We start from the raw sequence: 288,358 nt of genomic DNA on the forward strand, positions 1-288,358 counted from the left end.
CTGGTCTATCAGTGGGTCAAGTTCAGGCTGGCCTGTGCACACTATCCTTGGCAGAAGGCTGTTAAACTGCAAACATGGAGGCTGTCTCCCCTCTCCTTTCCATCCCTCCCAGGCAGATCCTAGGAAGCACAGGCCACCTCTGCCAGGAAGAGATGGTGGACTGCACTCCAGGCACAGCACCATCCCTCAATCTCTCAAAGGCATCAAGCTCATTCCCTTCTTGGCATCTTTGTACAGGCTCTTTCCTCCCCTGGGACGGCTCCTCCTTCATCTTTCAGATCTGGAGGCCCTCACTGGCACCGTGCCCTCTGAATTAGGGGCTCCTGTTGTGTACTTTCACAGCACCCCATGCTTTTCCTTTATGGCTTCGGTCACAATCTTTTCTGTAATTTATTTCTGTGATTGTTTATTTAATGTCTTACTAGACTGTAGGCATCACAAGGACACTGCTTAGCACAAGGCAGGTGCTCAATCAGGATTTATTGAATGAATTAATGACATTAAGCAGAATTGTACCTGGATCAGTTTGTTCATCCGTTCATGGTGCCAGGTGCTGGAGATACATAGAATGGGAGCAGTCTAAGGGGAGAGACAGACGGACAGCAACAAGAACAACAAAGAGACACATTGTGAAATGTGGGAAACACACAAGATGATTATTTTGACATCTGATACTTGAGTTTTTTGAGGGAGCAAGTGTTTCTTTTGTGGAGATCCCTGGTGACCCCCAGGCCCTCCATTCCCCTGGCTCCTGACTCAGCTCATCTCTGGGGGGAGTTTCTGGAAGGGTAGTCTGCGTGGAGTGCTGCAGCCAAGAACTCATGGCTTTGGCATTAGTCAGATGGGTTGGGGAACCGGGCTCTGCGATTTACTAGCTGAGTGACCTCTAGCATGTAACTCAGTCTCTCTGGGGTTCACCATTTCCATCTGGAAAGTGGAGAGAATAAACCTAACTCTCAGAGTTGGCCTGAGGATTATATGAGATAATATATGGGCATCAGTTAGGCTGACTTCTGCTAAAAGTGCAAGAAAACAGAAATCCCACCTCAGTCTGACTTAATAATAAGGACATTTTGGCTTGTATAATAAGAAGTCCACAGGTAGGGTTGGATTCAAAGAAGTTTGATTATGTGGCTCCATTCGTTTGTTCATTCATTCATTCGTAGTTATTGACTACCTACTATGTGCCAGGCACTGTGCACGCCTCTGGGGATATAGCAGGGAGAAAAGAGATCAATCTCCTGGTCAGATGGAGTTTATACTTTAGTAGGGGAAGAAAGACAATCGACAAAAATAAATTAGTAAAAAATACAGCTTATTAGATGGAAATTAGTGTTGGGGAGAAAATTAAAGTAGGGAAGGATCAGAGAGGGTGTCAGGAGAGCATCCAATTTTAGATAGAGTGGTCAAGGATGGCCACCTTGAGAGTGTAGTATTTTAGTAATGATATGAAAGAGAGAGGAAGGATGTCTGAGGGAAACGCATTCTAGGCTGAAGGAATTGCAAATGCAAAGGCCCTGAGGCAGAAGCATGCTTGGAGTATTCAAGGAGGCAAAGAGGCCAGAGTAGCTGGAACAGAGTGAGTAAGGGGGAAATGAGGTCAGAGAGATAGCAGGACCAGACTCTGTTTGGGCTTGCAGTCACTGGAACAATCTTAGCTTTTACCTGTGGTGAGCTGAGGAGAGATATGACTTCTGCATGAAAAGGGTCACTCTAGTGCCTGTGTTGAGAATAAAAAGAGGGGGACAAGGATATAAGTAGGGAAGCCAGATAGGAGGATATTGAAATAATCTTTGCATGAGATGATTAGGGCATGGACAGGGTGGCAGTAGTCAGTTTCTGGATATATTCTGAAGATAGAGTCAGAAGGATTTCCTGATGAATCCATCTCTGTTTAACGAGAAAGAATGATCCAAGGTTTTTGGCCTGAGTAACTGGAAAAATGGAGTTGCCATTTACCGAGAGGGGGATGTATCAGGAGCTCAGATTTAGATCTGTTGAACTGGAGATGCTGATTAGACATCTAACTAGAGATGTTGAGCAAGCAGCTGGATATACGAATCTGGAGCTCAGAGGAGAGGTCTAGACTGGAAGTATAAAAATGGGCACCAAGAGACATGTCGATGGCATTTAAAGTCATGAGACTTGATGTAGTGTTAGTAGAAAAGAGAAAGGATCCAAAGTCTGAGTCCTGGGTTCTCCAACATTTAGCGGGGGAGAGGAGGAGGAACCAGCTGTGCCAGATGCTGTGGCAAGGTCTGGTAAGACAAGGACTGAAAATTGACCATTGGATTTAGCAATGCAAAGCCACAGGTGACTTTGACAAGAGCAGCTTCAGTGACAGAGTGGAGCAAAAAAAGCCTGATTGGAGTGGGCTCAAGAAAGAATAGGAGAAAGAAAGAGAGTAAAGACAACTCTTGAAGAGTTTGGTGAAAGAGTCGGGGGAAGTCGGGCAGTGGCCAGGGAGGGGCGTGGAATCAAGAGAACCTTTTAAATGACAGAAATAATAGTATGTTTGCATGCTGGTGGAAAAGACCAAGTAGAAAGGGGAAAATTGACAATGTAGAAGAGAGAAAGGAGAATTGTTGGAGAAATCTTCTCAAGTAGACAAGAAGAAATAGGTGTCACGCATAAGAAACAGATCTAGGGTTGTCCTTTGCCTGTTGTGTGGACAGTTCACTCACAGTTACTGCAGAGAAAGGAGACTAGTGGAGAGTTGAGGTGGTGGAAGCTTGTTCTCTCTGAATGCTTCTAATTTCTCAGTGAAACAAGAAGCGAGGTCATCAGCTGAGAGTAATGATGGGGGATGAGGTGGTCCTGAGGGTTTGAGTAGAGAGGACCAGGAATGAAACAGTCGCCTAGGAGAGCAGGACAGTGAATGATCTAGAGAACTGCAGGATGACTGCTGGGCAGCATTGCGGGCCCACGTTAGGATAGTGATCAGGACGTTAAAGTGGGGCCAGACAGCATGGTGGTTTGCTTTTTCTCTAGCTGTGTTCAGCTGTGCAGCATGCAGGGAAAAATGGGCAAAGATCTGGATTTATCTTAATCTTTTTTTAAATTTTTATTGAGTTAATGATAGGTTACAATCTTGTGAAATTTCAGTTGTACATTATTGTTTGTCAGTCGTGTTGTAGGTGCACCCCTTCACCCTTTGTGCCCACCCCCCACCCCATCTTTCCCCTGGTAGCCACTAATCTGTTCTCTTTGTCTGCATTTTTAAATTCCTCATATGAGTGGAGTCATACAGAGATTGTCCTTCTCTATTTGGCTTATTTCACTTAACATAATTCCCTCAAGGTCCATCCATGTTGTTGCAAATGGGACGATTTTGTTCTGTTTTACGGCTGAGTAGTATTCCATTGTATATATATACCACATCTTATTTATCCAATCATCTGTTGATGGGCACTTAGGTTGCTTCCATGTCTTGGCTATTGTAAATAATGCTGCAATAAACATTGGGGTGCATAGGACTTTTGGAATTGCTGACTTCAAGCTCTTTGGGTAGATACCCAGTAGTGGGATAGCTGGGTCATATGGTAGTTCTATTTTTAATTTTTTGAGGAATCTCCATACTGTTTTCCATAGTGGCTGCACCAGTTTGCACTGTATGTATGTTGCAGTTTGTATGAGGGTTCCTTTTTCTCCACAACCTCTCCAACATTTGTTACTATTAGTTTTAGATATTTTTGTCATTCTAATGGGTGTACGGTGATATCTTAGTGTAGTTTTGATTTGCATTTCCCTGATGATCAGTGATGATGAGCATCTTTTCATGTGCCTATTGGCCATCCGTATATCTTCTTTGGAGAAATGTCTGTTCATGTCTCCAGCCCATTTTTTGATCGGATTGTTTGATTTTTTTGTTGTTGAGTTGTGAGAGTTCTTTATATATTATGGATATTAAGCCTTTGTCAGATATATGACTTGCAAATGTTTTTTCCCAGTTAGTGGGTTGTTTTTTTGTTTCAATCCTGTTTTCACTTGCCTTGAAGAAGCTCTTTAGTCTGATGAAGTCCCATTTATTTATTCTTTCTATTGTTTCCCTTCTCTGAGAAGACATGGTATCCGAAAAGATCCTTTTAATACTGATGTCAAAGAGTGTACTGCCTACATTTTCTTCTAGAAGGCTTATGGTTTCAGGTCTCACCTTTAGGTCTTTGATCCATTTTGAGCTTATTTTGGTGAATGGTGAGTGGATTTATCTCAATCTTTGACAGTACACTTCCCTGTTCGCTCTCTCCTTCCACTTCCTTCTCTTGGTGGATAAAATTAAGGGTGCATGCAAGAATGTACACCACCTTCACAGTACAGCAGTGGGAATGAAAACTGACTACAGATAATCCACAGCCTGGCTGTATTAGTCAGGGTCTGATGAGGAAAACAGCACTTGTTAGGTGGTTCAACAGAGGGAGTTTAACACAGGGAACTTATTACAAAGGTGTTGGAAGAGCTAAAAAGGCAAATAGGATGGTGAGGGCTGTGTAGCAGGATCGGTAACCATGGAGCCACAGCCACTACTTGAGTTGCCTCCCAAGCAAAGAAGAGGGGAGGAATACCCTTACTTCTCCCTACTTCCCACCTTCCAATCTGCCACCAGGGCCTTCCAAAGCTGGATGTCAAAGGAGACTGGGAAATGCAGTTTGTAGGCGCTAGCCCTCTGCAATCTAAGGCAGAGTAGGGGGAGGGTGGGGATCTGAGAGCAATCAAGCAAATAACTGGCACACTGGGTGGCCAAAAGTTGACTTAATTAGAACAATAAGATATCAGACCTGGAAGGAAGTTGGAGGTCACCTTGTCTACCTTCTCATTTTTATAGAGCGAAAAACAGGCCCAAAAAGAAATGATGTGCCAAATAGTAGCAGAGTTAAGACTAGAACTCAGATCTATCTCAAAGAGCATTGTTTTTTCTTGTACCCTAGGGGTCTTCAGATGTGAACAGAGCTGCTCCCTTGAATGAGGACCCAGAGTGCTGCCTCTTCACCTCTTCCAGCACCATCGCTGTCACTGCTTGAGAACTTCACAGGTGAGCCAGGGCTCTGACCTCCTTTGCTTTGCTAATGGCATTGTAGAAGGACACTTAGGGGACTGGGAGTACAGAGTGCTTTCTTGGGCTCGAGCCAGATGAATAGGCCTTTCCTCAGGGCAACTGCTACAAGACTCTTTGGACTTTTCGTTCTTGCTAAGCCGTCTGTCCTGTGGCTTTGAATGCTAGGCTTCAGACTGCATGACTTGGCCACCAGTGCTCACTGTGGGTTCTGGCAAGCGATGCGGTTGGTGATATACTGTGCCTTGCAGCTCTGGCTCCTCACCCAGGACCTGTGATGAGTGACCTAGCTCTGCAGTCTCAGTTCCGAGAAGGCCTTTAGTGTCCCTTCTCTAAGAGCTGATATGAGCTACGGATGTCCTCTGCCTTCTTGAAATGGTTGTTCTTATAATTGCCTTATTTACTCTTTGGTTTCTCTTGGCACTTGAATTAGGCATCTGTAGAACATATATACTCTGCTTCAAGCAGAATAAGCTGCCACATTTGCCTGGATGGCCTAGGATGCCACCTCATCTACCTTGGCAGTAGATGCACTCCAGATGAATGCACTACACATGGGAGTGGGTTTTTAAAGTGTAGAGGGAGCAACTCCTCTTGTTTCTGTCCAGAAAGCTGTAATACTTGGTCTTTTGGAAGAGGGGAAGCATCTTTCAAAGCCCTAGACACTAGAGAAGTGTTCAAGCAGCTGATGATGTTTCCCTTACCAAGATCCCTGCCTGCCCGCCTGGCCTTGTCCAGTCAAGGCTGACTCTCCCAGGCTGGCCATGGGGCCTTGCCTGAGAGCCTCCCACCTCTGTAGATTTCCAGCTTGTGCCTGTTTCTGTTTGAAACTGGCCCCAGCAGAGCAGTGCAAGGATGCATTTGACCTATTTTAATATGGAAACTCAAGTACAAGTGTTTTGTTTTTTTTTTCCTTTTCTTGACTGCATAGGAAGGATGGAATATATTTCCCTTCTTCTCTTGGGAGTGTTTAAATGAAGATTAGGCTCCTCTTCACCATAAATAAAGGACAATAGGTTTTTGGTATCCAATGATTTAGACTCTGGGTTTAACAGATTATCAAGGGCAATTGTGAAAGCACAAAAGGAGAAAGTGTTTTTCTGAGTATATGGGGGAGGGGACATTGCCACAAGATTTCTGGCAATGGCCTCCAGTATTTCTCCAGCTTTTGGAGAGCACTGGGTCAGGGCCCTTCAAATCAAAAACCAGTCCTTTGCCCATCATTCAAGATTGATGGCTTAGGAAGTGTGTGGTCTAGTTATTGGAAAGAGAACCTGATCCACCTACTTCCCCAACACTGCTGAACTTGTGCACAACTCTTTGACCCTGTTCCACTCCATAAAGAGTTTCATCCTCTCTGACCCCCTGAATCCCCAGCCCCAGCCCTAGATCCTGGAACCTCATCTTAGGCCTGAACTCGAATTCTTCACTTGCCAGGATAAGGGTTTGGACATAGACTCTTCTTTCCTCTGCCGGTCCTCCTCTCAAACTGAGGCAGTAGCTGCTAGCTACTCACCAAACCCATTTCCCTTTCTTCTACAGCATATAGTTAGACCATATTTTCCAACCAACCTCCCTCACAGTTTGGTGGGGCCTTGTAACTGAGTTCTGGCCAACAGCAACACTTTGAGGCTTGGCCCTCAAACACCTCCCTTGTGATTCTGTCTTCTTTTATCTGGCAACTGGGTGTCAATACCCAGGATGACTTTGGAAGTCATGTGTTGAAGATGGCAGAGCATTTGTTAGCCAGATTCCTGAATGACTCCTAGACACCAGCAACTGGACTTTATGTGAATGAGAAGTACATTCTATTTGAGATATGGGTTAAGCTACGGAGATGTAAAGGTTTATCTATTTCAGCATTTGGCTTTACCATACCTAATAATAAAATTCTTTATGTTATGTCCCTTGGAGCTCTCATTCTTTGGTAAAACTTCTCTGATCCTTGACCTCTTCCTGAACATCCTCTCCACCTACTGGCCTTGATGGAATCCTGCCTGTCTCTGTGGAAGCTGCTCAGTTTCCTACCCCTCTCTTCCACAGGCTCAGAGGAGGTACAGACTTCTGGATTGCCATTGCCTCCTTCCATCTGTGTTCTTCTCCCTTATGTCAAACCTTTCCTCCTTAGAAATGAGCACCAGCCATTTCGCTCTCTTTCCTGCTTTACCTGTCCTTATCTGCCTTATCCACCATCAACCTGGGTCTTGCCAGCTGGCTCATACCCTCCTCTTACCTCGCATTGGTGCCACTCCAAATATGGGTTTTCCACCAGCAGCTGGGCCTTCTGCCTGCCTCGGTCCACATATACTTGATCAATTTGTTTTCCTGATCCCCACAGTGGCTTATCCAAATCATTGCCCTTCCTCCAGACCTCTTTCCCCACTAATGGCCTTGCCTCCTATTTCACTGAGGAATTCTAGGCATGCTGGTGTGAATCTCCTCAACTTCCCATCCTGCTCTGCACCCCTCACCTCCTTCCTTTTGGCCTCAGAGTCATGTTGATTCTCTCCTGTGACTCCTGTCTCCACTGGTGCTCTTGATCCATCTCTAAGGCCAGATACCTGTTCAGCTGGATGACACTTCTCTTTCTCCTAGAGTTTCAGGCTCTCTCCACTGGCTCCTTCCAAAGAAATTCGTGAATATACTCAAACCTCATTCTTTAAATAACAATAACAACAATGAAATTCCTAGAAAGAATTATCTAGATTCACTTTGTCATTCTCATTCATTTTTTCATCCACCGTAATCTGGATTTTGTTCCTGGCAAAGGAGAACACCACCTTCCTCACTGTCAAATCCAAAGGCCTCTTTTTAGTTCTCATCTATCCTGCCTTCTCTTCAGCATTTGACACTGACCTTGCCCGCCTAAGGATGGTCTATCCTGTCCTGTTCTCAGTCTCCTTAGTGGTCTTTGGATCTCTACCCCAACTTTAAGCCTTAGAGTGACTGAAGTTTCTATCTTTGACCCCTTTCCCTGTTCTTCTTTCTCTCCTGTCCCTTCACTGTCACTCTCCTTGCCTCTTCCTCGCTTTCACTCTGCATAATCCACTCCCAGGGGTTCCATGTCAGTTTTTATATTGATGACTTACAAACTGGGTCAGTGGTTCATCAATCTTGAGCTTCAAATCACAATATTCAGGTTCCTGCTAACAATTGCCATGTGGTAGAAGTTCCATGGGCACTTCAAGCTCAAGCTCAATGCATGTGAAATGAGCTCATTATCTACCCCTCACCTCAAACCTGCTCCACTGCATTCCCAGTGGTGCCACCTGGAATCCCCAAGTCAGAAATAGTGTCATCCTTGAAGTCTCCCTTCACAGATCTACTATACACAGTTAGTGGCAACGTCCAGCACTCCCTTGATTGCCCATTTCCCATAGCTCTTGTCTTCACAGCTCTGACCTACGTCAGGCCCTTATTGTCTCTAGTTTGGAACCCTGCAGGGGTCTCCTAACCAGTACTCCCACCTTGAGTCTTGCTGACCTCTTACTTCCATCATAGTAAACTTTCTAAAAAATAAAACTTTATGTCACTCCCCAGCCCAAACCCTTTCAAGGTTTCTGTTGCCTACAAGCAGAGTTCAAGCTCCCCAGCAGGGTTTCTGAAGCCATCCATAGTCTGCTCCTGCCTCAGCCCACCTTCCCTTTCTCTGAATTCCTGCCCCACTCAATACCTGCTGGTCTATAAAGTCACTGTGCTCTTTCACCCCGTTGTTCTTACTGCTCCCTCTGCCCAGAGAATGCTCCCCTCTCCTGCCTGCCTGGTGAACACCACTTAACTTTTAAGTCTCAGTTCAAGCACAGCTTCTTCTAGAAAGTCTTTCTAGACTGGTTGCTTTCATAGAGAAAAATTGACCCCTCTTCCCTTTGTGTCTTCACTGTACCCACAATAGGAGTCAGGGTGAAGTAGGGGAGCTGATGGGTACCCTGGGCACTCTGCTCCTGGCCTGCAGTTGTGCATCTTGAGGCCAGGGACCCTGTCTTTCGTCACAGTGTGCTTGGGGCCTCACCCAGCACCTGGTTCTGGTGCTCAGTCAATCTCTTCCATTGGTGCTGAATGGGAAGGTGGGTGTGTGGGAGGCCCTGGAAGGATTTTGATTTCCAACTACAGAAGGGTCTTGGGCTGCGAACGTGATTGTGAGACTTTACTTACTCAGAGGGAAGTGTCCTCCCTCTCACTTCACCAGTCACTTCCTGGGGACCCCTCCCTCCTCTGTGGTGGGTCCCAGGCAGGCAGGGCAGTCAGCAATAGGCCCTCCAGAAGACATGGTGACTCTTACGGGGACGAGTCCTCTTCCAGTGGCAGCTGCAGGAAAACACCTGAAAGAGAAAGGCGAGCTGAGGGCAGGAGCTTGATGGGGCTCTCTGAGCATTATATCCATTTACCCAGTGCCTGGATCCTGTCCTTGTGGTACAGGTTGGGCAATACATATATAGAAAAAAAAATCCTAGTGGGTTCTCTGTCATTCATCATTGTCTACTGCAGGTGCCCGATCCCACTCTAAAAACCTTGACCCCAGCTTGGGACTGGATCCTTAGCATTCTCCCTTCCATTTGCTTGCAGGTGGTGGTGGCAGGACAGGGCCCGGGGCTGAGCTGAGGACCTCTTTACCTGAGGACCTCTTTACCTGAGGACTTGGCATAAACTGTCTGCTTGTCCCTGCTCCAGGTGACGCAGGACATGTAAATCTTCTGGTCCTCAATCTTTTCCACGTCAACATTCAGCACAGCCAGGGAGCCCACGGGGATAAAGCTGGGAGAGGAGGCAGCTTAGCCCATCCCTCACGTGAATCTCTGGCCCCCATCCCTTCATCCCTCCGTCCCCACATCCTTCCCTTCATCCCATTCTGCCTCAGGACTTAAGCGGCTCTGGGCTCGGGGCCCATCTGCTGGTCCCAGAGTCAGATGGCAGAAGTGTGCTCTGGCCAGGGACTGGAGGAACTGCTGGCAGCGGGCTGGGGAAGAAGAGTGACAGACAGGGCTCCCGCACCCCTACTGCTGAGGATGGGACCCCTTCAGTGATGAAAAGGGGCGTGACTTTGGCCAACACCCTGATGATCTGTACTTACTTTTTGAACCTGACGTTGAGGCTTAGTGTGAACAGTCCCTCTCCAGCCAGGTAGGCAGTTTTAGAAAAGGTCTCATCCATCATGGCTGCCAGGGACCCTCCATGGGCACACCTGGGGGTGGGGGCAGAGAGCAAGACCAGGGCTGCAGCTGCTGGGTATACTGTCCCCCTGAGCCTTCCCCGACCCTGAGGTGGAACCACCACGGGGTCTACCTTTCCCCAGGAAAGGAAGGAAACAGAGGTGGGTCCCATGTGATCAAACCAGTCAAAATCAACTCAGCTTTTCTTCCATGTTGCTTCAGCATGTATTAGCAACCACTGATATAATTATTTTATTTCACTAGGAAAAACATTTTTTTCTGATAGAGTTAATGGTGGAACATTTTTCTGATTCATAGCTTAATTACTGGCAGCAATTGCCATAATTTGGAAAGGTGTGTACATACGGGGGATGGAAAAGCTCCTGAACTTTTTAGCTTAGTCTCTGAGGCATGGAAGCCATCCATAGCCTGGCTTGGTCCAGCTCTCAAGAGACAAGTCGCTATGGCCAGTGCTGAGCCCGCATTTTCAAGACTGGTGATGTGACACGTAACTTGTGACCCATAAAGTGCTGACAGGATGGACTCCTGAGAGGTCTGCCTGGGGAAGCCGCTTCAGCAGGATGCTACAAACATTTGCTTTATTTAAAGTGTGTAAGATTCTCATCCTCACTTGTGTAAGCTGACCTTCATGCCAAAGCTGCTTCATTGTTGGTTAAGTTGGGGAAAGTAGAAAGGCACCCAACTTTAGAACGCAGATAACACAAAACAGATTTGAGTTTCTGATTTTCAAAAGCATGATCCTCATTCTCCATGGACCAGGTAGTTGGCCCTGCTGCACTACTGTGAGTTACCCTCCTGCTCCTGCCACCAATGGGCTTCCAGGACCCTGGTTTCCTCCTCCTTTTGGTGGAAAGAGCTGGGGACCATGGAACCACACCTACCCAGTTTGACTCCTTGCTCTGCCACTCACCACCTATTTGATCTTGAGCAAACTGCTAAACTTTTCTGAGCCCTAGTTGTTCCACTACGAATTGTGAGAAAAATAATTCCCTAGCTCATCAGATTAAATGAGGTAATGTTTACAAAAGCTCATGTATACTTCTAGTCACTTCCCTCCCCACATTGCTTGAAAGAGGGAAAAACGAGTTGGTGCCAAAGAACCCTAAATCTGCTCTTCCCTTGTTGTCCTCACTGGCCAGGCAGAGGACCCAGTGGCAAGTGTGTAGATTCTGCAGGGTAGCTCTTGACCAGCCAGTAACTACCTCTCCTCATTGCCTAGGGACTGGGAGGGGGGCAGTACTTGTGAGATAATAGAAAATAAGTATATTGGTCTCTGTCCCCCTTTCCTGGCACAGGCCTCCTGAAACCCTTGTAACTTCCTGGGTTTCAGGAAGATAGAAGTGTCTTTTGTTCTAATGAGGTGACTCTGGGTGGGCTGCTGGATGGCTCCTGGATGAGGACTGGCCACCAGACAGACCAAGCCATGATTAGAAGCTTGGGTTTTTTACTTCCCACGGTTCAGGAAGGGGAGAGGGGCTGGAGATTGAGTTAATGATCCGTCATGCCCATGTGATGAAGCCTCCATAAAAATCCTAGTAGTATGGGGTTCAGAGAGCTTCCAGATTGGTGAACACATCCACATTGGGAGGGTGACACCCAAGCTCCATGAAGACAGAAGATCCTGCACTCGGGACCCTCCTAGACCTCATCTGATGTATCTCTTCATCCGGCTGTTCACCTGTAGTCTTTATCATATCCTTTAATAAACTGATAAATGTAAGTGTTTCCCTGAGTTCTGTGAGCCACTCTAGCAAATTAATTGAACCTGAGGAGGGGGTTATGGGAACCTCTGATTTGTAGCCAAGTTGGCAGAAGTAGTGGGTAACCGGGGGACCTACTACTTGCAATTGGCATCTGAAGTTGGGGATGGCAGTCTTGTGGGACTGAGCCCTTAACCTCATCTCCAGATAGATAGTGTCAGAATTGAGGTAAATTGGAGGACATCCAGTTGGTGTCGCAGAATTTCTTGGTGTAGGGAAAAAGCTCCACACATTTGATGACCAGAAGTGTCAGAAGTGAAGTGTTCTGTATGAGTAGTAAAGGAGACTCACAGGGAAGAAACACAGTAAGGAAGAGCTAGGTTTTTGCCTACACAGGAGATAGGCTGAACTGGGGTTTTCTAATTCAGTACTAATCTCTTCTCTGGACCCCCTCAATCCACTGGCCTCAGTGTCGATGGTCCTCCTCTGCTTCTCCTGCCCCACCTCCATGAGCTCCTAAATAAAAGTCAGCCACACTTCACCCCCACCCCTGCTTTCTTGGGGTTTTCCTCTTCACAAGAGAGGGGATCCCTGGCCTACATATGGCTCCGACCTAGTCCCTCAGTGTCTGCATGCACTAATGTGGAAATCACTTTCCCTGTGGAAGATGCCTTTGGGATGGCCAAGGTGACCAAAGGCTGCCGTCTGAATGCATGGCCTGGGGAGGTGCTGACGTCTATTAAACTCTCTGAATTCTGTTTAACTGCAATTGAGTCCCTCACAGGCCTTAAGGCCCTAAAGCTGATTCCACCCCCTCCTTTCTCTCTCTCTCTTGCAGGAACTCTGGCACCACCAAGAGCCTTCAGTGACTGTCTAAAGCAGGAAGAGGGCTGGAGGAGAGGGCAGAGCACCATGGACTTGGTGGCCCAGTGGCCTTAGGCAAGAGGACCAGGGACAGCCTGATTTCCCTTGTGGATGTACTTATGTCCAGTGTAAGCTCCTTCCTGGGTCTGCTCCAAGTTTGGAGGCAGCAGAGCACAGTGGAGAGAGCAAGTGAGTTAGAGTCTCAGTTCCTGGGTTAGAGTCCTGGATCTGACCTAGATTGTCTGTTCTACCTTGGGCAAAATACCTTGCCTCCGCGTGCCTCAGTTTGTCCATCGTAAAACATGACAAAACATGAAGTTTGGATAGATGGTGTCTGAGGCTGTCTTGTGCTTTATGGTTCATGAGCACATACACACAGACCCATAATATTCTCTCTCTCAGCCACGCTGCCAGGTAGATATGATTGTCGCAGACTTCAGATAAGGAGACTGAAGGCTAGTGGTTAAATTGCTTGCTTAAGGTCCCAAGGCCAGCAGTGGCAGAGCAGGACTGGAAGCCTGGCTCCTAATTCCAATCTTAGCCTCTTCCAAGTTCACCACATTCTTCTCCAAGTGGCCTCTAAGACCTTTTACTGGAAAATCCCTAGACCTCGATAAGGAGGCTCTCTTTTGTCTGTATATTGGGGACTGGACCAGAGGACCTGGGATGTCCTTCTAGGCTGATATCATGAGACTGAAGCCCAGTGCCCCACATGCCCCACCCAGCTCCTTAGAGAGAGGCCCCAGGGCCTGGTCGTGGTGGGTCCACCTGCTGAACCAAGCCTGAGACGTAGCCAAGGACATCTACCCTGGTGCTGCCTGTTGCCTTACCCTGGAGACCCCTCCAGATAGGGGCCTGGTTGGAAAAGACAGACGGATTTCTTCTTGGTTGGGTGGAAAAAGATGACATATTCGTAGCCTTGTCCTTCCGCTTGGATGCATCTGATGAAGATGCGCCAGTCACCTTGGTCTGGGGAGAGATGGGCAGTATTGCAGCCGGAGAGGGGAGCGCATGAGGGCATGGGGCTCGAACAGGGTGCAGGGCCAGTGATTCAGCACCATGGGGTGAGCCCTGCCTCAGTCAAAAGGTTGAGGAGAGAACGAGAGGACACCCAGGCTCTGTCCTCAGAGAGCAGTCAATCAGAGAGCAGAGTCACAGCCCTGTCCTCAGGGAGCCCCTGAGTCTAAGGGGGCACAGTCCTGACTTCAGGGAGGCCTGGATCTGGAGGGAAAAACACTCAGGAAGTTCCCCGGCTGAGGGTAGAGATAGGATCAAGGCCAGGTCAAGACTTTAACAGAGCTTAAACCCTGAAAATTAAAAATGTCCCATACATAATTAATATATAATTAAAAGTAACAACAATACTAAACAGTAAAAGAAATGCAGAAAAGTCCCCAAAGTTCTTTTTCTTAAAACAACAACTACATTGTTTTTGGATGAATACCAAATTCTTTTAAAAAATTATTTTGGTTCTTCTGCTTTCTTTGTGCCATAAACCCAAGGGTAGTCTGCCTACTACACGCCCCCAGTCAACACTGGGCAGGAAGACCACGTATATGAATGAGAGAGACAAGAAAAAATGGACACACACACATACATGCACACAAAGAAAGCTGAGGATGGAAGCTCTATCAGTCTGATCAGTGGGTGTTTTGAGAGAGCTGCTCTGGGCCTAGCAGAGCAGTGATGGCTTGCTGAGGTCTGCAGTGAGGGAGCCCCACCCCACCCCAAGGCCTTTATTTGATGGGGGAGGAGGACCTGGGATAAGGCTTATCAATGAAGAAAGAACACTTGGTGAGGAGGCAGAAGGGCACAGAGTGGAGCTGGCAGTTCTCTGGTGCCAACACTCTTAGCTGGGAACAAAGCCAGGCCTGTGCATGTGCTCTCCTCAGATAGAGGTTAGCCAGAGACCTGAGAGGACACTCTTCTCATCCACCTGCCTGGGGCTGCAGTATAAGGGGTGGAGTTAGACAGCAGACAGGACTCTGTCTGAGAATTGGAAGGGGGATGTTGAATTTCCCACCCAGAGTCCTGGATGCGGGGAAGGGGGCTGGTTAAGCTGCTCCCGGCAGGCTGGGGTGTGCGGGTGCCGTGGGTGCACTCGGATCAGGCCTTACCTGAGGAAGTACCTGAGGAAACTGCAAACCCAGATGGTATCTTGAGCCCCTGGATGTGTCTCTGTTGGACTTGAAGGAGGGCAGTTTGAGCCAGCCATCAGCCTTGGTCTTTTCCAGAAATTCCTGGTACATGCTCAGCATGTCTGGAAACCAGCTGGCATTGGGAAGGACATAATCCTTCAAATCTGTCTTCTCGACACAGAATCTTGAGACCTGGGAAGGGAAAATCAGGGCTACTAGACAGCTTCCTAGGGGGTGGGGGCTGCTGCTTGAGCTGTGGGACTTCTAAGGAGTATGCTCCTGGGTCTTGAGATCCTCAATCCCTTCTGCTAGTGTTGACTTGAGGAAAACAGCCCATCTTTCTCACAGAAGGTTTGGGGACCCCGTGGGTGACTAGGCAAGGGGAGGCTAAAGTGCAAAGGAAGGGAGAGAAAGGAACGGGGATGACAAGTAGAGGTCTGCTGCTCTGTGGTGCTGTATTACAATTGTCCTGTTTTAAAACCTGTGAGCTGTTCTTTGAGGCTGAGAACTGCTAGTATTAGCCCCATTGTATGGATTAGGAAATATGGCTAAAGTTGCCAAGCTTGTGAGTATGAGAGCTGGTGGTCAGACTCGAGCCCATCCTAAGACACTGTCTTCCCTAGCGGGTGCGACCACATTTGGTGAGGATCATTGTTACCACCCCCTCACCTCAGGGGCTACTCCAGCACTGTGTACAGCTGTGGGCCCGCCTGGGAAGGTGGCTCCTTTGAAACAGGTTTTGAATGTCCACAGAGTTGTGGTGCCATCTGTGGGAGGATGAGGCGTTCTCCATGGGCATCAAGTGCTCACACACCAATAACAACTGTGGGCAGTAATCCAGCTGCTTGTCAAGACCACACACAGGGTCCTCCATCTGAGAACAACACAACTCAGCTACAATAGTCTGAATCTCATAGGAGGAAAGTGATTCATTTGTGGCCACACAGGATTCAGACCAGGACGAAAGTGTCCTGGTGGTCTTAGTTTTGGATCTGGGCTACTTGGTAACCCAAGAGCACCTTCCCTTTGCCAAATCAAATAGCTCCGAACACACTGCCTGCCTGCCCAGCCACAATATGGGGAGAGGAGATTTGGGGTGCTCCTTAGGCCCCAGGCCCCCAGGAGAAGGGCTGCCCATGTGGCTAAGCTGGAGACTCACTCACCAGGGACTCCGTGGAGGATCCAAACGCAGAGGCAGAGGTGAGTCTGGGCAGGACGTGGGGTACACCAGAAAGGACCCTGTGGTGGCTGAGTCTCGCTGCCACCGGGAAGTCTCTCCTTATCATGGCTGAGCACTGGGCAGGGCTGCTGGCCGACTCCTGAGGAACGACAAAGCGAGTGAGTGGCACTTCTCAACTGCACGTTGTGGCTATAGGTGCCGCCACCCTCAGACAAGCCTTTTAACTATCTGTCATAAGGCTTTCAACAGCAAGTTTCCATTGTAGATGATTAGGCAAGACTGCGCTGGTGACACCACACCCAAGGATGCTTGCGGACGCTTGCTTTTTGTCCTGATCCACACCCACTGCTTGGCAGAGGGTCCGGTGCTGCTTCTACAAGAGTGCAGAGCAGGACCGGCCTGAGTTCAGACAGAAATATTTGTTAAAGGAGCAAAATAGTGCCTAAAGAAATAGTATGGGGTACATGGGGCCTTGGAGAGCTGCCCTGGAGTTTTTGGGGGAGAATCCAAGAAAATAACCCAGAAAGATAAGGGAGGTCTCTTGATTGGAGTGTGTTGGTGGAGCACTGGTGGCATGCACTCTGCAGCAAGACTCCGAAAGCTCTAGCATGATTCTGGGACTCAGAAAACCAAGTCAGAGTCCTTAGCCATCCTCTTCTTGTATCTCAGGGAAGGGGTAGCACAGGGAAGCCTCCACCTGCTGGTCCCTGGTGGGCAGGGATGGGAGTAAGGAGGGAAAGGTCTTAGAGGGGAGGACAGAAAATCACTTGGGGGCAAGCAGCTTAGCAAGGGCACTCTTGTGCTTTGGTAACCCCGGGAGGGGGTCATGGCAGCAGACAGTCTTGGCAGGGAGGTGGGGCGTGGGGCAGTGGGGGCTGTGTTGCTGGTGAACCTGGAAAAGAGACAGCTTTGAATGGGGGAGTGGGGAGGAGTGCTCAGTCCGTGTCTGCAAAGTTGTGGATGTTTTCAGTGTAGGCATTTCTTCTATTGAATTAAAACTGCCAGTTGTCAACTAAAGGTCCCAGTTTTTACTTCACTAGAATAAAGCCTGTTCTAAAGGTCAGAACTGTGCAAAGGTGGAATTGTAATGGTGATGATGATGATGATATTTGGGCAGGTTCTGAATGGTCAAACTGATTTAATATGGCAATTTAAAGGTTTTGCCCCACCTTCTGTATTTGGCTGCCCTAGAAGACTAGAATGTAAATATTTCCCTCACCTCTTGTGAAAGTTTAAGTGAAACTTCCTCAAAGACTGGGGAATCGGTTTTTTTGGTTGATTCAGTCTCTGGGTCTAATTAAAAATATTTGAGTTAGTTGCCAACATTTAACAAGAGGGAGTTTGGTACAAAGCAGAAGGTCAAGGATCTCCAGATAAGTGGAAAGATCTGACAAGAATGCAGCTTCATTCTTGCACAGCAGCAGTTGGTGGAGCTGGTACCTTTGCCTGCCTGCTGCCACAGGCCTCCCTTGGTGCCCGGCATGCCTTCATTCCCTTTGCCAGCTTCTGGTTGTGATACTTGATTTGGAAGATGAGACTTGAGGAGGAGACAGGAGAGGAAAGAGTAATCTTAAAAAGGGTAGTTGGCAGCTGGCCCCATGGCCTAGTGGTTAAGTTCAGTGCACTTTGCTTCAGCAGCCCGGGTTTGGTTCCCAGGTGCAGACTTACACCACTCGTCAGTGGCCATGCTGTAGTGGAGACCCACATACAAAACAGAGGAAGATTGGCACAGATGTTAGCTCAGGGTGAATCTTCCTCAGCAAAAAACAAAACAAAACAAAACAATAAAGGGTAGATGGGCTGAAGAGGAGTCTGAGGAAAGGGGAATGGGGAGAAGGAGGGGCTCCCCAGGCAAACCTGGGATTTGCATCTGGGTCCTCCTGACTCCAGATCCCAAGCTTCCAATGCTGGGATTTACTGTCCACCTGTGATGATAAAATTGGACACAGAAGTGCATGAAAGTGTGATGGAGTAAGAGCCAGGCCATGGAGAGAGATCCTGGAGAAGGCCGAGGTGGAACAGACATTTCCTTTATCATTGACTTAAGGCTGGAGTTTTCAAACTTGAATTTTGAAACTTTATATTTTATAAAGAATGATACCCCCATCAAGAAATTGATACAGTTTGAATAATAAGGCCAAATTTGATAGTGGTATATCATTAGCGTCCCTTTTAAGATCGGAAAAAAAAAAAAAACCAAAACGCAACCACCTCTGAAACAATAACAAGGAAGTAATAGTATAAAGGACTGGGGATGGATGTTATAGAGTTGTAGCTGATTGTCTCTAATGGTATATTAGCTGAGTCAGGAATACAAATACGTTTTCTGTGTAAGGAGACAACACCTGGGCCAATGATTCCCTCTGAAGTACCTCATTGTTCTCAGAAAAAAATAAATCCACCACCGCACGTAAGGATAGGTGTGACAGAAGGAAATGTCCCACAAACAGGATTCAGGAATGATATCCACTTCACCCAAATCTAAAACACGAAAAAAACCCCACTTCCATAAAGTCACCCAAGTCTTCAATCCATTTGTGACATGCACCACAAACTTTCCTGAGTTTCTGAAGAACTCTAGAGTTAAAAGACTCTGAACTAGCGCACTTCTAACTGAGCCTCAGCAGAAGCGCCACTTTTACTCCTCTTTGCTCTCGCCTTGTCTCCATTTCATGCGTTCTTCCCAAACACAATCTTCGCACTGGGGACGTGCCTTGGATTCAATCATTTGCTAGAACAGCTCACAGAACTGAGGGAAACAGTTATATTTACCAGTTCATTATATTTTGAAGGATGTGATCAAGGATACAGATGAAGAGCCAGATGAAGGGATACCTAGGGGGAGTCTGGGCGTGTCCTGAGCTCAGGTGCTTCTGTCCCCATGGAGCTGGGGTGGGCCAATCTGGAAGCTCTCCAAACCAGTACTTTTGGGATTTTTATGGAGACTTCATCACGTAGGCACGATGGATCATTAGCTCAATGTCCGTTCTTCTCCCCTTCCTGAAGGATGGAAGGTGAGGCTGAAAATCCCAAGCTTTGCGTCATGGCTTGGTCTTTCTGGTAACCAGCCGCCATCCAGGAGCACACCCAGAGTTGCCTCATTAGAACAAAGACACTCCTATCACCCAAGAAATTCCAAGAGATTTAGGATCTCTGTGTCAGAAGCCTATATATATATATATTTATTATTTCACGTGGGTGTCACTCCCCTACTCAGGCAACAAGAGATACAGATCCCACGGATGTACAATCTACAAAGAGAGTCGGGCCATGCAGGACTGCCACGTGGCTCTCGGGGAAGGGAACAAGGATTTCCCCTCAGTAGCTGGGGTTCAGCTACTGACTCTTCTGGGAGGACAGCCCCTGCCTCCCGCTGGGGAAACCCTCCCGGGATCAGCTCCCAGGCTTCAGGGTCCCGTAGGGAGTCCCTGCTTCTCCTCATTCCCCTTCCCTCAGACTCCTCTTCAGTCCATCTACCCTTTTTCTTTTTTTTTTCTGAGGAAGATTCATGTGCCATGACACGTGCCATGTCAGCACACTTTCAAGCCCACAAGACACAGCAATGTGTTAAGCATTTGGAGCTTAAATATTAAACAAGTACAGCTATAGTCAAGGAACTTATAAGTCAACGGAAGATAAGCTCAGCATATAATCAATGTAGAGGTACCTTGTGAGTTAACACAGCAAAACCTTTTTCCAAGAAAAGTAGCCATTTCTGGTTGATGTATCGCCCTCTTTCTGTCTCCAGTAGTGGAATCTTCTCAAGCAGGCAGAGGGACAGGTGGCACCAAATCACCATTCTTGTCACCCCTTCCACCCACATACCCACCCCCTTTAACTACTGATATGTGGAGCCTAGAGAGTCGGCAGGTACAGAGGTGGAGGGGTAATTTGCATAAGGATCCTGGGGTGTTTCTAAGATTCAAAGTTTTGTAATCATGTCTGGAAGTACCCAGGTGGCATGGGTGGAGGTGCAATGGGAGGGAGGAGGGAGAAAGAGTCAGGAGCAGAGGACAAGAGTCGGAAGGGGAAGGGGTTTGTGAAGTCAGGGTCATGAAGTTCCAAAACTGGCCCCTTTCAGCCCTTTGGATGACAGAATCTGCATGCCAGAGGTGGCCATGTGTGTGACCACAGCTGAAGAACTGTGTCTGTCAGTAGAGCGCTGTAGCAGTGAGAACCCAGGTCCACCTAGTGCAAGTACCTGGAGGTGAGCCTCACTCTTGGAAGAGGAACTTCCTCTTCTCACCCGACACCCAAGAAAGTGTTGGTGGCTCTCATCATGGAAGCAAGGGTGTGCCTAGGTGGCCATAGCAACTAGGGAAGAAAGACAAGATCAGGAGAGGACATGTCTCAGTTACCACAGTAGACTAAGAGTACCCTGGAGACATAGCAGAGCGCCAGTCACAGAGACTGGGTCCCTCAGCACCCCTCCCCTGCAGTTTTCCACGTTAGGAACTAGGGCTGCCTCCTTGGTCCTCAGTGACTCCTGGCTTCTTGGACTTCCTGCGGCAGGACAGGAGAAGCAACCCTGGGGTGGGGGAAGATAGGACTCACTTGCCTCTACAGGCTGGGGGTAACTTTTGCAGCTCGTGTGTTGAACTTGGGGCACATTCTGTTAGACCAGTATTCACATTTGAATGGTGTGTGCACAGTTACGAATGACATTAATGACAATGAGGGTCCCAGCTGGCTCCCCCTGGGAACAGGCGGCCAGCCTTGAGCTGTGGCAGTTCACTTACCTCCTGTAAGCACTTTCATGCCCTCAGCCTTGTGCTTCCAGAACATGGCAATCTAGCCAGATGCAGAAGGGGAGTGGGAAGGAAGAGGGCCAAAAGCTGAGGGCTGTCAACTTCCAGGCGGCAGTAATTTACATTGCCTGTAAAGAATCTTTTTTTTTTTTTTTTTTGAGGAAGATTAGCCTGAGCTAACATCTGCTGCCAATCCTGCTCCTTTTGCTGAGGGAGACTGGCCCTGAGCTAACATATCTGCTCATCTTCCTCTACTTTGTATGTGGGATGCCTGCTACAGCATGGCTTGCCAAGTGGTGCCATGTCCGCACCCGGGATCTGAACTGGAGAACCCCGGGCCACCAAAGTGGAACTTGCAAACTTAATCGCTGCGCCACCCAGCCCCTAAAGAATCTTCTCGATGAGCACGTGTGCAACAGATTTTAACGCAAAGCTTTTGCCCTCCTCAGCTGATGGTGTCTTGAGTTATTACACGGGAAAAGCAGTGTTAGGACGTGCAGAGGCTGTTTATGAAGAGGCTGTATCCATTCGTGAGAGAAACGCACACGAATTGGCCCACAGGGCTTCTCTAGGGTGGTTCAAGCCTACTGACATACAAGTATTGTGAAAAAAGTGATACCTATTACTTAAAATTACAGTTTTCCAAGTATTGTGTAAACACGTTATTTGCCTCACCTCCTTTAGTGCTTAGATGCTATCGATGGTCTTATTTTATGGGTGAGCAAACTGTGTGAGGTTGAGTAAATTTTCCCAAATCACAGAGCCACTCCGTGAGGTGGGGGCTCTTCTACATTGGTCGTATGCTGAGCTTATCTCTCGTTGGCTTATAAGTTCCTTGACTACAGCTGTACTTTAATATTTAAGCTCCAAATGCTCAACACGTTGCTGTGTCTTGTGGGCTCGAGAGTGTGCTGACATGGCTCCAAACCAATGTGGGTGAAGATAAGAGTGACAATTACAAAAAATACGTATTTTATATTCATTTACTCACTTAATCTTCAATGACAATCCTAGGAAATAGGGACTAATATTACCTCCATTTTACAGCTGAGGAAATGGGGTTGCTCAGAGACTACCTAACTTGCCCAATGGCACACACTCAGGACTTGAACCCAGGCCATCTAGCAGCTTAAAGTAACATTTATTATTTCACTCATTTCTGAGAGTCAAGAATCTAGGAATGTGTTAAGTGGGTGGTTCTAAGCCAGTGTCTCTCAGGAGGTTGCAGTCAGTGGGTGGCTGGGGCTGCGTTCTCTGAAGACTTGGCTGGTGCTGGAAACTTCACTTCCTCCCCACGTGGGACTCTCCATAGGGCTGCTCTCGACATGACTTCCCTCCAAGTGAACGGTCAGACAGAGGGACAGAGAAAGAGAACCCAAGATGGAAGACTTCGATTTGTTTGAAGTGAATCATGAAGTCTAGCCTACACTCAAGGGGAGGGGAATTAAGCTCCACCTCTTGAGGGGAGGAGCATCAAAGAATTTGTGAACTTAAAAACCTCACATGCCCTAACTCAGGGGTGGGCAAACTATGGCCTGTGGGCCAACCAGCTGTTCACATAGTTGTTCTTTTTTCCTTCAGGAAGATTAGCCCTGAGCTAACATCTGCCAATTTTCCTCTTTTTGCTGAGGAAGACTGGCCCTGAGCTAACATCCATGCCCATCTTCCTCTACTTTATATGTGGGACGCCTGCCCCAGCATGGCTTGACAAGCGGTGCCATGTCCGCACCCAGGATCTGAACCGGCGAAACCACGGGCTGCCGGAGCGGAATGTGCGAACTTAACCACTGCAGCATTGTGCTGGCCCTAAAGTTGTTTTTTGGGAACTCAGCCATGCCGATCCTTATGTATTACCTGTGGCTGCTTTTGTGCTACGATGTCACAGCTGAGTATCATGACAGAGCCTGTACGACCTGCAGGCCTAAAATATTTATCATCTGGGCTTTTAAGATAAAGTTTGCTAACCTCTGTCCTGTTTAAACAACAGAATTGACTAGATCGAATTGTGTAAAGGTGTTAAACAAACAAACAAAAGACCAGTTTGTTCCTATTCTGCATTTCCTTCTTTCACGGAAAGGGTTTAGGTAGTTTGAAGAATTTGAGGTTAAGACGTCAATGAGAAAACTTTCTGGTTTCTTATTAGTTTTTTAGATAATTAGGCAATTAGGTAAGATTCAGGTCGTAGTACTGAAAGGTTTTTGAGAGTTAAATATAAGTCGAACGAATTTGTAAAAGTCCTGCTACTCAGAATGGATGTAGTTTAGGAAGAACCGGGCTGAAAAGGAATGGAAGAAAACGAAAACTTTTCAGTCTCTTGCTTGGGCAGTTTTAATTTCTTCTAAGCAGAAAAATAAACAAGATTTACAAAGTAAACACGTCACAAACACAAGATTGATGCATTTCCCAGCCCACTTAAATTTTTAATAATTAAAATAACTCTTATTTTATTTAGTGTCAATACAAATTGTATTTTTGCTTTCACTAGAAAAACCTTAATAATATTTTACGTGAGACCAATGAAATGGAATTGTTTTATCCTTGTAACACAACTGACAGAGGACTTCTGGCTGTACAAGTGACAGTTCTGTGCTTGCTTGCACTCTTGTGTTTGCTTGTACTTGCATTTTGAGGATTATCTGTGTTTTTAAAAACAGCTTTAAGGGCCTGCCCAGTGGTGCAGTGGTTAAGTGCCCACGTTCCGCTTCGGCGGCCCAGGGTTAGCAGGCCTGGATCCCAGGTGCAGACATGGCACCGCTTGGCCTGCCATGCTGTGGCAGGCGTCCCACATATAAAGTAGAGGAAGATGGGCATGGATGTTAGCTCAGGGCCAGTCTTCCTCCCTCAGCAAACAGAGGAGGATTGGCAGCAGATATTAGCGCAGGGCTAGTTTTCCTCAAAAAGAAAAATAAATAAATAAATAAAAACAGCTTTATTGAGTTAAAATTTATGTAACATAAAATTCACACATTTAAAATGTACCATTTAATGTTTTTTTTGCATATTACATTAAATTTTAAAAGTTATGGTAAAAATATATATAATATAAAACTAGTTATTTTAACCACTTTCAAGTGTACAATTCAGTGGCATTAATACATTCACAATATTGTGTAACCATCACCACTATCTTTTCCAAAACTTTTTCATCATCCCAAACAACTTCTGTACTTATTAAACAATAACTCCCCATCTCTCCCTCTTCTCAGCCCCTGGTAACTTCTAATCTACTTTATGTCCTTATGAATCTTCCTATTCTAGATATTTCATACAAGTGGAATCATACAATATCTGTCCTTTTGTGTCTGGCTTATTATGTTTTCAAGGTTCATCCATGTTGTAGCATGTGTCAGAATTTCCTCCCTTTAATGGCTGAATAATATTCTATTGTATGCATATACCACATTTTGTTTAGCCATTCATCTGTTGACGGGTTGTTTCCCAAGTGTTAATAATGTTGCAATTTTGGCTATTGTTAATAATGTTGCAATGAACATTGGCATACAAGTATCTGTTTGAGTCCCACTTTTCAATTCCTTTGAGTGTCATTGCTGGATCAAATGTTAACTTTATGTTTAGCTTTATTTTCCTTTTTTTGAGGAAGATTAGCCCTGAGTTAACATCTGCCGCCAACCCTTCTCTTTTTGCTGAGGAAGATTGGCTCTGAGCTAACATCTGTGCCCACCTTCCTCTATTTTGTATGTGGGATGCCTGCCACAGCATGGCTTAATAAGCGGTGCGTAGGTCTGCCCCCGGGATCTAAACGGGTGAACCCTGGGCTGACAAAGTGCAGCACAAGAACTTAACCGATACGCCACCAGGCCATCCCCCTATGTTTTACTTTTTGAGGAACTGCCAAACTGTTTTCCATAGCAGCTGCACCATTTTATATTCTGACCAGCAAAGTATAAGGGTTCCCATTTCTCCACATTCTCACTTACATTTACTTTCCATTAAAAAAAATGACAGTCATCTTAGTGAAGGTGAAGTGGTATTTCATTGTGGTTTTGATGTGTATTTCCTTAATGATCAATGATGTTGAACGTCTTTTCATGTACTTCTTGGCAATTTGTATATCTCCTTTGGAGAAATGTCTATTCAATTCCTTTGCTCATTTTTAGATTGGGTTCTCTTTTTGTTGAGTTTTAAGAATTCTTTATATATTCTGGATACTAAGCCCTTATCAGATATATGATTTGCAAATATTTTCTCCCATTCTGTAGGTTGCCTTTTCACTTCCTTGATAACGTTTTTTAATGTACAAAAGGTTTTAATTATTATGAAGTCTTTACTCTGCCACTTTACTGAATTCATTTATTAGCTCTTGTAGTTTTTTGGTGGATTCTTTGGGATTCACTATACATAGAATCATGTCAGGTGCAAACAGTTTTACTTCTTCTTTTCCACCATGGATGCCTTTTCTCTCTTTCTCCTGCTCAATTGCTCATCTAGGGTGACCAGTACTATGTTGAATGGCAGCAGTGAAAGTGTGCATCCTTGTTTTGTTGCTGATATTAGGGGGAAAGTTTTCAGTTTTCATCATCTCTTCCTCGAGTATGACACTAGCTGCGGGCTTTTCATAGACGCTCTTTATGTCAAGGTTTTTTTCTATTCCTAGGTTTCTGAGTGTTGCTGTCATGAAAGCGTATTGGATTTCGTCAAAAGCCTTTTCTGCGTTGAGGTGGTCACGTGGTTTTATTCCTTTGTTCTATTAATGTGGTGTATTATATTGATTGGGTTTCTTATGTTGTATTACCTTTGTATTTCTGGGATAAACTCCACTTGGTCATGGTCTGTAATCTTTTAAATGTGCTGTTAGATTCAGTTTGCTAGTATCTTGTTGAGGAATTTTCCATCTATATTAATAAAGGATATTGGTCTGTAGTTTTTCTTCCTTGTAATATCTTTGTCTGCTGTCCACTTAATTTTATATCCATAATTAAGATGAGGAATAAGCCAGTTCTCTAACTTTGAACTGGTATAGCAGTGCCAGACCAAGAATACTATCAAGAATCAAAAGATTATATTTTCTTTTATTTTTTGTTTGGTAAAGAAGAGTGGCCCTGAGCTAACATCTGTTGTCAATCTTCCTCTTTTTGCTTGAGGAAGATTGTCCCTAAGCTAATATCTGTTCTGACCTTCTGTTTTGTATATGGGATGCTGCCACAGCGTAGCTTGTTGAGTGGTGTGTAGGTCCATGCCTGGGATCTGAACCCATGAACCCCTGGCCACTGCAGTGGAGTGAGTGAACTTAACCACTGTGCCACCAGGCCAGCTCCTCAAAAGAAAATTTAAACCTTTCTGAGACATAAAATCCATGACTTATTTTCAGTTATTTAAATTTGAAAGAGATTGCCTTGTTGTCTCTATCATAAAGAATGTTGTATACTTGGCATTAGAAAACATATGTTTGGCTAGGATTCCATGATGGCTGGTTATTAGGAAGAACAATACTGTGGCCTCACAACTCCCCTGGATAGAGAGAGGGTCAGGGTCCTGAGAAAGTAATGGGGAGAGGAACATACATATAAGGGGGACATGAGCTTCCTTAATATAGAACAAAATGTTTTCCTTGACATCCTTTTATGCTTCATTCTGCCTTCCTATTAGAGAAAAAAGTTAATCTTGTTTTCCAATAATTTTTATTTCTCCAACAATGTATTTGTGTATATGACTATCTTTCTATTGCACTTTTCAGACACTTAGGAACCTGGGGTTAAGAGCAATAACTCCCTGTCTAATTGGGTTTGCTGATAGTTCAAAGATATTTTAACACTGACCGCCATCAATTCCTAATCTTCATTCAAAATGTTATTTACCACCCACTGTAAACAGGGGAAAAGGACACTGAGGAATAGCTCCATGGGGCTACACAGCAAGCTAGTGCTGACGTGGAGCTGGCCACAATTCTGATCATACCTCCCTCCTTCTTTATGACTGTTCAGCCGCCTGTTGCCAATCTTACATATTTATTGAAATACAATCTGATGAAGGCGAGAACGCCAGGCCTTGGTCAAGCCTAGGAACAGAGTTTGCTGCAAAGCAGAGAGACCATTTTGCCCTCACTGGCTATGGGGAAACCCTGTGTCAGCTGTTACTGAGGTTTACCCTTGATCTTGTGTAATCTCATTCATATGCTGCAACGTACCCCACATATGATGAGACCAGCGTGAGAACTAAAACTGAGAAAGTGGATAGAAAGGGAAGTATGAGCAAACCTAACAGAAAGAACAACCGGTCATTTGGCATTCTTTCAGTTAGGTTCTTCTGCCTTAGGTGAAGGTCCAGCGTGCTTCCACAATTTTGCAAGCCTGTTTGGATAAACCAAATGATTAAAGTATCTTCACTGTCTAAACTTTCTGCTGTGAAACTAGACAGCAGTGCCTGCTCACAACTTCAGCTTCACATCTTTTAAACACGCCTAGTGTCCATGAAAAGCAAGCAGTGAGATACAGACGTCATGAGGGCCCATTGTCTCTGCAGTTTCAGGATTAGATGGAAGGAAGACTAGGAAGAAAGGATCACTGTTGCCAGATGTGTAAATTGCAGAGCTGTGAGTCCATGCCCCTCCCTGGCACTTTCCCAAGCTCTACCAGGGTTTCAAGGCAGAGGGAACTGACCGCCTCACCTCCGCAGTCAGCCATCTGCTGGGGCCTTTCCTGAAGCTTGGGAACTGCAGGTGGGCCCGAGAGACAGAGCTTCAGGAAGAGTCTTCCTCAGGCTTGGCCATCCTAGGGTCAGAAGGCTCTGGCAGTGGAGGAGTCCAACTGATCTTTTGGTTGTGGAAGGATGACTGGGTAGGATACCACAGGCTATGCCTAGGTTATGAGGTTCAGCCATAGGAAATTGTCAACATTTGACCATTCTGACCTTCAAAAATGGTGATTTCATATGATTCAGCCTAAACTTCCAATAAAGGGAGAGGAAGGCAAGAAACTGAAGCCCAAAGAATCTATAGTCTACAATAGATTCTAGTCAATCTATTAGAAGCAGAATATGGTTTCTAGAACATTAGTCTCCCAATTCATTTTTTGTTTTGTCTAAGATTCTGTTATGGGTTACATTGTGTACCCCCCAAAATGCATGTTGAAGTCCTAACCTCCAGTACCTCATAAGGTGACCTTATTTTGAAATAGGGTCTTTATGGAGGTAATCAAGTTAAAATGAGGTCATCAGGATGGGCCCTATTAATACGACTGGTGTCCTTATAAAGAGGGGAAATTTGGACACAGATGCACACATGCACAGAGGCAAGATGATGTGAAGACACACAAGAGAAGGCCGTGTGAAGATGGAGGATTGGAGTGATGCATCTACAAGCCAAGGAATGCTTGAGGCTACCAGAAGCTAGGAGAGAGGCATGGAAGAGTTCCTTCTTGCCTCCAGTGGGAGCATGGCCTTGCTGATACATTGATTTTGGACTTCTGCTCTCCAGAACTGGGAGACAAAGAGTTTATGTTGTTTTAAGCAACCCAGTGTGTGGTACTTTGTTATGGTAGCCCTAATGCTATGGTCTGAATGTTTGTGTCCCCCCAAAATTCAAATGCTGAAATTCTAATGCTCAATGTCATAGTATTACTAGGTGGGGCCTTCAGAAAGTGCTTAAGCAATGAGGTGGAGCTCTCCTGAATGGGATCAGCGCCCTTATAAAAGAGGATCCAGGGAGATCCCTAGCCGCTTCCACCATGTGAGGACACAGGGAGAAGGTGCCAGCTATGAACCACTAAGGAAGCCCTCGCCAGAAGGTGACCAGGCTGGTGCCTTGATCTTGGACTTTCCAGCCTCCAGAACTGTAAGCAATAAATTTCTCTTCTTTATAAGCTACCCCAGGCTGTGGTATTTTGTTATAGAAGCCTGAAAGGGTTAAGACACCTAGGAAATGAACACCAGCTCATTCCAGTGATGATAAACTATGCTGTTGGTAAGATACAACAGCACAGTCTATGTTAAAAATGGTACAGTGGTTTAATCTCTAGAATCCAAGGCAAGAGGTCTGAGGTATCCATTCCTATAGGAACTAGTTCTGTCTCCTACTGCAGCCAAAAGTATTTGTTTAGAGACAACAGAGCTAGCTTTGTAATTTATAATGCATATGCACATGTACACACACAAATACACATATAGGCACCCACATGTTTATTCCTTTGTGTGGTTTTCTGGCATTTCCAAATTTGTGGTAAAAGTTTCAATATGAATTTTTTCTCCAATCTGCAATGGGGTAGAGATCACACTTGTGCAAATGTTGAACCCATTCAAATTTTAGAAGAACCAGACACTTATCCTAAGGAGACAGAAAGAATTGCTAATACTCTCACCAAGAGGGTTTCTGTGTTATAAAGTCTAGAAGGTGGAAGGAGAGCTCCTGGAGTTGCATTCGGAAGACTTGCTTAAGGTCAGTGTTAGTGGGCGTCACCCTGTGGGAGGCTCGATGGGGGGTGAGCAGAGCAGCACTGGGGACAACAGCTTCTTCTGGAGGAGGGGGAACCTTACGCAGATTGGTGTGGAATTCACCAGAAGCTCTTTTATGTCTACTTTTTTTCAGGATCCAGACTTATAAATAAGCCTAAACAAACAAAATAACAGAAGATGATTATAAGTCAACTGACTTTAATCGGATAGAACTCCTCTAAGTAGAAATGTCTATACAAAGAAAGGCATTTAGATTCATATTCATACCTTCAGTCTATCTGCCCATGCTCATTTTTCACCCAAATAAGAATCGACTTTTGACTCTAACAGTACTGTATTACCTCCCAGAGTGACCAGATCCTCTACCACTTGGTCATTTCATGGTTCATTACTGCTCCCTTTAGAGACAGTCAGGGAAGTGAAAGGAAGTAAAACTACAACCGAGCCATCTGGTACCTTTGTGATACTGAAAGGCTTAGTGAAACAGGAAGTATAAACCACAGCCTGGGATGGAGTTTCAAACTGACTGCGGATTCAAATTATTCATGATTTCCTCCTGTTCTTTTTAGCCATCATTCCTGCAAACAGCAAACAGCTGATACTTCAGGGCAAGAATGAATTTCTTAAGACACAAAAAGTAGTAACCATAAAGGAAAAAGTTTAATAAATATGACTACATTAACAACTTCTGTTAATAAAAAAGTTACCTTGAGGCAAATAAAAAACAACTTACATACTGAAATGAGACATGTGTAGCTTATATATTCAACAAAAAGCTTAGTTTAATATAAAACATATAAAGAACTCCTATAAATCAGTAAAAAAAAAAAAGAGAAAAAAATGATAAAAGAGGCAAACAAACAGAAATAGAAATTGGAAACAAATATGGTGAATACATAAATTAGGAGATGTTCAACTCCATAGGTGATCAGGGAAATGCAAATCAAGATCACATGGAGATATTCTTTTATAACAATTTGATTGGCAAAAATCAAGAAGTCTGAATTGACCAATGCTATAGAAGAAAGAGATCAACAGAATTTCATATATTGCTGGTGGAAGTTTTAGAAAACAATCGGGCACTCTCCTGTAAAACTGAAAACTCTGTCTACAACCCAGGAATTCTACTCCTAAGTGTATGCCGAGCTCTTGCCCACGCTCAACACCAGGAGGCATGAACCAGAACGTTCATTAGCAGCCCCATGCATAACAGTCAGAGGCCCACCAGCAGAAGAGGAGATAAATCCATTGTGGCACGGTCACACACTGGAGTCTTACACAGCAGTAAAACTAAGCAGACGACATAGCCAACAACATGGGTAAATCTCAGTAACACGGAGTTGAGTGAAAAAAAATCAAGTCCCAAAAAAGCACATGCAGCACGATCTCTTTTCTACAAAGTTCTACAACAAAGAACTAAACAATATATTCCTTACGTCCACATATATCCTTGATAAAACTTAAAAAAAATAAAAAATAATAAAGTACAAAGGAATGAAAACAAAATTCTAGATTGGAGTTACCTCTGGGGGAAAAGCAGGAGGATGAGATGGAGAAAAGTAATAAGGTAGGGAGAGAATATTATTAAGATTCTGGTTCTTGTTTGATGGTAGGTTTCAGGGTATTGATTATTATTATTTTGCTGAGGAAGATCAGCCCTGAGCTAACATCTTACCAATCTTCCTCTGTTTTGTATACGGGTCACTGCCACAGCACGGCCGCCGATGAGTATGGTCTGTGCCTGGGAACTGAACCCAGGCCGCTGAAGCACAGTGCACCAAACTTAACCACTAGTCCATGGGGCCGGCCCCTTAGGGTATTTATTATTAAATTTAAAAATAAATACATTTAGTGAATGAACAAATAAAAGAAGACCCTACATGGACCAACAGTGACTGTGTGTCCTAAATCAAGTATTCTGATTTACCCAAACCTGTGCATCTGAGGTCCATTAAAATAAAAAAGAATAAAAACAAAAAAACCCCACTGAATATCTAAGTTAACTTATCTAAATCTGAAGCTACTGAATGTGAGGGTTCAAGGGCCTCTCACTTGCAAAGGCCCTGTGACAGTTGGGAGCTGTGCAGTGCTCAAGGCTGCAATCAGGAAGCATTTCTACTTGAGCACTTCTGGTAAATTGCCTACAGAGATCTCAGAAGGAAGGGACCTGCATCTCCAAGACAGCGGTAATATGTTGTGATTTCTTTTCTCGTTTAAAATAAATACTCACTTTTGTACCCAATTTTGCATTCTTCTTAAATTTATTAAATTGTATAAGTTTTAGGCCCCACAAAATCTAGCTCTTCTTCTGATAAGCCATTCACATGACCACTTTCACAAGGTACACAAGGGCATACAATCGAATCTCCCTCCCAACCTACCTGGCCCCCTTCCCAGGAGCAACCAATGTTAATGCGTGTGACTTTCCAGAAATAGTCTATGCGATACAAGCACATACAGATATTTCACCCCCCCTCATTTATTACTTTTTATTTTGAAATAATTTCCAGCTTACAGAAAAATTGCGAGACTAGTACCAAGACCTGTTTCCCCCTGAACCCCTGGAGAATGAGTTGCCAAAATGTGTGCAAAATGACAATAACGAAGTTATTCGTTACATTATGTGTAAGAGCAAAAGACTAGGAAAACGTTAATATCCAATAACACCTCCAGGGTTCATTCTAGTTTTCTCTCTTTCCATATCTGGAACTCCCTTCTCTGACAGTGAGAAACCTGGCTCCCATCAAGAGCCATGTGGGAGAGATGCCACTCTCAACCTATGGGCTCTGACACCCAAGCTGCTCCCCATGTGGACCCATTCCTTACCCTACTTGGGCTCTGACACCCTGCCCTGGGCCACTCCCCCAGGCAGACAACCTCCTCACTTTACTCAGGCTCCAACAAGGTGCTGGGCCATTGCAGTCACCCCTCCCTGGGGCCTCCTCCTAAACTGCAAGCCTACCACGCCCAACTCTACCTAATGGCTTTTGGAATAAATTATTCAGGAAAGAAGGCAGGGGTGAAAGGGAAGGAGGAAGAAAAGGGAAGAACATTCCTGAAGAACCTCTCCATTTTTCTACATAGATGATAACATAGTACATTCACTGTTCTGCACCTTGTGTTTTTCATTCAATATGTATTAATGAGACACTCCATATCATGAACAAAGAGTTCCTTATTCCTATTTATGACACCACAATATATATTTTTTTTTTTGAGGAAGACTAGCCCTGAGCTAACATCTGCTGCCAATCCTCCTCTTTTTTTGCTGAGGAAGACTGGCCCTGATCTCACATCCGTGCCCATCTTCCTCCACTTTATATGTGGGACGCCTACCACGGCATGGCTTGCCAAACGGTGCCATGTCCGCACCCAGGATCCGAACCAGTGAACCCCGGGCCACCGAAGTGGAAGGTGCCGCACTTAACTGCAGTGCCACTGGGCCAGCTCCTCACACCACAATATTTTTTATGGCACACACACACAATATAGTTTATGGATGAACTGTAGTCTCTTTAACCAGTCTCCTATTGATGGATATCTATGTTTGCTAATCTTTCGCTATTTCAAAATGTTGCATGACTTACCCAACTACTGGGATCCTAGAGTAACCTTATACATTGTAATTATGCACACATGTTAGTACACCTGTGGGACAAAGTCCTGGATATGGGTCAAAAGGTACATGACTTTGTAATTTTGATAGACACTGATGAATAGCTCTCTACCAGTAATGTATAAAACACCTTTAACGTGTTCTTTGCACAACAGGGAATTAACAATTTTTGAGCATTTGTGGGTTATAAAGCAAAAAGAAAAAAGAAAACAAAAAACCTAAACTAAACTAAACCAAACCAAAAAAAGATAGTGGCTGCTTCTTACCTGTTGCATTTGAGTATAGGGTCTTCTCATCAACACTTTGAACATCACAGGAAACAAAAAATTTCCTTCCTTCAACTTTATCAATTTGGCTATTTATCACAATAACAGAACCAAGGGGGATAGGTCTGCAGAAGAAAAAAATTTAAAAATTAGCTTTTATCAGAGACATGTAACATTGAAAGATGATAGGTGCATGACAGGAGTGGAAATTTATATCTGGTATCTATCTATCTTAGATAAAACATTCCTTAAGGCGGCTTAAAACATTCCTTAAAGGAGTTCCTCCCAAGGACCACTGCTCTCCTGGGCATCAGTCCCAGACAGCCCTTCTGGGTTAGGTTTAAAGAGATCACCAGGGATTCCAGCTCTATGATGACAGAGTTGTCCCATCTGAAGATTCAGAACAATCTCTGAAGGGAGCTGGAATTCTTTAAAGAAATGAAAACAGGGGCCTGGCCCAGTGGCACAGTGGTTAAGTTCGCACGTTCTGCTTCAGTGGCCCAGGGTTTGCCGGTTCAGATCCTGGGTGTGGACCTACCCACCACTTGCCAAGCCACACTGTGGCAGGTTCCCACATATAAAGTAGAGGAAGATGGGCACAGATGTTAGCTCAGGGCCAGTCTTCCTCAGCAAAAAAGAGGAGGATTGGCAGCAGATGTTAGCTCAGGGCTAATCTTCCTCAAAAAGAAAGAAAGAAAAGAAAACAGGACCGGACCATGGGTTGGTCCTAGTCAGCTTCTCTCATTTTCTCTATCATAATCAAAATTTCTCACCCAATTCAGAGTAACTGTCACTGGAAAGACAGCTAATAAGAACAAATTGCTGCTAACACCTTTACATTCTAAGCCAGTGCTGTCCAACAGAACTTCCTGTGATAGTAGAAATGTTCCATCTCTGAGCTGTCCAATGTGGTAGCCACAGGTGGCTACCGAGCACTTGGAATGTGGCTATTGTGAAGGAGAAAGTGAATCTTTAAATTTATTTAATTTTAATTAATTCATATCTAAATTTAACTAGCTATATATGACTAGTGGCTACAGTCACCTTTGGGAATCCTGGAGCTATAGCACCATAATGAAAAAGATGTCTCTTTATTTATTTAGTTATTTATTTTTAGGAAGATTAGCCCTGAACTAACATCTGCCAATCCTCTTTTTGCTGAGGAAGACTGGTCCTGAGCTAACATCCGTGCCCATCTTCCTCCACTTTACATGTAGGATGCCTACCACAGCATGGCGTGCCAAGCGGTGCCATGTCCACATCTGGAATCCGAACCGGAGAATCCCGGGGCCGCTGAAGTGGAATGTGCAAACTTACCTGCTCTGCCACCGGGCCGGCCCTAAGATATCACTTTAGAGATGAAATTTTAGGTTGGCAGAAACATAATACAGAGCAGGGAGATGTGTTTTGTGCTCCTTTAGTGCCACCATGTGGATGAAGGAACTACTTCAGGTGGAAAGGAAGTTATCACTGTGATTAGCCCGCTGCTTAGTTTTTGCTTTCATTAGCTTTTCTTGAACCTCTTGATGGAATCACCAAACTTTGCTTTATGAAAGCATCTCCTTACACCATCTTTTATATCCTGTGCCTCATTATCATGATATCTTAAGTCCCTGAGGGTCTAAATATGTTATTTATTGTTTCCATTGATTCTCACTTATGGTGGCTTATTTCCTTGTGTATTTGGCACTGGATCTAGTTATCCCGAAGGAAAAATGTCCTTCAGAAATTCTTGTCTACCATGTTGTGTGAAAAAGCCTAGTCCAGAGCTTCCCAACCAACATGCCAGGAATGGGTTATAGAAATGCTGACATGTTGATCCTTTCAGCTGGCAAGCTAGCACTAATTATTAGCTGCTTTCTCTATTTTTCTTTTTTTTTTCTTTTTTTGGAGGAAGACTAGCCCTGAGCTAACTACTGCCAATCCTCCTCATTTTGCTGAGGAAGACTGGCCCTGAGCTAACATTCATGCTCATCTTCTTCTACTTTATGTGTGGGACACCCATGACAGCATGGCTTTTTTTTGCCAAGCGGTGCCATGTCCGCACCCGGGATCCGAACCGGTGACCCCCAGGCCACCGAGAAGCGGAACATGCGAACTTAACCAATGCGTCACTGGGCCGGCCCTCTCTATTTTTATTAATGTGCTAAGCACAAGGAAATAAATCAAGTGTGACATTTGGATCAGGGGGTTCGAAAGATTTGAGATGATTAACGAGTAGTCTTGCTTCTTAGAAGCAGGAAGGTGGATTAAGACACCTGATGATTAATTGACACTGTAAATTATCTTCAACTAAATTTTAATCCCAGGTTGTTACCTCTAGTATCCGGGAGGGCCATGAACTGATTGGATTAAATTTATTATTATTACTATTATTATTATTATTATGACTCTCACAGCTCAACACAAAATATAGGGCCTGATAAATATTAAATTCTAAACTATTTACGTCATCCAATGCTTTATTCTGGTCTTTAATCATCAATTAATAGAAGAGAATGGAGGCTGTGCATTCTAGTGAGGAGCATCAGACTTCGAGGCAGAAGACTTGAGTTCTAATTCTGACTGTATCTTTCTATTCATGGGATTTCATGTAAAACTTACTTTTAGTAAGTTTTCTAATTGTGGGGAACAAATGAACAGCAATGTAACTGATTTATTTGGATGGTTTGTTGGTTGGGACAAGGGCTAAGCATAGCATCTGGCAGGTAGCATATACTCAAGACACAAACACTTGTTGAGCCAAATTGTCATCCAAATACTTTGCTGAGCTTGTTTTCAAATGAACCATTTTTACTTATTTTTGAGGGAGGAGGTTGTACTGCATTCTTCAACTTTATTTGAACATAGAAAAATATTTTTAAAAATCTGGAACATGGAAAAATACTAAAAACTTAGTTTTTAACATATTCTTTGCCATCTTAAAAAAGCCATTTCTAGGATCTAATTTTATAGTCAAAAGTAATATAAAGTATTGACTCTATGTAAAGATGACAATTTTCCTCAAATTAATGTTTAAAGTCAATATCACTGCTATCAAAATCACATTTTGTTTTTGGGTAGATTTTGACAAATTTATTCTAACTTGCATTTGGTTCATATAAGTGGTACAGAGAAGTGGTTGGTAAGACATAGGATTCTGTAAGAGAAGGGGGTACAATGACAGTCTGGGTAAGGGGTTAAAAATCTATGGCTCAACTAGGAATAAAAGGAAACTACCGTAACATAATAAAAGGCCATATATGAAAAGCCCACAGGTAACATCATACTCAGTGGTGAAAGCTTTTCCTCTATGATCAGGAACAAGACAAAGTGGCCCACTTTTGCCACTCTATTCAACACAGTACTGGAAGTCCCAGCCAGAGCAGTTAGGTAAGAGGAAGAAATAAGAGGTACCCAAATTGGAAAGGAAAAGGAACTTATCTGTTCATAGATGACATGATCTTATATGTAGAAAACCCCAAAAGATTCCACAAAAAACCCATTAGAACTAATAAGCAAATTCAGCAAAGCTGCAGGATATAAAGTCAAAACACAAAAGTCAATTGCATTTTTAAACACTAATAGTGAATAATCTGAAAAGGAAATTAAGAGAATAATTTCATTTAAGATAGCATCAAAAAAAAATACTTAGTGAATAAACTTAACCAAGGAAGCAAAAGATTTATACACTGAAAACTACAAAACACTGCTAAAAGAAATTAAAGGAGATACAAATAAATGTAAAGGCATCCTGTGTTCGTGGACTGGAAGACTCAATATTATTAGGCTGTCAGCACCACCAAAGTCATCTACAGATTTAATGCAAGCCCCATCGAAATCCCAAAGGAATTTTTTACAGAAATATAAAAATCCATCCTAAAATTCCTATGAGTCTCAAGGGACCCTGAATAGCCAAAACTTTCTTGAGAAAAGAATTAAAAAGTTGGAAGCCTCACTTTTCTTAATTTCAAAACATTTTACAAAGCTACAATAATCAAACGGTGTGGTACTGGCATAAAGACAGACATATAGACCAATGGAATAGAACAGAGATCCCAGAAATAAACCCTCTTGTATATGATTAGATGATTTTCTACAAGGGTGCCCAGCCCACTCAATGGGAAAAGGACAGGCTCTTCAACAAATAATGCTGGGAAAACTGGATATCAAAATACAAAAGAATGAAGTTGCATACACCATATACAAAAATTAACTTCAAATGGATTAAAGACCTAAAACTGTAAAACTCCTAGAAGAAAACATTGAGGACAAGCTTCATGACATGGTTTGGCAATGATTTCTTGGATATGACACCAAAAGCACAGGCAATAAAAGAAAATATAGACAAATGGGACTACAACAATTTAAAAACTTCTGTGCATCAAAGAACGCAATTAACAGAGTAAAAAAGGAACCTATGAAATGGGAGAAAGTATTTGCAAATCATATATCTGATAAGGGGTTAATAGTCAGAATACATAAAGAACTTCTACAACTCAACAACAAAAAACCCAAAAAACCTGATTAAAAAATGGGCAACAGGGGGCCAGCCCTGTGGCTGAGTGGTTAAGTTCGCGCGCTCCGTTGCAGGCGGCCAAGTGTTTTGTCGGTTCGAATCCTGGGCGCGGACATGGCACTGTTCATCAAGCCACGCTGAGGCAGCGTCCCACATGCCACAACTAGAAGGACCCACAACTAAGAATATACAACTACGTACCGGGGGGCATTGGGGAGAAAAAGGAAAAAAATAAAATCTTAAAAAAAAAAAATGGGCAAAGGATTTGAGCAGACATTTCTTCAAAGATGCCATACAAACACCAATAAGCATATGAAAAGAGGCTCAACATCATTAATCATTAGAAACATGCAAATCAAAACATGAAATATCACCTCACACCTACATTAGGACGGCTACTATGAAGAAACAAAAAAGAAAAACCCAAAATAATAGTGTTGGCAAAGACATGGAGAAATTGGAACCCACATGCGTTGTTGGAGAATGTAAAATAGTGCAGCCACTATGGAAAACAGTACAGTGGCACCTCAAAAAATTAAACCAGAATTACCATATAATCCAGCAATTCCACGTCTGGGTACATATCCAAAAGAACTGAAAGCAAGATCTCACAAGATATTTGCACGCTCATGTTCATTATAGCATCATTCACGATAGCCGGGAGGTGGAAGCAACCCAAATATCCATCAATAGATGAGTGGATAAACAAAATGTGGTAAACACACACAATGCAATATTATTGAGCCATAAAAAGGAAGGAAATCCTGTCACATGCTACAACACAGATGAACCTTGAGGACATTATGTTAAGTGAAATAAGCCAGACATCAAAAGACAAATACTGTATGATTCCACTTACATGAGTTAACTAAAGTAGTCAAATTCATAGAAACAGAAAGTAGAATGGTGGTTGCCGGGGGGGGGGGGGGCGTGGGGGGGGGAAGGGAAATGAGGAGTTATTGTTTAACGGGTATAGAGTTTCAGTTTTGCAAGATGAAAAGTTCTGGAGATCTGTCTCACTACAATGTGAATATACTTAACATTATTCACCGCAACTAAAAATGAAAAAAATATGTTAAAAACAAGGCACAAAAAATATTAAATCTAAAATACCAGTGTGAGGTCATGACCTTATGAAACATTAACAACTTTCCAGCTGTGACACTGACACGGCCCAGCAGCAAGGTCATCCCGCCTACCAGGAGAACACATGTGGAACCATCTAATATTTTTCTGTTCTTTAGCACTATTCTCCATTAAAAAGAGTCAGGGATCTTTGTAGAGTAGCTATGCCGTGTCTCGGCACAGATACGCCTTGTTGTTGCTAGAAGTAATGATAAAACAACAATAAAGTTAATGATAATAATAATAAGCAGTCCACACTTACTGAGTACTTGCTAAATCCTAAGTGCTTCACATGGATTAAGTCATTTACTGCTCACAATGGCCCTATGAGGTGGGCATTATTATCCTCTTTTTAAAGATGAGAAAATTAAAGCACAGAGAGGTTAAGTAACTTGTCCAAAGTCACACAGGTGGCAGAATGGGCATTTGAAACTACTCCAAAGTCTGTCCTCTTAACCAGTGCATTATGCTGTCTCTCAGGAGATAAAAGTACTTAAAAGATATTTGGATAGAACTGAAAGGACAAGAAACTGGTCTAAAGAGACATCTACAGGCCAAATGTAATTTAAGCATAAAAGAGGGCGATAATTATAGCCAACTACATTATGGAAAGCCACGAGTTCCTAATGATTCTCCAAAAAAAGCACAAAAGTTAGCACAAAAAGTACAAAACTAGAGCTACAATTCAAAAATAAGGATGACTATGTTAGGATAAGTTTAATGTTTTAAGCAGTTGACACATAGAAAACAGTGTTGACAAGTAAGCGTTTCTTCTTCGAAGTAGATGTCTGCCTTACATGTACTTTTTTTATTTTGAGGAAGATTAGCCCTGAGCTAACTGCTGCCAATTCTCCTCTTTTTGCTGAGGAAAACTGGCCCTGAGCTAAGATCCATGCCCATCTTCCTCTACTTTATATGTGGGACGCCTCCCACAGAATGGCTTTTGCCAAGCAGTGCCATGTCCGTACCTGGGATCCAAACCGACGAACCCCGGGCCGCGGAAGCGGAATGTGTGCACCTAACCGGAAGAGGAACGTGTGCACTTAACCGCTGTGCCACCGGGCAGGCCCCTGTCTTACATGTATTTTACCCTACAGAAGTAGGAGATGGCAGACACAGAGTAAGGGGTGTGTATAGGTCAGGTTTGGGGAGGTTTCACCCAAAGAATTATGCTTACACACATCATGACACAACAAACCAATAGTTTTCTTAGCTAGAAGGTATGGATAGAGGTATTTAGAGGATACTCATGTTCAGCAAAGATGCTTCCATGTGTTAGTCAAAGGGGCTTGAGAAGTCTGCACGAACTGAGGGTAGGCAAAGACTTGGACAGACCTCAGCATCCCTATGAGGGCTGTTACCTCTTATGTACCCCCCAAAGTGTATGAGGTGCAGGTGAGCCGACAGGTGAAAAGCACCTCTATGCACATTCAGTGGACGCACACCCATGGGCAAATGCCATTTGGGGGTTCTGAGTCCTGCATAACCTCCATAAGAACCTCAACTAACTTCCTCCCCTGTACCATTAGGCAGAGAACTATGAAGAAGCCAAACAATTCCAGAAAACACAGGAATTGTACCCTTAATAGAAAGGACTGATAACCAGCTAGAAATAAGGTGAATGTCTTGCCCAAGAGAATATCCCTGAAAGAAAACTACAGACTCATGTCCTGTCTCCTGGGAGATGGAATCTCTGCCAGAGAAATGAGATACATTTCATTGTAGGTAAGCAGCAAACCTAGCAGAAAGTACGAGACACAACAGACTTGGATACTAAAAAAGGGGGAAGTACTAGGTTGTAAGAAAAAGTGTAGGTCTGGAAAGTCCCTCTGACACAGTAAAGAAACCTTGATTCCAAAAGGGGTCAACTTCATGAATTCAGGCTTGTGTTCCAGTCACCTTCAAAGGCAAAATCCTGTGCCATCAAGAATCTCCAGGTTGACAACCCAGAACCCACAAATTCAGCTGATCTGAGATGGTTTCTTTAGGGTCTGACACAATTACTGGAAATCTAGGGAGGTTACAAGAATGAGTATTCTAACCTCAGGAAAATACACATGTTGACATCCTGAAGAAATTAACCAAACCCAAAAGGAAAAAATTAATAGGTTAAATGTAGGTGAAATAATAAGTTTTTTAATCATTGAGATGATTTTTCTGTTTGAGGCATTTAGAAGAAACTACCATATTAGGATTTTTATTTTGTTCACAAAGTATTTAGTAAAATTTGATTGTTTTAAATTAATGCTCCAGTATTTAAAATAATTTATACTGTATAATTTACATTTGGATTTATTAATATGTCTGTGGTTGTGTTAGTTGCTGGCCCTGAATTTATTTGAGGTCATAATGACACCAGTAAGGGATCGCTTTCCCAATCTCCCTTGTTACTAATAAGATTAAATGGATGTGTTGTGCAGTACTTCCAGAAAATCTCCTTAAAAGACAGAAGACAGCTCTTCTTCAACCCTTCCTCAGTACTGCTGTCCAGGACGTGTGATGGCCCTTGCTGTCACTCTGGACTATGAAAAGGTGAGCTGGAAGGAGCCTACATCTCTGGGAACAAGGGAGCTGCCAGACCAGCCCAAGATGCCTTCCTCCAGATCTCTTCTACATGATAAGTTTCTATCTTAAGTCATTTTTATTTTGAAGTTACTGTTATTGGCAGCTGGAGAGGAAGAGGTTAAAGCAGGTGGCCTCCAATTCATTCACTGTGTGTGTGTGTGTGTGTGTGTGTGTGTGTAGCAGAGAGAAATATTCCCAGAGAAAAGAAAAGGAAGCAGGTGACCTTGTCTAACTTTTTCCAACTGGGCTTCCAGGTAAACGGACTTGGAGTTGGCAGACTACAGCCCCTGGCCACGTCCCTGTTTTGTAAACACAGTTTTACTGGGACACAGCTGCATCCATTTATTTCTGCATCATCTATGGCCGCTTTTGTGCTGCGCTGGCAGAGTTGAGTGGTTGTGCCAAAGACTGTATGGCGCACAGAGTGCAAAATAATTACAGAAAAGGTTTTGCTGATCTTTGAAATAAACTAATGATATTTACTATGAGGAAGAGTCCTTTTCTATAGAATGCCCTAAGTAGGATATGCCTGGCTAAGGATTACTTCTAGTAAATAAACCCATAATCCATGAAGCATGGCTCCCTGATAACTGCCACATAAGCCACACCTGCAAAACATCATTTGGAGACCTCATCAACCGAACTCTGTTCTTAAACTCTCTACTGCCCTGTTGCGCTCTTTCTCTATTCCTATGCCAGCATCCATACTATTTTGTTGGCTGGAGGGGTATAGCTATATGATTGAAGAATTAAATAAGATCATGATGAGCTTTGTTTTTGATGGATACCAAACTCATCTTGCTACCCTTTCATTTCTCTGTGTGAAGTTATGTAAAACTTACATGTTTTGTTATGCAGTGAAAGTTGGTGCTCCACTCAGATCCCCTTCAATCCTTCTTTCACCTTTGTTTTTGTTCTTCGGTTATTTTCCCTAAAGCCTGCTTTGCTCAAACACAGAGAGCCAGAAGTGCTTGGAAATTTACAGTCTCCAGAATAGGATTATCCCATGACTCATCCTGTGACTGATGAGTGAGTATGAAGACTTCAGCTCCCTTGCCTGAGGGAGAGACAATTCCGAGGCACACGTTTCACTCCCGAGTTCCTTGTATGATCAAGCTGAAGGCACCATTTGCAGGACTTTGAGAGCCTAAATTTGGTTGGCCTTCCCCTTCCCTGTTTTGCTTCTCCCACTTCCTTGCCAGTTTCCTCTGGGAGCACTTCCTTAATAATCACTTGCACACACATCTTTGTCTCAGGGTCTGCTGATGGGGAACCGGACCTATCACACCTAAGGGGTAGAGAATATCCACAAATTTACCTTTTAAAATTGATGTTGAGATTGGCAGTCATGACAAATTCCCCAGTCATAATTGCAGTCACACCACCAGTAACATCAATCATGGTTGCAAGGGCACCTCCGTGAAGCAATCTAGTTATAACAGGAGGGAAAGAAAAATGTTTTCAGGAGTTCTGAAAACAGAGGGCCTCTCAAGAGAGAGAAAAATTATCCAAACATCTCCATATAATTTATTTATAAAAGTTTCACATAGTCGATGTTCAGTGTACTGAATGTCAAATAATATCCCCATGTCCCCAACTTTATTTTGTTCATAGCATAATAATGTAGTATTTGCAACAAACTAGAACTTAATGGTAATCAGATCACAAGTAAGCAAAAAACTAAAATATAATTTAGAAAATTTATATCATGTTTTTACTAAGCTAACTGTACACACCATTGTTTCAAAATTTAGGAAATGCAGATAAACAGAAGAAAAAGAAAAAGAAATAAAAAACTGTAAGGCCTATAATCCTACCATCTAGTGACAAACCAGTGTTAAAATGTTAACTCTCTTAAATTATACTCTATTGCCCCATGTCCTATGCTTTTGTCATTTAATAATTTATAAACATCTTTCCATGTCAATAAATATATATCTACATTACCACTTTAATGCCTTCATTGTAGTCCATGGATACATGGGGATACTGTAAGACAAAAATCTTTCAGATCCACATTTCTAGGCTATCATTCTTACCCAGATGGTCCTTGTAGGTGAGGACCTCCTTGAAAGAAGCAAACTGTCCTTTTCTCAACATCATTATGGAACATCACAAATTCAAAGCCCAGCCCATCATCATAGCTTCTGGAGAAGATCCGGGCCCGTGACATTTGTCCTTCTTCTTTTGTAGGCTTTGAATCTGGATGGGCATGTGAGAAACAGGTACAAGAAAAATTCCATGACAGAGCTAAGCATCTGTACTCTGCTAGAATCACAGGTCAGTGGATGATTGATTAAAATGTCAATCAGGTACAAAAGTGAAGGGAATGAGAGGGTCCCAAAGAAACAGAATATAGGATCTTTGTCTTTGTGAAATTAACAGTCTAAGTGGAGACAGAGTACACACAAATGAAATCAAAACAAAGTACTTACAATTCATAAATGCTAAAGGGTATACTGAATGAAATAGAAAGGTGCAGATGAAAACTCTTCTCGGAATAAGTGTGGTTTAAATGGGATTCAATGAAAATGAATAAATAGTAGGGAGAAGGCTTTCCTTGCAGACAGGAGTTCAGCCTGAGCAAAAGATGGTTATCATACTGAATCAGAAACAGGGCTAGTTCAGCCCAAAATTCTGTGTGGTTCTGACTCTAAGCCCCCAAACTCAGGATTAGAATCATTAGGGTTCATGAAACCAAACTAGTGGGTTGTAATCAGACTTTAAAAAGAAACAGAATGTTTCACATATATCCTGGGTAAGTACTAGGGTACTCGTTTAGATACGTTTTCTCAGTTATACAACTGTGCCCAAGTTGTGCATACTGGTTGTGAGATAAAATGTAGGTCACTTCAAAAATAAAGGCTGCAAGCTACCACTTTGAAGAAGGGTGTATTTGTCCTTTCATATCATTTTAAGATTTAATTCTCAAAACTCTTGGCTTGCTTTCACATCTCGTCATGATTTTCCATGCATAACACCATCTATGTTTATTTAATTGCTACCACATTCATATTTACAAACTTGGAAAAAGATATGAGATGAGAAGATCTGAGGGAAGTGGGGAGCAGGACAGGGGAAGAAGCCTTTTATTTAGGCCATGAGCATCCTGGGGGCAGGTCCCCGATCTTTTAGACGTTGTAGGCTCAACAACTGGCACACATACGCACATACAATCTGCACTCTAGCAGTTGTCAAGAAAATTGATGATTTAAAGGGCCAGACAAAGAAAGTTAAAATTGAGGATCAGCATTGCGGCGTGGTAGAAAGAACCTTGTCCTGGGAGTTTGGAAAATTAAGTTCTTGACCCACCTGTGGGCTAGAACTTGCTCCTTTCTCCATATTCTATCCATACAGTGATGAGATAACCCTAAATGACCTCTAAGATCTCTTTCAACTCTGACATTCTAGAACTTCGGGATAAGATAAGCAACAATTTCTAATTTTTTACTTAGGAGTTCAAAATTTCTGGTCTAGATTGCCAAACCTTGAGGTTATCTCATAAAAATGAGAAAAATAAAGATGGTGGAATAAGTTTGTTAGAAATGCAGAATCTTAGGCTCTATCCTCCAAGTACTGAAGCAGAATCTGCATTTTCACAAGATTCCTAGGTGCTTCATATTCATGTTAAAATCTAAGAGGCACTCGTCTTTTAAGACATGGGAAAACACTAGCAGAGGAGTACCACGATCAGATTTGCATTCTGAATCACTCTGCCAGCTGGATGAAAGGAAGGATATGAGGGGGGATAAGAAAGATGAGTTAGAAGACCACTGAAACACTACAAAATCACAATCACCAAACTTAACCGTTATGTGGGGTGATTTTCTCTAGCAATGCTCAGCTATGTGATGACCTGTGCAAATACGAGATGGCAGATGGTTAGATTCATCCAGGGCTGGCACTTTCCTAGATGGGTAGGCTAGAGATGTTCAGATAGAGAAGAGTGCTATGGGGACAATGAGAAAGTAGAGGACTCAAGGAACTGAAGGTCTTAATGAGGTCAAAGAATTGTTTCTGTGCGGCCCTGAACAAGTAAGCTGAAAGGAAAAAGGCTGTGGTCAGAAAACAGGACATCTAAATGCGTGGATTTGGAGGTTGTGCCCATTCTGAAGATGATAAGGCTCAAGATGTCCATAGGAGTGTGTGGCTGGGGCTGGGTGAAAGAAAGTTCATAGGTGATGGGATAGCAAATGAACTGAGGAGTCATGATGTGAAGGCTGGAGTTACTGAGAATGGTGAATGGAGTTGGGTAGAGAGGAAGATGGTTAACCAGGTGCTGAAATACTCAACATATGAGGGAGAGGTTGACAGATGACAGCAACAAGGAGAGGAGGAAGAGAACGGTGATGAAGTCAGTCGGTATAAACCTCAAAGGAACAGGGGTTTTCTAAGAGGAAGGGGAAGTAATGGTTTGAAAGCAAGAGTGGATAGCAAAGAGGACCTCAAACTCCTCCCTATTTTGAGAAGGTCAAGTTTCAGGCAAGAGAGGGTAGGTAGGTTGGCTGAGGGGATGAGTAGAACCACGTGGGAATGAAACCCTGGAAAATAGTGACATTTAAGGAGCAGGTAGGAGGAGAGAATGAAGACTGGCCAGAGAGGTTTATGAAATCCAAGAGAGAAAACGTTTCAAGGAGAATGAGATCAACAGCGAGGTCCAGTATAATAAGAGCTGAAAAACGCCCACCAAATTTGGCACTTAGGTCACTAGTGGCTTAAGTGAAGACATTCCAGTAGAAGCTGTTAGGTAGAAGCCAGACTGCACTGGGTTAAGGACATTCAATTAATTGTGTGATATGATAAATAGTTAGAATGGAATTAGTAATACAAATTACTAATTTTTTCCCTTCATTTGTAAAATAGACTACTTCTTATTTCTGTCACTATCGGAGGTTTTATAAAGAAACTTACAAACTTGGCCATTTTTCTTGGTTAAGGTAGTTTTATTTTTGTTTCATTCATTCCTTCAGCAAATACTGAAGTATCTATCATGAGAAAAGTGAGGCAAGGAAAGGTAAAATAACTTGCCCAAGGTCTCGCAGCTTTAAATTGTGGATCCAGAATTTGAACCCACACACTAAATTTCAACCATTAAATTAGGAAGTTGTCAGCTTTTGGATGGCCTCCAATGCCACGAGACTGAATGAGATTACCAACAGAGTAGAGAGCAGAAAGGAGAGCTAAGGACTGGGATGTGGGCACGGATGTTAGTTCAGGGCCAGTCTTCCTCAGCAAAAAGAGGAGGATGGGAGGCAGATGTTAGCTCAGAGCTAATCTTCCTCAAAAAAAAAAAAAAAAAAGCTGTAAGATCTCTATGTCTGTCTGTATGTTTATATATATATTTATATATATGTTCTAGATGTGTGATATTTCTCTACCTCTGAATGGTATTGCCAAAATTAATTGGTAAGAAGATCTCTATCTAACTGGCTTACAAAAAAACCCCACAAGCACTTATATAAATTAAGTATTCTTAAAACTCTCAGAAACATAAAAACTAACTCAAATGTTTTTCAGGTTCACATGACTGAGGGTAAACATGTCTAATGCTACACTGAAAAGTTATACTATGAGAAGTGCATGCTTCTAGAAGTTATGAAATGTATTCATAAATTTGCCAATCTACAGAATGCCAGAGTGAAAGTTCACAATTGCTTACTTCTTAGTTTTCATTAGAAATTAAGATTTCTGGGGCCGGCTCCGTGGCTGAGTGGTTAAGTTCGTGTGCTCTGCTGCAGCAGCCCAGGGTTCGGATCCTGGGCGTGAACATGGCACCGCTCGTCAGGCCACGTTGAGGCAGCGTCTCACATCCCACAACTAGAAGGACGTGCAACTAAGATATACAACTGTGTACGGGGGGGGGGGGGGGTGGTTTGGGGAGATAAAGCAGAAAAAAATAAAATAAAAGATTGACAAAAGTTGTTAGCCCAGGTGCCAATCTTTAAAAAAAAAAAAAGAAATTAAGGTTTCTAAGGGTTAATAATTCTAATTAATATATATAATTAAAATTACTAGAAATAAGGGAAACAAATCTGTATGCAAGCAAAGTAGGATGTATTTTTGATAAGAAAACATATGAAGTATTGAAATTGAGGATGAGTGAGTTAAAATTTCCCTCAATTAGGGTGAAACCATGACTTGTATCCACAAGGTTAATGTGGGAAACAAAATAATCAGTTTCTGAGCTTGCCACACAGCACAGCAGGAGGACCGCTGGTAACAGAGTAGCTTGCTGACAGCCCCTGCCTGACTAAGCATCTCACAGCAGCATTGAGAAGCTACAACGAACACTGAGAAGCTACAATAACCAACTGTAAACTTTGGCCACATGCTTCCCCTCCCTTACCTAAAACCCCAAATAAAAAACTCTGCTTGTAGCTTTTCGAGGAGTTTGGGATTACAGCGATAGTTGCCCCTTCTCCTTGCTCAGCGCTTTGCAATAAAATTCCTACTTTCTTCTAATACACTCATGTCAGAGATTGGCTTGCTGGGAGATGGGTGAGCGAACTCACTTCAGGTTTGATAACAGTATGGAGATGTGTTTTTGTCAAGGGAAAAAAAGAGTGATTTGGAGAATGGTTGTTTCAGAATGAGAAAGAGGAGAATAAAGGACAAACGAAGTGCACAAAGCTGGGGGAAGGAAGAGAGGGAGAGAGAATCTTATCTCACGTGGTCAAGCTAGTTAAAATAGAATGAATTTATTATAAAGGTTTTAAAAGTAAGCTTTAATATGACTAGAATGCCAGGGCAAAATTAAAATTTAATATTCTTTCATCTGTTAAAAGGACAGTTTTTTTTGGACTACTGGTCTGCTCTTGATAAGATTATGAAAGGTTTTTCTTTTCCTTTTAAGTAATCTGCCTAGAAAGCAAGGATTTTGTGTCTTACCAGAATAATTTCCTGTGCCTCATGTTGTCTTTATCAGGTCTTTGATTACTTAAAAAAACTGTCTTCTCTATTAAAAGAACTAAGGTTTTTTAAAAAATTATTTAAAAAATTTTTTTATAACTATGTAACTTTATTTGTCTTTGAAATCTTTTAATCCTCACTTTGGTTAAACTGGTAACTATCGTTTCACAGTGACCAGGGATCCTATTTAATCAAGTGTTTAAAACCTTTTGATATTTTTGATAAACCACCCAAAATCAAAGCCTACATGTAGTCTTCTTGACCTCAAACTAACTTCGGGATTTTCCAGTGTGCCTTTGGAACATCTCAAAATCTTTGTTTTCTCTCTTTATAAAGCAAAGATGTTGAATGATTTAGGCTTATCTGATATGTTAAATTACATGGAAAGCATTGTCAAATAAGAAGTGATGTTTAATCTTCTTAGGTTATATTTGAATGAGTATATGTTATTAATGTAAATGTTCCAGAAATTGTACAAAATTTCTAGAAATCTGATATGTCCTGGTATAATTTTATCAGTCAAAATTCTAGTTATTATCTTAAAATATATGCCACAGAAAGAGCCAAATTTCCTTGTCAATTACATTAAAATGAACTATCATCAGATGTTTAACCATGGCCATTTTTAAATCTTTTTGTCATTTACAGATAGTTATTGTTTTACTCTGATGCTTTTGTAAAAGCGTTTTGTCTTCAAAGAGACTCACAGAAAGAACTCTGACAAGTACAGATTTCTGATAACTTTAAGATCGCACCACTAAATTGGGTAAGAATTTCCATAACTCTAACAGAAAACTGGATTCATAAAAGAGATCAAGCAGAACAAGAATTAACTACATGGGACTGAGTGAACTAACGATGATGATTATAATTTTTAATGGCTTTTTGTTTGAAACATTGATGACTGTTTAATGTTTTATTTTCCCAGATTTAAGGAAATCTGTTTCTTTTCTCTCTTAAGCTATCTGTATCTTATACCAGTTTAGTGAAGTGCACTTTTTAAAACAGAATGGAAACATTTATCTTTCTCTCAACCTGATTCCTCCAGAATTTGGAAACACTTGAGTATTCTTATTTTCATGGTAGTACAGTTATTTGCAGAATCTGTTCTCCTTATAACAGGACATAATTGGAAACATCGGTTATATTACCCAAGCTTTGACTGGAATATCATATTTGAGAATGACGTGTATAGACTCAGATATGACCAGACAGCTTTAAGGAACGAGGGTTGACTTTACGGAGCCAATAAAGGCCCCTTTTAAAACACTGCCTGATGCCTTGCTTATCGGATTCCCAGCTTTACAGCTAAGGAAGGCAACTTCCTGGCAGACCCAGGAACCTCAGGATATTTGGGGGACTCTCAGATGAGAGGAATTCACTCAAGTCCACAGGTAGGGCAAGCAAAAATGGTGAGTCCCTGGCTTGGCTTCCTAGCCTTTAAACATTTTTAAAAGTCCAATCTGAGATTGCTTACAAAAAGTTCAAGCAAAGTAAACTCAAAAACCCATGTGGTCAATCACCAATCTTGCTGCATTTATGTAAACAATCAGGCCACCTTTAATGAGACTAGACTTATTTTGCAAACAAATTAGTGTTACTGTGATTATCTTTGATAGAAATTGGGTGACTGTAGACCGAAAAATTATGTTTGAGTAGCACACCTTGTGGACATCAGGTTCCAGTGCTGTACACTGTCTTTGAGGTTTTGTCATCTAACTGCAAACTGGCCTGGATTCTAAATTCTTCAAGTTTCCTCAAATATCTGGCTGTGACTCTCCAAACTAACCTTTCCAATTTTCTCCTACCCTTCGATCTGGAATCACTAAGAACAAAAACTGTCCTTTTCCAGAAGCCCTGCAAACTGAAGCTGGACAACTTGATATAAACTTCAGAGAGGGGCCAGCCAGGTGGCGCAGCGGTTAAGTGTGCACGTTCTGCTTCGGAGGCCCGGGATTTGCCGGTTCGGATCCTGGTGCGGACATACCACCACTTGGCATGCCATGCTGTGGTAGGTGTCCCACATATAAAGTAGAGGAAGATGGGCATGGATGTTAGCTCAGGACCCGTCTTCCTCAGTGAAAAGGGGAGGATTGGCAGTGTGGGGACCTGGAATTGGCCACCCCAAGATATGTCTCTTTGGCATCAGGATTTGAGGCTGATTGCTTTTGATAAACTGGGACAGGAAAAGAGGCTCTGAGGAATGGAACTTGCCCTTTGTTAGGACACATTTACATTTATCAGGTAAATCTCTATCTGTAAAGGTGCCTCCCTCTCTGTACCAGGAAGAAGAAAGGAGATGACCTTCTCTCTAAAAACTCTAATCAATACCAAAGGCAAGGACTTAAAATCTGCATTTTATTGTGCTAGTCTGGTAACCTCCTGTAACTGACTTCCCTCCCCCTCCCAACGTTGGCATTTCTTTAAAGATTAAGCATCTTTCTTTAGGCTGGGAACCGATTGCGGCGCTCATCTGTGACCCCCCCCCCCCCCCCAGCCGGAGGCAACACACCTGCCACCCCACGGTGTTCACTGGGACAGCCAACCTATCTGTCGTTTCCATCGAGTTCTGTGCTGACAGAGCGGCCTCGTGACTATTGTAAAAGGGACATTTCCATCACATGTGAAACACCCTGTTTGGGGGTATATAACCACTATGTGCACCCCACTTCTTTGGTGCCCTTTCTTCCTTTGGGAAGAAAGGCCCCGGGCCATGGTTCCTCATAAAGCTTTGTTTAATTTTCTCTTGCTATTCTGTCTCATGTGAATTTAACTCGTTCTCCAGCCAGACGAACCCCCATTTGGGAAGAGGAAATGTCTTCCTCCCCTACAGCAGCAGTTAGCTCAGGGCTAATCTTCCTCAAAAAAGAAAAAAAAATTTCAGAGAGATCAGCACAGCAGCTCATGTATGGACAACCTCTGTGCCTGCTGTGGTCTGGGCTACTGGGAAAGTTCACTGGAACCCCCGATGACATCACCGCAGACATTCAAACCGCTAACCAGGGAAATGTGTCAGATTGCCAAGACTGCCCTCACTCCATCTGATGAGTCCAACTTCTAGAAATCTTCTTGACCCACTGTCCTCCAGACTCAAAAACTGAGTTTGTAGTTTGCTCTAACTGTTAGCTTTTGCTTTTTCTTTTGTTTCCATAGAAATACCTCTTATTAAATACCTGATTGATAGCCCCGTTTAGAGCCTACCTCAATACTGCTTCCTGAAATGAGACACAACTGTTTACCTGAACTCACGTATTCTCAGGACTAAGAGACTAGTTCTCAGAGATTGAGACCAACTCAGCTTCTGGACCGTGAAGCTTCTTGGGGAAGCTTCAGAGAATGAAGGGGAGCAGAATATGCCACCCCAAAATATGCCTCTTTGGTATAAGGATTATTTTTGAGAAATCGCAGACACAGGAGAAGCTCTGAAAACAGAGTAGAAGTTAACCTTTTGTAAGGGAAATTTAGATTTCTAAAGGAAATCTCCATTAGTAAGGGAGTACCAGGAAGAGAAGGAAGACTCTGAATCATAAGAGAATCTTATCAATGGAGAAAGCAGCAACTTAAATCTGCCTAACAAACCTTACCCTTGTTTAGGGAGCTTTTCCTGGTAACCTCCCCACAATGGCCCCCCCCCCCCCACACACCTTTCTTTTGTCTTTAGCTGAAGATGGTATTTAAACTAATGATTTGGACCACCTCAGGGAGTTACTCACTTTTCCCTGGGTATATCCCATGTATCCGTGAGGTGTACATGTTAGTAAACTTCTGTTAGTTTTTTTCAGAAAAAAGAAAGCTACGGGGGGTCACCCCAGGTGGCACAGTGGTTAAGTGCTCATGTTCTGCTTTGGCGCCCTGCGGTTCGCCAGTTTGATTCCCAGGTGCAGACACGGCGCCGTTTGGCAAGCCATGCTGTGGCAGGCCTCCCACATATAAAGTAGAGGAAGATGGGCACGGATGTTAGCTCAGGGCCAGTCTTCCTCATCAAAAAGAGGAGGATTGGCAGGAGATGTTAGCTTAGGCCTAACCTTCCTCAAAAAAAAAAAAAATGAAAAAGAAAAAAGAAAGCAATGGGCAGGAAAGAAGGTGGTTCAGTATTCCTCCCAATCCCTGGACCAGAATCTGCTTTTTTTTTCTATTAAGGTGCATTTGTTTTTTTCCACAGCATTTATCACCACCTGACCTACCTTGTGTTTTCCTTATTTAACGGTTTGTCTCTCACCACTAGAGTCTCCGCTCCAGGAGGGCAGAGATTCTAGGTAAAGAAAAACAAGTAGAACATGATGAGGAGTTTTAGGCTGCTTAATTTTAAAACAGTTTATGATGAGGGTTTTTAGGCTGGTTACTTTTAAAACTACAGATGAGAAGCAGGCTCCAAGGAGTGGAATTTGCTTGTCCCTTTGTTGGGAAAGATTTACATTTCTAAGGAAAACCTCTATCTGTGAAGATGCCTCCCTCTCTGTGCCAGGAAGAAGGGGGATGGCCTTATCTCTAGAAGCTCTTAATCAACGCCAGAGGCCAGAACTTAAGTTATTTACTGTCTGGCAACCTCATGTAACTGACCCTCCTCCCCCCTAAATCCTCCTTTGTCTTTAGCTGAGGATAATATTCAATCGGTGACTTCTGCCACTTACTCAATCCGGTTTGATTCTTATCTAAAAGTTGTGGGACCGCCAAATGGCCGGACCCTATGGGCACTGATACCATTTTAACTTTTTTACACATTCTTTGTCTTGTAAAGAGATAACTCACACACCTATGCCTTAAATTTAGCCTTACTCTCCACCCAACTTTGCAGCAGCAGAAACAGCAGCAGCAACATGCCGGCAGCAGCTCTGCCTGCCCATGGGTTCTGTCCCCATGCCAGTGGTGGCAGCAGCAGCTCCTCCTGCCCGTGGGCCCTGTCCCCACGTGGCAGCAGAAGCTCTGACTGCCCATGGGTCCTGTCCCCATGCTATTCTATTCTCTAAATAAAAGAGCACCACTGCCAGATCTTAAGAGTCTAAGAAATCTTTCTTTCGACTCCTCGGCTCACCGACCCCCGCATCAGAACATCTTAAGCAGGTCCCCTGGGGTGTTTCCTCCCTTCCTTCTTCCCACAGAAATATAAAACGCACTGACTATTGTTAAAAAAGAGACAACAGGCCCCAAATGGAGTCACTTGTGCTAAGTCCACAACATCAAACCAAGACTTAGCACCTAACTCAATGACAGTCTCAACGTCTCCCAGGAGTGGAATCTCAAACCAGTCAATCTGGAGTTACCGGGTCAGCACTAGTGATGTAATCTGCCTGACAGACCCCTGCTGTCCCCAGAAGCCCCGAAAGGAAGGTGGCCTTGCCTGAAACAATCCACTCTTTACTGGTACCTTCCTTGTCCTGCCTCCTTCTGACTATAAGTCCTTCATTTCGTGCAGTTCTTCAGAGCTTCTTTCTGCTTGCTAGATGGGATGCTGCCTGATTCACGAATTGTTGAATAAAGCCAACTAACTAGATCTTTAAAATTTACTCAGTTGAATTCTGTTTTTTTAACACTATATATCAGGTGCTGTTCTAAGCACTGGAGATACAGTGGGGAATAAAACATAGAAAAATCTCTCCCAGCATGGAGCAGACATTCTAGTGATGAGAGACAAACCATCAAACAAAGAAAACAGAAAGTATGTCAGATGGAGGTAAGTGCTGTGGAAAAAATAAATGCACCTCAATAAATGCATAGGATTGAGTGAAAGAAAACAATCTGAAAAGGCTACATACTGTACGTATTATGGAGACAATAAAAAGATCAGTGGTTGTCAAGGGATTGGGGGAAAGAGGGAGGGATGAACAGGTGGAACACAGGATTTTCAGGACAGTGAAACCATTCAGTATGATGTTGTAATGAAAGATACATGTCATTATACATTTGTCAAAACTCAGAGAAAGCATAACACAAAGAGTTAATTCTAATGTAAACCATGGACTTTAATAATAATGTATCAACACTGGCTCATCAATGATAGCAAATGTACTACACTAATGCAATTTGTTGCTAACAGAGGAAGCTGGAGGGTGTGGTTAGGGGATATAAGGGAACTGTGCAGTTTCCACTCATTTTTCTATAAACCTGAAACTGCTAAAAAAAAAAGTATTAATTAAAACACACACATGCACAGGAAGGAAGTGCAGCGTCTGTGTGTGTTGAGAGGTGAGGTGGGTCTGCCTTGGGAGTTGAAAGTCTGGGAGATGAGAGGGTGACCTGAGCATCCTGAGTTCCTCGGGTGACAGAGCCATATACTGGGATAAACGATACAATGAGATCAGTGACGGCAGCCTCAAGACAGGGAGGTTCTGAGTCTGTGGGAGGGTGGAGGCTTCCTGGGGCCCTTTCTTCACTCCTGCTAATGGTGATGAGGAGGCCAGTGTGGGGGCAGTCTTATTCCTGGCAATAGGCTTTACACTCACCCACAATCTGCAAAATTTATTAAGATTTCTGGCCTATAAAACTGGAGAATATAGCAAACCTGTGCACCATACTCCTTTCTTTTTCAAGTGGTAACCAGCGCTTCAATCAGTTCTTAGTTTTACGTTTGATATTTAAATATTCTTTATGGGAGAATGGCTGCTCCTACCACGAAAAAAGTTTTTGAAGTCTCAAGTACCTTGAGGAGATATATATCTATACGAAGGCACACGCTTCCAGGAGCCATCTTCACATTTCTTCATGAACTGGTCAAACAGGAGTCTTATTTCCTTGCTCCAGCTGGGATTGGGGAGAGAACGGTCCTTATCAATGAATTTCTCAGAAGAAAACAACCTCTAAAAGACAGAGAGGAGAAGAAGAGTAAGGGAGGTGCATCCTATTTCATAACACATTCTCCTATTTTAGAAGACTATCTTGCTGCTCTTCCTCTTCCCAGAAGCTTGTCATTTCGGAGTGAAAGCAAATTTCAAAGATTCCCTGGTCCGACCTCCTTGGGAGAAATGGGAGACTGAACAAATCATTAATCTCCTCCCAGTGTCATTCAACTAGCTACTGGCAGAGCCAGCAGTACGCCCGGGTCTGCAGACCCTCCTCTTTCTTTCAAACCTTAATCAAGCACAGGTGAGCTGGGCACTGGAGCTAAAGAGAGATGAGGGACCTTTCCAAGGACTCCTTCGAGATTTTCCTCCATGGAAAAAGTGCTCCCAGTGGGGTGTGTACAGGAAGCCAGAGCACAGGAGGGAGGTGTTCATCTCACACTGGGGACTCAGGGAGGGGTGCTTGGACCTGAATCTTGATTAAATAAGCAGAAATTAGCCAGCTAGAAAGAATATTGTAGGCCAAAGAACACCGTGTGCAAAAGCAAGGAGGCACGAAACAGTTTTGAGGGGTCTTACTACAACCATATTAAGTAGGTATCAATTATTATCTCCATTTACAGATGATGAAACTAAGGCCTAAAAGCAGCTTGGCATTGTTTCAGTGCAAGGGGAGGAGCAGAAGGCGGAAGAGATGTAGGCAATAGCCTGACTGTGGGAAGCTTCCACACTAAGCTAACTGGTTTGAATTGTATCTGCAATGCTCTCAGAGGGATTTTTTTTTTAAGATTTTATTTCTTTTCCTTTTTCTCCCCAAAGCCCCCCAGTACATATCTGTACACTCTTCGCTGCGGGTCCCTCCAGTCACGGCACGTGGGATGCCACCCCAGCGTGGCTTAGATGAGCAGTGCCATGTCTGCGCCCAGGACTCGAACAGACAAAACACTGGGCTGCCTGCAGCGGAGCGCGCGAACCCAACCACTCGGCCATGGGGCTAGCCCCTCTCAGAGGGATTTTAAACAGGGGAGGGACTCGTTCAGGTCTGGCTATAACATGAAAGATGGTGGGAGTGACCGAGATTGGAATCAGAGAGCCCTGTTTGGAGGCAACTGGGGTAACCCAGGTGAAAAATTATGAGCACAGGCAAAACTTGCTGAGTATTTGGCTACAGAGAGTGAGGGAAGAGAGAAAATATAGGTGCCACTCTCAGGTTTCTGACTTGTGCAACAGCGTGGGGAACAGAGCCAACTGCCAAGAAAGAGAATATAAAGAAGGAAGAGGAGGAGGTTGGGGGATGAGTGCTTGGTATCACAGTAACCACGCCTTCCGTTCACGCTACTTCTCTGCAGCACTGAGCACTGCTACCACTCCAGTGCCCACGCAGCCAGTGGAAAAGTCAAGGGGCTCTGGAGGACTTGGGGGACAAAGTGTGACCTACTAAGGAGCAGGACAAAGTGGAAGCCCACAGGTACCAGAAAGAAAAATTGGTTCTTTTGACTTCTGCAGAAATCTTGGAACCTTAAGATCAAAGAAGCCATCAGTTCTGGGGCATTCTACTTCCAGGCACCCTTATCAATTCATTCACATTCAACGCATCTACAATATTTGGCTGCACCCCAAAGCCAAAGCGGGGAGGCTGCACTTACTGTGATGCAAGAACCAGCTAATCAGCCTTGTGCTGACACCTGGGCCGGCTCTGCTCCCGGCTCAATGGTAAGAATAAAAGGAGCCTGTCTCAAGAACTCTACAGAGCTGAAATCTTCCTGGCTGACCAAAAGGAGTCTAGGCTTCAGGAAGGGAAACACAAGCAGGGCAGAGACTACGCCACTCCCCAGGCCAGTATTTACCTTGTCTTTTTCCTGTGGTTTTGGATTGGCTCATCCCTTCAGAACCCAGCTCAGAAAATTTGGGGAAGAAAGAAAAGAAAAACAAAAACAAAACAAAAAAACCCCACTCAATCTCTCTCTATCTTAACACAACCAATGGTAACATTCTGATGTATTTCCTCCAAGTTTTTTAAAATGTAATTTTCCTTCATACACTTGTAATCTCAGTAAGAAATACAATTTTTCTTCCTGCTTCACCACTTAAAATTATTTAGCGTTCACTTTCTCATGTCCTTAATATCAATTATCACCATTTTCAACAGCAGAAAAATAGTCCTTTAAATTAACGTTTTATAATTTACTTAATCATTTAAGTTGGACATTTAAATTGTTTCCAATATTTTGCTGCTTTAAATAAAAACGATCACTGGAACATTATGAATATAGCCTTTTCTGTATTTTGGATTATTTCCTTAGACTCCAGTCCTAATCATGAAGTTTAAAGTATATGAATTCTGGAAGCAACCTAACAGACACAATTGGTCACAAATTAATGTGTATTAACCAATACATGTCAATTGAGAGGTGAAATAGGATGTGCAGGCTTTGGAGTTGTGAATTTGGGCTCATGTCGTTCACAGGTCTCATGTTAAATAGGCAACTCTAGGACTGATCAGTTCCAGCATCCTTTTATGGACAGTGCAATAGAGGTAAGAGAAGACTTTTAGGAACTAGAATGTCTTCCTTGACTGTTTCAACTTTGAATGTGTGGGATTTAGCCAGATGCAACAAATGTTTTTGAGCCGTGCTATGTGCCCTGGTTCTGTGCCAGGAGCAAGTAAGACAAAGAGAGAAGACTTAGGCCCTGCCCTCAAGTGCTTGAAGCTTTGAATGTGAAAAATGCTACAACAGAAGGAGATACAGACACAGAAGGAGTGACTTTCAGGGAAAACTTCAAAAAGATGAGGACTGGTACAGCCCAGTGGTGTATGGGTTAAGTTCACACACTCCACTTCGGTGGCCCCGGGTTCATGGGTTCAGCTCCTGGGTGCTGACCTCCACACTGCTCACCAAGCCATGTTGTGGAGGCATCCCACATACAAAACAGAGAAAGACTGGCACAGATGTTAGCTCAGGGACAATCTTCTTCAAGCAAAAAGAGGATTGGTAACAGATATTAGTTTAGGGTCAATCTTCCTCACCAAAAACAAACAAAAAAGAGATGAAGACTGATGGAGTGATTTCTAAAGCTCACTAAGGAGAAAATGGGAGGGCTGCTCCAAGCAAATGCATAGAGAGATGAAACAACCATATGACACACTGGGGAACTGCTAGGATTTCAGTCTTCATGGATGTAAGGTGCAAAGAGAACAGCAGTAAGATATGGATAGCAAAGTAGAAGAGGGATCACATCACAGAGGCTCTCTGGCCTTAACGCAGGCTTAGAGTTTATGATCTGGGTCAACGTTTCCAAAGGCCAACAGGAAAGATGATTTTATTTTATTTTATTAATTTATTTATATTTTTGAGGCAGATTAGCCCTGAGCTAACATCTGCTGTCAATCCTCCTCTTTTTGCTCAGGAAGACTGGCCCTGAGCTAACATCCGTGCCCATCCTCCTTTACTTTATACGTGGGGCACCTACCACAGCATGGCTTGCCAAGCGGTGCCATGTCCGCACCCGGGATCCAAACTGGTGACCCCCGGGCCACCAAAGTAGGATGTGCAAACTTTACCGCTGCGCCACCAGGCTGGTCCCGGAAAGACGATTTTAGATGGCACAAGGACAATGATATATGTATTTTTAAATGCATATTATAAAAAGGACATAAGTAGCACATCGCACTGTGATTTCACAAATGTTATTACTTAGGATGAAGCTAATTAAAGAAAGGGAGTTTTAAAGAATCATGAAGGAGGTACTTGAAAGCTAAAATACTTTTTTTCTATTTTGGCCTTAAGGAGTTTTAAGCAAAGCAGTAACATGAACTTGAGTTTTAGAAAGCTCCCTCTGAGGTAAAGGATGAATTGCAAGGTGAGAAGCAGTGGTAGGGAAACCAGTTAAAAGACTGTTGCAAAGGTCCAGGTGAGATATGGTTAGAAGCAGAACCAGATAAAGAGGAATGAAAACAAAAGATTTAAGAGATATTTAGGATATTAGGACCAAGGGATGTGGAGAGTGAATGGTGGGGGAAGAGAAAGCAGAAGAGTCTTGGATGATTCCAGAGTTGTGGCTTTGCAGATTGGGGTGGATAGAAAGAAAAGAAAGGAGGTTGTTTCAGTGCTTGTGTGTGTTAGGAGGAAGAGAGTAGGAGTGGATCTAATAATTTTAGTTTGGAGCATGGTGACTTTAGGACCCAGATGAACTCTATCATGTTGTGAGAAATAAAAATAATGAAAGTCTCAGTTCCAGGAGGTGAGAACTAAGAGATACTTGAAGTAAAGTTACTTGTAAATTCACGGGGCATATGAGGGATAAATGTTAGGGATAATCATTACCTTTCGTTGCCCAGAGTAGTGGAAAGGTCTGGCTTGATCTGCTGTTATATATTTTTCAAGGCCGAATTATTATGTAAAGTTATGACTTTTCTTTCTGTGTCTCCTTTTAAGATTAAGTTACTGAACAAAAAGAAGCATGACTTAGAAAGCCTGTAAATACTACTACCAAATATTCTCAACGCAGGTTACAGGGCACCAACATATAATTAAAGAAGTGAATTTATCTTTGTTGTTGTGAGGTTAGCACAGGGCCTTTTCTTTTCCAAAGTTCAAGTTGGTACAGGATTAATAATCAATCTGTACTCATCATTCTTTAAAAGAAAGCTACAGTGGTTTTCAGTTCTTGCTCAGTACAGAGCTATTCCCTCGGGTATGTTCCCTTGGTACTTCATTATACCACATAGTACGTATATTTTTTAATTTTACAATTTCACCCCTTTCTCACAAACTAGACTGTGAGCCCCTTGAGAGAAAGGGTTGTTTCTTACTCATCTTTATATCATCAACGACCAATACCTGGCGTATTGTTGGGGCTAAATGAACATTAATTGATTACATCAATGAAGCAAAACAGGGATGTAACAGGTACTATTTATTTAAAACTAGCGCCCACTGCTTTAAACCCTTCACTTGCATTATCGCATTTAAACCTTGTAACCACCTTTAGAAGTGAGGAAACTGGCTCAGAGAGTGTAGGATCATCTGACAAGCAGAGACAATTAGGATTAAACCCTTGGAAGAGAGAGTGCTCTTCTCCTGAGGTGATAATGTAACGGTTATGAGTCAGACTGCCTAGGTTCAGTCTCCAACTCCACCACCGGTTTTCTGCGTGATCTTGCTTAAACCGCAGCCTCCTCCTTGCCCTGCTGACCAGAGTCAAGCATCCTGCACGCTGCTTCAAAAACTTCACCTTTCTGTCCAGTCTCTGATGCTCGGAATTTCTAGACGGATAGAGCCTGTGACTCCGTTAGCACTGAAGCCTTGGGGGATCAGCTGGTTGAGGTGATGGATAAACAAATGTAGCCGTTAGGGTAAACTTGCTCCAGACTGAAAGCCCCGCTCTCCCGCCCCCTCGCGCCTGCAACTCACCAGGGCGGGTCCCGCGTCTCCCACCGCCGGGCGCGCGCCTCCCGTGAGGCCGCGCAGGGCCCCGAGCGTGCGCAGGCGCGGGGCGCAGCTCCTCAGCATGGCTCGGTGGGCGCACGGGCGACGGCCGGGAGCGCGGCGGCGGGGCTGAGCAGCTGCAAAGACAGACTCGCCTAGGTACTTCCCCGCTCCTTCTTATAACCGAGGTGAGCGGAGGGCGGAGCCTGATGCGAAGGCCACGTGGCCCCGACGGGCGGCGGCCGGGAGGGCGTGAAGGCTGGCGGGGCCTCGGCCTTGTCTCCCGGAAGACCTTTCGCCCTCGCCGGCGCGGCGTCTGGCCACTGTTACCCCGCCAGGAGGGTGGCCGGAGCGGTGGCGCCGGCGGCAGTGCAGCCTGCGGGAGGCGAGGAGGGCCCACTGCCGCCCGGGTGACCCCATGGTCCCGCGGTCGGCGCGCTGCAGGGCGGAGGTGTCGCTGTCCTCCCTTCCGTGTTGCGCAGCCAAATTTAGTGCTCTCTTGTTCCCAAGTAGTTCTCTCTTTCGCAGAAGACGTACGTAGCCCTCGGGCGGGAAGCAGCACACACGAGGAAGAGTCAGAATAAAGTGTTTCCTTGTATGCCACGGACGTGTCCCTGGGATGGGGTTGTATGGTTATATAGAGAGCTTGCTGATTGCAAAGGGCATTTATACGCTTAAAATCCTCCTTTCTCGGCTTCTTCCTCTGCCCAGACAGACACTCACCCACCCTTTAGGCCCCGGGCACAGCTAAAAGTCCTTAAGTCAGGCGTTTTCAAATAGAAATAGAAATCATAACATTTGAAGGTATCTTCATCTCTAGCTTTGGAGGCACACCTGCGTTCACTTAACCCTTTGTACAGACTCTTCGGATGTGCCCGGCCTACTGTGCCCTCATGTGTTTATTGTGAGGACTAAGATGAATGTGTAACCATGGGCCCTCTAGGACCAGTCCAACTGACCCCATCTTATCAGTGGAGTAATTAAGAGTGTTGTTTTCAGGAACTGAGACCCGCTTGTCCCATTCAGGCTAGATGAGACCACCGACGCATCAGCTGGGCCTGCACAAATGCCTGACAGGTGACTTTTTTGACATCAAAGGGATGAAAACCTCACCCTCAGACCATGCTAAGCCCACCATTTTGTGAACACGTGTCCTATGAAGAGCCATGAAGCTTGACTGTGCATACACAGATCAATTACCTCATTTCTCCTTACCTCAAATCATCTATCTCCGTGCTTCAGACTGCCATGGTGTTCATCCCATAAGTTTTGCCTCGAGTTCTGGGTTGAGGTGTTACCAGCTCTTAATATCAGCCTTAATATTGATTCCCCTACAGTGAAACAAGCATATACGGGGTTAAAACTGAAAGCACATGTTCCCAGTTCCCTGGTTCTTTAGTTATTCTCATATGTAAATATTTGTTTTTTTGACCTGTGATTTCCTGAGCCTTACAACCAAATAGAAGTTACAAGTTGTTAGAGCCCAGGTGACCTCACACTGGGGTCCTGCTAAAGTTGTGGCTAATCGCAGGGCCTTGAAGTTCTTTTACAGAGAAAGTGATGTCCAGAGAATATCAAGAAACGTAAGCTTCCCAGGCCCAATTCCTTAGCTTCCTGACATCACAGTCTGCTTTCCACCGTGGAGATAAACAGCCAAAATTTCTCATTTTCTGAGAAATCCTTTGTCTCCTCCACTGGAAGCAGCCCCAGACACAGGCTGATGGGAAGACCCTGACCAAGAAGTCCAAGGCCCCCTCCTCTACCTAAAATCCCCAGTAAAAACCCCTACCCGTTTCTTAGTGGGGAACTAGCAATTCTTGAGGCACTAGCCCTTGCTTTGCTCCCTCTGCCTGGCAAAGTAAAGCCTTTCTTTTTCCACTCAAGACTCTGTTCTCGTTATTTGGATTGGCATCAGGTTCAAAGACCAAACTTTGGATAATACAGATGTCGGATCTGAGAGCGCATGCTCATGTCTTCTTGCAGATTGATCTAGCAAATAAAGCTGTTTTCTTTTCCCAAAAGTCAATGCTGTAGTAATTGGCTTTTTAAATGTGCACTGGGCGAGAGAATCCCAATTTTGTGCAGTAACAAAAGTTTCTTTATCAAGTTTTGCTATTGCCTGAACCTTCTCTTTCAGTAGGAGTCACAAAGTTAGAAGTTAACTTGTCCTTCCCTTACAAAGAAAGTGCTCTCAGGCCAGTGGTGTGCTAGAGCTGGCTTGTAAAGGCTCATGGGAATAGATTGTTAAAATTTAAAGAATTTGGCTAGCCAATTCTTAAACACTGCCATTATTAAAATTTAAATTTAGTAAGCTTATAATGTAATAAATTGTATTAAAAGTGAAGGTTTTAGATACTAAAAAAATGTAACTTCCTGCTTGTTTTACTACGTTTTACTATTATCTGTGCTCTTGAGGCTATTTACCTCTATTGTGTCTGTATGGTGGGAACACTAGGCACATACCTTCCCAACCTCCACATTCAGTCACAGTGGTAGCTTGAAATCAACTAGATGGGAGTGTTCACTCAGATACTGCAAATGAGGGCCTTCCTCTCTCCCCCGTTATTAAACATTTACCAATATACACAGTCCTAGTCCATCCTGAGGTGAAGTCTTAAGACTCTAAGGGTTGCTAGAATAATGGGTCACTGGAATTGCTTACCCCCAGCACATCATTACACAATGTTTTCCCACCAACACAGCTCTAACCATTCACATAGTAAAGATGAGACTGGAAGGACCATTATCTGGGGAGAGATTTATCAGAGAGAAACTTGGCTTTGGGTTTGACTCTAAGTTCAGAGAGCCCCCCCTGCCCATTTCTACTTCTTTTGTGAGCAATTAGTAACCTTGAAACTCCAAGAACCTGGATGTATTAGATGTTTTCCTTGATTACATGAACTTCTTCATCAGTTTGTCAGTAGGAAAGAATGTCCAGATATATTTTAAGCCCACAATATTAACTAGGGGAAAGGTATAACATTCTGAGACAAAGGGAATTTGAGAGAGAGACCTATAAAAGGGACTCTTTGAATCCTAGAGCAACTGAACTGAAGATGATCACACATAAAGCATGGCTGTTGATAGTCCATAATTTTAACAGATTGTTACCTCATGTCCTCCCCCCACCCTCCACATACCCTTTATCTCTTTGTTGTTTTCTCTTCAACTGTATTCCAGTTTCCTGAGAGCAGGGACAACACCGAATTGTCTTGTTAATTGTAGTATTTCTTGTAATAACTCACACACAGTGCTTCAATACTTGTTTAGCAGTAAGAGCCCAAAGTATCTTGGGTGTCTATTGTCTTACCATATGGCACATGCAAATAGAGGCACAAGAATAATATGAACCCATAAAATCAAGATGACCTGATAAGGAATAAGAAAATAGTTTATAACTTAAAATTGTATATACTTACAATTTACAATGTAGTCAGAGTCGATCAAAACTCATAAATAACCTTCCAGCCTTGCTAAGATCATATTTTAAATGTAACAGTAGTTCATCTATCAGTCTCTCAAAAGACCTTGGACTTAGGACAATTATAGGTCAAATACACTCACTATAACTTTCAAATTTTTCAAGTGGTGGCAACGCATTTGGGTCAGTCATCCACACTCTGACCTGGCTTCCTCATCAGGCGTTTTTCTGAGGTATTCATGTTGACATCACATATGAAATCTGGCCAGGTTTGGAGGGGAAGGGGGCGAGCCACGGTCTAGGAATAGGATTGGCAGTCTGTGGAAGTGCAAGAGTTTTTCTTTGAAGTTTGTGTGGTTTAGACAACGAATAAATTTGCAACCTTTCTTTGGATAGAACTATGCTTTAACTAAATAAGCCAACCATATGAAACTTAATAGTGTTCTCACCATTCGCCTTTAACATTATAAACTTTATTGACATATAAAAAACTTTTATATTTATTATTATTGACATATAATAAACCTCATGTATTTCAAGTGTACAATTTGGTAAATTTTGATAGACATATATACCTGTGAAACCATCACTACAATCAAGATAATAAGTCTATCTGTCACCCACAAGTTTCCTTTTGCCCTTTTGTAAACTCCTTTACAGGCAATCACTGATCTGCTTTCTGTCTCTGTAGATTAGTTTGCATTTTCTTGAGTTTTACATAAATAAAATTGTTACTGAGCAAAGGCTTGCTGCCAGATGCACACAGAAGCCGATACTACAGCACCAGCTTTTCACAGAAGGAAGAGCTTTATTGCATGGCCTACTAGCAAGAAGACAGGAGGCAAGGCTCAAATGTGTGTCCTGGAGCTGAAGCAGGGACAGACTTTTAAGGAGCTGAGAAGGGGAGTGATTATACAAAATGCTAACTCGGTAGAATCTGATTGTAGGGTGGGAGTGGAACAATCCTATAAGACCAACATGCTACAAATCAAGGGACCGCTCGCTTCTCCTTAGGTTCCCTGTTCTGCTTTCTCTTCACATTGAGTTCCACAGTTGGGGAACTTTTGGTTCCTAGGCAGCTCGAAGTTATCTGAGGACAAGGTTTCCATCTTCTGGGCATGCTCCAGCTACATGACTTGCAGTTTTTGCTTGTTGTCTTAGCAAAACAATGCTTTTCTTTGTTTTTTCTTTGCTATTTAATTAAATTGGGTACATACATTATTATAAACAAATATTTATTATTTGCTTTCAAAAAGAGGTCTTTAAAAATTTGTTTATTTTTATTTTTTAATTGAGATTCATAGTAGTTTACATCATTGTGAAATTTCAGCTGTACGTTATTTCTTGTCTGTCACTACGTAAGTGCTCCGCTTCACCCCGTGCCCACCCTCCACCCCCCCTTCCCCTGGTAACCCCTGAACTATTTTCTTTGTCTATGTGTTTGTGTGAAACAATATTTGACACAACATTGTTATTGTTACAATAGGGCCAGTATGAATTGGCCTATGGTGGTTACAAAAATCATATAGTATATACTCTTTTTTTTGTCTGGGCTTCTTTCATTCAGTATAATTATTTTGAGATTCATGCATGTTGTTGCTGTGTCAATTATTCATTCCTTCTTATTGCCGAGTAGTATTCCATTGTTTGGATACACCACAATTTTCCCATTCACCTCTTGATGACCATTTGGGTTGTTTCCAGTTTTTGTCTATTACAAAGAAAGCTGCTATGAGCACAAGTCCTTGTAAGGATGTGTGCTTTCTTTACTTTGGTATAAATATCGAAGAGTGGAATGGATGGGTCATATGGCAGGCATGTTTAACGTTTTAAAAAACTGCTCAACTGTTTTCCAAAATGGTTGTACCATTACATTCCCATCAACAATGTATGGGGGTTTCAATATTTCTCTATCCTCACTAAACTTTGATTTGGTCAGTCTTTTTAATTTAGCTATTCTAACTAGATGTATGATGGTATTTCATTGTTGTTTTAACTGGCATTTTCCTAATGATGAATGATGTTGAACATCTTTTTATGTTTTTTTGCCATCTGTATATCTTCTTTGGTATAATGTCTGCTCAAATAGTTTGCCCATTTAAAAAAATGAATTGTTTGTATTCTTATTATTGCATTTTATATATTTTGGATACAAACCCCTTATCAGATATGTACTTTGCAAAAATTTTCTCCTAGTCAGTGATTCAACTTTTCATTCTCTTAAGTGTCTTTTAAAGAGCAAAAGTTTTAAATTTTGATATAGTCTAACCTATCATTTTTTTCTTTCTTGAGTCATTCTTCTGGTGTCATATCTAAGAAATCTTTGCTCAATCCAAGGTCACAAAGGCTTTCTTCTAGAAGTTTTATAGACTTAGGTTTTACATTTAGGTCTAAGATCCATTTTGAGCTGATTTTTGTATATTATATGAGGCATGGACGGAAGAGGTTTTGTCTTTTTGTTTGTTGTTGGTTTTTTACATATATATATCCAATTATTCTAGCACCATTTGTTGAAAGACTCTCCTTTCTCAATTCAGTTGTCTTTGTACCTGGATCAAAAATTAGTTATCCATATCTCTATACTCTCTATTCTGTACAATTGATCTAGTTATCTTTCTTGATGCTACTACCATATTATCTTGATTCCTGTAGCTTTATAATTGGTCTTGAAATTATTTTAAACTTTGTTCTTTTTCAAAGTTGTTTTGGCTATTCTAAATATTTTGCATTCCATATGAGTTTTAGAATCAGCTTGTCAATGTGCACAAAAAAACCTCCTGGGATTTTGAATTGACATCTTAGCAAATTGAGTCTTCTCATGAACAAGTTATATCTCATGAGTGAGTCTTCTATAAACTGGTTATATCTCTCCATTTGTTTGAATCTTCCGTAGTTTCTCTCAACAGTGTTTCATAGTCTAGGACTTGTACACCTTTTGCCATATTTATCTTTAAGTATTTCATATGTATTGATGCTATTATAAATAATATTTTTTATTTCAATCTCTGTTTCATTGCTGGATATAGAAACAATTACTTCTTATATATTGATCTTATATCTGCAAACTTGCTATACTCACTTATTAGTTCTAGTAACTTTTTAATAGATTCCTTAGATTTTCTACATAGATGATCATGTTATCTGTGAATATTTTTATTTCTTCCTTTACTATCTGGACAGCTTTTATTTCTTTTCTTTCCTTATTGCACTGGCTAGAACCTCCAGTACAATGTTGAATAGTAGTGGTGAAAGTGGGCGTCCTGGTCCTGTTGCTGATCTTCGTGGAAAAGTATTCCGTCTTTCACCATTAAGGATGATAGTAATTGTAGGGTTTTTGTAGATACTCTTGAACAGGTGGACAAGTGCTTCCTATTCCTAGTTTGCTGAGAGTTTTCATTAGGAATGGATGTTGGATTTACATCTGTTGAGATGAACATGTGATTTTCTTTTTAAATTTGTTTAATATTGTGACTTACACTGATTGATTTTTAAATGTGAAACTGACCTTGCTTTCCTGGGATAAACCACATGAGGAATATTAGTCTCTTCTTTTCTTGTAATATCTTTTTCTGGTTGTGATATTAGGGTAATGCTGGCTTCACAGAATGAGTTGAGAAGTATTCACTTCTGGAAGAGTTTGTGTAGAATTGGTTTTTTTCTTAAATGTTTGATAAGATTCACTGGTGAAGCCATTTGAGTGTGGAGTTTACTTTGTGGGAAGGCTTTTAACCGCACGTTCAGTTTCTTTAGTACTAGATGCAGGGCTCTTCGGCTTATCTATTTCTTCTTTAGAATTTGTACTTAGAGTTTATAGTTTACCGTATCATTGTCTACCTTTGAGTGACAGTGTCCCACTGCATGTATACTATAAGAACCTTGCAATAGTGTACTTTCATTTCTTCCCTCCTTGCCTTTATGCTCCTTTTATCATGCATTTTACTTTTATGAATGCTAAAAACCTCACAATACATATTATTTTTGTTTAGGCAGTCATTTATCTTTTAAAGAGTTTTAAATAATAAGGAAAAACTCTTATACATTTACCCATGTAGTTAGCATTTCCGGTGCTCTTCATTCCTTTGTGGAGATCCAGATTTCCATCTCATACCATTTTCTTCTGTCTGAGGACTTCCTTAATTTCTTGTAGTGTGTGTCTGTGTATGTAGTGTAATTCTTGCAGTGTATAGTGTGGTAATGAATTCTTTCATCTTAAATGTCTTTGAATATGTATTTTGCTGTCACTTTTGAAAGATTTTTGCTGAGTATAGAATTCTATGTTGACAATTTTTTCTTTCAGTATTTTAAAGATGTTGCTCTGCTATAGTCTTAGTTGTATTGTTTCTGATGAGAAATCTGTAATCCTTATCTTTCTTTATCTATACATGAGATGTCTCTTTCCTCTGGATGCTTTTAAGATTTTCTCTTTATCTTTTTTTTAAGCAATTTGGTTATGATGTGCCTTGATGTAGTTTTAAAATACTTCTTGTGTTTGGGGTCTTTGGGATTCTTGGATCTGTGGATATATAGTTTTCATCAAATTTGGAAAATTTTGGCCCATTATTTCTTCAACTATATTTTCATTTCTACTCTCCCTCTGATTTCTTTTAGGGACTCCAAATAGTTGTATATTAGTCCACTTAACATTGTCTCATAGTTTACTTTTCTTTCTTTCTTTTTTGGTGAGGAAGATTGGCCCTGAGCTAACATCTGTACCAGTCTTTCTCTATTTTGTATGTAGGATGCTGCTACAGCATGGTTTGATGAGCAGTGCATAGGTCTGCGCCTGGGATCTGAACCCATGAACCCTGGGCCGCTGAAGCAGAGTACACAGACTTAACCACTATGCCACCAGGATGGCCCCTCTTTTTTTCTTTTTAAATTTCAAGTAAGAAAATTCTCTTTTCTCTGTTTCATTTTGGATAGTTAGTATTGCTATGCCTTCAAGTTCACTAATCTTTTCTTCTGAAATATTTAGTCTGCTGTTAAATTTCATTCAGTGTATTTTTCATCTAAAACATTGTAACTTTTAGGGCCAGCCTGGTGGTGCAGCGGTTAAGTTCACATGTTCCGCTTCTCAGCAGCCCCGGGTTCGCTGGTTCCGATCCCAGGTCTGGACATGGCACCGCTTGGCAAGCCATGCTGTGGTAGGCATCCCACATATAAAGTAGAGGAAGACGGACATGGATGTTAGCTCAGGGCCAGTCTTCCTCAGCAAAAAGAGGAGGATTGGCAGCAGATGTTAGCTCAGGACTAATCTTCCTCAAAAAAATAAATAAATAAAACATTGTAACTTTTATCTCTATAAGTTTGATTTGGGTCTTTTTAATATCTGCCATGTCTCTACTTAATCTTTTGAACTTATAGAGTACAAGTATAATAACTGTTTTAATGTCATTTACTGCCACTTCTAACACCTGTGTCAGTTCTGGGTTGGTTTTGATTGGCTGATTTTTCTCCTTAATATGGTTTGTATTTTCCTGTCTCTGCATATCTGGTAATCTTTGATTCCATGAGGAGGAACTGAATTCCAGACATTGTGAATTTTGCCCTGCTGGGTGCCAGATAGTTTTGCATACCTATAAATCTTCTTGAGCTTTGCTCTGGGATGCCGTTAATAAGTTTCCAGTTAATTTACCTGGAAACAGTGTGATCTTTTTGAGCTTTGCTTTAAGGATTTGCTAGGAAGGACCAGAGCGGCATTTAGTTTAGGGCAAGTTTCTCAACCTCAGCACTATTGACATTTTGGACCAGATATTCCTTTGTTGTCAGGGGGCTGTCCCATGCATTGCAGGATTTTTTTTTTTTTTTTTTTTTTTGAGGAAGATTAGCCCTGAGCTAACTGCTGCCAAGCCTCCTCTTTTTTTTGCTGAGGAAACCTGGCCCTGAGCTAACATCTGTGCCCATCTTCCTCTGCTTCCTATGTGGGACGCCTGCCACAGCATGGCGTGCCAAGTGGTGCCATGTTCACACCTGGGATCCAAATCGGCGAACCCCAGGCCACCGAAGTGGAAGGTGCGCACTTAACTGCTGCGCCACCGGGCTGGCCCTGCAGGATGTTTAGTAGCATCCCTGGCCTCCCCACTAGATGCTAATAGCACCTTGCTGCCAGTCCTGACAATCAAAAATATCTCCAGACGTTACCAAATGTCCCCTGGGGAGGGGAGCAGATTTCCCCCTGATTGAGAACCATTGGTCCAGGACTAATTACTTCCTGCTACTGAAGAAAGACCTTTTTGAATACTCTATCCAATGCCTTGTGAATCAAGAGATTTTCCAGTCCAGCAGTTGGGAACAGGCTCTATTCCCGGCCCTATTTGAGTGCTGGGTATTGTTTCCTTTTAGCCTCTCAGTAGTCCTTTCCACAGCGTCCGGTAGTTTCCTCACATACAGGCACCAATCAACACTCTGAATACCCTCTGCAGCTCTCTAGAGTTCTTTCTCTGTGTAGGTCTCTCCTATTCAGCCCTCTGTCCTGAAAATACTAGCCACTTTGGGCTCCCCATAGGCTCAGCTGCGCTTTCTCAACTCTGGACGTCCGCCAGGTTCACCTGGGTTCCTGCCCCCTGTGCTGCATGCTGGAAACCCTCTTAAGCAATTGTAGGGCTTTCTTCTCATTTGTTCCCAATGATCCTCTAAGGGATCACTGTCCTTCATTGCCTGATGTCCAGTGTCTTGAAAATTGTTGGTTCGTATATTTTGTGTGTGTGGTGGTGGTGTTTTTTGCGGGGAGGAGGAGAAAGTGTCCCTTAAGGCGAGACAGTAAATCCAGTCCTTTTTACTGCATGTTGGCCAGAAGCGAGTCTTTTAATTTTTAACCTTGGACTGGGTGCCTAATTTTCTGGTAAACCATTTTTCTTTTCTTCGGGTAAGTTTTAAATTACATTTTTTAAAATTGTGAACTTTGGCCTCTTTATAAAACAAAAGTCAGAATGAACATAAACATACAAGCTACAGTAGACCTTAGATATTCTTAAGTTTCAAGACCTCCACAAGTCTCCAGATTTTCGAATTTTACCATAATATACCATCTCCCTCCAAATGTAATAAAGTATAACTGAAAAAATTTGAGCTACTTCATTGAACCATGAACATAAATGAATTTTGAGTAGATCTCAAACTTGTATTTCCTATGCCATATGATCTCACTCATAAGTAGAAGATAAAAACAACCACAATCACATAGAGACAGAGATTGGATTGGTGGTTACTAGAGGGGAAGAGGGGGAGGATGGCAAAAGGCGTGATTAGGCACATGTGTGTGGTGATGCATTGTAATCAGTCTTTGGGTGGTGAACATGATGTAATCTACACAGGAATCGAAATATACTGATGTACACCTGAAATTTATATAATGTTATAAACCAATATTACTGCAATAAAACCACTTATATTTCCTGGTTATAAAACCAGCACAACACAAGGTTGACATAAGGGAAGCCATATTGTAGAAAAGAGACCATGTCGTAACTTTGAATGACCTCTGACTAACTAACCCAGCTGGATTTGCACCCTCCAGGAAATCCACCTGTTCTGTAGATTTTATGACCCCTGCTAGTGCATATACCTCCCAGCTGCAATAAGATGATAACTTGTTCTTTTGAGTTCCTTAGGAATGTGATGACCCCCCAAATAGAGAGTCTATGCTGGTAGCCATCATCAATGACAAGTGAAAGCTCTGCTGTGGCGACTTCCAGTCCAGTCTGTCACACCAGAGGGTCAACGTTCCTAACCCCCTCCCCTATAACCCACTGGCCTATAGAACTGCTTCAAGATTCTGTGCCCCCCCCCCCCCCAAGATGGTTCTTTTGGACAATAGTTGGCCATCTTCCCTCTTGCCAGCAAGCTGTAATAAAATGCCCTTTCTCTGCCACCTTCTTGCCTCTTGATGACTGGCTTTTGTCTCATGGTGAGCAGATTGTGCCCTTTGTGTGGTAACAGTTAGAAATATAGGGATTACCTTTGACCTCTCCTTGTTCCACACACCCCCACATCCAGTTAGCAGATACTCTTGAGTTTACCTTCTAAGCCAGTTGTCTTCACATTTTTGTTTTTTACTAGCATAACCTTAAAATACTCTTAAAAAATTATATATTTTCATACATCTTAAAGTTGATGTCTAAATTTTTCTAAATAAACTTAAACTGTTGTAAGGCTTATAATTTTTTGTGTACTGTGTGATGAGTATGTACTTTGGATATATTTTCATCAAAATCTTGGGGCCGCATATTTAGCTCATTCAAGTTTTGGAAAATGCTTGCCATATGAAATAATTGGCAAAATCAATCCTTACTGGAAAATCCGTCAGCCAAATCAGACATTTATTAGAAAGTCTATCATTTTTCAATTCAAATAATGGTGTTAATAAGTATCCCTCTGATAACCATTTAACTTACGAATTTTAAGTTAAATTTCAAATGTTGCATTTATATGTAAGCTGGATGACAATAAGATGCTGCCCTGTTTAATATTTCTCACTAAATTTCTCTCAGATTTCTTTCTGTAGGACTCTTCCTTGGGAAGGGTGTATTCTTGAATTGTTATCCCCAGAGCAATGCACCAAAGTGAGATTCTGGATGGGTGAGGGGTGATGCGGGCTAGGTGAGTCGAGGAGTAGAAAGAAAGATTCCTTGGACTCTCAAGGTCTGGCAGTAGTGCTCCCTTATTCAGAGAATAGCATGGAGTAGCATGGGGACAGGACCCATGGGCATTAAAGAGCTGCAGGCATGGGGACAGGACCCATGGGCAGTAAAGAGCTGCAAACATGAGTTGACGTAGGGCTAAATTTAAGGCATAGGTATGTGAGTTATCTCTTTACAAGGAAAAGGAAAGGTTATGTAAAAAAAGTCTTTAAAATGGTACCAGTGCAGGTGGGGTCTGGTTATTGGGTGGTCCTATAACTTTAGATAAGAATCAGATCAGATTAAGTCAGGACTCCTATTCTTCCCCTCCCCCGAGCCCCAGGATGATATAGAGCAGTATGTAGGGCAGGACACCTTGGACTTCTCTCCCTCGGGCAGGGGCAGCTTTGGTCCTCATCAAGGGGTATGCTTTTCCTTTGCGTAGTAGAAGGGTGACTGTGAAAGAGGAGGTTGGAAAGAGTACCTGCAGACTGTGGGCTCATTTTCAGGCAGAGGCCATTCGTTTGCATCATTACTATTTTGATATAATATCTAGAGTTGTTGTGTAGTTCTTAAAGTCAATTTAATCACATGGGGAAGCAGGAGATTTCTACCTTGGGTAACCAGTCAGAAGGTGTTGTTATTTCCTCATGTCTTATTCTCTAGCCACACAGCTCCCCTTTGAGCTCCAGGAATACCCCAGGCTCTTTCTTGCCTCAGGGCCATCTTTTTTTTTTTTTTTTTTTTGAGGAAGATTAGCCCTGAGCTAACATCTGCCAATCCTCCTCTTTTTGCTGAGGAAGACTGGCCCTGAGCTAACATCTGTGCCCATCTTCCTCTACTTTATATGTGGGACACCTACCACAGCATGGCTTGTCAAGTGGTGTCATGTCCGCACCCAGGATCCGAACTGGTAAACCCCTCGCTGGAAGTGGAACGTGTGCACTTAAGCACTGCACCACCGAGCTGGCCCCTCAGGGCCCTCTTTTATGTTGTTCCTCTGCTGGCAGCGCTCTCCACTCCTCCACTCCCCACCTGGATAACTCTCACTAATCCTTTCATGTCACCATCATTGTCACTTTCTTAGTGAGGCCTTTCTTGACTAAAGTATTTACTAAGTGACAGACACTATGCTAAGTGCTTTTTTAAAAAAAAAGTATTTTTACTTAATGTGAATTAGGTCCTCATTAAGTTGTCCTATAGTTGCTGGAACTTTTCCTTTAAAACACTGTAGGGGAGGAAGACATTTCCTCTACCTGCTCTGGGTCCTTCTGGCCGGAGAATGAATTAAATTCACATGAGACAGAATAACAGGAGAAAATTAAACAAAGCTTTATAACATGTATACATGGGAGAGGCTCAGGCAACCTGAGCAATTCGCCAAAATGGCTGAAGCCACCACCTTAAATATCATCTTCAGCTAAAGACAAAGGAGGATGTTGGGAGATAACAGAAGGTTACCAGACAAGTACAGTAAACAAGAATAAGATTATTATGCAGATTTAAGTCCTTGCCTTCTGCATTGATTAAGAGTTTCTAGAGATAAGGTCATCCCTCCTTCTTCCTGGTACAGAGAGGGAGACACCTTTATAGATGGAGATTTCCTTTACGAATGTAAATATCTCTTAACAAAGGGTAAGTAAATTCTACTTTTCAGAGTTTATTTCCTGTCTGCAGTTTTTTTAAAAGTAACCAACCCCCAGGGCTGGCCTGGTGGCACAGTGGTTAAGTGCACACATTCTGCTTCTCAGCAGCCCGGGGTTCGCCGGTTCGGATCCCTGGTGCGGACACGGCACTGCTTGGCAAAAAGCCATGGTGTGGTAGGCATCCCATGTATGAAATAGAGGAAGATGGGCATGGATGTTAGCTCAGGGCCAGTCTTCCTCAGCAAAAGGAGGAGGATTGGCAGTAGTTAGCTCAGGGCTAATCTTCCTCAAAAAAAAAAAAAAAAGTAACCAGCCCCAAATACTCCTCATGCCAAAGTGACATATCTTGGGGTGGCCAATTCCCATGCCCCACAACACTCATCAGAGTTTGTAATTAAATATACGTTTGTGTGCTACGTGCCTCTCTCAGGAAACTGTAAGCCACCTCCACGTCTCTTTGGCTCACCCCTGCATCCCTAGTGCCCAGCACAGCAACCGACAGATCATAGTCACCCAGAAAATAGCTGTTGAATGAACAAATGAATAGGAAACATTTGGAAAGAGGTCTGGGGCCTTTTTTTCTCTCTCAACCCTCTCTCTCTAGGTTATCTCATCAATTCCCACAGATTTAAGCACCATCTATATGCTGATACTCCCAACTTTTTATCTCCAATTCAAAGTTCTCTTCACTTGATCATCAAGAAAATTGCGTGAAATAACCATTATTATCCCTATTTGACAGATGAAACATCTGGAGAAAATTATATGTTCTGGCGACATCATTAAATGTAGGGTTTCATGTTGTGATGCATTCCTAAGAAGGTTCTGCTATATCATTCTCATTACAGAGTGCTGGATTCGTCTTTTTCAACATCGCTTTTGTTAAATTAGGAGTTAAAGACCTCTGTAAGATTTGTTATGTAAATACCCCTGGATTGATGGGTCCAACCAAGCTGTTAGATGAAGATTCTGGTAATGAATGAGGTTGGCTCAACTGGGTAAGCAGCATTCTTTACAGGATTCAGATTTAAGAAAGCTTATTTTGCCTTGCTATGCCATGAGTAATAAAAAGCACCATTTATAAATACTTACACATTTTCAATACAGATTTTTTTTTTGAGGAAGATTAGCCCTGAGCTAACTATTGCCAATCCTCCCCTTTTTGCTGAGGAAGACTGGCCCTGAGCTAACATCCATGCCCATCTTCCTCTACTATATATGTGGGACACCGACCACAGCATGGCTTTTGCCAAGCCATGCCATGTCCACACCCGGGATCCAAACCTGTCAACCCCAGACCGCCGAGAAGGGAAACGTGCACACTTAACCACTGCACCACTGGACCAGCCCCCAGATTTTAAGGCATCAACATGTGACTAAAGAAACAAATCTATCTCTGTAGTTGTGGGATTACTGTTGATCATACTTCCTCTACTATTGTGTAAAACCATTTAGGATTGGACACTAATCCAAACACCTTAAAAGTCTTGAAAAGGAAAGCTACAATAGATTAATAGTGAAACTGCCCCCGTATGAGTTACTAAATTCCTGAGACCGTGAAGTCTGAGTTAAGTCTTGAGGGGCAAATAGGAGTTGGCCTAGCAAATGAGGCAGGAGAGGATATTGCTGGTGCAGATGTCCAGAAGTAATTCTCCGTGCCCAAGGAGAGCATGGAGTCGCTCAGCAAGTTTAGAGAACTATCTACAGTTTCTGTGGGGTTTGGGCATCGTTTAGGAGGGGATGTGGGAGAAGAGGCTGGAGCAGCAGGCAGGGCCTTCAAGATCCTGAGGGACCGATACCACCCGTACTAATGTACTTGGGGTTTACTCTGTAGGCAGTGGGGAGCCACAGGAGGACTGTGAGAGGAGTGACATTATCTGATCTATATTTTAGAAAGGTCATGACGGAGGCTGGTGGAAATTGCATCGGAATCAGGGATACACTGAGAGCTCTTGGTGAGGGGCGGGTGAGCGAAGGGATTTGGTGATGGATGAGACCTGGGGCGTGGGAGAGAAAGAGTCAGGATGGTGTCCCGGTTTCTGGGCTTGGGTGGGGGATGGTGGAAACTGCTCTCCAAAGTGGGAAAAGGAGGAGAAATGTGTTTGGGGGCAGAGGGAAGAAAAGTGAGCTCTGTTTTAGACTATATTGCGATGGAGATGTCCAACTCAACCTATGGAGACCGCCCAGGGGGCAAATAGATAGAAAAATCAGGAACTTGAGTGTAAGACCTGGAAATGTCCTTTGATTAACAACACAGAGCATATTAAAGACCTCAGCAAGAGCTGTTGAGGTGAAGTGAGGCTGGAGGCCAGACTGGAGAGGTTGGAGGAATGAGTGGGAGGTGAACAAATACATACAGACTGGAATAGCCTGACTGCTCTTCAGAAACCTTTCCATGAGGGGAAGAGAGGGCAGCCGCTAGTGGTGAAGAAAGGACTGTTTGTTTTTCAAAATAAGGTTCTTTCTTCTTCTTCTTGTTTTTAATACAAAGTATCAAGTGTACATGCTGAGAAAATTCAAACAACACAGAAGTTATAAAAATAAAAAATTTGTCAGCTTTTTTTTCCCCCAGAAGATTAGCCCTGAACTAACATCCACCACCAATCCTCTTCTTTTTGCTGAGGAAGATTTGCCCTGAGCTAACATCCACACCCATCTTTCTCTACTTTATATTGGGACGCCTGCCACAGCATGCCTTGATGAGCAGCACATAGCTCTGGGCCCAGGATCTGGGCCAGCGAACCCTGGGCTGCCGGAGCAGAGCAGGCAAACCTAACCATTATGCCACCGGCCTGACCCCTTTGTCAGCTGATTTTTGACCAGACTCCTAATCTGTGAGCCTAGCAGTCACCAGTAAGCCCTTTCTATTTCTGACCCCTTGCTGTTTAAACCTGCTCAAGCCTCTTTCACCTGAAACAACATCAATAATGGTAGTAGAAACCCTCACTCCTATACCACTTACCCATTGCTATTCCTTCTCTTCCCACCACAGCCAAAGTTCTGAAAAAAACCCTACGTTTTTCAGCTCACTATATTGTGACACCAGATACTACCAAATTGTCATTCACAACTGCAAAATTCAGTGGATATTTGTCAAGCCAAATCTTATTTGATCTCTTTGCAGAAGTTAACAGTATTGATCACTTTTCTTTAAACTCCCTTTTCTCTTGGTTTCCTTGATGCCAACTCATCCAAGTTTAATTCCTATGTCTCTGAAAATTTGCTTGCTTGTGGAGTCATCTACTTTCAGTCATTAAATTTTGGGAGTCTGTCCTCTGCCCTCTTTTCACATAGTATGATCTTAGCTACTCTTTAACTACATTGTAGTAAAAAGCTTGGGTTCAAATCAGACTCTGTCCCTTCCTAGCTGAGTGACAGTTTGGCTATTTCAAACCACAACCAATTCTCCAATTCTCTGAGGCCAACTGGGCGTTCTATAACTTAATTCAATTATGACACTAACTATCTGGAGTTAGTGTAGACCCCGTGGATTAAGGGCTGAATCCCAGACTCTCCCCCCTGCAGATGCCAGCTGCAGACGGGGTGCCCAGGCTACCTGGACTTCTGCCTGGCGGACTATAAAGTTAGAGGTTCTCGTGCCCCTCCCCCTGCACTCCCCACCCTGGTTCAATAATTCACAGAACTCAGGAAATCGTATACTTACCATAACAATTTTATCATAAAGGACAGAACTCAATGACAGCCAAATGTGAGGACGGGGGTGTGTCGGGGAGTGGAGGGGAGTGGCTCAGAGCTTCCATGCCCTCTCTCAGCATGCCACCCTCCCAGCACATCAAGGTCACCAACCTGGAATCTCCCCCAAACCTTGTCAGAATTTTTTATTGAGGTTTCATTATGTAGACATGACTGGTTAAATCATTGGCTACTGGTGACTGAACGCAATGTCTAATACCTCTCCCCTCTCAGAAGTCAGGGGTTGGACTGAAGATTCCAACCCTTGAATCACATCGTTGGTTGCCCAAGCCTGAAGGTATCTAGCAGACCTGCCAAGAGTCAGTTCGTTAGTATAAACTCAGGCATGGTTGAACAGGGCTGGTTATAAAGAGCAAAAGACACTGTATCACTCAGGAAATTCCCTTTGTGCCTGGGGTAGTAGACCCTTAATTCTTTCCCCATCTCCTTGGCTGTTCCTTCTCAGTCTCCTTTGAAGATTAATCTTCCTTTACTAAGCCATTCAATGTTGGAGATCTTTTTCTTTTGGAAGATTAGCCTTGAGCTTTTGCTGCCAATTCTCCTCTTTTTGCTGAGGAAGACTGGCCCTGAGCTAACATCCGTGCCCATCTTCCTCTACTTTATATGTGGGACGCCTACCACAGCATGGCTTGCCAAGCGGCACCATGTCTGCACCCGGGATCCGAACCGGTGAACCCTGGGCTGCCAAAGCAGAATGTGCGCACTTAACCGCTGCGCCACTGGGCTGGCCCCTGGAGATCTTTAAGATGCGTTTGGTTCATTTATTCATTTATTGAGCTTGTTCAATAAAATGTTTACTGAGCATCTAAATATATCACGTTCCCTTCTAAGTGCTGGGGATATAGCAGTGAACAAAATATACAAAAAAAGTTTCTTTTTTTTTTGAGGAGGATAGCCATGAGCTAATATCTGTAGCCAATCCTCCTCTTTTTGCAGAGGAAGATTGTTGCTGAGTTAACATCCATGCCCATCCTCCTCTGTTTTATGTGGGATGCTACCACAGCATGGCTAGATGAGTGGTGCTGGGTCCATGCCTGGAATCCGGGCTGGCAAACCCTGGGCCCCGAAGTGGAGCGAACTTAACCACTATGCCCCCGGGCTGGCCCCTACAAAATTTTTTTAAAAGTCGTTTGTGGATGTTACAATGCGTTCACCAGAAGGTTCTGCTGTATGCTTCTCATTATAGAGTGCTGGCTTGGTTTATCCCAACATTGATTCTGTTGAGTTCAGAGTTGCAAGATGATCAGACATTAGGAAAAAAATAAAACAGTAAAAGCAGGTAAGGAGTACTAGCATGGAGTTGGGTTAAAATTTAAATAGGGTAGTAAGGCTAAGGCCTCTCTGAAAAGACGAACTTTGAGCAAAGAATTGATGAAAATGAGGGAACTAGCCATCTGGGTTATCTGGGAAAACAACAAGTGCAAAGGCCCTGAAGTGGGAGTATGCCTGGTTTTTCAAGGAATAGCAAAGAGGCCACTGTGGCTACGTCAAAGTGAGTGAATAATATGGAAAGAGCTAGTGAAATCCAAATTACATAGAGCTTCGTAGGTCATGGTAAAGACTTTGGCTCTTAGACTGAGTGAGATGGGGTGCCATTTAGTAGAGCAGGGGCGTGATCTGACTTACATGAGCCAAACTAACAGCATTACCGTGGCTGTTAGGTAGAGAACAGACTGAAGGGGGGTCTTTCTTCTCAGTCCTCAAACCAATTTCTTCCCTATCCTATTTTGGAAAGCAGTTTCCACCATCCAAGCCCAGAAATGTGGATGGCATTTTGACTCCTCTCCCACGCTTCACATCCAATCAATTAGCAGTAATCATGGAGACCAATTAGGAGGTTATAGCAGTGATCTAGATGAAAGGATGGTGACTTGGACCAGGGTGAGAGTGAGGGAAGAAGTCATTCTAGATATATTTTCAAGGTAAAGGCAACAGGATTTGCTGATGGAAGTGGAGTGTGAGAGAAAGATGGGCGTCAGGATGATACCAAGGATTTTGGCCTGAACAACTGGAAATAGGGAACTGTCAACACCTGAGACAGGGCAGACAGCGAGCGAGAGGAGCAGGTTTCAGTGGGGAAGATCAGATCAGTTTTGGATGCATTAGGTTTGAGATAGACAAATAGACCCATGGAATAGAATAGAGCGCACAGCACAGACACACATATCTGTAGACACCTGATTTACAACAAAGGTGTTATTGCAATATAGCAGGGAAAATATAGTCTTTTTGAGAAATGGTGCTGGATCCATCGGATAGCTGATGGAAAAAAATCAGCCTTGACCCTATTTTATGCCATGCACAAAAATCAGTTCCAGATGGATTGTGGACATAAACATGAAAGGTAAAACAATAAAATTTCCAGAAGATAACATGGAAGATCTGCATGACCTTAGAGTAGAAACAGTGTTTTTTAGCAGGATACAAAAATCACTACCCATAAAGGAAATAGATTGATAAATTGGACTTCATTATAGTCAAGAACTTTTATTAATCAAAAGATACCAATAAGAGCATGAAAAGGCAAACCTCAGAGTGGGAGAAGATATTTGCAAAAACACACATCTGACAGAGGACTTCAAGTATATAAAGTACTCCTACACATCAATAAGAAAAAGATTAACAACACACACACACCCCCAAGACTTGATCAGTTACATCAAAAAAGAGAATACGTAAATGGTCCATTAGCAAAAAAAGGGTAGTCAGCTTTATTAGTCATCAGGGAAATGCAAATTAACCAATACACATCTATCGGGATAGCTGCTAAGAAAAAAACTCTGACAATACCAAATTTTGGTAATGATATGGAGCAACCGGATTTACCACACTCTGCTAGTAAGAGTGCAAACTGGTAAAACCACTCTGAAAAACTGGCAGTGTCTGCTAAGGCTGAACATCTGCATTCCCTATGATGCAGCAATTCCACTCCTAGGGATACACCCAACAGAAGTTAGTGAAAGAGATAAGGAAAAGAATGCCCATAATAGCTTCTTTTATAATAGCGCTGAAGTGGAAGCAACCCAAACATTCATCGGCAGCAGATATGGTAAACTCACAATTTCTTTACTGCAATGATAAAGAATGGACTATGCCTCACACAGCCTGGTGTATGTCACAAACGTAATGTGGAGTGAAAAAAGCCAAGCATTCAAGGGTAGATTTAATTCTATACGACCCTCAAAACCGGGCAAAACTAGGGCCGGACGGTGCGGCAGCAGTTGAGTGTGCATGTTCCGCTTTGGCAGACCGGGTTCGCCGGGTTGGATCCCGAGTGCGGACACGGCACCGCGTGGCACGCCATGCTGTGGTAGGCGTCCCACGTATAAAGTGGAGGAAGATGGGCATGGATGTTAGCTCAGGGCCAGTCTTCCTCAGCAAAAAGAGGACAATTGGCAGCAGATGTTAGCTCAGGGCTAATCTTCCTCAAAAAAAAAAAAAAAAAGGCAAAACTAATTTAAAATGGTAGAAGTCAAGATAGTGCCACCCTTGGGGAGGGGCTTATTGTTAAAGAGAAAGTACAAGGGAACGTACAAGGATGCTGGTAATGCCCCAATTCTTGGAATGGGCAGTAGTTGCATGGATATATCCATTTGTATAAACCTACTGAGCTGCACCTAAGATTTATGTTATATTCTTAATGTCTTTTAGCTTATTTTGAAATGATAGGTTACAGTTTTGATCTGTTTTGTTTGTGGACCTGTCCTTCTGGCATGCTTTATTGCTTGCAGGGATATTATTCTGTTCCTTACTTTTTTTTAATTGTAATAACTGTGAGGATTCAACCTAATCCTTTTCTGCTGCTCAGTTTTATGTAAAAGTAGCTTTCCTGAACTTGCAGAATGAGGGAAGACAGCTTTTCTAACTTTGCAGAGCTCCCTCTGCTGTTTTGGGGTAATGTTACATTTCTGCTCTCTGACCCTGATCAGGACCTTTTTCTCCTGTCTCCTGTCCCTGTCCTGCTCAGTTTTGATTCCACACCCTGCATTTTCCGTCCAGCATGGAGCCCTGTCCTGGAAGGAAGTCCTGAGAGTTCATAGTGGCCAGACTACTCCAGCCCCTCAGTCCTTACTGGGGCCCCCTCACACTCACTCAATATTGAGAGAGCAAAATTCGTCCAGGTTCAGCTGTGCCTTCCGTACCTATCGCTGTTTTGGAGTTCTCCTGTCCCCGGGTCCGTCAGACACTGCCCCTGCCTCTTCCTATACTGATGCTGATACTGTGCGAGTTTTGTGACTGTTGATTTGTTCCCACTTGCTTATATTTTGGGGTTCATGGGGATACTTTATCATCTAGTTTTATCATAAATGTCCGTAAGGTTTTGGTTTTGCTGTCTAGTTGCTTCTTTATTTTTATGTGAAGATTCAGAGAGATTGAAAACCCACGCTGCTGTCAACACCACCTCCATCTTCCCATATCGCCTTTACTACAGGTGTGTATACTTTGCTGTATGTATGTTTTATATATATATATTTTTTCTTTTTTTTAATAGACTTTATTTTTTAGACCAGTTTTAGGTTCACAGAAAAATTGAGCAGAAAGTCAGAGAGTTCCCATATACCTCTTTGCCCCAGTTTCCCCTATCATTAACGTCTTGCATTAGCATGGCACATTTGTTACAATTGATGAACCGGTAGCGGTACATTAACTAAAAGTCCATAGTTTACATTAGGGTTCACTCTTTATGTTGTATAGTTCTATGGTTTTTGACAAATGTGTAATGTCATGTATGTTATATTTCCATAAGAGTTAAAAAGAAGAACCACCCTCTGCTTAGAAGCAGCTTACTTGTTTCTGGTACTGAGACCTTAAGACATGGATTTACACGGGGGTTCTCATAGAGAGGATTCTCTATAATGCAGTGAATGACATCCTTATTGTAAAGAACACAAAAAGTCTCAGAGGGCTCCACTGTGTAATGTCTCTCAACATAAGCTGATGGCATGGAGGTTCAGTGAAAGAAATTCAAGGGGAACGGAGAAGACCCAGTAGAGGAGGCAAAACAATTTAGTAGAGGTATATAGCTTTCTGATTATATGGGCTAATTCAGAGAAAAACGTACTGTGACTTACATATACTTCAGATAATACTACATAAAGGGGCCAGCCCAGTGGTGCAGTGATTAAGTGCGCACTTTCTGCTTTGGCGGTGCGAGGTTCACTGGTTCTGATCCTGGGTGCGGACATGGCAGCACTTGGCAAAAAGCCATGCTGTGGTAGGCGTCCCATGTATAAAATAGAGGAAGATGGGCATGGATGTTAGCTCAGGGCCAGTCTTCCTCAGCAAAAAGAGGAGGACTGGCAGTAGTTAGCTCAGGGCTAATCTTCCTAAAAAAAAAAAATACTGCATAAAGATTTTCATAGATAGTGAGAAGCAACACCAGTGTTATAGATCTGTTTGCTTATTAGACATTCTTCTCAAATGCATGCCATTTTTTGGCTTTTCAATTGCATGCATGCGTTTTGTTTTAATTTACAGAGAAACTGTAAATCTGGGTTTTTAAGCTGATATTCTGTATGAGGAGAGGTGGGCTTTAAGCAGGTTAATAGTCTGCTGATGACTTTGACGTCTTACCGGCTTGTGGAGAAATGCATTAGGAAAAACACCAGACTTGTGGCTTTTTATTACCCTCTTTTTGTGTCTTTGTGTGGAACTGTTTGCAGCTATATGTTCTGTAAAGTTTGTGGCTTTAATCCTTGCAATTAGGCTGTAGTAACTCTGCCTTCCATTTCTTAAAAAAAAGTTTTCCTTCTATTACTTTTGAAATCCCTTATAATACCACTGAGTGCACACAAAAGGAACATCACGGAATTTGTTGACAATTTTGATCAATATGTTCTCACCAAAACTGTACATTAACCTGAAATAGCCAAAATAGTGTGTATTAGCTTCCTATTGCTGCTGTAACAAATTACCACAAACTTAGAGGCTTAAAATAACACAAATTTGTTATCTCATCATTTTGGAGATCAGAAGTTGGAAATGGGTCTCGTGGGTCTAAAATCAAAGTGTCAGCAGGGCTGGAGGTTTTAGAGGAGGGTCCATTTCCTTGCCTTTTCCAGACCCTGGAAGGTGCCCTCATTGCTTGGTTGGGGCCCCCAGCCAGCAATTGTGTCATTGCAAGTGCTGCTTTTTTTTTTTTTTTTTTTTTGAGAAAGATTAGCCCTGAGCTAACTACTGCCAGTCCTCCTCTTTTTGCTGAGGAAGACTGGCCCTGACCTAACATCCATGCCCATCTTCCTCTACTTTATATGTGGGACGCCTACTACAGCATGGCGTGCCAAGCAGTGCCATGTCCGCACCCGGGATCTGAACTGGCAAACCCTGGGCACCAAATCGAAATGTGCGGAGCGTACGCACTTAACTGCTGCGCCACCAGGCTGGCCCCAATAGCTTTGTAGTATATATATATATACATATATGTATTTTTTTTTTTGGAGGAAGATTAGCCCTGAGCTAACTACTACCAATCCTCCCCTTTTTGCTGAGGAAGACTGGCCCTGAGATAACATCCATGTCCATCTTCCTTTACTTTATACATGGGACGCCTACCACAGCATGGCTTTTGCCAAGTGGTACCATGTCTGCACCTGGGAACGGAACCGGGGAACCCTGGACCGCCAAGAAGTGGAACATGCACACTTAACCGCTGTGCCACCAGGCAGACCCCGCAACCCCTGCTTCTGTCATCATATCTCCTTTGACTCTTCTGCCTCCCTCTTCCACATTTAAGCACCCTTGTGATTACGTTGGGCCCACCAGACAATCCAGAATAATCTCTTCATTTCAAGATCCTTAACTTGATTGCATTTGGCAAAGTCCATTTTGCCATGTGAGGTAACATGTTCACAGATTCCGGGGACTAAGATGTAGATTTGTGTGTGTGTGAGTGTGTGTGTGTGTGTGTGTGTGAGGAAAATTGGCCCTGAGTTAACATCTGTGCCAAGCTTCCTCTATTTTGCATGTGGGATGCTACCACGGCATGGCTTGATGAGTGGTGTGTAGGTTCGTGCCTGGAACCTGAAATAGTGAACCCTGGGTCCCCAACATGGAGTACGTGAACCTAACCACCATGTCACTGGACCGGCCCCAAGACATGGGTATTTTGGGAAGCCCACTATTCTACCTACCATAAATGTATTTAGAAAATTATCTATTTCTTCCATTTACTTTTATCTTGACTCTTCTGAATTTGTGGTCAGTAGTTAAAATTTTTGGCTATTATAAACATCCTTTGAGTAATTAGGAAGATTTTATACATCTTTATTTCCTAATATACTTTCAGGCTAATTTCCTCAATAAGCTAATAAGTTATGTCTATCTCAATACCTAATAGTTTGTACCTTTAACTGATGACTACTGTCTTATTAGGGGCTTAGAAGAAATTCGAAACTTAGTGATAGATTGCTCTATTATTTAACCATTTTGGTTTCCAAATTGGATATGAAAGAGCCAACGGATACGTAAAATGAGATCTTGGGGACTGCTTCCTCTTCTCTAAAAAGAGGGGTAAGACACTTCCCCCTCTTTCTCCAGTTCTTACATCCATGGTGGGAAACGTGCCTAGTGGACCATGAAGTATGTTTAATGATTCAAAGTAGCTCAGAAATTAGCACCAGGAATATCCGTCCTGGCTCTCCTTGAAACCTGGACTTGCTAGAGCCTGTCACCATCAAATGTTATGGAATAGCAGAGGAGATAGCTTTAGGATTGTTGCTTTTTGAGTACTCTGCCAGGTAGTACTGTACAGCAGACACATTAAAAACAGCTGAAGAGTGGTATCTGCGTCCTCCCCTGAGTGGGATTAAGGTCAGAGGAAGCAGGTTCCAAGGCATAGGAATCTGCTGTGTAAAAAGTTTATAAGTGAATGCTCTGCCAAGTTTCTAGGGCTGCTGGAATAAAAGTACTATGAGTTGTAAGGATCGTCCTGGAAAATGAGTCACACTGAGGATAGCGCTTCTCACCGGGGAGCTGGCAGCTGCAAGAAGTGTGAGATCCACCTGTGGAATTTCTCACCCCAGAGCAGAAAGCACAGAGACTGCAACCGTCTTCAGCATGGAGGAACAGGCAGAGACAGAGGGAGTAAAGAACTTAAGACTTGTTTATATTTCCTTGGTTTCTGATACCACAAGGAATAGAGAACTCTTAACTATGTTTTTTCTCTTTGGAATGAGGTAATAAAAGCTACCACTTATTGAGGAGCACCAGGTACTAGATACTGAATGAAGCACTTTCTACCCATAATATCTCATTTAATTCTCACAGTGCCCTATAAGGTCTGTCTTGACATGTCCATTTTAAAGGTGAGGAAACAGCTCTGAGAGATTAATGAACTTTCTGAGGATCACGCAGTTAGTAAGTTATGGAGCAGGAATTCAAACCCAGTCTATCTTACAAGGTTCATGCATTTTAATTAAATCACAGCACACTACACCACAAATCTTTTATAAATCATGGTGCAATCTCTCGTTTCTTTAATATGGGGAATGCCAAAGCATAATGTCAATATCATTCCCAGAAACATACACTTGTTGAAACCTGTTGTTACTTTCTCACTGCTGGACCCAGGTTTCTAAGTAAAGGTGAAGTATGGTCTGGTAAGTCACATGTAAAAGAAAAGGGGACAGCAAGTTGCCTTGCGGACCTGCAGGGGGCATCAGAGGCCCGTGGAACCTTGTGACTCACGCACCTTCTGCACGATTCAAAAGGAAGCCAGAGGGCATGGTGACCAGGGGTGTAGCTCTGCGTGGGGGATGTGGGGCAGGAATGAAACAGTGAAGCTACAGACAGAAAGGGGAGATGACTCACTTTCCTCCCTGCTATTTTCCTACCACATTTCTCTTCCTTTTCTTAAAACAATTTTTTTTAACTTTTGTATTGTCTTTCAGCTTTCTTCCTAATTCTGTCCACCAGAATTACATTTTTGTTTCCTACCTCATCTGAGCTGCTTTATTCCTTATAGTTCACTCTCCTCCCTACTCCTTTTTCCCTCCGTTTAGATTATTCCTCTTATTTTTAAGAACCTCAAATTTGTCTTAAAATGTACTCATGTAAAATTGTCTCTATACATGTAAATTAAAGGTAACATAACAGTAGTGCCGATATTGTAAAATAAGTAATTACTACCAAGAGAAGAGAGTGCTAATAGATGCTCCTGGTTTTTTGTTTTTTGGGGGGTTGGGCACTGAATTAAAATTAAATGGAATTGAAAGTAATAGCAATACTTATACTTTAATTTGGAAAAAAGGGAAAGTTTAATGGAGATGCTTTGAATTGAGGTAAATTGAGATTGTGATTCCTTTTACTGTTTTAGAGAAAGTTTTTCGATGATCTAACTTCACATAACTGCTTCCTGCAATCTAAAAGAATTTATGAACTCGGGCAATCTCACACATGTACATTAAAGGTAGTAAGCATTAAATTTTATTTAGACTCACGGACTCATAGACTGTTAAAGTTGAATGAGACCTCAGAGAGCATCTAGTCACTCCTTTCTCTTCAGAGTGACTGAAAATCTCCTTGAGACCGAGGACAACGTCGTGTTCTTTGACTCCATACAGGCCAGCACAGACCCTGGTCAGTAGCAGCTGCTCTGTAAATATTTGTCATCTAAATGAGAACACTCTTGGCCCAGAAAGATGACTGGTTCTCATAACTTCACACAGCAAGTCTGTCGTGGAGCCAGGCCTCACAGCAGGGTGTCCGGACCCTTGCTCACTGGTCCAGCTCGTCCGTGTTGAGTCACCGCAGTACTGGCTCCACACTCTCCATCTGCCCATCGAAACGTGAACCCGGTTGCAGGCTGTGTGTGTGGATTCTGAATTCTGCTTTTTTCATTCAATACTGTTTCGCATTTTCAGGTATATTGGTTCTCTATTGCTGCTGTAACAAATTAACACAAATTTAGCAGTTTAAACAACACAAATGTATTGTTATCTTATAGATCTGTCGATTAGAAGCCCGGCATGGGTCTCTCTGGGCTAAAATCAAGGTGTCGGCAGGGCTGTTTTACTTTCTGGAGACTCCATGGGATAATTTGTTTTTTGCCCTTTCCAGCTTCTAGAGGTCACCCACATTCCTTGGCTCTTGGCCCCCTTCTTCCATCTTCAAAGCCAGCAACATTGAATGTCTCTGTACCTTTCTTTCATAACTATATCTTTCTCTGACTCTCCCCTCTTCTACCTCCCTCTTCCACTTCTGAGGACTCCTGTAACTATATTGGGCACACCTGGATAATTCCCAGCTTAAGGTCAGCTGTTTCAGTAACTTTAATTCCCCTTTGCCACGTTATCTAATATCTTCATAGGTTCTGGGGATTAGGACATGGACATCTTTGGCGGGGGGACATTATTCAGTCTGACACATCAGGTACCAACATAGTTGACATATCTAACATCTATGTGATTAGTTAAAGAATTTGTTGTTTGCGTAATCTGGCAGTTAATGAATTCCCTTTTAATTATGGGCTCTGTGAGTATGGTGCTTCCATCACTTGTGGTCCAACATCCAGTTTTATAACAAATACTTTGTAATGCTCTCTTTGCTCTCCTGAAACAAAATTCATGGATAATATAACATCTATTCGCATATCTTAAAAAACCAATCTAATGCCCAAGCAGTCATGTAAAGGAGAAATAAAAGAGAAGTGATTTATAATAAAATGCTATCAACTCCAATAAGTAATTGCTCAGGCGTAGCTTCCTAGAAGACATAATGATGCAATAGGAATCTTGCAAGTACACATGGAATCACTGTGATTGCAATAGCCACAAATACTGGCTGATATAGGCATGTTGGTGACTCAGATTTGTTGTTAGTCATCTAATTTTGCAAAATGTGAACAATTCTTGAGAAGGCTCTGAACAATGTCAAGTTTAGCTTCCCTTGATTTGCTTGATAGTTACATTCATGGAAAATTCAGTAATATTCAAGCTGTGCAAAAAAAGCTTTGTATTTATATGTAAAATGGAATTGGGCTCCAGGTTCAGATAATCATAAACCAAGTTTTTACCTATATGGAGACTGAGAGGATACATAAAGTTGTGTAGGACATGAGGGAATTCACCATTGCACTGACCTATGGACTGTACAACATGTAGTGTCTAACCCTAACCCTACCCACCGAGTGCCGGCAGCGCCTGCCAACCACTGTGATAACCAAAAAAGAACTCTTGTAAGTTTCCAGACACTTTCTAGAGATGACATCATCCTTGTTGAGAATCACTGGTCGACAGGGTCAGCATTTTTGAGTTACTTATGATTGTCATTGCGAAAGATGGTAATAATAAAGGTGGCGTTTGTTGAGTACTAATTATGTGCCATCCACTGGTCCTAACACTTAATCTGTTTTAACTCATTTAATCCTCACAATAACCCTACCCTACCCTATAGGGTCTATTATTATCCCCAATTTACAGATGGGGGAATTGACACTTATCTAGGTTAGGCAACTGATTCAAGAAAACAAAGCTAGTAAATAAAAAATTTGGAATGCAAACCTGACAGTCTGATCCCAGAGCCTGTGCACCATTGCACGCCACTACCTTGTGGTAGAAGCTGGTCAGTCTTGAATCAGTTCCCCACAAATACACAATGATTTTGTTAAAATTTAACAGTGTCTTAAGCTAATCGGACTAAGCCTGCTGCTGGGGGAATTGATCAAGACCAACTGACTCCCTTTCCAGCTGCCCTGCCCCGTTCTCACTTACACACACAAACACACTCCACACTCACACTCTTTCTTTCCCTGGCTCACTGAAAGAAATGATGATATCACAGTTGCTGCAGATCTGTGAACAGTGGTATTGGGGACTGGTGAAAATGAGTCAGGGACCATTCATTGGAAAGATCATGTGTGTGTACTGTATTGTCACCACTGGTGTAGTAACTAGGTTACAGTTGCTTGGTAACTATAACTGTTTTAAGTAATTTAAAAAAAATTGAAACTGGCTCTGGTAAAAGCCCATCCAGTTGTTTCCATCCCTTTTACAAACTCTAGTTCTCGCTACTATCATGGGAAAACAAAAATCCAATAGTCCTCCATGCTTTCCCTTTCCCCTTGCTCTTTGCTTATGTTTGGCATCGCTCATAACACTCTTTTTTGCCAGATTTTGCAAGCTCATACATTTGAATCCATGGCGCGGAATTGCTTCACAGTGGCTTCTTAAATTGCTGTTTTTAGGTATTTGTTGGCAAAACTCTAGCTGTCCTTCACTAAAGGAGAAGAATTAAATAAATTTTGTATTTTGAGTGGTCAACATGTGACCACACTGAATTTGGATATATTAGTACCCCTAGTCTGAGGGATGGGCTCAATGGAATCCCAGGACGTTAGAGCTGAGGTGCCAATGGAGTCCCACCCCTCAGCTAGAGTGCATGGCTGCCCGCTTGCTGTGCGACCTTGGGTAAGTTACTCAAACTCTTCACGACTCAGTTTTCTCATCTGTAGATGGACATAGTACTAAGGCTCTAAATCATAGTGTTGTTGTAGGGGATGAAATGAGATGATGAGCATATAAAACTGGGGACAGTGGGCACCCAAGAGTAATCATGGAGCGTGATCTTACTATCACGAGTCTTCCAAGGTTGCCAGACCTTTGAAGGTCAGAAGCAAAGGTGCAGGGGTGCCGTTAGTGGCCAGAGGTTGTGAATTTGCAGCCTGTACGTGTTTGATCATCCACGCTGTCTTTTAAAAATGGTTTTGGTCAAATAGGATTTCTATAGCTTGCCTTTTCCCTTTTCTAATTCATCTAGACAAAGCCTAGTTTCAAAACACTCCAGGGTGCCTCATTTATCTCATTGGGGAAGGGGGGGGGAATATAAGAAATTATCAAAAAACTCTTAAAACATAATTAATGTAAATCCTTGATGTAACTAGACACTCCTGTCACTGAGTGGGGAGTGAGAGAAGTGGCTGTAACCAAGGGGCAGTTTGGAGGACTTCTGCCCCTCCTTCTCCTCATAAGTACCTCCCACAAAGACTCCCCCCAAGTAAATATGCAATCTAAGTAAGATAATATTTTTTGCTCTCACAAGTGAAGCTGTAAGATAAATACCTGTGTCCTCTCCCCCAGATTGTTATTCCTAGACACCTTCCTTTTAGAAATTTCTAAGGGAACGTGGGGAGGTTGATGGCAGTCTACACAGCTCTTTTTTTTGTAAATTAAAACAATGGAGACAGTCCAGTTCCTCAGAACTGGCCGTTCTTGCATTAGTGGACTCATAGCAAACAAGGTGGCTTTATAGTTTGTTTTTCTGAACTCCATCTGACTCAACTTTTGAATTTGATCCAGGTGCTTCGTTGGGACTATGATCAGAATTACTTTAAAAAAGTGATTGTGCTTGACTTCACCCTGTTAGGGGCCCAACATTTCTGGTGAGGCCCCTTTGTAAATATGGTACAAAACTGAACATGATCAAAATAGAGGCAAATTAGATAAATAAGGCTTTTTGTATAGTGACATACAAGCTAGCAAGCAAACTGACAGCTCCCACATACCATATTTCAGAGGGTAGGCTGAGCTCAGGTGGACATACAGTAAGCTCAACTGAATGGCAAATTCCTCACCCACGAATTAGTTTCTTAGATCCTCACTACAACCTGAGGAGGTGGGAACTGTTACTGAGTAAGGAAACTGAGGGACAGAGAAGTAAAGTAACTTGCCCAGTCTCACAGCTAGTAAACAGCAGAGGTGGGGGGTGAGCCCAGGGGGTCCAGCTGCAGGATCTGCCCACTGATGATGAGACTAATTTCTGGCAATCGCATCTTGCTGACCTCTCCGAGGCAGGCCCAACATGGTGACAAGGCCTAGCACACTTGTTTATTGTGGCACAACAATTTTGCATCATGACACAGCATAATGCTGTGAGCCCAGAGAAACTTCATGTTACCGTTAATGACCCGAATTAGACCTAAGAAAATTGCTAGCCAACAGTGACAGAATACTTAAATCACTAAAAAAGTGCCTAAAAAAGTGGTTAAATTTAATTCTTGGTTTGCTTTTGAATTTAAGTTCAACCAAACCTCCACTCTTACATGTGTGTTCAATGCATGTGGTCATTGCCTCCTTTTGCATCTTGAGTCTCACCGGCTCTGGACCCAGAGTTAATAGCCCTGCTAAGTGCAAGCAATTCAAGCAGCTGATGGGGAATCCTGGCAAAGGAGGACGTTTCTGTGGGGCATAAGGCTGTCCTGGGTGTCCTTGATGGCCCTCTGTCGGTAGGACAGGTTCTGTGAATTGTGTTTCCAGTAATGGTGGTCGACTTGTGCTGATCCACCCCCAGCAGAGCTCCCCTTGTGAGGAGGGGTGGGATTTGTGAGATGCTTGGCCACAGAGGGCAGAATCTGTGGCTGTGAAAGTGGGTGAGGCTACCAGGTGTGAGGTGGAATTTGGGTCGATTGGCACCAAACACAGAACCGTCTCTGTTGTATCTGTGAGTGGAGCATATCCGTTCTAGCGGCCAGATCTCTGCTACACCACTTCTTTGGTTTTTGCTTACTTAGTAGTTAATGTCAAGTTAGAAATCCATCCTGTTTTAGTCTTTTTTCTTTTAATTAATTTTTTTTTTTTTTTTTGAGGAAGATTAGCCCTGAGCTAACTACTGCCAATCCTCCTCTTTTTTGCTGAGGAAGCCTGGCCCTGAGCTAACATCCATGCCCATCTTCCTCTACTTTATATGTGGGATGCCTGTCAAGCGGTGCCATGTCTGCACCCGGGATTCAAACTGGCAAACCCCGGGCTGCTGAGAGGCAGAACGTGCGAACTTAACCGCTGCGCCACCGGGCAGGCCCCCATCCTGTTATAGTCTTTAAAGCCTTGATATAATTTAACTTTAGTGGCTAAAAGCAAACAAAAATCCCAACCAAACAACTTGTGAAGATCTTCCTCTCCTATAACCTGAGGTAAGCAGATACAGCAGTTAAGAGTGTAGGTCCTTGGAATCAGACAGTCTGAGTTTGAATCCCGGCTCTGTTACTTACCAGTTGCGTAATCCTACACTCTGGGCATCTCAGTTTCTTCATCAGTGAAATGGGAATAATAATAAGTGATGCCGTAAGGATTAAGGGTGCCTCATAGTAAGATTTCAGTAATTATCATTATCTCTATTTCCCGTCGTCCTCAGGTAGTTCAGTGCTGTCTGTAACTAAACTCACAGCAAAGGCATATACTGAAGAGTAAGCTGTTAACAAAAAGTTAATTGTGTTATTTTGGACCTCCCTCTTTTCTATTTCCTTCTTGTACTCTTGTGTGCCAAATGGCCTCTTCCTGTGATTAATGTTTCAAATTCATAACTAGTCAAACAGATACCAACAAAAAAAGCTGTAGCACTTAGTTTAACCACACCTAAGTGAGGGCAGATGCTGGGCTGTTGCCATGGTGATGGAGAGTATTTTGTCAAACACTTGGCCTGGGGGACAGATGATGACTCACACTCAAGGCTGGGTGGGGAGAGGGCAACTGCTTTCAATTAAAAACGCCAGACCAATAGTTGAGTTGGGAAACTCCCCCGGTTCCCGCAGTAAATCAGACATGTTTCTGGGGGTTTGGAGGTACACTTGGTTTATTTGTTGTGTGGACAGTTTCTCCTATTTCCTTCTTCTGGGTAGAGGGAACTACTGATACCCTTTTGCTCTTCCATGTATATCAAGAAACTGAAACTTAGTTCTGATAAAAATAAGATCTGTCTTCCTGTGAAGTCTTGACACAACCAAACCTTACAGAAGACTTTTTATGAGCCGCTGCTTCTCTCCTTCCCTGTCTCTTCGCACATATTCATTGCTTGGTAAGTAAGGCGTGCCGAAACGTATTATTCAGCATTTTCTTTTTAGTGGGAGTGAAGCACACAGGAAGACATTTTTCAATAGAAGTGTTTCAACAACTATAGGCATTGTAATTTCAGGATGGAAAATCTGTACCAGATGTCACTCCTCTGGAATTTACTAGCTGGTTGAAGTCAGTAAATCTGCATCAAGCAAGCTGAGAAGCAGAGTTACATGCTGTCTCCTGATAGGGTGTGCCATAAACCTCAAGTGGTTAGTTTGGATTAATATTGCTCAACTATCGTTGACTACCCACAGCGTGTGGAGCAGGTGCAGAACTTAGACATGCCTTCTGGGAGTGACATGCTATAGAAGTCAACCTCTCAATCACCTCATACTGAGCTGTTGTCATGCCCAGGGCACCATGCTAGGCCATAGCTGGGCTACAAATACTCTAAAACACACCTCTTGCCTTCTAAGAGTTTCTAATCTAGGTGAGAGAAGCCGAAAAAAAAAAAAGGAAAAATTAACTAGCAGTAATATGATGCGCAAGATAATATAAAATGAATAGCACCAACAATGGGCAATACCTGTGTGGAGAGAGAAATCCTCACGGGCTGTGGTGAAGGAAGGTAGGATTTGAGCTGAACCTTGAAGGATGAGTAGAAAAGAGGGAGAAGCCATTCAGGAAGGGGAAAAGACAAGAGCAGCAGTGCAGGTCAGGTCTCAGCACTGGATCTTGGTCTAGGTAGGGATGTTAGACAGGCCACAGGAGGGTTAGAAACTGGGGATAAGACAGGCATTGATGTGGGGCTGCTATTAACATATACTGGGGGTCAGTAGGGCAAAGCCTAGTGACTGTGGAGCGAAACAAAACCAGGAGAGCTATGTGGAATCCAAGGGCGCCCATTTAAAAACTTGCAAGTTATGTCCCTGCCAAGCAAGGAAAAGATGAGAAGAATACAGAATTTGGTCAACTCAAATCATGCAGTAAAGTGCCACAGTGTACAACATAATTCCATTAGGCATGAAGGCGCTGATGAATTGGCATTATGACATTACAGTGACTTGAGAGCCAAATGGAAAGTCTTGTTAATCAGAAAAAAAATTAAAAAGAAAAATAAAATATACTGACTCTACAGGCAGTTTAAAAATATTTAAGGGCATTTAATTAATTTGTGGAGGTGTTCCTTAAAAGTGATTGTTGAATTTTGCTTGATTAATAACTGGAATATGAAGGTTTATGCTAAAAATATGGGGCTTTTAAATTTAACTTTAATAAACCAAATATTCATCTTACAAATCAAAGCATCTGCAAATAGTCTTTCCTGTGCACAATCACCACTTTTGAGGGCACCAACAACCTCGCGTTAGCGTGGGGCGGGTCTCGGTAGCTGACTTTCAGGGGAGGAAGACCACGGCTGCTGCTGAAAGGCAGAGACCTCTGTAGGCCAAGTGCAGTGTGGAGGGCGCCCAAGGCAGGCCGACAGTGGTTCAGGCAGGCAGGTGGCGAGCAGCAGGGAGAGGGCTGTCAATCCTTGGGACCAGGGTTTGGGGCAGGACTTTAGTCCCTGGAGGCATGGAGAGGACAAAGAGACATTGACAGCATGGACCTAGGGCAGGAAATGGAATCACATGTCAGAGATTCTAAGTGGCAAAAGGTTCTCTCTCGCAAGATAAACAAGCACAGGGAAAAAGAGAATTTCTTTTAGAGAAGAATACTTGGAGATCCACTGAAATATTTTGCTTTTACTTTGCATCTAATAAAGCCTGTACTAACCAGGAATAAACCGGGTGTTGGTCTGTTTGTTATATTGGATGTTAATTATCACGAATTAAGCAGAATTCAGCGTGTGCTGAGAGCAGGCCAAAATTCAGAGCTCCGGTATAAAGCACAATAGAATAGGAGAGCTTTTAAAAAATAATGCTGATTTGAGCCTCACCCCAGATCAACTGAATCAGAATCTCCAGGGTGGGGGCCTGGCATCAGTGTTTTTTAAAAATTCCCCCTCCCCCCGCCCCCGTGATTCTATGCACATCCAGGGCTGAGAACCAACAGTGTGGTGGAAACCAAGTCCTGAGCTGGGAACTGAAAGGCCAGGTTTAGAGTCCCAGCTCTGAAGTAGATCACTGTGGGTTCTCAGGGAAGTCATTTTAACTCTCTGGGCATCTGTTTCCTTCAGCAAATAAGATTGGACTAGATGACCTCAAGGCCTCTAGCTTGCTCCTACATTCTGTAATTCACAGAGGAGAAACTGCCTTCTTTACGAGCTCAGACACCGACCCGCCCACGACCAAAGCCAATGGCACACTCATTCCGGAGGAATTTCACACAGGAAAGATGCTAGCAGTCACTCCAGAGAGACAGGCAGGGACTTTCATAGCCGGTCAGGAAAACGAGTGAGAAAACAAACAATAGCAACAGCAGAAGCAGGCTCGCTCCCCTCAGCTTGCCTGTATACTTTTTTCTAAAGTGAGCTTGAACCGACAGAGAATAATTAACTCTCAGGTGGAGGCTTACGTCTTGTACTAGTTTTCTATTGCCGTCGTAACAAATTAACACAAATTTATCTGCTTAAACAACACAAACGTACTATCTCCCGTTACTGTTCTGTAGGTCAGAAGTCTGACATGGTCTCACAGGGCTAACATCCGGGCGCCCACAGGCTGTGTTCCTTTCTAGAGGCTCTTGGGGAGGACCTGTTTCCTTGCCCATCTGGGTTGTTGGCAAAATTTAGTTCCTTGCTGTTGTAGGACTGTGATCCCCAATTCCTTGCTGGCTGTCAGAGAGGGCTAGCCTTTTTTTAAAAAAACGTTTTTTAAACTACAACATTGCCCCTTTTATTTTTTAATTTTGCTTATTTATATTTTTTTTGAGGAATATTAACCCTGAGCTAACTGCTGCCAATCCTCCTCTTTTATTTATTTATTTTTCCTGAGGAAGATTAGCCCTGAGCTAACATCCGTGCCCATCTTCCTCTGCTTTGTATGTGGGATGCCTACCACAGCATGGCTTGACAAGTGGTGCCATGTCTGCACCTGGGATCTGAACTGGCGAACCCCAGGCCTCCGAAGTGGAACGTGTGAACTTAACTGCTGTGCCACTGGGCCGGCCCGGCCCCCCAGAGAGGGCTGTTCTATAGACCACCTACATTCCTTGACTCATGGCCCACTTCCTCCACCCTCAAAGCCAGCCATGGTAGTTTGAATCCCCCTCACCCTTCCAGTCTCTCCTTCTCCCCTCTCTTCTCTCTAACTCAGCGAGGAAAGTTTCTCTGCTTTTAAGGACTGATGTGATATCACATGGGCCCCACAGATAATCCAGGATAATCTCCTTAATTTTGAGGTCCTTAACTTTCGTCACATCTGCAGACTCTCTTTTGCCAGGTAAGGTAATGTATTCAGAGGATCCAAGGGTGAGGATGAAGACATGGCAGTGAGGGTGTGGAAGGCGTTATTCTGTCTGCCCCTGCCTCAGGGTAAAGATTTTTTTTAAAGATAAGAAACAAGAATGGGAGCTTGTGGTGCAGGGTATGTGTTAGGTTTATCTTCAAAATCATTGCATATTGGTCCTGGAGGGGATGAAAATATTTATCTGACATAGATGGTTTCCCAGTGTAGGTAGATGGGAATCCCAGACACTGAGAATGCTTCATCTTGCCTTTCTTTTTAGTTCAGGGATAAGAAAATAGCATGTCTGGGCTGGCCTGGTGGCGCAGCGGTTAAGTGTGCACATTCTGTTTCGGCGGCCTGGGGTTCACTGGTTTGGATCTCAAGTGCAGACATGGCACTGTTTGGCAAGCCATGCTGTGGTAGGCGTCCCACATAGAAAGTAGAGGAAGATGGGCACAGATGTTAGCTCAGGGCCAGTCTTCCTCAGCAAAAAGAGGAAGATTGGCAGCAGATGTTAGCTCAGGGCTCATCTTCCTCAAAAAAACAAACAAACAAACAAAAAGAAAATAGCATGTCTAATTCTCTTAGTGTATGTTCTTTGAGAGCAGGTGTCAGTGGCTGAAAACACTCTCCCTTCTCAGCAGAGCTTTTCCTTCCTGTCCCGTGGAACTCTCTGCTTTTCTAGGGATCCTTTAGAATGAAAGTCTGGCCCTGTTGGTCATGCTTAATTTGCATCCAGCTCATCTTCTTCAGCACTAACAACATCAGGGAATGGAATTTGGGGCATTAACAAAAGTGCATGAAAGAAGACACTGTAGCCTCAAAAGTATGGAGATAATTTCTATTTTTCAGATCCTCCATCTAGTTAGGATCTGAACTCCAGGTAGACGGCTTTGAACTCTTAGTATAGGAATGGTGAAGATGCATTTACTCTGTAAGTATTTATTGGGTGCCCACTGTGTGCAAGATATGATCAGTCCAACGATCTCTGAGAGGAAGAGGCAGGGTGGTGTTCTAATCAAAAACGGTCTTTGAGCCAACTCCGTGTTCTTACGAAAGGGCTGGCCTTGTTGATTTGGAGTTTGTGCACCGCCCACAATTGTTTAATGATAGACAGGAACCCAAGTCTCCCTGGAGTTATATCCCTTTAGTCAATTAATTATTCAAAAGATTACTTCCACTTTATTGCAGGAGGAAAAAAGATACTGTCCTTTGACTTCTTCTTAGCTTTCTTAGGAACGACATTTTTTTCTGGCATGCTCTGGCAGAAAAAGGAAACAGATTTTGTTTTGAAGAGGATGGAAGTATTGCATTCCAGGGCTTTCCACTCTGGTGGTTGATTCTGATAAGCAGAATTTGGGAAATGTTGCTGGAAAAAAATGACTTTTTCTAATCTTCCATTAAAATGTTGTGCATGACTTTTCTCTATATTAATTTAACAGAATCTTTGATTTGAGCAGTTTTCCTTCATGGAGGGAAACATTTCAGTTCTGGATATTGCAGTGTGCTAAAGTGGAAAGAGCACAGACGAGAGAGAGGAATGGGCCTGGATCCAAACCCCGCCCTACCACTCCTTGGTTATGTCTTATTTTCTGGGTCACTTAACCTCCCTAATGTTTCAGTTTCCAGAAATGAGATAATATCCACCTGTATCAGTCAGGGTTCTTAGTTTACAACAACAGAAACCAACTACACATTTAATTGCATACTTAAGCAGAAAAGGAATTTACTGAAAGCATATTGGATGGCTGACAGAATCTTGAGAAAGGAAAATGCGTAGGAACAAGCAAAGCCAGGCAGCTGCCAGGACCAAAGTGGAAATATGTTACGAAGCCGGTCTGGTGGAGATAGTAATGCCTGCTGGCTGATGCTGCTGGCATGGGACACTGGATGCTAGTTGGCACCACTAGCTCACAGAAACTCAGGATTGCTGCCCTCCTGCCCTGCCTGCAGATATGGCGCATTGTGGTCTCTGCTCTTTAGCGTCACCAACTTCCCATTTAATGTTCGGGGTAAGGTGTGTCTTCTTGGAGAACTTAGGTCATCTGCTATTCCCTAGCAGTGAAGGAGTCTGGGAAAACAAGTATTTCAGCTTCTATAGTGAGAGATGGGCTCTTCCCATCAACAAAACTCTTAAGACTGGAAAATCTCCATACATAGGAAGGAGATTCAGATGCCAGGTAGCCAAAAAAACAAACCAAAACTACTACGATTCATCCCTTTGGTGATCCAAAATCGACCTACCTCCTTTTTTCTATATTTACACCCAAAATAAAAAAATTCTCCCATATCACCTAATGCAACTGTACCTCATATAATTTAAAATGCTCTCCCCTTACCCCAAGGGGCATACATCAGTCTCATCAGTTATTGTGTTCATCTCCACATTCAGGATCTCTCGATGGTGTCCATTTCTTCTTCAGTTCTGACATGATCCCCTATCAATGTTTGATAATATGTAGACTGTGTGGTAAAGTTAATTATCACCAGCATATCCTATATAAAATAGAGACAGAAAATTAGTTTATATATGTATTTATACATATGGCATAGCAAGAAAGAAAACATGGATAGATGCTATATTCCATGCCTCTGCATCAGGTTACAAGGCCAAAGGAAGTATTTCTGACTCCCTCCTTCATTCCCCATTTTACATCCTTGGCTGAACTGATGTTCTTCATACGGTGGTACGACCCAAACCTCCACTCCTGGGAGATCTAAGCCCTTGGCAATCTTGTCTATATATCTTTTCATTCTTGCCACTGGACATCTCAGTACTAGGAGTTACTTCAAGGTTCTCCTGGATCTAGCCATTCTCTTCCCATCCTCGTTGTGTGTCAGCATCACTATTTCATCTTGATATTCAGGATCAGTCATCTCAAACAATACTGTAACGAGCACTGTAACAAAGCCTGTCTCACCAGTGGCATCAGGAGTCTGACCTTGTAATTGGCTCTTCAGGGCATGCTGAGATCTACGCTAGCGAACAGCTCAGAGATAATGAGTGTCTGTGTAGGTGGAGTAGATGAACGCAGTGCTTCCCTCAAGTTTCAGGATCATCAGGGGAGCCGGAACAGTCTCACTGGGCAGGGAGGGAGTGGCTGCTTTAGTTGGTGAGGAGGGTCAGTGAAAGTGAGGTTTTTGAGCACTCGGAGTTGGCCAAATGCTGGCGTATTTCCCAATTCCAGTCCTTGGGGTTAAGTTCTTTCCACTCTACTCTAAATTGCTCACAAAAGATCGCGCAAGGCTGTGGAATGAACATACAATTGGATGACCCACAGATTCAAAGTTTTTGTTGTTTTCTGACTGTCTCAGTTTTGCAGCCATGAGAGATAAGAGTTTTGTCTTTATTTTTTTTTAACTTTTTTTTTATTGTGGAAAAATACATAAGAGAGCTTTATTTTTTAAGTTACATAAAGTTTTGGATTTCTGTCCTTGTTATGAGGGTAAAATGTAAGACTCTGAGCTTACATTGTCTGTCTTTATTCTGTCCAGTGACATTAGACGAAACCACTCCTCTCCACAGTCCTTGAACACCCCATGCTGTTCACGTTGCTGGATGACTGCTTTGTCCCTCGGATCTTCCCTTCGGTGGCTTCTTTATTCCACGGACACAGGTAAGAATTTAATTAGCAGAGATTCTTCATGGTGCCCGCTTCTCTGGGTTGCTGGCTTCTGATTCGAGTCTGGATCAGTCTATCTGATAGGTGGCCTAGGCTTCCCGCCAACTTCCTAGTGGTAAGGAAGTCTTGGTAAGTGAGAACATGGCTTTCCAGCCATTATAGAGGGAGGCAGACTGTCTCCAACAGGACTCATATGATGGGAAATTCCTCAAATGTATATAGGGAGTTCAGATGTGGACAGCCTAAAACCTACCCAGGGTGTACTGCCTTTCCTTATGAGGTTGTTAGGGATATTAAAAAAGATGATGTATAAATAGCATCTAACATAGTAACTGGTACATATTCCATCTCAGTGTCATTTCCTACTGTCTTCTTGGTTAATAAAATTGACAGGACTGAACCATGAAAGATGGGATTGTGAATATATAGTTAAACTCAAGCATTGAAATTATGACATATGATTTAGATCAAAGTTAAATAGTCAGGCTAGGAAAGGTTATGTTAAGTTGTTGTCTTCTGATACTTAGAAAACTTCTATTTTTGGTATAAGCATTGACATTTTAATTGAGAAGAACTGTGAATATTTGACTTTTTTCCCCCTAAAAATTTCTTTAATGAAACAAATTTACCTATGTTTATCTGGTTCTAGTTATAAAAAGGAGATTAAAAAAATTAAACAAAAATAAATAAGTAAATAATGATATTCAAGTGAAAAAAAAATTAAAATTTGAATCCATCTTCATCCATAGAAAGTTGGTTAGCCTGGGCATAAATTCTCTGTTGTGTTGATTTCTCATTGGACAGGAACTTACTCCTGCTTGTGTTCCATCTGGGTGTCTGAGTTAGTTCTTCATATTTGGTTTAAACCTGCATGAATATGTATAAAAGGATCAGCATGGGGCCAGCCCAGTTGCATAGTGGTTAAGTTCGCACGTTCCGCTTCAGCAGCCCAGGGTTCACCAGTTCAGATCCCGGGTGTGGACCTATGCACCACTTGTCAAGCCGCACTGTGGTAGGCATCCCACATATAAAATAGAGGAAGATGGGCACAGATATTAACTCAGGGCCAATCTTCCTCAGCAAAAAAATAGGAGGATTGGTGGCAGATGTTAGCTCAGAGCTAATCTTCCTCAAAAAAAAAAAAGATCAGCAGAAATGAGAAAATACTGTTTTGACTCCTCAGCTTCAGCTGAATCTCAAATCAGAATGAAATCGTTCATGAATTTTCCAGTCACAAGCTAGAAACATGGGATTCCTTCACATGTGTATACTTGCATTAATTCATTCATCAAACATTTATTGAGTTCCCAGTACACATTGGATATTATGTCAGGCTCTGAAAACACAGCAATGAAAAGACTTGGTCCTTGACTTTGAGGAGTTCACAGTCTAATAGTTTAATAGGTAAGACAGATGTATAAACAAGTAATTGTAGTGTGGTGTGATACTCAATGTAGGTACAAAGAAAAGTGATGGCTCAGAAGAGAAAATGATTAACTGTGGTTGGGAGGATGGGTAGATTCGAAGAAGGCTTCACAGAGGAGGAGAGACTTGAGCTGAATCTTGAAGGATAAAACAAGTGTTGCCCTGGAGAAGGGGAGAAGGCATTTTGGACAGAGACATGGCATATGCACAAGCGTGAAGGCATGAAGTAGCCTGATGCTTTGGGGATCACCTGGTAGTTTGGTGCACAGAGTGAGAGAGGGAGGGGCAGGAGGTGAGGTTGGAGGGGTAGGCTGAAGCCGGAGCTTGGTGGGCCTTTTATGCCTCGCAGAGGAATGTACACTTCATCCTAAAGGTACTAGGGAGCATTGATGTGCTTTAAATGGGGCAGATTTGAATTTAGAGCAATTACAGTCATGCACTGCATAGCAGTGTTTTGGTCAATGATGGACAGAATATTCGATGGTGGTCCCATAAGATAAGTACCATATAGCCTAAGTGTGTAGCAGGCTATATCAACTAGGTTTGTGGAAGTGCACTCTATGATGTTTGCCCAGTGATGAAATCGCCTGACGACAAATTCCTCAGAACGTATCCCCGTCATTAAGTGTCGCATGACTGTATTCTGAAAGCAAACTGTACGATCGGTTAGAAGTGGAGGTGAGGGTGGAACAGAGTGGAATTGGAAGCAGGGAAACCAACAAGGGCAGGGAATATTGCAGTGGTCCCTGTGAGAGAGGCTAGCAATGTCCGTGTTTGTCTCCCTTTGATATGATGAAAGTATTGTAACTGTACCAATAAGGAAGCCCACTTCTTATCAGATCACTTCGGTTTCCTAAAATAAAATAATACTTCTGGCAGGGTTTCAGAGGTAACTAGCTGACTTCTCAAGATCTCTGTTCCCTTGCATGGTGTGGAGAATTGTTAACAAGGAGATGCCCAGCCAGAACCTACATTAGCAAGCCCCCCCACCCCAGACCTCACAGCCTGGGGGCGCCGTGTGACTACTTCTCAGCAGAGGAGTGTAAATGGAACGGACGCGTTTACTTCAGGGCTAAGGTGGTTTGGTATCCGGCGTGAGCTCCTTCACCCTCTCTGTCTTCCCTCTTTCCCTCTTCCGCCTTGCTGACTGGAAGTCCCTGGGTCATCACTTGAAGGAGAGCCGCCAGATCAAATTGGACTTTACTGTGCTATTTGATTCAGCAGTTAACTTACTCTGATACAGCCTGTCTGTTCTGTTGCCAAATTACGGACATTTTATTCTTAGACTTTGAGGCCTTGCTGCTAAAATTTCAAGGCTAACTCTAAATCAGTTCGTGAATTATGAATTATTTTGAAGGTGACACTATGCATAGACCTATGTAGTTTGTGTCCTATTTATTGGAAGATATTTTCTCGATTTCTGCATTGGAGGTTGGTCCATGTTGTGTCCCAGAGAGTGACTCAGGTGGGAACCAGAAGGAAGTTGGACCTTATCATCTCGTGCGGCTTCTCTGAACTGTGTCCTGGCAGTTTGATTAAGTAATGCTGTAACTCGTCTGGAGCACTGTTTCGGTTCTTCTTTTCTTTTCATTTTCACAAATGTTTTTTGGCACCTACTGTATGCCAGTATTCACAAAGTTCTACTTTGTGCCTGAAACTGTGCTAGATGATTCTGCTGCAACAAAAAACAAGAAAGAGACGGTCCCTGTTCTCCTGAAACTTACAGAATACAGGTGGAAATAGAGAACTAAGAAACTTCTACAAAATGATATGATAAGTGCTATGTTTGGGGAAGAACAGGATGCCTTAAGAGCAGACAGAAGGAACTCAAAATCTGAACTTGGGAATTCAGGAAGGTTTTCTGGAAGAAGTGACATTTAGGCAGATATATCAGGGTTGAATAGGAGTTAGTTAGAAGAAGAGTAGGAGACAGAGTGTTCTAGGAGGAAAAGGATAGTATGTGCAAAGGCCTAGAAGAGAGAGAGCACGAAAGGAGCTGAAAGAGTTTCCATGCGCCATGAGAACAGAGTGCAAACTGGGAAGTAGCAAAGCCTAGTGTCGGAAAAGGAAGCGGGAGCCCAATGATGAGGGAGTTGTAGACCATGTAAGGGGACTGTCTTAGGTTGGGGTAGCCCCAAAGCAGAAACTGAGGCAGGCATTTGTGTGGAAGTAGTTTCTTTGGAAGGTGGTTCCAGGAAGCGTGGTGAAGGGAGGGGGAATTAAGACAGAGGAGGGAAGAAAGCCCATAAAGGGCTTTGTTAGTCAGCGGGGTACTGCTCTGCACAGCTGAAGCTCAGTGCCACTGGAGACCCCTGAGAGACCCTGTAGGCCATGCCTCTGAGTTGTCACATTGGCCCAGGCAATGAGGGGCATGTATCCACCACTCTTGTCCCTCACTGGTTGGAGATTGCTCCTGGGGGCCTGCCCCAGCTCTTCAGAGAACGCCTCCAGGCAGGCTGGGAGACACAGAAGCCCATTGCACGTGTGGAAATAGTCAGTAGGTGATACCCAGGTTGGGCCAAGGGGATGTAGGCAAGGCACTCACAGCATCTCCCAAGTGTTTAAACTTTGTCCTAAGAACAAATGAAACCTATTGCAGGGTTTTCAAGAATGCGTGGTAGAAAGCTCACTTTGGCTGAATGGCGAGAGTGGATTGGAGTGGGGCAAAACTGGAGTAGACAGATGAGTTGAGTTATTCAATAAAATTTCCTTTCTCCTTGAATAAGCCTGGGTGAATTTTGTTGTTTGAAACTAAGAACCTGGGGCCGGCCTGGTGGCCGAGTAGTTAAGTTCACATGCTCTGCTTCGGCGGCCCAGGGTTTCCCCAGTTCAAATCCTGGCTGTGGACATGGCACCACTCATCAAGCCATGCTGAGGCGGCGTCCCTCATGCCACAACTAGAAGGACCCACAACTAAAAAAACCACAAAAACACACAACTATGTACCCCAGGGCTTTGGGGAGAAGAAGGAAAAATAAAAAAAATCTTAAAAAAAAAGCAAAAAAACTAAGAACCCTGAGAAGGTCAGCTATTTTATTTGTGGGGTGGGGTATAGTGGGGGAAGATAATCAGCATAGTTTTTTTTAATAGATTTTATTTTTTAGAATATTTTTAGGTTCACAGCAAAATTGAGTGGAAAGTACAGAGATTTCCCATATACCCCTGTTGCCACACATGCACAGCCTCCCCCCTTATTAACATGCCCCACCAGAGTGGTAGGTTTTATTTTATTTTGTTTTTGAGGAAGATTAGCCCTTAGCTAACTACTGCCAGTCCTCCTCTTTTTGCTGAGGAAGACTGGCCCTGAGCTAACATCCATGCCCATCTCCCTCTGCTTTATATGTGGGACGCCTACCACAGCATGGCTTGACAAGCTGGTACCATGTCCGCACCTGGGATCCTAACTGGCTAACCCCGGGCCGCCCAAGCGGAACGTGCGCACTTAACCACTGAACCACCAGATGGGCCCCCAGAGTGGTACATTTGTTAGACTGATGAACCTACATTGACACATCATTATCACCTGGAGTCCATAGGTTACATTACAGTTCACTCTTAGTGTTGTACATTTTCTGAGTTTGGACAAATTTATAGTGACGTGTATCTACCGTTATAGTATCATGCAGAGCAGTTTCATTGCCCTAAAAATCCTCTGTGCTCTGCCTGTGCTTCCCTCCCTCTTAACTCCTGACAACCACTGGTCTTTTTACTGTCTTCATATTTGCCTTTTCCAGATTGTCATATGGTTGGAATCATACTGTATGCAGCCTTTTCAGATTGGCTTCTTTCACTTAGTAATATGCATTTAAGTTTCCTCCATATCTTTTTACGGCTTGATAGCTCATTTCTTTTTAGTGCTGGATAATATTCCATTGTTTGAATGTATTACAGTTTATTTATTCATTCACACACCGAAGGACATACTGATCGCTTCCAAGTTTGGGCAATTATGAATAAAGCTGCTGTAAATAACTGTGTGCAGGGTTTTGTGTGGATGTAAGTTTTTTCGACTCCTTTGGGTAAATACCAAGGAGCGTGACTGCTGGATTGTACGGTAAGAGTATGCTTAATGTTGTAAGAAATCTCCACACTGTCTTCCAAAGTGGCTGTACCATTTTTCAATCCCATTAGCCACGAATGAGAGTTCCTCTTGCTCCACATCTTTGTGTTCTGGACTTTGGCCATTCTAATAGATGTGTAGTGGTAATTCATTGTTGTTTTAATTTGCATTTCCCTGAGGACATGTGTTGTGGAGTATCTCTTCATATGCTTATTTGCCATCTGTATATCTTCTTTGGTGATATATTTGTTAAAGTCTTTAGCTCATTTTTTAATGGGTTGCTTGTTTTCTTATTGTCAAGTTTTAAGAGTTCTTTATTTGTTCTGGATAACAGTCTTTTATCAGATATGTCTTTTGCAAATATTTTTTTCCCAGTCTATGGCTTATCTTTTCCTTTTCTTGATGATGTCTCCTCACAAAGCATAACATTTTAATTCTAATGAGGTCTAGTTTATGAATTCTTTTTTTCCTGGATTGTGCCTTTAGTGTTGTATCTAAATAGTCACTACTAAACTTAAGGTCACCTAGATTTTCTCCTATGCTATCTCCTAGGAGTTTTATAGTTTCACTTTTTACATTTAGGTTTATGATCCATTATGAGTTGATTTTTGTGAAGGATGTAAGATTCATTTTTTTGCATGTGGATGTCCAGTTGTTTCAGCACCATGTGTTGAAAAGACTATCTTTGCTCCATTGTATTGCTTTTGCTCCTTTATCAAAGATGAGTTGACTATATTTATGTGGATCTATTTTGGGGCTCTCTCTTTTGTTTCATTGATCTGTTTGTCTATTCTTTTGCCAATACCACACTGTCTTGATTAATGTAGCTTTATAGTAAGTCTTGAAGTTGGGTAGTGTCAGTCCTCCAACTGCATTCTTCTCCTTCACTACTATGTTGGCTATTCTGGGTCTTTCCCCTTTTCATATAAACTTTAGAATCAGTTTGTTGATATCCATAAAACAACTCGCTAGGATTTTGATTGGGATTGCATTGAATCTATGGATCAAGTTAGGAAGAACTGACATATTGACAGTATTGACTCTTCCTATTGTGAACGTGGAATAGCTCTGCATTTATTTAGTTCTTTCATTTCTTTTATCAGAATTTTGTAATTTTCTTCATATAGATCTAATGCATATTTTGTTAAATTTATACCCAATTGTTTCATTTTTGGGTGTGCTAATACTGTTTTTTTAAATGTCGAATTCCACTTGTTCATTGCTGGTATATAAGAAAGCAATTGAGTTTTGTATATTAACCTTTTATCCTGCAACCTTGTTATAATCAATTATTAGTTCTATAAGGTTTTTTGTCCTTTATTTTAGATTTTCTACATAGAAGATCATGTCATCTGAGAACAAAGACAGTTTTGTTTCTTCCTTACCAGTCTGGATACCTTTTATTTTCTTGTCTTATTGCATTAGCTAGGACTTCCAGTATGACATTGAAAAGCAGTGGTGAGGGGTGACACCCTTGCCTTTTTCGTGATCTCAGTGGGAAAACTTCTAGTTTCTCACCATTAAGTATGATATCAGCTGTAGGTTTTTTGTAGATATTCTTCATCATGTTGAGGAAGTTTCCCTCTATTCCTAGTTTGCTGAGAGTTTTTATCATGAATGAGTGTTGGATTTTGTCAAATGCTTTTTCTGCTTCTAATTCATATGATCATGTGATTCGTTCTTCTTTAGCTTGTTGATTTGATGGATGACATTAATTGATTTTTGAATATTGAATCAGCCTTGCATATCTGGGATAAATCTCACTTGGTCATAGTGTATATTTTTTTTATACATTGTTGAATATTTTGTTGAGAATTTTTACATCCATGTTCATGAGAGATATTGGTTTGTAGTTTTTATTTTTCTTGTAATGCCTTTGTCTTGTTTCGGTATCAGGGTAATACTGGCCTCATAGAATGAGTTAAGAAGTACTCTTTCTGCTTCTATCTTCTCAAAGAGATTGTATAGAACTGGTATAATTTCTTCCTTAAATGTTCTGTAGAATTCACCAGTGAACCCATCTGGGCCTAGTGCTTTCTTTTTTGAAAGCTTGTTAGTTATTGATTCAATTTCTTTAAGAGATATAGGCTTGTTCAGATTGTCTATCTCTTCTTATGTGAGTTTGGTAGACTGTTTTTCAAGGAATTGGTCTGTTTCATCTAGTTTATCAGATATGTGGGCATAGAGTTCTTTGTAATATTCCTTTATTATCTGTTAATGTCCATGGGATCTGGAGTGATGTTCCCTCTTTCATTTCTGATATTAGTAATTTGCATTCTCTCTCTTTTTAAAATTTTATTAGTATTTTCAAAGAACTGGTTTTTGGTTTCATTGACTTTCTCTATTGATTTGCTCTTTTCAATTTCATTGATTTCTGCTCTAATTATTTCTTTTCTTCTGCTTACTTTAGATTTACTTTGCTTTTCTTTTTTCCAGTTTTCTAAAGTAGAGGCTTGGATGATTGATTTTAGATCTTTCTCCGTTTTTTTCTTTCTTTTTTTTTTTAAAGATTTTATTTTTTCCTTTTTCTCCCCAAAGCCCCCCGGTACATAGTTGTATATTCTTTGTTGTGGGTCCTTCTAGTTGTGGTATGCGGGACGCTGCCTCAGTGTGGTCCGATGAGCAGTGCCATGTCCGCGCCCAGGATTCGAACTGAGGAAACACTGGGCTGCCTGCAGCAGAGTGCGCAAACTTAACCATTCGGCCACGGGGCCAGCCCCCTGTTTTTTTCTTTTCTGGGAATACTCAGTCTGATCGTTCTTCTTTTCTAATATATACATTTAGTGCTATAAATTTCCCGCTAAGCACTGCTTTCACTACATCCCACAAATTTTGATGAGTTGTGTTTTTATTTTCATTTAGTTGCAAATATTTTAAAGTTCGCCTCAGATTTCTTCTTTGACACATGTTATTTGGGAGTGTCTTGTTTAATCTCCAAGTATTTTGGAGTTTTCCAGATATCATTCTGTTATTGATTTCTAGTTTAATTCCATTGTGGTCTGAAAGCAGACATTCTACAATTTCTATTCTTCTTACTTTGGTAAGGTGTGTTTTATGGCCAAAATGTGGTCTATCAAAGTATGTGAATGTTCCACATGAGTTTGAGAAGACTGTGTAATTTGCTGTTGTTGGATGAAGTAGTTTACAAATGTCAATTATATCCAGTTGATAGATGGTGCTATTGAGTTCAACTATGTCCTTTCTGATTTTCTTCCTGTTGCGTAATTGGATACATTGCTACTATTGTTATTTTGAACCACGTAATATCTGTTAGATCAATTAAGGATAAGAAAAATAAAACTTCTAATTTTACCTTCATTTATTCATTTTCTGATCCTCTTCTTTTCTTTATGAAGATCCAGGTTTCTGACCTATATAATTTTCCTTCTCTCTGAAGAACTTCCTTTAACATTTTTTGCAAGACAGTTCTACTGGCAACAAATTCCCTCAATTTTTGTTTGTCTGAGAAAATCTCTATTTATTCTTCACTTTTGAAGGGTAATTTCACAGGGTTCAGAATTCTAGGATGGTGGATTTTTTTTCTCTGAACACTAAATAGTTCACTCTACTTTTTGCTTGTGTGGTTTCCGAGAAGTTGGATGTAATTCTTATCTTTGCTCCTCTATAGGTAAGGTATTTTTTCCCTTTGGTATCTTTCAAGATTTTTCCTGTCTCTTTGATTTTTCTGTAGTTTGAAAATGATGTGCTAGGTATAGGGTTTTTTGGCATTTACCCTACGTGGTGTTCTCTGAGCTTCCTGGATCTGTAGTTTGGTGTCTAACATCAATTGAGGGAAATTCTTAATCATTCATTTTTTCAAATATTTCTTCTGTTTCTTTCTCTCTTTCTTCTCCGTCTGATATTCCCATCACACATGTGGTATACCTTTTTTAGTTGTCCTACAGTTCTTGGGTATTCTATTCTGTTTTTTTTTCAGTCTTTTTTCTCTTTGCTTTTCAGTTTTAGAGATTGTATTGAGATATTCTCAAGCTCAGAGATTCTTTCCTCAGCTGTGTCTTGTCTACTAATAAGCCCATCAAAGACATTCTTCATTTCTGTTACAGTGTTTTAGATATTTTTCTTTTCGGTTCTTTCTTAGAATTTCCATCTTTCTGCTTACATTGCCTATCTGTTCTTGCATGATGTCTATTTTATCTATTAAAGCCCTTAGCATACTTATCATAGCTGTTTTAAATTCTTAGTCTGGTAATTCCAAAATCCCTGCCATATCCAAGTCTGATTCTCATGCTTGCTCTGTCTCTTTAAACTGGGTTTTTTTGCTTTTTTCTTTTTGGTGAGGAAGATTGGCCCTGAGCTAACATCCATTGCCAATCCTCCTCTTTTTGCTTGAGGAAGATTGTCACTGAACTAACATCTATGCCAATCTTCTTGTATTTTGTATGTGGGATGCTGCCACAGCATGGCTTGATGAGCAGTATGCAGGTCCATGCCAGAGATCTGAACCCATGAACTCTGGGCTGCCAAAGCAGAGTGTGTGAACTTAACTACTACACCACTGGGCCAGCCCCTAAACTGTGTCTTTTGCCTTTTAGTGTGTCTTGTAATTTTTCTTGATAGCCAGGCATGATGTACTGGGTAAAAGGAACTTCAGTAAATAGGCCTTTAGTAATATAGTGCTATGGTGTGGGGGGTGGGAAAGTGTTCTATAGCCCTATGATTGGTCTCAGTCCTTTAGTGAGCCTGTGCGTCTAGACTGGGAAATTCACAGTGCTTCTCAGGCCCCTCCCTCCATTTAGGGAGGACAGTATGCCTAGAGCCAGCTGGAGTTGGGTATTTCCCTTCCCTCAGGGTTAGACTCTGATAAATCCCTGGCAAGTTAGTTCTGGTTTAATAATTTCTCCTGAGGGCAGACCATATTAAGAACAGAGGGGCTGGCCCTGCGGCCAAGTGGTTAAAGTTCTGTGCTCTGCTTCGGTGGCCTGGGTTCACAGATTTGGATCCCAGGTGCAGACCTACTCCACTCATCGGCCGTGCTGTGGAAGCATCCCGCCTACGAAGTTGAGGAAGACTGGTGCAGCTGCTAGCTCAGGGTGACTCTTCCTCACACACACACACACACACACACACACACACACAACAAAGAAGAAGAACAGAATGCTCTGGAGTATTTCAAAACGGTTCCCTTTCTCTGCCCCCTGTCAGAAGTACTTGGGCTTTTTCTCCAATATTCACTCTGAGAACCTGGTGAAGCTTCAGGGTGTAAAACTTTCAGAAGTGTGGGGGCCTCCCAATGACTGGGTCTCCCTGGAGTCTTTATCTCTCAGACCTGTGCACACTGAGCCTCTGGTCATTTGTCAATTACAGTTCAGGTTTCCCTCCCCTGACACTCTGGAGGTTTCTGCTCCAGTGCGTTGTGATTCTTTGTATTCTCCTGTTGACCTCCCATTTGAGGGGCAGCAGTTTGCCCTGTGACCTCACTTCTCTGATGGATCTAAGAAGAGTTGTTGATTTTTCAGTTTCTTCAGCTTTTTACTTGTTAGGATGAAGTGGTGACTTTTAAGCTTCTTACACTCTGGACTGGAAACCCATGTTGTAACTTTTTGGTTGAGTCTGGGAGACCCGTGGAACATTCAGCTGGGGTTGTTACTATATTGATGGTGATTGAATGAGGGAAGGGGAAGTGGTAAATGGATGAAGGGATAGTTCATGTGGAAAGAGTGAAGAGGGCCTAGGCAATATTCTTGAAAAAGATCAACACTTAGGGAAGAAGAACGGGTGCTAACCAGGGAGAATAAGAATAAACCTGAGAGGCAGGAGGAAAATCAGAAGAATGAGGCCTTCTGGAACCCAAGGGGAAAATGTTTTGAAAGAAAGAATGGCTAACAGGAGTGAATCTTGTTGAAAGGTCAAATAAATTAAGAGCTAAAAGTTGCCTATTGGAGGGAGCCTTTTGGCAGTTTGGGTGGCAGCATTTTTAGTGGAGTGGTATGGGCATCATATAGATCAGAAAGAATTGAGAAGGAGGAGGTAAGGAAATGGAGATAGCAGCTTGATTTTCTTAAGAAATTTGTGGGATACGAATTTGAGGGAGTTTTTTTTCTTCTGATAGGAGAGACTTAGCCATATGTAAATGTTGATGGGAGTGAGTGGAACGAGCTGGTAGAGAGAGCAAAGGAAAGAAGATACAAAAGAGAGCGGATGACTGGTGGAGTGAAATCTCTGAGAAGGCAGGGAGGAGAAGGGAACCAGAGCATGGGGGGAGGGATTGCCTTAGAGGGAAGAAGGATGTTTAGTCCATTTTAATAGGAGAAAAGCAGAAAAGAATGAGCGTAGGTTATATATTATGTGATTTAATCCTTATAAAACTCTCTGGGGCTAAATCTTGTTTTCCCCAATTTTCAGGTGATGTAATGGAAGCCCAGGAAAGTTAGATAACTTGCTCAAAGCCAGAAAGGAGAGCCTAGGTCTTCTGACCCCGAGGTTGCTTTGAACTCCAACTGTAATGCTCGTTGCCTGCAATATTTTAAAAGTTTAAGTTCCCCAGAGGAAGTGACCTGAAAGGGACTGAGATTTGGTTGTGTCCTTATTTTATGACTTAATAAGCCAGAATGCAGAGAGCTTTTACTGGAACAAACATGCAATGCCATTTGGTAGAGAGCTAGCAAAAGAGGCTGCCCTTAGTTAATGTTTGACCAACTCTGTACCAAAGTCTGCCTTTCCTTCCTGAGCAAGACTTTACAAGAATAAACCACCTCGCTTCTGCCTCTGTGTGTGGCTGAGAAGCACCAGCACGCATATCTTATGTAATTATCTCCTTTAGTCCTCCCAGATTTGGGTCAGTGTCACAAATGAGGAAACTGAGGCTCAAGAGGTCAAGTGACTTGCCCAAGGCCACAGAGTAGGTGGTGAAGGAATAATTGAATCCAGGTCTTTCTGACTCCAAACCTCTTGCTCTTGCCTCATGTAGCTTGAGGGTAGGGAGGGACCTGCTGATTGGAAGATTTGTAATGTTCTCTGGCACGTAACCTGTCTACCAGGATTTTGTCTTTCTCCTCTCAACTTCCTAAACTTAAACTGAGAACGAGTTGCAGGACTAACCATAGTCAATATTACATAGTGCCAACTATATACCAAACATTGTTCTAGGTGCTACAGATATAATAACTTAATCCTAGAACAACCCTATGAAGTAGGCTCTGTTACTGGTTCCATTTTATATAGGAGAAAACTGAGCCACAGAGAGTCTGAGTAACTTGCTCAAGGTCACACAGCTTATAAGTGACAAAGTCAGAATTTGAACTCAGAAAGTCTGGCTCCTAAGTCTGGCTCTTAATATTTATGCTGTTGCCTCTCAGGCAGGGACTGTTGGTCTATGATGAGGAGAATGACTAGACTTGATTTTCAAATCTGATTTTCTGACTTATTCCCTGTCTACACAATTTAGTTATTTGACTAAAGGCATAGGCTTTAGAGTCAGACCTGGGTATGAATCCCAGTCCTACCACTTAAAAAGTTGTGTGACCTTGGACAAATTACTTAACTTCTCTACAGCTCAGTTGCTTCATGGGTAATATGAGGACAATAAGAATACTCAACTCAAAGAGTTTCTGTGAGGATTCATGAGGTAAAGCATATTAAGAGCTCAGCAGAATGCCTGGCCAATAGAAAATGGGCGATCGATGTTACTCATTCTTATCAATATGTTGTAAAGTGGACAATATCAGGCAGGATCTGAGCCTGGGTCTGCTTGACTCCAGAGTCCACCACTTAACTACAGTACCAACTACCTCCCAAGGGTGCTCATCACTGTGCTCGGCAAGCCTCTTCTCTGGACTTCCTTGATGTTGTCAATGGGGCATTCAATCTTGGGTGCACCCAAGCATCTCCTTTGACTCCTCCGTCTTCCTGTCCCACTGTGATGGGTGGTCAGTGTGGAGAAGGCAGAATTGGGACCAGACGAGGAGTTGCAGACCACTGGAGCAGGAATAAGAAGCCAAAGCCTGGTCTAGGCAGTGTAAGTGGAGGCCGCAGGAGCGGCCAAGGTCACACACCTGACCCGTATTGTTGGCGACAGACCCCAGCAGGGAATGTGCAGTCAATGGGCTAATGGCAGGTCAGAGTCAGGATTTGGTTTAGACAAATCCTCGTACTATATAATGATTCATTACGGTCGGGCTTCTTTTAGAAGTCTGCCACCCCAGACCTCAGTCCCAAAGATTTTGAAGGTACATTTAATACTTCTATTTTCCATCCATTTTTTTTTTTGTGAAGAAGATTCACCCTTAGCTAACATCTGTTGCTATCTTTTTTTCGCTTGAGGAAGAGTTGCCCTGAGCTAACATCTCTGCCAATCTTCCTCTACTTTGTATATGGGATGCCACCACAGTGTGGCTGGTGAGTGGAGTGGGTCCTCACCAGGATCCGAACCTGGGAACCTGGGCCACTGAAGTGGAGTGTGTGGAACCTTAACCACTCGGTCACAGGGCTGGCCCCCTACTTCCATTTTCCATCCATTTTTAATCAGTCACTGAATCCTGTTACATTTTTTAAAAACTTTTTTTGTGTCCTGGCCCCTCCATTTGTGACCTGAGAGTGCCTGATGGGAGTGCTGCTCCCCAGAAGGCTGCGGTGGTGTAGAAGGTGCTAGATTTCTCAGGGTGGTCTGAGAAAACGTAGATTAGGGAGAATCCATGTTAAAGAGAGAAGTCAGGATTGTTAGCATGTAAACTGAGGATGTGCTTCAGGTCCTAAAGGTGAAGCAGGGCCACAGATAAGAGCATGATCAAAGGATCAGAGACGTCAGGCACTGGCAGGATGGGAACTGCTCCGAGTGAAGAGCCCAGAAGGTCGGGGAAAATGGTGAGGGTCTAAGGACACAAGAGGTGTGAGGATATGGGAAGCTTGCCAGCGCCCGTGGGCTGTTTGCATGGCCTGGGGTGAGCCTGACTGCTGAATGCCCGCTTCTCAACGGAGTCCTTCGAAGTGCTGCTCATAGCAGAGGAAAGTGAACACCTGCCTCTGTGTGTGTGTGTGTGTGTGTGTGTGTGTGTGTGTGTGTGTTGTGGGGGTTATCCAAAAAATGCAGCCAAAAGGAACACCCTGTAGGAGGGAATTTTCTTTGAAGTCCTGTGTTTTGTACTGAAGATGTTTGTTTCAATATAAAAGTTTTAAGTGACACCGTCAAGTAAAGTGGCAGCTCCAGAGAAGTGCTCTTTACTTATGCCATAACTGGAGTCAACTCTTTTTTTTGTGAGGAAGATTAGCCCTGAGCTAACATCTGCTGCCAGTCCTCCTCTTTTTTTTTTTTTTTTTTTTTGCTGAGGAAGACTGGCCCTGAGCTAACATCCATGCCCATCTTCCTCTATTTTGTATGTGGGACGCCTACCACAGCGTGGCTTGCCAAGTGGTGCCATGTCTGCACCCGGGATCTGACCTGGCGAACCTGGGCCTGCTGAAGCGAAATGTGCGAACTTAGTTTTGGAAATTAGTCACTTTTGCCCTTCACCCAAACACCCCTAGCCACAGTGTGAGGGGCACAAGCTTCAGGGGCTCTGGAGACGAGGTGTTTTGCATCCACCTCATTCTTACATTCCCACTTTCAGTCGTCTAGTCCAAACCTTAACTTCTCTTACCGGGATTTTTATGATATGCACTTAAAACCTTTAACGAGATAATGTTGAGAGATAATTATTAAAACAATACGTGTTTGCTGAAGACAGGACAGTTCTTAAAAAGATTAAAAAAGCAATGAATTATTTTTAAAGTATAAGTTAATTTTTTTTTATATCTTTACATGGATTCAAACTTGAAAGATACAAAAGGACGCATGAATGTCCTCCTCCCCACTTCCTGTTCCCCCTGCCACGCTGCTCCTTTTTGGAAGCATCCAGTTTTGTTAGTTTCTTGTCTGTTCTTCTGGAGATGTTTTTGCATATTGAGGTAATTACGTGTATATATTCTTCCCTATCATTTCCCCCCAAATGGTAGTTTAATAGACATATTTACAGACAGATGCACACTATGCTGTACTTTATTTTTCACTCTAACATCGTGTCTTGGAGATCATCACAAACCAGCACATTGAGAGCTTCCTCTGTTTTTCATGACCGCCCAGTGGGCAGTAGACTCTTAATTGGCACGCCCCTCTCTAATCTCTGCCATGTCTGTCATTTTGTCAGGTTAATTGTGCTGAAACGTCACTCCTTTGCTCAAACATCTTGCTCAAACCTACCGCCCCCCACCCCTCCCCGCCGTTAGCTGTGATGAAGTCCTTACCCCTCCCCACCTAACAGCCAGGCCAGGCTTCTCCTGCTCCCCACACACTGCTCTGCTTGTTCCTGCCTTTCTGCGTTTGCTACGCATTCCTCTCTGGGCTCCCCACCTTGCCCCGCCCACGGTGGATCTTCCTGTCATCCTGTCCTGCCCAAATCCTTCCTCCATGAAACCCCCAGCCCTCAGGGCTGGCACCAGCACTTACTGCTCACCACTGATGCTGTTTCTTGACCTCACACACTGTCGTGTATCGTTGCTTTGGTATGCATAGCTCTTGTTCCACCAGACTCTAAACACTGTGCAGTGACCACATTTTCTGTGTCGTTTGCTGCTTCCTGCGGTGCTTTAAATCACATCGTTGAAAGGAAATTTCACTATTTGTAAAATTTGTAAGAAGGCCAAGAAACTGGGCTCTGTGCGCTGACTCATCCAGAATGGGGTAGGACAGAGCAGAATTCTCCCTGCAGAGACCAAAGCTGACTCATTTCCCTCCTCCCTCCAGAAAAACAGGCGCAGGCTAAGTGCTGCTAATGCTCATCAGAACCATGGTGGATGTGCCCAGAAGCTGAACGGAACAGGCTGAGCCTTTGCAGGAAGAACCCACAATGCCAGGGCTGCATATTGACTGGCTATTTTGGACAACATGACGAATAGGACTTTTACACTAAGCAGCACAAGTTCTGTGTCCAGGGAGCTAATTGAAAACTTTCCCCCACTTTGATCAATCTTATTGGAAGGATGATGTAACAATATTACAGAAAACTTTAATAACATGACCTTTTTCACTTATACATAATCCCTTCCAGACTTTGCCCATCTTAATGCATTAAAAAAAATATATATCTCCAGTGAGAATGAACATACCATTTTGCAGAAAAATGGCAATCTTGGTAGGAAACGAGATGAATTAGTGTTCTGTGGAGGTGTCTTTCTCACCCAGACCTGTGGCTCTATAATCTTGATTTTCGCCCTCTCGGTTTTGGCGTGACTTGCCAGAGGTCATTTTTTTCTTCTTCCTCTGTTCTCAGCACTTCTTAGGAAGAAAAATATGAGTCTCCTCCTGCTTTATCTTTTTAAGCTGGAATGTGATTGAAATGTGAGTGCTGGAGGAAAGCGGTTAGAACATTCACAAGAACATAATTTCTGCTGATTACCTCCTTTTAGATAAGAGGGTCGTCTCTGTCTCCCAAAGGATTAGGAATAACCCAAACCTTAGATTTTTAGAGTTTTTAATTCAGTGGCCTCAGCCATCATATTTCACATATCACTTACTCTTTCCCAGTTATCATTCACTTATCACCTCCTAGCTTTCCTGTCCCACCTACGTGCACTTTCTCACATAAACACTGTCTGCTCTAGCCTGCTGGACTGTGCGTGGCCTCCTGGGTACTCTGTGTCCTGGGCATTCCTTGGCTCCATCACAATGATGTCCAGGGAGACAGCAGGGAAGAGTGGTTAAAACCTGAGATAGTCTAGGTTCTGCTCCTGCCTCCACTACTTATTAGCTCTAGACCTTGGTCAGATCACCTGTAAAGTGGGAACAGTAATAGTCCCCACCTCATAGGTTGTTGGGAGGAGCAAATGAGTTAATACTTGCAAAGCACTAGAACAGAACGTGGAATGTAGTAAAACTCAGCAAATATTAGCTATTATCTGAATTTCTTCTAGTCTTCAGAGACCAGACAACATCCTACCTCACACCTGAAATCTTCTCTGACTGATCTTGCCCAACCCACAACCATCTCTTACTCTTTTGAAAGTATAACACGTTTGATGCTTAATTTACTCAAATAGCACCTTGAGACAGCTGCAGGATAGAAAGAAACATAATGTCTGAGTTCGGATCTTGACACTGTCACTTACTGTGGGAATTTGAGGGAGTTACTTGAGTCTTAGTTTTGTCATCTGTAAAATATATTGTAATACCTTAACAGGATTATTGTGAGGGCTAAATAAGATAACGCTTAAGAAGTATCTCATACAGGTCCTGACTCATGGTAGATCCTCAATAAATACACACGCTGGTTTTTTTTCTTTTTTTTTTTTTAAGAAGATTAGCCCTGATCTAACATCTGCTGCAAATCCTCCACTTATTTGCTGAGGAAGACTGGCCCTGAGCTAACATCTGTGCCCATCTTCCTCTACTTTATATGTGGGACGCCTGGCATAGCATGGCTTGGTGAGCGGTGCCATGTCTGTACCCGAGATCCGAACTGGCGAACCCTGGGCAACTGAAGCAGAATGTGCACACTTAACCGCTGCACCACTGGGCTGGCCCTCACATGCTGTTTTAAAAAATATTATTTAGAGTTTTGTTTTCCAGGTTGTAAAAGTAGAATCATTGTAGAAAATTTAGATAACATAGCAGTGTATGGAGAGGAAAATTAAAATACTCCCATAAACTTCTTCCTTGACACAACAGTTTCCCCACCTGGTAACTCCTAATTTGGAAACTAAAACACAGCTGGGTGTATTTCCCTTAGTCTTTTTCTGTGGGTGTGTGCAGACACATATATTTAAAAAGGAAAAGAATCCCATTATATACCAATTTTGCAACCTGCTACAGAGACATTTCCCCATCTTATTTAATATTCTTCAAAGTTATGTTTTCATGAGTTATATAGTATCTCGTGTACCTCTGTACTTAACTTATTTAACCATAGCCCTATTGTCAGACATTGAGGTTGTATTCAAGTTTTAGCTAATCTAAAAAATGCTGCATCAAATATCTTCATATATGAATTTTTGTAAGTATCTTTGAATACTTTGTTAAGAAAAATACGTAAGACTAGAAATACTGGGTCAAAGAAAATGCATTAAAGGATCCTGGCAAATATTGCCAGCTTTTGCTTCCCCAAAAGGTTATACAAATTACAATCCTATCAACAATGACCAAGGGTGTCCTTCACATCTCAGCCTTGCCAGTGCTCTGCTGTGTTGCTATTTAGCTTTTTGTCTGCTTTATCTATTCTCCTTCAACCTAGATTGTAATCTCCTTGAGCAGATGCTGTGGGCATCTGCTGCTTTATATCTGCCGCAGAACTTCGCTTGGTGTCATTCACATAGTAGCCCTTGTTAATATTTGCCAACTACAGAATTTCTATTCACAGCTGTCACTCTGGGGTTAAGAGCTGGAGAAGGTACTTAAATAATCACTTTTCAAATTGGTCAAATTGCGAGGGAGGTTTGTGTACTTGCCTTTGGTCTCCCACTGAGAGGAGCTGGGTAGAAAAGTATTAAGTCACAGGTAACTGGCTCATGTTCAGTGGACTTAGACAAGGGAATGGGTCCAAAAGACAAAATGAGGTGTTTTTCAGGGTCAGCTCTGCAGCGTGTTTGGAACTGACTTTCTGCACTGCTCTCCAGTCTTCTTTCATAACTGGGTGTGGAGAGGGGCGGGATCTGCTTTTACAACTCAGCCATGTAGCAGAATGAGTGGAATTTTCCAGATGGCTTCTCTTGATGGCTATTGGCATAACTGTAGTGTTGCCCTCTGGGAGTCATTAGGCTGTGGCCCCTGAAGCCTAGACGGCCATTTCAGCACGTCAGATTGTGGGATCCATGTGTTTTCATTGGCATGGGGACCCACGGAGGATTTCAAACCATAAATAGCGTTTTTATTTTCCTTGTACTAGCTCCCTACTAAATACTTTGAGCAATGGGCTAAAGTGAGGAAAGTGTGTTATTCTCCCCTTCCCCTCCTAGCCCCAACATGTGTGTATGCACACCTCTCCCCGCCAAACAAATACGATGACCCAGGCGATTCCCTGGCATTGGGCACCTTTCTGAACCCCAGAGTCTGGGGTCATCTTCTGGAATAACACATTGTTTAGAATTCGTTTGAATCTACATACACACTGTGAAGATGAATTGACACTTCCTCTCCCTTACCCCCAGAACCCTCTCTCCTGGGATAGTTCTGTTTCTGTTTTCAGGGAGAGGGTTAGACTGTGAAAGCTTGCTATGGGTTTGGGGACATCTGGGCCCACGATAATATCTCTCGGTGTTACAATTTTACCTGCCCATTTGTGAAGTGAACACCAATTTCATACCTGTAAACATAAACACTGTTGCCCCAGGAGGCAGGAGATGTAAACTAAAGAGGTAAATCTGGACTGATAGAGATTCTCATGGACAGAGAGATGGTTTGCCTGTGGCGCACCAGTTTGCTTCTCTATTCCCTGTAGCTATCAAAGCAGTTATCTTTTAGAACCTCCTTTCCTTAGAGCCGTAGTTTCTTTAACCTTTACATTGGACAACTTCTCTTAGAATTGTGAGTTGTCGCTGTGGCATATATGGTAGATCAGCATGTCACCTCCTAGTGTGCAGAGGTTGGAAAATGTAAAACTTTATTTCCCAGACTCCCTTAAGGTTAGGGTTTTGATGCAATTGAAGTTCTGCTATTTAGATGCACTTCCTTGAGACTTGGATGTGGGAGCCAAGATCCGTGTGGAAAGAGGCAGGCCAATGGGTACCCGTATTTGCTAGGATGGACTGTGCCCTGGGTTGTGTGGTTCTGGAGCTGCCAGCCGTAGCAATGGCTTCCCAGTTCAGCAGGCAGCTTCCCGGGACAGCAGCTCCCTTGGTGGCCCAGTTCTATGGCATGGATTTGGAAGTCATTCCTGTAGTCAGTTTCTATAACTAGCAACTCCCCCCTTCTACTTAATATCTTTAATAAATTTATCTTTAATAAAGCCCTCTCTGTAAACTTCCAATGTAATCCTATAGCTGCAAAGCTGAGAGTTATCTTACCTCGCTCATTTGTCAGCCAGGAAACAATAAAATGTTGGAATTTTATCTTTGACCTTGATTTTATTAGATTTCTTTTCCCCAAAGCTAGTTCTGGACTATCCTACTCCTTTCGCATGCTTTTCCTTGTGATGGTAGATGACTTTGTTAAACTTTTTCCCAGAGTTATGTTGATGTGTCCAATCATAAAAATAAATGTTTCCATCTTCGTTGACCTATTTAATTAGAACAATTTCATGTGCCAATTCATACATCATCTCTCCCTAAAGACAGAGTATTGTGTTGTTAATAAGCATATAGTATGTAATGCATATATGCTGATGCTTATAACAGGCACAGAAAGATCTGGGAGAAACATTTCGCTACGTGTTAAGACCAGTTCTGGCACTCAATTTGCAGCAAAAAAGTACTAGTCCTTATCTAAGTCACACTAGCCTCTTTCCTGACACCCCACTACAACCATGACATCTCATGACAACTCAATAAATGTTAACGTGATGTTATTACTGTTGTGTCACACTAGACTCTCCTTTCTTTTGATTAGTTCTCATGTGGACTCATTTTTACCCCAGTTTGCTGAAACTTTGCTATGAAAAATGGACTCAGACATCTCAGACATCCAAAGTGCTGGTTGGAAAGGCACTGATTCAACTGGGCAAGACCTTGCTCAGCAATTATAAAGTTAGAATATGTTCCTGAAGTGCTTTCTCTTAATCCTTGGGGTTTTGGCCCTTCGGCTAGACACAGCTACAAAGGCAGATCAATTAGAGAAGTTAGACTCAGGGCCTGAATGCAGCGTGCTTTGCCATTTTGCCAGTTCTGTGGAAAGAGCTCTGCGGTGGGCTGGCTGCCCAAGGGTGTGTGGGCTTTTGGTGAAATGAAGCAGGCAACAAGTATTTCTGAAGAAGGAACAAACATTCTGTCTCAAATTAGGAACTAAAAAAAGAATTTGTTTATTGAGGGCAAGAGGATGCAAGCAATACAAAAATCAAAAGCTTATCCGGCTTTAACTGACTTTTCTTTCTCTGCTTGTCGAACGGGACATTATTTGTACATTTTCTAAGGGTCTCGATCTGCTCAGGAAATCCTTATACAGGGGGAAGCTGTGGGGCAGATTCCTTAAGCGACCCTTTGGGAGAGCTCCTCTCAGGGTGGGAGGAATTGCTCAATGCTGCCTACTTTCTTCCCTTCTGCTTCATGTGTACTACAAAATAGTCATTGCATGCGATGGTGAGCCCGGCAATTAGCGAAAAGAAGCTCTGGAAGCCCACTTTGCCGTCTCGGCACTGGTCCAGGTCCTTCATTATCTTGTCCACGGCCAGAGGGTCTTTTTGATTCTGAAAAAAAGAACAAAGGCAAGAATTATCAGTCAATGGTTGCAATGAAGAGCTTCTCTGATTTGTACTTCTGACAACCATGTATATAATCTCCCAATTATTTAAACTCGTTTTAGGTCATAAGTGACCTTTGGAAGTCCCCTAAATGTACTTTTCTTCCTTGAGGGAGCATTTCACTAAATTCATATTTATTTTAAGTAGCAAAGAGGCTTCCAAGGCATTCCTTCATGTAACCAGGGACACTGGAAACATCCTATTAAGATTTTGTGCCAGAGAAGGTAGACCCAGGCCTCCTCATTCTCAGCCCATTGGTCTTGCCACTTTGAACCCAGCATGGCTTTCTGACCTGCTTTGCGTCCAGTTCAACCGTTTCCACAATTCTCAGAATCACAAGGTTCTGCCAAAGAACCACCCTAAATTCCCCATTTTGTAGTTGAAGCTTTCATTCTCTTAACAAAATTTATTCCTGGTAGCATGGTCAAATCCCTTCAAAAGGAAATTCCTTATGAAAAGATCTCATAAGATTATTTAGGGAGTAAATTACATCATCGTCCTATGGATTTTAAAGAGGTGCTAATGATGCCATGGGGTGTGTTGGGTTTGGAGAGGATGGACAGACGACCCTCATTTCTCCTCATTTCTTGGCACAGCCGAGGCCAAGCTAGTGTGGCTTCATGTTATATTAGCCATGTGACCTTGAGTAAGTCACACAGCTTGGTGGGCCTTGGTGTCAACTATGAACTGTTCACGTGACGGACTGTAGAATGTGTCTAAGATTGCTTCCACTCTTCATGAGTTGGTAAATCTGTGCCATCCTACCCTCTTCTCCGCTGGATGCTTTACACCAGATGGGCTTCGAAAGCAGCATGTGTAACGGAGTCATAAACCCCCATGACTCTCAGTGTCTGGTATGAATGTGTGGAACCGAGGCAGGCAGGCAAGACCCCCTTGCTTTTTCTTTCATCCTGCTTCCACGGTGATTGGCTTGATCACTCCTTTTCCTAGTGATGGTGGTTAGAAGTGGGAATGTGTGGCTTCTATAGGGTCCATGCCATCAACCAGAGAGGGAAATATGGCCCTTTAGAGGTGTTAAAGGGCTCATGTAAAGTATTTATGAATTCCATTGATTGTATGCATGAGTGAGGGAAATGAGAGTGTCTCAGGTGTGCTGGATGTTTACAAATTGCACTCAGAAATCCCTTAAGGTAAAGCAGCAGCATTTTCTACATGAAGACTGCAAATTCCTACCCTCGGCAATCAACTAAAACCTGCTCTATGCAGCTACGGCCGCTTTTGGTGGGCTTCGGTTAATTCTGGCCTCACCCCCAGCTTCCTGGCTGTGGTCAGAAGGAGTCAAATTTGGAAGACAGAAGGGGTCAACTTCAGAAATAAAACGCTCTGTCAATGCAGTGAGTATGGGTGTGCCTGGAATTACGCCTCCAGGCCTGGAATAAATTACACTGCTACGTTCAGTACTCCGTGCTACAGACACCGTTTATGTTTCTCAAGCCACAAAGCCTTTAGGGAGGAAGGGTCTATGTTTCATGTGATATTCATCATCCCAGCTTCCAACTTATGCAACAACACAATTAATGAGTATTTAGTATACCAAGACCACCTTTGTTCCTGTGCCGGGCAGGCTTACAATGAGCACATTTTGTCCTTGCCTGGAAGGATCACAGAAAGTGAAAGTGACTTGGAGATAACCATGTCCAGCCCTCTCATTTTACAGAGGAGGGAACTGAGGCCCTAAAAGCTAAAGCAACCTGCAGAGTGTTAGTGAGGACAGAGCCAGAGCTTCTAACTCCTGGTCTGGGGCTATATCTTAGGACCGTACAAAAGCAGAGCAGCGGTATATTCTAACTCATTCTGGGATAGCATTGTGGTGACTGCAGCTCTGAGAGACTAGTTAGGCTATTTATATCTGTTTACTTAACTGGTATTGGTGACATGTCAATCATAGTACTACAAACCCCATGTTTACTGAGTCAGGAGTTAGGAGCTTGACTGATGTGCTCTTACCAGGCAGATGACAAGAGACAAGACCCAGCGTTTTACCCTCCCTTCACCCTTCAGAGGCTAACGCTTATTCCATACCAAGCACAGTAATGATCCTTTCAAGAGACTCCAGCTGGAGTGGGAAAGAAGGGCTTGCATATCAATCTAATATTTTGTCAAGCAATGTTTCACCTCTGGTGAAACGCAACGACCATCTCTTGACGGCCTACAGGTAAAAGGACAACTGTGCCTTGTCGCCTAATGTCCTGAGTGGTGTATCTGAGCTGATGGCAGAGTTCTCTTCTAGTCCTCACAGATCCCTCAGTCTGTCAACGGGGAGTCATAAACAAGCTGTGCTCCTGGTTCTCATAGCATTTTCAATGTGAAAAGCAGTTATTTCTGGAGGGACGCTTGGCTCTCATTCAGCAGATGCTTGACACCATCCCTTCAGATTAGAATTAGAAAAGATTTTTAAAAACCTTCATCTGAAAGGATCTAAGAAGGGAGATTCAAGTTGCTCAAAGTCGATGTGCCGAGGATGTGGCATCTCCGACACCAGGTTTACGGACTTGAGGGCAACCAGGCAGGCTGGTTGATGACTTTCTGGTGAAAGGCCTTCTTTCCTACAACTCTGGTTCAGGGGACACAGATGATCCAGATGGAATCTTCCTAACACACACCTCAAATTGTGGTTATTTGTGTGTAGTCTTATTTTATCTCCAAATTGTAAGCTGCTTGAGGGCAGGGGCTGTGTCCTCTTTACCTTCTGCTTCCCCTACGATATTTTACAAACAGTAGGCACTCAATAATCTTCAATAAATAAATGAATGAAAACACCTTTCTCACAGTGACCTCCACAGGGAAGGGATGGAAAAAGGCTGGGAAAGGAACCAAGGCCTAGAAGCACTGAATTTTAGGTCTGGCTCTTTCTGAGCCTTTCAACACTTACTTCCAAAAATCCGGGGAACTCCTTTTCCATGAGTACTCTCAGGTCTTCCTTTGTTAAGTAGCCTTTATCCCCAGCAAATTTGTGAAATGTGAACATCATTGTTTCCATGGCGTGTTCCATTTGAGATGGCATTTTGGTGAGGTTTGTTGAAACCTATTAAAGGATATAAAGAAACAGAGTTTACATTAATTTTTAACCCATGAGTATGGCCAGTCTTATGAGAAAAAATTGGAAGGAGTATGATTAGATCATCCATTTGATCCTTTCCAGCTCTAAAATTCAGTGAATCTAAGGACCAGTTCACCCCAGGTTTTGGGCCTCCTACTGATGGAAACAGGCACCTCAGGTACTGGTCCTCAGAATGAGGGCTTTGTCTAGTTGCCCACTAATTCTACATAAATCACCTAATGAACAATAGAAACTCCAATTATTTGGAAAAGCAAGATCAGTGTCCCACTTTTTAACTGACAAAGCTGAAAGAACAGATGTTTCATCATTTCTCTTGGTGCTGGTAAATGGGACTCACATATGGCTGCATACCAACAACTCACACAGTCAAGCCTGGTTAATATGGAAACTTCAACTCGCCAAGCTTAACTAGGTAACGTGGTTCAGTCTAATTCTAGGGTTTAGAAATCTGCTTAGAAATGAATTTTGTCTGCTGGAGTATGGATTCTTTACTAAAGTTCTTAATTTGTTATTGATTGCAACAAAGATATTTGCATCTTTGTTAGTAAAATGCAATTGCCCTACCCAAATAAAAGCCACTCAAAGCCCATTATCTAGTTCCTTGAGAAGGAAACAGTAACAGTATATCCTACGTCCTTTGGGGACCTGATAAATTTTTGGCAGTACTAGGCAGAAAGGCTACTCTCACAGTCTGGGGTGCGGTGGGAGAGCAAAGGCTTTTCCTATGAAGAGTTTGAAAGAAAGGAGAGGAATCATGTCAGATTGTTATATTCAGGGATAATGATCTGAGGGCATATGTCTCATCAAGACCCAGTGCCTGGTACTCAATAGGAGCTCAATGGATTTTTGGCTTAATTGGAAGGTGTGCTTTGCCCAGAACAGGGTAGCTTTGGCTAACATCACCTAAAATCACTACTGGATAGGAAACAGGTGAACTTGAATGGAGACTGTAATATACCACTCCAAAAAAAACATTCACAAGAATAGGTTTTGAGCACAGGTCGAAGGAGAGGCTGGCACCTTCCCCTGCTAAAGACTGCCAACAGGAACCCGAGACATGCTTTCAGTCTGCTTCCTGCAGCTGACAGATGTGTGTTCAACACGGATCCTTAAAAGCTATCTTTCACAGAGGAGAAGGTGGAGTTGGTGAACATGAGGACTGAGCAATTACACTTAAGCATAGTAAATTCCACCCCTTAATCCTCAGAAAAGTACAGGAACCAGCATGCCAAAGAATGTGCTACTCTAGAGATGCTATAAACCAGAACCTGGCATGATTCATCTGGAAGGCAGTTCTCTTGGAGAGAGCAGCAAATTAATGCTTCAAGATCCACTGAGAGGAATTCCAGGGGAACCACGCCCTTTCCCCTCTCTTCCTACACAGCTGGCATCAGGCTTGTCCCCCGTCCCCCAGATGGTTTCAGATGGCAGTGGGCTTAGGGGAGTCAGCATTGCCTGGATTGGTTCTGGAAGTCCCGCAACTTAAGAGAATTGAACTGAGTCAGTCGCCGAGGGGAGAAGGATGTGGACTCCCACCCCAGTTCTGAAATAACTCAGGAAAGGGCCACAGAGGTTTACAAACACCTGTGCCCAAGCTCAGAGTGGCGGAGCACTTCACCACCAATTCCCAAGATCCCAGAAACTGGAACTGGCTGTGGGACCACTAGTTCGCTTTCTTCACAGAGCAGAGCAGAAGGAAAGTGCACTGCAGAGCCAGAGAAGCAAGGAAGGGAATGCAGTGGGGTGAGGACCCCTAAAATAGGAAAATAGGCTCATTTAGGAAAGCCTAAGAAACACAAGTTGTAAGCCGAGGAAATCCTGCCACTCTTGAATATCTTCTTCAGGAGAGTGAGGCCAGTCTTCCCTGAGGGAGAGCTCAGGTCTCAGGCCACTCTGCTCCCACCCCCCCCACGTCCAGCTTTCCTCTCTGAAGCCACATCCCTGCCCTACTGGATCCTCCTCTCCTCCCCCTTGCTGTTTTATTCAGCAAGTGGGTTGTGAATACAGCAGCCAGCTGACTCCCTATTTGTCTGGTAGACCTTTTGCAATAAGAATGCAGAACAGGGGTAGCCAGGAGATTTAAGTTGTGAAGGTGAAAACAGCGTTGCAAACCAGAGGAGATGTCTGCCATCTCATCAGCGACCAGGGCCCCAGAAGTCACTGACCAGGGCTATGAGCAAGTTATTCTGGTTTGAAGGAGGAGCTAGTGCGCTGGTTTTAAAGTAAGATGAAGGAAAAGAGGGAAAATGTGATTAAAGCAGTTCTCTTGGCTAGTGGCTGAATCACACAGCTCTCCTCCAGGTGCAGCGGTTGCCCCACTGAGTCAGCCCTGCCTGGCCCTCCTGTGTAGGGCGGGGCCTGCCCAGGCCGATGGCAGCGCTGACCGTTGGCTGCTAAAGCAACAGTTCAGGGACTTGAACCTCGCATTTCCATCCCCCCCGCCATCCGACTCGCTCCACTCTTGGCATCCACAGGTGGGAGAACCTTTGGAGGGTCTTGGGTGCGGGGCTGAGAGGCAGCAGGGTCCTCTCTGCATCTGAAACACTCGATCCATTTAATCGTTTACCTGTCTGTCTGTCTTAGACTAAAGCTTCTCTAGGTTAATAACTGAATTATTCTGTTTTACCCATGAACCACTGAATAAGTGTCTGCTAAAGGAGTGAATGAATGAATCAATCTCCTTGGCAGAAGCTGAGTGCAGGTGTGATTACCCAGGCACAAGGCTTCTGGGCTGAAAGCCTTGTGGCTCAGAGCTCAGCGGGAGGACGTGAGAGCTGGGAAGGGCCAGGAAAGGGGCTGCCCACCTGTGAATGGAACAGCGGAGTACAGAGGAAAGCACATTCCACAAGCAGAGGAAAAAGTATGTGTCCTGCTAAACAGGTCTGGTTAGACCCTGACATGACCTCTCTCTTTCTCTTCTCACTCGTTGTTTTCTCGTGTTTAGGTTCATCCCACTTTCTACTGCATGCTTCTCTAGCTCTGCTCTCTCACTAGGAGCTCCACAGAATGTAACTACCTCCTTGTTCACTCATCTTTCATTGAATCATTTTACTCTCATATCTGCAAATCCCCTATATATGTTTGCCTGGGCAATAGTCTTAAGAGTGGATGCTCAGAAGTCCATAGTTTTTCTCTGTGTAGTTTTCCCTACAGAAAAGAATTCCGGACTCCACAAATTGAGACACACTGGTGGGAATTCAATTTTCCATTTTTGGTTCTCCTACAGGGAGCAACTACTTTGCACGACCTCGTCACAGCGTTAGGCACAAGTGCGCGAGGTGCACACGCCCACGCACACACACACACTCCACAGTGCTTGCCTTTGGGGAGTTCACCAGCTAATGGAACACTGTTTAAAAATATGTCCTGAATTCTAGTTAATCTGTTTCTGTTTTTTTCCCCACTAGATGGTGGGCTCCTTGAGCAGGGTCCCAGTAGCTGGTGCACTGCCCTTATAGCGCCTGCTCAATGAATGGGTAACGATGAAATTGACAAGGATGTAAACTTGGATCCTCCTGGGAGCAGCAGGGAAGCAGGAGGCCTCCTTAGAGAAGCCCTGCTCCTGAGCAATCCCAAATGTTGCTCTGGACCCATGCCCAGATCCAGGCCGTAATTTCAAAAAGGACACTTCTAAAGAGCACGAGGTCTGATTTACTTTGCTCTTCTGTGTCTTGTCCATACCCTCGTTTTCTTACAGCCCACCCAGAAAATAATTGGCAGGGTGTCAGTAAAAACAAACATCTGTTATTTAAAATGTGTTTGAGGTTTCCTTCCTTTGCTTTGGGGATTTTAAGAAGAAAAAAACATTTTTTCGGAGGGGAAAATTGAACCCAGAAGGCATTCCTGAATTTGATCCCTAAAGGGAATTCAGAGAAAATGAGTTGAAGCAGTGGGTCTGGATCCAGGTTGTCTCCCCCACCTTTCACCAAACATAAAATTTGCCCACTAAAAAAGTGGGCAGCAGAGGAAAAGTTACAGATACAATCCAATAGGAAAAAAACCTCGGAAGCCACCTCTATCCCAATGGAGTATATCCATTTTCCCTTGGAGTTGTCAGGCATCAGCCAGAATTGGCAAACAATAGCCACAGTGACAACTGCTGTTAAATCCATTGGTGGGCTGGGTGGTAGTTATTTAGTGAAAGGGCTAGGAAGTGCTCAAAATTGTTAAAAATAAGTAAATTCATTGTTTTTGCTTTTGATGTGAGATTCCTAAATTGTCGAGTCCCTAGGAAAATGAGAAGCTTAAGAAAGATCCCAAAACTTCAGTCCTGCTTTCCCAGCACTCTGAGTGCTAATTTATATATTATAACCCTGAAAGAATTCCATTGTTCCCTCAACTTTAACAGACTGGACTGTGACCAAGGCCATACCAAGTGGGCAGTGCTCTAAAAAAGTCACATTTTTCGAACTGTCAGTGGAAGGCAGACTCAGCTCCACTCAGTCCACTGGGTAGCTGCTTGAGGGGCTGGTCCGGGTCCCGATATGGGAGAAAAGGGCCTATCAGATGTTGTATGTAGGAAACGCCAGGGAAGAGCATCAACTAGAAATCAAGATGCTTTATGCCTAGCAGACCCTCAGGAAAATGTGAAGAACTCAAATAAGAAACTCCGTCTGGTGGATCAAGGACCACGATGAAGAAAGTAGCCTCTGGCTATCAAGGAAGGCATATACTATGGAGAAGAGATGATTAAACAGAAACTGGGTAAGAATCTGTGCGGGCAGAGCTGATGAAGAAATTTCAAATGAGTTATATGAACTCATTCCTGCCCCAATGCCCGGCATTATCTTTTGCAATTTGCTGAAACACGTTGGAGGCAAAGATCACTGACAGGGTGTTTCCATGAGCCTGGCCTCACCTGAAGTGCAGGATATAAAAATCCACTTGGGTGAAACTCAAGCTGCGAGGGGGGGATCTGCAGCAACACAAACCTCTTAACGGAAAAGCAACCTCGAAGTAAAGCTGAGGCATCCTGCCAGCAGGCGTACAGGCTGATAACCCAGCAGCGGTCTCACCATGGCCCTGCCCGTCTAACAGCTGCCCGCACCCACAGCTCAGTCCAGATACCTCTCCTTCAGCCTGCAGGCCAGTTCTGGTGTGACTCACTTCCTCTTGGAAAATGCCCTCTAAGATGGCAGGGTTCCCCTTTTCCTTTAGGGAGTATTCCAGCCGAACCATCTGCAGAGAGAATCTGGAACCATCAGGGCCACACCCACATGGTCTCACAGCTGAGTCACAGGCCTCCACTAGGAGAATCGGGGAGCCCTTTGTGGAACCCTTTGTGCTAACCACGCCCTGCAGAATACTCCCAGCTCCCCAAGGGTGGGAAGGGGGTGGGCTTAATGTATTCCAGAGTCTGGCCTAGGGCTCGTGGTGCTGGCTCACAGCGGCTCTGCTTTCCTCACCACCCCCACTCAACATGGCAGCATCCCGGTTTCAGTTGGGTGGAGCCCGGTTGAGGCTGGAGAGCGCAGTATTCAGGGCTGCAGGCAGCGCCATTCCTTTAGCCAAGCTCAAGTTGTGACCAGGTACCAACGGCACGTCTATCTCTGTCTCATTGCACTGGGCCAGTTTAATCTAGGCTGGAAGATCCTTCATCAAGCCTGCTCTTCCCTCTTTCTAGTTCCGCTAATTTAATTAAGACAGCAAGAAGGGAACCCTTTCAGTAGAGAAATCACAGAGTCCCCTTTCCCCCAATGCCCCCAAGCAAAATTGCTTTATAAAGAAAACAAATAGACCTCCCCCTCCTCGGCAGTAAGAACCTGCCTTTCTAGCAGACAAACAACAGGAAGCCCCACCTGCAGCATGTGGGCGAGGGACTAAGGAGTGTCCTTTAGGGAGGGAATCTGCCAGCTGCCAACCCGCCCAGCCCTCCCCGTGCTCGGCCGCCCAGCTAGGAGGCTAGGAACCTCTGGGCGGAGGTCAGCCTGCAGCCAGAGCCCACAAAGCAACATGCCGGCCAGGACAGGGGGCGAGAAGCGGGGCTTCGGATGACTCGGGAGACTAATCGAAAAGTAGGAAAGTGGGAGTAAACAAAATTAAACAGGGAGGCGAGAGCAGACCGCGGGGCACCCACCCCGAGGTCCTGCAGGAAAGGACAAGTATCCCCTCCTCCCGTCCGAAGGGTTCTGGGGAGGGGTCGCACCGGGCCAGCCACGGGCGCTGCTCGCCTCGCCTGGATGCGGCCCAGAGTGCGGAGCAGCGGATACCCTCGGCCGCTCTCCGCCCAGGACCCCCGCACCCGGGACACGCCGCGAAGCCCGGCCCGGTGGGCCAGAGCAGCCGATGTGGGGTCCCCCAGGCGCCAGGTCGAGGCTGGAGACAGCCCGGGAGCGGCGGGCAGAACTCACCTTGGCCGGAGGCGCGGGGGGGGGGACGCTCGGCGGCTGGGACGCGCGGCCAGTGAGCAGCGCGCGGCGGGTTGGGCGCCTTAGTACGTGGGGGTGGGGGAGGCGGGAGGAGCCTGGGCCGGTGTCGGGGCCTCGGCTCACCCCACCCCTTCTCCTCCTCCTCTTCCTGCCCCCACCCCCACCCCGGGCGCGGCACGCACACCCTTCTCTCTGTGAGGCTGTGCAGAGGAGCCTCGCTCCTGGCCTGCACCCGCCCTAGTGAGAGCTTTACGGGACGTGCTGTAAACCTCTCTTCCTACTGGAATGCTCTCGAATAGTTCAGGACATCCCTCCGCACCCTCGGCCGTGCCCTTCCCCTCGGGTTTTAGAAAGCGAGTGAGTGTGGAAATCAAAGAATCCAGCCGTTCCGCGGGTGGGGCCCGCTGGCCCAGAACCAGATGTAAGCGGTTCTTCCTCCAGGTCTAGGAATTTCTATTTTCTAGATGACACTGCAGGGCGGAGCACGTGCAGGCCTAACGACCGCGAGGGCGTCAGACTGGGTTGTTCTCAGATGAGGCCCTAGGAGGTCGGTCCGGAGGGGCTCGCCGCCTGCGCCCCGGTTCCGTGGTCATCTGGAATCAGCTGAGGTCCTTGCCGCCGCCTGGCCCGCGGGGGTAGGGGAGGGAGGGTGCTGTGCGGCTCGCCTGCTCGAGGGCGTTACAAACCCTTTGTTGACCAAGGATTTACCCCTCTTCTTGTGTACGGCTTCGCTTGGTCGAAAGGTCAGCTTCAGTTGTGGTTGATACTGTTAAAACTTGTTTCAAACTCTCCTTCTTTCTGTCCGTAATTGGCCTGTTTGGTCCTCAAAGCCCTTTAGAAGAAATTTCTGGAAGAAATTTAGAGAAAACCTAAGTGTTTCCTAGCGGATGGTATTCCCCTTTCCGCCTTGACATTTAATTGTGGTTTAGGGTTAAATGCAAACTACTAGCAGCTGTTGGTGGAAACGGGCTGAGTCCCAAGTCCTGTGTTTTCCTTTGTTCCCAGGGGAGGTCCTGGGAGGAGTGAGGGATCCCAAAGGAATGAGCAGACTAGGGAATCCTCCAAGTGCCACCATGTGACTAATCTTGGCTCTTGCCAGGAGAACCCAACTCGGCGCATTTTAGCTCTCACTCCTGCCGAGTTCCTGCAATCCTGGTGCTGACTGTTAAGGGGGGCAGTTCTTCACAATCTTCCCGTATGCTTCCCAAGTTCTTCCCAGGCCCCGGGTGACCGTCAAGAGTGGGGAAAAGTCCTGGATCCCTTTAGTCTCAGGGAAGATGCACTGTTTTAGAGTGACAACACCTGAGTTTGTATACTCCTACTTATTTGATTTCATTTGACTCATAAACCTTTAGGAATGCTTAGTGTATGTGCTGGGCCCTGGGGATTCAGAGATTGAAGACTCAGTCCCTTCCTTCAAAGAGCTTCAAGTCTTGTTTCAAGTCTTGTTGGGAGAAAGATAAGTAAACAATTCAAATCCAGCGTGAATGGTAGAGGACACTATGGGGCACTATGAGACCATGGAGAAGGGGCCTGCAAGTCCCCTGGGAGTGGTCACAGAACAATTCCTGGAGGAGGTGACATTCGATAGGCAACATTTGATTGTTTTAAAAATAACAATCACATCGTGACTTTTAAATCTGATTGTAAAAAAGCTTACATTCTTATTGTAGAAGCTTTGGAAAATATAGCATTGTATAAAAAAGAAAATACAATTATTTGTAAACCCATGAACCAAAGATAAACACTTTTATGTCTTTCCTTCTAAGTCTTTTCATGCATATATAACATATATTTACATAATTTGGGGATTTGGGGAAAAAGTGTTATTTTGAAAATTGAACCTGGAGGGCATTCTCCAATTTGATCCCTAAAGAGAATTCAGGAAAAATGAGTTGAGACAGTGGATCTGGATCCAGGCTGTCTCTCTCACCTTTCACCAAACATAAAATTGGTCCACTAAAAAAGTAAGGCACCAAAGGAGAAGTTCCAGCTGCAGTGCGATAGGAAGGAAGTACTCAGAAGCCTTCTCTACCCCCAAGGGGTATATCCATTTCTCCTTGGAGTTGTCAGGCATCAGCCAGAATTGGCAAACAATAGCCACAGTGACAACTGCTATTAAATCCATTGGTGGGCCGGGTGGTAGTTATTTAGTGAAAGGGCTAGGAAGTGCTCAAAATTGTTAAAAATAAGTAAATTCATTCTTTTTGCTTTTGATGCAAGACTCCTAAGTTGTGATCACACTGATTGTAAAGTTACGTACAGTATTCTATCTTTGTCCTGTAATACTTTTATCTTTACTATTTTCTATCATTAGTAGCAAGAACGAGTGTTCATTCATTTATTCATTATTATTATTATTTTTTCATTCAACAGGTAACTATTCAGCTACACTGTGGCTTCTCTACTCCCTTCTCCAGCTTGCCGGCCAGACTCTGAGGCTTCTGAGGCCCTAGTGGCTGCAGCTCCACAAGATGGAAGGGACCTAGGTTTCTGAAACACTGTGCTAAGTGCTGTGGATACAGTGGTGAAATTGTCAGCAGGATGGACACTATCCCTGCCCTCTTGTGGCTTTTTACAACTCTATGTACTGGTAGGTCAATAAAGCTCTAAGGACCTGCCGTGCCAATAATCTCTCTTTAGGAGAAGTGGTCCCAGGCAATTCTTTCTCTGGAAAGTAGCTATGCCTTGTAAACCACAAGCATATGGTAGAGCCAGCTCTGTTTCCCTAGTGACAACTGATTGGACTCGGGACCAGCGCCTGAGCCAGAGCTGACCAGCAAGGAGGTTGAGGTGGCAGGGCGTGAAGAGGAGTTGTATAGAGAGGAGCAGACTGAATGACCATCAAAGGAATGGGAACAGAGGCCTGAGCCAGTATGGTCCCTGGACTGAACAGGAGGCAATGTTCAAGATCGCCCCTAGGCCTGTGACATGTTCAGTGTACAAAAGGCTGGGAGCAGGAGGCATTGTTTTACTAATGAGGCACTATTGGGTATTTTCCCACTTCTCCACGTGGAAACAAAACCTGTTACCCAATGGTTCTCAACTGTTTTGGATTTGTGACTGTAGCAAAGAGGGTGGGTTGTTCATCAGAAACGTGTGTTCTTCCTGTCATAGTTTAGAGGTGTTGCTGAGAAGTGGTTGCTGAGCCAGGGGTTATGTTCCTGGCACCTCTTGTCCCTAGATAGGACTGTCACTGGTCACCAACAGAATGGAAATGGAAGTGATGTGTCACTTGCAGGCCAGTGTGGTTAAGAGGTGACTTTTCTGCATTCTTTCTTTCCATCTGCTGGACTCTGAGGCTCTAGAAGTGGAAGGGCCACAGTTGGAAGGAGCCTGGGTCCCTGAATCACCAAGTGGAGGAAAACCACCAGCTTACCGGCAACACCTGCATTGGACTAGTTATGTGGGTGAGAAAGAACCCCAGAATTTGGGGGTTAATTTGTTACAGCATAACTCTAATGAATAGAATGGCATTCTTTTGAGTGCTAGTATTTTTGGCAGCACATTCAAAAGGACTGAGTTGGAGGCTGGCCCAGTGGCATAATGGTTAAGTTCACATGCTCTGCTTCAGTGGCCCAGGGTTCACCGATTTGGATCCTGGGAGTGGGCCTACACACCCCTCATCAAGCCATGTGGTGGTAGCATCTCACATAGAAGAACGAGATAGACTTACAGCTAGGATGTACAACTATGTACTGGGGCTTTGGGGAGAGAAAGAAAAGAGGAAGATTGGCAACAGGTGTTAGCTCAGGGGCAATCTTCCAAAGGAAAAAAAAAAGGACTGAGTTGCATGTATAGTAATTTTACTGTTAGACTGACCACGCTTCAGCATCATGTCACTGTTTGAGTAGAAGGATTTACTCCTCTGATCACTGTCTCTTAGATACAGTTCTCTCAGTTCCTGGCAGATGCATACAGCTTCTTTGTTTCTTGATGTGTATTGAGTTGTGCCCTGCACCACACAGAAACTATGTGCAGCCTGGCTCAACATTCTGTCTGCCCAGACACGGTGTGAATTATAGTTGTAGCAAAAGGAAACTCTATCCATCAATTATGGAGCCCCACTAAGAGTCACAGTAGTCCTCGTGGCACTTCTGTTGAGAACTACTGATTTACAGCTGCCTGGTCAATTATTTTTGCTGGTGATCCAAAAAACAAAACGAAACAACCACCCCCCAGGTGTGGATATACTAGTACATCCCAAATAGGGCAATATATGTTATTAAACATTACCCATATGTTTTGAACATTTAGGTTGTTACCAGTTTTTTCACTGTCATAAATAATAATTATGTATGAAAGGACTACATTTCAATAAACATCTTTGCCCACATGTTTATTTTCTTAGGATACAATCCACTCAGGGGCTGTCTTTTTTTGTTGGTTTGTTTATGTGAATCTTAAGGGACAAGTAGGAATTAGCCACTTTCTGTGGGGGCAGACAGGAGAGAAAGCAAGTGTGAGATCATGGAATTGTGAGGTAGTGCGTCTCTTCCAGGCATTGCCCCCCAGTTCTGCATGGGGGTGTGCGAAGTCCCTTGGGGCCTTGGATGGGGATGAGTCTGGAGTCGTGGTGCCTTTCCTGGGGCACCTGAGATAATCTGCTAAGGAGTTTGGAGCTCCTTTCTGAAGGTAACAAGGAGTGACTGGAGAACGTTGAAGGGGAGGTGAGTGACTCTCCCACTTACCAGCTGGGTGGCTCTGGGCTGTCTCACCGCTGAACCTGAGTCTCCTTATTGGTAAAACCGGGGTAGACACCTGTCTTCTGGGGCGATGGCATAGAATGAACCGCCTAATGACCGTGAAGGCATCTGGCTGGGCCCCAGCAGGCAGCACGTTCTGGATAGCAGGTCCAGCCTCTGTGTGATCCCTCACTCTGCAGAGCAGAAGCTTTACCAAGGCCAAGTAGGGCTGTTCCTGGCCCGAGGCCTCTGGTGTGTGATTTGTGGGTGAATGCCTTTGAGCAGGCTTCCCTCTGGGGCACTGGGACAGCTCTTCCGAGGCTGCGCTTGCTGTGCTCTTATCTCTTGGAGCAGCAGAAGCTAAGGGCCTGTAGCCCCTGCTCCCCACTTTTTTTTAAAACACAGAACTCTTAGCTTGGGGTTGGAAACCACCTGCTTTCTTCTGCAAATTCTAATGATTAAACTCTATCAAATACTTACTGAGCGCCTACTATCACCTGGCACATTCTGGGTACTGGGGAGAAGTCAATGACCAAGATGGACAAATTTCTGCTGTCTGGGGCCTTACATTCTAGTGGGATAGACAAAGAAAATACAAGTAAAGGGGAAAACAAAACTAAATGAAAAAATTTTGGTAAATTGTAATGAGTGCCATGGTGGGAAAATCAAGGGTCTGAGACAGAGAAGAATTGACGGGAATCTATTTTAGGTAGAAAGTCAGGGAAGGCCACACTGAAGGGATGACAATTAAACCTCGACTTAGAGGAAGAAGAGGAACTAGCGTTGCAAATAAAGGAAGGACTGGGAGGAAGCTCTCCTGTTGGAAGGAAAGCACGTGCAGAGGCTGGAGGTGGGAGTGGCCTGGTCTGAGAGGGGAATTGAAAAACCACCAGTGTGGTGGTGAAAAACCACACAGCATGGTGAGCCCGGGGGGAGGGTGGCGAGATGTGGAGAGAGAGTACGGCTGCAGTGGGTAAGAGGGCAGGCTTGGGGGTGAATCATATTTTCTCTGCCACCCGTTAGCTGTGTGATCTTGGACATGTCACCTAACCTTCCAAACCTCAGTTTTCTCATCTGGGAAATGGACCTGATAGTAGTAGCTGCCTCATAGGGATGTTGTGAATATAGATGAGAAAATGCGTGTAAATACTCAGCAGAGTGCCTGGCACATAGTACGTGTCCCACTCCTGTTAACTATCGTTGTTATAAATAAGTGGAGGAGGGGTGGAGCCAGACAGGCCTGTGTTGACTCCTGGCTCTGCTGCCTGACTGCTTTGTGCCGTAGGCAGGTAAATGTGCCTTCTGTTTCCTCATCCGTAAAACAGGTTTCAAATTCCAGTCCTGGGGAGTAGGTTATTGGCGGGGGGGGGGTTATGTGAAATGACTTACATGCAGCCATCCTGAAGGTAAGAGCCTACCCCTCAAGGTCTTTAAATTATTTTAAAATACTTTCCTGAATATGTCCAGCCTCTTAATAAACTCTCAAAAAAGAGACAAACGAAATTGTAATGAAAATCAGCCTTAAGTTTGTGGATCTGCTCATCTTGTGGGTTGGGTGACTGACCAAGAGAAACTGGAAATTTTAGCCCCTCTCTTCCATTTTCTAGTCACAAGGGACCCTGACTTCCCAGGTCTCTTCCAAGGAGGAAGAAAATAAGACTGTGTACCTTGAGTTAAGTCATGAGGCCAGAACAGAACACCGGTTGTGAACCCCAAGAATGCTTGGTGTGGGGGGAGAACTCTGCAAGACAGGACCTGCTCATCAGAGACTGCAGTCTGCCCATCTCACAGGCAGTTGCCTTTTCTTTGTTGAAACTTGAGAGCAGGTGTGATCTAGGCAGAAATTCCGGGTGCTGTATGAAAGGGAAAGTTATTTAAGTCGCGGATGGTCTGTGTTCATTGATGATACGGCACTGTGGCTGGGGAAGGCTCAGACCTGCAGAAATGTGACTCCTCCGGCCCCTGGTGACTCAAACCCCTTGTGAAAAGCTGGCTGCTTGCTATGAACTGATACCTCAACAGTGTTAGCCAGCAGCTACCTCTGGGGTTTCCAGGCTGGAAGCTGGAGGAAGCTGCTGTGAGGCGCTCTGGGAAATATTTAAGATCCGTGATTTGTCCTGGGAGAGGGTGTGTCCTTGCTTCCTAGCTAATGCTGTGGGACCCCCTGGTGGCTGCAGAGTGAGTGGCTCTGCAGTGGCGTTTGCTTTCTCCTGAATGGCCCTGGCAGAATAAGGAGCAGGAAATCTTGTCTAGAAACCTAAGGATTGAATATGGGGCTGGGAGGTTTACTCAGCTGGCTTGAGATGGGGGCTGCGATGTCGGCGGGCACCTTGCTGCATTCACTCGTGCCTTTGGTGGCATTTCTCAGGGCTTGAGCAGTGGGAACAGCCATGCTGTGTGTACAAGATGCCAAAAAAAAAAAAATGGATGAAAATAGAGGTGTTAGGTTGAACTAGTGTTTGGTGCCATATGGATCAAAACCTCCATTAGGGCATGGAATTTAACGAGTTTTATTGGTTGGCTTTTATGTGAATTCATTCTTTTTTTTTTTTTAAAGATTTTATTTTTTCCTTTTTCTCCCCAAAGCCCCTCAGCACATAGTTGTATATTCTTCATTGTTGGTCTTTATAGTTGTGGCATGCGGGACACTCGCTCAGCGTGATTGGATGAGCAGTGCCATATCTGTGCCCAGGATTCGAACCAACGAAACACTGGGCCGCCTGCAGCAGAGTACGCGAACTTACCCACTCGGCCACGGGGCTGGCCCCTTTTATGTGAATTCATTCTAACACTTTTGAGTACAGATATGCTGAAAGCCAAAGTGCCTGGTTACTGGAGGATGTACTTGCTGGTAATCAGTGGGAGCATCTTTGGGGTCTATATTGGTCATATCATGTAAAACTGAAAATGCACTCTAAGTCTCGCTTATTAAAAATTAACATAATAATTTTATAGTCTACAAAGTTCTGTCTCATACACTACACTATCTTATTTGTTCTGTATAATTCTCCAAAGAAGTGTTTTAGATTGATTAGTGTTATGATCATAGTGATAATTTTTTGTGGCTCACCTATATTATTTTTAAGTCTTACAAAAGCCCTGTAAGATAGATGCTAAGTTTTCAGATGAGGAAAGGGAGCTCAGAGAGGTTAAATAACTTTCCTAAGGGCACATGTATAGCCCTGTCCGAACCCAGAGAGTCTAGTCTCAAAGCCTCCCTCTTGCCACCACCTCCCTCTGCCTTTCTTTGGGTAGAGCAAACGGACGGCTGCTCAGGAACATAACCAAATCTAGGCAGGAACATGGGGAATGTTCACGGAGAGCTCAGCTATGAGGTAGTGTGTGTGGCTGATGTTGCACAGGTGTAAACAGTATGACCAGTAGCAATTCAGAACAGCAGGCTTCCTTCTGGCTTGGACCCTTAGGAATAACTGCATGGGAGATATGAAGTGAGCCGTGAAGGTTGGGTCAAATTTGATAAGCATCGATAGGGTGTGTGGAACAGCTGCTGAGAGGAGGACAATCCGGGGGGTGGAGCAACACAAATAAAATTGCAGAGGGCGAATGTGCAGGACACATTTAGAGAAACAGCATGTTCAGCTAGAAAAAAGGTTTGAATGAGGGAGAAGGGCTAAATTACTGATGCTTTTGAATTCCAGGCGGAAAATTTATTTATTTATTTATTTTTAAAGATTTTTTTATTTTTTCCCTTTTTCTCTCCAAAGCCCCCCAGTACCTAGTTGTATATTCTTTGTTGTGGGTCCTTCTAGTTGTGGCATGTGGGACACTGCCTCAGCGTGGTTTGGTGAGCAGTGCCATGTCCGCGCCTAGGATTTGAACCAACGAAAACACTGGGCCGCCTGCAGCGGAGCGCAGGAGCTTAACCACTCGGCCATGGGCCAGCCCTCAGGTGGAAAATTTAAATTGTAGACACAGCCGAACCACAGAAGGCAGAACCACCAACCACTGGAGGTGGGAGAGAATGGGGGCCAGGAGATGACAGAGGCGAGGCTGGTGATGATGCAGGCCTGAGCTGGAATGGTGGTGGTGAGAGTAGACAGGAAGGTAAAGATTTGAGAGAAATCTGCAGGAAGGTTCCTCAGGGCTGCCACCGCTGAGCTGCAGGGCATGAGGGAGAGGAAGGAGCACAACCACCTGGAATTTTCCAGCCCGGGCACCTGGAGCACTGTGGTACCTGCCAAATCCACGGAGGAGACACTGATTCGGGAAGGGAGGTGCTAAACAAACTGTTGGTGGGATTTGGAGGTGGAAATGACCTGCTTTGTGATTTGTCTTAAATTGTTTATCCACTCCTGGCACGGTGACCTGCAAGGGAGAGTGCGTAGACACTGGCTCTCCCAGTTGTCACTTTACGGGGAACTGCTTCCATGGGCAATGCCCTGTGGTGCTCTGCATACACTTCATGGACAGGCTGGGATCTTGGCAGGATGCTTGGCTCCAGCATGGTTTTTCCCAGCCAGGCTCAGTCACCTAGTGATGAGAGCATCAGACTTGGATTTAGAAAGCTGGGTGCAGCTGCTGGACTGGATGCGTCGGGGAATGCGTGGATGAAGGTGACACATTCCTTGTGCTTGAGGAATTCACACTCCAGGCACGGAGACAGGCTGTAATGGAAGGCAGTGAAGGGGGGCCAGAGGTAGATGTAGTGGCTGATTATAGAACCAGATACCCTCAGGGTTCTGATTAGATGTCATTTCCGTCATGGTACCACCCTGAACAGCCCAGACTGGGGTTGGGTGTTGGTCCTCGGGCTTACCTTAGCACCTCACCTGTATAATAGGGTATAGACGTTGCCTGTGCACTTGTTTGTCTCCCTCAAAGCCTGTAGGTTCCTTGGGGACAGAGATTGCTCTTGGTGTGTTGCATATTCTGAGGGTACAGCGGATGTTGGCAGGAAGTGGAAATTGCTGAGAAGAGTGGTCCTGACTTGGAGAGGCACGCCCCAGCCTTAAGAATCCTACTGGGGCATCTGAGGTGGGAGGATGGATTGATGGAAATGCCTCTCTAGCCCATCTAAGCCTGAGCATGCTCGGTTGCTCTTTTTAGAAAACATGACTTAAATTCTATTACCTATTCTAAAATAAATGAGTTAAAGTCTTCCATGTTTTAAAAGACATTCAAAATTCTCAGCTTAATCTGTTCTTAAAAGTTAGCAGAAGATGCATTGGCTATGTGTGTTGTAAAGGTCTGTTAGTGACAGAAATCTTCCTGTTATGAGCTGCCTGTCAACTTGACCCAACACGTGATAATATATGTATTTCTTCATGTTAGTATTTAATGGTGGCAACTGTGGTGAAGTAGAAAAAGGATTAGATAATTGGGGTTTGAATTCAGGTTCTCTCATGCATTAGCTTTGGGACCTAGGGCAAGTTAACTAGCCTCTCTGAATCTGTTTCTTCATCTTCAAAATGAGGATAATAATGTCCAGTATTTGGGGAACCCATTATATTTTACAAATCAATTTTGTCTATTCATTTGATGGTACGTACTGAGTACCATGTTTATGCCTGACACTTTCTAGATGCTGTGGATACAGAAATAAAGACATAGTCTTTGCCTTCAAGGACCCCAGTCCAGCAGGGCAGGCAGACAAATAAAACAACATGTAAAGGTGGAAAATATGGTGGCTGAAGTGCCTCTGGTTGTTGCTGGAGTGCAGAGCAGAGAGCAGAGATGGGAAGTGAGGGGAGACTTCCCGGAGGGGGAGCCACTTGAGGCTAACCTGAGGGTGAGTATAAGTTAGCCAGGTGAGGAAAGTGGGGAACCAAGGAGTAAGGGAGAGGCATCCGGAGAACTAGAGATGACTTGAGAGCTTTGGTGGTTACGTGGGGGTGTGTTTGGAGGTTGCAGGAGATCAGGGCATAGAACCCACAAAGGACCGGATCGCAAAGAGCCTCCAGTGCTGAGTGAGGAAATTTGAACTTTATTTCGAATACTGTGAGGAACATTGAAAATTTAACACTTACATAAGTTTTTCTGATTATAAAAATAATCCATATCCATTGATAGAAAATGGAAAATACAGAAACAAAGAAAAAAAGGAGTATAGCCATTGTTCTTATTGTGGTGAATATACTTGGGGAAGGTATATGTGTGCGTGTTCTAGATCCTGGCTACTTACAGTGTGGCCGTGGACCAGCGGCAGCGTTGTCACTTGGGATCACCTGTTAGAAATGCAGAATCTCGGGGTCCAGCCTCACCCAAGGAATCAGAGTCTGCAGCTGAAGTGGAACAAAGATGCATGACAGCGTGTTGTGAAGTGCTTCCCCGGTAGTGAGGAGTTCAGAGGGGAGGGAGAGCCATAGATCAGAGCGGGTAGGGAGGCTTCTTGGAAGATGTGAGACGTGAGATAAGTTCTGTAGAATATGTGGGCTTAGGCCACATGTGGGGAGAGAAACGACAAATGGTTTAGTGGCTAAGATAGGGTATTGGAATGTATTAGTCAGGGTTCTCCAGAGAAACAGAACTAAGACGATATATAGATATATATAGAGAGAGGAGGAAATTTGTTCTAGGAATTGGCTTATGCAGTGTGGGGGCCAAGAAGTCCCACCATCTGCTGTCTGCCTGCTGGAGACCCAGGAAAGCCAGTGGTGTAATTCAGGCCAAGTCTGAAGGCCTAAGAATTGGAGGTGGGGATGGGGACCCCGAGAGGTGGTGGATGATGGTGTAAATCCCCATCTGAGTCCAAAAGTCCGAGAGCCAGCAGCACTGATGTCCCAGGGAAAGACAAAGTGGATGTTTCAGCTCCAACAGAGAGAGGGCGAATTCAGCCTTCCTCTGGCTTTTTGTTCTCTTAGGGTCCTCCACAGAATGGATGATGCCCACCCACAGTGAGGAGGACCGTTTGCTTTACTCAGTCCACCAATTCAAATGCTAATCTCTTCCAGAAATATCCTCACAGACATACCCAGAAATAATGTTTTACCAAATATCTAGGCATCCCTTTGCCCAGTCAAGTTGACCCATAAAATTAACCATCACCTGGAGTCAGGCAGACTTGGCCTTGCCTCTTCCTTATTTGCTGTGAGACCTGGGAAAAGTTCTCAGTCTCTCTGTGCCTCCTCTCTAAAATTGCTATCAATAATTGAGCTTATATTATAGGATTGTTAAGAAGAATAAAATAGATAATACATGTAAAGCTCTGAGTATATGGTACATAGTAGGTACTCAATAAATTATTAGTTATTACCATTATTACTATTAAAGCCAATAGTAAAGCCAATTCAACAACATGTTGAATTGAATTCCATGTGAAGGAAGAAATAGTAAAGGTGCAGAGGTGGTGGAAGGCCCTGCAAGCAGGCTGCAGAGCTTATACTTGTTAAGAATGTGGAAATGTAGGTCAGCGTGGAATGCTAGTTGAAGCATGACTGGTTAGACTTTCACCAGTGCGAGAGGCTATAGGGACGTAAGAGAGAAGGTCAAAGAGTGAATTTGGGTATGACCACTGTTAAGGCACAGGGGGAAGAGTTGGTGAAGGAAAACAAAGAAGGATGAGAGGTTGCTAAAGGAAGACGGGATCCTTGAAAAAAAGGTCTTGTTCAAGACATATACCAGATGAGCCAGGAACATCTCATACCAGAAAGCAAGGAAGTTATCAGAGATTACTGGGGTCCTGTCAAAAGGACTTAGGACCCGACTCAGAGGAGCTCCCACTTGCCAGACATGGCACAATAGGAGTGTCAATAAGGAAAATAACGGAAACACATCAAATATGCTTAAATCCATTATTAACTCAAAACAGCAAAACGATCTCAATCACTTTCAAAGGAAGCTAGGGAACTGACTGTTATGTTGAAAACTGGTAACTAAAGGGAAAGAAAGTATCAAGTATTTACCCTGCTCTTCCTATATAACCTGTTCTTAAGGATAACCAAATGGTTGATGAGGAGAAGTTTCTTTTTATAAAAGCATCATAACTAAAAATGAAGAAAATAGCATAAAATTATTTTGATTTTGCAACTCCCGGTGAGATAATGCATCTGGCTAATGAGCATCAATGACACCACAAAAGGAGAAACAAGCCGATGTTACATGTGTCCTGATGAAAGCACACAACATCAGCTCTCAAGTATTCTTACCAAAAAACTTGCACCTGAGTCTGATCAAGCTTGAGATCTGACTCTAGTTTTCTGAAAATGTAGGGGAAGAGGAGCATGTTAAATATTAACACAGGAATATAATCAGCAAAAGCCAGACAATGGGCAATCCAACAAGACAAATGAATCTGTTTCTTTTTCGATAAATAAATAATATAGTAAGGATCGTTTGACCCTGGGAAAAGCAATTACAGCCGTGGGGAGAGAAAGCAGCCTGACTGTAAGGGGCTGACGAGGTTTAGTAGTGAGGAAATGAAGACAGGGTGAGCCAGCATTTATGAAGCAACCTCTGCTGTCTAGTTGATATTAATTTATGCCTTCTCCGACTCTCACATTTAGTTTTCTTCCTCTACCAGAGTTAACCTCTTTATGGACTGGATTTACGATGGTCCTGAGGGCTTGTCTTGGTCTTGCATTCCTACCAGAAGCCCTGGTGACTCTGCAGCTCATGTTTCATGATAATGTTGACACTGGGTCATCGTGAGGATAAAATATGACTCTGGGAACAGAAACATTTCTGTCTGCCTTGTTGTGTTCTCAGCCTGAGAGAGGTGGGGCCAGGGTCCGGGATTACCGTTGTTTCTCTCTGCCCTCGCTGCCTGTTCTCACAGGGTGCTTGAATCACTCAGAACCCAGTTCCCAGCCAGTGCAGACTTGCCTTTCCCTCCCAGAGTCATCTTGACTGCGGTCATCCAGGAATGCTTTCGATGGTGACTGGGGGAGAGTAAGGAGATTAGGGAGAGCAGAGAACAAAGCATGAATTATCGCAGGTGCTGCACAGGTGTGGCCCTCTCCGTCTCTCTGCCCGAATTCCCAACACATCTCTCTCCAGGTCTGCAGACAGTACAGTAGGGTCATTGTGAGGTGGGCGGGTGCCGTGAGTCACCGAGGTCTCCCTGAAGTGCAGGGGGTGGGGAGAGATCCTCTCGCCATCACTGGAGCTGGGCCAGGAATTGTTGCTGGAACGCCCAGCTTCGTGATCCTTTATATATTTGCGTAACTATATATTTCATTTATAGAACCTCTATTTGCTTCTTCTTCATGTACTCCTGTTCGTATTTTATGTATCCTATTTCTTGCTTTATTTATTTGAAGATCTTAAACATACTCGTGTTAGTCTGTTCCAGATCTGGCACCGTGTCTGTGTGTGTCTGTCTATCTCATGATTTGGGCGCAAAGTCTCTTATCTGTTACGTGTCCTGAGGGTCCCTCATGTGCAGTGTAATGTTTGTCTCTGAGCCCATTTTAGCAGGATTTATCTTCTGTGGAAATCCTCCAAAGGACCAGAAGTGTCTCCATAAGTGGTTTGCATTTGCCTAGGGTTTTATGGTGCTTACTGCTCTGGAGCACTTTTTCGATAATTTCTCAGCCTGGGGATTTGGTGCCAGGTAGCAGTGTGGTTTGGAGCCCCATGCCTCAGGAAGCACAGGTGTGGTGCTCTGATTTCTCTCAGGTGACTTTGTCCATCTCTTGTCCCCGCCGCCTGGGGCTCATTCTAAGTTCTGTGTGGGGTGGAGGGCTGAGTTTTCTAGTCTTCATCACTGACGGGGCAGCTCTTTAGGAAGTGTCTCCTTTAGCTAAGAGCTCAGTTCCTGTTCTCCACTGCAGCCCAGGGTCACATGGCCTCAAATGTGGTGTACTGTTACAGCTAGGAGTTCCCTTTCTGCATTTAGCATCTAGATATTTCTCTTTGCGACTTTTGAATTGACCAAGTATTTAAGCTTTTTTGGGGGGTGAGGGGGCTGGCTTTCAATTTTATCCAGCATTGTTTGCAGTAGGAAAGGGGCATGCTGTGTGTGCCCCATCCTCAATTTGACAAAAGTCCCAGCATCAGGGCCCAAATCTTTATCAAAACGGATGGACCTTTGCCTCATTTTTTTCTGATTTTGTTCATTAAAAAGAATTCTAGTGGCCAGCCTGGCGGCATGGTTAAATTCACATGCTCTGCTCTGGTGGCCCGGGGTTCGCCAGTTCGGATCCCAGGCTCTGACCTACACACCACTTATCAAGCCTTGCTGTAGCAGGTGTCCCACATATGAAATAGAGGAAGAATTTCATGTTGTGTATATTTAACTACAATACAAAGAGAAAAACATTTCAATAAATTAAGAATATATACTACAAAAAACCTACCTGCATTAGTGTTGGCACTTTATTCTATGCTTCTCTCTGTGGCAGGAGTAACTGTGTGGTAGGGAAATACTGATCTCCCCTTTCTGTAATATGCTGGATATTCTCTTTGCCCCTCCAGATCCGCTTTCTATGCTTCTCTGCCCTGCTCAGCCTTCCTGTTGAGTTGGCCCATGGGAGGCACTTGCAGGAGAGCAGAAGGTGGGAAGAGAGAGAAATTGGTATTTATTACCCTGGCTCCCTCCTGCCTCCTGTGGTCTGACCGTGGCTGCATTTTGCTACCCAAGGGACAGCATCTGTGAGGCATTGCCTGTGGCTCTTGCTGGCTTCCAGTGACTGCTCCCTTGCCTTGCCCAGTCAGGCCTGGCGGTGATAACAGCTTCCTAATTTTGCTAGTCCCCGATGCTTTGCTATCCCTTGTTGTTTCTCTGATCTCTGCCCACACCTTTGTAATAGCCTCCTCATTGAACTTCCTTCAGTGACCTTGTTGAGTGTGCATGTGTTTCCTGTGGGGACCCTGACTGATACACACAGTGTCCCAAGTCTAATTTTACAGCATTGTCTGTTTTTTCAGACCTACTATATGCTGGGCGCCACATTAAGTATTAGTGCTACAAAGATGCATTTAACTAGGTCCCTGTTCTTAAGTTCAAAGTCAAGTGGGGGAAGACAATTAAAAACCCCATTACAATACAGAGTGGTAAGTGCTGTGATAGAGGTAAGAACAGAGTGCTGAGGAAGCGTAGAGTAGAAGCATTACACCAGTGCTGGGTGGGGGTGGGGGGAGGGAAGGCTCCCTCGGGGAGATGACACTTGTGCTGCTCCATAGGATGAGCAGGAAGAGGTGGAAAGGAGCAAAGGGCTTCCAGGGCAGCAGAGATTTTGAAGGCACAGAGGCACAACACTTAGCTCGCAGTTCAGGAGTGTTTGGCAAGGCTAGAGAGAAGTGATTGTGGTGAGAGCAGGAAATGAAGCTGGAGAGGCGGGCAGGGACTGGAGCACGGAGGCTCTGCAGTGCTCCAAGACAGGTACAGCTTCCATCCTGCGTGTTAGGAGGGACCAATGCCCAGTTTCAACTGTGGGAGTGACGCCATCAAGTTTGCTTTCAAAGACTCTTTGGTCACAGGTGGAGAAAGGAGTGAAAGAGGTCAAACTGGGGACAGGGAGAAGAGTCAGAGAATTTATTGCAAAGCAGTAGAGGCCATCTTTTCTGAAGGGTAAGGGACCAGTAGTTGGCTGGTTAATAAGTTTATTAAAATAAACTTATTTATTTTATAAAATAAAAAAAAAGTTTAAATAGGTATTCACAAAAATGATAATATTTTAAGTATTTAACATAAAACATGTACGCTTACCAATATTTTCCTATGCTACCTTTCTCGCGTAAATCACATTCATAATGATTGTCTTTTCCTTTTTTGTTAAGTGGAGAATTTAAAGGTGCTTGTGAGGCAATCCAAGTGAAAGATGCTTGTACGTTTTTATGAGTTTTTCCTGATGTGTTCATGGTTGTTTCAGCGACAGTACACCAACTACAGTGCTCTTCAGTAAATTGCCTTCATCAAGACTTTGAAAAAAATTCAATTCGACTTTCGTAAAGGCAACAACTATCTTTCTGTACCTATATTTTATTGGTTTATGGATTATTTAATTAAATTGCAGGTTACAGGAACAAGTACAACTGATATAAATGGGTTGGGGAGCAACCACTAATACACTGTTAGTGAACACGTGATTCCACTGATGGAGGCTGCTAGAGATTTTTCCATAGTCTTGGAAATTTGTAGTTCTGTGGCCATTGATCAGCAGTTTTTTAATAGAGGGAAATGGGGGGATGGTTAAGTGGGTCAGTTAAAAGAGATTCTGAAATAAAGCAATGAGGGTAGATAGGAGGGGATGAGTATGCAAGAGGTAAAACCCAAGAAATGATGACTGGATGTAGTCATGAGAAAAAAAAGGCTGGGATTGCTGCGAGCCATGCTACCGACGGCTATACAGCCGTCTGACAGGGTCCAGGCTGAGAAGGGCCGAGGGGCGCAGGGACGCTCCTCGGTGAAGAATGGCCGGCCGACACCCCTGATATTTTCTGAAATGTATGCGTGCTTTCTATCAAGGTTATGACTATACTTGTTTCTGCTTTTTATTCTTAAAGATATACAGTTTAGCTTAGCTTTTCAGCCCTTTACCTTACTAGCAAAATGATATTTTCTCTGGGCAGTGTGCTCAAGGGACAATTAGCCCTACCTGCTAAAAGACAAAGGAATGCTTTCACCTCCTAAGGGGTGCGGGAATGTAAAGATGTTTAACTACCTGCTGAGAACGCAAGTAGCCCTGGGGATAAGATACCCTGGAGTTGCCTTTTGTTCCCATTAACCATCTACACTAATGGCGTAAATGATTGAGGGAGGCAGGAGTGGCTCCCCCAGGATGTAAACAGATGGAACGCTGTCCTGTCCGGAGGTCTGGACCTTCTCTCTTTGATTTAACTTTACCATGAATTACAACAGATGTCAAGGTACCTATCTCTTTTAGCTTAGAGACAACAAACAATAGTTAATTGCGGAGAAGACAATCATTAACCTTATGGAATGCTAATAAATATTCTTGTGCTCGTTTTTTACTTCCTTATCTCTCTGAGAATATTTGTAGAGCTATTTCTGTACTAATCCTGAAAAATATAAAAACGACACTTGTGCACAGTAAAAACGGACTTGATTACACCAAACCAAGTCTCACGTCTCTTCCTTCACTGCGCTGACTCCATCCCTCCCTCAGGAACCTGGACTCAGCCGGAGCAGGACTCCGGCATGGGATTATCCCCAGGTTCCTGGTTTGGACAGTTGGGTGGATGGTGGTGCAATTCACTGAAATTGAGAGTGAAACAAGAAGATCAGCTTCTGAGAGAAAGATGGAGAGTCTGGTTTAAAACATGTTGTATTTAAGGTATATGTTCTTATGTGTATTTGCTCCTTGATTTTGCAGCATTCATTCCCCACACCTGATCCACTCTCCCCAACTCTTGGTTCTCATCATTTGGGTAGGAGTCCACCCAGTTCTAAGAGTCAGGGACACAACGGAGGCCTGCCTGCGTTAATTAGTGCACTGCATACCTTTGGGCCCAGTGATTGGCTAGGGGTGGTCACATGATCTAAACTGGTCCAAACAGTGGGAACCTCAGTACTTTTGTTGAGAATTCTGGGACAAAGGCAGTTGTTTACCCGCTCCCAGTGGATTCTCATGTGAGAGGTTGTAGCCCTAGAAATGCTGATAACCATCTCCAGACTACAGGGAGGGGACCAGAGAATGGAGCCAACATGGAAGAAGCAGAGCTAAGGAATTTAGAGAAAGACACCAGCTCCTGGAGCTGTGCTAAAGCTGTCCCTTGACTGTTCCGTTACATGAGTCAGTAAATTCCTGCCTTGCTTATAACAATTTAAATGGAATTTTCTATCACCTTCAACAAGAAGAATTCTAGCTGTGGGACATCCAGGTAGAGATGTTAGGTTAAATAGATGAGTTGAGAATTCTAGAGAGAGATTTGGGCTGGGGATATAGAAATGTAAGTCATTAGCATGTAGATCAAAGCCCTAAGTTTGGAGAGGGTTACCCAGAGAAAATGCATGGTGTACAGCCAGCCAGTTAGTGTAAGTGCTGTGAAGGGGGAGGGATGGGTTATGATAGCACATGGGAAGGATGCCTCATCCCCACTAAGGGGTTTAACAAGGATTCCTGGAGAGAAAACCATCTAGGCTGAGATGGGAAGGGTAAGTGGGAATGTACATGTGGATTGGTGGTGGGGGTGGGAGAGTGCTCCAGGCAGAGCTCAGGCCGGGAGGTGAGAGAAGCCCAGTGCGCTGAGAGAACTAAACAAGCTGAGTAGGGCTGGAATTCAGAGCATGCATGTGTGAGGGCAAGGGCAGAGAGGGGGAGTCAGATGAGGCAGTAAGCAAAGTGAGGGTGCATTGTGCCTGGCCTTACAATGCCAAAGAGCATTGGGGAGCCCATGGAAGGGCTTTTAGCTGGAAAGCTACCAGATCAGAGGCTTCAGGAAAGAGAAAGGACTGGAGAGGGGCAACGCCAGAGGAGCGGGGCCGGTTAGGAAGCTGCTGAAGCATTCAGATGAGAGGTGGTGGTGGCTTGGGTCCGGGGAAGGCTGAGGATGGATTCAAGGGATATTTGGGTGGTGAATCAGATGAACTTGGGGATTTGAATGGATGTGAGGAGTGAGAGAAAAGGAGTCAAAGCTGACTTCCATGTTTCCGGGCGGGGCAACTAGATGGATGGAGGTGCCATTTCCTGAGATGTAGAACAGTGGAGGAGGAACAGGCTGCGGGGTTGGAAGTGGTAAGTCCAGTTTGGGACATGACGAACCTGAGAATGCAAGCTTCTTGAGGACCAGAATCTTCTTTGCCTTATTCATTCACCTATGCCTGATACACAGAACAGTGTCTTACACATTATAAGTAAATATTTGTTCAATACATGAATACATGAAAGATACTTGTATTTTTTTTCTTTTTTTGAGGAAGGCTTTTCCTTTTTTTTTTTTTTCTGCTTTATCTCCCCAAATCCCCCTGGTACATAGTTGTATATCTTAGTTGCAGGTCCTTCTAGTTGTGGTTGCCTATATTTTTTTATGTGGAAAAGTTGAGGAGGCAGCTTTGAAGCTCAGGAGCGAGAACTGGGTTGAGGAGACAGATGGGAGTGGTCACTGGCCTCTAGTAGTAAATAAAGACACAGGAGTGGATGAGATCCACCGGGAGAGTATGAGGAATGAGGAGCCTTTGCGGACTGGAAGAGCATCAGCTTTGCAGGGTAGTGATTGATGTGGATCACGAGCCCTGCCTGCTCAACTGTGCTTTTCTGTCCCTCTGTCGGCTCTGCTGCCTCCTCCCCTACCTCTTTAGGATCTTATTCCTTCTCCTTTGCTGAGTCCTCTTCCTCTTGCTGCCCCCTCTCCCCAGTGGAGGGCACACCCTCAGGCCCTCCTCTCTCTCTCTGCTTCTCAAGCTAGGTCTTCTCTCCAGACTTCAATTGCAGATGCCCACTGGGCATTGCCAACTGGACCTCCTAATGGCACCTGAAATACAACACACCCTCACTGAGCTCATCACCTCCTCCCCAAACCAGTGCCTCCTCCTGATGTCTCCCTCTCTCCATCACTCACCTTGCATATAGGAGGCACTGCATAGAGTTGGTGATTTGAATCTTGAATTAGAAACTTGGTACTGATTAGATCTTACTTCTGATCAAAACTTGAGGGGGCCAAGCAAGAAAAGATTTTCCGGCTGGTTCCCTGAGCCTGGTGTCTTAAAGCCAGGGCCAGTGATTTCTTGGTAGAATAGCAAATGGGCCAGTAACCTTAGGGTGCCTGATGTCCTGATGTGCTTCCATCTCTTCCCTGGCTCAATGTTCTTTGGGATAATAACAGTTTTTAATAATTTTTAATTTTTATATAAGGTACACTTACCAAAGGATTAATATGGAGACTCTCACTGACCACAGATTCTACTCCCCCCGCCACCCCATGTTGCTGATGAATTAAGGAACTCATCCAAGAGCTAGCTTAACTCTACTTGAAAAATCTGGGAACTTGCTAGTTTAAGGTCCTGGCCTTCATTCTAGAATGTTAGAGCCAAAAACAAACAAAAAATGGCCCCAGTAGTGGTTTGATTTCATTCTGTAAATTTATGAAGGAAGAACTGTGATCCCGGAATCAGAGGTTCTCTGGAAACAATCGCTTTTCCTGTGTTGCTTAGGAATGAGTGCTCACTGCTAAAACATGCTCCTTTCTCTAACCTGTTGTCTTTACCCCTGGGTCAGCCTTCAGATCCTTTCTAGGCTCTTTCCCTCTTGCTTTATCAGAGAGCTTAGAAAATTAAAACTAATGTTGATACTAGTCCACAGCCAAACATGAAGACCTTGATAATACTAGCTTCCTTTCTATTCCTTCAACTTTCCACTCCTCACCTCAGGACCTTTGCCCCTGCTGTTCCTTCTCCTGAAATGCCCTCTTCAGTCTTTCCAAATGTTTGCTCCTTATCCTTCAGATCTCAGCACAAATGTCAGCTTTTCAGAACAGTGACCTTGCGTAGTCCCTGTCTGTAACATGCCACCTCATAATCTTTCATTCATAGGATCTATCACACTCTCATAGTCCTTTGTTTGTTTGTTTATTCATTCATTGTGTCCCCCCCACTAGACAGTAAGCTCAGGGAAGGCGGGACCTTGTCTGTCTTGCTGAATGTGTCCTCAGAGCCTGTGACGGTCATGATTGTGTATACACCCAAGATGCATTTTTAGTATACTATGCAGCTTCTGGTAACTACTTCTATCAATCTAATCTACATTCGTCCCACTCTTCTCCCTCCTTTGCACAGATTTACTGACTCTCCAGTGTGTGTTTTAAAAAACAATATTGTTTTATTAATAGTAGCAGGAGTGGCCAGCATGGGGTGGTGGGTGCCCTGGGCTCAGGGTATGTGTGGGCTGTGAAGAGTAGATGATGGTTGGGAGGCTAGAAGGAAAGGAAGTGGGTTTGGAGACCAGGCCCAAGGGCTTCTAAGATTTACTTCTGGGAATGAGCAGACTTGAGAAAGGACTCATGGCAAGCTATGGCCAGGCCCCCAATAAGGTTAAGAAATTCTTGGAAATCTAGCTGCCCATCAGCGTTGAGGTCCAGTTTCTTCATCATGCGGTCAAGGACACCAGGGTCCTTCTGGTTCTGCAAAGATAATAGTAACAATGATAATGTTAATAGTACCTTTATATTATGCTTTCTAAGATGCTTTCAAATATGTTGCCACATTTTATTCTCACAAGAGTATGAGGTTCAGGGTAGGGGTTATTAATATTCCTGGTTTCTAGACATAGAAACAGACTCAAAGACGTGAGATGACTTGCCTAAGGGGAAGACCTGGGCCTTGAACCCAGGTTTTCTGGCTCCTAGTCAGGGTTCTTTTTGTGACAATCGGGGGTTATTCAATTTTGTAAAAACAGTGGAATACTTTTTTCAAGTGCTATGTGCAACTCCGATATACAAGCTATATAAAAGTGGAGAGATTTAAGGTGGAAAAAGGATGCAGGCCCTGTCTAATCAGCCTCACCCTCCCCATCCAAGCCCCCAACACACACACATTTATAGCCACTGCTTCCGTATGGCTGTTTAATTAATTTAGAAAGTCAGTCCTTTAGATGCACACGTGGCTAGTGGCTACCATATCGGATAGTGCAGATAGAGAACATTATTCCCATCACTGCAGAAAGTTCTATTGGACAGGGCTGCCCTAGAGGCTTTGGGGTAGAGGAATAAAATTAGAAAATTCTTCTATTATGCCATTTACCATTTCATATGCCCCTTCCCTAAATGAAAAAAAAAATCATTGTTCTCTATGACATGTAGTTTGATAACTTTGATCTTTAAAACACACCTTATTCAAAGAAAAGGCCTTTCATTAATGATTCAGAGCTTACTCTGAGGAGTAGGGGCTCAGCCTAGGCTATGTGGACCACCGTCTTGGAGTTGATGAAAAAGAGGCAGGAGTGTAGGGGTCAGCTGCTGGTCCTTCATTCCTAGCCATCTGCCAGGGTCTTGTTTCACACCATGGGTAGTCTGTGAATGGGGGCCAGGACCAGTACCTTTGTGAAGGCAGCCAGTTCTCTGTTCATGAAGGTTAGGAACTCGGTCTTGGAGAGTTTGCTGCTGTTCCCGTCCTTGCCAGCATATCTCTGGAAAACAGCAATCAGAGACTCGATGCACCGCTCAGTCTCTGTAGGGCTGGACATTTTTGCCTTTGGAAAAAAAAATTCAGGGCTCAGACAAGGGCAAGATATCAAGGGCTGAAAAAACTGCTGTTTTTAGAATGTGTGGGTAAATATAATTATACATCCACAAATCCATGTGCACACCAAGCATTGTCTATAGATTAAAACGTGTCCTATTTTCTAAGAGTATAGCGGCTTCTGTGATGAATGAAATGGCAGTTCTTTTTAAAGCAATACTGAATTCCTGGGACTCATGCATTTTCTAGAAGAAAACTAAAAGCATAGTTATTATTGTGTATGAGGTGGGAGACCTGAGGCTTTTTGGATATTCAAAAGCAGCTTTCATATTTGAAAGTTAGGGATCATTAATTTTACATGTGAGGAAACTGAGGCATGAGAAGGGAATTGACGTGGCAGAGCCACCCCTAGAATCTCGGCCTCGAGGTCCTTTTCTGGAGTCCTTAGCTTTTGCTCTTTCTACTTCCAAATGTCACTAATTCCCCAGGAATGGCTGGCGGAATTTTTCCGGTCACTTCAAACCAGGAAGGTTGCCATGGGGCTCTCAGGTTGCTGCTCACACAGCTCCCAGGGCATCTACCGAGCTGAACCACGACTGTGGTTGCACCAGGAGGAGCAGGAGATCCAAATCCTGTGCTGGGCTCTGCTTCCCTTACAACAGAATTCTTCAAGGAAATGCGGTGCTAGTGTCTACCGGTCTGTTCAGCAGGCCCCAGAAGCGAGGAATTGTTGGACGCCCCCTGGTGGATAAGAGCAGCAACTGCAGTCTTTCTGGAGAATTTGCAGGGCCACACCCTTCCTCTGAAACTTTATCTCCGGGCATTAGCAACGATCTATGTTTGGATAACGACATTGCAATTTAGCATTTAGCCTTTAATTTGTTCTTGGGATGAACTTCCTGGAGCCCAGAGCTGGACGGAGGCTTTCCTGGCCCCATAATTTACGTGCTAAGGATTGATCTGAGCCCTGTTATTGACCTGAGCCCTTAGCTGCATAGCTGCTGGTCTCCTTCCTGCACCCCTTGCAGGAACTTTCCGTCTCTCCAGGTGCTTTACCAGGCTAGCCAAGGTGCCTGCTGCCCGTTGCATCTTGGAGTATCTATAAAGCCTCTTCCGGAGGTGGATCCTAAAGAACTCTTCCGGAGGTGAATTCTTTCCCAACAGTCACATTTTTGGAATTTCTTTTTGTCAAAGAGAATTTTTTCTTAAGGAAAGAAAAGTGTTGGTAGGTCCAGGGTTTGGGGGAGAAACAAAATGCCGTGGCCTAGAAACAGATGTGTTTGCACAACAGCTTTTCTTATCAGGACTAAAATCTCACTGTCTTACTAATGTCAGAAGAGAGAAAGAAAGTTGGCTGGGAGGGCGAGCCAGATAGGGTAGAAAGTTCCAGACTAAAGAGCAAGGGCTTTGTAACCTCTTTCTAGACCTACCGAAGTTTCCTCTGCCCCCTTTCCTTGCGGAATTCAGATTGGTTTGATGTTCCAGTTTCAAAGTGGATTTCTGCTTTACTTTTTTTTCCTCCTTGACTGTAATTTAGACTATTTCTTTCTCTTGAAAACTGTTGCTATCAGCCACATGGAGAGAATTAAAACCTCTGCATTTCTCCCCAGAGGTAATTTTCCAGAGCAAAAGAAAGGAACACAATTATCAAAGTACTTAAGTGGAATTGCAAAATTTGTAGAGCTGGAGGGGACTGTGGAGATGGTTCTGGAAGAGGGAGGCCCAGAGATGGGAGAGCTTTGCCCAAGGAGGAGCAGTGGCTGAAGGAGAGGAGAACCAGATCTCCTGTCCCCAGGCCAAGGTGTGGATGCAGACTGACACACTAGAGCGGGGGTTGGAAACATGTTTTGTAAAGGGCCAGATGGTAAATATTTTAGGCCACTGGGGTCCATCTGGTCTGCATCACTCTGCTTTTGTAGCAGGACGGCAACCACACAGACAACTCAGAAATGAATGGGCGTGGCCGTTTGCCAATAAAACTTCATTTATGAACGCTGAAGTTTGATTTTCATACACTTTTCACGTGTCCCAAAGTATTGTTCTTCCTTTGATTTTCTTTCAACAGTTTAAAAGTGTAAAATCCGTTGGCAGCTTGTGGGCAGAACAGAAACTTCACTTGGGCCGCGGGCGGAAGTTTGCCGACTCCCTTCACTCAAGAGAGGCCAAGGAGGAGGCAGATTTCGGAGGCGGCTTAATGGAAAAGATAGGAAGATAATTCAGAGCGGGAATGGCAGGAGCTGAGAGGAGAGAAACAGGTGAGGCAGTGAGGGCCCGAAAAGATGGCGGGAGAAAAGGAAAAGGGATAGAGGGGGCTTAGCTGGAACCGGGCTCCTCCCACATTCTTGGCTGCGGTTCCGCTGGCTGGGACGGCTCGAGTTTCAGTCTCTGTGTCTTGGCCCTTTGCCAGTAGTTTACTGAAACTGATTTTCCCTAGGGCTCTGACGACCAAGTTCTGAAATGTGCCCTTTCTGGTCTATAGAAGTAACTAGTGCTGCCTCACAGAATTCCACCTCCCCACCCCCCAGTCTTTCCATGTCTCCCAGGCTTCCAGGGCACCAGTGGCGAGGGGCTGCCGGCAAGAGCAGGACCCCTCCGTGCGCCCTTCCCGGGGAGCCAGGGAGCAAGTAGGAGCGGCCTCCACCCGACGGGACTCCGCTGGGCACTTCCTCGGCCCCAGCCCCAGACCTTATCTTTGCAAGGAAAACAAAAGAACCTCCCGTGGCCACCCCCAGGCTGTTATTACAGATATAATTTTAGGGCTTCTTCCTTCCATCCTCTCTTCCCTAATTCCCTCCTACAAATTTCTTTTTCCTGCTGTTTCCTGCCACGTCCGCATATAAATCAAAGATCAAGCCTGGTGGAAAGTGTGCTGTTGCTTTTTGCTTTTCATTTAAGAGGAAGACGAATAAAAAGTCGGACTTACCGCTTCGGAGTGGAACGAGGCACCGAAGCTGTGACCGGGGAGCGGCGAGGCGAGCTCTGGGCTGGAGGCCAGGCTCCGGGTCCCCGCCTGTCCCCGCCCCGCCCCGCCCCGTGTGGCCCCCGCCTGACTCACGCCGCCCCCTCCTCCGCCCGCCCGCCCGCCCGCCCGCCTCTCCCGCGCAGATCCGGACTTGCCAGCCGTTCGCCTTTGTCAAACACGCAGCTGCACCTTAAAACTCCCATAAAACCCATTGTCCTCTCCGAACCTTAAAGGTATCTCCTTGTCCTGTGAAGTTGGAAGATTTTCCACTTTTTTTAATTAAAAGTTTTGCAAGCTATTCTTGAAGTGATGTCGGTGGCTCTGTTCCATGGACGAGCTCATTCTGCTCGCTCAAGTTAGAGAGGCAGGAAGTTCCCTTTTAAAAACGTGCACCATGGGCTGTGGGCCATAACGGCAGAGTACAAGTTCCCGAGAAGCCAGGGCTGTCTATTCCTTCACGCTGAGGATAGTTAGACAGCGGTGATTTGTCCCAAGTGGAGCACCGTTGTCTCAAACTTCACTCTAAAACGGCAACAGTTAAAAAAACAAAACCGCAGACCCAAACCCCAAACTGATGCAATTAAAAATTGACCCTTGCGAGTAGGGCATTTATCTCTGTGCAGCTGGCCACCGAGTTGAGAGTTGTATTAAGAATCGGAAGCTCTGAGGGCCGGCCCCAGGCCCCAGTGGTTAAGTTCGCGCGCTCCGCTTCAGCGCCTGGGGTTTCCCGCTTCCAATCCTGGGTGGGGACATGGCACTGCTCATCAAACCACGCTGAGGCAGCGTCCCACAAGCCACAACTAGAAGGACCCACAACGAAGAACATACAACTATGTATCGGGGGGCTTTGGGGAGAAAAAGGAAAAATAAAATCTTAAAAAAGAAAAAAAGAATCAGAAGCTCTGGATTCTGGTCCTGGATATGTTATTCCATTGCAATACTTTTGGCAAAACCCCTCACTCCTCTCAGCCTCCATTTCCTTATCTGTAAAAGTAGGTGATGTTGCCTCTCCTACTTCTTAAGACTGTTATGACTGTCCAATAAAATGATGGCTCTGAGAGGGCTTCAAAAACTGTGGAGGAGATCTGAATGAAAGATAACGGGCTGCCTGGCGTTGTATAAATTGTATCCTGGCCTGGGCTCCGCTCTTGCAGCCTGAGCTGGTCCTTTCTGAGCAGATCTTCATCTCTACTCAGCTACTCCAGACTTGCATTTTCAGTTGTTCTTGGGTACACTTGAAAGTCCCACCTGTACCTCAGGCTCAGTAATTCAAGAATTAGCTTGTTTTCCCTTAACCCGTTTCTCTCCCATCTTCCCCATCTCTGCTAACAGGACTGCCATTCTTCCCTTCCCCTGACCTGAGGACATCGGAGCTAGGTTTTCACTCTAGAGCCTTTTCTTTCCCCTAAACCTTAGCAAGTGCCAAGTGCTGTCAGTATTATTTTCACACTCTCTCTTGAATCTGTCTCTCGTGTCTTCCATTCCCACTTCCAGTGTTGTAATTTAGGTTTTCAGTCCCTGTTTCCTCCAGTTTCCTAACTGGTCTCTTGCCTGCCAATCTGTTCTATTGACTGTTACAAACACATTTTTCTAAGGTATATCTCTGATCAATTGCCTACTGAAAAACACAAGAAAACGGCTGACGCCCTTTATGTCCAATCCAAGCTTCTTAGCCTCTCTCTGGCTTTGAAAAACCTCTATAACTTTAATGAATGAACGAATTCTTCAGTTTATTCATTCAACAAATATTTTTGGAAACCTACTATATGCCAAGACTAGTGCTAGGCACGAGAGATACAAACACGAATGTAGTATAGTGCCTGCCTTGGAGGTGGCCTATGGATAGACTTTAGACCTACAGTGGTTTGAGGGCCGTTCCATGGCTGGCTGCTGGGGTCCACAAAACCCTAAAGTCAGATGTGAAATTTTCTGCATAAGAGAACTTTTTTCTGGGGAAGGATCTACAGCTTTCATCTGATTCTCGGAAAAATCTATGATCAAAAAATGTTAAAGAATCATTAGTCTAAATTATTTCATACCTGAAGCATGGGATCTCCCACACATACCACAATCCTCTTTAAGGGAAAACACCTCACTTACAGCTTCTGCTTAAAAGCCAGCCCCATGGACGAAGTTTTGGATGACTTTACCCTGTGCCCACTGTCACAGCTGACTGGGTTGAGGTTAGCTCTGGACTCAAGGACTGTCAATCCATAGAATGGACAGTAGTGGCTGTTTCATGGCAGACATGGAAAGATGAGCTGGGGCCATTCAGCTTCTTGTTCTTGGGAAACTGAGATTAGAAATATATAGAGAATTAGGTATTTAGAAGAGCTGAAGCTGAACATTTTCATAGAGAGAATCATGAAGTCATGGAAAATCAAAATTACAAAGCAGCAGACACCAGGAATAAGTAGAAGCTATGAAGTTTGGAAAGAATGCACAGAGTAAAGGGGAAAAATTAACCAAGTGCTAATTGGAAATAAAAGAAGTAGCCACTTGGATATTAGTTGAGTTGTGTAAGTGATGAAGCACTGAGAGTGCAGAGCCTGCCGTCCAACTTTACGAGTATTCTTGTTCTTCCTGAATCTGGTTGTCTAGTTTTCCTGATTTTCTGTAGGACATTTATTCCTTCAATAACTCCTCTGGCCCATGAAGTAGCTTGAGTGGAGCCAAAGAAAAGAGCTAAATCAAATAAGTGTGAATTGTCCTGAACTGGGTAGGGAGATCAGCCCTTTCCAGTGAGGGCTGCCTGTGGTGGCAACTCCCCAGGGTCATGCCGAAAGGGGCTCGATACTAGTCTGCAGTCAAAGGAGGGAAAGTTCAGGAAAGGGAGCAGGCAAAGGCAGATTTAGCAAATAAGGTAAACAATGCTTCAAACTGAAGGCTAAAGCAGGCAAGGAGCTGAGGATGAGAGGGGGCTGGTAAATTGATAGCAAGAGACTAAAATAAGGCACAGATGAGTAAAAGCGCTATTCAGGAAATACATGTGAGGACTTCCACAGTGCCAGGTAGTTCTTATGTGCAACCTGAGCTCTGGGCAGCCTTGGGCAGCTTCTTAGGGGACACAATAGAATGTGACAAAGATAATAACAGGGATGTGACCAACGTACAATGACAATGCTGGGAAGGAAATGAGTGGTTTACTCTGGAGGAGCAGGCAGGGCATCATGGGGAAAGTGATACTTGAGTTGGGAATGGAAGGGTGAATAAGAATTCAGCAGCTGGATGGGCCCAGTGGTGAAGCTAGACGAAGTGAGGCAGTATAGCAGTGTTTATGGCAGCAGACTCTGGAGCTAGAGCATCCTCCCTGATACCACTGTGGAGGCCATGAAGCAGGAGGTGAGGACATCTGTGACAGTGGTCATAGGACTTGAGGAGGTTCTCAATGGTCTCAGAGGGAAATGGGAAGAGGAGCTGACTCAGAATAGCTAAGTGGTGTAAGAGCTTAGGAAGCTATAATTTTGCAGTGACTCATCTCCACATGGTTGTGTGATTGTGTGGCCGTATGTTTTCTCCACCTGTGCCTAGAAGTTTAGTCATTGGATGCAAGAGAGAGGGTTCTGGAATAGATTTAGGGTTAGGGCTTCACAGGATGGGTGTAACAGAAGGATAAGGCAGTGAAGGAGTTGAGGATGTGGGTAAGAATGTAATCCACTAGGGGCTGGCCCAGTGGTGCAGCGGTTAAGTGTGCACGTTCCGCTTTGGAAGACTGGGGTTCATGGGTTCAGATCCTGGGTGCGGACATGGCACCACTTGGCAAACCATGTTGTGGTAGGTGTCCCACATAGAAAGTAGAGTAAGATGGGCACAGGTGTTAGCTCAGGGCCAGTCTTCCTCTGCAAAAAGAGGATTGGCAGCAGTTAGCTCAGGGCTAATCTTCTTCTTCAAAAACAAAAGAATGTAATCCACTCGATTGGGCATTGAGTACAAGACAAAAAAGGAAGGAGCAAGGACATGGAAGGTGGGTGGGCACAAAGTCTCCATGAAATCAAAGAACAAGTTAAGTGGAAGAGAAGGATGGAGAGAGCTGGGGATGTAAGAAGTTATTGGTATAGTATAATCTTCCAGTGAGTTTAATATTTTGTAGATAGAACCCTTATGAATGATGGCAAAATCTAAACATGGTTATGGGCATTAAACTTGTTCCAGTTTAAGTGGAGTGGGCATGAAGGAGGTCAAGAAGTTATGGGGGCGGGTTGAGTGGGTCATCCACATCAATGCTGAGCTCATCCAGGGTGCTGAGAGGTGTTAGAGTGGAGTGCAAGAGTGTGAAGCAGTTTATAATGTTTCAAGTGAAACTGGCATGTGACACTGATAGGTTGGGGCAGAGGGTCTCACAGTATGATCTGCCACTTTCCTTTATATATTCAATTCTTTAACCAAATGGATTCACTGATTATCGTGAAAAAAATCCTCTACATTTTCTTATCTCTTTGCCATTGCTCAAGCTTTCTTTGTTTTTGAAACATCCTTAATTTCAGTTCCCTCTGATGAAACCCTATGGCTCCTTCAATGAAACTCCTCTTTCATGAGGCTTTCCTGACCGCCACCACTCCTTCTTTGTCCTTTCATAATATTTGGTAAAAAAAATTTTAGGGGGAGAATTTTAATATTCTGCTATATATTAAAGGGATCTATGTTAATAGATGTTTTATCTTTTCTGATAGCATGTGAGTTCCTTGAAATTATGGATCTGTCCTGTTTATCTTTGTCTCATTCATAGCCACTTGCACATAGTAAGAACCAATGAATGTTGGTGAGATTGAACAAATAGTACAATTTCAGAGTAGAGGCTGTATCTAATTTAATTCTGTCTGATTTAACATTCATGACTTAATGTTAAATAACTCATTGCTCCAAGAATTGTTTGACTATTTGTGGTGTTTTTCTTTTTTAGGGGAGGATCTCAAGATATTTCTATTAAGGGTCTTAAATTTATCTTCATTTATTAATTCATTAAGTTATTCAAGAAGTATTTATTGAGTGCTGGATCCTGTGCTAGGGTCTGAGGATGCAAAGATAAAAAAGTCATGGTTCCTGCCTTTGAGGATCCCCAAATAGAATTTGATTAATAAAACAGAAATGAGAACCTTCCAGAAACTGAGCCGTCTGCATCAGAAGGTGTTCACTCAGTCTTAGGCTGAGGGTCTTTCCATTTAATTCCTGGGCCAGAAGGTTTACCTCTTGAAGATATGAACTGTAAGGGAGATCCTTAGGTTTCTCTCATAATCTACAGCTCTTGCTGAGAGCACTGAGGCCACATTTGCAACATTCAGGAATGACCCCACAATTTCTGAGGCTACGGTGGTGTAAATGGAAATGCTGGGCAAAGAATCGAAAGGCCTGAGTTTGAGTTCCAGCCCCCTCCCTTACTAGATAAGATCTTTTCTACTTCTGAGCTTCAGTTTTCTCATGTGTAAAATGGGGATAATAATTAAGGAGATAATAAATATAAAAAGGCTCTTTAAATGGTGGGGTGTTATACAAATGTTAATTACCACTTGCAGGATTGCTGTGTGGATTAAATGAAAGTGTGCTTTGTAAACTGTACTTTGCAGGTGTTGGGTGTCATTATTGTTATCTTCCCTCCTCTCTCTTCCCGTTGCCTCTGCCCTGATTGCTGGCTCTCATTAATTCCGCCACTTGGACTACTGTGGTGGCATCTTCAGAGAGTCCCTGTGCACGCTGGTCTGCTTTCCACCGTTGTCTGCGTGCATTTACAGTTTTCTTCACATTCATCTAGACATCTTTCATGCTGATGGTTGGAAACAGTTACCGTCCTCCACCTAGTTGTTTTTAGGTCTTCAACTGCTGTTAGGCAGAGTTGAGAAATTTTCTCTTTCACAATGACCCACAGCAAATTGTCACATGTACATTAAATTTCTACTCCAAGGAGGCCATGCCATATCAGAGCCATGTCTAATCCATGATCTGAATGTGTGTCATCAAAATATTCTGAGTATACCTGTATTGCTGAATTTTTTGTACAAATTCTTCATCTTGGAATTCAAGGACTTTTATGGTCTAATCCCAGCTGTTTTTTCATCATTTCTTGTCATTCACTGTGAACTCTGATCAAGTGGAACTTTCTATGGTTGCTTGTAGGCAGGGTTGATCTTCCAGCTGGTTCTCACTGGGTACCCCACACTAGTTGTTAAAATGTTGAAATTCTTCTCTACCAGTTGCTAAATGTCCTCTCTTCTTGCCTGAACTCCTGAGGGCTGTCCATCTGAAGCCCCAGACACTCCAGTCCCTCTCCTGGGCTATGTGATTCCCATAATCGAGTAGCAAAGGTTAATGCGTGCTTGGTGGGGGTCTCCAGGTCTTGCTTCAGCCTGGCAACCTGGCCACTCTTCTGACTAGTCAGTGCTAGGTCACATTTGGGATATCTCCCAGCCTTTAGAAACCCCACAATTTCCCACTTATTGATTTTTGTTCTTGTGACTAAGTCCTTTCATATGGAATGTTTTCCCATCTTCTCATGTCCAAATTCTACCTATATGAAGGCCCAGCTCAGAAAGAACCTTCTCCATGAAGCTTTCACTTACCTCTCTCAATTAAAAAGGATCTGTCTCTGTTGATCTACTACAGCCCTTTATCTGCGCTTTTCTTGTAGTGTGTGTTACAGCCTGTCTTGAATGATAGCTATTTAAGTATGTGCCATTTTTTCCCTGTTAGACTGTCAGCTCCTTGAGGACCAGATTTAGTGTAATACCTTTTGTTGGTGGAATCACTCACCTTCTACAGGGCATTCGAAGTCCTTCTTACTCATGCTTTGGGTCCAGGACAAGGGTGTGATGGGTTAGTAGTAGGCATGAGGACTTCTATATGACAAATGAAGAATTTAAAGGTTCTTGTGATGCGGTGTGGTCTTTTTCGATGGTATGACATTTTTGTGCAATAAGACTTCCTGCAGTTTCACCTCTCCCTGCCTCCCATTCCCCCCACCTCCTCCAACTCTTGGAAGGCCTAGGAGTGGGCAGGTTAGCTCAGCTCTGCTCTGTTCCGAGGCTTTAGGAAGAAATCATATGAGTTGGGTTGCTTTGGGGTGAAGGCAATAGGAAGTTGACTTATGCAGTTTAATTAATCATGAAATGATGGTTTATTATCTCTATAAAAGGAGGCCTCAAGGCAGGAGAGGCTCCAGGGCTAATTGATTCAGCAGCTTAGTGACGTCATCAGGGATAGGTTCTTCTGTCTTTTTACCCCGTGGTCCACATTACCATTGTAATCAGAGGTGGCACATCCAGGGCATGTATTTCCTTGTTCACATCCAGCGGGAGAGACTTGTTTCTCTTTCCCAGAAACTCTGAGCAAGCTTCTCTTAAATCTCATTGCCCAAAATGTTTTGGGCCTGCCTATCCCTGAACCAGTTCCTGGCCATAGGGATAGAATTACCTTAATTAGCTGAGACAGATTGTTTGAGTGGATGGGTGTTGGGGAGCTGTGGTAGATTGTATTTTCCAAAAACGGCCATTACCATATTTGCCCTCCCACATGCTCTTCTTACAATGTGACCTTCACACTCTTCCCATCAAGTGATGGGATCTCTGTTTCCTTTCCTTCAATCTGGGTGGGCTTGTGGTGACTACTTTGGAAGTGACGCCTTATGATTTCTGAGACTTGATGTTAAAAGGTGACGTGGAGTCTACATGGTTCTCTTTTAGGACACTCGCTAAAGGAACCCAGCCACCATGCTGTGAGGAAGCCCAAGCTGCCTGGTGGACAGAGGAACCAAGAGCCAGCACCAAATGACAAGCCAAGTGAGTGAGCTATCTTGGAAGTAGATCCTTCAGCCTCAGTCAAGCTGCCCAGCTGGCGCTGTGTGAAAAGAGGAGAGTTGTTTTATAAGCCACTAAGTTTTGGGGTGGTTTGTTATGCAGCAGTAGACAACTGGAACAGGGGCCCACTACAGAAATGTTTTCTCAGTGCTTTCTCTGGTGTCTTACTCTTTTTGTCATTGGGTTGGTTAGATATCAAGGGCAAGGCCCAAGGCGAGGGCCTTGAGGAACGATTTGAAGCTTAAAAGGAATTTTATTGTTTAGTCCAACTTATTCACTAAGTCTGGGAATTCTATATGGGATTTTGTGGTTCAAGCTTTATAACAGTGATTTTGCACATCTCTCTCAAAAAGTTGCAGTGGAAGATGGCTGTAATTTGGATGTTTGAGATCCAAGGAAATTAATCATGACTAATATGATTTTTTCACTTAAAGTGTAGCCCACCTGGAAGGAGTAGGCCTTGTTAAGGCATCATTCTCTCAGAGGGGCTTGTTACTTGTTTTACTTATTCTAGGAGCCAGGATTTTGACTGGCTGTCTGAAGGGTCCACTGAACTCAAGTCAATATTCCCCAAAGGGATTTATTTATTTATTTTAACCAAAGAAGAGAATGACTGAATTCACACTTTAGAAAAATCTATACAGTCATGCATCGCTTAACGATGGGAGTGCATTCTGAGAAATGTGTCATTAGGCAATTTTGTCCTTGTGTGAACATCATAAAGTATACTTACACAAACCCAGACAGTATAGCCCACTGCACACCTAGGCTATCTGGTACTCATCTTATGGGACCACTGCCGTGCACGCGGTCCATCGTAGACTGAAATGTCGTTATGTGGTGAGTTAATTGTATATCGTTTTAAAAGTGTTAACCCCATCATAAATACATAAGTAATAATATATGGTCTGATTTTGATGGTAAGGAATTCTGCCTCTTTTAGGAATCTGACTAAACTGCTTAATTAGGTGTGGTTAAAGGAATGATTGCTGTCTTGATCCTCTACTTTGTCACCCTGCAACAGCTTATTTCCCTGAACGTTTATGCACTTGCTCTTTGCCTTGCTGCTCCACTGTCATATGATCCAGACTGGTCACTTCCTGATAGTCAAAGCTCTTACCTTTTTTGCACAGAAGGCTTAGAGTTTGTCTACAATTTCTTAAAGTTCAGACTTCAAGTGCTATATTCACCAACTAATTTGCAGTTGCAGATTTGAATGTTGCTGAAACGTTAGAGGTTTAGCCTCTCTCTCGAAGGATATGCTGAGGTGGTCTGTTCCTGGAATTGGCTTTCCTTTCTTTGCACATCCTTTGCCCTGCAACCTGGCGACAGTGGGGCTTATGTAGATCATCCAAACCTTTGACAGGAAGAGAACAACTTCCAGTTTCCGGAGGAGATAATCTCTCCTCTCTCCTCCACTGATCAAATGTGGAGTAACTTTGGTTGCTTCCTGAGTTACAAGACCAGACATCCTGTGGCTTTTCTCCCTCTTGGTTTTTATTATTTCAAGGTTTCTGTTATTCTGGCCACTGAGGTACTCAATAAGTATTCGTTGGGTGAATGAATGATTTTATATGGGTTGGAATCTTGGAGCTGATTCCATTGGAGATAAAGAAGCTGAAGCCCAGAGGGGTGGCAGGAATTGGTGAGGACAGAGGCAGTCTTAGAACTAGGTCTCTTGGCTTTTCCACAAATACTTGTTCATTTTAAGACTCAGCAGAGCCCTTCCTTGCTGAAGGTGTTCCTGCTGGCCTCTCCCGCCCTCTCCCCATCCAGTAGAGCTGACCACTGTCTCTACAGTACCCTGTTCAGATGTCCTTGACAGTGTCAGGCAGTGATTTATCTACCTGTACATCTTTTCTTGTTGAGATAGAGGCCATGTCTTAGTTGTTTTCTTTTTAATCTGCAACACATAGCAATTTTGGCCTTCAGTGTGTAAATAAATGAATGTTTGGATGAAAGAGTGAGTGCATATAATGCCTGCGTAGCTTAGATTTTTCTCCTGTGATAGTGAATTTCAACCTTTCTGTTCTTCCTCTCTATGATCAGACCTGTCAGATCAAGTGCCTCAATACTTTACAATATTTTCCTTAGACATATATTTGTCTATATATGTACATTTTAATTTTTTCTCTTTAAACTAATTTTTATGATTAAAAAAGAAATACAGGCTTATTATTTAAAAATTCCTAGGATGCAGAAGGGTTTAAAGTGAAAGGAAAATCTTATTCCTCTTAGATCCACTACTCTCTATAATCCGTTTCTTGAGGCGTTTTCAGTAACTATTTTGTTTGATTCACATATATGGAGTTACACTGTATATACTCATTCACCGCTTGCTTTGTTTTCACTTACTGATCTATTTTGGACCTCTTTTCATGTCAGTGTATATATTTCCACCTTATTCTTCTTGATGACTACAGAGGATTCTATAATACAGGTACAATATGAAAGGGTTAGTAGTGGGCTTTTATTAAAAGACAGTTAGATGGTTTCATTTTTTTCCCTAAGAAATGTCCCAGAAATCCTGTACACACATGGGCACATCTGAGGAGAAACTCTTGGAAGTAAAATCAATGGTTTCCAGGAAACGACCATTTAAAATTTTGACAGATGTTGCAAAATTGCCCCTCAAGGGTTAATAATTTTTGGTGGAGAAAACAAGTCACTTAGGTCTGTGAATCAGCAAGTCTGCTGAGACACAAAACATCAAATGGGCACAAAGGAGTTCACTGCTGTGGTACATTCCTGTGCGGGGCATATCTGGAGCCCTTTGGGAATGTCGCTTTGGTTCTGGCCACCCTCTCCTCATTTCCCAGCCCAGCTGGTGGAGCTCCGTTTGCTCCACTTTGAGTCTCTGGGCACCTGGTGAAATCCCCCTCTGTTGCTTAGTCACCGCTTGATCAGGAGCCAAAGCAAAGAACCCAGCCAGCCCCTTAAACAGGAATTACCTGTTTCTCAGTCAACCCCTGGCTGCCAGAAGTGCCGCAATTTCCCAGTTATTACCCAGAACGTGGCCTCTCCTGTGGTTTGGTGGGTGTTGTTTAGAGGAAGAGAGAAAAGCAAATGCTCTTCTAGAGTGAGGCAGTTTGAATTTTTAAGTGACAAACTTCAAACACAAAAGAAAGCATGTTAAAGAGGCTCACCATGTGGGGACGGGAAGATTATTGTCAGTAAATATTTATTGAGCACCAGCCTGTGCTAATTCAATGTACCAAGGCTCAAGGTGGCTGCATGTGGGATGAGAGGGAGTTGGGCATGAATAGGTCCAGGTGTCTGCCTGGGCCTCCTGTTCTGGTCCCACATATCAGGTGTAGAGAGGAAACCCTGTCTGTAGTTTGTCTCCCGACTGTATTCCGGATGGAGAAGGAGAAAGGCCTGCTGCTCTGACCCTCTCCTCCAAGCCAGGCTGGTCAGCAATGGATCTAGCTGTGGACAGGAAACTGTAGCAGTTTTGATTGTCTGAGTGGAAAAAATTACGTTTGCTTCTGCAGGATTTGGAGCCTGGAGCAGGGTAGAGGCTCAGAGCCGCTACCCAGGAAGTGACTCAGGGACATGTGATGTCTGAGTTGCTGCTTGCTCTATCTGCAGGAGAGTTTGTGGGTGGGTCTCTGGGTGGGTCCCTGAGTAGAGCCACTATGGGCTCATGGTCCCAGCCCTGGGGGGGTGGGCGGGTGGGGGTGGGAGGTATGGGGAAGTGTCCGGCTCTGTTAGGTACCACTCAATTTCCTCAGAGCTCTAATTTAGAGATATGAGCACCACCGGTTGTCATGGATATTTGAGGGCTATAAACATGCCAGGAAGCCCTGCCCCTGAAGCTGCCAGAGAGAAATGCCATTGTGGTACCTCATTTCCTCTGCTCGCCTTCATTGCCTACAATCCCAGAAAGTAGCAGCCCCCCGTGACTTCAACCGTGGGGCACAGCACCTGGGCTGGAGTCGCTGTGGGTCACAGAGCTGGTGGGGCAGGGCGGGGCAGACACACCTAGCTCATTTCACAGACACACCTAACTGAGTTTCTCAACTAACAAATAAGTTGTGGAATTACAGGAATCATGTGAGGCCTTAAACCTTTAGTATACCAGGAAAAAAAAATCATCACCATTTACCATCTGGTTCCAAAATGTACCCTTTTTATCTATCTATTTATCTATGAATCAATCATCTACCTACCTAACATTTGAATCATTTTATAATTTATAGAAGTCAGAATAAAGAAATAGTAAAAATAACTTTATTAGAAATTATAGCAAACTCAAATTTTTATTCCATATTTCCCTAGATTTTAAGATACCCACCTACATATATTTGCTTATTTTTTTGTGTGTATTCATACATAAATATATATACATATATATATGACACACATATATATATGTGGGTCATCTTCTTTGTTCCATAATTTCAAAAGATTTTCATTTTTAGATTTATAAACATCAAATGGTCAATCCAGTGAATGTCTTTATTTCTAAATCATCTGTTTCTTCCCAAGTGCCTTGCTACATACATCTGTCTTCAGCATTTATAAAATGTATCAAGTAAATTTTAGTGCGTAAAGATGATAAGAGATGAAAGAAGAATGTTACCTGTCATTTTAGCAAAATGGGGTGATTCAGGTTCATGCAAAATATTGCATGATGCATTTCTTCCTGTTGAATAACTAACTGGATGGGAATATCATATTTCTTTTTTGTCCTTAGAAATGTATCATTTGCTTATTGATTCTTGCAGGCTTGTTTGGAGGGCCGCACAGCTACTTGTGTACCCTTTTTGAAATAACAGTCTTATCTATCAGGGAATGCCATCTTCCTCTGCTGAGCATTCAGCTTTGGGATGGACACATATGGAGGTGTGAGGAAGGCAGGCAGCACCCCACTGGACAGCAGCAGAATCAACTCTGGTAATCAGTGAGGTGACCGTATCTCAATGAGACCATATCTCGTCTCCCATGCATTGATCCCTGAATTTGAGTAAATTCATCTGGATATTGTCATCTAAAGACTCATGGTATGAGATTTCACTTATATGATCAGTTTCTCCAAGGTCATTAGAGGGCTTGCTGTGGGTCTCTGCATATATCTTTTGATTCATCTGATAATTGTGAAATGTGTCCTTTTGTCAATTTTCTTCTCTTTGCCATAATGTGAAGAAAATGAAAAATTCTGAATTCTCAACCACGTTCAAGGAAAGTGAAAACAAACATATAAAAACCAACATCATACATAAAGCTGCTGTCTTCAGACTTTTTAAAATAACATTTTGAAAGATGATGCAATACTTTGGGCAGGAAGGATGACTGGATGACGTCATGATGATGATTTATTTCACTCTCGCAGCATCCTCTAAGCATTCCCATCATTCTTCTGTTTTCATATCTCTTGAAATGTTTCAAGATATAGAAAAAATGTGATCACTAAGACCTCAAAATACAGCTTAGATGTCTAAAAGGGTCCAATGGACCCATATGGTAATTACAAGACAGAGTGGGTTTTATTCTATTTTTTTTGTAAAGTAGGTAAATCTTCCCTTTGTTCTTTACAAGAACTCTAAGAAAGAATAAAAGTTATGAAATACAGGTCCTTGAAAATAGATACAACTGCTCAAAAAGGAAACTCAAAATGTATACTTCTTTTAAAGCTTAAATGAAAACTACTATTTGTCTGACATCATAATTTCCTTGTTTTTCCCTAGTATCTGGAGCCTTTGTTAGGGAAGGGATCAACCATGTATGTAGAGGTAAAATTATCCTGTTTCCAGGGTGGCAGGTATCATTAGTTCAGAGTCTGACATCAGGTCCTCTCCTTACTATCCTGGTTCTGTAAGAGCTGACATGGACCTCACCTCCTTATTTCTACTTTTCCACCTGTGGCGTCCCTGATTTCTGCATTTCTCTGTCTGTCAAATGCCTTTAGGCCTCTTTTCCTGACGTCCCAGGCTGGACTTCATGCACCACCTGACCAATTCAGTCAATGACAGTCTCGTTTCCCTTCACGCGTTGTCTTGAAGTGGTTGTCTGTCCAACAAGACCCCTACCCTACCCTTGCTGCACCCTCTCAGCTGTGGCTGGCCTACTAGAGAAGATCACGTAGCCGTGAATTTCTGTTCCTTCCAACTTCAGCCTTGTATATTGCTCACCAATCCCTTTACTTGTCTTTGATTAGTAAATTTCCTCATTCCCTTCAGAGACTACTCCAGATTTGGTGATGCCTCTCATCTCTTATCCTCCCACCTCTGCAGAAGTCCTCTCCTCCCAATTCCTGCAGAAACACAAGGCCTTCAGGGACAATTTCCCTCAATTTCTGCCACCCAGAAGCCTATTTTCCTCTACACTCATCCTTACCTCTTTTCCTCCCTCTCAGGGACCTGGGGGGTGGAGCTCCCGCTCTCTTCTCAGCCAGCACCCCTCCTGCCTTTGATCCTACCTCTTTTGTATTCTATCTGACTTTGACCATAGTCTTCTCCTCTCTCTCCTGTTTCTTGATCCCTCTTTCTAGGGGCTCCTTTATCACAGTCTATAAATACACTCAAGTCTTGTCATTATGAAAAATAAGGCCTTTATCTCCTATGTATCAGGGAGGAGACAAAACACACCAGTTATTTAAACAGAAAGAATTTAGCAGAGGCTTGTTAACTAGGTAACTGAAAGGGTAACGTAAGACACTAGGGTATATGGGGGTAGCAATTTCAGGAAGCAGCAGTTACTCCCAGGGCTGGGGAACCAGAGAGAGTTTGGAATTACCAGAAGCTTGGAGGATGGAGCTCTCAGACAAGCCTCTGAGAAGGGACGCTTCTTGCTGGTGCAGGGGTGTCTGAGGGCTGGTTCTTTGAGGTTGGAAAAACTGCAAACTGAATTCAACTGCCTTTGGGGAATACAATCCAAGCTAGATTCCTCCCGCTTGGCTTCTCAGTTTCAGAGAGACAGTCTTCCTTTGCGGGGAAGCTGCCCTGCTGGGTGAAGAAGTGAGGCTGGTGTGATGCTGGGAGGAACAGGAAGCCACAGGGAAGAGCAAGTCCCCCACCACCTCCAGTCTCTCCCTAGGTCCTGTTGGCAGAGCTAATAGGGATTCAACTGCAAAGTAGAAACATGGTTTGCAGAGTCCCACCCCAGCACCACAAAGTGTGCACAGGAGAGGAGTTTGCAGCTGACAGCCACTACCTTAATAACTGGCACACCCTCCTCTCCTTTCCTTTTCCCCTCCTACACATCCATACTTGAGTAGTTTTCATGCAACATCTGCTCTTCCTCAGCTCCCACTAATTCTTCAAGCTTCTGAAATTTGGCTTTGCTGTCATTATGCTACTGGAACTGCTTGGAAAAGGCCTCCTAATGATCGTATCCCATGGGCCTGTTTTGGTGCTTGTTTCACTTGGCCTCCCTGAGTAAGGCCTGTGATGCTGTGGATCTGTCCTCCACTCCCTAGCTTCTGGGATCACTCACATGCCTTGCTCTCTACAAAGCTCTGTGCCCGTTTCTTCTGCTTCTCCTTCTGGGGTCCCTTCCTTTGCTTTCCCCTCAAATGCCAGTGTTCTCCAGGCTTCTGTCCCCTTTCTTCTCATGGTGCATTTTCCCCCTAGGGATCTCACTCAGTTTCATGGTTTAAACTAATCCCTATATACAAGTCGACCTCCAAATCTTCATCTCTATACTCCATTCTCCAGCAGCCTGCTGGCCATCTCTACCAGAAGGTCCAACAGCCAATTTAATATGTCCAAAGGTGAACTCACCATCCTCTCCTTCAAATATGCTTCTCCTCCTGTTTTCTCTGTCTCTTTGAAGATTTTATTAGGTCAATGAGAAAAATGTCCATATTAAAGTTCATTCTCTGTTCTAGGGTGAATTAATAGTTTGGTATTTTAAAGATTTGAACATAGAGAAATAAATGAAAAGCTTCAACAAAATTTTATGATTTCATGGGAATACATATTTTATAAACATTGCCAGGAGAGCATACAATAGACTGTCACCAAATAATGCATTCATAAATTAAGAGTACATCAGTGATTTTTTAAAGCGCAAGATGGAGCTATGTCTATTTTTCTTTTGAACTTTTAAACATCTGCCTTCCTGAATTTTAGTTTTCATGTCATTCCACATCCAGTCTTTCACTTCTTGGCTTTCGTGAAACCTAAGATGATATTGTTTTCCCTCGAGGTTTCCATCGCTTCCACAGCATCAGAAAATTCTTCCTTATTCCATATTGTGTAGCACTTTCTTTATTGTGAGAGATGAATCTGTTATGATTGGAAGAGAAAGGAAGGTTAAGACCTTCTCACATCCCGGACTTTAGCAGACTGTGCCCCCACAGAATTCCCACAGCTATAGGATGGGTGGTCCTCTGAGCATGTGGTTTCTAAACCACTTCAGCCCTGCCCTCTCCCCCACCCCCAACTCCCACTCTAATGATATGAGCTGCTATTTATTCAGCACTTGTTGTATGCCAGGAAAATCCTCACCCTGGATCAATATTTTATACCCTCACAATAAATCTACAAGGTATTATAAGCCCCTTGATCAAGATGAAGAAACTAAGGCTCAAAGAGTTTTAAAAAAAATCTCACAAAGCCAAAAAGGGGCCGAGGTGGAGTTGGCTCCAAAGCCTTCCCATGCTGCCGTGCTGCCTCCTGCCACAGCCCGTGGGTGCTCTGGTGTGATATGTGTGATCTGCTTCAGGAATGCTCACGTGTACTCTCCATCAGGCCAAGGATGCTGCTAGCATATTCTAACGTGTCATGTCTGGCCCCCTCTCTCTGTCTTCACCCCAATGCTCCCAGCAGTCTCCCATCCTCTGTCTTAGGGATGTTCATGCAGCTCTACCTTGTCACCCAGCCCTGTGCTTCTTTCCCTCCTTACAGCTCTGTTTGGTTTATTTCTGATGAGTGTATGCTTGTCCCTCATGCATTCCAACTGTAAGTCTTATCTCACCGAGTCTTGGGAATTCAGCATATATTTATTGAGCGCTGCTGTCCATTGTGCTGGGTGCTAGGGATAAGGCATCATACTTCCTCCTCCGAGTCACGATATCAGGTCCACTCTGTTCTTTGCTGTATCCGCAGATGGGGTCCTAAGTATCGCACCTGGCCCTTTTGGGATTATTTTCTTTTGCAACTTACTGGGTACCTCTCACCTGTGGTGTCACGGTTGACGTGCTTTAGAATAACTGCTCTCACAGTTTTGCGTAATAGGGAGTTTTAAAGATTTTGGATGAAATGACAAATGTTAAATGCTATTCATGTTCCTGCATAAATTGAATATGTTTTAATTCACAGACTCAACTATAAATATGTGAGCAACATCACTGTTTAAGGCTAGCTTTGTGAATTCACTAGCACACAGCAAGTACCTTCAGCCAAAGCCATTTATTTATGCTACAGTAAACTGGTGTTAGGAGTCATATCTGTCTTCAAGGTAGGTTAAGTTAGGTCATACTTGGAGTACATTTCTAAAAGTTAATTTCCCTTTATTACTTATTTTGTCAGCACGTACTTGTGGAGAGCCTACCTGAGCGAGATCCTCTTCTAGGGAGTGAGGATTCGGCAGGGAACAAAAAGTCCCTCTCTCATGGAGAGCACATCATACACAGGTACTGGTGCACGTGGTGCAAGAATGCAGAAACTGCAGATTGGCAATGTAGGGGAGGAGGACGTTTCCTCTCCCCAAATGTGGGTTCGTCTGGCTGGAGAACGAATTAAATTCACATGAGACAGAATAGCAAGAGAAAATTAAACAAAGCTTTATGAGGAACCATGGCCCGGGGCCTTTCTTCCCGAAGGAAGACAGGGCACCGAAGAAGTGGGGTGCACAGAGTGGTTATATAGCCCCCAAACGGGGTGTTTCACATGTGATTGAAATGTCCCTCCCACAATAGTCACAAGATTGCCCTGTTGGCACAGTGCTTGATGGACATAGCAGGTAATGGTCTGCTATCTCGGTGGGCGTAGCAGGAGGCAAGTCTATGTCTGGAGCTGGGCGGTCACAGGTGAGCACAGCAGCAATCGGTTTCTAGCCTAAGGAAAGATGCTTAATCCTTAAGGAATGCCAAAGTTGGGAGGGGGAGGGAAGTCAGTTACAGGAGGTTACCAGACTAGCACAATAAAATGCAGATTTTAAGTCCTTGCCTTTAGTATTGATTAAGAGTTTTTAGAGAGAAGGTCATCTCCTTTCTTCTTCCTGGTACAGAGAGGGAGGCAGCTTTTACAGATACAGATTTACCTTACAAATGTAAATGTGTCCTAACAAAGGGCAAGTTCCATTCCTCAGAGCCTCCTTGCCTGTTCCAGTTTATCAAAAGCAATCAGCCTCAAATAATCCTGATGCCAAAGAGACATATCTTGGGGTGGCCAACCTCAGGTCCCCACAGCAACAAAATAAGGAAAAAGAAAACACACACAATTCTATCATTAATTTTTCAGTGTATGTTCTTCCTGACTTGTGTTCTATGCATGTATAAACATTCCTATTTTACCCAAAAGTGGGATAGTATTTGATTATTTTAATGTAAGTGTACATTGCAAATAACTTTTCATGTCATTAGATAATCTTCTACATCATTGTTTTTAATGGCTGCATAATATAATTGGAATCCATTTGATAAGAGTTTATAGTTGGCAAAGAGGATGTAGTATCTAACTGTGAAAGTGCCAACACTAAAGTGTATTCATCTGTTTAGGGTGGTGGTTCTCAAACTTTAGTGTCCAAAAGACTTACCTTGGGAGCTTGTTAAAGATTCAGATGCTTGGTTGGGGCCGGCCCAGTGGTGCAGCAGTTAAGTTCGCATGTTCCACTTTGGCGGCCCTGGCTTCGCTGGTTCAGATCCCGAGTGTGGACATGGCACCTCTTGGCAAGCCATGCTGTGGTAGGCGTCCCACATATAAAGTAGAGGAAGATGGGCACGGATGTTAGCTCAGGGCCAGTCTTCCTCAGCAAAAAGAGGAGGATTGGTGGCAGATGTTAGCTCAGGGCTAATGTTCCTCACACACACACACACAAAAGATTCAGATGCTTGGGCCCCATCCTGGGAGATTCTAATTCAGGAGGTCTCGAATCTGCATTTTAATCAGTCTCCCTCACCAACCAGGGAATTATGAGGTAGGTGGTCCCAGAGCCCACCATGAGAATCTTTGATTTGACTTATAGGAATAACGTATACAGTCATGACTCCCATCTCCATTTCATGGGGGTCTCGGCAGTTAGATTTACCTCTTGGTAAAGTGATTTAAGCTACACAAGATATTTAAGAGAATGAATCAGAGTGTTGAATTAGAGTTGGTGAGGAAAATACCACACCAAGTCTAAAGGACAGGGGCAGGTTTGAAATTAGGACATCAAACTGAAGGTCGGCAGACAGGAGGCCCTGGAACAGAATGGAAGCAGTGAAGGTGATCCTAGCGATGTCTATCAGTTAATGTCAGTGGTGCTATTCTGTGCTGTCTTGGTGCTGTTGGAGGCTTGGTCAATGGGCTGGTCAGCTTGACTTAAAGCTGTAGAGTCAAGGACGATGAGAGGTTACAAAAGCCCATGACATATATTGCCATAAGTCAGCCAGAGAGTGTCTGACTCTGGAGACTGAATGAAATTAACTTGAACCATCCCCACAGTAAATCTGGGCCAGTAGAAATCCCAAGCCTTCTGGGTGATCTCGGCACATCCCTGAGGCTCAGATTCTTGTGGCTGCCTCCTACCTGTATTTGCTTTCTGCTTCCTTGTTGCCGATAATTCAGCCTCTCTTCTTCTTAGAGTTGCACCAAAAAACCACTCACACAAGCATCTGTGAGTTTTTAAATTTTTTTTATTTGTTACTTTTTTCTTTTTTTTTGAGGAAGATCTGCCCTCAGCTAACATCTGCTGCCAATCCTCCTCTTTTTGTTGAGGAAGACCAGCCCTGAGCTAACATCTGTGCCCATCTTCCTCTACTTTACGTGTGGGACGCCTACCAGAGCACAGCTTGCCAAGTGGTGCCATGTCTGCACCCGGGATCCGAACCCGTGAACCCTGGACCGCCAAAGTGGAATGTGTGGACTTAACCGCTGCGCCACCAGGCTGGACCCCGTGAGTTTTTTTAGCTTTGGTTTCATCACACCTTACACAGCCTTCCACCATCTGTGGACTTCTCCCCATTCTTCTCTCTCTGCCGTCTTGGAACAACCCAGATTCTTCTTTTCATGTCTAGCAGTTTATCAGTCATCTTTTATCACTTGTATCTGCCCTCCATATCTTGCCTTCCATCCTGAACTCATGTCAAGACATTTTTTCCTGCAGGTCCACTCCAAAGAGGTATTTTGTTATTATAATAAAATTTCCTCCTTTTGATGCACATGCCTGAGCCGGTGCAGGTAGCAGAGAGTGGGGTGGGAGGAGTACTCATTTCCAGCTGTGAGGTTACCACTCAGCAAGCTGCAGGACAGGAGCTGTCAGCCAGTCTTCAGTCTACAGCCGTGGCCATTAGAAATGAATAACCATCTGTTAGCACTGTACAACTCCACTGATGGGAGATCAAGTTATTTTTATAGTTTTTATCTTGGTCTTTCCTTCAATACAGGAGTTTTTTCATTTTTCAGCAGGTGGCTGACAGGGCAACTCCTCTGGCAGTGATTTTTGAAACACTTGCCCTCTGGAGCTGGCTATGATCATGAATGGAATCATAGATGATGAAATGAACGCATAGACTGGAGTGTACACCACCCTTCCTGTCCAGGAGATTTTGTAGACGAAAGCCACATTCGGAGACAGATTTATTCACGTTACAAGATTTCTAAAATTCAGATGTGTCTTAAAATTGAAATACACATTTAACATAGTGCTTACCTGCCCCCAAACAAATCGGATGCTTTTTAATCAATGGTGCCTCTTACAACCTACAGTATCTTAGAATAAAGGAAATGCAGTAAGAGCATCTATCCATGAAGGATCTAGGTTTAAGAACTGTGCAGCACTCACTGCCCTACAACCTCAGTTGGAGAGGAACGTGAGAAGGGGAGGATTTCTTGTCCATTTGAAATTCCAACAAGGAACACGAGATGTCACCTCTCAGTGTCAGCCCAGGCTCAGGGCAGTGAAGTGAGGACCTTTCCCCGTTCCCTGTTGCCTAGCGATGGACCTACTCAGGACATTGCAGTCCATCACCACAAGGTGGAGCACAAGCCCCAGGCATGAAGTTCTGAGGCCGGCACACTGTCCAGACCCACTCCTTTCTGGAGAGCTCTTAAGGAGGCGCTGACTGGCTGTACTGTGGCTGAGTCAGGTGAAGACACTATGGAGCAGATGGAGGAGGGTTTGGGCAGCACGAGTAGGGACAGAAGTTGGGGTTCATTCATTAGAGTGACAATATCTATTGAAAGAGTGCTTGTAATTGACTCGATGTGGGGGATATGGGTACAGAATAAGATAGACACTGTCCTCACCCCCATAGAGATTGTGGTCTAGTGGAGCTGGTGTAACTAGTGTGGTTCAGAGGAAGAACAAGGGTCATTTGGAGTTGTTATGGGCTTAATTCATATGTTGAAGCCCTGGGCCCCGGTACCTCAGAACGTGACTATATTTGGAGATGAGCCCTTTAAAGAGTTGTGATATTGTGATTTATAATAAGAAATATATTCTTGGTCTTCGTCCCCATTTCTGGCACAGAGCTCCTGAAATAGTTGGAATTTCCTAAGTGATGAGAGTCATAAAGGTATCTTTTGTTAGGCTAATGAGGTGACTTTTGGAACGCACCTAAGGTTGGGGGCTGGTTGCCAGGAGAACTAACCATGTGATTAGAGGGTTGGAATCCAGCCCCCCCCCCCCCCCCCCCCGCACCTTGCACACCCTCCTCACCCCTGCCTGACCTCTGGGGAGAGGAGGGGGGCTGGAGGTTGAATCAGTTGCCAATGGCCAATGATTTCATCAATCATGTCTATGTAATGAAGCCTCCATAAAAACCCAGGAGAGTGGGGTTCGAAGAGCTTCTGGGTTGGTGAACACATGGAAATTCTGGGAGAGTGGTGCACCAGGGGAGGGCATGGAAGCTCCGTGTCCTTTCCCCATACCTTGCCCTATGCAACTCTTCCATCTGCCTGTTCCTGAGTTAAATGGATAATCTAGAGAGTAAACAGGTTTCCTGAGTTCTGTGAGCCACTCTAGAAAATTAATTGAACCTAAGGAGGGGTTTATGGGAACCTCAAATTTGTAGCTGGTCGATCAGAAGCACAGGGAACAACCTGGACTTGCGAATGGCATCTGAAGTCGGGGTAGGGAGGCAGTCTTGTAGGACTGAGCCCTTAACCTACGGGATCTGATGCTATGTCCAGGTAGATAATGTCAGAATTGAGTTGAATTGAGGACACCCTGCTGGTGTCACAGAGAATTGCATGTTGTGGGGAAAAAGGCCCACACAGTTGGTGACCAGAAGTGTCAGAAGTGAAGTGTTCTGTGTAACAGTACAGGAGAGAAACACATGAGGGTGAAAAACTGGGTGGTTTTTTCAATACAAGAGATAATTAAGTTAAAATGGGGTCATTAGAATGGGCTCTAATCCACTATGACTGGTGTTGTTATAAGAAGAGGACATCAGGTCCCAGAAAACCCAGAGGGATGATCATGTGAGGTCACTGTGAGAAGATGGCCATCTGCAAGCCAAGCAGAGAGGCCTCAGAATGAAACCAAATCTGCCTACACCTTGATCGTGGACTTCTAGCTTCCTGAATTATGAGAAAATAAATTTCTGTTTAAGCCCCTCAGTCTGTGGTATTTTGTTATGACAGCCCTAGCAAGAGAATACAGCAATCAACAGACCTGGCTTCAAATCCTGGATCAATTACTTATTATAAGCATGTCCCTGGATGAGTTTCTTCTTTTCTCATTTTTTCTCATCTGTAAAAGGAGGTGACACCTGCCTCAGAGTTGTTGAGCTGATTAAAGGAGACAACTTACGGGAAGGTGGGGCCTGGCGCATTCTAAGCACTCAGTAATTCATAGCAGTACGAATTGTGTCTGATGTTTCCATTGCTCTTCGAATAGATTGTCTGTAGGATATCTCCAACCCTTTATCAGAGAGCGTTATCTTGAGTTGCCTGCTATTCACCACTTACACAGTCTAGCTGAGAAAAGTGGTGTTTAGGGATGATTATCTTAAAGACCAGCTATTGCTCTACCCGCTGGTTTCTCAGGTCTGTCCTGGAATAGGGCCAGACCCCTGGGAGGGGATTATAGGATGACCTTCCTGAGTTGAGATTTAATGTCATGCTCTCAGCTTCTATAGAGCATTATTGCAATGGCAGGTGTAGAATAGATTCTTACTCTTGGGTTTGGTTCAATGCAGTTTGATCTCTTTTATGGCACATGCAACTTAGAGGGACTTCAGAAAGTCTGGGACTGCGTCCCCACCTCAGGTGGTGGCAGGAGAGGCCTGGGTGGGTAGGGAATGAAGCTCCACCCAGTGGTTGCAGGTCTCAAAGTGACTCCGAGTTCTTTCCCCTCAGGGTTCGGTGCTCGCTCCTCTGTCTCTTGGCAGATGGCTTATTTCTTATACCACAGAGAAAACAGAGCTGGTAGGTATGGGCTCCTTCAGCTCTTCCCTGCCTCTTCCTTTCTAATTCGTGTGCTTAATTTCTTTCTTTTCCGATCTCCCTGCACTGGTGCAAACCCCTTCTTCTTATGTCACTTCCTCAGACAGGCTTTCTTTTAGGCTCTTTCCCACCTGAATTTTGTTCTCCTTGTTTTTCTGTTTTATGGCATCTGCTCTTTTCTTGCCTAGCTCTTCTTATACTTTATAATTTTAATGGTAATCCTCACCCAGCTTTAAGTGCAAAGCTGTCTCTTCCGTTATCGTGTAGCCTGGGTCTTGCCATTGCCTATCACCTAGTCGGTGCCTGTAAATACCTGTGGGATGAAGGGACTCTCCTAGCTTTACTGACGTGCTGTTTCACTGTTAAGAATGATGCCAGCTGTTGATTTTAGATAAGTTTTTCCTTTCACTGTTTTAAATTAAATAACATGGATTAAAGAAACATCTATATCTCTGTAGAGATGATCACACAGGTTTTGTCCTCTGCCAAGTTCTAGGATGAGCTATGTGAATGGGTTTCCCTCAGGGCACTGTGGCCTTCCAGAAGGGAACTGTACACAATAGCGTGTAGCATTCTTTCAGGGCATCCACGTGAAAAGGAAACTGCTCTTGGCTAGTATTCTGTTTAGGGGTTTTCATCTGTATTTACAAATAGGATTGGTTGGTAGTTTGGGGGGACTTTGGGATTTTGATATCAATCTTATGCTATCTTTGAAAAAAAACAATAAAGCTTTCTTTATATTTTTATTCTCTGATATGGTTTAAATAGTGTAGGAATTATTTGTTCCATGATTGTTTGAAAATATTCACCTGTGAAACCATCTTGCTTAAAGCTTTTGAGAGGGTAGTTATTTGACAATCTTCTCAATTTTTTCTATGGTTCTGGTTATACCTTTTTTGGAATTTTTTCCTAGAAAAATTATCCATCTTTCCCAGACTGTCTTTCTTTTCCATTTTCTTTCTTTCTTCTTCTTCTTCTTTTTTTTTTTTTTGGTCTTTCTAAGAATAAAGTTGTTACAACTCTGTTCTTCTGTATCTGTAGCTAAATATTTTTGGTTTCAGCATATGTATGTTGTCTTTTTTCTTTCTTATTTTAATGATTTTCCAAATATCTTGGGTTCTTTCATTTATTAATCAGTTACATAGTTATTCTGTTTTCTAGGCATGAAATTTCTACTTATATCTTTATATTTTCCCTTTTCTTAAGTCTGTTTTGTGTCTTAATTTTCTGTTATTGAATTGAATACTTGTTTATCCCTTTTTTATTGTTTATTATTAAGCAAATAAAGTGCTTAAGGCTGGAGCTCCAGATTTTAATATTTGGTGACTTTTTATTTTATTTTTATTAAAGTTATCTTAATTGCAGTTTTGCTTTCATTGTTAACTTGATTTATTTAGAGGAGTGGTTTTAAAATTCCATATATTTTGATATATTCATCTGTTATCAATTTCTAGTTTTATAACATTATCGTCAAAGATGTGACCTGCATTATTTGTGCTTTTTGGAATTTATTGCAGTTTTAATTGTATTTGGTTAGCTTTTATAAATCTTTCATGAGTGCTTAAAAAATATATGTATTTTCTGAAAAGTGTAGAGTTCATATATACCTATTTGATCAAAAATACTAAAAAAAGTATTAGCATCTATTGAACACTTTCTATATGTCAGGCACTATGGAGAATTTTAATACATTTAAGACATTATCTCAGTAGTTAATCTCATTTTTATCATTTCCATTTTACAGATGAGGAAACTCAGAGTTAAAGAGGTTTTATTGGGGCCGGCCTGGTGGCACAGCGATTAAGTTCACATGTCCTGCTTCTCGGCGGCCCGGGGTTTGCTGATTCAGATCCCAGGTGCCAACATGGCATAGCTCGGCAAAAGCCATGCTGTGGTAGGCATCCCACGTATAAAGTAGAGGAAGATGGGCATGGATGTTAGCTCAGGGCCAGTCTTCCTCAGCAAAAAGAGGAGGACTGGCATTAGTTAGCTCAGGGGTAATCTTCCTCAAAAAAAAAGAAAAAAAGAGGTTTTATTGCCCAACATCATAAAACTAGTATGATGAAGCCAGAAGTTCAGCCCAGGTTAGCTTGCCTACAAAGTTCCTGCTCTTCAGCACTACTTTAAATAAACTTTCTATGTACTCAATTTCTATTTTCCTGCTAAAGATGGAGAGAGGTATGTCCATACGCCTACTGTGTTTCTGTAGGTTCCACCTTATATTCCCAGCTCATTTTTCTTTTTATTTGGATGCTATATTGTTTGGCACATTTGGCTTCCTCCACTAGAAAGTAAGCTCCATGAAAGGAGGCTTTGTCTGGTTTGTGGTTTATCTTCAACACCTGGACGGTGCCTGGCACATAGTAGTTATTCAATAAATAGCTGCTGAATGATTGAATGATAGTTGTATCTTCATGGTGGAATGTACCCTTCAACAATAAAACAGGTTAATATTGATCTTATTATTATGACCTTTGCTTTGTTTGTTTGTTTGCATTTACACAATCTATTTTGTCTCTCTGTTAACTTTTAAACTGAGCTTTTGTGTTAGAGGTCTCTTTCATAGCAGCATATAGCAGGACTTGTTTTTGCTTTTTTTGGACTCCACTAGGTAAATATGAATATTAATATGGGCATTATTCAGTGAATTGATGTAAGACTATATGTTTTCTGAGTGAAAAATAAACTCTGTTCTAGAGGCTGTGACTATGATGCTTCAGCTTAGTTTTCAGTCTGAGAGTGATGAATTTCAAAAAGTAGAAGAAAACCAAGGAGAAATTGCTTGCTAATTATTTATTGTTAATTTTTACAAAGTTTATGATTTGAATACACAGGCCTTTCAGATAAGCCTCGAGAATTATGATTCATTAATGTTAAAAATCATAGGGTTGTTGGAGGATATTATACAACATTTAATTCTTTCCACTATAAGCCATTCCTCAAAAAATTAGAGTCCCAGAAACCAAAAGTTGAAGAATTCTACCTATTGTAGATTGGAGCTAGTTGTCTAAGATTATGGAGAAAGAAAAAGCCAAGGCTGCTTAAATCAATCAACTCAGCAAACTGGGGAAGTGGAATTTCTTGGAGCATCTGGAAGGGACTTCAAAACTCATCTTCAGAGGAGCTGGACTCATCTGGGACCCCAGGGCTCTTCTCATACTTGTGCTTGCCAGATTTCCAAACATGGTGGGGTTTGTCCTGCTGGCCGTCAACAGAGTCTTCCCATCTTTCTTCCTTGTCTTGGTACAAACATTCTTCTTCTGGATCCCACACTGGGGAGAGGCCATAGCTTCCTCCACTCCTCTGATCCTTAAACATCCCCAAACCTGTATAAGGGAGCCTGTTTCTTGTGTTTCCTATTTCGGGTGGGTCATGTAGGCAACAGCATAACCAGTTACCTTTCTGTTTGGGGAAAAAGTATACTTCACAGGTAATTGGCCCAGTTTTTCTGGTGGATGTTGATCCCTGAGGAGCTAGATCTCTAAGCTCAGCCTTTTCCTGCCTGAGAAAATGCTTTTGATCTTGTTCTTTGCCCAGCTGCTCTTTTGTTTCATAGTTGGGTTCCCTCAGAGATATGCCTCTTCCAGAGTTTCTCTCATTGTTGCCCCTAAGAAGACTCTCACCCTTTCTTGAAGGTGGCCTTTGCTCTCTAACCTCTTGTCTCCCATCATTCCCGGGTTCTGGTCTCCTGTCTCTTACTTGGTGTCTCCCATCGTTACTGGGTTCTGGGCTCAGGTATGTCTCTTGGTGTCTTTCATCATTCCTGGGTTGAGTATTCAGGCCTCTCTCTTGGAATCTTCCATCATCCCTTGCTGTAGGGATAAGATCTCTTCATTGGAATCCTTCATATTGTCTTGGAGCTGGTGTCTGCTCTGTAACGTGACTTCTCCCATTGTTCCTGAGTTCTGGTCTCACATCTCTCTCTCGGTCTCTCCCATCATCCCTTGGTGCTGGGGTTTGTTCTCTCACTTGATGTTTCTCGTCTTTTGTTGCAGCTGATCTCAGCTCCCTGACTTGACTTCTTTCATCACTCCTGGATTCTGGCCTCTGCTCCGTAATGTGGTGTCCCTCATCATTCTTGAGTTCAGGGCTCAGGTCTCTCACTCAGCTTCTCTCATCAACTCTTGGTGCAGGGATCTGGTCTCTATGTTGGAATCTCTCATACTGTCTTTGAGCTGATCTTTACTCCCTAACTTGGCTCCTCCCATCACTCCTGGGTTCTGAACTCAGGTCTCTCTCTTGACATCTTCCATCATCCCTTGATGTGGGGATGTGGTCTCTTTGTTGGAGTGTTTCATATTGTCTTGGAGCTGATCTCTGCTCCCTAACTTGACTTCTCCCATCATTTGCAGGTTCAGGGTTCAAGTCTCTCATTTGACATCTCCCATTATGCCTTGGTGCTGGGGTTTGGTCTGTCACTAGGTGTCTCTGATCTTTTGTGAGAGATGATCTCTGGTTTCTAATGTGGTATTCCCCATCACTACTGGGTTCTGGGACCAGGTTTCTCACTTTATATCTCTCATCATTCTTGGGTTCCTGGCTCTGGTCTCTCACTTGACTTGTTTCATCGTCTCTTGGTGTGGGGACCTGGTCTCTATGTTGGAATCCTTCATAATGTCTTGGAGCTGGACTTTGCTCTCTAACTTGGCTTCTCCCATCATCCCTTGGTGCTAGAGTTTTGTCTCTCACTTGGGGTCTCTCATCTTCTATTGGAGCTGATTGCTGATCCCTAACTTGGTTTCTCCCATCATTTGTGTTTTCTGGACCTAAGTCTCTCTCTTGTTTTTTCCCATTATTTCTAGGTTCTGAGCTCTGCTTCCTAACTTGGTGTCTTCCATCATTCCTAGCGTCTGGGCTCAGGTCTCTCACTTGGTGTTTCTCATCATTCTTTGTCACTAGGGTCTGAATCCTCACCTTGTATTTTTCATTTTCTTGTGATATTGGAATCTGATCAGTGACTCCCAGTCTCTCATCTTCTCTTGGAGATGGTCTCTGCCCTTTAGTTTGCTGTTTTCCATTATTTTGGATATCTGAGCTCAGCCCTCTCACTGGCTGTCTCCCTTTACCCATTAGTGTTGAGGTGTGAGCATTCATCTGTTGCGTCTCATCATCTCTCACCTCTGTCCTCTAATTTGTTGTGTTCCGCCACCTCTGGGTTGTGGACTTAGTTCTCTCACTGGGTATGCTCTCCCATCATTTCTTGGTGCTGTGGTCTGATCATTAACCTCTTGTATCTCATGTCTTCTTGGTGAAGGTCTCTGTTCTCTAATCTGCATCCCACTGTTAATTAGTTCTGGGCTCTGGTTTCTTACTCGGTAACACTCACCAGCTTTTGGTGTTGGAGTTTGCTCCCTGCTTTGTTGCCTTGCATCATACTGGAATTCTGGCCTCTGGTCTCTCACTTTGTACCTTCCAGCATCCTTTGGTTTTGGAATCTGGTCTCTCGCTTGATGGCTCCCTTCATTTATTGGTGTTGTGCTCTGTTTTCCCACTTGGCTGTTCTCATCAACTCTTGGTTCCAGTGTCTGCACACCACCTTGTTGCCTTGACTGATATTGTGCTTCTGGTCTGTGGTCCTGCACTTGATGTCTCTCGCCATTGCTTGGAGTTGGAACTTGGTTTCTCACTTGTTGGATCGCAACATCCCGAGATACCAGGGTCTTGTCTTCTCTCACTTGATGTCTCCTAATATCCCCTGGTGCTGGGCTATGGATTCTTAGTTTATAATGATCATTAGCTCTGATTCTAGAACCTGTTCCCTACCAGGTTGTCTTGAATAATCTTGATGTTCGAGCCTCTCTTGAAGACTCCTGTAATCACTTTGTGTTGGGACTTGGTCTCTCCCATGGCATCTCCCAGAGTCCTGGGACTCTAGGTTTGGATCCCTCACTTCTTGTTGCCCATCATCATTTGCTATTGGGATTTGGTTTCTCACTTGGTGTTTCTGAACATCCTGGGAATCTTGCCTCTGATCTCTCACTTGAAGATTGCCTTCATTCCTTGGTGTTTGTATCTGGTTTCTCACTTGGTTTCTTATAACATCCCTGGTCTCAGGGCTTAGGTCTTTCACTTGGTATTGCTCAACACCCTGAGATTTGGGTCTCATATCTCTTACTTGGAGTCTCTCAACATCCTGGGATTCTACACTGTGGTTTCTTAATTGATGCCTCCCATCATGCCTTGGTATTGGGATCAAATCTCTCATTTGGAGTCTTTCATCATCCTGGGATTCAGGGCTCAGGTGTCTTGCCTCATGCCATGGAACATTCTGTGACTCTAGCCTATGATCTCTGCTTTGATGACTCCCATAATGTCTCAGTGTTATGATATCATTTCTCACTCGTTACCTCCCAACATCCTGAGATTCTAGGCTCTGCTCTCTCACTTGATTACTCATTATCTCTCAGTATTGGGATCTGTTCTTTCACTTGGTATCTCCCAACATCCTGGTATTTTAGGCTCTAGTTTCTTCCTTGATACCTCGTATCATCCCTTGGTATTTGGATTTGGTCTCTCACTTGATGTCTTCCAATTTCTTGTGGTTCAGGGCTCAGGTCTCTCATGTAGTGTCTTCTTACATACTGTCATTCTAGGATCTGGTCTCTCACTCCCTGACTCTCATCATCACTGGGTGTTGGGATGTGGTCTCTCACTTCACGTCTCTGAACATCCTGGAGCTCTTGGCTCTGGTCTCTCCCTTGGAATTTTTCTTCCTGCAATTGCCTGTCTTCTAGCCCTGTTGCTTGTTGTCCCTGAATTTCGGGTCTTCTGTCTCTTTCCATTAATTCAGGACAGAGAAGAGGTTTTATGCAAGCATATTAGGCTTTCATCACTCCAAATATGAGCAAAATGAATTCACTGAAATCAACTGTTTTGTCACCATCTTGATCAGCTGTTGGAGGATTTTTTCTGTTGTCTCAGAATTATTTGTTTTCTGTGAGAAAGAAAATCAAGAAAAGAAGTAGCATATCTGTCATTTGTTATTTTTTTTTCCTTATGTCTTCCTTGTTACCTATAAAATTTCTTAGGAGTTCTATTTTCTAGAAAAAAGTTCTATTTTCTATTTCATTTTGTTCTTCTTCTTCTTTTTATTTTTGGTGAGGAAGATTGGCCCTGAGCTAACACCTGTTGCCAATCCTCCTCTTTTTGCTTGAGGAAGATTGGCCGTGAGCTAACATCTATGCCAATCTTACTTTATTTTGCATGTGGTTCACTGCCACAACATGGCTTTTTTTGGTGAGTGGTGAAGGTCTGTGCCTAGGATCCGAACCCTCAAACCCAGGGCCACCAAAGCAGAGTATGCTGAACTTAACCACTATGCCACCGGGCTGGCCCCTTCATTTTGTTATTTTTGTTAGTTACCTCACTGGATAATATTTTCCATGGCAGTATTGTGTACAGTTTTATATTTTGAGGTCACAGTGAGTGAAATGCTAATTCTAACAAGTACTACCAAAATATAACGTTATTTCATTAAATATTTGTTAATCACCAACACCCCCTCTTTTCTCTAACTCTCATTGATGACCCTGTTTCATATTTCAAAAATAAAATAAACGCCACCAAAGTAGAACTCTTTCATCCATCTAAGCAAAGGAAAAAAACTCTTCATTGTTGTGTATTTTTTTTCCTAAGACAGTAGAGGGAGCTCACCTGTTTTAATCAAAGGCAAATCCATCTATTTGTGCTCTGGAATCCATTCCCTTTACTTTCTAAAAGACTGAACTGCTTCTGATAACCTTGCTTTCTCTTGACTTTTCAATGTTTTAGTCTTCTCTAGATCTTGTACTGTAACAATTTGCTTTATTACCTACCATATTTTAAAAATCTTCCTCTGCACCACATTCCTACATCTCTTTCTTTCTACCTACCACCCATTATCTCTTCTCACCATTTATCTCCAAGTTTCTTGAAAGAGTTATCTCAAATGTCTCCACTTCTTTACCCTTCATTCACATTTAATCCATGTCATTCTGGCATCCATATTTACCAACATATCAAGCGGCTTCCATAATGCCAAATAAAATGGACACTTCTCAAGCCTCATTTTATTTGAACTCTCAGCTTCAACTGACACAACTAAGTAATCCTTCCTTTGGAAACATTCTCTTCTCTTGGAGTCCATGACCATCCCACTCTTTTGTTTTCTTCCTATATCTCTGGCCCCCATTTTCCATTTTCTGTTCTCATTTCTCTTTTTATACCTGACCTTTAAATATTGGAATTGCTTAGGATTTAGTCTTGGGCACTCTTCCCACTCTATGTTTTTACCTTATCATCTATTCTTGTGGCTTCATACCGTCAATCAGAAGATGATAATCAAATTTTTGTCTTTAGGACAGATATCTCTTCTGAGCTCCATACCTATATATCCAACTGCTTTGGTGACATCTTCCCTGTGATATAACACAGGTATAAGAAATTCAACATGTGCAACTTTGAATTCTTGACTTTCCCCCATGCCTACTCCTCATAAAATCCTCTGCTCTCAGTAAATGGCACCACCATCCTTCCAATTTCTCAAGTCAGAAGCTTGGTAGCCATCTTTGATTCTTTCCTCTCATTTACCTTCTAATCCAGTCTACCATAAAGCCTTCACTTTCTACCTGCAAAGCATATTATCAATGCATCTATTTCTTTCCTTCCCCATTGCTTGGGCCCCAATCTAAGCTACTATCATCCTTCACCCTTACCAGTGTAGTCGCCTCCTGGTAGGTATTTTTCCTTCTTCTTTTGCACCCTTACAACCTATTTTCCACAGAAGTCAAGTGACTTAAAAAAAACCTGTAAGTTAGATCTCGTCATTCCTTGCTCAGAATTCTTTAATGGCTTCCTGTTATGTTTAGGGAAAAAAATCAAAATTCCTTAACATGGACTACAAAGCTCTTCCTGATTCAGTCGCTGCCTAGCTCACCACCTTCATCTTCTGCTGTTCTTCCTGTCCAGCCATACTGGCCTTCCTCTTGTTCCTTGAACGTATGAAGCTGTTTCCTGACTCAGGGAATTAATTCATACTCTTTTTTTTTCCTGGGATGTTCTTTGCCCAGCCAACTTCTACAGTCCTTCAAGTCTTGACCTAAATGTCACTTCCTCAAAGAACCTTCTCTGACTCCCCAATAGAACATAACATTTATCATTGTTTTTAATTATATATTTTTATTATTATTTGTTTATGGTCTGTAAGCTTTTTGAAGGCAGGAGCCATGTCTATTTTGCTTGCTCATCTTCCCCAGAGCCTAAAAAGATACCTGGCATATAATTGATGCTAAGTAAATATTGGTTGAATGAATCAATAAATGAATATGTGCCAGGAATTGTCCCACATGCTAGATATACAAAGGAAAACATAATGGTCACTGCCTTTACAGACAAGTAAACGGGCAATTATTACATATTGTCATAAGTGCCACTGGGGTGAAATGAGAGCCCGTAAGACAAACACCTAAACCAGATCACTTAGGCTGAAGTTAGGTAATACATTGTAGGTGGTGGTGATATGAGGGGCAAGAATTGAGGCAGGGAGACCAATTACGAGGCTATTGCAATAATCCAGGTAGAGACTCTAGTGGCCTGGACCACTGTAGGGGCAGTGGTTAAGGAAAGGAGGTCTGGGAGATATTTATTTAGAAGTCAGAATAAGCAGGACTTGGTGATTTGAATTAGATGTGATGGGTAAGAGAGAGGGAGATGTCAAGGCTGGTGTCCAGGTTCTTGGATTAGACAAATGAGTAGGTGATATTGCTATATTTGCTGAGATATAGAAAGTAGAAGAACAAGATTTAAGGGGGGAGTTTTGCAAAGGTTGAGTTTGAGACGCTTGTGCAATATCCAAGGGGGATGTTCAAAGTGTCTGAAGCTCAGGAGAGAGATAGGGACTGATGAAATGATTCAAAGATTCAGCATACAGAGAATGATTGAAGTAAAGCGAGTTAGTGGAATTATAAGGGAGAATGAATACAGTGAGAAGAAAATCCCAGAGAATGTCCACCCTCAAGTGATGGACAGAGAAAGAGGAACTTTAAATAACCCTAAGGAGAAATGGCTAGAGAGGTAGGAGGAAAACCAGGAGAGGGTAGTGCCACTGGAGCCAAGAAAACAGTCCCAAGTAACAGAGTAATTGGGCAAGGAGAGTGATTGTCTTTCTTGCCTCCAGAGCATTTCCAAACTCTTGTTGGAGAAGTTTCTTAAGTTCTCTCTTGTTCAGCCTCTGACAGTCTCCGTCATTCTTTGAATAAGAGTGGAAAAGATCAATGATACTAACGATGCTCCTCAGAAGACAGTGAGGCATCTTGTTTTGCCAACTGGCGTGTGCCTGAAATGTGACAAAGAATACCCAAGTTGTTTCGTATTCCTGAATTGCTATGACCTCTTCTTTCTCTGTGTCTTGGAGGCAGATTACAGTGTAAAGATGTGGCCTATTTGTAATGCTATATGTCTGGTTGGCTTTGGAAATTTGTGAAATTTGGCATTTGTAGTTCATCTTTCGTTTCCAATGATAACGCTCTTAGTAGAATCTCAAAAAGGAAGAGAGCAGAAACTGAACTATAGAGCCCCTTGGCTCTGTAGCCATCAATGCACCACAATGAAGTCATCTGGAATGAAGATAGTATGGCATCTCCTTCCATGTCTAAATTGTCCCCTGTGGATAGTGCTGATGGGAAGGGTCCAGAGGGCTGTCTACACTGCACTGCCTGGCCCAGGAACTAAAAAGCGGGTCTAGAGAATTATCTGCATTAAATTATCTTTTTATTTGTGCTTACCCCTCTTAATTATACATGTCACATTGTATATTAATTGCTTGCTTCTTATCTGGCTTCTTTAGCGATTGTTCTGTGAGGGCCAGGACCATATCATATCTGTTATACATTTATCCTATATTCTATATTCTAGAATACAGTAGAGTTCAATAAATGTTTGATAATTGGAGACATGAACAGATGAATGATTCCTAGTTTGAATGATTTGTTGGATTAGCTCTGTGGTTCCCAAACCTTGCTGTACTTTAGAATCATTCGAGAGACCTACAGAGAAATAAAGACTACAGTCCCCACCTCCAGAAGTAGTGATTCAGTAGGTCTGTGGTAGAACCTTGGACTCTGCATTTCAAAAGCTCCTGGCTGATTCTGAGGCAGCTTCAAGAACCACTGGCCACCTGACCTCTGAGGTCCTTTTCAGCTGGAAGATTCTGTGATGGCAATAGCAATGAATTAACCGATTCAGCAAGCATTATTAACTATTTCTTTTGTGCCAGTGCTGTGGGGTGTTCTAGGAATGGGAGATAAATAACAAACAGTTCCTTTCTTCAAGGAACTCAAAGCCTGGAAGAGGAGATATAGAGTTATCTCTGTCCATCCAATAATGGATGAGCAGCAGCAGTTGAGACTAAAACAGGAACTGTTCTTCAGATATGGCACTTATTGAAGATGATGGAGGAGTATTCTGAAAATATTAGCTTTTGGTTGATTAGCTCATTCTAATAAGAACAAATCATTGTTGGGAATGTCATAAAATTCTCCAGAAAGGCAAAATTACAACAGCACAGTCTGTGTAAGTCTATGTAGGAGTACCAAGAAAGGGAAACATGTATAAAGACAGAAATAGAATTTTTTCTTGAAGGACCCACCTAGGTTGCCAAGAGAAATGAAGGACTCAGACCAAGAGCTCACGGAATACTGAGTTTGGGGATCCTGGTGCTTATATAGGGGTTTTTAATTCTATCCTTGAGCAAGCATCTTTTGCAGACAACGTCCTTGGTGTATAATGGACTGATTCATTGCCAACCAAACCCCATTCCACCAGTTTCTTCTCCAGCAGGCTTTTAATCTCAGCATTTCCTTGAATACCATGCTGATTTTGTATTCTCTCTCTGTCTACACTTGGCGCTTGAGGGACAGCTACGTCTCACACCAACTGTAAGGCTGTAGCATCCCAGAGTGTGTTGACAGTATGCTGAAGTGCTCTCAAGAAAAATCTCATGAACTAAGAGTGGCCTCATATCCTGAAAGTAAAATATGTTGCTTCTTATTCTGAGCCATTTCAGTCCCAAACAGGTCTCTTTCACATCTTGTAATTGTGCATTTGGCTGGGCTGTGTTGAGGCTGAAGTGTCCAGTTACATTCAATGCTTGCTCTCATAGGATGATGAACACAACTATGGGTCTGTCCTAACTCCCTTCCGACCTGTTCCCCGTGCGGGTGGCTCTGCTCCTCCTGACCCCTCTTCCTGTGTCCATCTGCTGTCCGAGCACGAGGTGCTCGCACTACGTTAGAGATAATGGTTTTCTTTTTCAGTGATCATGGCAGCAAAACGTTCTACCCAGAAGAGAATCTGGAGGCTGCAGAGTTGGTGGTCGGTTGAAATTTCATTGCTTTTATAGAATTTTGCCAGCCTGGGACCCTTTCTATTTGGTTCTATTCACATCAACTATCATGAGCTTAGAAGGAAGGTTTTCTTGTTATTATTAAAAACCATTTTCAATGTCACCTGCTTACAAATTGTTCCTTAGTTTCTAAAGAAATTGTGCGTAGGTGCATGCACTCTCACAGAATCTTTTATGACAATAAAAATAATTTTGTAGACTTCTCTTATAGATAGCTAGTCCTGTAATCTTGTTAATGGCTACGTGGTAAACTGTCAGAGAAGCCTCTAATAGCCTTGTGGATGTGACAAACATAAGATGTACAAAATCAGTTAAAGTGAATACCAGTGGATTTGTTTTCTGGGGAGCGTGATAGTTCCTCTTTTCCTATTTACGTGGATTTTGAGAATAGCTCCATGAGGAGACATTTTCATCTCTGTTTCATGGAAGGTAATGCTGAGGCCACAAGCGGTTGTTGTTTTCCTAAAGTAACCTACTGAATCGCAGGCCTGGATCCCAAATCTTTTTTTTTTTTTTTTTTTAAAGATGGGCACCTGAGCTAACAACTGTTGCCAATCTGTTTTTTTTTTTTTTTTTTTTATGCTTTGTCTCCCCAAATCTCCCCCGGTACATAGTTGTATATCTTAGTTGCAGGTCCTTCTAGCTGTGGCATGTGGGATGCCACCTCAACGCGGCTTGATGAGTGGTGCCATGTCCGTGCCCAGGATCCGAACCAGTGAAACCCTGGGCTGCCACAGCGGAGCACATGAACTTAACCACTCAGCCACGGGGCCGGCCCCCCAAATCTTTTTACCTCTAATTTTGTTTGTTTGTTTTTAAGTCTCTTACATGACTTTCAAGATTGTGTGTAATAAAGACATCTGGAGTTTTTTCCCAAAGTCTGCAACAAAAATATGAAATGTCAATTCTACTCAGTTTCTCTCCTCGATATGCCCTTGGACCTGGGCAATTTATTTCAGGGAATGCCCAAATATATTATTTATTAAAGAAAGCAAAGCAAAACACAGACAACTTTTGTAAGGAAGTATTCCGGATCTTTGCCTCAATAATATTTCATTATCTTTGAATTTGTGTAGGAAACTCTTTCCTCCCATATTCACAGGGCTCCCATGCATGGTCTGAAATGTTTTCTGGCTCCTGAAGGAGGAAGAGGGAGGCCTGGCTTCCCAGCTCTCATGCCACCCAACCCCTGTCACCCCAGAGGAGCTGGATGCCCTGTGTTGCCTGAAGGGCCAGGGCCTGATGAATGGGCTCGTGTGGCCATTAGTTGCTATTGTTGCGGAGATTAATAACACTAATACAAATAATTATAATTCTTGTTTTGAAAAACCTTTCTTTTGAGTGGAATTGTCCTTGTGTAAATGTCTTCCCGCCCTCTTGGTAAATCAATCTTGGGCAGCCAGACCTGCTGGTTTGGGTTTTGCGTGTGGTCACGGGGCTGCTGTTGCTGATGCTTGTGTTCTCTGACTTTCTCTTTTGCGTTTGGCCCATTTAATTCCTGGGGTCTTCTGGCTTTTCTCCTCTTCTCTTTCTCCTTTTCTTTCTTTCTTTTTTTTTTTTTTTTTTGAGGAAGTTTAGCCCTGAGCTAACTGCTGCCAATCCTCCTCTTTTTGCTGAGGAAGACTGGCCCTGAGCTAACACCTGTGCCCATCTTCCACTACTTTATACATGGGACGCCTGCCACAGCATGGGGTGCCAAGCAGTGCCATGTCCGCACCCGGGATCCGAGCTGGCGAACCCCGGGCTGCCAAAGCGGTATGTGCGCACTTAACCGCTGCGCCACTGGGCCGGCCCTCTTTCTCTTTTTCTAGTTGCCTTTTTTCTACTGTCCTTTGGTCTGCCCTTCCTTTCAACGTTTCACTCTCTATCCGTTTCTCATTGCCCTTTCTTTCTGTGCCTTTTCCTACCTTCTGTCCCGTCCACCTCCCCATTCCCATTGCATTAATTCTGGGGTTCTGAAATCTCCATTCATTTTGGTCTTTTCTTTCATCTTCTTGATAAAAAATTTATTATTTTCTGTCAGGGAAAAACAAAATCAAAGCACATTGAAAACTGATATGTCCAGTTCTTGCTCTCAGGAGGGAAAGTGACATTTACTGAGTGCCCGCTCTGCTGGCCCCGGGAGCTAGAGAGCCTGCTACGGTCAGGCAGCAGGGAGGCTGGGCTTCACCCCATGGCTGTCTGTTTCAGGCCAGGGCCTGTGCTTTTTCCACTATGCCACCCACACTGCCTCTCTGAAGAGGATACTTTCTGACCCAGAGTCCATGGCCAAATGGTGTAAGAATGACTGCTGCTGTGACCACCTTCTGATGATGTGGCCGTGGCCCCTTGGCAAGGAGGTCTGTCTGTGGCGCTACCTGGGAGAAGCTCTCTGGAGTGTCCACAGTCATGGTACAGGTGAGAGGAGACTACCAGGCCATTTCAAGGTGTCAAGTGCCCTGTAGGAGGAGCTTGGTGATCGGAGCAGTCACTGCTAGGTATGGCTACCCCAGTGCTCATTCCGACTCTGCCTGCTGTGTGACCTCAGACAACTCACGAAATTTCTCTGAGCCTCAGTAGCAAGATCAGGTGGTCATCACATCCTGGATGTGTCACTAGGATACTGTGCGGCTCAAGGAAACACTGTACTGTGGTGTGTTCTAAGCTCATCTGAGGCAAAGCTCTGTACAAATCTCAGTTATTGCGTGTATTATGAGGTTCAGTGCGATTAAACGGGAAGCATTTGTTCCATCTGAATGAGGCTCCTTTAAATACACTTGGGCCAGTAATTACAGAAATTTAAGACTCCCCCAAACATGCCCACAATTAGGAAGGGGTGTAACTGAATGAATTGGGGCACGAGGTGGACTCTGAGATCCTTGCTGTGTTCTTGCTCAGCTTGGTTAAGCTTTTCTTGATGAGAAAATGGAAAAAAAAAGACAACTCTTGTCCTTTGTGTCTTTCTTGGAAGAAGATAATAAACTCAGTGACCAAAGAATAGTGATATTTAACTGACTTATATATCAGGATCTATTTCTGAAACTCTGATTGTTAAGGATTTTAAATAAGACCCAAATCAGAATGGGGTATGATTTTCTTTCTCATGACTCAAAAATATCAATGTAAATGTAGATCTCAAAGTAATTTCTATGTATACACAAATAATGTATAAATTCTTGATTTTTGCAAAAATTAAAACATTACAGGTAAAATCTAAGACTTCTTTGACTAGCACCATCACTCCTGCTCACCTCTCTCTCTTCTCAAGAGTAACAACCATTATCAATTGGGTGTTTTTCTTTCAGATCTTTTCTTTGCCTTTTCATTTTTAGGGTAGAGAAAACCAAGAAGGATGTGTATACGGGTCTCCACATATTTCCCCCTATGGTTTAGCCTAGTCTCCGTAGCCAGATTGTATGCTTCCTGGATCAGAAACCACATATTTCACTTGATCTGACCCCACCCCACTGCCAAGCCTGGCATAGAATTGTTGGGGGGGAGGGGGAATGCTGAGGAAGAGTTAACAAAAAACTTGTTTGAGAGAAATGCTTGTATAACATTTTATTCAAGTAGAGTTATTAACAAGGCTAGGGAGAGTTCCAGATTCTGTGTTTCAAAACCACCCCACCTCACCCAGTGCAAACCAGAACATTCTCTTACGGATTTTTGATAATACCTGGAGCTTTAAGCTTGATCCAAAGGGATTAACGTATATTTAGACTCTTTTCAAAGAACTGATACACTGCTGATGAAAGAGTCTCCCTGTTGTCTCTTCATCTGCCTCATGCCTCTGGGGCGTTCTCCTCACATTCTGCTTTCCCTGAGGCAAATGTGGAAGAAGACTCTCATTCTTCATTTTTGTTGAGACCCCTTCAGGGGTAGACGTATCTAGTCAGCCAACCTCGGTGTTGGCTCTGAACCCTTCCTCAGTTTCTCCTTCAGTGGTTTATAGAGGGCAGGAAAAAATGTTTGTGACGTTTCCTGGAGGTTTCTGAAACCACCTTGAAGTTCTCGTGAGCTCTTACTTCTCCTTCAGGCAACATGTGTCCCCAGACACATATGGAAGAATTGCATCTTTTCATCAGATTTTCTTTCTCTTTCTTTTCCTCTTTCTTGAAAATGATGCCTGGGCTTGGGCCTATATTTGGTCCTGGCGGAAAGGACAGTGCTGGGGTTGCTATTTCTGCCCGAGTGTTTTCTGAAAAGCCCCTGAGAAATAGGTTTATGGCTGGTTTTTGAGACTCCACAACAGGCCCTTCCTCATCGTTCAGGCTTCTCTCCTGTTTGCCCACATCTGGAATCTGAGGGACTTCGTACTCTAGGCTCGCTGGGCACCGTACTCTTCCTGTGCTCTTCCCTGCCTCCGAGCCTCTTCGTGGTGTTCCCTTCGGCTTTAGAGAAACCAGCCGAATTTGCTCCTAGCTGAACCCCATCTTCTCCTAGGAGTCTTCCCTGGTGATTTGATTGAGTTTGTACTGCCTCTGGCCTCATCTTCCCAGTTACTGCTCACTCTGTTCTCACCACAAGGCCCTCTTGTTTTTCCTTGAACGTGCTGGGCATGCCCATCTCAGGGCCTTAGCGCATGCTGTTTCCTCTGCAGTAGAATGCTCTTCCCCTAGAAACCAGCACATGGCTCCTTTCTTCACCTCCTGCAGGTTTCTGCTCCTGTCATCTGACCTCACTCTCTTAAAGGGCAACGTGCTCACTTTCCCTGCCTCGCTCTCTATTCCCCTCCCTCTGCCTCTCACTCTCCCTAACATTGCTCCCATCTGACATATTGTATAGTTGCTTATTTGTTTATTTTCCATTTTCCCCACTAGAATGTTTGCTCCAGGAGGGCAGGCACTTGGTCTGTTTTGTTCACGGCTCTATTTCCAACAGCTAGAAAATGCCTTCCAGGTAGTAGGCTTGCAGCAAATATTTGTTGAATGAACGAATCAGTGACTCTAACTACCATAACCTTGTCCTTTTTAATAGTTTCTACAGTGGGTTGTCTGTGCCATGTCCAGCCAGGCCTGTACCAAGGTGCTTGGCAAGAGTTGAACGATGGTGCCTTATTTGAGCCTTCGCCACTTAACTGCATATTCTCCAGTTGTTTCATGAGTACCTCTCATCTCTTCAATTATATTGTAAGCTACTGGGGTGTAGAGATCAAATTTTATTCTTCTTCTTAATGACTTGACACTTGAAATGGCGTTGGATTCCATTAGTAAGTATTTATTTGTTTATCCATACCCTATCATGTTCCATAAAAAGATTAAAGATTGTTAATGATGGAGCCACAGTGTGTGGTCAATAACTGCTTATTGACAGGCTGATCAGTGATGAAACTTCTGGTGGGGTCAGACTGACCCTAAGGACAGAATGAATTTGGCTGTTGGGAGCTGCATTTGGGTCCTTTCTGTGAAATTCAGAGTTCTGCTTACAGGGGTGTGACATCTCTGATTGATGTCTCAATGTCCTTGGATCTTCCTTCCTCCATCCTAATCTAGATTCTGATAAACATATTCCTATCATTGAGAGGTTGTAAAATTGGAGACATAATCCCTGTATATAAACCAAAGTATGTCTTTATTCAGTATTTATACAGTAATCTTTGAGAGAGAGAAGACTTGATTTTTCCCTTTTTAATGTAATTTACTTATAGCGTCTTCAGATAGATTTGAAGCTGCTTACAATAAAATACATAAACAATAAACTAAAAAAGTTACAAAAAGAAAATTGGAACTAGGAAAAAGGAGAATTCAAATATAACAACCATAAGGGTCAACATAATCGCTGTTATTACACTTCACACTTTCTGACAGCAGTTCCCAAAAGAAAACCAGCAGCTATATGGCCTTCATGATTGGAAAGGAAAAGAGCTGTCATTTTTTTTGTGAGAAAAGAAAGCATTTCGTAGAATTGAATTCTTAAAGGACTATCTCCTGTGGGGCTTTATAAAGGTGACACCTCATGATGAAGTGGACAAAATTCTCAACAGTGTTTTGACGGCAAAGCAGTGATGATTTTCATGTCCATTTCTTGTAGTTTGGACAAAAATTGAGGATGTGAATGGGGAGCTGTTATTTAATGGGTATAACAAAATTGGGTATGTGACTTTAAAACTCAGTGAAGGTAATTCTGAAGCATAGATGAATGTTATCCCTTTAGATGGCCTTCTTGTGATTTAGTGCAGGCCAGGGAGAGAATTTAGGCTATTTGAGGAGTGGGGATTTATGGGTCATACACAGTCATTCATAAGCGCCACTCTTCCGGCAGGAGTGTCAGGTTGTCCTTCTAAGAAGTTGGGGCTCCCTCAGCACTGTGGAGGATGGTGGATTTTCATACTATACAAACCAGATGAGCAGGTGGCAGGCGGGTGACATAATGCAAACTGAGATGCCAGAGCAGTCTTCTCACGTGGCTAAAAGACTGCACATCTCTGCACGGAGGTGGGCCACAAGGGCCACCTTTCTCTTAATTGGTAGAATCCTTGACTTACCGCATTCTGTGTGTGATCAGTGTCAGGAATGACTGAAAGCAGCATGCACTTTTGCGTGGATCAGTGGGGCAAGTAGAACAGGTTTTGGACTTAACTATGAGGTGATTCTGATTGGCTTTGGGAAACTGGCGTCCACCTGTCCTATTTGAAGGCTTTGATCAGGGCCACTGTTCAGCGCACCCGCACCTTCAATGGACTCGTCAAAATCCCAGCAGCACTAGGTGCAGGCGCTGACTCAGCAGGGTGTCTCCTGGGGGAGCTGGGCTGGAAGGACACGGTGGGATTTGTGCAGCTGTTTTCTTTAGATTACTCTGTCTTTTGGTTTGTGTCCTGTTTCGATTTATGGACCCAGCACCTGAATGCTCTCCCAGGGAATCTGATAATGAAGTAAGTTGATGTATCCTGTGCCCAAAGAGCCAGAATTAGAGATCTAGAAGGAGCTGAGGTTGGGACTTGGGAAGCCTGTGGACTAGTCCTGGCTCTGGCCCTCAGGAGCTGTTGAACAAGTGGCATCTGTTGACTGTTATCAGGAGTAGAAGTTCAAACACTTCTGCCCACTGCATTTTGGTATCAGAGTCACCAAGGAAAGCACAGTGCAGTCAAACACTGGATGGAATGACACTTTACTCACATAGAAAAAGGAGGATAAGATCAGCTTCAGTAGTGGGCATTGGTCCCCCATGGCCAGTGGGTCCCTCCTGGCAGCCCACATAGGGTCATTGACCTGAATACACATGTCTTATGCCACAGAATGAAGGACCGTGTCCTTTCCCCACAGGGGACAGATACAGTCATGTGCCACATAATGACATTTCTGTCAACAACAGACCACATATACAACAGTGGTCCCATAAGATTAGTACCATATAGCCTAGGTGTGTAGTAGGCTATACCGTCTAGGTTTGCATACACTCTGTGATGTTTTTATGACAAAATTACCTAACTATGCATTTCTCAGAACTTGTCCTGTTGTTGAGCGATGCATGACTGAATAGCAGTGGGATTGGCCAGGTGCCATATGCTACACATGCTTAAGCAGAACAAAGGAGCACTCACTGAGTCTGAAACAGGGAAAGATATTCCCACACAGGATGATAATCCAGTACAGGCTGGGTGGCCTTTATCTCTTGGTAGGGAAAGTGTTTCAGGCCTAAGGTTCTTTCCTCTGTGGCTGAGTGGAGGTTGAAAGACTGCATGTGCAAGACTATCTTTCCCAGCAGAGGCTAAATGATTTGGGGCAAGTCTCTTCCCTTCTTTGTGTCTCATTCAGCCTTCTGCAGATTGTGAGCTGACCTCCTCTTCTGAAGTTCAGGAATCCCTAGAAAGGGGTTCCTAACCCATGTCCAAGACTAGTTTGTGAACTTCCTGAGATTTTGTGCAACATGTTTAATGGATGCACTAGCAGGAGCACAGAGAGGTTAAGGGACTTGCCCAAGGACACACTGTAAGTGAGCTGTAGATCTAGGATAGATTGTAACCAGGGCAAATTTCCCAGCTCATGATCTTAACCACTACTGCATTCTGCCTTTATTCCTCATTTCCTCCCTTCTTAGATACTTCTCTCCTGGAATTTTGAGGAAGAAATGTGAATTTTTATTCACTATTACCATAATACCTAGTAGCAGTAGAGATGGTATAGATGGTATAGACATGCCTTCAAGTGCTTCATGGGGCATTGATCTCCAAGGGCCGATCCTCCCAACCTTGCTGTCCTTGGATTCAGTAATCAATCATGAAGACATGTCACTTTCTCAGAGAGGTCTTCTATGACCCCTCAATTTAAATTGTCTCATTTTTTTCCTCACAGCAGTTTGTAATGATGTATTGTTTTTGTGTTAATGTTTTAAATGACTCTCTTCCTCCATCAGACTGTATGCTCTCTGAGGTCAAGAATTCTCTGTTTGAGTCATCACTATATTCCGTGTATACATGGTTTAGTGGGTGATCAGTTGTTCAGTTAATAGATGAGTAAGTGCCTGCCATGGATCTGGGGCTACTCTAGGTCCAATGGTAAATTGTAAACACATAGGTGCTGAGCACTTGCTAACGCCAGGGAGTTTTCTGGGCACTTTCATGTATATTATTCCATTTATTTCTTTTAAACAGACTTTCTTATTGGTATAACTTCCAAATCATAAGTGTACAATCTGGTGAATGATCACAAAGTAGACACTCCTGTATAACCACCACCCAAATCAAGAGAACGTTAACGCGTGCCCCAGAGTCCCTTCTGGCCCGTATCCTACCCTTTCTTCCTCTCTAGTGGTACCACTAGTATTTTTCTGTTTGAACTTTATGTGAATGCAATCATTTAGTATGAATTCTGTCTTGTGTGGCTTTATTTTGCCCAACATCATGCTTATGAAGTTCTTCTCCATTCTCTTGTGTGGCTGTAGTTCTTTTTGTCTCATTGCTATATAATAGCCCATTATATGCAGATAGTACAAATTATTGGTTCATTCTCAATTGGTGGACCTTTGAATTATCTTCTCTCTGGATGCCTCTATCTATTTTTGAACCTGTCTTTTGGTGCATTTCTCTTGGCTCATATACCTGGAGTGGAAGTATTTGGTTATAGCGTTAGCATCTGTTCAGCTTTGGTAGATGTTGCCCTACGTTCTCCAAAACGATTATTCTATCGATTTATGCTCGTGCTCCCAGTGCGAGAGGTCTACTTGCTTTACCTCGTTGCACACACTTGATATTATCCCTTTCTAATTTCAGACATTTGGTAGGTATGAGTGATTCTCACAGTGGTTTAATTTGCATTTACCTAATATCTAATGAGATTGAGTACCTTTTTATTGGCTTTTTTGATATCCTCTTTTCTAAAGTGTCTGTTCATGTCTTTTTTTTTAATTTTTATTTTTTTAGCAATTAGGCTGTCTTTGTACATGCTAGATAGCAGCTCTAGTTTTTCTATTCTTCACAATAGCCCTGTGAGTTATTACAATGACATTTTATGCAGGCAGATGCTGAGGTCAGCGAGGTGAAGTAACTTGCTCAAGGACATGTGGAGTGTTAGAATATAAGAAAAATCCTTTCTCTCCAGTGGCTTATAATCTATTTAGTTGGGAAAATAACACTTAGAGAACAATTAGTGAGTAATACTAGGTAGTGAGTATTAACATATTAATCTGGGTGGTGCAGGCTGTGAATGATGCAGTAGTTAAAGGATCAGTGTGAGCTTCCTGGCAGAGGTAGGATTCAGTCTAGGACTTTAAGGACAGGTATAATGGAGGGAGTTGAAAGGAAATGGAAATGCATTTCAGGAAGGTGATCCGCAAGTGCAGAGGCATGGAGATGGAAGCAATAATATGACAACACCCTGCCTTTGAATACTTCCTTGTGGTATTTTGTAGTCATCTTATTCAGGACTGTATCCTTCAGGAGGGCAGGAACCATGCCTGTCCCATTGCCCAGGGCATGTCCAGTGCCCACCATAGTGCCTGGCACGTATGAGTGCTTAATAAATATGTTTAAATAAAATGATTGAAGGAATTCAGTCCCAACAATGTTTCTGTCATCTTAGTAGAGTAGGATTTAAATGATCAAGGTAAGGGTTAAAAGACCATTAGATGACCAACCTGATGGCCTCAGCAAGATTTCTGCAGAAACTAGTGGTAAGTTGTAATTAGAGGTATAGATTATAGAGAGTTTGATCAGTTTAGACTTGATGTGGTTACGTAGGAGAGTGTAAGGTGTCACCGAGAGGTCTTGAACAGAGAGATGAGAAGATGAGAGCAATATTTTGCAAAATTCATGAGTGATTAAATGAGGAATGGACTGGAAACAGGGGAACCAGCTGAGAGGCTGTTGCAATGATATCGATATTCATTTATTTATTCAATAAGCATTTCTTGAAATCATAGTATACATCTGATGTTAAGCTCTATGCTAATGAAGGATAGCGAGATGTATAAGTTGTGAATCTTGCCATCAAGGAACCTATGGTCTGAGAGGAGGGCTAAAATAAGCACAGAAATAAATATAATTCAAGAGAGAAAGTTTAAAAAAGACTTGTAAAGACTTTGGAGTTTGTCCATTTTACCGTAGACATCAGAACAGGTGAAGTAGTGTTAAGGAGTGTTCTGCAGCAGCACTCCTGCCTGCCTCTGCCTTCCTACTCCCTTGCCTCTCTCTATCACACTCCTTGTTTTATTACCAGGAATTATCTTGTTTATTTATTGTTGCACTTGTTTGTCGTTTGTCCCTATCCTCCATCATCAGAATACAAGCTCCAAGAGGAAGAATACTTATTTGTTTTGTTACTGCTGTGTCCCTAATGCCTCATGCAGTATTTGGAACTACTATGGACTTTTCAATAAAAATTTTGGAATGAATTAATGAAGTGGCATGGGAGTTGGATCCCATAGGGAGGTAAGATTTGGACATTCAGTAAAAGGGGAGGGAGAGACAGTATTTTTGGTGGAGGGTACATGAAGTCCTATAGGAAGTAGAGAACGAAAGATGGATCTGGAAAATGGGTTTAAGGAAGACTCTATTGAGATACTATGGTGGATTAGGTATGGAGAATAAAAGAGACAAGGCAAATATAACTGCAAAGTATGTGCCTTCGAAGCCTGATAGAATGGGGAGAAAGAATGATAGCAGAAGGGAAACTGAGAAGACAAGCCAGTTTATCAGGGAGTGGTTGGCCATCTCAGGCGTGATATGTTATGAGCATTTGCATGCACTGGATTGAAGTGCGTGGTCAAGTCTGAACAAGGTGAATTGAGGCTCATCAGTGTAGAAGAGATAGTGGTGACTTGGGCCAAGGATGGGTTCTCAGAGGGAGAAAGTCTAGAAAAAGAAGAGCCCTTGGAAAGAGCCCACATCTTGGGAACTGGTGACAAGAATCCATGAGAGAGTTGGGAAGGACCAGTAAAGTGAGCATTTCAGGATAGGCAGTCATCAGTGTCAACTGTCACAAAGAGTTCTAAAGACATGGAAGTTAGAGTCTTCAGGCTTGTCAGATGGAGGGCAATGTCACCTTCAAAGGAAGAATTTTTGTAGGATGGTGGCAAAAATAATTGAATGGAAGACAGAAAGAAGGAGAGAAAAATTGAATGGTTGCTAGGATGTGAAGAGAACATTTAAAAACCATTGTTATAATTTTTTAATTTTATCAATTAAGAAAATAAATAAAATATGCTCAGTACAGAAAAAGTTGAAAATATAGAAATCTAGAAAGAAGAAAAAAAAAGTCACTTATAATTCTATCATCAAGAGATCAACATTGTAGATTCTTAGATGTAGTTCCTCTCTATAAATACATATATTTAATTTTTTTGAATATAGTTGATATCATGCTGTAAATACAGAATGATGTCATGCTTTTCCACATAAGAAGTTCTCCATATGATTGTAGATGCTTCATAAATACATATTTTAGAAACTATATAGTAACCACCAAGGAGACACTTGATAATTTTCATAACTTACTCCCCTATTATTAGAAATCTGATTTTCTCTACTTTTTATTATTATAAATAATGGTGCTGTGAACATCTTTGTGAAGAAATTCTTTTTCTATTTTAGATTATTTCTTGAGGATAGAGTTAAAGGTTATTAATTAGTTACTAAAAATAGCATTTATTGTTTTCTGATTACAAATATATCACATTTTCATTATAGAAAATTTAGAAAATATCAAAACAAACAGTAAATGTCACTTACAGTTGCCCTATCTAGAGATAACTACTGTTGAGATTTTGGTCTCAGACTCTGTCTATTTATCCATTTATTAATCTTTAAATGGGATCATACCATTTTATAATCATTCAAAGCTTAGTATCTTATGAAGCCTTCCTCATTTAATTAAATAGACTCCTACCTCATAATTTCCAATGTTTTTTGGCATTCCAAAGCATCTAGTAACCATGATTTAGTTAATTCTTCCCATAACGATAGACATTTAGGTTATTTCTGGTTTTTGCTGTCTTTAATATGCTATTACTAACATCTTTGTAGAAGAATCTTTACACACATCTCTGATTATTTCCTTATAATGCTATCTGAGAATTATTTTTTTTGCTGAGGAAGATTAGCCCTGAGCTAACATCTGTGCCAGTCTTCCTCTATTTTTTATATGTGGATCATCGCCACATTATGGCTAACAAGTGGTGTTGGTCCACACCCATGATCTGAACCTGTGAACCTGGGCCACAGAAGTGGAATGCACTGAAATTAACCACTAGGCCATGGGGCTGGCCCTCTGAGAAATATTTTAAATGTTTTTATGCATATTATTGAATTGACTTCCAGGAAGTTTGCCCTCATTTAATATGTCTATCAGCTGTATTTTAGGGTTCCTGTCCCCCTTCCTCCAATCTCACTGTATGGTTATTAACAACAGAGAAATAACCTTTACTAATTTGATAAGTGAAAAAATTATTTGTAATTTGCATTTTTTTGAAGTCTAGTGAGGATTTCATGTATTTATTAGCCATCTGTATAGCTTCTTTTGTGAATTTGTTATTCATGATCTTTGCCATTTTTATGATCCCTGATATGTATTGCCAAGTTGCTTGCCAAAAGGGACTGCTAGTTTATGCTCTAGTATATATTTTTCTTTTTTGTGAATTGTCTCATGTTTCTTGCTCATTTAAGAGAATATTTTTTAGGTAGGGATATGCATTTATCTTTGAAAGTAGAATGAAAAGGGCTGAAAATATTGGAGGGGGAGGAAATATAGGAGAATTTTAGATTCTGGAAGAGGTGTGAGTTGAAGTGGAAGAAAATTGAACCTCGAAGGCAGAATGCAATGAAATATGTGATATTTTGGCTTCAGGAAATGTTATGCGATAACTATTTCATTCCTTTCCTGGGTCATTACTAAGCTCTCCGAGCAACATTCTTTAATTATGGTCTTTTGAAAAAACACAAATCACTAAGATTGTTTTTGTTTCTTTTGTTTTTGAGGAAGATTAGCCCTGAGCTAACATCTGCTGCCAGTCCTCCTCTTTTTGCTGAGGAAGGCTGTCCCTGAGCTAGCATCCGTGCCCATCTTCCTCTAATTTATACGTGGGATGCCTACCACAGCATGGCTTGACAAGCGGTGCCATGTCTGCACCTGGGATCCGAACCTGCAAACCCTGGGCCGCTGAAGCAGGACGTGCGCATTTAACCGCTGTGCCACCAGGCCGGCCCCTGTTTTTGTTTCTGATTGATGTCTCCAAGGCTAGATGGAGAATGAAGAAAAAAACGAACCAGCAAAAGAGAGATATTGATCATCAGGTTATTTAATTATCAATTTTAATACAACGTCCTCAGCAAACCATATAGGTAAACATTTCGTCGACTTGGTGGATGGGTGGTTAGAAGAGCTTATTATGGAATCAGACATACTTTAGATTTGTGTTCTTACTCGCCTTCATAATTATTCTGATTGCTTATTTGAGCCAGAAACTATGAAAGGGCTGTGTGAGGAGTGGGATTTAATAAAAGTTTGTTGAATGAATAAATGTATGAATGAATCCTTGGCATAGATTTAGTTGCACCTGGGAATGGGCAGAGTCATGAATTCCTAGAAAGTTTTGCTAGAAATTCATAATTATTTTAAGTTATGGTAATATCTGAAGTTATTTTAAGGGATAAAATTTTAGAGTAAACTTGAAATCTGTGTAGGGAATGTCATGAAGCATAATAATCTCCATCTGTCAATCAATGATATTTTATGATTATAAGGGAATATTGTGCGGTCTTGTACTTCCTATTGCCACACTTTAAAAAGCCAATGAATCACTTGAAGAAATTAGCATCTGCTAAAGATATGGAAGGGATTTTTCTGTTTTCAGTGACAGATCAATTGTGATAAATGGTCTCATGAGAAAGTCCATTTCAGCACTTGGAAGTAGAATCATATGACAGAACTTTTACTGGTTGTATTTGTTTGGTGTGATATTTCTTTGGTGGTAGCTCCTACTGATGAATACTTTATTATTTGCTCTTATAGAAATGTAGGAAAGGAATTTAGAGGACTATTAATCTGTCTCTGAATGTGTGCGTGTGTGTTGAGGGTGACTGGGAGGGAAGAAGTCTGTGGCATGTCGAGATGTATGAAGTTCTTGGAGCTTCTGGGATAATGATTACGATTCATTGCTTTGTGGTGCTCTCACCCCTTTGTGATCCTGGTTCCTCTCTCTGAGGGTGGCCCTGCTTATCTTCCAAGGCCTGGGGAGCTGATGTTTGCTGTACATCAGTAGGATCCTCATCAGGCAGAAATTCCCTGGTGTACTGCTGTGATGCTTGGCTGTCACTGGTGAGGGATGCACTCGACTGGTCATGGCAGAGTTCAATGCCCTGGCTCAATGCCCTGGCTGTCTGAGTTTGATTTTGATGCTCCTCTTGGGTTATGTCTGTTTGCTGCGTTATCTTCTCCTGCAGGTACTCATACAGTGGACTGGAATAGACTGCACCCCTCTCCACAGAACAGGGCTCTTGGTCCCTCTGTGTCCTCTCTTCAAGGCCTGACTGGGGGACTGAAGAATCATGTCCTTTCTTGGCTGGATTTGGTTGGTCATTACCTTCACCTGCCAGCTCTTGGGGGCTTTCATCGTCTTCCTCCAATGTTGCAGTTTCCTCAAGGTGTGTCTTGGGGGAGGCTGAATTGTCCTCATCTGGACTTTTTACTGAAGCCTCATGAGTCCCTGGTACTCCACCTTCCTCTTCTTTGGTACTTGGGCCCTGGAACTTTTGCTCTTTTCTACTGTCTTCCTTTGTAGGGAGCTGTGTTATGGAAAGCTGGTCAGTGAAGTCTGCATCCAGGGCACCTGGGATCTGTGTCTCCAGGGACTTCCTGTTTTCATGTCCTGCTGTGGACTCCTGTGCCTCTGGGTGTCCACTGGGCTCCACAGTGGGGCCTGGGCTTTTGGTCCCTGAGCCCTGACTCTTGTGCTCTTCTCTGGCAGGCTGTTCCCCTTCCTTGGTGAGCTGGTCATCCTCTCCTCTCACTGCCAGCACCACTGCCTCCTGAGCTCTGTTTTTCTCACCTGGTGCTACCCGTTTCTGGTTATCTGGGTTATCATTGTGACTTTCTTGCATGGACTCTCTGAGTGGGTCTACTTGACTCTGCGAATTCCCTTGCACAGGTAGGTCACTTGTCTCTGAGCTGTTGTCACCATCCTCTGGAGTCAGGCTGTTGGGGGTTTTGGAAGACCCCTCATCATTCTGTGTGACTGTTGGTTCAGGACCCTCCCTATGGTAACCATCATCCTCTTCAATGAGCTTGTCATGAGTCTTGGTGACCCCCTTATTTTCTTCTCCAGAATGGTTCTCAAGTGATGCCAACTCCTGTGTTCTTTCTCTCACTCCTGGTGTCCCTTCTGCTGCAGGGGCATTTTTGCTGCTTACAAGTGATTCTGTTGTGCCTTCCTCAGCATGTCTTGCCTCTTCTCCTGGGGTGATTGCTCCTTCAATTTCAGGATGATTCTGATCTACTCCTTCTGAGCTTAACTCTCGTGTCTTAGAAACTTCTTCAGCATCCCTTGCTTTCGATGATGCCTGGAGTTCCTGATACTTCCCATCCTGTTTTTGGTCTTCCAGGACTGGTAACTGAGATTTTCTCTCACTTTCTTTCTGCCCTGCTGACCCATGGGCCTCAGAACCTCTCCCCTCTTTCCATTCAGCTCTAACATTGGGTGTTTCTGAAACATTTCTGCTATCACCCTGGACTGGCAGGTCCTTTTTTTCATATTCTTTTTCCTGTGATGGTGGTTCCTGGGTCTCAGGTGTTCTACCATCATCCTCAGGTTCAAGTGCATTCTTTGTCTCAGGTGGTGTCCTGTCAGCATCCTTTCCTGGTTCTTGAGTCTCAGCTGTTCTACTATCATCCTCAGGATCAGTTGATTTCTGTGTCTGAAATGGTTCCCAGGCAGCAGCTTGTTCTGGCAGGTCAGCATGCTCTGAACTGGGCTCATCTTTTCCTTCTAGTGGAAGTTCTTGTGCTTTAGAGTGTTCCTTAACACCCTTTTCTGCTGCAGCTTCCTGATCTTCAGATGGCCTCTGTGTTGTCTCTTTTGGTGGAGAACTTTGGGTCCCCAACTTCCCTTTATGTTCTCCAAATTGCTCTCTTGTCTTAGTGCCACTTTGCTCCCTGGCTGGTTTATCTCCCTCCCTTGGAATCTCCTTATCCTGTCCCTCCCCCTTTGTGGGACTGCTGATCAGTTCTGATCCTACCATTGGCTTATTTGTCTCAAGTTGGGCCCCACTGTCTCCTGTTGCTGGTACATCTTGGGCCACTTCCTGGCTCTGTTCAACTCCTTCCAGATGTTGGTTCTCAGGATCACTGTGCCCAAATTCTTCTATAGGCAGTTTGTGAGTCTGAGTGTCTCCCTGTGGGTCTATCCTGTTATGTCCAACTGCTCCCCTTTCGTTAAGGCTGAGCTGAGCTGATGATGCTATTCCTGAAGGAAACAGCACTTTGTCTTGAGTTGGTGGAGTTTCCTCTGTCCACTGGCCAGTTTCACTGGTTGCCTGAAGATCCATACTATCTGGCTTTTCCTCTGGTTTAGACACTTGTCTTGGTTCTGAATTTAGTAATGATTGTATATCAAGATAACAGAATTTCAACAAGTTGAAGATTGCAAGAACAAATTCATCAAAACTGATGGTGCCATCACTGTCAATATCCAGAAGATTCAAATTTCTCTGCACAGCATGAATGGCACGTGGCTGCATGAAAACACAGTGAGAAATCAGCCTATTTATATGTGGTCAGGTGCCCTCAGTGTCTGTATGTCTCCCTAGAATCCTCTTTTTTTAACCCTGTTCCTTAGGGACTGGTGAAATTTCCCCAAACAATAAAAAAATTGATTGATTCTGGATGCCATTTTGCATCATGGCTAAGAAGGAGCATTTAGATGTGAGTTGCATTTAGATGTATATTGGCTCGTGACTCCTCTCAGAAGCCTACTTTGCTGAAGCAATAGTTGCAGTGAGGAAAACTTCATTTTTCCCTATAGGATTTGCTAAGCAATTGCACAAAGTAGCGAGCTAAGACTGAGAAAAGTTGTTGAAAAGTTAGTGAGTGTTAAGAGCTGGTAGCCAAGTGGAAAATGAGCAGAAATTCACTTAATGCCCATCTTCCTTGGATTAAGGAGAAAGAGCAAGTGGAGAAGATTTCCACAGCTCTGTGGGCACCTCACCTGAAGAATGTCCCCAAACTCGCCCTGGATGAGCCGTCTTAGCTCTCTGCAGGTCAGTGTTGCCTCGTCACCATCCTCCCTTGCGTACTTGTGGAATGTCTCAGTTACGCAGAGGACATCTCTCAGGAGTCGAGGCATCTTTAGGAACTCAGGAGACTGTAAGAAAGAACAAACAAAGCTCGTTTTCTGGGACGGGTGCTTCAGGAAGGAGATACCAAGATCGTCCTTCTTTGTCCCTCCTCCAGTTCCACTGGCGTCATCTGCCGTATTCTGCATCTTAAAATATTGTATCTGAACTTTAGGGGTGATTTAGTTTTGTACCAGATAATGTGGTGAGACCAGATCTAGCACAGGTAGGTATTAGAAGAGACACTTCACTCACCCCACCCTACAGAAAACGCGACACTCGTGTGTTCAGAGAAAGCATTATTGCAAAAGAGGGTGGGCAAAGAACTCAACGTTAAGTATTGAAATGTACAAATGATGTCAACAGAGTGCGACCAATCCTTCCAACCTCATCTGAGAGTGTCCACCTGTTTTCTTCCTACCTTGGCTCAGTCTAGCTCCTCTGCTTAAGAAAGTGTAACTTTTAAAGTTAGTAAAGCTTCTAGAGGAAAGAGAAGTAATGGCAAGAAATCAACTCCTATGTGTGCAGGCTGAAGCAACACGTTTTTGCCAAGAAGACATGGCTCAGTGAACTCACTGGTAAAACAAAGAGTCCTGACCCTTCATTCATTACCCATCGTTTAAATGACCCTATTATTTTCCATTTTAATACAGGTCTGAGGCCCATGTCTTGTTAAGTAGTATTCGTGCCTATGTCATACAAACAGTTTATATTTTTTGCAAAAGAAAATGATCAAAGAAGTTCCATAAGTAAGAAATGCATTTGGGTGGCTGGAGCTCCCAGTTTAGTATCATTAATAGTGGTCGACTTAGAGTGTGTTTCCTCTGAAATCCTTACATGGTCTCACATATAAGCAGAGCAGTGGCTGAGATCCTAAGTATGCTCACGCAGATAGTCTATGAGACTTACCTTGTTCCCGAGTGAGAGCAAGTGGACTGTGCAGCAGCGGGCCGTGAGCTGACAGCAGGCGCTGAAACCTTTTATCGACTCCCTAATTGCACAGTTAGGAAGGAGACACCCTCCGGGTCCAACGCCTACAAACCCAGGCTCCCCTCCCTCTCTCCTGTCTGCTTGCCTTATTTCTATTTCCTTCTTTGGGCAGCTTAGGTTAAGTCTTGGCTTCAAACTCATCCAAAGGAAGGGGAAGGAGTATCTGGTTTCATTTACTGACTTTTGCAGGTTATAGTTTTGAGGGATCTTTGGGGTGGTGTTGGCTTTTTTTTTTTTTTTAACCTAAGGACACAATTACATTTCTGTTTGACAAATCATAGAGCTGGCAGGGACTTCAGAAGTCATCTGATTCCTCTCTCTGCCCACAGGATGGACTGTATTTGACCCAGCTCGGACAGATGGGTGTCAATCATGTGTTTAAAAATAGAGGCCCCATTTAGCCATGTGACAAAACTGGAGATGCCAGTTGATTCAGTGTTTCAATGCTCTGCTCCCCGTGCCCAAAGGCAGAGTTAGGAAAAAAACCTCTTGCTGCGTGTGCAGAACTTTACTTACCTAAGATGTGCTATTTTAAAAATGCGATTGATATCTGCTCTTTAAAGGCACTTTTATAATCCAAGGAGCTTAGAAATTAGCATCTATATTACTGTGTTCTTTCTGTAAAGGGGAAAAGGAGACAGAGAAACCATCAAGCTGAAGACGGGTAGGAGTGAGCCTGAGATGCTAAACTAGCAAATGTTTTTTCACCTCCTAGATCTGGGTCCATTTTACTACAGAATATTTAATTAACAGGAGATTTGGATTCAGTTGTTTTTTTAGACATTTAGAAAGAGAATAGAATATGTTTTAAAACTTTCTTGCCTGCATTCAAAAGGATATAAGAAATAGATCCATGAAAACAAGTGTAAAAGACAAAGACCAAGACAATGGAGGAGTGGGAATTATGTGAGAAGACTGAGGCTAAGGAAAGCATTGATACTGAGCAAAACGGTGTTCTGATCTTCCTGATAATCAAGACAAGTACAAGGGAACTGAATCTTGGGGGCCAAATCCATGTTGATAGTCTCCACTTATAAAAAAATGTCTCAGCATTTCCCTAAAAGGGAGAAGACTTCTACCGAGAATTGGAATTGGCATGCGAAGGTCATCGTAATTCTGATCAGTCAACATCCCCTGAGTACCAAGTATTTCTCAGACACTGTGCCAGGCATGGGGGTGTTTAAAGTTGAGTAAGTTGTATCTCCCTGCCCTGAAGCTCATGAGCCAGTCTCATGAGAAATGACTGAAGGAAACCACGTTCAAGGCTGGATTGAAAAGAAAGACTTAGGGAAGGCATAATAGCTGTTTTCAAATATTTAAAGGCTTTTCATGGGGATGAGGAATGGGGTGGGAAGAGAAAGGAACTAATGTTCATTAAACACTTGTGACATGTCAGGAGCTTTACATGGGCTGTCTTACTTAATCCTCACAGGCCTTTCAGGTAGTTATTATCCTCTTTTAACAGATAAGGAAGTTAAGGCTCTTAGCTGTTAAGTAACTTGCCTAGGTCACGTACTTAGTAAATGGTAAAGCCAGGATTCAGAATTGAAATGCTTCTAGAATCTATGTCTCTGAGCCCATGGTGTCTCCATTATCTTGAGTTCCTTATTCTGTATAATGCCAGAGAATAGAACTAGAATCAATGGTTGAAACTTTCTGAAAAGCAGGCTTTAGTTCTTATTAAGAAGTTTTAAGGAGTAGAGTTGACTGACAATGGTATAGGCTGCTCCCAAAGTAATGGGATCCCTGTCACTAGAGCTGTTCAAATAGAGGCTGAACGATAATCCATTGACTAGGTTATAGGAGGAGCCCTGCCAAAGGAAGCAGTAAGCCTGGAGCGGCTTACAGTAGAGGGCACAGGGCTCTTCCAACTCAAAATGTCCATGGTTTTAGCTTATAGTTTCTATTTAGAAAGCCAAGGGTGGGTTTTGCCTTGTCTCTGAACAATGTAAGGGCTGGCTCCCTAGGCCTTTTACAGGCATTTCTATTTTTTCAGTGCTTACTCAAGACCATTTAATTAATACCCATACTTATGGGTGGGTAGTGACTCAAAGGGATGGCAGCAGGAGGAGGGAGATGCTGAATGGAAGGAGAAGGATAAGGATGAATTTCTTTTAAGAAAATTACTTAGACTGCTGTACAATAAGCCACAAACAACTCTATCATCACCAAAGAAAAAACCCTGATTGCCGTTTCTTCTTTCTCCGAAAAGATCCCTCTAACAGTCCCTCTGTGATGTCCTCTCCACCTCTCCACTCTAATTTTGTATAGGGATAGTGAAGAAAGGAAGAGAGAACGAGCAAGAGAGGGAGAGAGGGAGAGAGTGTGCAGTGAAAAGAAGTTGATTAATACAGAACTATGTTTAAGGGCCTTTTATTCTTCAAAGGCCACAACTGAAGTTTTGGATGAAGGCTTCAAATAAAACACATATGGTGGCTACTTTGGAAAAGATGGCTAATAAAGTAATTTTTAATGATTCTCTATAATACTGGAAAATTTGGCATGTAAAAAAGAAGCCTTCAGCTTATGTTTATAATTTTATTATCTTTTTTGCTTATCATAGAAGTAGTAGGAGTTTATTTAAGATGATGCTGGACTGAGCAAATATTATTAATCTTCCTCCTGGAATCCTCTAAAATAAAAATATAGATATATAAAAATTAAAAAACTAGAACTATGAACAGAACTGGAAGAGAATCACAGTTGAGTTTCAATAAATTTATGGAAGAGAAAAAGTAGTTGGTAGAATGTTCATGATAGAAACAAGCGGAGAGAGGCACAGCCTGGAATGTGTTATGAGGCAGTGGTGGAGGTGAAGGCAGATCTGGCCATCAGAACCTGGAGAACCTCTAGACTCAGAATTAGCAGGTATGATGGAGGTGGGAGTGAGAAGTGGGGCTTTAAACAGAGAAAGCAATTGAAAGTTTGTGTAAGGAACTTATGTCTCAGTGGTCATTCCCATCTCCCTCCTCTACTTTAGAGCACGGAGCATAGACATCTGGGCACATGTTGTCTAACCTTGGCAAAACCCCAAATGGCTCTTTCCTAAAGAACTGAACAAACTTCCTGGAAAAGGTAAATGTAATCTCCTTGAGGGCAGTAATCTGTATCTTATTTTCTACTTTATCCTCAGAAGCTGTAAGAGTATCTGGACTATGGTAGGTGCTCTGTCATATTTGTTGACTAATAGACGGAAAGATAAGGCATCTAATATAGATATTAATGCTCCAGGAAAACCCTCTCCATATGGCATTGGGGATACACTGGGGAGGGAGGATCTGCAGCCTGACAGCCATTTCTTTGCAAATTGACAGGCTTCTCCTCCACCCTGACACAAGTTCTCATTTCGAAAGAGAGCTGGTGTGAAATAGACCTATTTAAGCAAATCAGAAGAAACTCAGATCTTTTTATTGCTATAAAGGGGCAACTAAGAATATTTAGGCATATGAATAAGTCAGCAGCACAAAAGAGAAAGAACAAGATAAACAGACATACTGACCCCAGAGGAAATAGTTATAATTCAGGATGCAGAAAGAAGTTAAAAACTCTAATTAACATATTCCAAAGAGATTAAATGAGACAAGACCAGGATGCTCTAAAAGAGCAACCAGAGAACAAAAATCAGAGAATAAAAAAGTATTTTAGATTAAAAATAACTGTTGAAATTAAAAAAAGCAGTAGCATTTAAAAAACACCGAAGTTGACAAAATCTTCTAGAATAGCATCATCCAACACAACTTTAGATATTTGAACTGTCCCATCTGATAGCCACTAGCTATATGTGGCTTGAAATGTGGCTAGTGTGACTGAGAAACTAAATTTTTAATTTTATTTCATATTTATTAATTTAAATTTAAATCAAATAGCCACATTTGTCTAGTGACTACCTTCTTGGACATTACAGTTTTAAAATATAAAGCAAAAAGAGAAAGAAATGTAAAAGGTGGGAGAAAAGATAAGAAACATACAGAATTAATTTAGGAGGTCCCGTCTCTAACTAATAGGAACCTCAGAAAGATAAAACAGGGAAAAAAAAGGAGAATAATTTATCAAGGAATTAATAGATTCCCTGGAGACTTCACATTTTAAAAGGTCCACAAAATGTCCACCTAGATGTCTCTTTGGAAATTTCAGAACACCAAGAGGAGGAAAACAAAGGTCAAGTATCTTGCCTAAGGCTACAAAGCTGGTAAGTGGTAAACCCAGTTTTTGCTCTCAGGCAATCTTGCTTCTATGCCCATGTACTTAACATAACAATGTAGACATTTATTGGTTTCCAAATGTTAGAGTCTGTACATGTAAAAACTATGGTATATTAGGTTGTGGTTAGAAATGTAAGAGCGATACCATCAAAAGTTGATGGAAAAAGAAAAATAAGTATATTATTTAGAGTTAGAAAGGTGACAGAAAATTAGAATAATGAAAATATTAAACATTAACAAAGGGAGAGGAGAAGAGAGGTGGAGTAAGTGATTTAAGTTGTCACCTATCATAGTGGAGATATTTAAAATTGATAAATTTTACTACCAGAAAAAAAATTTAAAGAGAGTTTTTCTCTGAGGAATGGGACTGGGGTTAAAAAGATGTGAGGCAGGACACTTGGTTATTCTAAAATTTTTGTCATAAGTTTTTCTGTACCTTTTAATATGTTCTCATTTATGTTCTGAAATTACTTTAATAAATTAATTTTTAATGTTATACATTTTACTTATAGAATATATAGAGAAAAACTTAACATTTATTAACAGTCCTTACTTAGTAAACTTTTTATGTGTATAAACCTTATGTTCCCAGTTACATTTTGATTACCAAAAGGGAAAGACTGTGAAATATATATACTTTATGGCAATTAGCTTTTCTAGAAGAAGTATAGTGGAAAAAAAATAACCGCTTGAGTTACAATTAGATAACCTGTTCCACCTGTTCAAAACCCACCTTTACCACTTATTATCATCCCTATATCATGAGTATTTACATTGTATACAGTTTTTCTCATTTTCTCTCAAATTGTCTTTACCAAGCTAAAATCATTCAGTTCACACCATTTTGTAATTTGCTTTGTTTTATTTGATGAGTAGCTTTCCAGTCATTAAACATTTTTCTACAAATTTTTTTGCTATGGGTATAGCATTCCATTATATGAATATACTATAGTATATTTAACCATCCTCTTTTGGGTATTTTAATTGTTTGCAGTTTTTCATTATTATAAGCTATGGTGTGATGAATATCTTGTAGTAAATCTTTGTGTACACCATGGTCAAACTTTTAAGGAGTCCTAGGCCCCTCCAAATGATGCCTCAGAGCCTTTCCTAACAAGGACAGTTTTGTAAATGAAATGGTTGATGTTATAGGTAGCACATCATTTTGTATTTAAATAGAAAAATGTTTTTATGTGTTGTGCAAGCACATAATAGCACACTGAGGCCTTTGTATAATGATCATGTGCAGTGTATTTACACTTGCGTTACAGGATTTTCTTTCAGTGCAATTAGATGGCCAAGAAATAGCTGTTGAATAAATGAATGAGAAAGGCCACATGGGTCTAGGTCTGCACTTCTGTAGTTATCTGGCCTTAGACAAGTTTTGAAACCATTCTTAGTCTGATTTCCTTATTTGGAAATGGGAAAGGAGGGGGCAATATTGTCCAGAATTCTGGAATTGTAGCACTGATTAAATGAAATAACATATGTAAAAACACTTAGCAAAAACCTTTGGCTTATACTGCATTATGCTGACTTAACAACTCTGAGAAGGCTGGGACTGTGTCTGCTTTGATCACTTGTATCACCAGCCCAGCACAGTGCCTGGAACAGAGTAGGTCTCAATAAATATTTGTTAAGTGAAAAAAAATTGAGAGAAGTGTACTAAAATGAAAGAGTCCTGGACCAAAATTTAAAGAACTGGGCTGATTCCAGCCCTATCTCTAGCTCTCTAACTTTGGATCTTTTATTTCAATAGATTTAGTGCCCTGATGAAAACTGAAAGGTACGGACTTGACAATAATAATATCATTTACTGAGTGCTTACCTGATATTTTGCACACATTATTTCTACTCTTCATAACAAAAACCTAAGTTTTCATGACTCCAAAACCTGAGTTCTGTATGCTATGTCATGCTGCCTCCTTGCTAATGGCCAGAGTAATTTCCAAGCTCTAACAGCTCATAAATCCCTTCTACCCTACACTGGTCACAAATATATTTGGTGGATGAATCAGCATTTTAAACTTCTAGGAACAATGGTAGGAAAAAAATTGGTCTATTATATAAAGAACTATTATTTTATTATATGTTACTTTGGAACTTATTGTCACTTGGAACCACCCCATATCTGGAATAATAAATTCAGTTTTCGCAGTCCTTGTCCATTGCCTCCTCTCCTTACAGCTCTCCCATTTGCCGATTCACAAGTTATTGGGTTTTCTATCTCATTTGAACCCCCAGTCCACAGACCTGTGTCTCTTCATCCCTGCCTATACCCTCTTGCTTTCCTCTCCTGCTTAGATTCTGTGATGGTTTAGATTCTGTGACAATTTTATGTGTCAGCTTGGCTGGGCGACAGTGCCCTGATATGTGTCAAACGTTATTCTGGACATTCCTATGAGAGTGTTTTTGGATAAGATTAACATGTAAATGTGTGGATTTTGAGTAAAGCAGATTGTTGTCTATAATGTGGTTGGGCTTCATTCGATCAGTTGAAGGCCTTAACAGAACAAAGACTGACCTCCCCTGAGCGAGCAAGAAGAAAGTCTGCCAGCAGATGGCCTTCAGACTTGAACTGCAACTCTTCCTTGAGTCTCCAGCCTGCTGGTCCATACTGCAGATTTTGGACTTGCCAACCTCCATTATCATGTGAACCGATTCCTTAAAACAGTCCTCTCTCTCTTTCTCCATATATACAGATATATCTATATCTCCTGTTGGTTCTGTTTAACTGGAGAACCCTGACTAATGCAGATTTCACAGTCCATCACTCTATCTCTTGTGGGTATCCTCAGTTCCCTTTCTGTCTCTCGGTCACATCTTCCTGGAAAAATCTCAGCCTTAGTTGTGTCTGTCTTCTGCACCTGTGCTACGGAGAATGGCTGAGAAAAATCTCCCAGCTGAACACGTTGGTGCCATAATAAATTCATGGTCTCTAACTTCACCTGGAAACTCAGCCCTTTTTGGTGATCATACAGATTCCATGATTAGTTTTCTCTTCTGTGCTCTACAACAGTTATTTTAAACCATCTTAACTCTCTTCAGTATTTGACTCCCTCCCCTCCTTTTTCACCCTTAGAAGATAATCTTGCCTCTTTAATTCATACAGAAAATGAAAGTCATCAGACCAGAATCCCTAAACTTTATTTTACCAAACTACAAACTTATTGGCATCTATTTACATTCATGTTTTCTTTCTGTTACATCAGAAAAGTTATCCATCTAAGCTTAATGCCTCTCTCTGGATCCTAATTTTTTCCTGCCTTCTCAGGAAACTTGCTTTGTTGATAATTCCCTCTCTTTTCTGTACTGCAGCCTCTCTTCATGGGTTCCTTCCCATCAGCATTTATGCACACTCAAGTCCCTCCCATGTTATAAAATCCTATCTCGTGCTCACAACCCTACCCAACCGTTCCCCTGCCCTTCATGGTTAGTATTCTTGAAAGATTTGTCTTCTTATTTTTCTGCTTCCTTTCCTTGCATTCCTCAACCCCGTTCCACTGAAATATAGGAGATCATCACTGACCACTGTGTTATGGAATCATCACACACTTTTCAGCACCTGTCTAGCTTGGCTTCTCTGAAATATTTGATGATAACTGCCTCCTCTTTCTCGCAGCATCTTCTTTCCTAGTTTTTGTGACACCACATACTCCTAGTTTTCCTCCTACCTCTTTGACTGCTCCTTTTTAGTTTTTATCTTTTGCCTTTCTCTTAAATGTTGCTGTTCCTCAGAGTTCTGTCCTAGCCCAGTTCTTCATTCTCTTCTTTCTCCATGTCTTAAATAATCTTCTCTACTCTTACGGCTTTGATTACTACTGATAGGCTGATATTCCCCAGTTATATATTAAATCCAATCTCTCACCTGAGCTCTATACCCATGTAACCAATTCCAACAAACATCACTTCCCGGAAGCCTCCAAGGCACCTCCAACTCAATGTAAGTAAAACTGAACTTGTCATCTGCCCTTACTACAAACCTGAGGCTCCCTTGTGAGTCCATATAAATAATGGCACCACTATCATCCAGTTTCTCCACCTATAAACCTGATATCATATTTCATCTCCTCCTCTCTATTATCTCTTCAATATATCACCAACTCTTATTGATTCTAATTCTAAAATATCTGTCAAATATATCTGCTTTTCCCTATCCCCACTTCCATTATCCTAGCTCAGGCTATCATTGTCTCTCACAGGGATTCCTGCAATATCCTCCTAATGTTCTCTCTGCTGCCATCTTGACCTTCTCCAATCCGTTCTCTACATTGCAGCCAGAGTGATCCTTATAAATTGTCAATCTGGTTAATCACTCCACTGCTTAAAATGACAATGATTCTTTGTTGCCCTCAAGATAAACCTACTATGGCTTACCAGGCCCTCATAACTTCTCAAGCCTCGTCTCTTGCCATTTATCTCCTGGTATTCTAAGCTCTAGTCGGATTTGATTTTGACTGTCTTGAGCTCATGGTGTCCTCTCTTGCCTCCAGTCTTTATTTATTTATTTTTTTTAAGGATTGACACCTGGGCTAACAACTGTTGCCAATCTTTTTTTTTTTCCTGCTTTATCTCCCCAAACCCGCCCTGTACACAGTTGTATATCTTAGTTGCAGGTCCTTCTAGCTGTGGGATGTGGGATGCCGCCTCAACGTGGCCTGACGAGTGGTGCCATGTCCATGCCCAGGATCTGAACCCTGGGCTGCCGCACCGGAGTGCGCGAACTTAACCACTCGGCCACGGAGCCGGCCCCTGCCTCCAGTCTTTAAATATGAATTTCACTCTGCCTGGAAAGCTCTTTCTTTTCCTCTTCACCAACCTAACTTCCTACCTATTCTCAGATTTCAGCTTAAATGTCAGTTCCCTTGGGAAAGCTTTTCTTGACACTGCTAGGTGGAGTTGGATGTTGCTGTTCTCATAAACTGTGTTCTTCTCTGACCATAGCACTTATGGCAGGATGGTATGAAACTCATCTTCCCCTCTCACTTCTACCCATCCTCTCCTCACCCATGGTCAGAGATGAAACCTGGAGATTAACTGGGTCATGATCCACATATGAGGACATTTTGCAAGGTGCTCCAGGGAAAAAGGGAGGCACACGCACTCTTAGCATAATAAGGCCAGGATTATTCTTTCATAAGAAATAGAGTCAAAGTAATGCTAATAAGAGAAATAAAATTGACTCATATATACAAGACAAGGAGGCTTTCAAAAAGAAAATGACCCTCATGGTGATAAGTTATATTTGAATTCAAATGCTTATGAGAAAAGCAGCCACTGCCTGGAATGGAAATCTTGCTGTTGCTTCTCACTACAGTCACCCCCCAACAATGCATGAGACCAGAATCCACCTTTCCCTTGAACTACCCCTGCATTCTCATCCGACTAAAGGGCACCGACAGATACTAATATCAGAGCTTGTTCCAGTTCCCAGGCAGAACCAGAACAAACTGAGCGAGAAGAATCATGAACATTCAGAAACGCCCACTGTTGAGGAATTTTCAGTATATAAGAAAGGACTTAGGGCTTCAATATTCAGAAGGGAGGGATGGCAGTAGAGCCCTTGGACAAAAAGAGCTATAAGGGTTATAGTAATTAATTCACTTGACAAATATTTATTGAATGCTTACATTATGCATCTAATTCTCACAACTCCTTGAGCCAGGTTTTTTAGCATAAAACTAAGAAGACTTCAGAGGGTCTAGGAACTTTTGAAATCCTAGGCAAAATTTTTGAGTATGTAGATTTTTCTAGTGCAACAGTCTACATATTTTATCAGAATTTCATAGAGCTCTCTCACTTATTGTTTATCATGGAAAGAATATATAAAATCAAGAATTCCAAGTTATAGTCTCTTTTTTTTTAAGGTATGCTTTTTGGTGAGGAAGATTGGCCCTGAGCTAACATGTATTGCCAATCTTCCTCTTTTTTTTCCTCCCCAAAGCCCCAGTACATAGTTGTACATCCTAGTTGTAAGTCCTTCCAGTTCTTCTATGTGGGACTCCACCTCAGCATGGCTTGATGAGGGCTGTGTATGTTGGCGAACACTGGGCCGCTGAGCACAAGAACTTAATCACTATACCACCAGCTGGCCCTATAGTCTCTGTTTTCAAGGTATTCACAATCTTGTTGGGCAGATAAAGCAAGTATAAAGCTAATTAAGGCAGAATATTGTAATCAATTAAGAATAGTAAAGATAATAGATATCTTAGAACCTTAGTGAAGAGAGAGATCATTTTGTCAGGGTGATTAGGAAAAATTTTAGGGAAGAGGTGGGACTCAACCTGGCTCTTTTAAACTGAGCAGAAATTGTCCAGGTAGACAGGAAGAAGAGAGTCATTCCAAATAGATAAAATTAGGCCAATAAGTCTTTGAAGTAAGGACAATCGTAAGATGTCCTAATGACAACAAATAGACTAGTCTGGTTTGAACATAGTTGGCTTCAGCAGTGTCATGGGGGCCAGAGATTAAAAGGCAGATTGTCTCTAGAACGTGGAGGGCCTTACATTCCAAATTGAAGACCTTAGACTTTATCTTGCAGAAAATGCCATGCATTACACAAGGAGGATAATGACAAATATTAAAAAGTTTTTGTAATTTGAGTGCTTGCCATGGATGTCCCGAGGGTTCAGAAAATTACAACCTATTCAGAAGTCTACCTTTTGGGTTAGTTTCAGATTATTGTATGTGATTGCAATAAGCTCTTTACTAACAAGGGGATCATGGGATTATTACATATTACATAGATTATAATCTTCAGCAGATCACAGTCCCGGTACACTTACTGAACAAACTCATAATTACTATGACTGAATGAAAATCTTAGCAATGTGTAATTAGTGCAGAAGATGAAGCAGAGATGGGTTCATACTTAACTAATGGACACTGACTTCTAGTTTGAGTGAAACCAAGTTCCAGGACTTCATTTTCTCCTCCAAAAAGAATGCGAGTAATTAAATGCATATGTGCAGTTCATAAAGGCAATGAAAGTGGGGTAGGTTTGGGTCTTCTCCCTCAATGAATAAACCTGGGATGATAGGAAGGTGCTCTGGAGAGGAATTTGGGAGACAAATAGGGGGAAGTTCAGATCTGATTGGCTAGAAAGGAAAGATCTTTGAAGCTGGAACTAGGCTCTGATGATCACCTTTATCAGTTATTTCTCTTCCCTGTTTTCTATTAAAGGTAGAAGCTGGGGTGAGGGATTATTTGAGTTGCTTTGAAAGTTTCAGTTGAATAAGCTGAACGTTAGATTTAAAGTAATTTTTTTTCAGTCCTGGGAATAACCTTTGTGATATCTACTCCAGTCTCATAATTTGAAATATGAAACAATGGAGGCCCAGAAACCTGAAGTGTCTTGCATGAGGACACACAGATAGTAAAGTGAAGGAAGAGGCCAGAATGGCTACTTTACCACTGTATGCATATTACCTAGAATGCCTTGCATATAGCAGGATCTCAATAAATATTTGCTGAATGAATGAAGCTCAGGCTTCTGATTCCTTGTAGCATTCTTTCCACCACACCAAAGAAACTATGGCAGATATAACAAAAAAGAGTGTCTTTGAGCAGACAGGATCTGCTTGTACAATGTTAAAGGGTAAAGATAATCAGGATAAAGATAGGTTTCTCTAGCAACATGACCTCACCTTACATCGTGTATTAGTTTGCTTGAGCTATCATAACAAAGTGCCACAAACTGAGTGGCTTAACCAACAGAAATTTATTTTCTCACAGCTCTGGAAGCTAGAAGTCTAAAACCAGGGTGTTGGTAGAGTTGGTTTCTTCTGAGCATCATGAAGAAGGATCTGTTCCAGGCCTCTATCCTTGATTTATAGATGGCCATATTCTTTCTTTATTTTCACATTATCTTCCGTTGGTCCATGTATGTGTGCAAATTTCCACTTCTCATATTGGATTAGGGCCCACCTAATGAATTCATTTTAATTTAATTACCTAATTAAATATTATATCTCCAAATACGGTTATATTCTCTAAAGTACTGAAGGTTAGGACTTCAACATATAAACCTTTAGAGGGAACACAATTCAGCCCCTAACACATGGCGACCAGGTTTTCCAACACAGAGTATATTAAACTCTCAACCTCTTTCTCCAGCAGCAGCCACAGTGATGTAAATAGAGCTCCCAGTTTATAGTTAAGCAGCCAATTGCACAACAATGTCAAGGTTCTGCCCATGCATGTATGTTATCCAGGTGGAGCAGGAGGATTGGACTGCCAGCATGTTCTCCTGCCAGCATGCTAAAAGAAGAGCCATAGGGCATGGGCTGGTTGACACATTTTTTTTTTAACTACATGTTATTACAACTGTGATGAAACAATGCTTTCTTCTTTGGAAGTTGGCTCTTTCCTCATCTTGTAAAGTGCTACAAGAAGTCTGAAGGGCTTTGATTGTTTTTACTATAATTATTATTGTTGAGCTGTAGCTTGACTGATGAGTGTATATTTCAGGAGTATCCTGGGGCTGGCATTTATAAGGAGGCTCTGAAATGAGTGCCCATTGAGAGGATCCTGGGGAAAGGCAGTAAGGCTCTTCTAGGGTTTCTTGGAACATCAAGCATACACTTACTTTAGGAGAAAAATAGTTTTGTAGTTAGAAATCATTTGAAAAATATGAAGTTCCAAAGGGCAGGGGATTCTAGGTTCTGTCTTTGGTGGGTATCTGCTATTTAAGTTAAAAAGAGAGAGATGCTGGTGCTCCCTGTAGAAAATGCCACCTTACTGTATCAGAGTGATACTCAGCTTAGCTTTCTTGTCTTCACCATTGACAAAAATGTTGAGTGTCTATAATTTAGGACATCTTCTCATCCATGACCCTCACAATTAGAAATGATGCTATTCTGGATTCCGGCCTTTTTGGATTTATTCCTAATTACCAAGGTGTGAAGACTAAATAAAGACTCCAGCAGGTAGCACAGGGGTATTTGGATCATTAGATGATATTTTGATGCTTTTGTCCTGATTACTGTTAAGCACCTTCTGACTAAGTCACTTCATAGATTGTGTTGCTTAAATTAATAGGTCATCTACAATTCCTGTAATGCTGAGCTGAACTTTCAGGCCATTTTCTACTATTGGCTCATCAGCCATCGGAGACCAAGAAACTGCTGTATTCTCAGAAGAAAATGTTAACAAACACTGGGAGTGCCATTATTTGTTATGACCAGTGAGTCACTGCAAGAAAGGGCACAGAAAGCTGTGGGGTCAAGAACAAAAACACGTGGAAAGAGAATCCTAGTTTGGGGATGGAAATAATACAGAGCTCACCCTAACAGGGAGAAATGGTTGGGGAAAATAGAGTGATTTTTTTTCCCCTTTTTCATATTTAGACATAGATAAGAGTAACCAAATATCTTAAAATGACTGAGAACTTTCATCAGTTCCCAGACCATTAGATCCTGAGTTATGATTTGATGCACAGTTAAAACAGACAAAAATATTTGTTTGCCAAACATTTATTATTAATTTTTTATACAGTCAAATTATTTTAACAAGAATGTCTCCAAGGTAGTATCAATAGGCCTCAAAGGATTGTGGGCTGATGGGTCTTGTCAAAGGGCCTCTAGGAACTTGCCCCGCTGTTCACAGATTTTTCCCTTCCCTCCCCCAGAATGCTCTCTGTGATCTCTTATTGGCCCTAGAGCAAGATAGATGTTTACAGGATCCTGAGCAGGTTCCCTCTCAGCTCAAATTAACAAAGGCAATATTCTCAAACTCATCAAAGATTAGGGGGAGAGAACTGAGCACTACAGACTACAGCAGACACAGTTTTAAAATTTGAGCTCTGGAGTTGTTTGAGAAACATCTTGCTTTTGCTTCATGAGATTTTGTGTTTACGGAAATAAGTGTAAAAAAAATCTTGATTCAGCTTCTAAGTCTTCAAGCTAAACTTTATTCTTGACAGATATTTCTTCCAGTTATGGGCTGATTTCACAGGGAGTTTTTCTGTAGAAGTCACTCCCCTGGGACTGCTCAAGTGTTGTTGTAAAAATTCGGTCCTCTCCAGAATCTGTAATAATTATGCCACAAAAGATGAGAGGCTATTTAGAGGTAAATATTAAGGTCATTTAGGCCCAAGAAGAAATACCAACTTGAACATTAAAAAATCTCAACTCCCACAAGATGGATCAACCATTGAAAAAAAAATGCCCAATTCGTTTGAATCTCAAATTGTCATATTATTCTTGTCGCTTTTGAAAGCAAAAAATCAACATGCTCCCCAAACAAAACTACTTAAACAAATTAAGTGATTTATATGTTTTTCAAAATGCACACCACATCTGCACCAAAGAGCAAAGACATCCTGCAGTAAAGAACTACTTGAGGAAGAATAAAAGACAGGAATAGAAAGTACATGATGACATCAGTGTAGTTGAAGATTTTGGAAAAAAAGACATTCTAACGGAGAGCTTTCCCACAACCAGAAACATCTGAGGCATTCGGTACTCAGCGTTTCTCACTTTCCTTTGCTAGCAGCTTTGGCAGGTGTCGGGGTATCGGCGGCATCTAAGGGCGGTACTGCGATCTCTGCTCCTGGATGTACTCGTAGAGGGGGCTGGAGCGCACCGGGACGCTGGCAAACTGACGCTTGCCGGGCTCCAGAACCTGCCGACGAGCCTTGTCTGCCTCCCAGACCTGGCCGCGGCTCTGCTGCGCTTCGCGCTCTTGGCGGCGCCTCTGCTCCTCCTCCTGCTGGCGGCGGAGCTGTTCTTCTTGCCGGAATTTCCTCTCCCGCTCCTGCCGGCGCCTCTGCTCTTCTTGCCGCAGTTCTTGTTCCTGACGACGCCACTTCTCCTCGCCGGCAAACTGCGGCTCCGCCCGGAACTGCTGCTCCCGCTCCTGCCGGCGTCTCAGCTCTTCCTGCTCCTCGCGCCGCAGCTGCTCTTCCTCGCGGAACTTCCTGTCCTGCTCCTGGCGCCGTCGCTTTTCTTCCTCTCGCTCCTGTGGGAGGCTCTGCTCTTCCTCGAGGAACTTCCTGTCCTTCTGCCACCGGCGTCTCTCTTCTTCCTCTTGCTCTGCGCGCCTCAGTTGTTCCTCCTGGGAGAAGGCTCCATCTAGTTCCTGGCGGCGCAGCTGCTGTTCCTCCTCGCGGAACTTTCTGTCGCGCGCCTGGCGAAGCTGTTGTTCGCGCGCCTGGCGACACAGCTGCTGTTCCTCCTCACGGAACTTTCTGTCGCGCTCTTGGCGGCGCAGCTGCTCTTCCTTTTCCTGCAGGAGCTCCTTCTCCTCACGGAACTTTCTGTCGCGCTCCTGGCGAAGCTGTTGTTCGATTTCCTGGCGGCGCAGCTGCTCTTCTTCCTTTTCCTGCAGGAGCTCTTTCTCCTCACGGAACTTTCTGTCGCGCTCTTGGCGGCGCAGCTGCTCTTCCTTTTCCTGCAGGAGCTCCTTCTCCTCACGGAACTTTCTGTCGCGCTCCTGGCGAAGCTGTTGTTCGATTTCCTGGCGGCGCAGCTGCTCTTCTTCCCTTTCCTGCAGGAGCTCTTTCTCCTCACGGAACTTTCTGTCGCGCTCCTGGCGAAGCTGTTGTTCGATCTCCTGGCGGCGCAGCTGCTCTTCTTCCCTTTCCTGCAGGAGCTGCTCTTCCTCACGGAACTTCCTGGCGCGCTCCTGGCGCAGCTGCTGTTCCTCCTCACGGAACTTTCTGTCGCGCTCTTGGCGGCGCAGCTGCTCTTCCTTTTCCTGCAGGAGCTCTTTCTCCTCACGGAACTTTCTGTCGCGCTCCTGGCGGCGCAGCTGCTCTTCCTTTTCCTGCAGGAGCTCTTTCTCCTCACGGAACTTTCTGTCGCGCTCCTGGCGACGTAGCTGCTCTTCTTCCCTTTCCTGCAGGAGCTGCTCCTCCTCGCGGAACTTCTTGGCGCGCTCCTGGCGCAGCAGCTGCTGCTGCTCCTCACGGAACTTTCTGTCGCGCTCCTGGCGCAGCTGTTGTTCTTCCCTTTCCTTTAGGAGCTCCTTCTCTTCGCGGAACTTTCTGTCGCGCTCCTGGCGCAGCTGCTGCTCTTCTTCCCTTTCCTTTAGGAGCTGCTGCTCTTCCTCACGGAACTTTCTGTCGCGCTCCTGGCGCAGCTGCTGCTCTTCTTCCCTTTCCTTTAGGAGCTGCTGCTGCTCCTCACGGAACTTTCTGTTGCGCTCCTGACGCAGCTGTTGTTCTTCCCTTTCCTTTAGGAGCTCTTTCTCCTCACGGAACTTTCTGTCGCGCTCCTGGCGACGTAGCTGCTCTTCTTCCCTTTCCTGCAGGAGCTGCTCTTCCCCACGAAACTTTCTGTCGCGCTTCTGGCGCAGCTGTTGTTCTTCCCTTTCCTGCAGGAGCTGCTCCTCCTCGCAGAACTTTCTGTCGCGCTCCTGGCGGCGCAGCTGCTCTTCTTCCCTTTCCTGCAGGAGCTCTTTCTCCTCACGGAACTTTCTGTCGCGCTCCTGGCGCAGCTGTTGTTCTTCCCTTTCCTGCAGCAGCTGCTCCTCCTCGCAGAACTTTCTGTCGCGCTCCTGGCGGCGCAGCTGCTCTTCTTCCCTTTCCTGCAGGAGCTGCTCTTCCTCACGAAACTTTCTGTCGCGCTCCTGACGCAGCTGTTGTTCTTTCCTTTCCTTCTGGAGCTCCTTCTCTTCGCGGAACTTTCTGTCGCGCTCCTGGCGGCGCAGCTGGTCTTCTTCCCTTTCCTGCAGGAGCTGCTCTTCCTCACGGAACTTCCTGGCGCGCTCCTGGCGCAGCAGCTGCTGCTGCTCCTCACGGAACTTTCTGTCGCGCTCCTGGCGCAGCTGTTGTTCTTCCCTTTCCTTTAGGAGCTCCTTCTCTTCGCGGAACTTTCTGTCGCGCTCCTGGCGGCGCAGCTGCTCTTCTTCCCTTTCCTGCAGGAGCTGCTGCTCTTCCTCACGGAACTTTCTGTCGCGCTCCTGACGCAGCTGTTGTTCTTCCCTTTCCTTTAGGAGCTCTTTCTCCTCACGGAACTTTCTGTCGCGCTCCTGGCGACGTAGCTGCTCTTCTTCCCTTTCCTGCAGGAGCTGCTCTTCCCCACGAAACTTTCTGTCGCGCTTCTGGCGCAGCTGTTGTTCTTCCCTTTCCTTTAGGAGCTCCTTCTCTTCGCGGAACTTTCTGTCGCGCTCCTGGCGGCGCAGCTGCTCTTCTTCCCTTTCCTGCAGGAGCTGCTGCTCTTCCTCACGGAACTTTCTGTCGCGCTCCTGGCGAAGCTGTTGCTCGCGTTCCCTGCGGCGCCGCTGCTGTTCCTCCTCGCGGAACTTTCTGTCTTCCTCCTGACGGCGTCTCTTCTCTTCTCTTTCCTCTCTCAGCAGCTGCTCTTCCTCTCGGAACTTCCTGTCGCGCCTTCTGGCTTCCTTTTGCTCTTCTCTCTCCAGGAGTTCTTTGGCTGGGAATTGTCTGTCGCGCTGCTGCCAGCTCCTCCTCTCTTGCTCTCTTGCTCTCTCCTCTTCCTGTTCATCCTGCAGGAATCGTCTCTCCCGCACCTGGGCATCTTCCAGTTGCCGGATCTTTTCTTCATTCTCTCTGCGTTTGGAGTAAACTCTGTTATTACGAACTTCATTTTCTTTTTCTGGTTGCCACTGCCATTTCAGATCTCGGCGCTGATCCTCATCACGGAATTGCCGCTTCCTGTCCAGGCGCTGCAGCTCCTGTTCCTCCTCCAGATACTGCCTGTCGCGCTGTTGGCGCCTCTTCTCCCTCTGCAGCTGCTCCTCCTCGCGCTGCAGCTGCTCCTCCTCTTCCAGATATTGTCTCTCCCGCTCCTGGCGCCTCTTCTCCCTCTGCAGCTGCTCCTCCTCGCGCTGCAGCTGCTCCTCCTCTTCCAGATATTGTCTCTCCCGCTCCTGGCGCCTGTTCTCCCTCTGCAGCTGCTCCTCCTCGCGCTGCAGCTGCTCCTCCTCTTCCAGATATTGTCTCTCCCGCTCCTGGCGCCTCTTCTCCTTCTGCAGCTGCTCCTCCTCGCGCTGCAGCTGCTCCTCCTCTTCCAGATATTGTCTCTCCCGCTCCTGGCGCCTCTTCTCCCTCTGCAGCTGCTCCTTCTCGCGCTGCAGCTGCTCTTCCTCCCGATATTGTCTCTCCCGCTCCTGGCGCCTCTTCTCCCTCTGCAGCAGCTCCTCCTCGCGCTGCAGCTGCTCTTCCTCCCTCAGCTGCTCCCGTTGAACTGGCTTGGCGTACAACGTGTGCCGGCGTCTCTGGCTTTCCTCCTCTAGTTGCCACTTCCATTTTTGGTCGCGGCGCTGCTCCTCATGGCGTCGCTTCCTCTCCTGCTCCTCATGGAGGCTCCGTTCCTCGCGGAACTGCTGTTCCTGTTCCCTCTCGCGTCTCTGGCGGCGCTGCTCCTGCTCCTCCTCCTCCTCACGGAGCAGTTGTTCCCGCTGCCGGCGCTCCTCTGCCCTTAGCTGCTCCTCCCGCTGCTCCCGCCACAGGGGCCTGGCCGACAGCTCCTGGCGGCGCCTCTGCTCCTCCTGCCTGCGGGGCCTGGAGTAGACTTTGCTTTGACGGGCGTCGGCCTCGCTTTCTAGTTGCCACTGCCACCTCGGGGTGCGGCTCTTGCCCTGCTCACGGGCCTCTTCCTGCTCCACCTCCTCCTCAGCCAGCTCCTGCTCGCGCCTCAGCTGCTGCTCGCGCCTCTCCTCCTGCTCGCGCCTCTCCTGCTCCAAGCGCGGCTCCTCTCTCTTCAGCTCTCGCTTTCGTAGCTGCTCCTCTTCCCGGCGCTTCTTCTGCTCCTGCCTCTCGCGTTTCAGCAGCTCCTCCTCCTCCTCCTGCAGCACCCTCTCGCGCTGCTCTCGCCGCTCCCGCCTTTCCTGTTGCTCCTCCTCGCGGTGCTCCCTCTTCAGCTCCTGCTGCTCCCGCCTTTGCAGCTGCTGTTCTTCCCGGCGTTCGCGCTGCTCCTCCTCGAGGCGCTGTCGCTCCCGCTGGTCCTGCCTCTCTCGCCTTTGCTCTTGATCAGGAAACTCTTCAGGCTCCCGACCCTTGCGCCTCTTCAGCTGCTCTTCCTCCTCAAGACGCTCTTCCTGTTCTCGCCTTTGCAGTCGCTGCTCACGTCTCTCTTGCTTCTCCCTCCGCTCTTTTTCCTCAGCGAGCTCCCTCTCCTGTTCCTGCCTCTTCTGCCTGCGTTCTTCTTCCAGTTTTCTCTCCCGGGGCTCGAATCTCCTTTGGTCTTCTTGCCTGCGATCTTGTAACGGGTACCCCTTCCCCTCACACTTGGTTCCCTTCTCATCTAGCCCCGACGCCTGGCCGAGAGCGTAATAACAAGCTTGAGCCACCTTGAAAATGAACAGGAGGAATTCGTTGAAATCGACAAGCCCGTTACAGTCGCGATCCAGAAGTTCCAGGATCAGATCTACCGTCTCAGGGTCATGTGGTCTCTATGAAAAAGAAAAAAAATTTTTTTTTTTTACAGTGTACTACTTACAGATAGTAAACTTTCACTCACATACAAAATGTCTATTTTATGATATGTTGACTCTCAAAAGACATTAAGAGCAATTAGAAAAACGCCCAGTGTGTGTCGAGTGTTGTTGACCCCGTGTAAAATGTGACCACTTCATTTTAAAGCATACATTCGTTGGAAATTTTTGTATCTTGTAATTTAATGCTGATCGAAAGAACACAAGTTCTTTTTAGCTGGTGAATGAGAATGAATTCATCCTCAAGAGAGAAATACAATAGAAATTTGTGAAGATTTGTAGCAGCCGTTTCTGTCTGAAATAGCCAGAACCTCTGATTTGATTTTTATCCCATACTTGAAAACAGAACAAAATATGTATGGTAACACCATTTTACCAAAGAGGAGGCTGATTTTAATTATTGAAATTTGGAAGTAAATTTAAGTTCCTTTCAAATCCAGTTTGATCTGATATCCTTAATGATAACTTCTCATGAACGGTTCATTCACATTGACGTTGCCATCAAGTACATGTAATATTTACTGGAATCTTCTTTAGTACTCAGACTACAATGCTAATTCAGTACTTTCAAAAACTGAGACATGAATGGGTGATGTAATGTAGAGCTGCCATGGCCTAAAATGAATATAGAGTCACCATTCCTTGCTTTGGTCTCTCCTGAGAAGAATTTCATAACTTTAAATCAATAGAGAATTCTTTTTCTTGTTATTTCTTACCCGAAGTACATCTCCAAATTCTCTTTCAAGAAGGTTCTTCAGGTCTTTCTTGCTTAGTGCTGCCCCATCACAATCATGTGTGGCATATTGATTGAAAATTTCAGTGATATCGAAGATGCTTCTCAGAAGTGCAGACATTTTTTTCCTTCCTTTAAGTCCAACTAAACCTAGAAAAATAAAATAGGATCCAGAATCAAAACTCTGTTTATTATCTTTGGGAGGCTTCATCCACACTGTTTCAGGCAGATCCCTAAATTGACTTTACAAAATTAGTTATTTTCAACTTGGGCTTTCAAAGCATTTTATCTTTGAATATTGTACTTAGAGAGGGGAAGAGAGATCCTGAGAAATTTCAAGTCAGGGAATTATCTTTAGACTATCTTATGGTCAGCTTTTGATTGCCCACCCAATCTGGATTATCTAAAGCCTCTCCTTCTCTCTCTTCCTGCTTCCTAGCATATTTCAGATCAGACAGTGAAGAATGTAAAAATTTAAATTTGATATGTTGCTACTCATAAGGAACTTCCTCTAAAGTTGAACAGAGAGGATATGTGAAAGCCAAAAGGTGAAGGAAGATTCGAGAGTATCTTAAAGTGGATAGAAGCCATGTATGCCTAATTGCGGCAGCAAAACATTTGGTGGTAACTAGAACAAAAAAAAGGGAATGTGGATTATTTCCTAACATTATAGTCCATAAGAGATCTAGGAGTATAATTCATAAGTCACCAGTTCTAAAATTAAGCACTACTTCTTCCTAGTCAAAGGTGGCATTGTAGTATTCACATATACCAGTGCAGAAAACAGAGAGTACATGTTATCTACCTCAACTCAGATAAGTTACAGATATTCAGTTATTGAAAGGTTCTGAGAAGTACTTCCTGACTGGCTACCACAGTCAATGGGTCAAACTGAAGCTGGAAAACTTTGAATAATATTAATCTTATGGTTAGCTTTTGTTAAACCCAATAAACCATTTGAATCTTGGCATTATAAAAAACAGGAGTTAGCCAGCAGAAGATCAGTGTTAAAAGAATACATGGGAAGTTTCACTGCATGAGTATAGTGGTTCACCTAGCTGGCTTCTTTAATTACTTTTCAACTCCAATACCTCAGATGTCATAACTACACGAAGATGGCCTATAATGGGTAGAACCAATATAAAAAGAGAACTGAGGGTTGGCAGACTTTTGAGATGGCAGTTTTTCGGAAGATGAACCAACCCCATCAGAGTCATCCATGACCATCCTCCATCTCCTGACATGCAAACAAACTTATTGAGTTCAGAGCCTTGAAAGAAGAGCCATGTCTCCATTGAAGTGATGGCTCCAACTACAAGAAGATGGCATGGAGTTAGTGGGATTTAGACATCCTTGTAAGATACTGATGCTTTCTGGCACATAGACCGTCCTGTTTATCATGACCCCCCACCCACCAACATCTACAACAGCTGGAAAACGAAGAATGGTACAGAAGAACATGATCCCACTGAATGGGACTTACCCACTTCACCAGAGGAAGGAGTTGAGTGCTCGCTGACACTGCTGGCAAGTGTACTGGGCACCCAGGAGCTGGGCCTTTTATAGGGATTTTAATTGTGCCCTGAGGAGCAATTGGGAAGGAGACACCCACTCTGTGGGATGGCCTGATTCATTCCTAACAAGCCCAGCTCCACCTCTGTCTCCACAAATGCTTGTTGATTTCACTATTTGCTCACGTAGCTATTTGGCACGAGGTTCACAGACTTTGCCTCCTGACAGTTAGGATATTGGCCCCACCTAACATGAAAGGATGGAATATTTGGCAGAATCTCTAATTTTCTTTAATTTTAAAATTAAATAAAACAATAAAACAATGAAATTAATGTTCAGAATTTTAATTAATTATGACTTCATTACAAAGTAGTAACATTTAAGCTATTTACTTTATAAAAGATATATTCTAGGTTGGAGTTAAGCAGAAACTTTGACATAAACTGATGAAAACCAATTAATTTCTCCTTGGGATGTGACAGTCCATGGGGAGCTGCTTATAGCCTTGCCTAAAGCAATTCTAGAACAATGAGAGGGTGTAAGGAATTGATTTTAGTTTCTTCTCTAAAAATGCAGGTGGAAAAAGAATTTACGTTTGTATTTTGGGTCTTGTGATGATTTTCCTACAGATTGGGGATTGCCTCCTTAGTAAACTTTGGAGGGTACTTTAAAAATGTGTTTTCATTAAATTGTTCTTAAAAGAACTTGAAATTGTGAAATTTCATTCTTAGGGATATTACATCTAAATGAAGTTTGCTCATTTCTTTTCTCATTAGCATATTGATGCCCCTGTAGAAAAAGAGCTAGTGTAATGCATTGTTGTAGATATAATCATCCTGCTCAGCCTAAGTTACTAATGATTATGACACCTAAACACTTGAGTCTGCTTCTCCTGGAAGCACATTAAGGTAATCGGTCATTCTAGCCCATTATTGTCTGTCAGGGCTTTCTCAACCCTGGTGATCATTTGCACATCTCAGCACTGTTTTATAGTAAGGAACTGGATTTTATCCCTAGTTGTCAGTGACTCCCACCCTCACATTTTAGACTATATGAAACTTTGGTTCACAATAGCTTTATGGAGACTATTAAATGATTCAGTGGCTTTCAGCATTTCTGTTTCCTCCTTTGTCTAACAGAGGCAAGTATTGGTTTTCTGCATTTTGAGGAGACTGTAGCATCTTTCAATGGAATGTGAAGATTTGGAACTGAAATCTCTCACTATTGCTTTATGTGCAGATTGGTACAAATGATAGTGGAGTTGTATTCTATTTGCCCCCTCATTGGCTGCCATCCTAGAAGTGGGATGAAGAGGAAAGTCGAAGTGATAGGTGTTAGGAAGACAATTGTAAGCCTGGCTCACTTCTGCATCCTTAAGGACTTCAGCACTGAAGTCTGTGATCTAGGGGTTTTCCTAGAATTGTAGCTATCGGGATCAGTTAGCAAACTTGATGTAGCAGCTCCTTAGAGAAGAGTGAAAATTTCTCTTTTTTCCTTTTATTTGGGGTTTTATACAGTCCTCTTAATCTTTGAATTCTAGGATAGGACCATCACGAGCACTGTATACACTGCAACCACAATTCTCCACAGAACCTCTATCTCTTACAGAGAGCAGTAGCCTTTTTTATGGGTGTCCTTCAAGAAATTCTCCAGACAAAACCTGCCTAATGTCTGATTCTGTCTGTTTGTTTGTGTTGTTTTTTTGGTGGAGAAGATTGGCCCTAAGCTAACATCTGTTGCCAATCTTCCTCTGTTTTGTATGTGAGACACCACCACAGCATGGCCTGATGAGCTGTGTGTACGTCCACGATGGGGATCCAAACCTGCGAACCCCAGGCTGCCGAAGCAAAGCATGTAAACCCAACCACTATGCTACTGGACCGGCCTCTGTCTGATTCTGTTTTTATCTACCTGTGTGTGATCTATTGGCGAACTTCTGCCCAGGTGGGATGCATTTGTGTGATTCCATTACCTTTCTATAGTTGATACACTCAAAAGGGGACTGGACATTTATTAGGTTCTATGAGAATAAAGGGAAAATATTAATCATTTTAAAATCATGATTGAGCAAGGAAAACAAACATAAAGCAAATTCAAAAGGAAGATGCTCTGAAAAGCCTTGAGAAAATGGCTGAAATTACATTCATAATAACAGAAAAACTCCTTGCCTGCTCTGAATGAAGCTAGATCTTAAATCCAGTGATGGTTTTCTTACCCACTCTTGTTTAAAGTCAGTACAAAATAAGGGAAAATATTTAAAAACCTGAACAAACCTGAGAGAATTAGCCTCTCTTCCTTCATGCTCTTGATCTATCATCAGAAAGATTGTAAGTGGATTCAAATGTTAAATTCTAAAAGCAGATTGACAGTCTCCTAATGAAGTGGCCCTCATTGCTATATAATGTTCTTTTATTTAACACAGTGTCATTATTTAAAAATACCATTTTAAAAGGAGCTCCTGATATAAAGTTTGGACAGGGAAATAATTTTCATTGCTTTCTCATTCCTTAAAGGTTGGTAAATGCCAGAGAATGTAGAAAATTATCAAGTCCTAACATATTGGTTCAGTCTATTTTTTTTTTAAGACCAACTGGGAATCCTTGAAATGTGGCAGCGTCCACTCATTGTGTTCATCAAAAAAGAATGGTGTTTTTATAATCTGAGGATCTCCATATTCTTTATAGACAAAAATAGTCTCCTTAGCCTTCTTTTATAAGATTGGAGACTGAGCCACTGAGAGGTCAGAGAACATTACTGACTGGCCCAGGAATGACTCAAGTGACCCTGCTCCATTCTGCAAGAATGTCCTTCTTTATCAAGGGTTAACGTCAGTGGGTCCAAAGCATAGCTACAGTGTTGTGCTGTTACTTTGCTTTGAGACGTGGGCTCTTTATTACAGAGGAATTGAAAAGAGAAAATAAAATTTATATCATTCAAATGCTTTAATATTATGTCAATCATGAAAACTCATCCATGCGGAAATCTTTGGGAGTGGAGCCCTGCTGGATTAACAGAGAACTAAGGAAGTATTAGATTTTCTTGGTCTTTATCTCATTTCCCACTTTTCCCCTCCATTTTCTCCTGAAAGAACCCAGAAAGAGAAGATAACAGATTTGACATTTTGTGGCGTTCTACCAGGACCAGGCCTTGTCTTGGCCTTATTGGAAAACTGCCAAAGTGAAAATTCAGATAAAGCAGAGAAGTTTCCAGTGTCATCTTCAGCCTCCAGAACTCAATATGAGCCATGATGTGGAACTCTGGGAAAGTGTGCAAGTAGGATGATTTTTAGATGGCTTTAAAAAGAGTAAGGTTCTTTGGTAAGCTCTCTAAACACCTGTTGATGTAGACCTTTTCTTTAAAATTATGTGTTAAACCTTTCGAGTTTTCCTATTGTTTCTCCTTATTCATTGACCCACCCCCTGGGACCCAACCTCTGCCATTCCAAGACCTAATATATTTTCTTTGAGACACTGAACAAGTTCCGTCTCCTCTTCAAAACCCTTGTTGACCTTTACGAATAGTGATCTTCCAATTAAAAAAAATTTCCACAGCATGCATAGTCAGCATCATACAGCCTAACACAAGTTGATGTGTAATTTCCATATTCTTTTCTAATTTAATGGGTACTTGTTTGTCTTCTCGATTAGTTTTTAAGTTCCTTGAAGGCAATGCTGTATCTTTTATTTCTACTAGGTATTTAGTAAAATCCTTGCTGATATGATATAATTTTATTGCATTCTGGCAGTTTAAATGACCAGCAGGTCAGAATGAGATGAGTTGTTTGATCTGGGATGGAGTTCTATGGGTTTGGGTGATGACTTGGGGATGAGGGCACACACCATAATGGGAGTCAGTCCTTCTGGGGACTCTTTCTAGTTTCGCCACTTACAGGACAGATGACAGAGGAAGCATTACTCCACCCCTCTCTGCCCTACCTCATGCCCATCACTTCACCCCTCTGTTAAGTGAGGAGCTGTAAGATACGAATCTCTTCCTCAGAAGGGAGCTGTGATAATTACAGCTTGTAAGGCATTTTGTGATTCTTAGATATAAAAGGGCTAATTATTATGATCATTAATAATTCTTAATTTTTATCTTCTTCAAGGTAAATTATCCTTACTTTAATTATACCCCCACCCTGGTAGTAATTATACCTCTGAAATGTCAGCAGATGCTTTCATCTTACATCATGCGGTGCAGGGTGACTGGGCACAGGTGCCCAGAAGAGCACTTCCACCTTTTGCCCACTCCCACTTCCCCCAGAGTAGCAGAGGGCTCCTGGCTTTCTTTATGATTAAACTGGTCATAGATTTCAAGTGATTTGTTGTCTCTGTTCTGTAACTGTATCTTTATCCTAACCAGCAGCGATTCAGTTTCACAAAACTTTGGAAATTTGTCAAAAGACACACTGAATGGGAAAAATGAATTTAATTTCTGTGTTTGATGAATACTCTGAATGAAGAAAGCAGGCATTCTGATTGGGCTGTAGAGATTTTATGGTTTCTATTACAAAATGGTTCACAGCTGCCATACGAAAAAAGGGCCATACTTTCTCAAGGGTAGAGGTGCTGTGTGACATTCTCTATTCTTCTTGGACTTAGATCTGTTGCTAGTAGAATGGAAAGTCACTCTATGGGATGAGATAAGAGGATTTGTATCTAAAAAACTAAAAACAAAATTTTGAGAGAGGTTTTGCTTCTGACAGTAAGGCATAACATAAAGGAGATTGGGAGCTGAGGCTTCACACTCAGTAGATGTTTTGGGCTGTAGGAGTGAAAACCATGGCCTCCCAAATGTGGAAAAGAGCACTGCCAGCACAGGCAGGCGCAGGCCAGTCTGGCTTGGCATGGTTTCTCCAGGCCCAGATGTTCAATAGTCCCCTTGGGTTATGATAGAGTTATTGAGTCCTGATCTTGGGTGTTTCAGCACCCTAAATCCCACCCTATGCCTGAAGTAAGGATGGAAGTGGAACAAATCGGGGGAGTCAATGTTCAGAATTTTTAGTGGCTTTCCTTCTAACCCTTCCCCTTCAGAGGGCGCATGCTTCTCTGGAGTCTGTGCTCCATCTCCCCTTCAACATCCTTCTTTCAGTTGCCTTCCTTTCCTCCTTTCCTCTTCTCTTCTCCTTTTAAAAAAATATCCCTTTCCCCATTCCATCCTTCAAACCACTTGAAACTCAGGGAGGGAAATAGGATAAGTTGAAGTGACTTTGGGAGGGATCAGTCAAGGTCCTTGTCCTTTTGCCTCCAGTGAGGATCTGACTGAGTTCACGGCGTTAGTGGAGAAACAGAAGACAGGCTATGCATTTTCCCATTCTTCCCACAGTAGTCTCTTTTGGTCCATAAACATTTATTGAGTCCTCTATTCTATGGCAGGCATGGTGCAGGGCACTGCATCTCTTACCAGAAGGCACTCCAATCTTGCACCCTAATGATCTGGAGTAGGATATGTTGCGATAAGAAAGGTAAATTCCAAAAATAAGACTGTATATTAGTATTTGCTTGTATATGCTAAAATATTTTTTCTAAGAACACAAAAAAAACTAAGAACAGTGGTTACCTGTAGGGAGAGAGATGAGGATGTGCTTCTTTTACTGTATACTTTGTTATACTTTTTGATATTTGAACCATGTGAATGTGTTACCTATTCAAAAATTAAATACATTAAATTCTAAAACCAAAAGTTTAATTCCAAGAGAAAAGAGATGAAACAAAGAGAAGGTAACTAGCAGAATATCATCAGGGATTAAAAATTTCATTTTAAGATATAAAAGATCAGAAACAGGAGAATTTATAGGAGTCAATGCTTCCAGAAAACAAGGATGCATTTTATTTACTCACTTGATATTGCACCTGGCAGGGTACTCTGGGATTAATAAATTTTTATTAGGTGCAATGAAACTAAATAGCACTTAAAAATTTTAAACCTTAAAACTCACTGAAGTGGTTGCACAATAAGCATTCGTTTTTAGCCTTTTAGCCATTCTGTCAGATGTGTAATTGGAACTTTTCAGATATTTTTCTTTGAGGTTTTTCTTATCTGCATACAAAGAGTGCTGTGGATGATTCCCCTCTGGGTGTCTGATCAAGCCCCGCCTACCTCTAGGCTCTCAGCTGGCTTGCTGTCAGCTCTGGGCAGAGGGCACACCATTAAAGGCTCATGTATACCCACATTGCTTGAAAGCATTTCCCCAATTACAAGAAAAAGTGCTTTCAGCAGCACAAATTGGGTCTTTGAAGTGAACCGCATCCTCTGTAGATGTTACAAAAGGGGAATGATTATAGCTTCTCATAAGCAAACAGTTAGCCTTTCTGACGTTAATGTAATCCCTTCTTTCAGTGCCAACATAATTCAAAATCATATTTTTGGGATCCCTTTTGTTATGCTTTTCAAAGTGCAAAACTCTTTGAAATTCTCTGAATACAAGCCCTAGAATAGTGATTTACATACTTAAATATTCACTAAAGTTGTTGCATAATAAGCTTTTGTTTTTAGCCTTTTAGCTATTCTATCAGATGTGTAATTCGAAATTTTCAGATATTTTTCTTCACCTGTCCCATGAATGTCTACACTGACTTGCTACTCAGCTAACCAAAAACGTTCACTAAAACCCTGTTAAATAGAAGGTGCTGTACCAGGTGACATGGAGTTGAGCATTGGAAAAAACACCATCCCGGGTATGCAGAGAGTATGATATAATTGTGCAGTCTGGTTATAAGCCACAAACACTGTAAAGGGGAAGCCTGCAGGGAGGAGGTGAGCTTGTTCTGGACGGGACGAGTGGATTTCAGGCAGGACAAGCAGAGTAGGGAGGCATGGCAGGCAGTGTGACGAAAGCTGGGGAGTAGGAACCGGCAAAGTATTTTTTGAGAAAAAGGTAGCGGACCACTCAGACTATACTGGGGAGTTTATCACTGTTTGATAAAGGGCTGTATTTTCTTGGTCCTTTCAAGGGTTGATCTTTCAGAAGAGATGTTGGTTTCAACCATCCATCTCGTCATTTTGGAAGGAATTGAGTACAATCAGATGTAGGTTATATGAAAGCAGATTTCATTTCTGTTTTGTTTACTGTTGTATTCCCACTGTCTGTCATAGAGCAGGCACTCAGGAAATATTTGTAGATTGGAAAGATGAATGAATTGTATTTAGGTGTCATATACCAGACCATATGTAAGTGCCATGATCAGAAAGTAGCCCTATGAGAGTTCAGAAGAAGTCACTTTGATGGGAGATCAGGAGGAAGAGAAGGGATAGAAAAGGAACACATGAGAGAGGTCACAGTGAATCACAAGGTAGTTGGGAGGGCACAGTTTTATTCCTTTAAATCTCACTGGGAGTATGGAATGAGTAGCTGGATTGTCAGAGCACAAGGGGTGGGAGTGAGGTTGAGGAGGGCAAGAGTAGTGATAGTAAAACTAATATCCTAGTTCTTCCTACACTGGCCTGGTCAGTGCCTTCTTTTGGAGATTAAAAACAAAGGTTAAGGAAAAGAAATTATTTTTGCTGAGGGACTGGTTCCATATCTGTATCTTAAAAGCGACTTCAAGAGTATCACCTGAGCCAGCCTGAGCTTCCTCTGCTATTATTATTCAAATTAGGAGTTGAATAAGCAGAATTTGCCTCAGTGAGGAAAACTGCTTGGGGCACCAGCCTAGGCAAGTCTAAGTGGTTTTGCCCTTATTTAGACAATTGCTCTTGAAGGAGGCCTCATCCTTCTAGTCCAAGCATCTGCCACGTTACAGCCTAATCCTCTGCTCAGCATCATATAACCAACTCAGTCCACTCAAGTTTACTGAGCACTGGCCCAGGTACTGAGAATGCAAAGATGGTCTAGAGATACCTCTGTCCTACATCTCTAGTTTACTGGAGGGAGTTTTGGCCTACACGGCACAGTAATGGGGAGTCTATTTTTTGTTTTTGTGATCATCACCATCATCACCATCATCATCTCTGTAAGTCAGATACTATAGTAACTGTTGCCTCTTATTTAATTCTTAACCAATCCTGTTTACCAAGCATGATTATTCTCATTTTGTAGATGGGGAAACTGAGACTTTGAGATGTTAAGTGACTTACCTAAGGTCACAGAAGTTGGCAAGTGGCAGAGCTGGAATTTGATGCAGATCTATCTGACTCTAAAACCCATACTCATTACCGTCATTCAACACTCCTCCTTTAATTCTTTGTTGCCTGTGTGGATGTGAGAATACTTTGATACGGAAAGTACCAGTTAAAAGATCTTCCATTTACCACCCCCCATTGTAGTTTAGCTAATGCTTTTGCCCCCTCTGATGTAGTTAGAACGAACACTTGCTGTACAGTGGGGTAGCCCTCCACAGCATGTGTCAGTTTCATGAAGGCAGTCCCCTCAGCCATAGGTACACAGAAGTTCATGATCTTTGTTAGGAGGCTGGGAAGATCTTGTCTCTGATGAGACACAGTGATGATTAGACCAAGATTACTTGATCTCAGCAATGTTTCTCCCCTGACAGCTTTATGGAAAGAAACTAGACTTGACCAGGACCAGTTTGTGCAGCTGATTGAGGCACTGGGCCCAAGAGCGTCCTGTTATCAGATACCAGTGCAGTGACTGTTGAATATCATGTGAGGACCTTGCAAACTTCTAGCCACAGCTTGATTATAATTATTAAGATTTTACAGGACGTAGAATGTTTTGCAAAGAGTTTTATGATCTTTTTTTATTACTTGCTCCCCATTCAGCCTAGCCTGATGGAAGAGCTGCCGCCTCCACTTTCCAAATGTGGAAACAAGGCCACAGCGAGGTTAAGTTGGCTAGGGTTCTGACTTGCTGGATTGGCCAGATGTGGTCTACTCCTTTGGACCAATTTGTTGATGTGGCAACCATTGAAAATGAGAGTTAATGAAATAATATCTTGGGGGTCTGGAAGGTAGTAGGATATGTTGTTTGAAGTTTGTGTTTTGTGTTCAGTCTTCCAGTCTGAATTTTGTTTTTGGTGTCCAGAATTTGATGAGTCAAAACTAGAAGAGCGCAGGCATTCCTATTCCCCTTCTGCAGTTCTCCCTTTTTACATGCTGTCTTTTCCTCTACTTCCGAAAAGGAGAAGTTGGTCTTGAACGATTGATTCCAAGTTTCAGGCATTTAGAGAAGGACCCAGGTAGCAGGTGGTTCTGATCATGCTGATTACAGGCCTCTTGAGAAGCTCAAGGTAGCTCTCTTTTGCTTGGAGATGGCGTTATGATATCCTCTTACAGGATTTATCCTTCATGTAGGATTTCTAGTTAAAGCAGTAGTTTCATCAGACCTTCCTAGATATTCAGGTACTTTAGGCTCCAATGTCAACCAAATTTGGGAACTCGAGGTTAAGCAAATTGAAAGAAGTTATTTATTTATTATTCTTGTACAGCAGGACTTCTCAAAGCTTAATGTGTGTTGTGAGTTTCCAAAGGGGCACTCTAGTGTAAACCATATCTGAAACCCATGGACCACTGACTCCATTCTACCTCTCCCAGACCCCCTACCCCTGCCCCATCTATCTTCTGACAGTGACATTCCATAGAACACCCCTAAGGAAACTGGAGCTGTGAGTCTCCAGCATGTTCCATTCAGACAGGCAGCATGTAGTCCCTTTCCTTCTTCTTTTTTTTTTTAAGATTTTATTTTTCCATTTTCTCCCAAAGCTCCCCAGTACCTAGTTATGTATTTTCAGTTGTGGGTCCCTTTAGTTGTGGCACATGGGATGCTGCCTCAGCGTGGCCTAACGAATGGTGCCATGTCTGTACCCAGGATCCGAAGCGGCGAAACACTGGGCTGCCGAAGCAGAGGGCGCGAACCCAACCACTCAGCCATGGGGTGGGCCTGGCTTTCCTCCTTTTTGTGGCTCCCCGTGGGGCTTCATTTTGCGCTGTGGAGTCATGGGCAAGGAAATGCTCCCTTCAAAATTCTCATGGGAAGCATAGGTGAAATGTCTGCCCTACTGTATAAAACTTCTAGGTATGAGCTTGTACCCAAGGCCAGGAAATGGACCAGACATCTTCTGAACTGAACTTTCTTTTTTGCCCTGACCCATTATGCTGACTGTATTGTAATAAGTGAGTTTTGATTACAGGGTATGTGTTTGGACATAAGTTATGATAGAGGTCTTAGGAGTACAGATCAAGTAGGTGGTACTCTATTATGAACAACAACTTGAAATCATTTGTACTGATAAGTTTTCAACATAATAAGAATGGTCTCATGCCATCCCCACCAGATTTCCTCTCGGAACTGTGCACTTGGATCTTTTTTGTAGACAGTAGTGTCGGGGTTAAGAATGTGTCTTCTTTAGGAACTGTTAATTTTAAAATAGATTCTGGTGGCCTTGTGGTAAATTGGGAGCTGGGGGTTCCCTGCTATGGGTTCAGCTCAGACATTGGTGTTCTCTATGACCTTAGGTGATGCACTTAAACTTTCTGGGCTACGGGTATCAATCTATGAAATTAGGATAATGACTCCTGTTTCCTCCCTCCCTCCTGGGGTGAAGGTGTTAGAAAAAATGAGATCATAAACTTTAAAGTGCTTTGCGCTTATAGGAAAAAAAGCAAGAAGAGAATTGTTAAGATTCTCCTTGTTCTTTTCCTTCCTTAGCATCTAAATGCAGAATCCTGGGAACAGATCCATGAAGAAAGAAGCGAGGTCAGGAAAAGATTGTGTGTGTGGAACTGTCCAGAGGCCTTTGTAAGACTCCTGCTTTCACAAAGCGTTGAGTGGAACATTCTCCTCCTTAAAAGCACCGTGAATGTTGTGACGTTGCCCCTCTCTGTCCTTGATCTGTCAGTTGATAATCAGCTTCTGTTATTGTGAGGTGTTCAGTCTGATTATTTTGTTTCTGCATTAAATCTTTTTCCTACTACGTGTCAGGATTCAGGCAAAGTCTCTTCATTAAACCTTGCCAAACACCCACTTGCTGAAATTCAGACAGATTTGCTGGATATTTTTTCTGTCATTGGCCTTTTCTTATGATGTGCCCAGGAAATCTAGGACTGGTGTCTTAGGCTATTCTTTACCTCATATCATCAGAACCTGGTGTTTGAATGGCTTTTTGCTGTCAGAAGTCCAAATCATTTCAGTTTTCTGCTGTGCTTATATTATTACAATGGCCATTTTCCTGAGGGCAAGATGGAGGCAGAGGTTGGAAGGACTTGCCTGAGGCCACATGGTGACTCATGAGCACAAGGCAGAGAGAGGGATGTGAGTGAGGGATTCTTCTCCCCTGACCTCACTCCTCAGACCCCATGCCATCTAGCTCATTTGCTCCCATGGACTTGCCTGCTTGGAAATCAGGTTCCTAAGCTATTTTGTTACCTCCTCCCCTCCATTGTTAATCTTTGACGTAATTCATTTATCTAAGGCATCATGTAGCCCATTATCTCCTTGTGGTTCTCACTTAGTTGCAGAGTTTCCCACCTCTCCTTCTACTTAAGCACTAGGACAAGTTCAGGAACTGCAGCTCTCCACTTACCCTCCTTGTGTGAGAGGCTGGGAATAATATCTCACAAGGATAAGTGCAGAGTGGTTGTTCAAGAGGGAAGGGAAACTATAATTTATTGAATGCCTTCCATTTGTCATGCTCTATATTAGATACAAAAATAACATAATAAACCTATGAGTGTGGTATTCATATTTTGCAGATGAAGAACATGAGGCATAGAGAGGCCAAGTGACCTGCCCAAGGTCACATGACAATGAAGAGGTGGAGCTGACATTCAGCCCGCGTCCTTTCCCACTATACCCTGCTGCTCTGGGTTTTACTAAACACTCTTTGGTAGCCACACTTCTTGTTATTTCATAACTATAATTTCTTACATTTGAATAGCGATTTATGGCTTCAGAAGATTTTCACAAATTTGATTTTGTTTTATGCTTGCAACAACTTTGTGAAATAGGCCCCACAGGTAATAGTATTCCAATTTTTTTTAGATGAAGAAGCTGACATTTATGAGGTTTAGTGATTTGCCCAATGTCCCACTATCTGGTGGCCAGTTTATACCATATAATCTATTATCAAAATATTCTTCCTCAAGTACTACTTTCATTATGCCAATCTTCTGATTATGAAGTTTACAGTCACCACCTATTGCTAAATATACAATTATAAGTTGGTTGTTCAATTCTCTTTGCATGCTGACCTTCCCCATCCATTGTTCATTCATTCATTTATTAAACAAACCTTAATTAAACACTTGTGATGTGCGAAGAACCGGAGATACAAAAAGGAATAAGACGGTCTTGGCCCTTGAGGAGATTACAGTGTGGTCAGGGAGTCATGCAGGTCAACCTACTATTTTAATCCAGGATAATAAAGGCTATGATACTGGGTGTCATGGGAATACATTGAAGGGGCACCTCACCCAGACAGCAGGCTCAAGGAGGGCAGCTTAGAGAAGGTGGTGTTTGTGCTGAATCCTGTGGGACAAGTTAGGTGATGGGTGTGAGATAGGGAGGGATAAGAGGTGAGATTGGGAAAGCTAAGCAGGGGAGATCATAAAGGACTTGGTAGGCAATGGTAAGGAATTTAGACTTTATCCTATAGACCATGGAGAGCCATTATAGGATTTTAGGCAGGAGATGACATGATGACATAATCAGATTTGCATTTTGGAGAGGTCACTATGGCAGAGGCATTGAGAATGGATTGGAAGAGGACTAGATAGGAGATAGCAAAGTCACTTAGATATCTATTGCAGTAAAATGAGTGAGAAATGGAGGCCCAATCTAAGATATTTACAGTTGGGCTAGAGAAAATAATTTGAATTGGGAAGATTCTAAGAACTAGACATCCCTAAGGTTTGCTGACATATTGGATATAGACAGTGAGGAAGAGGAAGGAATCAGGAGGAAGTCTGGGTTTTTGGCTTGAGCAGCTGGGCAGAGAGTGGGATTGTTTACAGGGAGAGGGATGCGAAAGGGGGAGTTCCATTTTGAGCATGTTGAGTTTGAGGTGCCTGTGAGACACCTAGATAAAGAGGCCCAAGAAGAAGTAGGACACGTAGGGCTGGAACTCAGGAGAGAAATCTGGGCTGGAGATATAGATTTGGAAGCCATCAGCAGGAATGCAGTGATTGCAACGTCAAGAGGAGATGAGACTGACCAGGGAGAAGGGTGTGGTACAGTGGTTCTCACCCTTGGCTGTGCATTAGAACCACATTGGGGAACTTTGAAGAAGCTAGATAGCTTGGGTCATACCATAGACCTATAAATTATAATTTCTGGGAATGGGATCAGGCATCAGTTTTTTAGAACTCTCCAGGTGATAAAGTGGCAGCCAACATAGAGTAGCATTTGGTGTACAGAAAGAACAGGAAAAACCTCATTAAAGTTGACAAAAAGGGGAGGAGAAGCTCCTGGGGGAGCCTTTGAAGAAGTTTCTGGAGGAGTAGGAGAACCTGGAGAGAAAGGGGGTTATGGATCCTAAGGGTGTGACAGGTCAAGAAAAAAGGAGTGAGCGCCCCTCTTCTACATAATTGTCAGTCACTTCCTAAAATGACCCTTTCCTACAAACACCTAATCTGTTTGCTGTTCCCTGCGTTTAACTTGCTAGATGCTCATTTGCATCTCTACTCAAACCACTCCTGATGTCCAGGATTCCTGCTCTTCTCCAGGATGCCGATCCACATCCATTCCATATTTAAGACTTGGCTTAAAGCTCCTCCTCCAAAGAATATCTGGTTAATTTTACCAGACTCTGATGACTCCTCTTTAGATAGTCCCTTGTGCATTAGTTGTTTGTCACAGATGGCCCAGCTGTGGTGCCGTGCCAAGAGTCCAGAGCTTAGACTCTGGAGATCTGGGTTAAAATCCTGGCTCTGCTACAAGTTAATTAGTTGGACCCGTTTGGGGGAAGTCATTAAAACTCATCCGTTTCTTTACCTGTAAGGTATTCATAGCTATAACTACTTTGAAGGGTTGATATAAGATTTGTGTGTGAGAACATACAAATGCTATACATATGGTATAATATAGAGTATTAAATTTTACACTTGTTAATAGGGGGCTTTGTAATCATCCCAAAGTCTGTATGTGTGTGTGCGCACGTGTGTGCATGTGTGTGTGTTTGTGTGATTTTCTAACTGGATTATAAACTCCTTGAAGACAAACGCTGTGTTTTGTCTCTCTTCTGACCCCCTTTTAGCTTAGTGGGCTGTTGGAATTCTTAGGCAGCCATATGACATTTGTGGGCTTATGCTGGTTAACCAGGTGCAGCATCCCTGAGGATGTTGCTCCCAGGTGACAGGATTTCTGGAGCTTTGAGCAGAAGCAAGAGTCAGAGGGCAGCCTGTACAGGCACGGGAGGTCATTTGAGTCAGTATCATCTAGTCCGGAACTGTAGGCTCAAATGCATAAAGGAAAAATCCTAGGTGTGTGCAGGAAATGGAAAAGGATTGAGGCAAAACCATCTGATGGCTCTTCAGTTTGCTCTGAGGAAAATCCAGAATCCTCAAGCCTACCAGAGCCTGCATGATTGTGGGTCTGCAGCGTGACCTCTCTGACCTCATCTCCTGTGACTCACCCCCTTGCCCATTTTGTACCCACTTGTCTCTAATATTTCCTGAATACACCTGGCATGCCACTGCCTTAGAGCCCTTGCAGCTGCTGTTCCCTCTGCCTAGAACGCTCTTCTCCAAATATTCATTTGTTTCATTGCCTGACCTTCTTCAAGTTTTTGCTCCAATGTTACCTTCTCAGGAGACTTATTTAATATTGTGACCCTCAGCATTCCTTATCTTACTTCGTTTTTTTTTTTCTGTAGCACTTGTCTTTATCTGATGTAATGTATATTCAACTTATTTATTCCCTATTGTCTCTCTATTAGGATATAAACTCTATGAGGACATGTTTTTTTGTCTATTTTTTAAAACTGCTGTATTCCTGGTGCCTGGATTGTTCTTGGAACATAGTAGGTACTCAGTATTTGTTGATGAATGAACGGATAAACATGAATAAGTGAATGAATGAATGAATGAAATTTACTTATCAATAGCCACAATATTTTGAACTGGTAGAGACCCAGTAGGTCAAGGAGTCTGACTCCGTTCCTTACTCTAGTTTCTTTATAGGGTTTTATTTAATTAAATTATGGTGAAAACTCTCATTAATTCCTCTGGGGTGATGACTCTTTAGCTTCCTGGCTTTTTTTTGTTTTCTCTCAAAGGGAATAAATCCTAAAGAGGGGAGGGCTTTGGTAGTTTTTGAATCTTGCTTTCAGTTCTCTCCTCTTGTATCTCCGGAACGTGGCTCCTAGTCTTCTGGAAATTCCTACTTTTCTTTGGAGGAAATTTTCTGAAAATAGGGGATCCTTTATTTGAAATTCAAGGACAAGTGAAGAGAGAAGAATTAGAACATTCTGTTTTGTAATTATGTGAGATTAACTCTCTGATGAAGTTGATAGGGTTGGAAGTGCAGATGTTTTCCCGAAGAGCTTGGATAAATTTGCAGAAGCTGGGGGCCAGCCCCGTGGCCGAGTGGTTCAGTTCGTGCGCTCCTCGTCGGCAGCCCAGGGTTTCGCCGGTTTGGATCCTGGACGTGGACATGGTACTGCTCATGCTGAGGTGGCGTCCCACATGGCACAACTAGAATATACAATTATGTACCGGGGGGCTTTTGGGAGAACAAGAAAAAGAAGAAGAAAAGAAGAAGAAGAAGGAGAAGGAGGGGGGAGGAGGAGGAGGGGGAGGGGGAGAGGGAAAGGGAGAAGGAGGAGGAGGAGGAGGAAAGATTGGCAACAGATGTTAGCTCAGGTACCAATCTTTCAAAAAAAAAAAGTTGCAAAAGCTAAAACACAATCAGCTGCTTGTACAGGGGCATCCTAATGTGTGTGGACAACATTCTCTCCTTCTGCTTTTTACAGAGTGAGCATACAAGCAGCTGCGTGGACCATTGGTCCTACCCAGGAGACAATCGTGATGTGATTCACAAGCCCCTGTGTTCTCTGCTCAGACACGGAGTGATTAAATGTGAAACGTGGCTTCTTTTATTTCTCATCCAGCTACACCACAAGTGGGAGGAAGACACATGGGGGAAAATATCCCAGAGCTTTATTGTTTTAAAACCAGGTTCCAACAAAGGTTGGGAAACCATTTGTCAAGGATGCCAAGGCAGAGATTTCTGGGAGGGATTTCTGGGATTTCTGTGGGAGGTTGTACTAGGTGACTCCCTTACATCAGAGAGTCAGAGTTGGATCATCCAGTTCATTTAGAAATCATCTAACTCAAATCCCATCCATTGCAAAAGTCCCTCTGCAGTGATCCTGACTGATGGTCACGCAGTCTCTTCTTAGGCAGGACAAGTGATGAGAAGATCACTCCCTCCTAAAAAAGTGGACTCAGTTTTGGGGCTGTTATAAATATAAGGAAATTTCTTCTTAAATTGGGTAAAATCACTTTCCTTTAAACTTGTAACTATTGGCTCTAGTCCTACTCTCTCAAGCGAGGTAGAATTGCTCCTCATTCTATGCGACAGTCTTCAGATATTTGCAAAGGCGTCTAACATCCTTTAAGTCTTCTCTAGGAGAGAAGTCCTCATCACACTCTTCTGAAGAACTCCAGGTTGCAATGCCTTTCATGACGTCTGGACTGAGCAGTGGAGGGTAGAGAGTTCTATTTCCTTCCTGTCTGACACTGCCTTCTACTAATGTAACCTAAGGTTGCTTTTTGTTAATTGAAAACAAATTTAATTGTGGTAAAATATGCATAACATGAAATTTACATCTTAACCATTTTTAAGTGTACAGTTCATTAAAATATATTCACATTGTGGTGCAACCAATCTCTAGTACTCTTTTCATCTTGAAAAGTACTCTGTTCATCTTATTAAACAATTCCCCATTCCCCTCTCCTCTAGCCCCTGGCAGCCACTATTTTACTTTCTATATCTATGAATTTGACTACTTTAGGTACCTTATGTAAGTGGAATCACAGTATATGTCTTTCTACGACTGACTTATTTCACTTAGCATAATTTGCTCAAGTTTCATCCATGTTGTAGCACATGTGTCAGAATTTCCTTCCTTTCTAAGGCTGAATAATATTCCATTGTATGTAAATATCACATTTTGTTTATCCATTCATCTGTCAACAGACATTTGGGTTGTTTTCATCTTTTGGCCATTGTGAATAATATTGCTATAACATGAGCGTAAAATTATCTCTTCAGGACCCTGTTTTCAATTCTTTTGGATATATACCTAGAAGTGCAATTGATGAATCATATGTTAATTTTATTTTTAAACTTTTGAGGAACTGTCATACTGTTTTCTATAATGGCTGCACAATTTTACATAACCACTAACAGTGCACAAATGTTGCAGTTTCTTTGCATCCTTGACAAAATTTTTTGTGTTCTGGGTTTTTTTTTTAATTTACATTTTATTTTTTATAGTAGCCATCCTAATGGATGTGAGGTGGTATCTCATTGTGTTTTTGATTTGCATTTCCCTAATGATTAATGATGTTGATCATCTTTTCATGTGCTTGTTGGCTATTTGTATACCTTCTTTGGAGAAATGTCTCTTCAAGTCCTTTGCACACTTTTTAATTGGATTGTTTGTTTTTTGTTGCTGTTGTTGAGTTTTAGGAGTTATTTTTATATGTTCTCGATATTAATCCCTTATCAGAAATATGATTTGTAAATATTTTCTCCCATTCTGTGGGTTGTCTTTTTACTCTGTTGATTGTATCCCTTTATTCACAGAAGTTTTTAATTTTGATGTAGTCCAATTTATCTATTTTTATTTTTGTTGCCTTTGCTTTTGGTGCCATGCTTTAAGCTGTTTTATTATTTTTTTTAAAGCAATCAGTTTGTTCCTCTCCTATTATGATTATAGTCAATTAAAAGCCCTAGTCAGATCTTTCATGCCTAATGCTGTCGGCCGGGTGACCTTCATTCTAGCTCCTCACCTATATTTGCTTCTCTAAAGCCTACTCATCCTTAAAGGCCCAGGTCAAATGCTTCTTCTAGCAGGAATCCCACTGCTATTGCTCAATTAGATGTAATTTTTTTCTTCCCCTGCCCTTGTGATTGATTATAGGCCTATCATAGTATTCTTGGAATTAAATGTATTGATTTATATGTACTACATCTCTCAGTAGACTGTGAGCTCCTTGACAGGGACAGTTGGATTCATGTTTGTGCTCTCCATAGTACCTAGCATCATGTCTTGTGTGTAGCTGTTCTAGCAAAGACTGGTTGGCTTGGCAGTTACATCCCAGATTCTGCTCCATGAGTTATGGCACTCATTGAGTAGGCTCTTTTCATTGGCTTGAGAGGCAACAAAGTGATTTAAAAACAGAGACTCTAGAAGTCAGACCTGGATTTGAATTTTGTGCTTGCCCCTTACAAGATATAGAACTTTGGGCAAGTTATTTAATCTCTCTATGCCTCAGCTTTCTCATCTATAAAGTGGAGTTGATAAAAAGCACCGAACTTATTAGGGTTCATGAGAGGATTCCATGGAATAAGGCATGTGTGCCTAGCACACACTAAGTGCTCAGGGAAAGTTAGTGATGGTTATTTTTCACTTGTATTTGCAAATAATTGTTCGTTCTTTTGGACCCGTCACATGGAATTGTGATAATCTTCTGCCCCATAGATTGTGAATTCTTCGTGGCAGACACTCTGCCTCTGTACCTCCCCCCACCGACCCCACGCCAGTACCCAGCACAATATCCAGCAAATTGTAGACATCAATGTTTGTTGGATGGAAGAAAGAACGAATCTGAGACTTTTGAATGGCAGCCTCAATGTTATATATGTAAGACACTTCTGTTATTAGTAGGCATTGGACTGTGGGGCCTTATAAATGAGTAAGATCGATGATTTCCCTAGCTTTAGTGAAGTATGTGGAAGACAGTGTGAAAGACAGACTTGCAAATTAGGAACATTAAAAGAAGCAGAATGAATTAGAATGTCACAATAGAGGATTGAGAATGGTAGGAGCAGACACATGGAATGGAAAATTAATGACTAAGGTAGGGGTACGGGATGGCTTTATGAAGATGAAATTTAAAGTGAGATTTTAAGGATTAGTATAATATTGATTGAAGAAATCCATCTGCTTATTTAAATCCTAATCATTCATTAAAGTCCAAGACAGATGCTTCCTCTACCAAGCAGACATTTGTCTTGCCCCACCTGCATGTGATCTGCCCCTCCTTTGAGCTCCCATGGTGCTTTCTTTCTTATCGCCTTACCGCCTTCTGTTACAGATCCTTGTGCGCATGAGGTGATCAACAAAGGGATGCTGAATCATCATTACTTATATGCATAGCTTCTACCTGCCTCTACCCCTGACTAACCGCAGGCTCTTTTAGGGCATGAGTTGTATCTTCACAGTTCTCTAGTGCCTAGAGTGTGCTAGGCGCCATTCCAGGCACTCCACAGATCCTTACATCCGCCCTTTGAAGAACATATTATTATCAGAATTTTAAAATGAAAAAACTGAAGTTCAAGTCATGCAGGAAGTTAAGTAGTTGGGGCAAGATTGGAACTCACTTCTATTGGACTCCCAAACTGCCGCTCTTAACTCCTTAGCATACTACACAGTGTATATACACTGCACAGTTAGGGATGACAGCTGCTGTAGTAGAAACTAGTGACCAGTCCATAAGACAAAAGTCTCACTTGTCCACTGGGCAGAAACTGCCATACTGTGACCTGTTCCCTTCCAAACAGTATTTGTCATTTTTTCTAAAGTCACAGGGAATCCAGTGGTCGGTAGGTGGCGCTAGAACCCCATATGATCTCTTTCTCCAGTTTGCTCCCAAGGTGTTTTTTCAGCCTCTGGAATATTTACTGTACTCAATCAGCCTGGCTGATTCATCTAGACATTTAGTTATAAAACCATAGCAATATGACTTGGAGGAGACATTGTGCCAACTCCTCATTTTAAGGACGAGAAAACAGGAGCACAGTTATAGGGATAAAAATTTACCCAAAGTCATTTGTGGCATTAGTAGCAGTGACAGGACTAGAACTCAAGTTTCTCAACTCCCAGTTCGATGCTCTCTCTCTTAGACTGTTGCTATCTGTTTAATAGGTGTTCTTAGCACCCTTTTCTCTCAAGAAAGTAAGTTCGTTGTATGCAAAATGCAATAAGAGATTGTATTTAGGCAAAGGATACTCAATAATATTCAATTTAAATTAGGCTCCAACTGCTTGAGTAAGTCATCCAACAATAATGGCTGCAAATCCGTTTGTGCTGGGTTCTCAAAGGAATAAGAGACTCATCAGCTTCTAAATGACCTTATAGCTTTTGTGGAAAGGATGAACTATATAACTGAAGCAACAGAAGAACATTTGTATATGGCACTATCAGAAAGCAGAATGCACACAGGTGAACCTGAGTATATGAAAGTCAACACAGCACCGAGGGAGGATTAGAGGAGGTAAATTTGGAACTGGCCTTTCGAGGAGCTGAGGGATAGAAATTGTTAGGTTTGGACTGCAAGGGAGAAGAAGGGGAAAATGGAGTAAGGAGTAAGAAAATAGAATGGCTACAAGCTAGGATCCTGCAAAGCATGGGAAGTTTTGGTGGTGCTAAGGGGAAATTACCCACCCTTCAGGCATTCTATTTAAATGGGGTTTGTGTGTGTGTGTGTGGGGGGGGGGTGGTGGGGCACAGGAAGTCTGAGAGAGAGAAAGATTGGGTCTTGGGTTGTGGGAGAAGTGGATGCTTGGAAGCGCACTAGTGGCAGAAGCAGACAATGACCAGAGAATGGTGGTGTCAGGTACGGAAGGAAAGAGTTGTGATGTAGTGGAGAGAGTCCATTCAGTTGAATTTGATTCAACAAGCACTCACGAAGTACTTGTTCTGAGGTATTCTGGGTGATAATTATGTGAAGGATAAGGCATGAACCTTTTTCTGAAGGAACCTCTAATGTAGTCAGGGAGCAAGGAATGTTCACTGATACCTACAATAATCTAGACTGTGATGATGGTCATGGAAAGTTTCCAAAGACATTGCTTGAAGATGAAGGAGTGGTTACTGTTGTCTGAGAGGAAGGGGAATCAAGGAAGGCTTCTTGGAGGAGCTGGCACTTAAACTGGGCTTTTCAATAATATGATAAACATTTATTAAGCTCCTATTAAAATAATGCAAAAGGGGAAAAGATAATAAAAACCAACTAAATAAGCAAAAGGATATCAGATTATTAATCACTTTGTATATGTTATCTCAATTTTTTTTAAGCAACTATTGGAATTTTTAACCCCATTTTACAGATGAGGAAACTGAGATTTGAAGAGATAAAGAAGTTTTTCTAAGATCATAAATTTAGTAAGTGGTGGAGCTAGGTCTTAAATACAGGCCTTTTTAGTCTAAATCCCAGTCTCTTTCTGTATAATTGGCCAGTCACTGCGCTTGGTGCTGAAGACACAATTGTGAATAAGATGCAGTTTTCTGCCTGCTGGGACCTCACAGCTTGTTATAGGAAACACATGGGTTTAAAATTGACTTCAGTGCAATGTGGTAAGTTCTGTACTGGTGATGGGTCCAGAAGATGTTGCTAATTCGTAGAATGGGTAGGATTCGACAGGTGAAGATTAGGAGAGCATTTCAGCGGAGCAAATGGTATAAGCAGAGGTATGGAGGCTGGGAAGTTGTCCAACATTGGAGTCTAGGTGGCAAATTGGGGCATTGTAAAAACCCAGTTGGAAATGTAGACTGAAGCCAGATCATGGAATGCTTCTATGAGCATTTGGTTGACAGATATACTTATTGGGCATGCACTGAGAGCAGCCACTGTTTTCCATTCAGAAGGTACAGTGGCAAACAAGACAAGCAAAATTCTTGTTATTATGGACCTTAAGTTCTAGTAGGGGGAAAAAGACAACAAACAAGTAACACAAAAACAAACTATCGGATGTGAAAAGTGCTAAGAACAGCAACAACAAAAAGAAGGGTATGTGGTAGTGATTGGGGGACTGTTCCTTTAGAGCAGAGTGGTTGGGAAACAGTGAATGCAGAGGAGAGTGGTGCAAGATGAGGTCTAGCAGGGCCCCATCCTAGGAAGGCCCTGGGAAGAATGTTGAATTTTATTCTTGGTGTGGTGAGAAGGTACCAAGCATTTTAGGCAGGAGAGTGACACGATGTGGTTTACATGCTATAAAGGTGTAGTGAGCCCCATCAGGAAGCTATTGGGGTATTCTAGGAGAGAGATGGTGGTGATGAGGGTGGTAGGAATAGAGATGACAAGAATGGTGGATCTAGGCTACACTGCATTTTGGGATAGAAACAAAATGACTTACTGTTTTATTTGGAGGGAAGGAATGATTATGATAAAGACTGTCTCTCAAATTTTTACTTGAGCAACGTGGATGGTGCTACCAACTTACTGAAATGGGGAAAATTGAGCGAGAAACAGATTAAGTCAAGAGTTGTGTTTGGGAATGCTAAGATTGAGATGTTGTTTGATGTCCAAATGGAAAAGCCAAGTAGGTAATTGGTATATGAGTCCGGGGTTTAGGAAATAGGTAGGTTGGAGATGAAGATGTGAGAGTCAGAAATAGTGATATTTAAAGCCATGGGACTGGATAAGACAACCTGTAGTTAGAAAAGAGGAGAAGGCAGCTGAGGAGTGAGCCATAGAGGAAGAAAGTTGGGCTGCAGTGAAATAAAAGTCAGTTTCTATGAGGAAAGGATGTCTTTCTGATGTAGGTATGTTTGGAGGAAGTACTGTGGACTAGCTTTGCAGTTTGTGTGATTCTTTCAGAGTTGGAGAGTAGAGACCGTGCTCAAGGGGGATGGGCGTCTGTTTGGACTTTTCACTTGAGGAAATTTGGAAGGTTGCCTATGGCTTAGATCCAGAGAGCTGCTTTTTTTGCCAGCTGTGGAGCCCACCTCTGGTCAGCCTGTGGCATATTAGGATGACTCTTCCCTCCTTTCACACCCTCTTGAGAGTGCCCCCCACCCAGACCGCTCTCTGATCTTTGGCTTTTGGCCTTGGATCCTGCATAGCCCTCCAGTTTGCAATATTCCAAAGTCTGCATGGGCTTAAGTTGTACCTGTGATGGGGAAATTACACAGATCAAATTCACCTAACTCCATTCTTATATTAACTGTTTCTCTCCATCCCAAACATCTCCTCCGCCAGTCTTTCCTCTTATCCTCTCATTTTCTGCTCAGAAACTCTTGTGGCTCCTACTACTTTTTTTTTTTTTTGAGGAAGTTTAGCCCTGAGCTAACATCTGCTGCCAATCTTCCTTTTTGCTGAGGAAGACTGGCCCTGACTAACATCCATGCCCATTTTCCTCCACTTTATATGTGGGATGCCTACCACAGCATGGTGTGCCAAGTGGTGCCATGTCCGCCCCCAGGATCCAAACTAGCGAACCCCGGGCTGCCAAAGTGGAACGTGCAAACTTAACCGCTGCGCCACCAGGGGCCCCTGGCTCCTACTATTAACAGAAGAAAATTCCAAACCTCTTCATGGTGGACTTTGAGATCCTCCATGATCTAGATCAATTCATCCTTTCAGCTTTGACTCTCTCTACTTTCTTTCTTTAGTGTTCTATGTATGTACGTTTTGCTTCATCAAACACTCCTGAACTTTCCTTCTCCGTCTTGTACTCATGCTGTTCCCTCTGCCTAGAATGCCTAAATCCCTCCCACCCTTCACTGCCAGGTGACTCACTGAGAGCCTCCGTGAACCCTGAGCAACTCCCAGATTTTGAGCTCTTTCACCTTTCAGTTTATTTTCCATCCTCTGGTTTAGCTATCTTGGGAGGGTCTAAGTTACAGAGAACATTTGTGAAGAAGACCCATCTTACCCCTGAACAGTTATGCCATTTAAACAGCAGCCAACATATGGGCATCCCCATTGAGCTTAAGGCCCAGGACAACCTGTGACCCTTCTCATCCCCTCTCCCCTGGGGATCATGGCCCTAGGTTAGGTGCTTTCCTCTACGAAAGCCTTTCTCTATCCTGCCAGACAGACTTACTTACTCTTTCTTGGTGCCATGACAGCAATTTTCTTGTACTTATGACATCTTGCCTTATTTCATCTTTGTTTGATGTACACATATTTCTTCCTAGATTGCAATCTCCTTGAGGAAAGGGGCTGTTGTTATAAGTTTTTATATACTTCCTATGGTGACTATGATCCAATGGCCCTCAGCATCTGTTCTTATCTCCTTCTGTATTTCCTAGTCTCGCTTGCAGCTAGGGTTCTGGATGTGAATTATGTTCTTCTAATTAGATGTGTTTACATGATATGGAGATGTGGATGTTGACAGGCAGTTTTGGCAACTGTACCAGCAGCTTCTGGATCTCAGCTTTCTGATCCTGGATCACAGCTCTAGTGATGCCTTGAACTCAATAGTTCCAGGGGTCACTTGTTGATTTCTAATAATTCAGCTCTTATAACTCTAGGCATTAAATCTCCTTCTGCTTATGATATCTAAAAAGGTTACTGTTTCATTCATTGAGCTCTTACTGAACAAGGGCCTTATTCAGTCTCTCCTGTCTATGTAACAGACAGTAGAGGCCCAATAAATGTTTATTTGAATTTATTCCAAAACCAGACTTATTTCTTCCATCTGCCCACCTATACAACAAACAACTAATGAGTGCACTAGACATCAGTGGCTGCACTAAGTGCTGAGCAGTACAAGGTAGAGTAAGATCCGGTTTTAGTCCCAGTTTGACAGGGGAGATAATGAAAATAGAGTGTGTGACAAATGATATAACAGAAGTGAGTGGGAACTTAGAGAAGAGTGCTTGGGTGTCCAGGAAGGCTATTCAGAAGATGTGGTGTTTTACTTGGGACACAGAGGATGCCTACGGTTTTGCCAGGCAGAAAAGGGAGGGGAGGTATTCCAGGCTATGGATCGGTATATTCAAAGATATGAATGAATGAAAGACCATGGTTTATGAAGAAAAGGCCAAATCCTTGGCATGGCTGGAACACTGGATGCTCCTGGGAGGAGACTTTCACAACACTAGGCTGGGTAGGTCATCTGGGTCGGACGGTGAAGGGCCTATAGGCCATACTAAGTCGTGAAACTTTATCCTAAAGTCACTAGGAGGCACTGAAGAGAAGGGAGATTAAGGGAGTAGAGTTGGAGAAGTGGGAAGAGATTTAAGAGTTATGGAGGATGTGGAGTTGGCAAGACTGAATGACCATTTGAATGTGGAGGTGAATGAAGGGGAAAGGTCAAATGTGACTCCCCTGTGGGAGAAGAAGCCGAGAATGATATTTAGTTAAATTCTTTTTGACTCTTTGTTGTTTGTTTCATATTGATTCTTATTTTTTTCAGTGCCCAGGAACTCAAAGAATAAAGAGATCTTAGAAGTTGAGAAATGAGGTCTTATTCTTGGGAAATGGCCCACAAATGGAGATAGCATGGCCCCGTAGTGAGGAAGGAAAAGAGTGATCGAGATCATTGCTCACCAATCATTTATTGGGTATTTTAACACATTTCCATAGATTTTCTTGTTGAAGGGTTTTCAGGTCCCAGGAGCTATGTATTTAAAGTTTTGGCCCCTTGGAAACTGCAAACAGATGACATACGCTTTCTCTCTGTTTTATGTGACCGGAAACTAGAAAGGCATTGAGCTGGAATTGGTCCAGTCAGCTCTAGTGATAGTAGCTCATTGAACAGTTCCTCCAGTGAGGAGTAGGAGCCTGAGCGCAGGAGGTGTTGTCAGCATCAAAGATGTCCTCTGTGGCCTCTGGTTCTCCTAGCAGCCTCTCACTGTGCTTCATTTTAGTGTAGACTATAAGGCTTGCAATACCTGATGTTTTATCCACAGGAGCCAAAGCTCGCCAAAGCCCAGGTGGCTTCTCCTTGGGCTATAATGTATATCTTCAGACTACCTTTCCTGTTTCTGAACTTTTGGGAGAAGTTTCTACCTTCAATGATCCAACCAGGTCCCACCTACACAGAGGGAAAACCATGAAATGCTTTAAATCCCCCAAATTAATCAAAATTGGGATCTGATTATTTCACCCAATTTACCACTCAGATTTCACCCAGCTGGAAAACCCTAGAATGGCTGCTTAAAGAGCTGAAATGCCCTAAAAGTGAATGCTAGTCTTCAAAAGTATCCTTGCAAATAGATAGAGGAGAGAAGGAAAACATACATTTTCAATCTCTTAAACAGAAGTAAGGATGAACTTGACATGCAGATTCTTCCTCAGCTTCGTGTTGCTTTAGCTCTGGTGCTCACACAGCTTAGTGCCCTTGCGCTTTCTGCTCTTGTACATAGTCATAGAGGGAGTTGGGAGCAAAGGCTGCCTTGTTAGGGTGACTTCTACCCTGTTCTCTTCTTTGGGAACTCCCACTGCTCTGGGGTAGATGGAAGGCCAGGTCACTGTGTCTTCCCTGGGAACCTTGGCTCTGGTCATTCTCACTCATGCGGAATTTTTCCCTGTTAGAACAGCCTTGCTGAGTCCCATAGGATTGTTGATGCTGGGACCCTTGATACCTCTCTTTCTCCTCATGGGTTTGCCAATCCCATTGTTGCTGACAGTTCTGTACATCTCCATGGGTTTGCCTGTCTCGTCTCTGACGGTTCTGCTCGTCTTCATGGGTTTGCCTGTCTGGCCTCTGATGGTTCTGCTCATCTTCATGGGTTTGCCTGTCTCGTCTCTGACGGTTCTGCTCGTTTTCATGGGTTTGCCTGTCTCGTCTCTGACGGTTCAGCTCATCTTCATGGGTTTGCCTGTCCTGCACCTCATGTGGACTTTCCTGACCCTCACAACCATGTCTACCACAGCTTCGGCGGCCCTGCTCTTCCTCTGTCTGGTGGCGCTGCTCCTCACCACGACTCTGTTTGGTCTGGGTCTGTCTGTGGCCCTGCTCACTACTGCCTGATTGCCAGTTCCTCCCTTTGTGACAGAGTGGCCTTTCTTGCTGGATTTGTACTACAAGTTTGTGTTGGTGGTGTTGGCTATCTTCCTCAGGCTCCCAAGCCTGGTGGCTGTTCTGCAGCCCTTCCCTGGACTGGAATCTCTGTTCTTGATTTAGGTTTACTTCCTGTCCTTGAGTCTGTTGACTTGGTCGTCTTGACCTTCCTGATTGCTCAACATATGAGTCTCTGCTTGTTCCTTCGCTCCCTTGGAAGTGTCCAGTTTCCCCAGTCTCTGACTGACCATATTGAGAGCCCAGGCCTTGTCTTCCTGTCAGACCATAAGGATAACTCTGGCCTTGTCTGTCTGTCTGGCCGTATTGAGAGCTCAGGTCTCGTCTGTCTGTCTGACCGTAGTGATAACTCTGGCCTTGTCTGTCTGTCTGATCATATTGAAAGCTCAGGCCTTGTCTGTCTGTCTGACCGTAGTGGGAACTCTGACCTTGTCTGTCTGTCTGACCATAGTATGAACTCTGGCCTTGTCTGTCTGTCTGACCATAGTGGAAACTCTGGCCTTGTTTGTCTGTTTGCCTATATTGAGAATGCAATTCTTGCCTATTTCTCTGACCACAGTCTGATTCCTGGCCCAGCCTCCCAGACTGTCCATAATAAGAGCCTGATTCTTGTTGGTTTGTCTGGGTAGAATGAGAGTCTTCTCTAACTCTTCCAGAATGGCCACAGCTTAATTGTTGTCCAAATCTTTCAGACTGGCCATAATGAGAATCCTGAACTTGTTTCTCATATTTATTTAAGGCAAAGATATATCCTTGTCTTATAGGCTGGCCACAGCTAGATTTATGACTCAATCTTTGACCATAGCAAGAGTCCCTATCTTGTGTCTCAGTCTGACCATAGCGGGAGTCCTGATCTTGTCTCTTAGACTGACCATAGCAGGAGTCCCTATCTTGTGTCTCAGTCTGACCATAGTGGGAATCCTGATCCTGCCTCTCAGACTGACCATAGTAGGAGTCCCTATCTTGTCTGTCAGCCTGACCATAGTGGGAGTTCCTATCTTGTCTGTCAGCTTGACCATAGTGGGAGTTCCTATCTTGTCTCTCAGCCTGATCCTGGCAGATATTTTGTCTCTCAGTCTGACTGCGGTGGGAGTCCTGCCTTTCTCCTTCATGCCTCTGCCTGTGTTGTCTGTCTGTATTTCCTGGAAACTTATGGTCTACTGTTCCAACCTGCTCCCCTTCTTGCTGGGAGGTTCTTTCTCCACATGACACATTACCCAGCTTATGATAACAGCCTTGGGTCAATTGGAACACCAACAAAAGATATTCACGAAAATCAACACATCCATTTTTGTCTTGATCCAAGAGGCTCAGAATGGTTTCCACAGTCTCTGGGTCATTTGGTCTCTGTGAGAAGATAAAACAAAGAGCAAAATCAGATGTTCTGCTGCAGATAGTAAGATGTGTGCCAATGTCCATGTCCCAGTCCATTCAGTTCTGGATGAGCCTTCCTCAGTTGAGAACCCATTAATCTGAAGTGGCTTAGTTTTGGTTCCAACCTTTGATTGGCTGGCTCTCAGAACCCTGTCCCTTGCTGGACCAATGGGAACGTGACCATAGGGAAGTAGATACACTTATTTAAAATCAGCTCCATTAATAATTAACTTCAGTCATTTGAGAAAGCTATCCCCTCCTATCACATGCTATATTGTAATTAATTTTTTACCTACTTCTTTCCAACCACACTGTGAGATCCTGGAGGGAGGGGAAACTGGTTTTATTCATGTTTGTATCCCCAGTGCCTAGGATGGTGATGGTAGGGAGTAAGTGCCCAGCGACTCTTTATTGAATAAATGAATGAAGGAATGAGAAGATGTGTGAACAGCACTAAAATATAGAAATCAAAATATGAATCTAGATTTTCTTCTGAGAGATGATTTCCAGTTTGAAGTTGTACTCCCTCCTGTTCAAGCTCAGATGTGAGGAGAGGTGTGTGTGTGTGCACTTACATGTGTGAGCATGCCTATGCATACATGTGCGTGTGCTGGGAGAGAATTTTGAAGGAACTGCCTGAAATTCTTTTCATTACAGGGTGGAGCACGACCAAATAAAACAAAAAACCATCAAGCCCTGGATGCAGATGTCAGAATCACTCACGCTTGACTCCACGGGGCCTAGAGTCTATGCATCTTACCCGGAGGATGTCTCCAAACTCAGTCAAGAGTAGCTGCTTTAACTCCTCCTTGCACAGTGAGGCACTGTCCCCATTCTCTTTAGCATTTCTCTCGAACACCTCGATCACAGTGAGTATGCTGTTCAGGAGTTGAGCCATTTTGGCAGAGATGGGTGAACCTAAAAGAAGAAACAAGAGTTTTTTTGTATTTAGCATGAAGACCAAAGACAACATTTCCAGAGAGAAAGTAGCCCCTCTTGGTTAGAAAAAGAAGCTTAAGAAATGATGAGCCCTTTTTTAGCCATACTCCTCACTCCCTTTGACCCAGAGTCAGGCTCCAAATATCGTGTATGACAGTGGGAGATGGGTACAAACTATGGATTCCCTGCCAGAAAGAGCAGAAATTTCCTAAAACACAAAAAATACATAGTAGGTGTTTTACACGCCCTATCCTCTACTCCAGGTGGGACTTGGTTATTGAAACTCTCATATTAAAACAAAAAGGAAAGGAGGTCAGGAAGCCCATAGACACAGGGTCAGAAGCCAGTGTAGTAAGGCATAATTTTCCACCAACGACTAGCACCCTGGAGGAGGCACTAAATAGACCCCACTGAATAGGCCTCAATCTTCTAAGAACCTTACTCAAGTCGGGTAGGAAGGCTAGAGGTCTTTGGTCATGGGCCAAGGAAGCTTTCCGGGAGGTTAAAACAAGTACTTCTTGCCTGGATTGTCATTTTGGGATGTGCTTATAGAGTAGAATCAGTAAATACAAAAACTGTTACAGATAAAAATAGCAAGCCGAATTAACTGTCTAGATGATAGAAAGTATATACAATCAAGTAGGTTCACATTGGCCATGCTGGGAGGCTGGGGCCTTTTGGGATTCAGATCTCAATGATATTTCTTCTTATGGTGTGAAAATTTCAGTTACTGGGTTTACAGGCCAAACGGAAGCCCTAATTGCAAAGCACAGTGGACTTCCCAAATCATGCAGTGATGATTAAGGATGAGCAGCAAATAATGAATTGCATGGGACAAGTTGAGCCCCTTATAGCAATTCATTGCAATAAGACTTGAATATTACTGTGGCCGCATGGTCCAGGGCTTTGGCTCTGATGAGCCCTAAACTCTTGGGTCTTGCCTAACTTGCACAAAAGGTAAATGCTCCACTATGGGAGACTGAGCTACCCAACAATATTTCTAGTCCTCATTTTGGGATGCCTAGGACACGCTGAAACAAAGGCATGTATGCTTTACAGGCTCAGAAGTAGGCTACTCCAGCTATCATCATATTCTTAGAGGCAAGAAAAAGGAGCAGGAGGGTACCTAAGTCTATCATCCACAGGGAGTAGTCTCAGACCTCCTCAGCCCAGCACATTGTAGCTGCCATCCAGAGCCTTATGGATGCTGTCATTGCTCCCCCATGCATGTCTTACCTGCTTAAGGAGGAATGAGCCGAAGATTCAGAAGCAAGAGAGAATGCTGGAGACCTGAAAACTCATCCTATTTATAAGGGTTTTAATTGTCCTAATAGGCCATCCTATTCTGTGGAGCCTGAATCACTCTGGGCCCAGCCCAGCTCAGCACAGCTTGACCTCTCCCTCTGAGGACTGTTTGATTGATTTACTTCCCCCGCTTGCTCACAAACCTGTTTGTCATGAGAATAGGTGACACTGTTTAAGCCCCAGCCCCATTTAATTAGAGGGGCGTGTGTGTGTGTGTGCATGCTGTGGGGGGTCCCAAAAGACAGACATGTAGCCTGAGTTCACGCTTAATATGCGTCATTTACCAAGACTAATGGAAGACAACAGTCAAATCATACCAAAGAAGGGTATCAATATAGTCACTTCACAAAATCTGTCAAGGGAGGGATTAGAGATTCTAGGCAGATAGCTAGGATAGACTTCCCGGAAGAGATTTGTTTTAGGCTGTTTTGCTTGTGTAGGTAGATAATATGTATTTTAATGTATTGACCTATTTTTAATGTTTTTTCATTTAACAGCTCTGCAGGCTAGAGGGAGAAGTAGATACATGACCAATTTTGGGAAGGAGGGGTGTGATGATGGTGGAGCTGCCACCACTTGAGCCTTCTAGGGTCTTACTGCAAAGTTAGAGTGACGGACAACATGGAAGCTTATGATATCTGTGAGTAGAGATGCTATCAGAGACCTGGGCCTCCATTTATCCCCATCTCTGCACCTATGACATGCCAGCAGTGTCTTGAGCATAGGAGATTCTCAATAAATGTTTGTAGAGTAAGTGAATTATTGAATTATGGAAGCATTTAAGAATCTTGTGTAAAGTGAAAAAAATTCTAGATTTACCTCTACTTTCTACTTTTGTCTCCCATCTAGCCCCTTGGTTAGACTTTTCCCTATGTATCCATACATCAATCAGTTATTAATGTTGTCATTAGCTATTATTGATGATGTCTTCAGAATTCTGCAAGGGAATCACAAAAGTGTAGAGAGATTTTAGATCAGTTGGAATAAAGAAACTTCACACAGAAAAAGATTTTGAACACCAGGTACAGGACCTGAGAAGTGCTAAGTATTAGAAAACCCAGGCGTATGTGGAGTCTTCATGGGCTGGGCCTGGGCTTCCCCTAGTAGGTGGGGTTTGTGTTGCTCCTCAAAGGATTCAGGTGGGCAGAAAAGAAAGCAGAGAAGTCCTAGTGGGGAGAAGGGAAAGACCAAAGCACAAAGGTGAGAATTTATAGGGTGTGTTTGGATTAGAAGGAGCTGTTAAGTTTGGCTGGAGCAGAGGGTATGCAGAAGAAAAGAACTGGAGAATTTTGGACCTACAAAGGAAATCTAGTTTTAGTCTCCTAACTTTACAGATGAGGAAACTGAGGCCCCAGTATCTTGAATGATTTGCCAAGAGTCCCACAGGGCTGTGATGAAAGCCAGGCCTAGGGTCCTTGTTTCCTGAGCCCAGCCCAATATATTTTCTTATACATTCTCTAAGGCAGATTTGAGGCCTGTTTTAGGGCTTATTTTAATGAGAAATTGAAAGCAGGGAACATTTTGGTCAGGAAAATGACATGATAAAAGCATCTTTGGGGGAAAGCTTTTAATCTGACTGTGGTAAGGTGGCCAGCTGTCTCACTTTGTCTGGGACCAAGGGGTTTCCTAGGACATGAGATTTTCAGTGCTAAAACTGGGAGAGTTCTGGGCAACCAGGACCAAGTTAGCCGCCCTAAACTGTAGTGTACAGGATGAATTGGAAAGAGGAATGTCTGAGCAGGGGTACCAGTTAGGAGTCATGTATGGCCCATGTAAGAAGTGATAGGGACTTTGATCTGGATGCAGTAGTTCCAAACTACGTGTAGGAAGATAGGTGGATGATTGACGAAAAGAAAGGATGGGGTTTTAGACAGATTAGAAGAGGGGCAGGGACAGTGGAGAAGTCAGGAGAGACTCCAAGTCTTCAAGCCTAAATAACTAGAACTGTGGTATACTGAAGAAATGTGACTTCTGAAGGGGGCCTGATCCGGTCTAAGATTCAGCACCCCTATCGGCATTCCACAGGGTTTCTCCCTTTTGGAGTCTTGTGGTCCTCCCTCCAGCTTGCACGCTCTGCCATTTGGGGTCTCCCAACCCTGGTCAGGACTTGCTTAAGTCTGTTTATAAACGCTGAGAGCTGAGTCACGCTAAGATTCTCTTTCTGCTTTTGTATCTGGACTTATGAGTGCTATTCAGTTCTCTCTCTTCTTACCTATTAGAACCAAAAACCAAGAAAAGTTTTGGTGACCCCAGAGGCAAATAAGGGGAGTAAGGGTGGAGTGGGTAGGGGGTAAAGACAACAGCCGTTGTGATAGAAAGCAGCAAAGCTGTGGCCCCCAAGATGTTGACATCTTCCAGGGCTCCCTAGCAACTGCTTCTTGGTTAGACGGGCAGTTCTCTGCCTGATGATGCAGTGGAGAGAAAGATTATGCTCATAACAGTAGGGTCTACTCTGTATTCATTCACTCATTCAACACTTAGCAAGTTTCTATAGGACAAACAGAGAACTGTTTGTGTTGCTCAGTCAATCAGTTAATCAGTGGGGATTGGTGAGCACTGGAGACCCATTTTGTAGGCACTGAGAGAAAAGACACAGTCCTTGTCTGAAGGACCTTTCAATCTCACTGGGAAGTAGGATACACAGGCTCCTTCTTTGGAGTTCGAATTGCTACTGTCATTGATAGAGTATTGAGAGAGGTTCATTAGAGGAAAAAGGAAGGATGCAGGGGCTAGAAATAACATGTATTTGAAGAAATCATGGAACATACCAGGTAATTTTTGGCAAATCACTTAACCCTTTGACCTTGACTTTCTTCATCTACAAAAGGGAAGGGTTGGACTGATCTGTAAATTTTCTTTCGGCATTGACGTTCTAAGATTCTGTGATTCCAATCTTAGGGTTAGCAGGGGCTTTAGAGGTTGTATTTTAACATTGCTCCATTCATGAATTTGATAAAGACCTCAGAACTTTGTGCTCCTCAATCTTCCTCTGTGGAAATCAGGGAGGGCAATTAAGGGTGTTCTGTTACTTAGTTAGCATTTGTAAATTGCATGAGGACCTATACTGTTTTTGTTCATGTTTTTCATGCTTTTATTTCCATTCGTGTTAGAATGTGACCTTGTGGTCTCAAAGGGAAGATGTTTAAAGCTACAATTTATTTAGGTCTTATTGTGTGCTAGGCTCTATGCTAAGCATTTTGTGTATGTTATCTTGTTTAATACCCACAACAATCCCATGTGACAGGGAATATTATCTTCAGTTCTCATTCAAGGCAACTGAGGTTGAGAGAAGGATAACATGGATGGGCCTTGAGGGTACTGTGCTAAGTGAAATAAGTCAGACAGAGAAAGACAAATGCTGTATGATTTCACTCTTATGTGGAAGATAAACAAACTCATAGATAAGGAGAATAGATTGGTGGTGATCATAGGGGAGGGGGGCTGGGGGAGGGCGAAAAGGGTAAAGGGGCACATGTATATGGTGATGGATAAAAACTAGACTATTGGTGAACATGAAGCAGTCTATACAGAAGCTGAAATATAATAAGGTACACCTGAAATTTATATAATATTATAAATCAATGTGACTTCAATAAAATAATTTAAAAAAGAGAAGGAGAGAGGGGTAAGTAACTTGCTCAAAGTCATACAGCTTACAACAGCTGAGCTGGGGTGTGAACCCACATCTTCCTGATTCCAAAGCCTTCATTCATAACTCGTATGTTATCCTGTCTCTTATGGAACAGGACTGGTGATTGCCCACTCCCCAGTGAGAGAAATGGCTTTCCACAAAAGCTGATGTAAGAATAAAGTAACTTCCCGGCCTGGTGGCGCAGCAGTTCAGTTTGCACGTTCCGCTTTGGCAGTCCGGGGTTCGCTGGTTCGGATCCTGGGTGCGGACATGGCACCGCTTGGCAAAAGCCATGATGTGGTAGGCGTCCCACGTATAAAGTACAGGAAGATGGGCATGGATGTTAGCTCAGGGCCAGTCTTCCTCAGCAAAAAGAGGAGGATTGGCAGTAGTTAGCTGAGGGCTAATCTTCCTCAAGAAAAAAAAAAAAAGAATAAAGTAACTTCCTAATGACATGCTATGAAGGAATCCAACTTTGAAATGAGAACCTCCTGATGTTTGACCAGTCAAATATTTATTATTTTCCTATGCTTCTCCAGTACCTAAATGGTTCCAACGCTGAAGGAGCTTGTAATCTATTTGAGGAGACGGGACAGATGCTTATACTTATTTTTAAAAAACCTGCATAGAAAAAGTAGCCTTCTGTCTTTACAGTTGACAGAATAAGATTGAAGAAGTTCTGCTCGCTGCCCATTCTCTACAGTTCTTGACTCTGTCGCAAGCCTTTGCGGTCATTTCCCATGAGATGCAGATGTGCCTAGCAGGTGTGATGGGTACTATTTTGAGCTTATGGAGTGTTCAGGGAGTCTCCTTGTCGTATTTTGACCAAATCATTAAGGGCAATTATCATGGATTTCTTAGTCTTCCTTTTTCCTTCTGTTGTGATGTTGGGTGCCTATTGAGTGAGATGAAATCCACAGGACCCAGAGGATGCCTGTCTGTATTGCAAGGAAAGGTCCCTGTGTACCCCTGGGGCAGGTTCCCCTTTCCTGCTTAGCCCTTTGGCATTAAGTGGGTAGATGAACTGCAGATGGGGCAACACCTTCCCCTGCAAAGGAGGGGACTAATTAAAAGACATAAAACTCTTTGTGATTTCTTGATATTGAAAGGTCATTTATTATCATCTGCACAACTAAGTTCTCATTTTAAAATCTTTCCTTGCAGATGAATTACCCTTCTGTTAATTATAGGCCATTTCCCCTTTAATGACATCTGTGAGAGTCAGTGGTTTTTGAAGGTAACGCTGGCTTCAGCGGTATTTTAACCCTGTCAGAAAATGTGTTCCGAGTCAAAGGAAAGAGGACTGAGGTTTCTGGGGGTCTAGTCACAGGTTTTAGTCCGGAGTGGGCCTCCCAATAGGCAGCTTGTAGCCCAGCCCGTTCTACTACAGGCTTTTAGTTTTGGATACGTGATCTCATCATCCCTCTCCCCCCCCAATGTCTCAGGCCATATTTTTTCACTCAATGAAATGAATTAGAAAGTGTCAGAAATCATTGCTGAGCACAGCCCACAGAATTTTAGGTAAGTCCTAGAACATGGTCAATGATGCTACAGACCATGTCTTCTAAGATGTCTTCTAAGTTGGCCGCATGTGGCAGAATTTGGATCATTCAGGTCAAGTTTCTGATTTTTTCTTTTTCTTTTTTTAGGGAGCTTTATTGAGATATAATTTACATGCCACACACTTCACCCATTTCAAGTGTACAATTCAATGTTTCTTAGTGTTGTGCAAACATCCCTAAAATCTAGTTTTAGAACATTTTCATCTGGGCCAAAGAAACCCTGTGCCCATTAGCAGTCATTTCTTATTCTGCCCTCTTCCATCCCATGGCAACCACTAATCCACTTTCTATCGCTACAGATTTGCCTGTTCTGGAAATTTCCTATAAATGGAATCATACAATATGTGGCCTCTTGTTACTGGATTCTTTCATTTAGAATAATGTTTTCAGGGTTCATCCGTGTTGTAACATGCATCAGTACTTCATTTCTTTTTAAGGCTGAATGATATTCCATTGTATGGATAGACCACATTTTATTTATCCATTCGTCTGTTGATAGGCATTTGGATTGTTTCCACCTTTAGACTGTTATGCATAATGCTACGGTGAACATACGCGTATAAATTTTTGTGTGGACGTATGATTTCAGTTCTCTTGGGCATGCACCTAGGACTGTGGTTGCTGGGTCATATGGTATGTTTAGTGTTTTGAGGTACTGCCAAACTGTTTTGAGTTATTTTTAAGAAACTCTCCTGAGAGGGATGGTTAGTTTAAAGGCCTTGACTTGCAGATGCTAACAGGCTAAACCAGCCTGGCTGAGATGCAGCTAGGCAGGGGCAGGGGATGCGAGTTACCACTGGGGCTCTGCGCCTCCTGGGGGTCTTGTGCAACCTTGCAACCCAGCAGCTGTCAAAGAACCCACAGTAGTAGGCACCTGGTAAGGTTTGTTGATCAAAAGAATGAACATACGCCGAGGCGAAGTGGCAGTGGAGTAAATGGTGTAGGGAAGGTAGGTAAATACACTTTGTAAAATCTGTGAAGTTTCAATCCTTTTTTGGGTATTATTAGCAATTCATTTGGGGTCCCATTAGTGTTTTCAGTTCCCCTGCCCCCACCCTTCCACCTCCTGACTCAAGTCCATCAGATGGGCAGAGGGGAATCTGCGAATCTGGGTATGTGGGAATCAATGCTCAGGCATTTGCCTGTGCCCCTTTCAAGAACAGTCTGACTCCTCCTCTTTTCCCGCAGCTTTTCCTGGCCCCTCACCCTGATGTCCCAGAGAGCCCTTGGATGGAGAATTGGAAGCCCTGGTTTCTCATCAGGGCCCAGCACTCAGTTTCACTGTGATCTTAGAAAAGATATTTCCACTTCATGTCTCAGTTTCCTTCCTTATCTAGAAATGAGGGAGGGGTTTGAGGCGATGACTGGATGAACTGGATGGCTTCCCGCCTTGCAGACATGTGCTCCCTGAGGTCTCTTGGCGCTCTGAGATCCTACACTAACTTCTCTCTCCCCCTCTTCACCTTCCTTCCTGCGGCTGTGCAGTGGAGGAGCTGGTTACTGTTTGCTAGGACTGCCATGTAGCTGTCAACACACCTCTCTGCCTCCAATCATCCTTTCTAATTTATTTTTCACATTATCCCCTAGAGTAATTTTCTCCTCTCAAGAAGGATTACAGTTTCATATAAGAATAAATGGTTACGATTTTTCCATAAAAATCAAGTGCAAAATTCTTAACGTGCTCTTCCAGGCCCTCCATGGGAAGCAGACTTCTGCAGTTTCACATCGTCTTACTTCCCAACCACAATGGACTTCTTGACGTCCACTAACTGAACTTTGCACTTCTCCTCCTTCCTGTTTCATTCATGCTGCTTCTTCCCCCAGACCCTCTCCTTCTTATTTATATCTATTAAAATTCTACCCATTTCAAACACATTAAATACTTACCTTTTCTATAAAAATGTTTTCAAGTCTTAATCAGAACTCTCTTCTCTCTTCTGTGTCCCCTCCCCACGCTCTGTAGCCCCCTCACGGTATTTATAACGTTTTCTTTGGTATTCTGTAGATGGCTGTGTCCATTGCTGTCTATCTCATTGGACTTTGAGCTCTGGGAGGGAAGAGAGTCTCTCAATTCCTGTCTCCTACAAGCTGTGCTTTGCTGGTCATGGGACAGTTGTTTTTTAAGTGTGAGGTTGGTGGCTTTCTCGAGCTCCCATGTCCCTGGTAGAGTGGGATTTGGAAACACACAGCTAAGCTCTTATTTTATGTTGTCTTTTAGCACTTTCTGCTGTTTCCTGTGTATAGTTCTTACCTCTGAATTAGACGATGAATTCTCTGAGGGCAGAGACCTTGACTTCCCCTTCTTCGGATCCCTTCTTGGGCCCTGCCACAGTGCTGGCCTGGATAACTTTCCACTTCTACAAGTCTATGCTTAATAGGGAGTTCTGATTTGGGATTTAGAGCTTGTTTGTGGTTTGAGTCTTGGGAACAAAGAGAATATGCTGTGAAAATTATCGTTCCTTACAGAGTATGGGGCAGGAAGATGGGTTTGGAAGCTGGACCAGTGGTGGGCTATGACAACTTCAGGAGGCCTGGGGGATGGCTACTGGTATCTGGAAGGGTTTACACAGAGAAAGACCAGAGGAACTGCTTTAGTTTCCCCAGAAAAATAGCTGGATCCTACAGTTCCCAGGCCCAAGTGAGAAGGTGGAATCTGAGGCACAGCCTGGGAGCCACAGCTCTTGCCAGTAGCTGAATGCATCTGTGACACCAGTCAGCATGTGCTCAGGGAGTTCTGAGCTGAAAGCAGCGTTGGGTGAGGATCAGACTCGACCTGCCTCTGCCTCTGGTGGTCGGAGCCCAGGCCATCCTCGGCAGGTGTCAATCCTAAGACTCCCCAGAGGAGCGGATTACCCACTGTCCCTGAGAAGCTCGTGCCTATGTTTCATTCCCTCAGCTGTCAGGCTTCTGGAACCAGGGTCCTGAGAGAGTAGGGAGAGAAAAGTAGATCATTTCAGGGAGTTATTGCAAAAGCTTCAGTAAGGGAAGTAATCCTTCTGAGGCCTTTGCCAGCAAAGCACACAAGTATTAGATAAAGGTCACTACAGGATGGCCTAGAGGCTTTGTTGGAGATTATCTGGGAGTGGGAAGAGGTGCTGTCCCCAATCCTCTGTGACTTATTGCCTGGTCCCAAAAATGAGGGCAGCTGACGCTCGAATGATACACCTACTTGTCATGTCCACCTAACACGTTTTTGGCACAGTCAGGAAACAAGAAGGAAAGATTGAGGGGTTTGAGGCCAAGCCAGAGTTTTTCTTCATAGATTGGCTGGTTCATTCATTCATCTATTCATTTATCCTCTTGACAAATGTTAAGTGAGAAAGACAGACCCATTAACAGTAAAAAAGATTCTAAGAGGTTATGGCAGAGCTGGGGGCCAGGGTTGGGGGAAGAGCAAATTCTCATCATCATTAATTCTTGCCCCACAGTGGGACTAGCCCAGACAAGCACTGTCTCTCCTCGGCTCCTACCCCCGGTGCCCACGCCCCAGCAGGCTCACACCCTTCTGTGTGCCCCAGCCATGACTTGGCTCAAATACCACACCACTTTACCATGGGAGTTCTGCCTACTCATGGCCTGTTAATCCCCAACCTCTTTATTGTGGTCACAAATGCTCCACATGGCCCCAGTCACCCTGCAGGAAAGAAATCATTAGTTTCTTGCAGCATCCAGAAACAGCAGCGCCTTCCTGTGCCAGGAGCAGAGGGGAGAGTGGCCACAGTTCAGGGATAAGGGAGAAAAAGTGGCAGCAGAGGGAGAGGCCCAGGCAGGATTTTGTTGTGACTTGTTGCCCAGGCTGGTCAAAGTCAGTAGGAGCCTGGCTGCCTATCTGAGCATCTTGCCTCCATCCATGTGTGCAGCGTGCCAGTCCGCTCCTGCTGGTGTGCATGTGGAGAGGCCAGTAGTCCCCTCAGCGGGGTGTTCTGGAGCCTGACTCTGCCATGAGGAGGTGGGCTGGTGAAGGTGAGGGCAGGGGGCTTCTGCCACCTGGGAGGACCAAAGCCCCTGCACCTTAAGCCTCTCAGGTTCCATAGAACACGGAGCTTCAACTACCCAGAATCTTCCTGTCTTTGGAAAGGGAAAAATTAAGGCCCAGGAGAGAGGGTGTAACTTTTTACAAGGTCACACAAGAAATCACTAGTAAAGCTGTAGTTCGAACCCAGATGTTCCATCACAGGTGTATGACACGGGATCTTATTGTCTTGGCACTCTCTGTTCTCCTCTTTCTTCTCTAGTCACATTTACTGATTCAGTGACAGGCAGAAAGAACAAGGGTCCGAGGGTCAGGCAGGCATGCATGGGAAGCCCTGCAGTTCTGCTCAGCCTTGTTGTAGGAACTGAGCGAGCCCCAGGGTGAGAGTGTCTCGCCCAGCACCTGGTACAGGGGAGGGTACAGTCAGTGCATCCTCTCCTTTCCTTCCTAGGTGGCCTGGCCATTATCACATTATCTGGAAACTCGCTGGGTGTCAGAGGTCCTGACCTCCTTGGGCACACTGCTGCATTTATTTAGGCCTCTATTTATAGAATGCGTCAGGAGCTCAAGTACTTTATGGGCAGAGATTAATTACTGTTATGATTTAATATATTAGCCACCCACAGTGGTGAGATGCTGACCTGAACTACACTATTTGAGAAGCAATGGAGGAACTTTGTGAAGCTAATAAAATCTGTGCCAGTAATTTGAGTCTTAACAGTGTGGACTATGGAAAGTAGGCTGTTTTATATCATCTGTTTTAAGCTACACTCTCACCTTTGCCATGACCTGACCCTTCACAATACATTCCCATAGCCACGAAGCATCACTCATGAGGCTCTCTTCAATGCTTCTTAGAGAGTGATGCATCCTGCAGCAGAGGAGGTAGGCAACATCCACAATGGAAGGATTGTGAATGGGAGAGGGGAGGACAGAGGGGAGCAAGGGCAGTTTCTATCATTTGTTCAGAGATGATTATGATTTTGAGTGACCATCTCTTCAGTCCAGAAAGTGGACAGGAAAGTGACGTGAATTTTGTTTGCAGGCAAATGCAAAATAATACATTTAGTGAAAAACAGTTCAAGTGTGAAGCCCATGAACTATGCTATAGGGGAGAGAAGTGGGACCTGGAGTTGGAAGTGCAGCTTCCATTCCTGGGTCTGCAAACTCTGAGCTGTTCAGCACTGTTCAACTCGAAGGATTCATCCTGAGATTGAGGAGGGAGGATGACGTCAGTGGCGCAGATGTGGTATGCTCAAGTAGCGGTGTGCCCACTCTGCTGTCTGCAAATGCTGATTCAGGTGTAAGTGAAGTTGCGAGTCACTCGCTTGTTGCTCTCACCTCTTCCTGTCACCAGGCCCAGCCACTGGAGGATGGGAACTTCTGTGCTCTCAGCAGCTTCATGTGGAGCACTTTCTTTGGAAAGCTAGCTTGTGCTTGATTTTGTTATTGAATCCTAGTCTGTGTCAGTGTCCCTCAGTCCTCCCAGAGCACATGCAGGCTTGTCCATAATGGCAGTCTGGTGCTTTTGCTATCAGCTTCTCTCAATAGATCTAACATCTACCTTTTTCCTTCTTATTGCTCAGTAAATGTCCACCTTTAGATTGTGAACATGAAGATGCTGGGCTTTTCAGTGTCACTTATCCCTGTCACAGCATAGAGTTGTAGTGAAGACGAAATGCTTAGAACTCTGTTGGCACATAGTAGGCACCTGAGGTGTTAGCTGCTTTAATATTTTTCTCTATGTAAAAGGCTTAGCACAATACTTAGCACATGCTCAACTCAACACTAGTAGTTGTTATTATAATTATTCTTATCACTAAAACCAGCCTCGATTGTCTGTAGGGAGCAGTGGATTCTGAGCTCTCCGCATGACCCAGGTAGGGCCCGGGAATCACTGCACTGCCTCTTGAGGCCCTGCCTCGGTGTGTGCGTGTTTGCAAGCCTCCCTTTCCCGCCCTGCGTCACCACCTCTGCAGCGCTCAGCATTTGTGCTGCACCTGCCTCCTCCCTGCTGAACTGTGGGCCTCCTGAGGGCTCTGTCTCCCCCACTAGAGAGTAAGCACCTGGTAGCCCCGGTGTCTAGAACAGTGCCTGGCACCTGGTGGGTGCTCTGTAAATGCCTGTTGACATGGTTGAACGGCAAAGTTAGGTCTCTTCATTTAAAGAGGATGACATCAGGGAAAGGGTGAGGTGGGAGACTGTAAGATCAAGAAGGGCCTATATTATGTTAAAATAGCCGTGCCCAACCACCTAAAGTAGCACAAGGAGGTGCCATCCCTTTGAGGCTTGAGAAAAGTAGGCATAAGACAAAGAGAAGGAAGTTCTGCTTCATACAGCAGGCCATAGTTCAGGAGAACTCCTTGCTCCAAGAAATGATGCTAGCTGAAAAATAAGACTCCACACATCCATTTCCAGAAGCTCTGCCCTCCCTAGCCCTCTGGCACTGGGGTTTCCAGAGCTTTCTTCCATGCCCCCGCCCCCCCGCCGCCGCCTCTGTGAGAGGCAGGCTCTTGGGCGAATGCACACAGGCTGGTTTCTGATTGGCTAGTTTAGATGGTTCATTGTGGATGGTTCAGTGTAATGAGAGGGGGAAGGAACAGGGCAAGAAATGAGCATTATTGAGATCAAAGAGGAGGGATGGAGGGTTGTGAAGAGACAGAGTGGGAAACAAGAGATCTACCTTTCCCCTGGGGCTTTGGGAGTGAGAGACACAGGGAAGAACTCTTGGAGGAAGTGTTTACATTTGAAGAGTTTGGGGGACTGACATAGACCTTGGGTTGGAGAGCAGTTCATTCATTGAACCAATGTTTATTGATAACCTACTATGCATCTGGCATTGTTCTAGAAATGGGGGTTACAGTAGAGAAATCCTGCCCTCATACAGCTTTTACATTCTAGGATGGGAAGACATGTAATAAACAAATAAGTAACGTATGTAGGATGTCAGTTGGTGCCAAGGACTGTGGAGAGAAATGAACAGGGGAAGGTATAGGATATGCTGGGATGGTGGATGGTGGGGGGCAGGGACAAGTTGTGACCTGTAATTGGGTGGCTGGGGAAGGCTGCTCTGAGGAGGTGATGTTTGAGAATGGCCTGAAGTTTTCTGTCTGGCCCCAACCAGAGGCCTAGTCAGTTCTCGGCAGCCTGGTTATTTACATTTAGCTGTGTGCTTCTGAGTCTTGTTTCCTCTGGGCATCATCTCCAGTGTTTCCCTCCCTGTCCCAGGCCATCTAGTTTACTCAGTAAACACTGGGCACTGGGGACAGACTGTGAACAAGACAGACAGGATTCATGGCTTTGTGGACCTTTCAGTCTGAAAAAGGAAACGAGTAAATGGTTTCCCAATAGTGCAAGGGATGCTACATTAGGACATTTTCAGGGTGCTGTGGCAGCTCACAGTGGGCCACCATCCTATCTAGATGGGGTCAGATAAGGCTTCTTGGCTGGGACAGAAGCCTGAGTCAGAGTTTGCTTTTTCTTCATGTCCAGTCCTCTATCCTGCCCTTCTGTCCGCTCCTTTCTTTGTTGAATCTCTCCCCAAACTTCAAGTCCTTCCCCATCTCACATTTCTCGTTGTCTTAGGCATCATGACTGACTCTTCCTTGGCTTTTACTTCCCAGTTAAATGAAGATAATAGCTGTTGCCACCCTTATGCTCACAAGAATGCAGGAGTGTTACAAGGGATTAATGACATTTTAGGATTAAGGACACAATGGTAGTTTAAAAGGGTTTAGCTCCTCCTAAATTAGGGGATCTGCCTGACACAGTGCATGGCTAAGCCTCACAAATTTCCCTGTGGCAATACTTCTGTTTCTCTGTGGGCCCCACACTGGCTACCATTTGGGAAATCTGGGCACAGTTGCTTTGGAGGTCAAGTACCTGTCCCTTGGACCCCACCCCTCTCCCTTATAGGGTTTTGTGACACTAGAGCTAAGATATGTGGCACCTGATGAACTTGCAAGTGATGTGGCAGGTGTGAGGGAAGTTTGCTAATGGTCACCCACAGCCACCATGGGACACCGTGCAGACACTGCAATAGCTCTCTTGTCCTCTATGTCACGGACCTCACTAATTGGGTTGGCACCAAGGGCCTTGCAGCAGGACACCTTCCTCTGTCTGAGTCTTCATAATCTCATGTCGTTCCTGTTTTGAACTCCATCTCCGCTTCAAAACTCCCCTGCTCTAGTTAAAATGGTGTCTTTGCTGAGCCCTGAGCCAACCTCCATGCCTTCTCTCAGGTGTAAGTCCTCTGAAATGTATTTCATTCTCCTCTCACTCTCCTTGAATCTACCCACTCCCCATGATACCCTCCCTGAGCCCTTCTCTGATCGCTCCCTGAACGGAGCTTTGGGGGCACATCTTACCTTGCACAGCCCTTTGGTTCAGAGCAACATCTACCACCACAGAGAATCCTCAAGCCGGACAGACCCAGCACTGCCTAGCCCTAACCCAACGGTTTTCAAAGTGTGCTTCTTGGAACCTGTCAGGGGCTGAGGTGAGGGGTTCTGGCGGAAGGACTCTGCCACTTATGTCCATTCAACTAACCGCTTTTATCTTTAAAACATCCTTAGTTTTGCTTTGAGAAAGGGATTCTGCAGTCAAACAGTGTGGAAACTATAGCACCAAGTTTGATTTGTCTATAATGTGGAAATGGAGGCCTGTGGTGTATATAGTGACACACAGCTCGGCAGCGCTGGGGCCAGCATCTCCGTCCCCCGAGGCCCATGCTTCCTATTACTGGAAAGTGTTATTGCAGTTGTGATATACTCTGCTGCACTATCCGAAGCAAATTAAAATCTCTTTGAAATCATAAAATGTCTTATACCTCGTTGTTCCCTAGCACAATGCCCTGCTCGTAGATGCTCAACAGACACTGGCCATTGTCACCAATATGGTGATAACAATGACCTACACATCCACTGAGTCCCCTGAGAGGCCCTTCGCAGTTTCCCTGGCTCTCACCCCTCCAGTGCTCTGCCTGTGGCAGTGGCTGGGCCAAAAGCCCAGGCAAGGCCTCTCAGCAGGACCCTAATTCCTTCTCAAACTGTGCTTTTGGCTGTCGAGAAGGCTAACAGAACCAACTCTGCCCTGATTCCTCATCCTTTCAGCATTGGCCTTAAAGCTGAATTACCAGGAAGCCTGAAGGCTCCTGAACACTCCCTGACAATCCAGCTTCCAAGCTGTCGCCTTGATCCCCTGCCGGCACTCTCCTCCTCCTCTTCTCTACATGTCTTCTTTTAACATCCTCCTCCTCCATGAAGCCTGCTTTTATTCCCCAGGCTCCCAGTAATCTTCCCTTCTCTAACAAGAACACTTTTAGCTATTATTATTTTGGTTTCTTTCCCGACTTTATCGAGGTATAACTGACAAATAAAATTGTAAGATATTTAAAGTGTACACTGTGATGATTTGATATACATATACATTGTGAAAATATTCCTCCCATCTAGTTAATTAACACATCCATCATCTCACATATTTATCTTTTTTTTTTTTTGGTAGGAACATTTAAGTTCTACTCTCTTAGGGAATTTCAATTATGCAACACAGTATTGTCAACTCTAGTAGCTATTATTTATTGAGCTTTTTAGGCTCTATGCTAAGAGCTTTATATCCATGATCTCATTTGGTGCTCACAACAAATGATGAGATAGATAATATTGTTGCTCTCGTTTTATAGATAGGAAAGTAAGGCTAAAAGATGTCAAGTGATTTGTCTGAGATCATGGAGGTAGTACATAGCAGTAGCAAGATTTGAATCCAGGCAGTCAAACCCCAGAATCTGTAGCCTTCACATTGCAAGCATACTAAGCTCCTATTAGATTTCGAGGTAGCCGTGTTATCTATCGTTTACTCGCTGATTCCTTCAACAAATATTTATTCGGCACCAACTATATTCAAGAGGGCTTAAACAATGTTAAAAGCATATGTGAAAACTGCCTCGTCCTTTCAGAGTCTGTATGTATCAGTCTGATCTCCCCAACTTGACTGCAAGGCCCTGGAGAGCAGCTCCTTTGTTTCCTACCTCCCTTTTATCCCCTGCTTTCCTGCCCCACCTCATTCAAATGCCTGGCAGACTGCTGGGTACAGATGCTCACCCAACTGATTAACTTGTTTATGTTACAGCATCCATAGTCTGCACATTTCCCAGAGTCTCAGCTTGGTGGGGACGTTGGAAGTTATCTGGCCCATTTCCCTGACTCTGAGCAGCCCTAACTACAACTACACCATTCAGGGAAATACAGTCGTCTAATTTAGGGGTTGGCAAACCATGGCCGTGGGCCAAATCATGCCTGCTGACTGTTTTTGTAAGGCCCACAAGCCAAGAATAGTTTTTATATTTTTAACTGAATGAAAAAAAAAATCAAAAGAAGAACGCTGTTTTGTAACACAAAAAGTCATATGAAATTCAAATTTTAGTGTCCATAAGTAGTTTTATTGGAACCCAGCGATGCTCATTTTTTACATATTGTCTATGGCAGCTTCATGCTGCTGCTGGGTGTGCTACAAATTGCAGTGGTGCAGTTGTAACTTGACAGTGTTTTGAGTGCCATGCTTATGGTTGTACCGTAAAATTTTATTTTATTTTTTATTACCCGTGTGCAGCCATCATGTCAAAACAAAAAAAGAAGAGAAAAGTAGACTTCAAACGTCAGACTTTTTTTTTTTAAAGATTTTATTTTTTTCCTTTTTCTCCCCAAAGCCCCCTGGTACATAGTTGTATATTTTTCGTTGTGGGTCCTTCTAGTTGTGGCATGTGGGATGCTGCCTCAGCGTGGTTTGATGAGCAGTGCCATGTCCGCGCCCAGGATTGGAACCAACGAAGCACTGGGCCACCTGCAGCGGTGCGCGAACTTAACCACTCGGCCACGGGGCCAGCCCCCCAAACGTCGCACTTTTAAGGCATGGTGGAGTATAGGTGTTTTTTTGTTGTTGTTATGGAATTAAAGGGCAAAGCATTATGCTTATTATGCAGTGACATTACAGCTGTGCTGAAATAGTATATGTGGATGTTTATCTGACTAAGCACTCATCACAATGTTCCCAACTTACTGGAAGCAATGGTCAGAAAAATTAGGAAATTTAAAACAAAATATTTCATCACAGCATTACAAAAAAATGAAAATGAGACTGCAATCAAAGTAAATTTCTGAGCAGCTCACTTGTTAGCCAAGCATGGAAAGCTGTTTACCAATGGTGAGTTAATGAAAGCATATTCGATTGAAGTAGCTGAAGAAATGCGTCCAGAGAAAATAAACTTGCTAAGGCTACTAGTCTTTTGGCAAATAGTGAGAACGACATTGGAAACAACATCAATAGCCAGTTAAAAACAAGATAAATAATTCTGAGAGATTTTCTTTGGTTCTTGCTGAGTTGACAGGTATTTCTGATACTGCTCAGTTGTTGTGGTTTCTTTGACTAGTTACTGCTGTGTTTGAAGTGACTAAAGAATTAGCCTCTGTGAATAGTCTGTGTGGAACAACTACCTGCAAGGATATTTTCAAGTAGGGAGAAATATTAATTTCCTGAGGTGGAATCTACTAAGATATGTTATAACTGACAGTAAAAATACATTTGGAGAAGAAAAGGATTTAGTTGGAAAAATTTTCAAAGCTCATGAAAATGTAGTGTTTAAAGCCTGTGTTAATTGTTGTGTTATTCATCAGCAAGTACTCTGAAGAAAATGCTCATATCTTTCATATTATTTAACCAATGCTGTCAGTGGTGAACTTCATTCACTCTCATGAACTTAATCACCTCAGTTCTGTGATTTTTTGTCAGAAATAGAAGCTGAATATCTTCACTTGCCCTAGTGCACAACAGTTTGATGGCTTAGCAGTAGCCAAGTTTTATTATGATTTTTTGAGTGCAAGGCTGAGATTGAAGTTTTTTTGAATGAGAAGAATCATCCTTATCCACTGTCTCTGCACATGAATGGCTTTGGAAATTAGCAGTTGTGGCAGACTTGGTAATGTTTCTCAAGGAATTCAATCTAAAGTTATAGGACAAAACAGCACCTAAAGGTGAGACTTACATGCAGTCAAGTTATTTCAAAGACAGCTAACGTTGTTTGAATCACAAGTAATGCCAAACTATTTTACATACTTCCTATGCTGTCCAAAGTTAGTAAGAAGTGGAGTCATTCATTGCCACACCAATTTATAGTAGATGTATCTTCTGAGCTCAAACTACAGTTCCAGCAGCATATTTCTGGACTTCGATGCAAGTGCAAAAGAAATTTCCATTTTTCAAAATCCATTTAATTGCAGTTGAGGAGCTTCCCGCTTAACCTTGGATCGGAGAGAATTACTCTTTAAGGCAATGCCATGTTATAAGGCAACTGTCAAGAGAAGACAGTTTGTAGGATCCACGTCAGATTCCACAACTAACTTCCAAGTGATGTATTGAAAATATCTATGTGAAAAGACATTTCTAGATGAAATGCTATGTAAAATCTCATACACATCAGCATTAACAGATGAACATTTGCAATTGATTTTGGTGATAGGGAACAATAATCATTCAAATTAATGAAGCCGAATTAAATGAAATGTTACTCCCTAAAAAAGAACTACATTTTTTCTCATTGTTAGACCTGTATTACAAAAAATTGTATTCAATTATAATTATTATATTTCGAATTTTGTCAATAAAAAATTGTGAAAATTTGTTTTCTCTCTTGTTATATGTAAAGTATCTATGTAATATTCTTAGGTCACAAATGCTTGAAATATTTATTATCTGGCCCTTTACAGAAAAAGTTGGCCCACCCCCAATTTAATCTATACTGGAAATGTCCAGAGTCAAAACAAACAAGCAGACAGATAGACAATAACCAAAGGATCTCATTTCCTTTAACGTTAGTTTCTTGTCAGAAAATACATTCTTGAATCTGACTGAAATCCTCAGCTCTGTTGTTTAGCTGACTGCTTTTTGTGCTGTAACATCATCAGTGAAGAATGAAGTCCTCAGGTCAGGGTGGAAAACAGTTTCAACGTGCTCTGAGTCAGTTCTATGCAACATAGTAAGGAAGCCCTTTATTTGCCATAAAGAAACTTAAGGGTTTAGCTGCCTGAATTGGCTAAGCTGGTTTTTCATTTATGAGAACTGACTCCCTCTGAAGCAGGTAAATGCTGCTTGGGATGGGAAGGGCTGAGGTTGAGGACATCCTCTGGAGTGCTTGAAGGGGTATGGAGGGAGTGAGTTTTAGGGCCGTTGGGCATGCCTGGGCTAATGGAGAGAGAACAGCAGAGGAGCCTCCTGTGCCAGGAGGGAAGACCACGCTCTGGGCAGGGATCAGATGTGGCCTAGGGCTTGGCTCAGTCCTCTTCCTGGGCCAGAGCGGCCTGTTTCTCCTTCTGTGTCCCACCCTCACCTCCTTTCTGTGTTCTTTTGAATGTTTGTGCTCATGAAGGAGGGCAGTAACCCTATTTTGCAGATGAGGAAAATGAGACTCAGAGAAGCTACCTAACCAAGATGATGGGGTCAGTGTAAGGTGGAGCTAAGGCTTAAATCCAGGATTTCTACCTCCCAATACAGTCCTAGACCCCCTGCCTAGCACTATGCTGGACACAGGGCAGATTCCAAGCTTTTGCCAGTCGATTGATTGGAGGACGTCCAGGAGGACTTTCCCATTCAAATGCTACTGTGCTGCAAACCCCAGCATTAGATTTGCTCATTGATTTTTCAGGCACTCTCTTTCAAAATGTGGATTGACATATTAAGGCATTAACACTCCTAAATGAGTTCTTTTCTTCGTTACTTGTATCCAAGACAAGAAGGTCAGTATTAGGAATTTTGTGAGTAGAAAGAATATGGGTTTTTAAAAGGTAGGTGAGGGATGCTGAAGTCAGATTTTCCATCTTTCATAGTTTTGCTTGGGTCCTTGCAGGACTCATATCACATAAAAACTTGTCTTTCTAGTCTCCTGGGGCATGGGAGAAATGGATTAAAATCTTCCCGGTAATTTCAGTGGTCAGTCTGTTGCCTGAACCTCTCACAAGATACAGGCCCATCCCTGTGCCCTTCCCCATGGTGGTGTCCAGCCTCTGCTCGGTCATTCTCTCTGATGGAGGAAGCCCTCCCCAGGGGCAGCCTGTCCCATGCCTGGGTAGCTCTAGCCATGGGGAACATTTCTCTCCTTGGAGCTACCATCTGCCTTCTGGAACAATGTATATCAAGGTTCAAGGAATTCTTCCTTCATGTGACATCAGAAAACGGTTGGCCAAGCTCCCTCTTATATCTCTTCTCCTCTGTCTCTATCACCTGTTCTTTTAGCCTTTTCTCACTTTATGAGGTCTCCAGAACATTCACAGTCCTGGCTACCATCTCTGGACATGCTATAGTTTGTCAACTCCTCTCATAAAGCACTCAGACCTGATTGGTACTCAATCATTCATGTTTGTTTATTCAACGAATATTTACGTGAGCTTGCTCTATGTAATCCTAGCTGCGTGTCTGGGGGATACAAGATCAGATTCAGTTCCTGACCTTGTGATACTTGGTTGATTTAATAATCAAAGAATCACACACAAAAATAACGACAAGTGGTGATATATATACTGTGAAGAACTGAAGAGCATTTGGGGGTGTTCTTAGCTGCTGGTGCCTTTGGCATATAGGGACAGAACCCAGAGCTGGATAGGCCTCAGGGGAGACTCAGCATGGCAAATCCTGGGCTTTCACAGAGGACCTAAAGCACACTTTTTGATTACTCACTTCCAAAAGGTGAAGAGTTTCAGGTACCTTCAGATCTGGTGGACTGTAGCCAACTTATTACCTCATTGATTCTCTCTGTCACACCCCATTTTCTTCTTCTCTTTTGGGGAAGACACATGCAGAGATAGGCCAAAACTGCACAAAAAGAGTCTTAGGAAAGGCTCTGCAGGAGTTTTGAGACATGGCTCCCTAGGCTCAGCCAGTTCTGGGGAATGTTATGTCTGGGCGGCCTTGAGTTTTTACAGACTTCAGGGGCTGCCCCTCAGCAGAGGCGGAACTACAGTTCCCTCTAATGTCTTTGCTGGCCCTGGAATACTAGTTCGAGCCAAGGCTGGCTCAGATGTCCCATGTAGGTCTGCTGGCTGAGTCTCAGAGCTCTGGACATCCACTGTGGCTGAGAGAGTGCCAGAGGTCACTGTGGCTCCTCCCGCCAGCCTCGTGTAGCGATAGCCTGAACATAGACTGCAGGGCATGCAGTAGTGAAGTGAGGCCCTGCTCTGTAGAAACCTGGTCTCCTCTTGGCTCATAAATAGCAAGAGATCATCTAGTAACTACTATTAATGCTACTCTTGTAGCATTTATATTATAGCTCATATTATCATTATTGCTGTTATTACTGCACACTGATTGTTCTAATCACTGCAAAATTTAAAGAGGAGTTACATCTCACCCAGACTTTCTGGGGCCTGGTAGCTTACTCAGGCCGGAGGGCATTATGAAAGCACCTGTCATGAAGAGTAAGGCCACCTTCAGGTGACAGAGCTGGAGCCGGAGCCAGCGGCAGGGTTCTGACCTTGCAGAGGATGAGGCACGTTGGGATGAGAAGCCTGAATGGCCTCAGTCAGAGCTGAAAGGAGTTTAATCTGAACCCACATGGTGGGCCAGGGAGCAAGGGGCCCACCCGCAATGTTCTGTCCTGCTCTAGGCACTGAAGACCTGGTTTTGGAGTGTGACTTAGTTATTAGAAGGGAAGAGGGATATAGACCCAAAGACCTCAAGATCAAGGCCAAAATTAATAGAGGCAAAATGTCTAGAAGAGAACACAAGGCCCATGTCAGTCCTCTTTGGGGCTAACCTGAAGTCACACGTTATGGGGGGGGGGTTTAGCTGAATGCTCTACCAGATGTCTTCCCAGAAGTAACTTATCCAGCTCTGCTTTGGGGATGGTTGGGTGAGTGTATAGTGCCACCTTAAGGGAGCGCCTGGAAACAACCACCCCAAAGTGAAATCAGTGTAGAGTATTCCATGGGCTCGGAAATTGTCGTATAAGAGGTTGTTAATGGTGCATGGGGATGTTGGGGTGACAAAGGGCAACAAATGGGTTACCATGATGTTCTAAGAAAAAGGAGAGAGGGAGATGTATGAATTTTTAGATTTTCTTTAGCAGTATTCTTGGAAAGGACATTCTAGTTTTTTACTTTAAAATATCTCTCAAGGTGAAAAATAATTTCTGTCCCGACACTGTCTCCCATAAACTTGTGATACATGGTGTGGACTCCTCAGTGATCTTGTGCTCATGACAGGCACAAGAGAGCCCAGCGTCCTGGCCTGAGGATGAGGCTCAGTGTCTGTTATACACGAATATTGGTGTTTGGCTCATCAGTCAGGGGATCTGAGTGTGGTTAGTGTGAATCAGACTCCTGGAGCCTGAAGACCTCTGGGAGAACCCATGAGCTGGGTCCTTAGCCATCAGCCTACCAGTGGAATAAACCCACTTCAGATTATTCCCCAGGGACGACTGCTACTTTGTCTGCTAGCTTCGCAGCTTTCTGGCTGACCTAACACCAGCTGAAAGCTGCCACAAGTTCACTTATTATCGAAATAGGCCTTCTAATGAGAGTCAGAAAAACTGGGCTCACATCCTACCTCTTTCATTGATCAGCCATTGAGCATTGGCCAGGTCACTTTACCTCTCTGTTTCTTAGATTTTTCATGTATGAAACTGCTGAGAGTGGGAAGGAGAAAAGAGGGTATTGGTCCCTTTCAGCTCTACCAGTCTTGGCTCTAAGATGCCCTGGGCCTGGTCTTGGCAGTAGAGCAGGAGCCAAGGGGGATTACCTGTTCCTCCATATCAGTCAGCAGCACTGGCACATCGAGTTGCTCTGGAATCTAGCATTTCCAATGCGTTTCACTCTGGGCTGCTTTCCTGTGGTCTTCCTTTTTCTGCTGCAGTTTTTATCTCCTACAATTTTGACCAGAAATGTAAATGAAAACTTATAGTTGCTCACCAGGTCCTGAAGAGTCCCCTTTGCAGGGGTGCATGAAATGAATGTATTTCTCAGACCAGGGCCTGAGCTATGAGGGAGGTGGAGTGGGAAGAGCCCCTAGTTAGTGGCAAGGTGGCATGGCAGCTGGCACAGGCATCATCAGATTGATTGGATCCCCAGGCTGGACAAGATGTGTACTTGGTTGATTTTTAATTCTGATCTAGCAAAGAACACAGTTCAGCACCACGCTCAGAGCAGATGCTCAGTGAAGATGTGTTGAGCTGGGATCGGGGGCAGCAGAACTGGCAAGACTGTGTGTTCCCCCGACATGAGCCTGCTTCAGGTTCGGTTGCTTGCTTCTCTCTGCCTGGTGGTGAAGCTGCTATACTGCTGCTGATCCCCTCTGTATGGAGCAGGCACTTACTGTTGGCACCTAAAGTGATCTTCGGGCCTGAGGGTGTTCTGACCGCCCTCTACAGGAATTGGGGGGCCCTAGGAAGTGGACTGGCCTGCAAGTGGCAAGGCAGGCTCCCATGGAACAGGGGATTGGCCCTATTCTGGGTGCATAGTGAAAAGACAATGGAAGTCGGCATCCAGGGGGCAAGTGACTGACTGAACAACATATGTGAATAATGCCAGACAGGTACAGGAAGTAAAGAGTCTTCCAGAGGCGTCCTCACTGGTGCAGAGTCCTGTAGGACAGACGACTCCAGATGCTACTGCCACTGATCTGCCTCTGAGCTGGTCTTTGGAGCCCCTTTCACGGGGGCCCTGAGTCTCGGGAATGGAGCTCTGGTTTTGTTCATGCAATGCTGGGAGACAGAAAAGAAGAGGAAACATAGGGGAAAGGGTGGCAAAAAGGGGAAGGAGAAGTAAGAGGAGAGAGTACAAGGGGTAAAGGAGAGGAGAACAGAGAGAAAAGGAGAGACAGAAAGATGGGAGGGGAAGAGAAAAGACCAGAAGGGCAGCTGGTGACTCCCTAGGGCAGCTGGGAGAGACAGGAGGTCCAGGCCGTGGAGGTCTGCGTGCTGTATTCCTCGGCCTTCTCGGATCTGTCCAGCCTGAGCCTCACCCCATGTCACACTCCCATCTCATGCATCATACCACCTATGTGGGTCTTCAGACAGAGCCAGTGTTGATACTGGGGAGACATCTGCATTTCCTGGGGCAGTGGATCCTTAGGGTAGAGGGCAACAATCCAACATGGACACAAAATCCCACCTACCTCTCAAGTTTGTCACCATTGGGGCCAATTCAACAAGCATTCATTGAGTATCTACTATATGTAAGCCGCCATGGGTGGTGCTGTGAGGAATAGAAAACCAGAGTCTCTGCCCTCAAGGAACTTATGATCCAGTAGTGGTGGTGGTGGGTACTTGTGTAAACAAGACAAACCTACAAATAGCTGCAGTACGAGCCTGAATGTGCTTGATGTCAATTGATGGCCCCTGAGCTATAAGTACCAAGTCTCTACCTCTAGGTTTGTCAACAGCTAGAACTAAGAGCAGGAAGAGAGGTGGCAGTTTGCATTTTGGTGCCCCTGCTCTATACTGAACAATGGTAATACGCTCCTGTGCTCGTGGGGAGACAGACATTAAAGGCATAGACAGGAAAATGTATCTGGGCTTGCTGGACATTTCAGTGCTGACATCTGAAGGCAGAACCCAGAATAACTTCTCAGCTGTGAAAAGTGTCAGACCCTGGGGTGGAGGCTCTGGGAGATGGAGATGGTGATTTAAATCCTTTTTCTAGTGGCCTAGAGGATTCTTCCTTGGTTGGGATCACTTGACTATTATTCTCTGAAGAGGTGGAGAGATGGATGCTATGATGCAGTCTCAGGCTCCTCCTGGGTCTATGATTCTTTCTTTGAAATCTGTTTCTCCTCATAACCCT

The 288,358-nt window shown here is 43.3% G+C and overlaps 7 protein-coding genes and 1 long non-coding RNA gene across 8 annotated transcripts; 1 reads left to right on the forward strand and 7 right to left on the reverse strand.

Annotated features, from left to right (window-relative positions):
* Nucleotides 1-3,551: 3,551 nt before the first annotated feature.
* Nucleotides 3,552-33,264, reverse strand: THEM5 (thioesterase superfamily member 5). The gene is given in 8 exon segments (XM_070496932.1): nt 3,552-9,369; nt 9,678-9,802; nt 10,119-10,229; nt 13,613-13,751; nt 14,912-14,959; nt 14,962-15,112; nt 16,084-16,239; nt 33,137-33,264. Coding segments are annotated over 8 exon segments (819 nt in total). The 5' UTR covers nt 33,182-33,264; the 3' UTR covers nt 3,552-9,325.
* On the reverse strand, nt 28,967-60,585 carry THEM4 (thioesterase superfamily member 4). The gene is made up of 6 exons (XM_014868176.3): nt 60,424-60,585; nt 54,871-55,027; nt 43,364-43,526; nt 42,643-42,753; nt 33,137-33,261; nt 28,967-29,408 (listed from the first exon to the last, which is right to left on the reverse strand). Exons 1-6 carry the CDS (start codon nt 60,520-60,522, stop codon nt 29,374-29,376), a joined length of 690 nt encoding a protein of 229 aa, XP_014723662.1. The 5' UTR covers nt 60,523-60,585; the 3' UTR covers nt 28,967-29,373.
* Nucleotides 60,494-149,575, forward strand: LOC106848377 (uncharacterized). Its single transcript, XR_006520208.2, has 3 exons — nt 60,494-60,626; nt 100,495-100,607; nt 134,298-149,575. It is a non-coding gene; the product is annotated as an uncharacterized lncRNA (long non-coding RNA).
* S100A10 (S100 calcium binding protein A10) lies at nt 122,010-132,062 on the reverse strand. The gene is made up of 3 exons (XM_014868213.3): nt 131,904-132,062; nt 125,365-125,517; nt 122,010-122,417 (listed from the first exon to the last, which is right to left on the reverse strand). Exons 2-3 carry the CDS (start codon nt 125,494-125,496, stop codon nt 122,256-122,258), a joined length of 294 nt encoding a protein of 97 aa, XP_014723699.1. The 5' UTR covers nt 125,497-125,517; nt 131,904-132,062; the 3' UTR covers nt 122,010-122,255.
* A 3,683-nt stretch (nt 149,576-153,258) lies between the features above and the next one.
* On the reverse strand, nt 153,259-157,698 carry S100A11 (S100 calcium binding protein A11). Its single transcript, XM_014868214.3, has 3 exons — nt 157,564-157,698; nt 154,498-154,650; nt 153,259-153,583 (listed from the first exon to the last, which is right to left on the reverse strand). The coding sequence occupies exons 2-3, from the start codon at nt 154,642-154,644 to the stop codon at nt 153,428-153,430; spliced, it is 303 nt and encodes a 100-aa protein (XP_014723700.1). The 5' UTR covers nt 154,645-154,650; nt 157,564-157,698; the 3' UTR covers nt 153,259-153,427.
* Nucleotides 157,699-206,697: 48,999 nt separating this feature from the next.
* Nucleotides 206,698-212,185, reverse strand: TCHHL1 (trichohyalin like 1). The gene is made up of 3 exons (XM_014868217.3): nt 211,951-212,185; nt 210,915-211,070; nt 206,698-210,441 (listed from the first exon to the last, which is right to left on the reverse strand). The coding sequence occupies exons 1-3, from the start codon at nt 212,170-212,172 to the stop codon at nt 207,865-207,867; spliced, it is 2,955 nt and encodes a 984-aa protein (XP_014723703.3). The 5' UTR covers nt 212,173-212,185; the 3' UTR covers nt 206,698-207,864.
* Nucleotides 212,186-225,672: 13,487 nt separating this feature from the next.
* TCHH (trichohyalin) lies at nt 225,673-233,904 on the reverse strand. Its single transcript, XM_070496920.1, has 3 exons — nt 233,846-233,904; nt 232,346-232,512; nt 225,673-231,587 (listed from the first exon to the last, which is right to left on the reverse strand). The coding sequence occupies exons 2-3, from the start codon at nt 232,481-232,483 to the stop codon at nt 226,758-226,760; spliced, it is 4,968 nt and encodes a 1,655-aa protein (XP_070353021.1). The 5' UTR covers nt 232,484-232,512; nt 233,846-233,904; the 3' UTR covers nt 225,673-226,757.
* A 25,363-nt stretch (nt 233,905-259,267) lies between these two features.
* RPTN (repetin) lies at nt 259,268-264,426 on the reverse strand. The gene is made up of 3 exons (XM_014868199.3): nt 264,302-264,426; nt 262,887-263,044; nt 259,268-262,099 (listed from the first exon to the last, which is right to left on the reverse strand). Exons 2-3 carry the CDS (start codon nt 263,022-263,024, stop codon nt 260,063-260,065), a joined length of 2,175 nt encoding a protein of 724 aa, XP_014723685.3. The 5' UTR covers nt 263,025-263,044; nt 264,302-264,426; the 3' UTR covers nt 259,268-260,062.
* Between the last annotated feature and the right edge of the window lie 23,932 nt (nt 264,427-288,358).

The sequence above is a fragment of the Equus asinus genome, chromosome 25 (genome assembly GCF_041296235.1).
Source record: "Equus asinus isolate D_3611 breed Donkey chromosome 25, EquAss-T2T_v2, whole genome shotgun sequence".
NCBI classification, from domain to species: domain Eukaryota; kingdom Metazoa; phylum Chordata; class Mammalia; order Perissodactyla; family Equidae; genus Equus; species Equus asinus.

Coding starts and splice junctions, on each gene's coding strand:
- THEM4 (XM_014868176.3), bottom strand. CDS start 60,522: ATGCTGAGGAGCTGCGCCCCGCGCCTGCGCACGCTCGGGGCCCTGCGC. Junction 55,028..60,423: donor GAGACGCGGGACCCGCCCTG/GTGAGTTGCAGG, acceptor TCTGTCTTTTAG/AGGTTGTTTTCTTCTGAGAA. Junction 42,754..43,363: donor CACCTACAAGGACCATCTGG/GTAAGAATGATA, acceptor TGTTATAACTAG/ATTGCTTCACGGAGGTGCCC.
- RPTN (XM_014868199.3), bottom strand. CDS start 263,024: ATGGCTCAACTCCTGAACAGCATACTCACTGTGATCGAGGTGTTCGAG. Junction 262,100..262,886: donor AGTTTGGAGACATCCTCCGG/GTAAGATGCATA, acceptor ATCTTCTCACAG/AGACCAAATGACCCAGAGAC.
- TCHHL1 (XM_014868217.3), bottom strand. CDS start 212,172: ATGAGTTTGAAGCCAAGACTTAACCTAAGCTGCCCAAAGAAGGAAATA. Junction 211,071..211,950: donor TGCTCTCACTCGGGAACAAG/GTAAGTCTCATA, acceptor TCTTTCTTACAG/TCTCCTGAGTTCCTAAAGAT. Junction 210,442..210,914: donor AGTTTGGGGACATTCTTCAG/GTGAGGTGCCCA, acceptor GTTTTCATGCAG/CCACGTGCCATTCATGCTGT.
- S100A10 (XM_014868213.3), bottom strand. CDS start 125,496: ATGCCATCTCAAATGGAACACGCCATGGAAACAATGATGTTCACATTT. Junction 122,418..125,364: donor AGTTCCCCGGATTTTTGGAA/GTAAGTGTTGAA, acceptor TCTTTTTTTCAG/AATCAAAAAGACCCTCTGGC.
- S100A11 (XM_014868214.3), bottom strand. CDS start 154,644: ATGTCCAGCCCTACAGAGACTGAGCGGTGCATCGAGTCTCTGATTGCT. Junction 153,584..154,497: donor AACTGGCTGCCTTCACAAAG/GTACTGGTCCTG, acceptor TTATCTTTGCAG/AACCAGAAGGACCCTGGTGT.
- TCHH (XM_070496920.1), bottom strand. CDS start 232,483: ATGTCTGCACTTCTGAGAAGCATCTTCGATATCACTGAAATTTTCAAT. Junction 231,588..232,345: donor AATTTGGAGATGTACTTCGG/GTAAGAAATAAC, acceptor TCTTTTTCATAG/AGACCACATGACCCTGAGAC.